The sequence below is a fragment of the Paramormyrops kingsleyae genome, chromosome 25, assembly GCF_048594095.1.
Source record: "Paramormyrops kingsleyae isolate MSU_618 chromosome 25, PKINGS_0.4, whole genome shotgun sequence".
In the NCBI taxonomy this organism is placed as follows: domain Eukaryota; kingdom Metazoa; phylum Chordata; class Actinopteri; order Osteoglossiformes; family Mormyridae; genus Paramormyrops; species Paramormyrops kingsleyae.
The window spans coordinates 19906957-20117880 of NC_132821.1; the positions used below are offsets into that span (position 1 = coordinate 19906957).

The window sequence follows — 210924 nt, forward strand, 5'->3', positions numbered from 1 at the left end:
GGGGGTGCAATTCCCGGCAGGCACCCTGCCGGGAATGGCACCCCCCTGTATCTCTGTCTCTGGTGATCATATCCCAAAATGCTTTGGACAGTACTCTCTGTATATGAAACCGTACTACCTGAGCAAATTTCAATTATGTAGGACATACAGAGCCCGAATTCAAAGGGGGTGCAATTCCCGGCAGGCACCCTGCCGGGAATGGCACCCCCCTGTATCTCTGTCTCTGGTGAGTATATCCCAAAATGCTTTGGACAGTACTCTCTGTATATGAAACCATACTACCTGAGCAAATTTCAATTATGTAGGACATACAGAGCCAGATTTAATAGGGGGTGCAATTCCCGGCAGGCACCCTGCCGTGAATTGCACCCCCCTGTATCTCTGTCTCTGGTGATCATATCCCAAAATGCTTTGGACAGTACTCTCTGTATATGAAACCGTACTACCTGAGCAAATTTCAATTATGTAGGACATACAGAGCCCGAATTCAAAGGGGGTGCAATTCCCGGCAGGTATCCTGCCGGGAATGGCACCCCCCTGCCTTTTTGTCTTAGATGATCAGATCATATTTTTTTTATAATACACACAGTGGACCTAAAGTTGTTACCTGAGCAAGCTTCACAAATTTAGTTTCAGTGCAGCTAGATTTGAAAAGGGCGTATTCCCTTATGCATAAGGACAAGCTCCCCTCTGCATGTTCATGTCAGTTGATCTTCTCATTCGCTTTTGATAAATCTGCACAATAGACCAACATCAATAAACAGTGCGAACTTTGTAAGGTACTAATAACACGGTTACTGAGCCAGTTTCTTAAATACGAAACAACAATTAAGCTGCCGTAAAATGAACCCCCCTCACCCCATGTGCTGCACGTGATATGGCATTCATGAAATTCAGTAATTGTTATCTATTTCTTTAAATATCTCGGTTGCTAACAGCATTTCGTGATAGAATTAAAGGGAAGAATGGAAATGCATTTCCTGCCAGGTTAGCCGTCATAAAGACAAATATCTTTTTTGTTTAGGTATTTCAGATCACTGTACCAGAACATTGTCTTCATTGTGGAGAAAAATAAATTACTTTATAAGTATAAGGAATAATATTGTGTGATTTTCTTTGGTTATTAAAGCCAAGGACTTCCTTGTTCACAAACTTGTAAACTGACGACGAGATAAATAAATAACCTACGTTCTCGTTCGGGGCTCATCGTCTACATGTCACAGTTTATAACTTTTATTTGGGTTAAATGCAGCCTTCGTGAAGTGAAACAGTGATAAAGGTCTTCTAAATGTGCAAGCGAAATTTAGTATTTCTGTTGCATAATTAGATTGACGGAACTACGTCTTTTACCCCTTCGAATCGAAGAAAAGAGCCGTGCGCGCTCCCGACAGGGGGTGCATTTCACGGCAGGGGTGCAGAATTCGGCACAACACCGGATTCGCAGACAAAAATGCGCGCACACAGGGGGACTATGCAAACTCCACATATATACATCGGCGGCAGCGCTACCCTCCGCTGTAACGCCCTGACACGGCATTTCATGCACGTATGCAACATTTTACTCACTCATAGGAAAGCAAATTTAGCAAGCTTACAATTTTAGTCATGGTTCCTTTTATATGTTATATGTTATGTTAGAAGTCTAAAGTTTACCGCCGCTGCTTTTGAATGAGCTCTGTATGCTTTTTCCGAGAGAATCATAATCATTCACGTCTTTGCTGTTACAAATTCACTGAAAGATCTTGTGGCGCGTTTGTGAGAAATTAAATGAAAATAAGTGAATGGGGGAAAGTGAATAAGAACTGGCTATGAAACGACATTCGCCTTCCGCTGTAGGGAAATGTTTTGTATTCCATAGAGATACGATATTGAGCAGTAGCAAGAGATTTTTTGTCTTTGCTTTGGGTCTGCTAGCGCGTCGAATGACACTATACTAACTTATTTGCCAGACTCGGTTGTTGGATAAATTATATGTGACTGTATAGTTAATTTTAAATTATACTTATTAGACTAAAAAACTTCAAATGTCGCAATTCGAACATTTTCCAGTATCGTTCACCCCTAACGCATAATACGTTCACAAAAAAATATTCATATTAAATTGTTAGCTAAATGTACGGTATTACAATCAATCACACCAAATAGGAGGCTCATTTTTTTTTTTACTTATTCCTTCCTCATGGGGCAGATGTAAATTAGGGTTCCTTCTAAGAAATGTATCTGATGTATTTATTTTGTGTGTATATATATATATATATATATATATATATATATATATATATATATATGTGTGTGTGTGTGTGTGTGTGTGTGTGTGTGTGTGTGCAGCTTCTTGTCTGGGGGGTAGGCAGTGTTCAATTAGAGTTTGTATCAATTAATTAATAGTTCATGTTACAGCAAGTTATGTAGAGCTATTACACGTGTTTTGATATCCAAATTTTGCCATGCCATGTTTCTATAGACAATATTGTTCATACAGTGCCATTATGAGCATTAACTAATGACCTTACGCGATAGGATAGTTAGCCTAATCTAGCCCATTAGGCGTATCGTGAAAGAAACCCAACCTTTAGCATGGCCAGAATAGCCTAGCCTACGCCTACATGTAACATATGCCATACTATTATCTTTACTCCAGACGCTATAGCAGGTCGCTGTTTCGGAACGTTTTTTTTACAGATAACGATCTTTATTTTGTCTTACTGAATGACATGCTGCCTGCGCACCCTCCCTCTCAATGCTGCAGGGTCACACGCACGCAACGGGAATTAGAATTGCTTTCAGTGCAGTTTGCGCTTGCGGTTATCCAGCTGCGCGTCCGCTGTCATGCTGAAACTGAATGCTCTAGCTCTCACACACATACACAGCAGACATTCGATCTGAATATGAATGCACTTGGCCCGCAGACATTTTCCACCGCTATTTTTTACTCAGGTGAATATTTCGCTTCGAATTTTATTTTTACCTCGTAAAATAAATAATAAAATAATAATTAAAGATATCCGGACCTCATAGCTGACTACGGCCCTGAATATCACATTGTAATATTTAAAATTTAGAGATACATATTGCGACATTTATAAAACATAAAAGGAGTTGAAATGTACCCAAAATAAATTATAGAAAAATTAAATTATCCACTAATACAATCTGCCTGATAAGTTGCTGGTGTTGCAGCGAGTTGTGCCAACCGACAGGAAGCTTGTCCGACAAATCACTAGTCTCTATGGAATCCCAAATATTTCCATAATGTGGAACGGTATACATTTCTCACCAAAGCGAAAGACCGCCTGTGGTTGAATCAGGCAGCAGTGACGAAAATTATGACGACTGGTTATGAGAGTGCATGCTGAGGTCTTGTGAAAGCAGAGTCGGTGAATTTCAGACTGATTTATAAACATTGATATTTTCAGCGCAATTAGAATAGCATATTGGTAGTGCACACTGTCATTCTTTATCAAAATAATATGCTTCCACATTTTAAAGACGGTATACAAAATATTCTGATAAGGAAGTTAACAATGTCAGAATAAACAGTATTTTTTTAATAGCAGCAATGTGTCCTAATAACAACATACCTCTAGTTTTAAACGGTGGTAACACATTCTGATTAGGAAATAGGCCTATAATAATCAGCACTTTATTAATCGCAGTAGGGAAATTGCCTTTTCTACGCCTCCCTCAACTTGCTCTTTGCAAGCAAGCTGTCCGCGAAGCCAGGGAGCTGGGGGTTAAGGACCCGAGCTTGCTCAAGGACCCGCAGACGTGCTGAGGCTGAATTTGAACCGGTGACTGTGATTACAAGCACACAGGCTTAGCCCACTGAGCCACACGCTACCAGAATAAAATTTGTTTGGTTTTTAACACGCGTAGAGCATTCTGATAAGAAAATGCATGTTATAAAATACACATGTTTTTTTTAACTGTGATAATATTCTGATACGGAAGTGATCGCTATTCAGAACAGCCTATAGGCCTACCTTCATTTTCCAGTGGTGGTAACACGTTGTGATAAGTAAATTTACACTGACAGAATGAAATTCCTGTAGTTACTATAAGTAATTCTAGGCTCAAACTATCTTAATCAGACATTACACGGAAAATATGTATTATGTAGAGAATGTGTGTGGAAATGTACAAGAAATGAACCTAGATGGTAATGAAAAAACAATTTAAAATGATTTATGTATTTTAGCAAGTCGTCTGAAAAAGCTACCTACAGAAGTGTTCATTGGATATAAATTGACAGAATTCGGATTATTGAATTTTAGACTTTTTAAATTACCCGCGGAAACCCTATATATTATTTGTGCCCAAGTGTTACCTGGAATATTACAAACTATGACAGCAAATGAATAAAAAAGAACAACTCAAGAAAATAAAATAAAAGAATGAAAAGAATAAAAGTTATAATATTTTTGAAACGTTGAGTTTAATTTATGTACCAGGTCAAGTTGGAGAAACAGTGTAAATTATGGTATTTGCGTGGCCACAACTTTAAATATACAAAATAACAAGAAAGTATAATAGTTTAATTTCTATCTAATATTCTGTGCAATTGTCGACCTTTCGTGTAATATTCTTGCAACGTTATACTACATTTATGGACAAGCCGAGAGTATGCTATTCTGATAGGTATGCTAAAATGTCAGAACAAGGGCTTAACATAAATCTAAACAGTTGCATTTACATGGTTTCTTGAATGTTACATATTTTTGGCCATAGACGAGATAACTAAAAAGTATTCCGAATTTTAAATACAATACATATGACGTCTCATTCAATTAACCCAGTTTAACTGCCTCTTTGCAGGTGATTAGGGAGCAAAAGTAACAAATCTACGAACTGAAAGAAATATATTCGAATATACACCGGTTAAAAATAATTTATACGTGCAGTATTATTTAATTAGGAATTATGGTAACTATGGTAACACTTTATTTGACCGGACACAAATAATATAGTATTTTACTATTACTTATGTATTAACCACAATTACTATAGTTAAATACTGATCTCATGTTAATTCATCATTAATGAATGTTTTATCTCAAGTATCAATTATATTTTCATAATTTCTACTTCAGCAGTAACTGAGTTATTACAAAGTATTTGTGCCCCATCAAATAAAGTGTTGTTGGCATGATTGAATTTCTTGTGTTTTCCTGAGTGTGGCTGAAGGAATGTTTTACAGTAAACCGGCATCCAGAGTGACGTATAACATTAAAAAAAAACATCAGCTAGTTATTCAGTCAGGCAACAATGTTTACATTGTGATCCTTTTCATTCACTGCTTGACTGGTGTCACATTCTCATGTGTTCCTCATACTTACGTGCACGTGTTTGAAGTTTATTGTGACATGTATTACAGAGAAATTCAATGAGATTAATGCGCCACCATTTCTGGGGATTGGGGGGGGGTGTGGTTTGGAGGGTGCATGGGATGCAGGGCAAACATCAATGCAATACAATGTCCAATACATGAAATTGTGCAGTAAGTATACCAACTAAATAAAAAATAAGTCATGTGTTATGGGGATGAAGTAGCTATATGTAATGTGCCAATTGACAATAATACAACAGTAGGCTGTAGTACATTAACAGTGCAGCACTTTGCTATGGCTATGGGGCACACAGGGACAGCTTGTTTAGTGGACATACTGTATCTGAAACAGGCACTGCAGAAGCTGATGCCCGTTCCAGGCGAGATGCTCTTAGTGGTGCAGCAGAACTTCACTAGGGTTTTGGTTCCAACCCCAAAGCTTTTTAGCCTCCTTAGGAAGAACAGACTCTGGTGAGCCTTTTGGAGGATGTGACTGGTGTTTAGAGACCATGAGAAGGAGTCGGTGATGTGGGCGTCCAGGTACCTGAAGCTGCCGACTATCTCAGTGGGAGATCCATCGATAAATAGTGGGAAGTGAAGGCCTCTGATCGTTCTGAAGTTAATGATAAGCTTCTTTGTCTTACAGATGATCAGAGGTTGTTTTCATAGCACCATACAGTCAGATCTTCTACCTCCCTCCTGTAGGCAGTCTTGTCATTTCTAATGAGCCAAGTCCTGGTGATGTTGCCCTCAAATGATCACCCGATTGGATGATACATTGGTGTTAGAAGCCAAAGTGTAGTTGACAAATAGCATCCTGTTGTTGGTGTCCCCCTTTCCTACACAGCAAATGTGCCAGTGTTAAATTAACACTGCATGGTGTCTATATGTGACCACACCATTCAGTGTTACCTTTAACACTTTTCAGTGTGCAGTTAGTGTTGTTTTTAAAGTGTTAATATTTATTAACTCTTATAGTGTTCAATTTACAACCTAGAGTGTTGTCAAAGAGTCTCCACCTCCCCATATCTGCCCCATTTTAATATGCGAACAAGACATCATGAGGATCTGAAGAGCCATCCCAGATTTACCCACCATCCTGAGAAAGACTCTGACCAAACAGGACCTTACAGCTTTTTCTTGTTTTGTATTAAAGTTTTGCTGGCTTGGTTCTGACAAATCTTGAATATTAGAGAGCTGGGAGCATGTTGTTGTTGCTGCATCACAGAAAAAACTCTTGGAGATGTACAGGACGTGTCTCCAGATTGGTGTATATATATTAATGGTGTGGGAGTATGTTTGTCTGCCAGTCCTGCCTTTGGATGATTAACATATGTGGAAAAGTGTCAGGACAGTTGTGATACCCTTTTCCGTGCAGGTCCTGGTACCACCCAATGCCCTGTAGACCAACGGTGTTGGATGTATATTTGCATAGCATAACACAGTACTGTTTTTGACTTAATAGATTATTTTTTTCATCCACCGCGATTGTGATAAGGCAAGAGAACAAAAACCACCGAAATGGCTCTTGCGTTCCAGCCAAGGACCGGGTGGGGTGGTTTAGCCTCTATGGCTTAACGAGAGAAGGCATTGGCTGGGAAGAAAATGCTATGGAAAACCAATCATTTTGTTTCTTTTATAAGCCTGCTCTTTCCAGGAAGATCATTTGGATCTTCTGTAGCTTTACAATTGAGATTACTTCAGGGATGCACACACATAAGAACTACACTGCCCACATCAATTAACATACAACATGCAACTCAAAAATACAGATAATGAAACGTGGTAAAGACTAATATCAGTGCCATACCAGCCTCGATCGTGGTGGGTTTCTAAAAATTAAGCTTAATGAAAATCTTAATATTAAATGAGCAAAGTGATTTGATTTGTTCTATAGCAAGTTGTGGTCTAAAACCAATGAGGCCACCACCCATTATATCTGCTTTAGCGGGAATACACTCCTTCAGCCCTTCTAAATAATTATGTGATGCAGTCTAACAGAATCTAGCTTCTTAATCTGTGTTTGGTGCCATACATTTCACGCACTTTCATACCACAGAAGATTCTCAGCACAGTTTTTTGATTATTATGAGCTGAACTGAAATAAAACTTGCATAAAAAGAAAAAAGGCTATATTGGTCTAAGTCTTTCTTATTATGGTGGGTTAGTAAAACACAGCAGCTGAATGCCCAAATGAGTTCAAATGAGTGCACATTAAAATAGGGCAGATATGGGCCACCCATTTTGTACTTGTGTGCCACCCATATGGGCTTGCAATTTGGGAAGAGGTGGAGACACGTTGTCCTAACACTCTAGGTTGTAAATTGAACACTATAAGAGTTAATAAATATTAACACTGTAAAAACAACACTCACTGCACATTGAAAAGTGTTAAAGGTAACACTGAATGGTGTGGTCACATATAGACACCATGCAGTGTTAATTTAACACTGGCATATTTGCTGTGTAGGTGGCCCACAACAGTGTGTATTATGATTCACTGGAATGTTAACTGGACTGGCTTCAGGATTGCAGGGGTGTTGTGATGTGCAACCTGACCAGTTTTTCTAGACATTCCATGGCTACAAAGGTTAAAGTGATGGGGCGATTGCCATAAAACAATAGATTTTTTTGGCACAGGCATGAAAGTGGTCTCCTTGAAGCACAGCGGCACAGTTTGTAGGATGAAGACAATGACGTGCACCTGTGACAGCTGCATTGCACATGCCTTCAGGACATGTGACAGGAAGCCATCAGGGCTGGCAGCTTTGACAGATGTAACCCATCTAAAGGCTTCGCTTGCAGTGGCCACTGACTCCCAGAGGTGGAAAGTTCAGGTCCAGAATTTACAAATACAGACCAAAGCTGTTCAGCTTGTCCAGGCCTGAGGAGAATCTCTGGTTTGTTTTAACTGGATTTTTGGCCTCTTGATGCGATTGGGTCTGTTTGACCTCAAACACATAATCTCTGAGGAGGTGTGTCCTTATCACAGGAAAACGCACTCGGGTCAGACTTGTTCCTTTCAATGCCTTCTTAGTTGCACCTAAGATGAAGACATAGTGGGCCCTGTTTTGATGGAGTGTGTCAGGTGAATGGCCCTGTTCCCAGAAACATATCTGCTTATTTGCTACCCTAGATCTCTGTTTATATAGGTGTGTGTGTGCATACCTTTGTTTTAGCAGTAAGACATGTCCTCAGTGCGTTATTGTTTTCACAGATTTCCTAACCTACTCATGGTGGGAAGCACTGCTGCCTCACACCTCCTGGGCTGGGGTTTGAATTCTTCCTCCGCTCTGTGTTTGTGTGCAGTGTGCATGCTCTCCCTCCACTGTGTGTGTGCAGTGTGCATGCTGTCCCTCCACTGTGTGTGTGCAGTGTGCATGCTGTCCCAGCTCTGTGTACGCTCTCCCTGTGCCCGGTGGGTCTCCTCCTGCAGCCCAAAGACATGCATTTGGGCTAAACTGCCCACAGTGCATGACTGTGTGTTTGTGATAGACAGACATCCCAGGCAGGGTGTCCCCCAGCCCTATGCTGCCTGCCATAGGCTCCTGTCCTCCGTACCCAAACCAGAATAAATTAATAGAAGATGGATAGATAAACCAAAGCTCTCTCCAGTTTCCTGTGCTGCTGCATGAAGAGTAAAGCACTGGTCTATGGCTGTATGACTTTATCCCTTATATAGCACAATTTTTCATGTAGTGCATTAGTGTAAATACTTCGGTAAACATTTCAATTGATGTGGGACAATCAAGCTGGAGATCACAGTGGAAGGATGTATGTATTATCTTTCAAACAGCTCCACTTCATACTGGTCCATAAACTACATTAAAATGAGTGCCTGAGATCTAAGACATAGGCAGTGAAAGGCAGTGAAACATACAGCTTCCCTTCAAGCCCTATAACTTAAAGTGAGCATGAAAAAACAGAGGAATGTGAATTTAAGTCTTGCAAAAATAATTGTATTTCACATTCCCATACAACAATCAGGACTGACAGGAAGTATGTTTTGCTTTTTGTTTTACTCACACTCTACAAAAGTTAACAAACAGAACAAGAAAATCAACAATCGCCAAAGGAATTTAGATGTTGTATTAACTGGTGTTCTGAGTATGTAGGATTCATACCTACTCAATCTAATTATAATGCAACAATAGAGCAAAGTGAATCCTGTCAGATACAAAGGGAGAGAGCACACAGCCGCTTCTGCACACTCCTTGGTATTGTCCTCTACAGAAAGCATAAAATGTTGCTTTATTTTAACAACAATAATTGGATTTTTGTATTGTTAGCTCTGTTATTTCTGGGGTTGTTTCACTAAATCTGTATTGTATGGGTCTGAATGACTAAATGCAGCGGATTAGTGATCTTTATGAAATCCCTTTTGGCAGGTGATTCACTTGCACTGGATGGTGAAAAGTAGCACACAATGAGTGGATGGTGAAAAGTAGTACACAGTGATTGGATGGTGAAAAGTAGTACACAATGAGTGGATGGTGAAAAGTAGTACACAATGAGTGGATGGTGAAAAGTAGTACACAATGAGTGGATGGTGAAAAGTAGTACACAGTGAGTGGATGGTGAAAAGTAGTACACAGTGAGTGGATGGTGAAAAGTAGTACACAATGAGTGGATGGTGAAAAGTAGCACAAAGAAGTTTCGGTGCGGGGAGCTGGACAAAGCAACGCCACAACAGTGAAGGGAAACTAGCCACCTCGGGGTCTGCTTGTCATGATCCTGTTCACGGTTGACTGCAGGCAATAACAAATCCCCTGTTTGCTTCACTGATTCTTTTTTAACAACATGCTCCCAACCAATACTGCAATTAAACTGCTAATCCCTGGTTGAGAATCACTCTGGTGTGACTAAACCCTTTTGGATAATCATCACAAGTTAGCAAGGCTTTCAGAAATTCCTATCACTTCAGATTTGAATTGGAATAGTCATCCTATACTGATTTCTAGACACAATTTTACCTACACAATATGCCAGGTCTCCTAATTAAAAATATCACCTTTAAGCATTTCATCCCATGCCACGGTATTTAAGATTTTTTAATGGGTTGCATGCTTGATCTATCATGAATTCCATCTTAAGGTTACACATTGCAGGAGGTTGACTGAGCTTTGTTTAATTCACTAAGAATAGCTAAGGGTATTTTTACGCAGCCTCTTCCTCCACTGGCCTGGAGAAATGACTTCTTGTTCTCTTTTCTAAGGCTGAATCAAGAACGTCCTCCCTTGCAGCTCCCTTTGTTTGATTGAATTTCATTCCAGAGGGGATTGGCATCTCTCCAACATAGTCATTCTAATGCTGTTTGTGCTGCAATGCAGAGGCTCATGTTACATTTGTAGTTGGACACTTCCTGCAGCGAAGGGGTCATCATGGCATTGATTAGACATAGAGGACCCAAAGCTACGTGGAAAGGAGCTTCTCAAAGCATGTAATGTCTGCACATCTGTGGTTGGATCTTGCAGGATGTTGTTTATGATTTTATTGTGGTCTGAGATTCCTGTCAAGGGGACATAACTGATATTATATTGGTTATCGGCATTGCTCAAAGCTTCCATAGTAATGCACCACTATAGAAATGAAAGGAAAGCCAGAGCACAAAAGGGAAGACATTTACATCAAATCATGGAGACTGAATTTTCAGATGCAGAAATATGGAGATGCTAAAAAAAAGGTATTTATTAATGCATTTAATCTAATTGAGATAAAAAAAATAATTCCATCTGCTACATTTTTGCTTTACTACTCCTGCCTCTTTTCTCATTATTCTTTTTTATATTTCTCTTTCCAGTACTTCTGCATAACTTCCAAGGTAGCTCCGCTGTTGTGGTCAACCAATTAGCTTAGTCTGGTGACAGGTTACTGTCTTCCGACCAGGCGCTTCCTGAAAGACATTAGCATCACATCAGCAAAAGACAGCAATATCTCCTGCCACTTGAAAAAAGACTGTGTCCACTTGGCTACCCTTGTGGATTGGGAGGCTGTGGGACTTTGCAGGCTTTATTTTCATGCTGGCTCAGGACAGCAAGTTCTTCCAGTCTCCTGGGAAGTTGTGCTATACAGCTGTGCATGCAGCTGCCTGCAGCAAGCTTTTGATAACACGATGAAGCACTGAAGGGGTGGCAACTATTGCCCTACACTGTTGGCTTGGACTGTTGTCCTGCACTGTTGGCTTGGACTGTTGCCCTGCAGTGTTGACTTGGACTGTTGCACACTCCTCAGGTCATTGCCCTCACACCAATCAAGGTGACCTCCAAAGAGACTATGATGGGTGAGATGATACATACCATAACTATTCCCCTGCCAAGTTCTACTGGCAGAATGTTTGTGTTGCCCTCTAATTTTGTTCTGTCTTCAGATTAAATGGTCTAACATACCTCATGGACCCTGAATACTGATATACCTCTGTATTACAGATGTGACACCAATGGAAACCTGCAAAGTGTGAGAACAGATTGTAGATTTTAAAAAAACAACTTGATCTACAGCCCATATCAGAGATTGATAGAGATCTGCATCAATCTGTGCAGGTATCACCCTCTGTGTTGTTTTTCTGTTCTTGGTCTTGGATGTCACACTGCCATCTGTGTAGGGTAGGGCACACACAGGTACACACATGTATGTATGCCAAAGATGCATAAGAGAGGCTCAGGAAAAGAAGAATTCATTGCAGGCCACTATTATATAAATAAATATAATCTCCTAAACTGACAAAGAAATGATAGGAAAATTAGGTAAAGTTTTAGTATAAGGTCTCCTCCTCGCGGGCTCCCTCTCGGGTTGGGCGGGTGGTTGTCTCGGGGATGCGTGGCTGTGGGCCCTTGTGCTGGGGGGGCAGTAGGGTGGCCTCGGTTGCCTGGTTCTCCTGCCTTCGCCTTTGGCCTGGGGGGGGGGGGGTGCTACCGCCTCCACTGACGGCATTAAATGCCAGCACATCCAATGACAAATCAGGTCACACCTACACTTGCACATGCATACAAGAATGGTTGAGCGATCAATATCATTATTATTATTACTTTTTAGGGTATGTTATAGATTTAGGAATTGAAATATACATATATAAGGGTACGATCACGTGTGTGTATGCTACATATATATAATGCCGATTTGTATTAATTATTATTAGTATCACTGATGTTGTTATAATTCTTGTTGTTTGATGAGTGTTATGTTTCTTATGGTTGTTTGTATTCTGTATTCCCCTACACTTAATTTTTTTCCATCCCACCTACATTATTAGAGTTATTATTTCTGTATACCTTTTTTTTTTTTCTCTCTCCCCATGTAGATTGAAGTCTGTTATTGTGACGCTTGTTGTTTCTGTATCCCCCCCCCCCTGTTTTTCTTCTTTTCCACGGTACTGGTGAGTTCGGAGCGGCCACACTCTTTGCTCTTGAATGTAATGTAAAATAAAGTTGTCCTCCGAAGAGGGGGGGGTGGTGGTGGGCAATAAAAATTTTTAAAAAAAGTATTGATAAAGCCAACTTCACGGGGGGGGGGGGGGGGTGGGGAGGGGTAGAGCACACACACATACACACACGCACACACATTTGTAATCATACCTGTGGGGACTCTCCATTCATTTATATGAGGAAAATTCTAATCCCAACATGACGACCTTAATCCCTACCCAGCCCTAACCTTAACCATAAGTGACCAAACAGAATGCAAGACTTTTGTCATTTTTAGTTTTTTTGATTGCAGTCATGGATTTTTCTATTCAATTGAGTTTCCCTTTCTGGGGACTGAAAAGGACCCCACAATGAAATATATACATGACCCACACAGACACACACTTGCTCACAATCATAGACACAATGGGCAATAAATACCTGATCACTCTATAGTGCTCATACAAGTTTTGATGCAAAAGGAAGGACTCAAAAAGGCATGTATGTGTACATGCATGGAAACATGGGTGTGCTCACTTCCATTTTATGTCATGATGACCTCACGGGAAAAAAAGACCTATTATAAATTTGGACCAGTGGTATTTTACTGTGAAGGATTGTGGATTAACCAGTCTATTACACATATCTATGCTGATAAGAATCAAGATAAATATTTTTTGCCACATGATGCCAAACAACAAATCACACTGGCAGGAATGTGTATGAATGTCAGGGATGTGGTGTATATTTCAAAATCAGCGCATGAACAGAGAGACTATAGCAGGCAAGACAGTATTCTACATATTATTCAGAATAAATGTGCCACTTTATTACAGTGTCATTAATCGATAACTTCCTTGTATTTGACTACAGATCACTTGAGGCAGCACTTCTTGATGTTATGATATATGTCCCTGAAAGGTGTGTTTAAGAAAATGTAACCTTTGGCTCAGATGTTTTCAATAGGCTAAAACCTGCATTGTGTGGAGATTTTTTGTATATTATAATTTACTGAATCAAAAACAGTCACTGGTTAAAGCAAGGATATATAAAAGCAATACTACAACAGTTTCACTTAAAGCACTATAGCATACGCTTGTAATATTATATATTATGTATATTTAGGTTATATGTTTACTTAATGTGAGGTGCTACAGATTTCCAAGATGGGTCATTCTATAGCATTCTCTGCTGGAACCCTATTATTGTAAAGTACCTGTGCAGTTTCAATTTGCTCAAACTGGAGTAGTTATTTTGTGATGAGCAGATGGACACACCAACAGGTTGTTCTCACTTTTGAAAAGAGTAACAAGTAAACAAATAGAAATAACTGGCAAACACTCACACTCAGACATGTGTGACATGTGAGAACGCAGTCAGCCTAAGTATGTCTTTGCTGTGGCAGGAATGCTGAACAAATAAAGCAAAGCTGCATGACATGAGCAGAACATGCAAACTCCATACACACCCAGTATATGAGCAAATGCGATTGATATTTTTGTTGTGCAACATTGACATAAATACTGTTTATTGCTTATCTGCTCAATGAGCATTCTGGGCTATCTGAGTGCTGATATGAAAGGAACAGTCACTTTTTAAGAGAAGAAAAAAATGGGTCCCGTCTGTCTTCATTCTTTTACATGATCAAACAGAATTCCAAAGCTGGTCTGAGCAGTATATTATTGGTCATTTTTTACAAGTCTGAATGAATAAATGATAATGCTGATTTATCTACAGCACAAGTAAAACATTTTCACTGTTTTATGTGGGTGCAGGGTCCACTGTTCTTAAACAGTGGGTTTCAGGATCACCATGCACATGTACCAGATGGCTGCATGTGTGTGTATGTGTGTAAACTTCCCTCCACCCTTGTGAGGTAACGGGTGGATGCAGTTTTTGAAAAGAATGACAAAAATAGAGCAAGAATGGAACAACTAATACCACTGAATCAGTCTGTGTCATTATAAACAACGAAAACACAATAAAAATGTTATCACACAGGTCATCAAGGAAGGAAGTGTTACTGCAGATGACTGTGGAAGAATGTAAGGGAGGGGCAGCTTGTTTAAAAAGAAGTGCATCAACAAGGATAGCATCTCAGATACGCTAACCTGTTAACCAGGTGTACGCAGGCAGGATATTGATATACTGCGATATATGCTAAGATTGAGAGAAATTAACTGGGAGAAAAGAAGATACATCTGACTGGATCTACAAATGTAAAGCCAAATAAAGACATTTACAGGAATTTGGAAAGTATTTATTATATTTCCCAAAAGGTGGATGAATATCTATCTATGCGTTCAAGTTATACATAACTGGTAAGTAATTATTTGAAATAACTATTGAGATTTTTTCAGTTTTTGTTTTGTTTTAATATGTGTTTGTCTGATTTATTTGTTTTGTGCAAACTTGTGCATTTTCCCTAAAATCAGGAATGTGTTCTGAATTGCTATGAGGAAAAAATGCATTAAAAATATCATATCTAGAAATAAAATTAAACCTGAGAGGTACACCTGTGATTCAAGAAAATGGTCTGTCACAAAAGGTGGGAGACAATAGTTCTTATTAGGCATGTGGAGACCACAGACATTTATTTTATTTCTAGAGTATGACATGTCACGATTCCATATTGTGATGTTTCAACATTCTGATTATATTGAATTTCCCAGATATCATACCGCTCTGGAAAAACTTGAGACTTCAGCACATTTTTTTGTTTCCCTTGTTTCTCAATGTGGGTGTGCATCTTTGAATATTATTATTATTAATAATAATATTAATAATAATAATAAAACAATATACACGCATATTTTTTTTAGCAAACTGCAGCCTGCTTCTTCTCTGTTTCTCATCAATGAAGGGCTTCTTCCTTGCTTTATGGGACTTCAGTCCTGCTTCTAGGAGCCTGTGCACTTAACCTGCACTTAATGTTTCCCATTCCTTTTGAAGGTCACTTGATGTCATCCTATGATTCATGAGAAACGGTCAGATAAGTTAATGGTCATCTCTGGAATTATAAAGTCACTTCCCCCCTTTACCTGGCTGGTTTCTGGTCGTTCCCGGTGTCTCCTCAAATTGTTCTTGGGTACTACTGTCTTAGAAATTTTGAACCTGGAAGCAACCTGCTGCTCAGCACAGCCTCTGCCAGCAGAACCATGATTAAATCAGGATTTAAAAATGAAGATTTTTTTAAACATCTAGAGTGGTGTCTTAAGCTGTATATTACAACATTATTAATGCAGGGTTCATGAACAATTCAAGTGAACAAGAGCTTGAAATGGGAACCCAAAAGGTGGAATGTTGGGGGCTGTCATATTAGGGTGTGATGAATAGTTTACATTTTATTTCTGAAGGCTTAAGTACTTTAGTGGCACTGACACAGCCAATTTACACTGAGTAGGTCATTGACTTAGCCTTTCAATCTTTTTTTTTGCAGGCTATAAAAGAGTGATGATGGCACTGGTGTGGGCAATTATCCTGTTATTTCTAACAGGTAAGATTCCCGAATAATTAATGTTTTCGCTCTTCAGATTGTGAATATTGTATTTCATAAGTTGACACACAGTATTGATACTATAAAAACATAAAACCTGTTTGTCACCATTAATAAACACAAGACAAAACATAATAATTTATTATTTCATTAAATCAGAAATGTGGTCTCCATTAACATGGGGGAAAAAAACCACGCAAAATTATGGCAAGAAAATGTACCAGAACATTGAAGTCTGAGTTCTATCTATTGATGTTTAATTATTTTATTTAAAGAAGAATGTAATGGGAAGAGTTAAAAGAAGAATATGCATATATATGCACCTACTTATCAGCTGACCATATATCCTCATCAGGATCGTAGAAAAATTATATCTAATATAAAATAATGCATAAGAACTACTGAAAATATGCAGCTTAAAAAATAATACAGCATTGAAAATTTATACAGATTTACTTGGAGTCATCTGTCTGTGTCATGATGTCTTTCTTTCCTGAACAGCAAGTTCCTCTGCAGCTTCAAAAAAAAATTCAAACACCTCCATTACAACTACTATGACTACCACATCGACAACAGCTACAACTGGGACAACCCGCACCTCCCAGTCCACAAAAACGAGCACGGCTACCACACCGACAACAGCTACAACTGGGACAACCCGCACCTCCCAGTCCACAAAAACGAGCACGGCTACCACACCGACAACAGCTACAACTGGGACAACCCGCACCTCCCAGTCCACAAAAACGAGCACGGCTACCACACCGACAACAGCTACAACTGGGACAACCCGAACCTCCCAGTTCACAAAAACGAGCACGGCTACCACACCGACAACAGCTACAACTGGGACAACCCGCACCTCCCAGTCCACAAAAGCGAGCACGGCTACCACACCGACAACAGCTACAACTGGGACAACCCGCACCTCCCAGTCCACAAAAACGAGCACGGCTACCACACCGACAACAGCTACAACGGGGACAACCCGCACCTCCCAGTCCACAAAAACGAGCACGGCTACCACACCGACAACAGCTACAACTGGGACAACCCGCACCTCCCAGTCCACAAAAACGAGCACGGCTACCACACCGACAACAGCTACAACTGGGACAACCCGCACCTCCCAGTCCACAAAAACGAGCACGGCTACCACACCGACAACAGCTACAACGGGGACAACCCGCACCTCCCAGTCCACAAAAACGAGCACGGCTACCACACCGACAACAGCTACAACTGGGACAACCCGCACCTCCCAGTCCACAAAAACGAGCACGGCTACCACACCGACAACAGCTACAACTGGGACAACCCGCACCTCCCAGTCCACAAAAACGAGCATGGCTACCACACCGACAACAGCTACAACTGGGACTACTCAAAACTCTGCATCCACCACAACTAGCAGCACTTCCTCTACTACTACAACACCACCCATAGCTATGACTACTACCCAACCATCCACCACCCCAACCCTAGGTATCACTACAACTACTCTCCAATTAATAACAACTACATCTCCAACTAAGATCACCACTGAACTACCAAATACAGCTCCTGTTACCACTAGTACCTCACCGACCACTAGCATTACAACCAAACCAAAGACCACATTTCCAACAACAACTACTGCTCAACAAACAACTACAACCACTCCTACTACTCCCTCTAGTAGAATAACTACTAGTACAACTATGAAAACAACATCTACACGCACATTATCTGAAGATTCTCCTACGGGATTAGAAGTTTCCCTGAAGCTGACCTTCAAAATAAATGAAGAATTTGATGCTGCCCTCACTGACAGCAGTTCTGCTAAGTATAAAGCACTGGAACATACTGTTGGCACTCAGGTACATTAGCCCATGTGTGACAAAGAAACGTTTTAGAGTTATTCTCTTAACTCAACACTGCTGTTTGTCTACATCAAGAAGATTCTTAGTCCAATTTAATCGGGGGTGGGTAATTCAGATCCAGAGAATAAAAGTTCAGACCGGAATTTTGTTTCAACCAACCAGTTGAGTACTCTTTGACTGTTACTATTTATGCTCAACTGGTTGGTTGAAACAAAATATTGGTCTGGGCTTTTACTCTCTGGACCTGAATTACCCAACTCTCAATTTCATGATTCTCGATTCAATGAAAATATATTTCATAGTTAATCTGCCAAATATTCATATGTATATTAGATAAATAAATTCCACATACTATAATTTTTCCCAACAGTTGAATGATTTGTACATGAAAAGGTACCCCTTCACCTTCCAAATATGTATTGTCATGTGTTTCAGGTAAGGACAACTGCATTTTTATCACTTATTATTGGGACAATGATATTCTTTATATGGCAGATATAATACATTGTATGCTAAGCTTGAGACAGCAACCCAGAACCTAATCGTGTTACCTCACACTTGCTAGGTTCAGGGATCAAATACAACTCCATATATGTGTCCAGAGTTTGTATAATCTATCCAATGCTTTTATGCCATTGCTTTTTTACCCATTGCTGTGGGCAGGGGAGCAGTATTAATTAGACAAATTTACCCATTACTTTTAACACAATCTAAAGATACACCTTTATAGTAAATTAGTCGGTGTAAAGAATTGTTGAATATGATAGAAAATTTGTGTGCAATACTTAATTTCATGAACTCTACAGATTGGTGCCAGGCACTATTACGATTTTGGCTAGACAATTACAGCACAAATAAAAGAAACATTTTTCCTATTTCAATGTACATGTGTTGTAGTCAGGGCTTGACAACACTGAAAATTCCCTCCTTTCAATATGTGTTATTGTACTGTATCACCCAAGTTTGATTTTCAAATTAATGATTTGATAATTTTTTTTGTTTAAATTTTCCTGCTCATGTCAGATTTTTTAAACATAATGTTGCTGCTTTATAAATGCACTTATTTCCAATCTCCCTCTCACTAGACCTGGTTCAGTAGAAGCAACAACCGAGATGATCTTCAAAAATCAGTTGGTTGTCCCTAATATTACTGACGTCGAGCAGACCTTAAAGGAAGCCATCAACACTTCAGAAATCTCTATGGCCATTATACCTAATTCCATTAGTGCAGGTAAGTGGTATTTGTGTTTATACAAAGACAAATTTAGTAATACGTACAATCATATATATTGCTAACTGTGTAATTACTTTTACTACATTACAGTGCTCACTACCACACCAAAGGCCACAAGCACTACTCCTGGAACATCATCAAGTACAGCTCAAACCACTATGATGTCACTCAAAGCTAGCACCACTACCGAACCAACAACTTTGACTCCAAGTACCACTACTACTGATTCCAAAACTGGACCTGTAACAATCAGTAGTCCTCTACATACAGCTCCACGTACCACTAATAACATGTCCCCAACGACTACAACTACAGTTCCAAGTACAACTACTATCCAAACAACAACTACAGTTCCAAGTACAACTACTATCCAACCAACAACAACTACAGCCACAACTACCACTACAACCATACCCACAACTACATCTCCATCTATAACTACTACACAACCAAGAGCTATAACTTCCACTGCTCCCCAAGAAACAATGACCGTTTCACCCACAACAACCACTACTGAATCAACACTGTCAACTGCAATTTTCACTTCTACCAATTCCCCAACTTCACTTCTTACAACCACTACCACTCTACAAACAACTGGGAGCACCACCACCGCATTACCAACAACTACAGTACCAACCACAACTATGACCCAGTCCACAACTTTTACACCTAATGGTCCAACTTCTACTACAATTACAAGTACAACTACTATCCAACCAACAACAACTACAGCCACAACTACATCTCCATCTATAACTACTACGCAACCAACAACTATAGCTTCCAGTACTCCCCAAGAAACAACGACCGTTTCACCCACAACAACCACTACTCAATCAACACCTTCAACTGCAATTTTCACTTCTACCAATTCCCCAACTTCACTTCTTACAAACACTACAATTCTACAAACAACAGGGAGCACCACCCCCACATTAACAACAACTAGAGTACCAACCACTACTACAACCCAGTCCACAACTTTTACACCTAATGGTCCAACTTCTACTACAATTCCAAGTACAACTACTGCCCAAACAACACCTACAACCACGACTACCACTACTACCCTACCCACAACTACATCTCCATCTATAACTACTATGCCACCAACAACAACTATAGCTTCCAGTACTCCCCAAGAAACAACGACCGTTTCACCCACAACAACCACTACTCAATCAACACCTTCAACTGCAATTTTCACTTCTACCAATTCCCCAACTTCACTTCTTACAAACACTACAATTCTACAAACAACAGGGAGCACCACCCCCACATTAACAACAACTAGAGTACCAACCACTACTACAACCCAGTCCACAACTTTTACACCTAATGGTCCAACTTCTACTACAATTCCAAGTACAACTACTGCCCAAACAACACCTACAACCACGACTACCACTACTACCCTACCCACAACTACATCTCCATCTATAACTACTATGCCACCAACAACAACTACAGTTTCCACTGCTCCCCAAGAAACAACGACCGTTTCACCCACAACAACCACTACTGAATCAACAATGTCAACTCCAATTTTCACTTCTACCAATTCCCCAACTTCACTTCTTACAACCACTACCACTCTACAAACAACTGGGAGCACCACCACCGCATTACCAACAACTACAGTACCAACCACAACTATGACCCAGTCCACAACTTTTACACCTAATGGTCCAACTTCTACTACAATTACAAGTACAACTACTATCCAACCAACAACAACTACAGCCACAACTACATCTCCATCTATAACTACTACGCAACCAACAACTATAGCTTCCAGTACTCCCCAAGAAACAACGACCGTTTCACCCACAACAACCACTACTCAATCAACACCTTCAACTGCAATTTTCACTTCTACCAATTCCCCAACTTCACTTCTTACAAACACTACAATTCTACAAACAACAGGGAGCACCACCCCCACATTAACAACAACTAGAGTACCAACCACTACTACAACCCAGTCCACAACTTTTACACCTAATGGTCCAACTTCTACTACAATTCCAAGTACAACTACTGCCCAAACAACACCTACAACCACGACTACCACTACTACCCTACCCACAACTACATCTCCATCTATAACTACTATGCCACCAACAACAACTATAGCTTCCAGTACTCCCCAAGAAACAACGACCGTTTCACCCACAACAACCACTACTCAATCAACACCTTCAACTGCAATTTTCACTTCTACCAATTCCCCAACTTCACTTCTTACAAACACTACAATTCTACAAACAACAGGGAGCACCACCCCCACATTAACAACAACTAGAGTACCAACCACTACTACAACCCAGTCCACAACTTTTACACCTAATGGTCCAACTTCTACTACAATTCCAAGTACAACTACTGCCCAAACAACACCTACAACCACGACTACCACTACTACCCTACCCACAACTACATCTCCATCTATAACTACTATGCCACCAACAACAACTACAGTTTCCACTGCTCCCCAAGAAACAACGACCGTTTCACCCACAACAACCACTACTGAATCAACAATGTCAACTCCAATTTTCACTTCTACCAATTCCCCAACTTCACTTCTTACAAACACTACAACTCTACAAACAACAGGGAGCACCACCCCCACATTAACAACAACTAGAGTACCAACCACAACTACGACCCAGTCCACAACTTTTACACCTAATGGTCCAACTTCTACTACAATTCCAAGTACAACTACTGCCCAAACAACACCTACAACCACGACTACCACTACTACCCTACCCACAACTACATCTCCATCTATAACTACTATGCCACCAACAACAACTACAACCACAGCTTCCATTGCTCCTCAAGAAACAGCAACCGTTTCACCTACAACAACCACTACTGAATCAACAATGTCAACTCCAATTTTCAGTTCTACCAATTCCCCAACTTCACTTCTTACAAACACTACAACTCTACAAACAACAGGGAGCACCACCCCCACATTAACAACAACTACAGTACCAACCAGAACTACGACCCAGTCCACAACTTTTACACCTAATGGTCCAACTTCTACTACAATTCCAAGTACAACTACTGCCCAAACAACACCTACAACCACGACTACCACTACTACCCTACCCACAACTACATCTCCTTCTATAACTACTATGCAACCAACAACAACTACAACCACAGCTTCCATTGCTCCTCAAGAAACAACAACCGTTTCACCTACAACAACCATCACTAAATCAACACCTTCAACTGCAATTTTCACTTCTACCAATTCCCCAACTTCACTTCTTACTAACACTACCACTCTACAAACAACAAGGAGTACCACCACCACATTACCAACAACTACAGTAGCAACCACAACTACGACCCAGTCCACAACTTTTACACCTAATGGTCCAACTTCTACTAAAATTCCAAGTACAACTACTGTTCAACTAACAACACCTACAGCCACAACTACCACTGCTACCCAACCCACAACTGCATCTCCATCTGTAACGACCCCGCAACCAACAATAACTACACCTTCCATTACTACTCTACGTCAAACTACCATTCCAATGCCCACTATCCCACCAACAGCAAGGCGCAATGCTTCTGAACTAAGAACAACTACAAATCCTACCACTTCTCCATCATCAAGTACTACAGAACAAAAAACTACTACTGCTCCAACTACTCAGACTAGTAGAAGAACTACTAGTCCAACTTTGAAAACAACATCTACAACCACATTCTCTAGAGATCCTCCTACGGGATCAGAAGTTTCCCTGAACCTGATCTTCAAAATAAATGAAGAGTTTGATGCTGCCCTCAGTGACAGCAGTTCTACGAAGTATAAAGCACTGGAAAATACTGTTGGCACTCAGGTACATTAGCTCATGTGTGGCAAAGAAACGTTTTAGAGTTATTCTCTTAACTCAACACTGCTGTTTGTCTACATCAATAAGATTCTTAGTCCAATTTAATCACAGTTGGGTATTTCAGGTCCAGAGAATAAAAGTTCAGACTGGGATTTTGTTTCAACCAACCAGTTGAGTACTCTCTGACTGTTACTATTTATGCTCAACTGGTTGGTTGAAACAAAATATTGGTTTGGGCTTTGACTGTCTGGACCTGAATTACCCAACTCTCAATTTTATGATTCTCGATTCAATAAAAATACATTTCATAGTTAATCTGGCAAATATCCATATGTATATTAGATAAATAAATTCCACATGCTATAATTTTTTCCATTTCAATTATTTGTACAAGAAAAGTATTTCTAATTAAATGATGCTTGATTCAATAAAAACATATTTCATAGTTAATCTTGCAAATAGACATATATATATATATATATATATATATATATATATATATATATATATATATATATATATATATATATATATATATATATTAGATAAATACATTTCACATATTATAATTCTTCCCAACAGTTGAATAATTTGTACATGAAAAGGTACCCCTCCACCTTCCTCAGATGTATTGTCATCTGTTTCAGGTAAGGACAACTGCATTTTTATCACTTATTATTGGGACAATGATATCCTCTGATGACAGATATAATACATTGTATGCTAAGCTTGAGACAGCAACCCAGAACCTAATCTTGTTACTTCACACTTGCTAGGTTCAGGGATCAAATACAACTCCATATGTGTGTCCAGAGTTTGTATAATCTACCCAATGCTTTTATGATATTGCTTTTTTACCCATTGCTGTGGGCAGGGGAGCAGTATTAATTAGACCAATTTACCCATTGCTTTTAACACAATCTAAAGATACACCTTTATAGTAAATTAGTGGGTGTAAAGAATTGTTGAGTATGATAGAAAATTTGTGCGCAATACTTAATTTCATAAACTCTACAGATTGGTGCCAGACACTATTACGATTTTGGCTTGACAATTACAGCACAATGCTACAAATAAAAGAAACATATTTCCTATTTCAATGTACATGTGTTGTAGTCAGGGCTTGACAACACTGAAAATTCCCTCCTTTCAATATGTGTTATTGTACTGTATCACCCAAGTTTGATTTTCAAATTAATGATTTGATAATTTTTTTTGTTTAAATTTTCCTGCTCATGTCAGATTTTTTAAACATAATGTTGCTGCTTTATAAATGCACTTATTTCCAATCTCCCTCTCACTAGACCTGGTTCAGTAGAAGCAACAACCGAGATGATCTTCAAAAATCAGTTGGTTGTCCCTAATATTACTGACGTCGAGCAGACCTTAAAGGAAGCCATCAACACTTCAGAAATCTCTATGGCCATTATACCTAATTCCATTAGTGCAGGTAAGTGGTATTTGTGTTTATACAAAGACAAATTTAGTAATACGTGCAATCATATATATTGCTAACTGTTTAATTACTTTTACTACATTACAGTGCTCACTACCACAACAAAGGCAACAAGCACTACTCCTGGAACATCATCAAGTACAGCTCCAACCACTATGATGTCACTCAAAACTAGCACCACTACCGAACCAACAACTTTGGCTCCAAGTACCACTACTACTGATTCCACAACTGGACCTGAAACAATTAGTAGTCCTCTACATACAGCTCCACGTACCACTAATAACATGTCCCCAACGATTACAACTACAATTCCAAGTACAACTACTATCCAACCAACAACAACTACAGCCACAACTACCACTACTACCATACCCACAACTACATCTCCATCTATAACTACTACGCAACCAATAACTATAGCTTCCAGTACTCCCCAAGAAACAACGACCATTTCACACACAACAACCACTACTGAATCAACACTGTCAACTTCAGTTTTCATTTCTACCAATTCCCCAACTTCACTTCTTACAACCACTACCACTCTACAAACAACAGGGAGCACCACCACCACATTACCAACAACTACAGTACCAACCACAACTACGACCCAGTCCACAACTTTTACACCTAATGGTCCAACTTCTACTACAATTCCAAGTACAACTACTGCCCAACCAACACCTACAGCCACAACTGCCACTACTACCCTACCCACAACTACATCTCCATCTATAACTACTATGCAACCAACAAATATAGCTTCCAGTACTCCCCAAGAAACAACGACCGCTTCACCCACAACAACCACTACTGAATCAACACTGTCAACTCCAATTTTCACTTCTACCAATTCCCCAACTTCACTTCTTACAAACACTACAACTCTACAAACAACAGGGAGCACCACCCCCACATTAACAACAACTAGAGTACCAACCACTACTACGACCCAGTCCACAACTTTTACACCTAATGGTCCAACTTCTACTACAATTCCAAGTACAACTACTGCCCAAACAACATCTACAACCACGACTACCACTACTACCCTACCCACAACTACATCTCCATCTATAACTACTATGCAACCAACAACTACAATTAGGACTGCTCCCCAAGAAACAACGACCGCTTCACACAGAACAACCACTACTGAATCAACACTGTCAACTACAATTTTCACTTCAATCAATTCCCCAACTTCACTTCTTACAAACACTACAACTCTACAAACAACAGGGAGCACCACCCCCCCATTAACAACAACTACAGTACCAACCACTACTACGACCCAGTCCACAACTTTTACACCTAATGGTCCAACTTCTACTACAATTCCAAGTACAACTACTGCCCAACCAACACCTACAACCACAACTACCACTACTACCCTACCAACAACTACATCTCCATCTATAACTACTACGCAACCAACAACTATAGCTTCCAGTACTCCCCAAGAAACAACGACCGTTTCACCCACAACAACCACTACTGAATCAACAATGTCAACTCCAATTTTCACTTCTACCACTTCCCCAACTTCACTTCTTACAAACACTACCACTCTACAAACAACAGGGAGCACCACATTACCAACAACTACAGTACCAACCACAACTACGACCCAGTCCACAACTTTTACACCTAACGGTTCAACTTCTACTACAATTCCAAGTACAACTACTGCCCAACCAACACCTACAGCCACAACTGCCACTACTACCCTACCCACAACTACATCTCCATTTATAACTACTATGCAACCAACAAATATAGCTTCCAGTACTCCCCAAGAAACAACGACCGCTTCACCCACAACAACCACTGCTGAATCAACAATGTCAACTCCAATTTTCACTTCTACCAATTCCCCAACTTCACTTCTTACAAACACTACAACTCTACAAACAACAGGGAGCACCACCCCCACATTAACAACAACTAGAGTACCAACCACTACTACGACCCAGTCCACAACTTTTACACCTAATGGTCCAACTTCTACTACAATTCCAAGTACAACTACTGCCCAAACAACACCTACAACCACGACTACCACTACTACCCTACCCACAACTACATCTCCATCTATAACTACTATGCCACCAACAACAACTACAGCTTCCACTGCTCCCCAAGAAACAACGACCGTTTCACCCACAACAACCACTACTGAATCAACAATGTCAACTCCAATTTTCACTTCTACCAATTCCCCAACTTCACTTCTTACAAACACTACAACTCTACAAACAACAGGGAGCACCACCCACACATTACCAACAACTACAGTACCAACCACAACTACGACCCAGTCCACAACTTTTACACCTAATGGTCCAATTTCTACTACAATTCCAAGTACAACTACTGCTCAACCAACACCTACAGCCACAACTGCCACTACTACCCTGCCCACAACTACATCTCCACCTATAATTACTATGCAACCAACAACTACAATTAGCACTGCTCCCCAAGAAACAACGACCGCTTCACACAGAACAACCATTACTGAATCAACACTGTCAACTCCAGTTTTCACTTCTACCAATTCCCCAACTTCACTTCTTACAACCACTACCACTCTACAAACAACAGGGAGCACCACCACATTACCAACAAGTACAGTACCAACCACAACTACGACCCAGTCCACAACTTTTACACCTAATGGTCCAACTTCTACTACAGTTCCAAGTACAACTACTGCCCAACCAAAACCTACAACCACGACTACCACTACTACCCTACCCACAACTACATCTCCATCTATAACTACTATGCAACCAACAACTACAGCTTCCACTGCTCACCAAGAAACAACGACCGTTTCACCCACAACAACCACTACTGAATCAACAATGTCAACTCCAATTTTCACTTCTACCAATTCCCCAACTTCACTTCTTACAACCACTACCACTGTACAAACAACAGGGAGCACCACCACCACATTACCAACAACTACAGTACCAACCACAACTACGACCCAGTCCACAACTTTTACACCTAATGGTCCAACTTCTACTACAGTTCCAAGTACAACTACTGCCCAACCAAAACCTACAACCACGACTACCACTACTACCCTACCCACAACTACATCTCCATCTATAACTACTATGCAACCAACAACTACAGCTTCCATTGCTCCTCAAGAAACAACAACCGTTTCACCTACAACAACCATCACTAAATCAACACCTTCAACTGCAATTTTCACTTCTACCAATTCCCCAACTTCACTTCTTACTAACACTACCACTCTACAAACAACAAGGAGTACCACCACCACATTACCAACAACTACAGTAGCAACCACAACTACGACCCAGTCCACAACTTTTACACCTAATGGTCCAACTTCTACTAAAATTCCAAGTACAACTACTGTTCAACTAACAACACCTACAGCCACAACTACCACTGCTACCCAACCCACAACTGCATCTCCATCTGTAACGACCCCGCAACCAACAACAACTACACCTTCCATTACTACTTTACGTCAAACTACCATTCCAATGCCCACTATCCCACCAACAGCAAGGCGCAATGCTTCTGAACTAAGAACAACTACAAATCCTACCACTTCTCCATCATCAAGTACTACAGAACAAAAAACTACTACTGCTCCAACTACTCAGACTAGTAGAAGAACTACTAGTCCAACTTTGAAAACAACATCTACAACCACATTCTCTAGAGATCCTCCTACGGGATCAGAAGTTTCCCTGAACCTGATCTTCAAAATACTCGACAAATTTGATGCTGCCCTCGCTGACAGCAGTTCTGCAATGTATAAAGCACTGGAATATACTGTTGGCACTCAGGTACATTAGCCCATGTGTGGCAAAGAAACGTTTTACAGTTATTCTCTTAACTCAACACTGCTGTTTGTCTATATCAAGATGATTCTTAGTACAATTTAATCAGAGTTGGGTAATTCAGGTCCAGAGAATAAAAGTTCAGACCGGAATTTTGTTTCAACCAACCAGTTGAGCTCAACCGGTTGGTTGAAACAAAATATTGGTCTGGGCTTTTACTCTGTCAACCTGAATTACCCAACTCTCAATTAAATGATTCTCTATTAAATAAAAAAAATATTTCATAGTTAATCCTGCAAGTGTCTATATGTATATTAGATAAATAAATTTCAGATATTATAATTTTTTCCAACAGTTGAATAATTTGTACAAGAAAAGGTACATCGCCTTCCTCAGATGTATTGTCATCTGTTTCAGGTAAGGACAGCTGTATTTTTATCACTTATGATTGGGACAATGATATCCTTTACATGGTAGATGTAATATACTTGTACGCTAAGCTTGAGACAGCAACCCAGAACCTAATCTTGTTGCCTCACACCTGCTGTTTTCAGGGATCAAATACAACTATATACTGTATGTGTGTCCAGAGTTTGTATAATCTGCCCAATGCTTTTATGCCATTGTTTTTTTACCCATTGCTGTGGGCAGGGGAGCAGTATTAATTAGACCAATTTACCCATTGCTTTTAACACAATCTAAAGATACACCTTTATAGTAAATTAGTCGGTGTAAAGAATTACTTAGTATATTGGTAAATTGAGCGCAATACTTAATTTCATGAACTATACAGAATGGTACCAGGCTAGAATGGTACCAGTACTATTAAGAATTTTGCTTGACAATTACAGCACGATGCTACAAATAAAAGATACATATTTTCAATTTCAATTTACATGTGTTGTAGTCAGGGCTGGACAACACTGAAAATTCCTTTCTTTCAATGTGTGTTATTGTACTGTATCACCCAAGTTTGATTTTCAAATAAGCAGATTTTTTATTTTTTGTTTTTTTTTTTTGCTGCTCATTTCAGATTTTTTAAACATAATGTTGCTGCTTTATAAATATGCTTATTCTCAATCTCCCTCTCAATAGGCCTGGTTCAACGGAAATAACAACCGAGTTGATCTTCGCAAATCAGTCGGTTGTTCCTAATATTACAGACGTTGAGCAGACATTAAAGGAAGCCATCAACACTTCAGAAATCTCTCTAGACATTATATCTAATACTGTTATTGTAGGTAAGTAGTATTCATATTTATACAAAGACAAATTTAGTAATACGTACAGTCATAAATATTGCTAACTGTTTAATTACCCTTACTTCATTTCAGTGCTCACTACACCAATGACAACAAGCACTACACCTGGAACATCATCAAGTACAGCTCCAAGCACAATGATGTCACTCACAGCTAGCACCACTACCGAACCAACAACTTTGACTCCAAGTACCATTACTACTGATTCCACAACTAGATCTGTAACAATCAATACTCCTCTACATACAGCTCCACGTACCACTAATACCATGTCCACAACTATTACAACTACAGTTCCAAGTTCAACTACCGCTCCACCAACAACTACAACCACAACTACCACTACTACCCTACCAACAACTACATCTCCATCTATAACTACTACACAACCAACAACTATAGCTTCCAGTACTCCCCAAGAAACAACGACCGTTTCACCCACAACAACCACTACTAAATCAACACCTTCAACTCCAATTTTCACTTCTACCAATTCCCCAACTTCACTTCTTACAACCACTACCACTCTACAAACAACAGGGAGCACCACCACCCCATTATCAACAACTACAGTACCAACCACAACTACGACCAAGTCCACAACTTTTACACCTATTGGTACAACTTCAACTACAGTTCCAAGTACAACTACTGCCGAAGCAACAACAACGACAGTCACAACTACCACTACTACCGTACCCACAACTACACATCCATCTATTACGAGTACGCAACCAACAACAACTACGGCTTCCACTGCTCCCCAAGAAACAACTACCGTTTCACCCACAACAGCTACTCAATCAACACCTTCCACTCCAATTTTCACTTCTACCAATTCCCCAACTTCACTTCTTGCAACCACTACCACTCTAGAAACAACAAGGAGCACCACCACCCCATTATCAACAACTACAGTACCAACCACAACTACGACCCAGTCCACAACTTTTACACCTAATGGTCCAACTTCTATTACAATTCCAAGTACAACTACTGCCCAACCAACACCTACAGTCACAACTGCCACTACTACCCTACCCACAACTACATCTCCATCTATAACTACTATACAACCAACAACTACAATTTCCACTGCTCCCCAAGAAACAACGACCGCTTCACACAGATCAACCACTACTGAATCAACACTGTCAACTGCAATTTTCACTTCTACCAATTCCCCAACTTCACTTCTTACAACCACTACCACTCTACAAACAACAGGGAGCACCACCACCCCATTATCAACAACTACAGTACCAACCACAACTACGACCCAGTCTACAACTTTTACACCTATTGGTACAACTTCAACTACAGTTCCAAGTACAACTACTGCCGAAGCAACAACAACGACAGTCACAACTACCACTACTACCGTACCCACAACTACACATCCATCTATTACGAGTACGCAACCAACAACAACTACGGCTTCCACTGCTCCCCAAGAAACAACTACCGTTTCACCCACAACAGCTACTCAATCAACACCTTCCACTCCAATTTTCACTTCTACCAATTCCCCAACTTCACTTCTTGCAACCACTACCACTCTAGAAACAACAAGGAGCACCACCACCCCATTATCAACAACTACAGTACCAACCACAACTACGACCCAGTCCACAACTTTTACACCTAATGGTCCAACTTCTATTACAATTCCAAGTACAACTACTGCCCAACCAACACCTACAGTCACAACTGCCACTACTACCCTACCCACAACTACATCTCCATCTATAACTACTATACAACCAACAACTACAATTTCCACTGCTCCCCAAGAAACAACGACCGCTTCACACAGATCAACCACTACTGAATCAACACTGTCAACTGCAATTTTCACTTCTACCAATTCCCCAACTTCACATCTTACAAACACTACCACTCTACAAACAACAGGGAGCACCCCCCCCCCATTAACAACAACTACAGTACCAACCACTACTACGACCCAGTCCACAACTTTTACACCTAATGGTCCAACTTCTACTACAATTCCAAGTACAACTACTGCCCAACCAACACCTACAACCACAACTACCACTACTACCCTACCAACAACTACATCTCCGTCTATAACTACTATGCAACCAACAACTATAGCTTCGAGTACTCCCCCAGAAAAAACGACCGTTTCACCCACAACAACCACTACTGAATCAACACTGTCAACTGCAATTTTCACTTCTACCAATTCCCCAACTTCACTTCTTACAAACACTACAACTCTACAAACAACAGGGAGCACCCCTCCCCCATTACCAACAACTACAGTACCAACCACTACTACGACCCAGTCCACAACTTTTACACCTAATGGTCCAACTTCAACTACAGTTCCAAGTACAACTACTGCCGAAGCAACAACAACGACAGTCACAACTACCACTACTACCGTACCCACAACTACACATCCATCTATTACGAGTACGCAACCAACAACAACTACGGCTTCCACTGCTCCCCAAGAAACAACTACCGTTTCACCCACAACAGCTACTCAATCAACACCTTCCACTCCAATTTTCACTTCTACCAATTCCCCAACTTCACTTCTTGCAACCACTACCACTCTAGAAACAACAAGGAGCACCACCACCCCATTATCAACAACTACAGTACCAACCACAACTACGACCCAGTCCACAACTTTTACACCTAATGGTCCAACTTCTATTACAATTCCAAGTACAACTACTGCCCAACCAACACCTACAGTCACAACTGCCACTACTACCCTACCCACAACTACATCTCCATCTATAACTACTATACAACCAACAACTACAATTTCCACTGCTCCCCAAGAAACAACGACCGCTTCACACAGATCAACCACTACTGAATCAACACTGTCAACTGCAATTTTCACTTCTACCAATTCCCCAACTTCACATCTTACAAACACTACCACTCTACAAACAACAGGGAGCACCACCCCCCCATTAACAACAACTACAGTACCAACCACTACTACGACCCAGTCCACAACTTTTACACCTAATGGTCCAACTTCTACTACAATTCCAAGTACAACTACTGCCCAACCAACACCTACAACCACAACTACCACTACTACCCTACCAACAACTACATCTCCGTCTATAACTACTATGCAACCAACAACTATAGCTTCGAGTACTCCCCCAGAAAAAACGACCGTTTCACCCACAACAACCACTACTGAATCAACACTGTCAACTGCAATTTTCACTTCTACCAATTCCCCAACTTCACTTCTTACAAACACTACAACTCTACAAACAACAGGGAGCACCCCTCCCCCATTACCAACAACTACAGTACCAACCACTACTACGACCCAGTCCACAACTTTTACACCTAATGGTCCAACTTCAACTACAGTTCCAAGTACAACTACTGCCGAAGCAACAACAACGACAGTCACAACTACCACTACTACCGTACCCACAACTACACATCCATCTATTACGAGTACGCAACCAACAACAACTACGGCTTCCACTGCTCCCCAAGAAACAACTACCGTTTCACCCACAACAGCTACTCAATCAACACCTTCCACTCCAATTTTCACTTCTACCAATTCCCCAACTTCACTTCTTGCAACCACTACCACTCTAGAAACAACAAGGAGCACCACCACCCCATTATCAACAACTACAGTACCAACCACAACTACGACCCAGTCCACAACTTTTACACCTAATGGTCCAACTTCTATTACAATTCCAAGTACAACTACTGCCCAACCAACACCTACAGTCACAACTGCCACTATTACCCTACCCACAACTACATCTCCATCTATAACTACTATACAACCAACAACTACAATTTCCACTGCTCCCCAAGAAACAACGACCGCTTCACACAGATCAACCACTACTGAATCAACACTGTCAACTGCAATTTTCACTTCTACCAATTCCCCAACTTCACATCTTACAAACACTACCACTCTACAAACAACAGGGAGCACCACCCCCCCATTAACAACAACTACAGTACCAACCACTACTACGACCCAGTCCACAACTTTTACACCTAATGGTCCAACTTCTACTACAATTCCAAGTACAACTACTGCCCAACAAACACCTACAACCACAACTACCACTACTACCCTACCAACAACTACATCTCCGTCTATAACTACTATGCAACCAACAACTATAGCTTCGAGTACTCCCCCAGAAAAAACGACCGTTTCACCCACAACAACCACTACTGAATCAACACTGTCAACTGCAATTTTCACTTCTACCAATTCCCCAACTTCACTTCTTACAAACACTACAACTCTACAAACAACAGGGAGCACCCCTCCCCCATTACCAACAACTACAGTACCAACCACTACTACGACCCAGTCCACAACTTTTACACCTAATGGTCCAACTTCAACTACAGTTCCAAGTACAACTACTGCCGAAGCAACAACAACGACAGTCACAACTACCACTACTACCGTACCCACAACTACACATCCATCTATTACGAGTACGCAACCAACAACAACTACGGCTTCCACTGCTCCCCAAGAAACAACTACCGTTTCACCCACAACAGCTACTCAATCAACACCTTCCACTCCAATTTTCACTTCTACCAATTCCCCAACTTCACTTCTTGCAACCACTACCACTCTAGAAACAACAAGGAGCACCATCACCCCATTATCAACAACTACAGTACCAACCACAACTACGACCCAGTCCACAACTTTTACACCTAATGGTCCAACTTCTATTACAATTCCAAGTACAACTACTGCCCAACCAACACCTACAGTCACAACTGCCACTACTACCCTACCCACAACTACATCTCCATCTATAACTACTATACAACCAACAACTATAATTTCCACTGCTCCCCAAGAAACAACGACCGCTTCACACAGATCAACCACTACTGAATCAACACTGTCAACTGCAATTTTCACTTCTACCAATTCCCCAACTTCACATCTTACAAACACTACCACTCTACAAACAACAGGGAGCACCACCCCCCCATTAACAACAACTACAGTACCAACCACTACTACGACCCAGTCCACAACTTTTACACCTAATGGACCAACTTCTACTACAATTCCAAGTACAACTACTGCCCAACCAACACCTACAACCACAACTACCACTACTACCCTACCAACAACTACATCTCCGTCTATAACTACTATGCAACCAACAACTATAGCTTCGAGTACTCCCCCAGAAAAAACGACCGTTTCACCCACAACAACCACTACTGAATCAACACTGTCAACTGCAATTTTCACTTCTACCAATTCCCCAACTTCACTTCTTACAAACACTACAACTCTACAAACAACAGGGAGCACCCCTCCCCCATTACCAACAACTACAGTACCAACCACTACTACGACCCAGTCCACAACTTTTACACCTAATGGTCCAACTTCAACTACAGTTCCAAGTACAACTACTGCCGAAGCAACAACAACGACAGTCACAACTACCACTACTACCGTACCCACAACTACACATCCATCTATTACGAGTACGCAACCAACAACAACTACGGCTTCCACTGCTCCCCAAGAAACAACTACCGTTTCACCCACAACAGCTACTCAATCAACACCTTCCACTCCAATTTTCACTTCTACCAATTCCCCAACTTCACTTCTTGCAACCACTACCACTCTAGAAACAACAAGGAGCACCACCACCCCATTATCAACAACTACATTACCAACCACAACTACGACCCAGTCCACAACTTTTACACCTAATGGTCCAACTTCTATTACAATTCCAAGTACAACTACTGCCCAACCAACACCTACAGTCACAACTGCCACTACTACCCTACCCACAACTACATCTCCATCTATAACTACTATACAACCAACAACTACAATTTCCACTGCTCCCCAAGAAACAACGACCGCTTCACACAGATCAACCACTACTGAATCAACACTGTCAACGGCAATTTTCACTTTTACCAATTCCCCAACTTCACATCTTACAAACACTACCACTCTACAAACAACAAGGAGCACCACATTACCAACAACTACAGTACCAACCACAACTATGACCCAGTCCACAACTTTTACACCTAATGGTCCAACTTCTACTACAATTCCAAGTACAACTACTGCCGAACCAACAACAACAACAGTCGAACCAACAACAGCCACAGCTTCAACTACCACTTCTGCCACATCCACAATGATTATGAGTACAATCCTCAGTACTTCTACAATTCAGCAAACAGCAACTACAGCTGAAAGTGCCACTACTTCCCTACCCACAACTACGTCTCCATCTTCAACTACTGAGGAAATAACGACAACTCCAAGTCCAAGCAGCACTCCTGAAACACTATTGAGTACAGCAGCAACCAGTACTATTCCACCCACAGGTACAAGCACTACTCAAGCAACAAATTCAGCTCCAGTTAGCAGTTTCAGCAGTTCTGCAACTGTGCCGCTAACGTCGTCCATTACAGAACCGGAAACAGAAAGCGCCACTACCGAAGTAATAATGACCACAGCTCCTACTACTGCTTCTCCCCCGTCTACAATGATTACAAGTAAAATCCTCAGTACTTCCACAATTCACCAAAGAGCAACTACAGCTGAAAGTGCCACTACTCCCCTATCAACAACTATGTCTCCATCTTCATCTACTGAGGAACTGACGACAACTCCAAGTTCAAGCATCACTCCTGAAACACTATTGAGTACAGCAGCAACCAGTAGTACTCTACCCACAGGTACAAGCACTACTCAAGCAACAACTTCAGGTCCAGTTAGCAGTTTCAGCAGTTCTGCAACTGTGCTGGTAACGTCGTCCATTACAGAACCGGAAACAGAAAGCGCCACTACCGAAGTAATAATGACCACAGCTCCAACTAGCGCTTCTCCCCCGTCCACAATGATTACAAGTACAATCCTCAGTACTTCTACAACTCAGCAAACAGCAACTACAGCTGAAAGTGCCACTACTCCCATTCCTAGAACTACGTCTCCATCTTCAACTACTGAGGAACTAACGACAACTCCAAGTCCAAGCAGCACTCCTGAAACACTATTGAGTACAGCAGCAACCAGTAGTATTCTACCCACAGGTACAAGCACTACTCAAGCAACAACTTCAGCTCCAGTTAGCAGATTCAGCAGTTCTGCAACTGTGCCACTAACGTCATCCATTACAGAACCGGAAACAGAAAGCGCCACTACCGAAGTAATAATGACCACAGCTCCAACTACTGCTTCTGCCCCGTCTACAATGGTTACGAGTACAATCCTCAGTACTACTACAACTCAGCAAACAGCAACTACAGCTGAAAGTGCCACTATTCCCATTTCCAGAACTACGTCTCCATCTTCAACTACTGAGGAACTAACGACAACTCCAAGTCCAAGCAGCACTCCTGAAACACTATTGAGTACAGCAGCAACCAGTAGTACTCTACCCACAGGTACAAGCACTACTCAAGCAACAACTTCAGCTCCAGTTAGCAGTTTCAGCAGTTCTGCAACTGTGCCACTAACGTCATCCATTACAGAACCGGAAACAGAAAGCGCCACTACCGAAGTAATAATGACCACAGCTCCAACTACTGCTTCTGCCCCGTCTACAATGGTTACGAGTACAATCCTCAGTACTACTACAACTCAGCAAACAGCAACTACAGCTGAAAGTACCACTACTCCCATTTCCAGAACTACGTCTCCATCTTCAACTACTGAGGAACTAACGACAACTCCAAGTCCAAGCAGCACTCCTGAAACACTATTGAGTACAGCAGCAACCAGTAGTACTCTACCCACAGGTACAAGCACTACTCAAGCAACAACTTCAGCTCCATTTAGCAGTTTCAGCAGTTCTGCAACTGTGCCACTAACGTCATCCATTACAGAACCGGAAACAGAAAGCGCCACTACCGAAGTAATAATGACCACAGCTCCAACTACCGCTTCTGCCCCGTCTACAATGGTTACGAGTACAATCCTCAGTACTACTACAACTCAGCAAACAGCAACTACAGCTGAAAGTGCCACTATTCCCATTTCCAGAACTACGTCTCCATCTTCAACTACTGAGGAACTAACGACAACTCCAAGTCCAAGCAGCACTCCTGAAACACTATTGAGTACAGCAGCAACCAGTAGTACTCTACCCACAGGAACAAGCACTACTCAAGCAACAACTTCAGCTCCAGTTAGCAGTTTCAGCAGTTCTACAACTGTGCCACTAACGTCATCCATTACAGAACCGGAAACAGAAAGCGCCACTACCGAAGTAATAATGACCACAGCTCCAACTACCGCTTCTGCCCCGTCTACAATGGTTACGAGTACAATCCTCAGTACTACTACAACTCAGCAAACAGCAACTACAGCTGAAAGTGCCACTATTCCCATTTCCAGAACTACGTCTCCATCTTCAACTACTGAGGAACTAACGACAACTCTAAGTCCAAGCAGCACTCCTGAAACACTATTGAGTACAGCAGCAACCAGTAGTACTCTACCCACTGGTACAAGCACTACTCAAGCAACAACTTCAGCTCCAGTTAGCAGTTTCAGCAGTTCTGCAACTGTGCCACTAACGTCGTCCATTACAGAACCGGAAACAGAAAGCACCACTCCCGAAGTAATAATGACCACGGCTCCAACTACCACTTCTCCCCCGTCCACAACGATTACAAGTACAGTCCTCAATACTTCTACAACTCAGCAAACAGCAACTACAGCTGAAAGTGCCACTACTCCCATTCCCAGAACTACGTCTCCATCTTCATCTACTGAGGAACTAACGACAAGTCCAAGCAGCACTCTTGAAACACTATTCAGTACAGCAGCAACCAGTAGTATTCTACCCACAGGTACAAGCACTACTCAAGCAACAACTTCAGCTCCAGTTAGCAGTTTTAGCAGTACTGCAACTGTACCTGTAACGTCATCCATTACAGAACCGGAAACAGAAAGCGCCACTACCGAAGTAATAATGACCACAGCTCCAACTACCGCTTCTGCCCCGTCTACAATGGTTACAAGTACAATCCTCAGTACTACTACAACTCAGCAAACAGCAACTACAGCTGAAAGTGCCACTACTCCCATTTCCAGAACTACGTCTCCATCTTCAACTACTGAGGAACTAACGACAACTCCAAGTCCAAGCAGCACTCCTGAAACACTATTCAGTACAGCAGCAACCAGTAGTACTCTACCCACAGGTACAAGCACTACTCAAGCAACAACTTCAGCTCCAGTTAGCAGTTTCAGCAGTTCTGCAACTGTGCCACTAACGTCATCCATTACAGAACCGGAAACAGAAAGCGCCACTACCGAAGTAATAATGACCACAGCTCCAACTACTGCTTCTGCCCCGTCTACAATGATTACGAGTACAATCCTCAGTACTTCTACAACTCAGCAAACAGCAACTACAGCTGAAAGTGCCACTACTCCCATTCCCAGAACTACGTCTCCATCTTCAACTACTGAGGAACTAACGACAACTCCAAGTCCAAGCAGCACTCCTGAAACACTATTGAGTACAGCAGCAACCAGTAGTACTCTACCCACAGGTACAAGCACTACTCAAGCAACAACTTCAGCTCCAGTTAGCAGTTTCAGCAGTTCTGCAACTGTGCCACTAACGTCATCCATTACAGAACCGGAAACAGAAAGCGCCACTACCGAAGTAATAATGACCACAGCTCCAACTACTGCTTCTGCCCCGTCTACAATGGTTACGAGTACAATCCTCAGTACTACTACAACTCAGCAAACAGCAACTACAGCTGAAAGTGCCACTATTCCCATTTCCAGAACTACGTCTCCATCTTCAACTACTGAGGAACTAACGACAACTCCAAGTCCAAGCAGCACTCCTGAAACACTATTGAGTACAGCAGCAACCAGTAGTACTCTACCCACAGGTACAAGCACTACTCAAGCAACAACTTCAGCTCCAGTTAGCAGTTTCAGCAGTTCTGCAACTGTGCCACTAACGTCATCCATTACAGAACCGGAAACAGAAAGCGCCACTACCGAAGTAATAATGACCACAGCTCCAACTACCGCTTCTGCCCCGTCTACAATGGTTACGAGTACAATCCTCAGTACTACTACAACTCAGCAAACAGCAACTACAGCTGAAAGTGCCACTATTCCCATTTCCAGAACTACGTCTCCATCTTCAACTACTGAGGAACTAACGACAACTCCAAGTCCAAGCAGCACTCCTGAAACACTATTGAGTACAGCAGCAACCAGTAGTACTCTACCCACAGGTACAAGCACTACTCAAGCAACAACTTCAGCTCCAGTTAGCAGTTTCAGCAGTTCTACAACTGTGCCACTAACGTCATCCATTACAGAACCGGAAACAGAAAGCGCCACTACCGAAGTAATAATGACCACAGCTCCAACTACCGCTTCTGCCCCGTCTACAATGGTTACGAGTACAATCCTCAGTACTACTACAACTCAGCAAACAGCAACTACAGCTGAAAGTGCCACTATTCCCATTTCCAGAACTACGTCTCCATCTTCAACTACTGAGGAACTAACGACAACTCCAAGTCCAAGCAGCACTCCTGAAACACTATTGAGTACAGCAGCAACCAGTAGTACTCTACCCACAGGTACAAGCACTACTCAAGCAACAACTTCAGCTCCAGTTAGCAGTTTCAGCAGTTCTACAACTGTGCCACTAACGTCATCCATTACAGAACCGGAAACAGAAAGCGCCACTACCGAAGTAATAATGACCACAGCTCCAACTACCGCTTCTGCCCCGTCTACAATGGTTACGAGTACAATCCTCAGTACTACTACAACTCAGCAAACAGCAACTACAGCTGAAAGTGCCACTATTCCCATTTCCAGAACTACGTCTCCATCTTCAACTACTGAGGAACTAACGACAACTCCAAGTCCAAGCAGCACTCCTGAAACACTATTGAGTACAGCAGCAACCAGTAGTACTCTACCCACAGGTACAAGCACTACTCAAGCAACAACTTCAGCTCCAGTTAGCAGTTTCAGCAGTTCTGCAACTGTGCTACTAACGTCATCCATTACAGAACCGGAAACAGAAAGCGCCACTACCGAAGTAATAATGACCACAGCTCCAACTACTGCTTCTGCCCCGTCTACAATGGTTACGAGTACAATCCTCAGTACTACTACAACTCAGCAAACAGCAACTACAGCTGAAAGTGCCACTATTCCCATTTCCAGAACTACGTCTCCATCTTCAACTACTGAGGAACTAACGACAACTCCAAGTCCAAGCAGCACTCCTGAAACACTATTGAGTACAGCAGCAACCAGTAGTACTCTACCCACAGGTACAAGCACTACTCAAGCAACAACTTCAGGTCCAGTTAGCAGTTTCAGCAGTTCTGCAACTGTGCTGGTAACGTCGTCCATTACAGAACCGGAAACAGAAAGCGCCACTACCGAAGTTATAATGACCACAGCTCCAACTAGCGCTTCTCCCCCGTCCACAATGATTACAAGTACAATCCTCAGTACTTCTACAACTCAGCAAACAGCAACTACAGCTGAAAGTGCCACTACTCCCATTCCCAGAACTACGTCTCCATCTTCAACTACTGAGGAACTAACGACAACTCCAAGTCCAAGCAGCACTCCTGAAACACTATTGAGTACAGCAGCAACCAGTAGTACTCTACCCACAGGTACAAGCACTACTCAAGCAACAACTTCAGCTCCAGTTAGCAGTTTCAGCAGTTCTGCAACTGTGCCACTAACGTCATCCATTACAGAACCGGAAACAGAAAGCGCCACTACCGAAGTAATAATGACCACAGCTCCAACTACTGCTTCTGCCCCGTCTACAATGGTTACGAGTACAATCCTCAGTACTACTACAACTCAGCAAACAGCAACTACAGCTGAAAGTACCACTACTCCCATTTCCAGAACTACGTCTCCATCTTCAACTACTGAGGAACTAACGACAACTCCAAGTCCAAGCAGCACTCCTGAAACACTATTGAGTACAGCAGCAACCAGTAGTACTCTACCCACAGGTACAAGCACTACTCAAGCAACAACTTTAGCTCCAGTTAGCAGTTTCAGCAGTTCTGCAACTGTGCCACTAACGTCATCCATTACAGAACCGGAAACAGAAAGCGCCACTACCGAAGTAATAATGACCACAGCTCCAACTACCGCTTCTGCCCCGTCTACAATGGTTACGAGTACAATCCTCAGTACTACTACAACTCAGCAAACAGCAACTACAGCTGAAAGTGCCACTATTCCCATTTCCAGAACTACGTCTCCATCTTCAACTACTGAGGAACTAACGACAACTCCAAGTCCAAGCAGCACTCCTGAAACACTATTGAGTACAGCAGCAACCAGTAGTACTCTACCCACAGGTACAAGCACTACTCAAGCAACAACTTCAGCTCCAGTTAGCAGTTTCAGCAGTTCTACAACTGTGCCACTAACGTCATCCATTACAGAACCGGAAACAGAAAGCGCCACTACCGAAGTAATAATGACCACAGCTCCAACTACCGCTTCTCCCCCGTCTACAATGATTACAAGTAAAATCCTCAGTACTTCCACAATTCACCAAAGAGCAACTACAGCTGAAAGTGCCACTACTCCCCTATCAACAACTATGTCTCCATCTTCATCTACTGAGGAACTGACGACAACTCCAAGTTCAAGCATCACTCCTGAAACACTATTGAGTACAGCAGCAACCAGTAGTACTCTACCCACAGGTACAAGCACTACTCAAGCAACAACTTCAGGTCCAGTTAGCAGTTTCAGCAGTTCTGCAACTGTGCTGGTAACGTCGTCCATTACAGAACCGGAAACAGAAAGCGCCACTACCGAAATAATAATGACCACAGCTCCTACTACCGCTTCTCCCCCATCCACAATGATTACAAGTACAATCCTCAGTACTTCTACAACTCAGCAAACAGCAACTACAGCTGAAAGTGCCACTACTCCCATTCCCAGAACTACGTCTCCATCTTCAACTACTGAGGAACTAACGACAACTCCTAGTCCAAGCATCACTCCTAAAACACTATTGAGTACAGCAGCAACCAGTAGTATTCTACCCACAGGTACAAGCACTACTCAAGCAACAACTTCAGCTGCAGTTAGCAGTTTCAGCAGTTCTGCAAGTGTGCCGCTAACGTCGTCCATTACTGAACCGGAAACAGAAAGCGCCACTACCGAAGTAATAATGACCACAGCTCCAACGACCACTTCTGCCCCATCCACAACATTGTCAAGTACAATCCTTAGAACTTCTACAATTCATCAAACAGCATCTCCAACTCAAAATACCACTATTACCCTACCCACAACATCTTTATCTTCCACTACTATGCAAGCAATAACAAGCACAGCTTCTACTACTGCCCACCCAACACATACAGTTCCAACATTCAGTACCCTCCTAACAGCAAAAGGCACATCTGCTGAACCACCAACTGGACCAATCACTACTGTTCCACCCACCGCTACAACCACCACTCAACCAAGAACTTTGACTCAAAATCCCTCTACTACCTTACACCCAAAAACCATTACCAACACGATCATAGCAACCTCTTCTATTTCTACAGTTACTACAAGAACTACTAATGTTTTACCAGTTTCTATAAGAAATTCTACTGTTTCTTCAGGTACTAGAACTACTGCTACGTCTCCAGTTACTAGAAGTACTGCTACTTCTCCAGTTAGTATAAGAAATAGTACTACTTCTCCAGTTCCTACCTCTCCAACTATTTCTACAGTTACTACAAGAACTACTACTAGTAGTCCAGTTACTAGAACTACTACTAGTTCTCCAGTTACTATAAGAAATACTACTGTTTCTCTACTTACTAGAACTACTACAACATCTCCATTTACTAGAACTACTGCTACCGCTCCAGTTACTAGAAGACATACTACTTCTTCTCCAGAGTCTAGAACTACTCCTAGTTCTCTAGTTACTACAAGAACTACTACTGCTTCTCCAGTTACTAGAAAATCTACTGCTACTTCTCCAGTTACTAGAACTACAACTGCTTCTCCAGTTACAAGAAGATCTACTACTACTCCAGTTACTAGAACTACTATTACTTCTACAGTTACTACCTCTCCAACTATTTCTACAGTTACTACAAGAACTACTACTACTAGTCCAGTTACTAGAACTACTACAACATCTCCATTTACTAGAACTACTGCTACCTCTCCAGTTACTAGAAGAAATTCTACTACTTCTCCAGAGTCTAGAACTACTACTAGTTCTCCAGTTACTACAATAACTACTACTGCTTCTCCAGTTACTAGAAAATCTACTGCTACTTCTCCAGTTACTAGAACTACAACTGCTTCTCCAGTTACTAGAAGATCTACTACTACTCCAGTTACTAGAACTACTATTACTTCTCCAGTTACTAGCAGAACTACTACTATCACTAGTACTACTACCACTATTAAAAGACCTACAACATCTTCTACTACTACTACCACTACTAGAAGACCAACGACTACTACAACTACAACAACTACCCCCACATTACCTAATGCTCCTCCACATGGAGTGGAAGGGTTCCTGTTCCTGACCTTCAGAATAATTCGTGATTTTACCCCAGAATTGAATGACCAGAATTCTGTGGCGTTTAAGGCACTGGCATACAATGTTTCCTTTGAGGTACAGCACTACATCTGTGACACATAATGTTTTCATGTATCCTCATTATTAGATAAATACATTTCAAATATTATTATTCCTCTCAAATGTTTTTCAAAAACAGTTTATTGACATAGTGACAAATAATTATTTGATTTAACAGCTGGATCGTGGGTTCAAGAGAATATACCCCTTGATCTACCTAAGGTGCTTTATCGTCAGTTTCTGGTAAGGATGCTCCTTCTTCACTAGTTATGATTGGAACAGTAGTTTCTTTTATATTTCCATTTCAAAACATTGTAAAATTATTGATGTTGTGACAAATATACTATCGTTTGTATGCTAAGTTTGATACAGCAGCCTAGCATCTAATCTTGTTACCTCACACTTCCAGGGATCTGGAGTCAAATACTACCCTATATTTTTTCACTGAGGTTTTGATTCTCCCACATGCACTTAAGTCAAAAAACAATGTAGCTTTCTGAAGATGTCAATTAGGTTCACAATGTGAAAAAAAAACAGTCCATTTCCACATTTTTCTTGTTGCACAAATCATTGAGGACATAGCCCCCTTTTCTTGCTTGATGAATTCATTATACTTCCTGTGTGGCTATGCCTTCTTTTTCTGGTTAAGTGACCTGGGGATAAGCGGTTTTGGAAAATGGATAGATGGATGGATGGTGTTCCTGTGCTGATTAGGGGGGAATATGCTTAACTGAAAAGCACATAACTTTTTAAGTGCTTTTTTGATGTAAATGTTTGATGGGAGATTTGTCCTGGGGTACCTCTCATAATCTAAAGATGTGTATTCAAAATATGATACCAAGACCTGTGATTTTGGTTCTCAGGTTTTATTAACCATGGGAATTATAACATGTTACTACAATCTTTCTAAATTCAGTTTACACATGTTCAGTCTGGGCCAGACGGCATTGAAGTTATATTTTTTAATTCCCTTTTTTGTTCTATTTCGGTTTCTTTTGGTCTTTTTTAGACAGAATGTTGCTGCATTACAAATACTGTTTTTCTCAATCTCCCTCTCATTAGGTTTGGTTCAGTAGGAGTATCATCCCAGCTGGTCTTCACAAATCAGACAGTTGTTCCTAATATAACTAATGTGGTGAACTCACTAAAGGAAGCCGTCAACAGCTCAGAAGTCTTCCTGAACATCATACCCAGCAGCATCGCAGCACGTAAGTGGCATTCTTGTTAAGCCAAGTAAAATTTATTCATATTTACAATTATATAAATATTGCTAGCTGTTTAACAACTTCTACTCTTTGTCTTTATTCTTTGTTATTTTCATACTGTGAGCTCATTGAACCCAAAATACACTGTTAACCTACATTCCTTACAAACAGAAATGCCAACCACCACAACTACCACCACCATGCCCACCACCATACCCACCACGAAGTCAGCAGCCAGCAGCATCATGGCAGTGAAGGGACCAAGTAAAATAGCTGCTCTCATCCCTATAACAGTGGTTTACTTCCTTTTAAGAGAACTCTGGTCTTTATAATTACAATGAAATAAAATGTCATTAACATGAAAAGAAAATGCACAGTATAGTACACTGAACAAAAAGCTAATTAGCATTTACATATGGTAATTTTCTTTAACAAAAAATCTGTCTATATATATATATATATATATATATATATATATATATATATATATATATATAATGTACCATTTGTCCAACCTTGTGATTGGGTGCTCCTGAAGCCTGGGCTCCTTTAACAATGATTTCAGAAAGATTAAAAAGCACTTTATACCTTGTGTTACTTTTACTTTAATTTAGCAACATGATTATTTAAATTGTCATATTAAATGAACATTAGGATTCAAGAAAAACTGTAATAGATGTAACGGGACTTTTAAAATATTGTAAGAGATTAATTATATATGTGATTGTGTTCTGCATATTTATTTCAGTTAATTGTAACATGTTAAATAAATTATATATTCATAAATTAAATAAATGTTAATTTCATTTCTCTCATGTGTCTAAAACAAAAAATGATGAGAACAGTCAACCTGCTGTTCTCATCACATCCAAGGTGTCCCCTGTCTTGTGTCCTGTGCTAGACTGACACGTTGTCTCCTATAATCACTTTGTATTGGTGCAGGGTCAGCAGTTCTGTCATGGTGAAGGGAGTGCTGAGCCAGAAGGCAAAGCAATCAATTTACCGGTCAATGTATGATTCTACCCTCACTTGTTGTCATGAGCTCTGGGTAGTAACTAAAAGAATCAGATCACAGACACAAGTGGCAGAAATGAGTTTCCTCCGCAGGGTGTCTGGGCTCAGGCTTAGAGACAGGGTGAGGAGCTCAGACATTTGGGAGGGGCTTGAAGGAGAGCTGCTGCTCCTCCACATTGAAGGAGCCAGTTGAGGTGGTTCAGGCATCTATCTAGGATGCCTCCTGGACGGCTACCTGGGAAGGTGTTTGGGCATATCCAGGCAGGAGGAGGCCCCGGGGCAGACCCAGGACACGCTGGAGAGGTTGTATCTTTCGGCTAGTCTGGGAACGCCTTGGTATTCTCCCGGTGGAGCTGGAGGAGGTCACGAGTGAGGGGAAGGTCTGGGCATCCCTGCTAAGTCTGCTGCCCCCGTGACCCTGGATATGCAAGAGAAAAGGGGTTTGATGAATGGCTAGATAGATGGATTGAATTACCTTTTAATATTGGAATGTTTTGATGTCTTCATAGCTTGAGCAAAGTAAAATACCAGTGTCTTTCCTATCTGTTACCAGACAATCTATTTCTCCAAAGACTGTGATCCTAATATGAAAAGCTTTTGTGCAATGTTACAGTTAATAGCATATGATGCAATCTATTAATGGTAATTTATTGCACATTATTTTATAAGTCGTATTTATATAACAATAATAATAATAATAATAATAATAATTATTATTATTATTATTATAACAACAAAGACCTATAAACCAGTCTAGTTATACCAGGCAATTGATAGTTGTGGCAGAAAGCTTCCTTGATTATGGTATATTCTTTTCCTCTTGGAAACTGCATATAACGAGCAGCCAAATTATTAATTACTGTTCACACCTCAGTTAAACTGCGTGACATAGCGAGATTTTTTTTTTGCTGTATTGGCCACTTCAGTTTGAAAATCTCCTTTAGCGAAAAAACAAAAGGTATTTTTGTCAGTTGCACCAATGCGCCGGGTCAGCCTCTCCAAAGCTGTTCGTAGCTGCCCGGCTGACTGCACAATCATCTGTAATGAGCGTTTTGTCATCAAACCACAACACAATTCTGCCATAAGTCTCTAAGGAAATAAGCTCCGCCTGTTGACATTTCGTTGGTTTGGTAAAAGATATAAAAGAAAATCCATATGGATTAAATATGTTTAGCTCTAGCTAACACTATGTGGTGCCCAGTGAAAGTTAGGACAGCTTAACTGTTACCCGTTAAGACAGCACGATGGCTATCCTATTAAATTAAATTAATTATTTAAAGTTGGGGGAGTTTAATTAAAATTTTGGGAAGTTAGGAGACTTGTGTAATACACCTTTCTTGTCTTAACTTAGGGCAGAAACTTTGGCTTAGGAACTACAGTGGTACCTCAGAACTCGAATTTAATCCGTTCAGAACTCTGGATCAAATCCTAAAAAGTTCGAGTTGTGACCAAATTTTCCCCATAAGAAATAATGGAAAAGAGCATATACTGTACTAAACACATCTAAGCACATTTATCAAAACAGTAATTTGTAAAGTAAGAAAATAAATGTATCCAAACAATATGTCCTGCCCTGATCGTCTGCTCCTTCCGTGTGCCACGCCCCCTCGTTAACCCCGTGTGGAATCCCCGTGTGATCAGCTGTTTCTGGTTGTTGTCTATAGTCCTCTGTATTTGGTCTGCGTTTCAGTTTGTTTCCCCAGTCCGGTCATTGTATTGCCCGTATGCGTTTTGCCTGCCTTACCTGTAATTAAACCCCGCATTCCCCGATACCCTGACGTCTGCGCCTTTGTCTCCGTTCCGTCCCCACTCGGCACAACAATGTTATTATAATTAAACGTATTAATGGTTTATTATTAATATTAAAATAATGAATAAGAAATCTTTATTTTTAAATGTATTTCATTATATTATAATAGTTACTGTTACTGTCTATCATTGTCTAAATGTATTTTTACTGGATAAATATATGTATTCAGCTAGTGTAAACATGCACGGTGCTGTCACAGGGAATGCAAGGCTGAGACTGAAGCTTTACCCTTTGTTTCCGCTGAGAGACGTGCAGCGTGACTCATTTCCCCGCGCGTACAAGTTATCTTAGGTCGGCGTTCACGGTTTGACTTCTGAGATTCAGATCGAGCTCTATGTAATTTTTTTTTTGGTTGGTTCGACTTTTAAGAAATTCCAGTTCTAATGAGTTCGACAACTGAGGTACCACTGTATTCATTTTTTAATGGCTTTATGGCTTTTCCTCCAAATCAGGTCCTAACTCTAGTTACTATAGTGACCAAAGAGTTACGATAGAATCTGCAACTTAGGCAGATTCTATTGTACACAGGCACAAGGCTGGGATTCACCCTGGATGTGATGCAGGTCCATCACAGGACACATAGAGACATAGACATGTTAAGGGCAAAGCAGAGATTGCAATTAGCCTGAGGATGGATGGATCTTGGGCCTGAGAGAGAGAGAAGCCTACCTGCATCTGATCACCATGTTAGGGGTTAAGTTAGGGGTTCCCAAGCCCCAGTCCATGAACGGTACTGGTCCATGGAGCGCTGGGGGTTTTGCAGAGAGGTTGAATAATTAAAAAAAAAATATATATATTTTCAAGGTGCATCTGAAAAAGGATGTATCGCAATCCTAAAGCTGTCTGTTTTTCTCCTGGAAGAGACAATGCAGATAATGCTTGGTATAGTGTGTGTCTTTATGTGTGAGAGCACACCCTGAATGGGGCAGCATCCCTGCTCCTCTCCCTATGCGGCCCTGATCTCCCTCATAATTTTGGTTGCTATCGTTTGCATTAATTCAGGAACATAGCAAGGAATTCTGGGGCCCCTGACAAAATGTCATCTTGGGCCCCCTGTCACAGTGCCCTGTACTGCCTTTGTTCTTGTCCAGTTTGTGTCCCCAGTGGCTCCTTCTTCTGTTCCCACTCATGTCTCTGTTGCCCCTCTGCTTGTCCGCCCTGTTATAAGAACATAAGAACATAAGAAATTTACAAACGAGAGGAGGCCATTCGGCCCATCAAGCTCGTTTGGGGAGAACTTAACTAATAGCTCAGAGTTGTTAAAATCTTATCTAGCTCTGATTTAAAGGAACCCAGGGTTTTAGCTTCCACTACACTAGCAGGAAGACTATTCCATACTCTAACTACACGCTGTTTAAAGAAGTGCTTCCTCAAATTTGTTTTAAAATGTTCTCCCGCTAATTTCCACTTATGGCCACGAGTTCTAGTATTTAGACTAATATTGAAATAGTCATTTGGCTGAACAGCATCCAGACCCGTTAGAATCTTATAAACCTGAATCATATCCCCCCTTAGTCTCCTTTGCTCAAGGCTAAACAGATTCAGTTCCGCTAACCTCTCCTCATAAGACATTCCTCTAAGACCAGGAATCATTCTCGTAGCTCTTCGTTGCACCTTTTCCAAGGCAGCAATGTCCTTCTTGAGGTATGGTGACCAAACCTGCACACAGTATTCTAGGTGGGGTCTTACCAAGGAATTATATAAGTGTAACATCACCTCCCTTGACTTAAACTCCACACATCTAGAGATATAACCCAACATTCTGTTCGCCTTTTTTATTGCTTCCCCACACTGGCGAGAGGGGGACATGGAAGCAGCAACATACATACTGAGATCTTTCTCGTAATCAGCTACCTTTATTTCAGTGGAACCCATAACATATCTGTACTTTATATTTCTGCTCCCTGCATGGATTACCTTGCATTTATCTGTGTTAAATTTCATCTGCCATGTATCAGCCCATTCGCTAATTAAATCCAGATCCCGTTGAAGCCTCTCTGCTGCTAGATTAGTATCTGCTACCCCGCCCACCTTGGTGTCGTCTGCAAATTTAACCAGTTTACTGTATGTATTTGTGTCAATATCATTAATGTAAATTAGGAACAATAGAGGTCCTAAAATTGAAGCCTGCGGTACCCCACTATGAACGGAGGCCCACTGTGACATTGTGCCTCTAATAACTACTCGCTGCTTCCTGTCAGTTAGCCAGTTTTTGATCCAAGTTGCCACAGTTCCTAAAATCCCTGCAGCTTTAAGCTTTAGCAAGAGACGTTTGTGGGGGACAACATCAAAGGCCTTCTGGAAATCTAAGTAAATCACATCATAGGCCTTTTTGTGATCAATTTCACTTGTAGCTTCCTCAAAGAACTCAAGTAGATTCGTTAAGCAGGATCTACCTCTCCTAAATCCATGTTGGCTATCCTTTATGATGTTATTTGCATCTAGGTAATCTACCATTTTCACTTGAATTATAGCTTCCATTATTTTTCCAGTAATGCTAGTTAAACTGATTGGCCTATAGTTTGCTGGATTACTTCTATCCCCTTTTTTGAATATGGGTGTTATATGGTATGGCCTGTTCTGTTTGTCTTTGGCTCAGTCTCTTCTTGGTCCATATTGATGTCTAGTGTATCTCCCTGGTACTTGGTCATATACAGTACCGTGTCTGGTCTGTTTCATCTGTGTGGTTTTTTCCATTGGTCTCTCTTGTTGTCCTGTTGGTCCCTGGTCTGACCCATGCCTGTTCCGTTCCCCTTCTCATGCCATTTGTCATGCCATTGTTACTTCTCAATCTTGTTAATTTCCAGTCCCTGTTTGTTTATATTCAATAAAATCCCTTTTTGTTTCGCCAAACACGTGCTCTCGAGTCATTCTTCCAGCATGTCATGACAATATGCACCTGTTTTTATTAGTAACATGTTTGCAATTAAGTGCTCTGTACTCATGGTAAACAACAACTTCTGACAAGACAGCATGGACTATACACTCACCTAAAGGATTATTAGGAACACCTGTTCAATTTCTCATTAATGCAATTATCTAATCAACCAATCACATGGCAGTTGCTTCAGTGCATTTAGGGGTGTGGTCCTGGTCAAGACAATCTCCTGAACTCCAAATTGAACGTCAGAATGGGAAAGAAAGGTGATTTAAGCGATTTTGAGCGTGGCATGGTTGTTGGTGCCAGACGGGCCAGTCTGAGTATTTCACAATCTGCTCAGTTACTGGGATTTTTGCGCACAACCATTTCTAGGGTTTACAAAGAATGGTGTGCAAAGGGAAAAACATCCAGTATGCGGCAGTCCTGTGGGCGAAAATACCTTGTTGATGCTAGAGGTCAGAGGAGAATGGGCCGACTGATTCAAGCTGATAGAAGAGCAACTTTGACTGAAATAACCACTCGTTACCACTGAGGTATGCAGCAAAGCATTTGTGAAGCCACAACACGCACTACCTTGAGGCGGATGGGCTACAACAGCAGAAGACCCCACCGGGTACCACTCATCTCCACTACAAATAGGAAAAAGAGGCTACAATTTGCACAAGCTCACCAAAATTGGACAGTTGAAGACTGGAAAAATGTTGCCTGGTCTGATGAGTCTCGATTTCTGTTGAGACATTCAAATGGTAGAGTCAGAATTTGGCGTAAACAGAATGAGAACATGGATCCATCATGCCTTGTTACCACTGTGCAGGCTGCTGGTGGTGGTGGTGTAATGGTGTGGGGGATGTTTTCTTGGCACACGTTAGGCCCCTTAGTGCCAATTGGGCATCGTTTAAATGCCACGGCCTACCTGAGCATTGTTTCTGACCATGTCCATCCCTTTATGACCACCATGTACCCATCCTCTGATGGCTACTTCCAGCAGGATAATGCACCATGTCACAAAGCTCGAATCATTTCAAATTGGTTTCTTGAACATGACAATGAGTTCACTGTACTACAATGGCCCCCACAGTCACCAGATCTCAACCCAATAGAGCATCTTTGGGATGTGGTGGAACGGGAGCTTCGTGCCCTGGATGTGCATCCCACAAATCTCCATCAACTGCAAGATGCTATCCTATCAATATGGGCCAACATTTCTAAAGAATGCTTTCAGCACCTTGTTGAATCAATGCCACGTAGAATTAAGGCAGTTCTGAAGGCGAAAGGGGGTCAAACACCGTATTAGTATGGTGTTCCTAATAATCCTTTAGGTGAGTGTATATAGTTATCATCAATTCTTCTTGTTCCCATATCCAGAGTAGAAGAGGAGGAGACATTGGTTAATGCAGTTCTGCTTAGGACGTAGCACTGGGATTTAAACGGAACCACCCACCAGAAGGGGATAATTGTTACTTATTCCTTAGTGATCTGCCCACTGAACAGTCATGAAAACAAACATTGACTTGTACTACCGATCAGTGTAAACATCCAGAATGAATGTAGCCACTAAAAGCTTGCAGTGTAACCAGTTGATTATATGCTTCTGTACTGATATGAATCTATGTTTCATTCTGCATAGTTATGAACAAAGGGAACAAAAGAAATTACAAAGCGCAAGTTTTGCATATTTCAGGAGGATTGTGAAATAATGATAGTCAGCCAAGTTAAAAAGCAAACCAGTTTTTCTTGTATGGGGCAGGCTGTATACTGATTTCGATACCATGCATAACAAGATTCTATAGAAGTGATTAAGCAGATATTACATAACACACACTGCATTCCCACCACATGCTCATATATTGACGTGAGAGCTTCTTTCAGTTGTGTGAGAATGTATTTCAGTCACCAGAAAAGTCACAACAGGAATCCTTATCTGAAATCACGTGTTTAGGATATTTCAATATGATTACTCACTACAGGGTTAACACTATAACAAAACATTTTAGGATTCTCTGAAGGTCAGACACATAAAACAGCTCTACATTTTTTTGTCTATACTCAGAGATAAAATTACTAAAATCTAAACTGAAACTAAAAAAATCTAACACTAAACAGAAATTGATTTTTACATTGAAAACTAATTAAAACTAATAAAACCACACTGAAAATTAACTAAACCTAAACGGGTCTCAAATGAACGTTAAACATAATATAAAGATAAAAACTAAATTAAAAATCAATTTGTAATTGATTTAATTTTATTTTAATGTTTACTCTGTATTTGTTTAAATTCATACATCCTAAAGCCGGTGCAAATTAAGCTCCGTCATCCTGTCATTCCATTGGCTTCTGTACCTCTTATTTAGGTCTGTTCTAACGCTGGTCAAGTCGTAGCACATGGATCGCAGACATAAGCACCAGAAAAGAAGTAATTAGTACGAATCGCACGGGGTTTTCAGATCTTAGCTCATGATTTCATGAATAAGTAAACTATAAGTTCAAAAGATTCAGCGACTGATCAGTTCAGTTATTTGGATTAGACTGAATGCACAGAAAGTTGCATAAACATAAGCACATTTTTAACCAGCAGACGGAAATTACTGCGGTCAAGCAATCCGCGCTTTGCCGAAACGCGGTCTAATCATCTGCGTTTAAAATGTGAGGTGCACGCAAAGAAATTAAATTACGGTATCAGATCGCGCACAGGAAAATAGCCTACTTGTCACAGTCTCAACGATCGCGCATTGGCAAAAGGAGATTACATATAGTCATATGTATGAAGTACAGAATGTACTTAAATACAATGAAATTCTTACTTTCCCATAATGCATGAACAAGTTCTATACCTTCTGAAAGGTAAGGTACTACGCTATTTCCAGAAAAAAATTGGACAAATATTACTGTATCATTTTCAAGAAATGGCGCTTTGAAATTCTTTTTTTGCGCATTCGGTTATTTGAGCCAAATTTAACAGGCCATTTCTCAGAATTTTCTCATAATTCATAAACAAATCTTATACCTTATAAAAGGCACCCTTTTTCTATGCGCGATCTGATACCGTAATTTAACGTTTATACGTGCACCACACATTTTAAGCGCGGATGATTAGCAAAGCGCTGATAGCATGACCGCAGTCTGAAAGTCGCTGTGTAGCACAACTGGTTTACTCGGTGAGTTGCCTGGGCACTTAATAACTATTTAGGAACGAAGAAAAGTTGCAGAAAAGGGGGGACTGCTGTTTTAATGGAAGGCCTTCGTGAATCAGCGCAACAATCTGACGAACCTGTTTTCAAGCAGGTATTGTCAGTACTGAAGGCTGAAGCAAAATAGAGCTAATTAAAAAACAAAAATCGTTCAATCGACGGATATAAAATGTCGCGAAACGGTACTATTAATGGTATTTATTTGAAAAAGAAGTACAGACTGTTATAGTGTTTCGTGGAATAATTCTTCATTTAGGTACGTGTCAGAAAACAGTGGGAAATCGCTAACTAAATTTTTTCATCGTCTCATTATTAGATTGAGCTTAACCCCATATGATGAATTAATTTGCAGCCCAACTGCGTGATACAAATGCTACACACAGTCATGTGCAAAAGTAAAAAGTGTGCACTATAATTAGTTCTTAACTATTTTGGGGTACCTTTTCTTATACATTCCTCATACATTGCCACGGAAAATTATACTTAGGCGGGCTAAGTTCATAATGAGCAAAAACAAAATAAACTAACATATCTTTCCCTTGTATAATGTCGCTTGACTATCGCAATATTCGATGCGTCATTTCGCGGAAGAAATTATTTAAAAACTGCTGAGCATTTAGCATATATATACAGCCGCGGAAAAAAAGTAAAAAAAAAAAAAAAGCCACAGCACAGCACCATTTTTTCTCTCATATTTCAATATATGGGTGTATCTGTGAATAATGATTTTTTTTTTGCAAACTGCAGCCTGGTTCTTTCCGGCCTGTTTCTCATAAATGAAGGGCTTCTTCCTTGCTTTATAGGACTTCAGTCCTGCTTCTAGGAGCCGGATACGCACTGTCTTAGCAGTGCACTTCACACCTGCACTTAATGTTTTCCATTCTTTTTAAAGGTCACTTGATGCCATCCTATGATTCATGCGAACCTGTTGGATAAGCTGAAAAGAATTTCAGTGGCATATAAAATTCAAATTGTGATGTTTACTTCCATAGGAAATGTCGCTGTAAACTGTGGAATGAAAGCCGAGGGTGTTTCGCCAGTAAAATGGCAAATATAACAGCTACAGGCACTTGTTGCGAGCAAATTCACAAATTATCTATAAAATTAGCCGAAACTGCGAATTCGGAGGCGATATTTACTATAATCTGTTAAAAACATATAACACTTTAGGCGTACTTTTCTATGTTAAAATCGTGTTTTCATAATTAGCTTTAACTGAGATATATCTTGACATTGACAACAAATTAAATTTCATATGAGATGCACATGACAAGAAACAAAGAAACAAACTCATCAAATTCATGTTGTAATAGTTTAATAATAATTAATAACGAAATGTTAAAGTCAGTAACCCTGCCTATTGTCACGTCACGTGCAGCACGGATCGAGTAATCAGGCGAACGGAAGCCAGGGATCGGGGAATACGGAGTTTAATGCCAAAAACACAAAGCACACCACATAACAACGTCAATGACCAGACTGGGGAAACAAACGGAAATGCGGACTAAATACACTAAACTAATGACAACAATCCGAAACAGCTGTAAGACACTGGGATTCCACATGAGGTTAACGAGGGGGCGTGGCACACAGTAGGATCGGACGGAGCGGGGCATGACACCTATAGGACAAGCAGGTACAGAAAATGGACGGATGTATGGATGGATAAATGTTAATGTAATTATGAGTGATACCTTTTAGGTTTTTATTATAAAAATGCACAAACCACAGATTTCTAAAATTGATTAGAGATAAGACATTTCGACCAACTCCTCTGTACAAAACAGTTATTTTTGGCATGTATTGCATAAACTAGGCAGCAGATTGTGCTATTTTGGTATGTCTGGTATATATGGTTACATGTTATTAGAATTAAAAACTGACCAAGAGTTTGGTGAGTTACTGGCTAGTAATCTGGTGAACAATTAAGGCCACACCTGGCAGCACCCAGCACATGCAGTAGGTCTTAACCCATAGGACAGTCATCCCTTAATATGATTACGACACCTAGTGGACAAATACAGCAACTACATTTCTTAAAGACTGCAATTTCTGTAAATATACATCTAACCCATGGGTAACTAACTTTTCAACCCACAATCTAAAATAACAGCGCTAGAGACTTGCGACCTCTGTTTTTCCAGTGCATGTTGGGGGGGTGCTCTTTAGATTTTGCCAGTCAAGGTTGGGGTGGGGTTGGGTTCTCCTGTTGCCCTGAATGTTGTAATCAGGATGGAGTTGTCGGTAGTGCGCCCTTGCTTCACACCTCCACACCTCCAGGATTTGGTTTCTGTGACTATAAAACAGTATTTTATTTTATACCAGTGTCTTCCCACAGTGCAAAATAACATTGTTTGGTGGCTAGTCCTAGCTCACACCAATGGACAGTCAGCTTCTCTGTAGGTAACTGGGCCTTCATCACACCAATGGACAATCATCTCTGTAGGTAACTTTGCCTTCATCACAGCACTGGACAGTCAGCTTCGCTGTAGGTAACTGGGCCTTCATCACACCAATGGACAGTCAGCTTCGCTGTAGGTAACTGGGCCCTCATCACACCAATGGACAGTCATCTTCTATGTAGGTAACTGGGCCCTCATCACACCAATGGACAGTCATCTTCTATCTAGGTAACTGGGCCCTCATCACACCAATGGACAGTCAGCTTCTATGTAGGTAACTGGGCCCTCATCACACCAAAGGACAATCATCTCTGTAGGTAACTTTGCCTTCATCACAGCACTGGACAGTCAGCTTCGCTGTAGGTAACTGGGCCTTCATCACACCAATGGACAGTCAGCTTCGCAGTAGGTAACTGAGCCCTCATCACACCAATGGACAGTCGTCTTCTATGTAGGTAACTGGGCCTTCATCACACCAATGGACAGTCATCTTCTATGTAGGTAACTGAGCTTTCATCACACCAATGGACAGTCATCTTCTATGTAGGTAACTGGGCCTTCATCACACCAATGGACAGTCAGCTTCGCTGTAGGTAACTGGGCCCTCATCACACCAATGGACAGTCAGCTTTGCTGTAGGTAACTGAGCCCTCATCACACCAATGGACAGTCAGCTTCGCTGCAGGTAACTGGGCTTTCATCACACCAATGGACAGTCAGCTTCTCTGTAGGTAACTGGACCTTCATCACACCAATGGACAGTCATCTTCTATGTAGGTAACTGGGCCTTCATCACACCAATGGACAGTCAGCTTCTCTGCAGGTAACTGGGCTTTCATCACACTAATGGACAGTCAGCTTCTATGTAGGTAACTGGGCCCTCATCACACCAATGGACAGTCAGCTTCTCTGCAGGTAACTGGGCCCTCATCACACCAATGGACAGTCAGCTTCTCTGTAGGTAACTGGGCTTTCATCACACCAATGGACAGTCAGCTTCTCTGTAGGTAACTGAGCCCTCATCACACCAATGGACAGTCAGCTTCTATGTAGGTAACTGGGCTTTCATCACACCAATGGACAGTCGTCTTCTATGTAGGTAATTGGGCCCTCATCACACCAATGGACAGTCAGCTTCTCTGCAGGTAACTGGGCCTTCATCACACCAATGGACAGTCAGCTTCTCTGTAGGTAACTGAGCCCTCATCACACCAATGGACAGTCAGCTTCTCTGTAGGTAACTGAGCCCTCATCACATCAATGGACAGTCAGCTTCTATGTAGGTAACTGGGCTTTCATCACACCAATGGACAGTCATCTTCTATGTAGGTAACTGGGCTTTCATCACACCAGTGGACAGTCATCATCTATGTAGGTAACTGAGCCCTCATCACACCAATGGACAGTCATCTTCTCTGTAGGTAACTGGGCCTTCATCACACCAATGGACAGTCATCTTCTCTGTAGGTAACTGACCCCTCATCACACCAATGGACAGTCAGCTTCTCTGTAGGTAACTGAGCCCTCATCACACCAATGGACAGTCAGCTTCTCTGTAGGTAACTGGGCTTTCATCACACCAATGGACAGTCATCTTTTATGTAGGTAACTGGGCCTTCATCACACCAATGGACAGTCATCTTCTATGTAGGTAACTGGGCCTTCATCACACCAATGGACAGTCATTTTCTATGTAGGTAACTGAGCCCTCATCACACCAATGGACAGTCATCTTCTCTGTAGGTAACTGGGCCTTCATCACACCAATGGACAGTCAGCTTCGCTGTAGGTAACTGGGCCCTCATCACACCAATGGACAGTCATCTTCTATGTAGGTAACTGGGCCTTCATCACACCAATGGACAGTCATCTTCTATGTAGGTAACTGGGCTTTCATCACACCAGTGGACAGTCAGCTTCGCTGTAGGTAACTGGGCCTTCATCACACCAATGGAGAGTCAGCTTCTCTAGGTAACTGGGCCTTGATCACACCAATGGACAGTCAGCTTCGCTGTAGGTAACTGGGCTTTCATCACACCAATGGACAGTCATCTTCTATGTAGGTTACTGGGCCCTCATCACACCAATGGACAGTCAGCTTCTCTGTAGGTAACTGGACCTTCATCACACCAATGGACAGTCAGCTTCTATGTAGGTAACTGGGCCCTCATCACACCAATGGACAGTCAGCTTCTCTGCAGGTAACTGGGCTTTCATCACACCAATGGACAGTCGTCTTCTATGTAGGTAACTGGGCCTTCATCACACCAATGGACAGTCAGTTTCGGTGTAGGTAACTGGGCCCTCATCACACCAATGGACAGTCATCTTCTATGTAGGTAATTGGGCCCTCATCACACCAATGGACAGTCAGCTTCTCTGCAGGTAATTGGGCTTTAATCACACCAATGGACAGTCGTCTTCTATGTAGGTAACTGGGCCCTCATCACACCAATGGACAGTCGTCTTCTATGAAGGTAACTTGACCTTCATCACACCAATGGACAGTCATCTTCTATGTAGGTAACTGGGCTTTCATCACACCAATGGACAGTCAGCTTCTCTGTAGGTAACTGAGCCCTCATCACACCAATGGACAGTCGTCTTCTATGTAGGTAACTGGGCCTTCATCACACCAATGGACAGTCATCTTCTATGTAGGTAACTGGGCTTTCATCACACCAATGAACAGTCGTCTTCTATGTAGGTAATTGGGCCCTCATCACACCAATGGACAGTCAGCTTCTCTGTAGGTAACTGGACCTTCATCACACCAATGGACAGTCAGCTTCTATGTAGGTAACTGGGCCCTCATCACACCAATGGACAGTCAGCTTCTCTGCAGGTAACTGGGCTTTCATCACACCAATGGACAGTCGTCTTCTATGTAGGTAACTGGGCCTTCATCACACCAATGGACAGTCAGTTTCGGTGTAGGTAACTGGGCCCTCATCACACCAATGGACAGTCATCTTCTATGTAGGTAATTGGGCCCTCATCACACCAATGGACAGTCAGCTTCTCTGCAGGTAACTGGGCTTTAATCACACCAATGGACAGTCGTCTTCTATGTAGGTAACTGGGCCCTCATCACACCAATGGACAGTCAGTTTCGGTGTAGGTAACTGGGCCCTCATCACACCAATGGACAGTCAGTTTCGGTGTAGGTAACTGGGCCCTCATCACACCAATGGACAGTCATCTTCTATGTAGGTAATTGGGCCCTCATCACACCAATGGACAGTCAGCTTCTCTGCAGGTAACTGGGCCTTCATCACACCAATGGACAGTCAGCTTCTCTGTAGGTAACTGAGCCCTCATCACACCAATGGACAGTCAGCTTCTCTGTAGGTAACTGAGCCCTCATCACACCAATGGACAGTCAGCTTCTATGTAGGTAACTGGGCTTTCATCACACCAATGGACAGTCATCATCTATGTAGGTAACTGGGCCTTCATCACACCAATGGACAGTCATCTTCTCTGTAGGTAACTGGGCCTTCATCACACCAATGGACAGTCAGCTTCTCTGTAGGTAACTGGTCCTTCATCACACCAATGGACAGTCAGCTTCTCTGTAGGTAACTGAGCCCTCATCACACCAATGGACAGTCAGCTTCTCTGTAGGTAACTGAGCCCTCATCACACCAATGGACAGTCAGCTTCTCTGCAGGTAACTGGGCTTTCATCACACCAATGGACAGTCGTCTTCTATGTAGGTAACTGGGCCTTCATCACACCAATGGACAGTCGTCTTCTATGAAGGTAACTGGACCTTCATCACACCAATGGACAGTCATCTTCTATGTAGGTAACTGGGCTTTCATCACACCAATGGACAGTCAGCTTCTCTGTAGGTAACTGAGCCCTCATCACACCAATGGACAGTCGTCTTCTATGTAGGTAACTGGGCCTTCATCACACCAATGGACAGTCATCTTCTATGTAGGTAACTGGGCTTTCATCACACCAATGAACAGTCGTCTTCTATGTAGGTAATTGGGCCCTCATCACACCAATGGACAGTCAGCTTCTCTGCAGGTAACTGGGCCTTCATCACACCAATGGACAGTCAGCTTCTCTGTAGGTAACTGAGCCCTCATCACACCAATGGACAGTCAGCTTCTCTGTAGGTAACTGAGCCCTCATCACATCAATGGACAGTCAGCTTCTATGTAGGTAACTGGGCTTTCATCACACCAATGGACAGTCATCTTCTATGTAGGTAACTGGGCTTTCATCACACCAGTGGACAGTCATCATCTATGTAGGTAACTGAGCCCTCATCACACCAATGGACAGTCAGCTTCTATATAGGTAACTGGGCTTTCATCACACCAATGGACAGTCAGCTTCTCTGTAGGTAACTGAGCCCTCATCACACCAATGGACAGTCAGCTTCTCTGTAGGTAACTGGGCCTTGATCACACCAATGGACAGTCAGCTTCTCTAGGTAACTGGGCCTTGATCACACCAATGGACAGTCAGCTTCTATATAGGTAACTGGGCTTTCATCACACCAATGGACAGTCAGCTTCTCTGTAGGTAACTGAGCCCTCATCACACCAATGGACAGTCAGCTTCTATGTAGGTAACTGGGCTTTCATCACACCAATGGACAGTCGTCTTCTATATAGGTAACTGGGCTTTCATCACACCAATGGACAGTCAGCTTCTCTGTAGGTAACTGAGCCCTCATCACACCAATGGACAGTCATCTTCTATGTAGGTAACTGGGCTTTCATCACACCAGTGGACAGTCATCATCTATGTAGGTAACTGGGCCTTCATCACACCAATGGACAGTCATCTTCTCTGTAGGTAACTGGGCCTTCATCACACCAATGGACAGTCAGCTTCTCTGTAGGTAACTGGTTCTTCATCACACCAATGGACAGTCATCTTCTCTGTAGGTAACTGAGCCCTCATCACACCAATGGACAGTCAGCTTCTCTGTAGGTAACTGAGCCCTCATCACACCAATGGACAGTCAGCTTCTCTGTAGGTAACTGGGCCTTCATCACACCAATGGACAGTCATCTTCTCTGTAGGTAACTGGGCCTTCATCACACCAATGGACAGTCAGCTTCTCTGTAGGTAACTGGTCCTTCATCACTCCAATGGACAGTCAGCTTCTCTGTAGGTAACTGAGCCCTCATCACACCAATGGACAGTCAGCTTCTCTGTAGGTAACTGAGCCCTCATCACACCAATGGACAGTCAGCTTCTCTGTAGGTAACTGGGCTTTCATCACACCAATGGACAGTCAGCTTCTATATAGGTAACTGGGCTTTCATCACAACAATGGACAGTCAGCTTCTCTGTAGGTAACTGAGCCCTCATCACACCAATGGACAGTCAGCTTCTATGTAGGTAACTGAGCTTTCATCACACCAATGGACAGTCGTCTTCTATGTAGGTAACTGGGCCCTCATCACACCAATGGACAGTCAGCTTCTCTGCAGGTAACTGGGCTTTCATCACACCAATGGACAGTCAGCTTCTCTGTAGGTAACTGATCCCTCATCATACCAATGGGCAGTCAGCTTCTATGTAGGTAACTGGGCCTTCATCACACCAATGGACAGTCATCTTCTATGTAGGTAACTGAGCCCTCATCACACCAATGGACAGTCATGATCTCTCTGTGTGGCCGTGTCATCATCACACCGTTAACCAATCTCAGGCATCTAATAGCCTTTGTACCAATTGCAAACATCCTAAACTGTTTCAATAAGACAACTGAACAAATTGTAACTTCACAGTGCAATAAAAGTTTGACTCAATTTATCACATTCCTGGTCTTAGAGGAATGTCATACGAGGAAAGGTTATTTGAGCTAAATCTGTTCAGCCTCAAGCAAAGGAGACTGAGGGGGGACATGATCCAGGTCTATAAGATTCTAACAGGTTTGGATGCTGTTCAACCGAATAGTTACTTCAGCATTAGTTCAAATACAAGAACTCGTGGCCATAGGTGGAAATTAGCGGGAGAACATTTCAAACTGGATTTAAGGAAGCACTTCTTTACACAGCGTTTAGTCAGAGTATGGAATAGTTTTCCTGATAACGTAGTGCAAGCTGAATCCTTGGGTTCCTTTAAATCATAGCTAGATAAGATTTTAACAACTCTGAGCTATTAGTTAAGTTCTCACCAAGCAAGCTCGATGGGCCGAATGGCCTCCTCTCGTTTGTATAGTTCTTATGTTCTTTTGTTCTTTTGTCATTGTTGGTAATGATATGATACAATTGAAAACAAGTGACAGGACACTTGAAGCCAAGACTCTGAAATGTATATTGAGTTTGAAAGGCAATTTTAGATGAAGTCTTGCTTCAAGGCGTAACGTATCATACTCAGAGAGTTGTGTGATCCATGACAAACAAGGCGTTGTTCCACATAAAGACATGCTATTGGTAATTTAGAGTTTCAGGTTCTAGATACATGGAGCTGAAGCCCTGTGTAGGCTGTAATTTAGTGATGAAATGCTTCAAGCCAAAGCTCTGGCCTATCTGTGTAAGGTGTGTTTTTGCAGAAGTTCTGAAATAAGATGGGTATTATATTACCCGAGTCATGGTGTCACTAATGTCTTCATTTATGGACTATAAAACTGAATTGGGTTCAGTGTCACTAATTCTGCTTAATATTAGCGAATTTTAGGAAAATTGCTAATAATCATCATTACTCACTGAATGTTTTTGGCCTGTTTGAGCAATTAGATGATTGTTGAGACTGCTGTGTGATACCTGTTATAGCCTGCTGCAAAAAGATGATGTTTACCCCCCCCCCATGACATGGGGATAACATGCAAACTCCATGGTGGGGACTTGAGCCCTGGTCCCAGAGGTATAAGGCAACAGTGCTAACTATTGTACCACCATGCCACCCCCACCTTTGGAGTCCTAACTCACAAATGAAATATTAATTTATTATGAAATTCAAAGTAATTTCACAGAAAACAATACTTATTATGCCTTTATTTCACATGTTTAAGAAATACAAGTAAATGAAACTAAATAAGACCATTCTAAATTGAACTGACCAAAAAATAAACAACTTTAGCACTGGAAATGACATTAAAATACTGAATCATCATAACACTGTCAGATGCAATAACACTAGTTTGACAAACTGATGTGCACTAGCCCTGGGATTTTAGACTTACCAAGCGTAACAAACCCTCAGCGCCCCACTGGAGGTCCTATTCTGTAATTTGTGCTGTAATGTTTGCGCCATATCCTACTTTAAGCTCTTCTGACCAGCAGGAGACTCCAGTGAGCAACTGAAGCCTTCAGAATTAGTCCTCTTTTCAACATAAATGGCTGGAAAGCTTCAATGCTTCATCTGGCCATTAAAAATATAAAAATAAAAGCCCCACAAGTTATTTTTCAGCAGTCAACTTGTATGGCTGCTACTTTTGCACCACCCAGGAAGTTGTGAAGTTTGACTGACAGTTTGAGCGGTTCTAAGAGATAAGCTTTTTAATGCCTTTAATTGGTTAAATATTTGTTAAAAAGACACAGACGTAAAGGGTTACCAATAGCATTGATTTTTATTTTTTTTTTAAAACTCCCCAAAAGAAAAGGGCACTTCCGAGTGTAATTACTGGACAAGTGGTTACAAAAATGAATGGATCTAATTATATAACACTGGAAATGCACATTTAATATTAAAGCTCAAAATATTAATTTATTATGAAATTCAAAGTAATTTCACAGAAAACAATACTTATTATGCCTTTATTTCACATGTTTAAGAAATACAAGTAAATGAACTTTACATTCTGAGGGATAGCCAACTTGAATTTAGGAGAGGTAGATCTGTTTAATCTACTTGAGTTCTTTAAGGAAGCTACAAGAGAAATTGATCACAAAATGGCCTACGACGTGATCTACTTAGATTTCCCGAAGGCCTTTGATGTTGTCCCCCACAAAGGGCTCTTGCTTAAGATCAAAGCTGCAGGGATTTTAGGAACTGTAGCAGCTTGGATCAAAAACTGGTTAACAGACAGGAAGCAGTGAGTAGTTATTAGAGGCATAATGTCACAGTGGGCCTGTGTTCATAGTGGGGTACTGCAGGGCTCAATTTTAGGACCATTATTGTTCCTAATTTACATTAATGATATTCACAACAATATATACCATAAACTGATTACATTTGCTGACAACACTAAGGTGGGGGGTGTAACAGACACTGAACTAGCAGCACAGAGGCTACAATGGGATATGATTTAATTAGATGAAATTTAATGTAGATAAATGTAAGGCAATCCATGCAGGGAGCAGAAATATAAAGTACAGGTATTTTATAGGTTCCACGGAAATAAAGGTAGCTGATTATGAGAAAGATCTCGGTGTGTATGTTGATGCTTCCATGTCCACTCTCGCCATTGTGAAGAAGCAATTAAAAAGGCCAATAGGATGTTGGGTTACATGTCTAGGTGTGTGGAGTTTAAGTCAAGGGAGGTGATTCTAAGCTTATACAATTCCTTGGTAAGACCCCACTTAGAATAGTGTGTACAGCTTTGGTCACCTTACTTTAAAAAGGACATTGCTGCCTTAGAAAGGGTTTGACGTAGGGCTACAAGAATGACTCCTGGTCTTAGAGGAATGTCTTATGAGGAAAGGTTTAGAGAACATAAGAACATAAGAAATTTACAAACTCGAGGAGGCCATTTGGTCCATCAAGCTCGTTTGGGGAGAACTCAACTAATAGCTCAGAGTTGTTAAAATCTTATCTAGCTCTGATTTAAAGGAACCCAGGATTTTAGCTTGTACTACAGACTATTCCATACTCTAACTACACGCTGTGTAAAGAGGTGCTTTCACAAATACATTTTAAAATGTTCTCCCACTAATTTCCTCCTATGGCCACTGGTTCTAGTATTTAAACTCCAGACCTGCCAGAATTTTATATACCTGAATCATGTCCCCCCTTAGTCTCCTTTGCTCGAGTCTGAACAGATTTAGCTCAGCTAACTTCTTCTAACATTCTACTAACATTCCTCTAAGACCGGGAATCATTCTTGAAGAGAATTTGACAGCAGTGGGTGAGACTTTATACATTTATAGAATTTATACACATAGCTGCCCAACTCGCTGCAGAATTAAATGCACGCCTCGACTATCCTGTTTCCACCAAATCTGTTTGTCAGGAGCGCCACAGGGTCAATATTCATGGTTGGGATGCTATAACCAAACCTTTGGTCACTCCATCAATGCCAAATGTTGGTTTCAATGGTGCCAGCAGCGCAAATCTTGGGCTATAGACAAAGTGCAATACATCCGGGAGGTGTGGAGAAACCCAAATAGCCTTGCCACCTGGACTGCTGCATACCCAGAATGCAGGACAGGAAAGGTTCAGTGATGGATTTAGCTGCAATATCTTGGCATTCCCTAGGGCCCCTACTTGTTCCAGAGGGGCACATCACTACCAAGGACTAACAAACCATTCTGGAGAACCACGTTCACCCAGTGATTCAAACATTGTACCTTGAAGGTGGTATCATGTATCAAGATGATAATGCATCAATACACACAACAAGACTGGTGACAGAGTGGTTTGATGGGCATGAAAGTGAAGATCTCCCATGAACTGCATGGTCACCAGATCTGAATATTATTAAGCCACTTTAGAGCGTTTTGGAGGAGCGAGTCAGGAAATGTTTTCCTCCACCAGCATTACATAGTGACCTGGCCACTATTCTGCAAGAGGAATGGCTCAAAATCCCTCTGGCCACTGTGCAGGACTTGTACGAGTCATTCCAAAGATGATATGATGCTGTATTGGCTGAAAAAGGAGGCTATACAGTCTACACCATACTAGTAAATTATTGTGGTCTAAAACCAGGTGTTTCAATTTAATTGTGCCTTTCCTCTGCGATGGGCTGGCCCCCCATCCAGGGTTGTTCCCTGCCTCGTGCCCATTGCTTCCAGGATACGCTCCGGACCCCCCGCGACCCAGTAGGATAAGCGGGTTGGACAATGGATGGATGTGCCTTTCCTTCATGTGCTCCACTGTTAGAATAATAATAATAATACACTTTATTTATGAAGTGCTTTTCAAAAACTCAAAGACACTCACAAACAACATAAAGTAAACATATGTGACAAACAACAAAAACGATTTTTGGATACGGATGGTTATAGTTTTCAGCAAACAAAAAGGATTTCAGCAGTTTGGTTTTGAAATTGGAGACTGTTGGACTGACAGTGGCAGTGGGGAGTTCCAAAGTCGGGGAGCTAAACAGGAAAATGCATGATCACCATGGCCATCAAGCTTGGATGGTGGGGGGAAGGACCCAGAGGAAGTGGATCTAAGACAGCAGGGAGGCTGGTAGGGGAGAACTGCAGACTGGATTTTTTTGTTCTTTCTCTTGTTGGCTGACACAACAGAATACTGAGTTATGAGAGATTTTACAGTAGAATTTTTTAAATAATGACCGCTTGGATATGGAATGTCATTAAATACAGAATTTCCCCCCATAATTCCCAAGGCCCCTCCTCCTTATTATCAAAACTTTTTAAAAAAAATAAAATAAAAATGTGACATCAGTGAATGAGACTGACTGGGACAAAATGCCAGAATACTGAACTATGGGAAATTTTCCTGTAGCATTTTTAAACAGTGACTCCCTGAATATGTCATAACATTACATTACAAAAAGCTTTGGTCCCTTATACATTATAGGGAAAAAAGTATTGGGAAACACTTCTTAATCACTGAATTCAAGTGTATATTGATCAGATTCATTCAGACCCAGTGCCACATGTGTATAAAATCAAGCACCTAGCCATGCAGTCAGGGTTACAAACATTTGTGGGTCATTCTGAGAAGCTCAGTGAATTCAAGCATGGTACTGTCAGAGGATGTCACCTTTGTAATAAGTCATTTCATGAAACTTCTTGGTGGATTGGTAGCTATTCCACGGTCAGCTGTAAGTAGTATCATTGCGAAGTGGATGTCACTGCGACGGGGCATGGGGTAGACGGGAAAAGAGGGTGACGATCCCTTAGCCGGTCCAAGACAACAAGGGGTTATTGAATAAAAGGGATGCATGAGGAAAAACACCAAAACAACAGGACTACAAGGGGTCAAACTAGAAAAGAGAACAAACTTAGGAGCATTAACTAAGAAATAACAGGTAAAGAAATAACTGGTAAATACATTGATAACAAGGACTAACCAAGGGCAGGTGCGAATCATCAAAAACAACCAATCAACAAGGCCATGGAACAAAAAGACACAGGTGAAATAACTTACAATTAACGAGACCAGGAACTGGGGAACCTAACAAACACCAAGGCCTAACAACACTAGAAAAAGACTAGGAACAAGTACAAGCACACAAGATCGAATAGCACATTGTATTTAATGATGAAACACACTGATGGCAACTGTGTTTATTGTGATTGTCTGGAGTCCGTAGAACATGGTATTCTGCACTGCCCCAAATATCACACACACAGACAAAGATTAAGTTCTAGATTTCTCACCCTGTTGGCATCCTATGCCACATCCTGTGGTGGCGGTAAAGCTGGTTGCCAACCACCATAAAAATTGAAGAAGAAGAATAACACGTACAAGCAAAACCAAAACCAAAACGGTCACAAGCAGGGCAAACTAAATAAAACAGGGAGGAAATGATAACTAATAAACACTAGAGAACAAAAAAACAATAAATATTAACTGGTAAGGCTGGCCTCAAACCTAGAGCAGTGTGGAGTGACACATCACATTTCTCTGTTTGGCAGTCTGATGGAGAAGTCTGATGGATGAATCTTGATTTGGTGAATGAGAAGAGAACATTACCTGCCTGACTGCACTGTGCCAGCTGTAAAGCTTGGTGGAGGAGGGATAATGGTATGCGGTTGTTTTTCAGGTGTTGGGCTAGGGCTCTCAATTCCAGTGAAGGAAACTCTTAATGCTTCAGCATACCATGATATCTTTGACAATTCTATGCTTCCAACTTTGTGGGAACAGTTTGGTGAAGGTCTTTTTCTGTTCCAGCATGACTGTGCCCCAGTGCACAATGCTAGGTCTGTAGTTACATCTTGTGGAAACCTTCTCAGAAGAGTGGCAGCCGTTATAGCTGCAAAGTGAGACCAACTTCATATTGGTGCCTATGGATTTATAACGGAGTGTCATAAAAGTTCCTGTAGGTGTAATGGCCAGGTGCACCAATACTTTTGTCCACTTGATGTAATTCTCAAGGCCCCTCCAACTTATTTTTAACACATCTAGAAAATCTGAAGTAGCAGGTGAGACTGAATAACACAGAGTGCCAGCACTGCGGAACCTAAAGAGGAGGAAGCTAGGGATTATCGTGGACTAATTCCTTTCTATGTAGTGTATTGCCATCTTCAGGCAGTCCATAGAATAGATAAACGCTGACACAGGCTTTCCTAAACAGCCAAGAAGATAAACACAAAATGAAGAACTAAAAAGTCAACGTGGGTTTTAATTGTCCACAGGCAAAATAATAATATTTTTTTAATCTAAATGTATAAACACAGAAATATGAAACGGTTGATGTGTGGTAAATATTACTGAATACACGCATCTCCCAACGCCTACCCTGGAACTGCTAATCAGCAGGGCACGCGGTCGGGGTACACCCCATGCGGGCTGTCAGTGTAAGTGAAGAGAGGGGCGGATGCCAGTGAATAGAATCACCGGCTCTGGTCATTGGTTGCTAGGTTAATTTGTCGTTCCCAGGTTTTGAGATACATTTTACTTTCAGTTTAAGTTTTACTTTAGTATAATACGTTAGTGTTAGTGCGCTGCATGGGAAAGTAACGGTTTCAGGTTAGATCAAAATCTCCGATTTCGCCAGCGACTTGGCTGTCTTAGGCGCCTGGAGATATGGCTTATGAACAGCCAACACGTCCCAGCTTCTGCCATAGCACCAGAGTGCTCTTACTGGTGCTGTCATAGTCTGATGTGGTGGAGCCCCAACTCGATGACAGGAGGGCAAAACACAGGGCTCTGAAATCGGCACATTGGGCACAGAGATTGAACTACCCAACGCTGACCAGAGAAGCTCCGCATTTCCCGTAAACGGCGTATCCATGCCTCGCGCACTTTTTAATGATATGTTACTGCAGTTTATTAGCCACCGAGCGGTTCATGCAATTATGCACGGTATAGTATTGTGTTGTTTTACACCGCATTATTTAATCTTCGCAACCAAGAGAGCTCAAACAAATTAAGCAAAACAGATTTACTTTAACTAAAACCACTTATTATGCAATGATTTCACTCTTAATAAATTGCAGCTGTCGTGTAAGAAAAGCACAAAGGGATCTCTGATATTACAAGGACCATAGATGATTTATTTAATATGAAGGTTAAAGTTTAGAAATAATTTCTTAAAATGTTCCACTAAGTCGCATCAGCATGTACCGTTACAAAATGCACTAAAGGGGAGTATTAAGTGGTAAGAAACACTTGCAGGTAACATTAGCGATAGCTGTATTATCTGAATGTATTATGACAACAAATCCGTGCAGTGTTGGTCATTATTTTAAACTGTTTTTGACTGTAGATGCAAGAGATAAATGAAGCTCTACGCGACTCACAAACTATTTAAATGTCATCAAAATAAAGTTTCATGCATTTGTAAATAGTGCTGTTGCCAAAAATATTTTACTGCATAACGTGTGAAAAATCTATACATGGAAATGTCATTGGGTAAATTACATCTATTTGGAGAAACTGAAATCAGAGCATTTGGGGTAACAAATACAAGTAAGTCAGTAGCCTGAATTACATACAAAGCTGTTATTTGTTATAATTGGTCATACACAATTAAAAATCACACAAAAATTAAAGTGTCACATTACAGTGACTGACAGACAAAGCATGGAAGTGTATATTTTATTTGATATTGATCATTTCTGGATGAGTTTTCCCACAACTAACCACCAACACACTTCTGGTAGGTGATGAAGGTGACTTGCCCAAGAACACATAGCTCCCTCAGGGTTTGATGCTCTGCCACAGGCTTGCCGTTGCAGGCGAGCTCCAGGCTCAGTCCTGGCATAGGGCCCTCCTTCAGCTTCTCTTTCACCTTCCCGACGGTGTCGGCCTCCAGGAGCTGCAGCTTGACCGTTCTGCCGTTGGACCCATCAAAGACGGACACGGAGATGTGGCTGGTGGTGGGATTGAGAGACACGCCCTCGTTGACGGCCTTCAGAGTGGCATGAGTGCTGCGCTGGAAGGTCTGGTCGAAGGGCGCTGGGGTGGGTGCAGGTGACCGTGTCCTCTCAGGTTTCTGGATCCCCCAGATGCTATTAAACACCTTGGGAAACAGTGAGAAAAATGGCTGTAACACAGTGTCTGCAACATCAATTAAAGCAACACTACTCACACTCAATAAGTATTCCATTATTTTCTTTTTTTAATAAATCACTGCATGACATCTTTAAAAAGGAAGCGTAAAATCACAATAAACATATAAAAAGAAACAACAAAGCAAAATATTAATCAGAAAAACTCAGCTTACCTGATGAATTACGTCCGTCATGTTTGATGTCGCGTCTTATTGTACTGTTTTTAGTTGTGGAAAACGCCTTTGTTATATAGTAGGAGGGGGCGTGTTCTTGGTCATGTGATCATTTACAAGAAGCTGCTCAAGTGAAAACACCCTGCATGCCAATCCGATAAGAATTAAACAAGAACTTAGCAAAAGAAACCTCGAAGCAATGAGGTGCATGTGCATTGCTATTTGAAAGGCACTAAGATAGATAAATTTAGGCACATATTTTAAGCACCTCGCTGTGTAACACAGACCTAGAGGATCAGTGGGGTGGGGGTAGTAGAATAATTCTGGAATATTTGAGTGACAGCATTCAGGGGGCACCAGGATTTGAACCCAGGACCTCTTAGCCTATAGCCCAAAATTAGATGGCAGAGCAATTCAATAGGATCCGTCGACTGTCAGCCTCCGGCACTTTCAAATGGACGGGTGACATCACAGAAATCCCACGGGAATGTCCCCAGGAAGTACCATGGCCAGAGAGCAAAAGTGAAACCACCACTTGGGAAATCACCAAAGACCCCTCCTACTTAATGTCAACATGTCAAGAAAATCTGTGGTATTGGGTGAGATTGAATAGGATAGAGTACCAGCACTGTAATTCAAATTAAAAGAGGAGGGACCTAGGAATTATGATGGACTAACGCCTTTCTATGTAGTGTATTGCCATCTTCAGGCAATCCATAAATAAACGCTGACACAGGGCTCTGCTAAACAGCCAAGAAGATAAACACAAAATTAACAACTAAAATCTTAGCTTGGGTCTTAATTGTCCACAGGCAAAATAATAATATTTTTTTAATCTAAATGTATAAACATAGAAATATGAATACGTTGATGTGCAGTAAATGTTCATTAATATATGCATCTCCCAACTCCTATCCTGGAGCTGCTGGGCAGCACGGCAAAAGGCCGGGGTACACTGCAGTACAATCAGGGCACACGGCCAGGGAACACCCCCGTACACTGTGGTATACTCTGGACACATGGCCGGGGTACAATCCGGTACACTCAGGGCACACGGTCAGGGTGCACTGTGGTACACTAAGGGCACATGGCTGAAGTTCACCCCAGTACACTCAGGGCACATGGGCGGGGTACAATCCGGTACATTCAGGGCACAAAGGTCAGGGTGCATTGTGGTACAGTACACTCAGGGCACAAGGTCGGGTACACTGTGGTACACTAAGGGCACATGGCTGAAGTTCACCCCAGTACACTCAGGGCACACAGCTGGGGTACATTCCGGTACACTGCAGTATACTCAGGGCATGCGGCCAGGGTACACCCCGCGTGAGACCACAGTGTAAGTAAAGAGGGGGGGTGGATCTATATCAATGTACTTGGTTATTGGTTTCTAGGTTAATTTTCTGTTCTCGGGTTTTGTGATGCATGTTGTTTAATCTTTCGTAACCAAGAGAGCTCGAACAAATGAAGCAAAACAGTTTTACTTTAACTAAAACTACTTATTATGCAATGATTTCACTCTTGATAAATTGCAGCTGTCTTGTGTAAGAAAAGCACAAAAGGGTTTCTGATATTACAAGGACCCTAGATGATTTATTTAACATGAAGGTTAAAGTCTGAAAATAATTTCTTAAAATGTTCCACTAAGTAGTAGCAGCATGTACCGTTACAAAAATGCAAAATGACAGTAATAAGTTGTAAGAAACACTTGCAGACATTACCTATAGCTGTGAAAAATCTATACATGGAAATGCCATTGTGTAAATTACATTTATTGGGAGAAACTGAAATCAGAGCATTTGGGGTAACAAACAGCAGCTGGAATTACAAGTATTTAGCATGACATTCAAGAAAACTGATTTGTTATACTGACATATGGTCATACACAATTAAAAATCACACAAAAAATTTAAGTATCATATTATGGTGACTGACAATGCATGGAAGTGTGTATTTCATTTAATATTGATAATTTCTGGATGAGTTTTCCCACAACTAACCACCAACACACTTCTGGTAGGTGATGAAGGTGACTTGCCCAAGCACACATAGCTCCCTCAGGGTTTGATGCTCTGCCACAGGCTTGCCGTCGCAGGCGAGCTCCAGGCTCAGTCCTGGCATAGGGCCCTCCTTCAGCTTCTCTTTCACCTTCCCGACGGTGTCGGCCTCCAGGAGCTGCAACTTGACCGTTCTGCCGTTGGACCCATCAAAGACGGACACGGAGATGTGGCTGGTGGTGGGATTGAGAGACACGCCCTCGTTGACGGCCTTCAGGGTGGCATGAGTGCTGCGCTGGAAGGTCTGGTCGAAGGGCGCTGGGGTGGGTGCAGGTGACCGTGTCCTCTCAGGTTTCTGGATCCCCCAGATGCTATTAAACACCTTGGGAAACAGTGAGAAAAATGGCTGTAACACAGTGTCTGCAACATCAATTAAAGCAACACTACTCACACTCAATAAGTATTCCATTTTTATTATTATTATTATTATATCACTGCATGACACATCTTTAAAAAGGAAGCGTAAAATCACAATAAACATATAAAAAGAAACAACAAAGCAAAATATTAATCAGAAAAACTCAGCTTACCGGATGAATTACGTCCGTCATGCTTGATGTCGCGTCTTATTGTACTGTTGCATAGAGTTCAGAGTGATGTTTTTTAGTTGTGGAAAACGCCTTTGTTATATAGTAGGAGGGGGGGCGTGTTCTTGGTCATGTGATCATTTACAAGTAGCTGCTCAAATGAAAACACCCTGCATGCCAATCCGATAAGAATTAAACAAGAACTTAGCAAAAGAAACCTCGAAGCAATGAGGTGCATGCACATGGCTATTTGAAAGGCATTAAGATAGATAAATTTAGGCACATATTTTAAGCACCTCGCTGTGTAACACAGACCTAGAGGATCAGTGGGGTGGGGGTAGTAGAATAATTCTGGAATATTTGAGTGACAGCATTCAGGGGGCACCAGGATTTGAACCCAGGACCTCTTAGCCTATAGCCCAAAATTAGATGGCAGAGCAATTCAATAGGATCCGTCGACTGTCAGCCTCCGGCACTTTCAAATGGACGGGTAACATCACAGAAATCCCACGGGAATGTCCCCAGGAAGTACCATGGCCAGAGAGCAAAAGTGAAACCACCACTTGGGAAATCACCAAAGACCCCTCCTACTTAATGTCAACATGTCAAGAAAATCTGTGGTATTGGGTGAGATTGAATAGGACAGAGTACCAGCACTGTAATTCATATTAAAAGAGGAGGGACCTAGGAATTATGATGGACTAATGCCTTTCTATGTAGTGTATTGCCATCTTCAGGCAGTCCATAGATAAACACTGACACAGGGCTCTGCTAAACAGCCAAGAAGATAAACACAAAATTTATCTTTATCTCTGGAAATCACCAATGTTTTTGTTTCTACTGTGAGTCACGTGTTTACTTCAAAGAACTGGCGGCCATCTAGTCTGATATTCAGCAGAAAGTGTAATAAACCTCCATCATCTGCCAGATTACATGATTAGTAAAGTAAAAGTGAAACCAAACTGAATAACCTTTGGTACTTTTGTTGGCGGGGGTGCAAAAATGACACAAGACTGCTACAAAACAATCCCCTCTAAAAGCAAAGGTAAACATTAGTGATACAAGCAATTAACAAAGGCAGGAGAGCAAGAATATGAGAAGTATTTTTTATTGCTTTCATGGCTTAACTGATGTGACAATTATTACTGAGTCATAGAAGTTCAAACACAATCGAGTGAAGGTAATTTCCACAAGGAAGTTTAAAAAAAAATAAAAAATAAAACCGTAATATGACATAAGGGAATAGATATTTTAATTATCTCCATTGTAAAATAACAATGATTTCGCACTAAGTTATCTTTTTTAAGTTGTGTTAAAGTTATTATAAGCTGAACTATTTTTCTTATACCAACCAATTTGTTTGGCATCACAGACACATACTGGTGAGATGTCTCAGGTGAAGTAAATTGTCCGATAAAAGAACTGGAGCTGCGTGCAGCATCGACATGGGACACGCAGGACTGTCCCTGCCACGGCACAGCCCATGCCTAGGTCACATGGCAGCCCATGCCTAGGTCACATGGCAGCCCATGCCTAGGTCACATGGCAGCCCATGCCTAGGTCACATGACAGCCCATGCCTAGGTCACATGACAGCCCATGCCTAGGTCACATGACAGCCCGCAGCTCCTTTTCATTGGCTTCGCTCGGCTGCTTTCTGAGGGCCACTTTGGTTCCGGGGTGCGGCTTTCTGCTGCAGGGTCAGCGTGTCCCTCTTTTCTATGCGCCTCAGCTGCTTCTTCTTCATCCTCTTCATTTTCGCCGGGTTCCGGATCTGAAACAGAGCGGCGGGTCAATGATACCTGGGTCTGCTGAGATGCCATGGCTACAAATAAGCGGTGTGACATTAAAAGTGCCAGTTATACGCCAAACCGTAAAGGTTAACAGAAGGAAACAGGCCAGCTGAGCAGCTGGGGGCGCAGTGAGCTGCTAAGTGTTACAGGTAAATGTGACTGGATGAAGGCTGCTGGGGGGCAGCCAGCAGCAGTGCCGGTGTGGCTGATACTTCCTCTTGGCTCAGCCCCCAGCAGTGGGGCCTCCTTACCACTTGCACGATCTCCGCTTTCCTTTCATTCTCCTCTCGTCTTCTCAAGCTTTCCTCCCTTCGCTTCCTCTTCTCCTGAGCATTAGAAAGGTAACAGTAAAATGAGCAAAAAGACAGACAAAAAACAAGCAGCAGCACTAGAGGTCGACCGATCGATTAGGCAGAAAACAGACGATTTTTAGGCATTTTATGGCAGTCGGCATCCGCTGATTAATCGGGATATGTGACTGATGCAGCAACGGCTCCGCATGGCTGCATGATTGATGCGTGGCTGCGGAGCACTCACTGCAACGGTGTTGTAGTGTGGTGACTTAAGAGCCACGTTGTTGGCACTAGAGAGATGGATGGATTGACTCCAAATTAGGCAAGCGAGTACTCTGGACTGGCCTCCGTCACGGTGCCAAATTACGAAGGTGAAGACTGGACCAAATTTGTGGCCTGTGGAAAACACTCAAATTTTCACTAAAAATCCAATATGGCGGCCGGCATGAATTAGGGGGACTCAAAAATTCCCAAGCGTCAGCTTCGAGCAATCCCATAAATTTGGAAAATATAAGATTAATTTAATCGATCTAAGGCAAACACATCAACAGTTATTAGCCAAAATGTATTTTTGCTTATTGCTGCGCCCCCTACTGGTGGAATGACCCCATTTTGCTGAGCTTCCTCAGAATTGGGTCCCAAGTCCCACTCCCAAATTTGGTTTTGATGCATCAAAGTGTTGCTGAGATATGGCCTCACATCCTGTTCGGTGGCTTTGTCATCAGATTCATTGGACAACAATGGCCAAAGCATCTGACTCTTTGAATAACTTTTGGTCCTAATCCTTTGTAAATGATGTACACCAAGTTTGCTGGTGATTGGATCAACAGCATAGGACATTAACAGCAGTGGGTGCATTCGAATCAAGACAACCTAAGGATTCAGAGGAATCACAAATCAAGATCACAAATCTAGGCCAAAAAGTTCAAAAGTTATAAGCAAAAATATATCTTGAAATTTTTATTTATTTATTTATTTGTGATTATTTGTCATTGTTGACACACCACAGTGCACAACAACGAAATGTGTCCTCTGCATTTAACCCATATGTGACTTTCGTGACATAGCAGGGGGCAGCTAATTCAGCGCTTGGGGGGCAGTGCTTGGGGGCGGTACCTTGCTCAGGGTACCTCAGTGGTGTCTTGCTGGTCGGGGATTTGAACCTGCAATCTTCCGATTACGAGTGCGCTTCCCTAACCATTAAGCCACCACTGCCCCAAATTTGGCCTGATGGTGGCGCTACAGGGATAGATGGATTGGCCCCAAATTTGGTGTATGAATAATTTGAACTGACCTCTATCGAAGTGCCTAATTTTAAAAAAAAGTTACCAATTGGTTCTATGGGTTGCCATAGACATAGTAGAATAGTGAAAAATGCCAACAAAAACAATAGGTGCCCTTGTACCTACAGTGCTTGGCCCCTAATGATGATAATACATTTATTTCAGACCTACTGTAAGTGGCATACGAATTTAGGGGGGTCACGGGGATATTTTTCCCCCCCAGCCCTCCACCTACCCCCAACCCTCAAAAAAATCAGCATTGGAATTGACCCCTATCAGCCGACCCTTAGGTAGTACAGTCCAGCTCTCTGACACCGCACCTCCTTCTCTCGCGCCTTCTCCTCCTTCAGCTGTTGGGCATATTTCTTCACAAGTTCCTTCTCTCGTTTCGCCTCCATCTTTTTGTCCCATGAGGAACGCAGCGGTTTGTCCCGCAACAGAGAAGAAAACCTGAGAGTGAATTTGTTTCATACAGATTAACATTAGACTTCACACTAGCATGTTAAGCATTAAAATTAATCCCATGTAACAGGGCTCTTCAAATCTGCACCTCGATTCCAAATCCAGGACTTGTTTTCCGTTGTTCTAGGTAGTTAGTTTAATAATTACGGATTCCGATTGGGCACAGAGGCTCACGGACAAACGAAGGCTGGAAAAGCAGCAGGCTTCGGCCGTTAAGGACCGTGATTTGAATAGCCCTTTCATATAGCAATACATTATCCATCTTTTGCGCCCCCTACTGTCACTAGTATGTCAATTAGGATTTCTACATTTCAGTGATGCATGGCTACTCCTAAGACTTTACTGATTCCAGGGGGGAAATCGTGCGCATACATGCATATACAAATAAAACGTGCAAACAAATTGTGAAAAAGTACACAGTACAAACAGATGATATCCCGAAAATTGAGGAAACCACAATATCACCAGTGTCGACTCATTGGTATTCAAATGTTATGAACAGGGTAAGGGTTTGAATTTTCATATATGGAAACGGTTCTGTGTAAATGTAACGGCGACGGTACCTCTGCTTGTTACGGTTCTTCCACACACGTCCGGATTTGGGCTTCCCTATGGGTATCATGTGGCCCTGCTTGCCCCCCGAGTGGGAATTAGCACTAAGTTTCGTAGCGTTACTAACTGTCTTCACAGACATGCTGCTTCCGTTCTCACTGCCCCCATGCCCAGGGTCTGCTGCTGAGTCTGCTGGTTCAGTGGCTTCCGGAGCGACTCCGACCGGCGGCTCTTTTGAAGGACTACTGGGCTTATTGGCGTCGCTTCTGATTATTTTAGCTTCGGATTCCGAGCCTGTGTCTGTGTCCATATTCGTGATGCATTCCTGCGGTGCTGCTGTATTGCCCGATGATTCGGACTCAGTGACCCTCTGAACATCGCTCTTTAAACGAAGCCTAGAAGTTTTAGCCGGACTTGGAGCTTCAGAGTCCAGAAAGGAACTGGGAGCTCGGATCTGACGGCCGCTCCGCGTTCGCATCGCAGCAGGAGCGGACACCTCGCTCCCGGGGTCGCCCTCGACCTGCGACACCGATGATTCTGGGTTGGAACAACATTCATCCTGGCTTTTTTGCTGTCGTTTCGGCATGGTTCTCAAACCACGCAACAACACGGTGGAAGACCGGCCAAAAATACACGTGTGACCCGGCAACACTCCACAGTAACACGTGTGTTACCTCCAATACCATAGAAGCGAACAGAAGAAGGGATTCTTAGTGCTGCCGCCTAATGTTTTTCCAAGGTATGGCAACCAAGTGAGACTATCGGGAAAGCAAGTAATAACAGATCCAAACCCAGACTGCCGGGACGTTGGCTTAAAATCAGAATGTCGTTCTATTTATTAACAATATGTAAATTATTACATAAGCTAATGTGTGTTTCAGCGAGCGCGTTATTTAAATAATTTAAAATTAATAACCTTAGCATAATCGCTTGGCCTATTATTACTGTTTCTGTCATGTTCTCAATATGTAAAATAAACGCATGTGTATGGTTTTAAACAGCATGTCTAAATACATACGCAGCATGTCTAAATACACAATACATACAGTGTGTGTGTATATATATATACATACGCACACACACACACATATACACTCACCTAAAGGATTATTAGGAACACCTGTTCAATTTCTCATTAATGCAATTATCTAATCAACCAATCACATGGCAGTTGCTTCAATGCATTTAGGGGTGTGGTCCTGGTCAAGACAATCTCCTGAACTCCAAACTGAATGTCAGAATGGGAAAGAAAGGTGATTTAAGCAATTTTGAGCGTGGCATGGTTGTTGGTGCCAGACGGGTCGGTCTGAGTATTTCACAATCTGCTCAGTTACTGGGATTTTCACGCACAACCATTTCTAGGGTTTACAAAGAATGGTGTGCAAAGGGAAAAACATCCAGTATGCGGCAGTCCTGTGGGCGAAAATGCCTTGTTGATGCTAGAGGTCAGAGTAGAATGGGCCGACTGATTCAAGCTGATAGAAGAGCAACTTTGACTGAAATAACCACTCGTTACAACCGAGGTATGCAACAAAGCATTTGTGAAGCCACAACACGCACAACCTTGAGGCGGATGGGCTACAACAGCAGAAGACCCCACCGGGTACCACTCATCTCCACTACAAATAGGAAAAAGAGGCTACAATTTGCACGAGCTCACCAAAATTGGACAGTTGAAGACTGGAAAAATGTTGCCTGCTCTGATGAGTCTCAATTTCTGTTGAGACATTCAAATGGTAGAGTCAGAATTTAATTAAGGCAGTTCTGAAGGCGAAAGGGGGTCAAACACCGTATTAGTATGGTGTTCCTAATAACTTCAGAACTGCCTTAATTCTACGTGGCATTGATTCAACAAGGTGCTGAAAGCATTCTTTAGAAATGTTGGCCCATATTGATAGGATAGCATCTTGCAGTTGATGGAGATTTGTGGGATGCACATCCAGGGCACGAAGCTCCCGTTCCACCACATCCCAAAGATGCTCTATTGGGTTGAGATCTGGTGACTGTGGGGGCCATTGTAGTACAGTGAACTCATTGTCATGTTCAAGAAACCAATTTGAAATGATTCGAGCTTTGTGACATGGTGCATTATCCTGCTGGAAGTAGCCATCAGAGGATGGGTACATGGTGGTCATAAAGGGATAGACATGGTCAGAAACAATGCTCAGGTAGGCCATGGCATTTAAACAATGCCCAATTCGATTTCTGTTGAGACATTCAAATGATAGAGTCAAAATTTGGCGTAAACAGAATGAGAACATGGATCCATCATGCCTTGTTACCACTGTGCAGGCTGCTGGTGGTGGTGTAATGATGTGGGGGATGTTTTCTTGGCACACTTTAGACCCCTTAGTGCCAATTGGGCATCGTTTAAATGCCATGGCCTACCTGAGCATTGTTTCTGACCATGTCTATCCCTTTATGACCACCATGTACCCATCGCTCATTGTTGAAGAGCTTGAAGAGACCTTTCCAATGATGTAAAGATCATTATTCTGTGACATAAAATAAGAAAGTTATCGAATTTTAAAAACAGTAATATTGCTCGCAATTTCTGTCAATAATTACCATTAAAACAATAGAAAATCTGTGACCCGAAAACAAAGGCAGACTCATTTAACTGCTTGTAACTTTCTTATTTCTTGTCCTATCTTAATAAATTTGGTATCAATGGAAAGCTTGTAAAAAGATGAAGAAGGCAAGAGCATTTATTTCATATTTAAAATAAAATGTATTTAATTAATCAAAATAATTAATATTCAATAAAAAATACATAACAAGCATATTACATTCTTTTGCATTTGAGTTGGAACTAAACCTTTCTAAATCTTTAAAATACTGTTAAATATATACATAAACATGTAAACATTTGAGTTGTCCTGTACGTTGCTCTAGAAATAACATTTTTTTTTAAATGTATTGAATAACAAGCATGGTGAGCAATAATAGAAAATATGTTTTTAAATCATGGACAGCTGCATCGCATGCAAACGTTAAACATAAAGCCTCTGGGATGTCAGGGTAAAATAAAAAAGGTTTTAGGACATTACTAAATCCTCACAGAGCAAGTCAGCAGCAAGTTCATATTTGGACATGTCATATTCAACTGCATCATCCAAAGTCTTGTTCTCCCCCCAGTAACATAACATAACTACCACCTCCCTTTTTCTTCAATTTCTCAATTTTTCCAGAAAAAAACATTTTAACTTCTTTTTCTTGGTCATACCAAATGTGGCAAATATGACGCCCTACAACTTTCACAAATAAAATGTTATCAGCTTCAAGCAAAGTGTTCTTATCTAAATAACTGAACTCTTTAAATATATCAATATGAGGATTTTTCAATTTCTTTTCAACTTTTTTCTTTCTAATGTCTGTTTCTGCTGAGATTTAGCAGCTATTCTTCGCATTATTTCTTCTTTAATTTCAGAAGCTGTTTTCCTGTTTGTCTGTCTTTGCTTTCTAGCATATGACAAAGAAAATAAAAGTAATTTTTCCCGCTTTTCAGGATCAAGGCTGTCGAGGTAGTCACCAGTTTTATTTTTCTGTGCCCTTATTTTTGAAGATATAAAGCAAAGGGTAGAGTGAGGGGCACGCGCTTTAGCGGCAGAAAACATGCCCATCACTTCCTCGGCATCAATGTTGTGGCACCTAGAGGATTCAGTTTCTTTAACTAAAACATCAGTGATGTCTAAACTAAAATATCGCTGATATTGCTTTTCAAGCACATTAACAATTTTTGATAGGCACCCACTCATCATGGTAGAAAACATAGAAATGTCAGATGGCTCTACCTGAAGTTTCTGAGTACTTGTGTTTGTTTTCAACAAATCTTTGTCAAAAAAATCTTTGTCTGTATTCAATGTTTCCAGAGGGGTATCAACAAACTGTTTTATTTTATCAACAACTTTTTTAATTACTTTGATACCATCAACATGACTTGTAGTTTGGGTAGTAGCAGAGGTGTAAAAAGTGGATATCCATGGGCCAGATAATAATTTGCCAATAAGGCCTAAAATTTGCATTTGCACCCTTGCAGTTGTTGAGGAAAAATCTTTTAATATGGCTTCTTGCAAGCCACCACATGAGACAGTTCCTGTCTTAAAAAAGTTCAAAAAAACATCATAATTACAAGTGAGTTGCTCGCAAATATTAAATAAAATGTGAAGTCTGTTACCCCTGTATCTTGGTATAAGACCTTTGGGTAAACCAGACCTTTCTAAAAATGAAATAAACCCTTTGGGATCTCCTTCTCCATCTTTATATCTAAATTTGTTGACTGCCAGCACAATGTTGGCAGCAACACAGTCTGAACCAAGAAGACTTCCTTTGACAGATTCAAGCCCTTTAAGGGTTGAACGACAAGATCTGGCGACTGTTTCCAAAGGATGCAAATGGCAATTTAATTCATTAAAGGAAACACCCCAAGCTGCTTCTAATAAAGATATTGTGGAATGGTTAACTGCGACACGATCAGTTAAAGTGTTTTTGACATTGTAAATTAAACGCTGTTGAATATTTTCAAATTCACAGTCATAAAAGGCAGAATATGCTGAAGCAATGCAATGAAAAGACTCTTCTATATGTAATTTATAATCTTCTGCAGTGCCACCAGGCAAGAGGGCCAATAATATAATCAAACAATCACTTGGGCTTGTTACATGAATTTCATTAACATGCATACCTTCTTGGGTAGTTGCATCAAATCCCAAAGTAAGATCTGAATGATTTAAAATAAATTCAGCAACCTGAACATCAGAAATAACCCCAAGTTCCCGAACCATTTGTTCGACAGTTGATCTGTGGGGAACAGAGGTGACAGTAAGACCTGATCGTTGTGCAAATTTCTGGATCAAAACAGGTACATTTTTGGTTGGCACATTGTTTAAAATACTGTCGTAAACAAACATTCTCAATTCAAATGTAAATGTGTTCCCTTCTTTCTGAAAAATGTTGCTCCGATTGTCTTTCATTAATGCAATTTCTTCCTCCAAAACAGGTTTTTCATTTTCAAAATCTCTGATTTTTTCACCCTGTTCTTTAACCTTTTCTTTTAGTTGCACAACAAGATCAGGTGCACTGGTGCTACTGTTATTCCTACTATGAAAACATTTGCATTTATAATAATGTTTTAACAATTTGTGTCTTTTCTTTTCCTTAGCCAATTCAACCTTTAATTTGTCTACTTCAGGCAACTGATTAGTCTTCAGTTCCTTTCCTAACATGTTAATAATAGCATTTTTCTTTGAAATGGTTGCCTTTTTATGTTTAATGCCTTGATTAAGACGTTTCACACAAGAAGAACTTAAAGTTTTTTTGAATGATTGCAATGAAGACTGATACTTCTTTTTCATTTCAACACTGGTTTTTGAAACAAAATCAAGTCTTTTTTTATTTTTTTTACACCTCGGTGTTAAAACATATCTTTTGGATGAACGTGTAATAGTGTCACTAGGACTGGCTGTAGAAGTAGATGGAATTGGTGAAACAAAAGAACATAAATCAACAGGTAAAACGTTACTACCAGACAGGCCAGATGTAGATGGTTCAACGGAAGCAGAAGTACTTGCAACTGGTGTCTCCTCTTCAGCAGGGGATGATGGTGCAACTTCAGTTAAAAGAAAATACTTTGTGAACTGTTCACTACAAACAAGTTCATACTTCGTTCGATCACTTTCCCGAGATAGGTTGGGGAATTTTTTAATTGTCTGATCAACCAATTGATTTATCTGCCATCGCTGAATGATGCATGGAATGCCCAACACAGATTTGACTTCACTAATTGTTCTTTCAGCATGTTGGTCACAGTTTAAGAAAATATGTAAAACATGTCCATTCTTAAGAGCAGGAGGCTGATGATGAGGAAGATCGGCATAATATATATTTTGCAGCAATGCCAGCTGTGCTCGGAGGTGGTCTCTTTTTCGGAGTCATGACAGTTTTGTTAATGAAATTCATGTAACAAAATGTCAAATTTTTGAGAAAAAAAATCATATCAAGTACACAAAGGGTTAAACTTGAATTAAAGTTGCTGTGTCCTATAGGCCTAAGGTAGTACTACAATTGGTACTAGGTATTGGGTCACAGGCTCCTACGGGCTAGAAGCTATTGAAAAAAATGTCTAATTTTTCAGAAAAAAAAATCATATCAAGTACACAAAGGGTTAAACTTGAATGAGAGTTACTGTGTCCTATAGGCCTAAGGTAGTACTACAATTGGTACTAGGTTTTGGGTCACAGGCTCCAACGGCCTAGGAGCTATTGAAAGAAAAGGCCTAATTTTAGAGGAAAAAAATCATATCAATTAAACAAAGGGTTAAAATCAAATGAAAGTTGCTGTGTCCTATAGGCCAAAGGTAGTACTACAATTGGTACTAGGCTATGGGTCACAGGCTCCTACGGGCTAGAAGCTATTGAAAAAAAAGGCTAATTTAAAATAAAAAAAAAAATCATATCAAGTACACAAAGGGTTAAAATTGAATTAAAGTTGCTGTGTCCTATAGGCCAAAGGTAGTACTACAATTGGTACTAGGTTTTGGGTCGCAGGCTCCTACGGCCTAGAAGCTATTGAAAGAAATCTATTTACCCACTTTTCCCTTTTAGAATGATACTTTAAAATGCAATAAAGTGTTAAAAACGAGTAAAGTTCACTGTGTCCTGTGCATGTCAGGTAGTTGCAGAATATGCACTCATTTTGGTGTTATTGGGTCCCATTGCATTGATGTTATTGCAAGCAATCAGTATTTTATTATTCTGACAGTAATTCGTTGACGGTCCCTAAGTCAGCGGTGCGCTAGACATTTTTTTCAATAGCTTCTAGCCCGTAGGAGCCTGTGATCTGGCTGTCTTTCGACCGCCTTATGCCGGCTAGCGTGAGTGATGCCCCGCCGCTAAGTCTGGAGAGTGAGGATCTGAATATCCGTCGAATATCCAACCTAAAACTGATTTCACCTCGGTGAAGAACCGAACTACATCACAATTATTTGTGTTTCCAGAAAAAACAACACATAAAACAATGAAGAGCAACACAAAACACGCAATGCACTGCAGCCCCATGCTCGGGTAGTATCACGGCTTTGAAAAAAATTCAGGTAGCGCGATCTCGGGGATACGCGCATCCCTATCAAATTTATGCGTTTTTGAGGGATGTTTGCGTGTAACCCGAATTGTTCGTGAACAGGACTGTTCGTGAGACGAGGTACCGTACCACTGTACTTCGCCGATGAATTTTCGAGCAGGGCGGAGACGTCCTGCTGCTGTCTGGGAAATTTCATCATGATTACAGGTGTCGAACCTTCTAAAGGTTTTAAGAAATTCAAACGTCTGCATTTACACATCACCCGTCACACGCTTTAATATTTTATCTAAATAAAACCAGGGAAAATATGTGGAAAGTTTTTGAGAAACCGAGGAATATGGTTCATTATTGTGTGGTTCCGGGTGATTTCCGGTCATGAAAGGCTCATTTCCGTTGCTAGTTGATGACGTAGTTTGCATGCGCCCGAGATCCAGAAAAGGCAACTGTTGGGTCTACGTTCGGCAGAGTATAAAAAGTAAATATGCAAAGCGATTGACTATTGTCCGAATGACGTTGTTAAAGGGCGTACTCGTCTGTTAAATTCTCCGGAGGGATGGGCCCCGTTTTGTTTCCGCTTTTAAATCTGAATTTGACGAGTAACTGGGCGAGTGTCTCTTCTAGGGGCAGTGCCGTCACCCTGGGCGGCTGCCGGTCCGGCCCGCCGAGTCAAGCTGTCACGTCCCTGCAACTTGTAATAAACTGAATGTGAGCAGCCTGCATCTTCTTTTAAAATTATTTTTCTGTTTAACCGTCAGTCTGAGTTATTGTTGAAAGTCACCTGCGAATGTATTCGTAATATTAATATAAAAGGAAGTGCACTAGGCTGCTTATGAGGATTTCACTTGTGGTTGTTTATCTTTCCCATGTTTGTCTGGTGTGACTGCAGGGCAAGAGGCATGAAGGAGGCGTGAGATGCGAACAGAGTGAATCCACAGCTTGGCCCAGTACCTGACCAGAACTGGAATGGACAATCAATGAAGTTCAGGCAGCAATAGGCGACAAATGCATTTGTCAAAAGTGCATGTGTAACGTCGATTGTAGAAAACTATCTTGTGTCTGTATTTTTTGGGTATACGTGCGAATCTGATAGTACTGTTTTTGAACAATCATACACGTTCAGCTGCCCTCAGTGTTTCCATGCTGTAGGTAAATAGTGAGTCAGAGGTGTCTGCAGTACTCACATGATGGTGGACAACCGTTATGCCACGGCCCTGGTCATTGGGTCGGTCCTGAGCCTCCTGGCCACTGTATACTTGTCAGTGGCAGTCGGCACGCCATATTGGTACCAGTACAGTAGCCCACAGAATAACAGTGGGGAAACGCCCTCACATGACGTGGATTCTGAGAAGACTTTCATGGAGAAGCTATATCAATCTAGTGGGACACTGGGCCTCTGGTGGTACTGCATCCAGGGGCCGGGCAGCACAGGTGAATGTCCGTCTGCATATACCTACCATATGCCTCACGTTCTCACACCCCGCTCCAGAGTTTTGATCTGTGAGTTGAGGTTAGCCACACATTCTGAACACTCTCTGAGCTAATGGTCAGTCTGTCTACCCCACAGGGTCCTGCAGGAGTTACACACTCCAGCAGCAGCTGACCTCCAAGTACAACGACCCCGTCAGCACAACCTCTGAGGATCTTCTCCGTACCTGTGAGTCTGGCATGTGGAACCGGAGCCTGACACTATGGGCTCGCCACCCGGCTTGGCCCAGTCACCGTTTAGCATTAGCCTGATGCTAAAATGATGCTGTTTTGTAACATTTGTTGCCAAGATGCTCAAAAGAAATGTTGAGTCTCAGTAACCTTTGGACTAGTCTAGGGTAATTGTCTCTCTGTTATCCCAGACTTGTGGCGATGTCAGTTTGTGTTGCCGTTGGTGTCCCTCGGCTTGGTGTCCTTGGCGGCGCTGATTGGCCTCTGCTCCTGCCTGTGCCGCAGCCTCACTCCCACACTTTTTGTAGGAGTGCTCCACCTTCTGGCAGGTAAGGGAACCGCACGTAAAAGACACTGCTTCCTCCAGTTTCGCTGATGATGGTGCTCTGATGCACGGTCGCTTTCTCTCCCCCCGCTCGCCCCAGGCCTGTGCTCTCTGGCAGCCACCTGCTGCTTCCTGGTCGGCCTGCGGCTGCTCCACAAGCTTCTGGTTGTACCAGAGGAGGTGGAGGGCTCCCTTGGCTGGTCGCTGTACCTGGCTCTGGCCTCCTCACCGCTGCACATGATGGCTGGCGCCCTGCTGATGTGGGCATCCGGCAGTCACCGGAAGAACTACCGCCGCATGACCGCCTACCGCATCGCATAACGGCACCGTTCCAACTGTCCCTGACATCTCCCTTTGATGCCAGCTGTGTGTTCAGTCACTTAACGCAAAGCAGCGGCTGCAGGAGGAAGGGCGGATCCATAAGCATCCTCGCAACATTACCGATGTTACTCCTAAGGGGACGTGGGACAAACTCATCTGACTATTTCAGATCTCGTACTAACTGTTCGTTAGTTTCACGCTGACTTCTCCTGCTGATATGTAGCTTTAATGGAAGAGTGGCTCTTACTCCAAGCTCCCTTCAGGGCAGCTCTTCTCGGCCAGTGAAACTGTTACACAACACTATGTATTCCTTTCTTGGTTTATCTTAAGTTAGACGTGTTTGTCTTGCTATTTATTGGGATATCTTCCAAAAGGCAAAATAAGTACATAACTATCATTGTTTTTATGCATGAAATTATTTTCAGTCCTATTGCCAACTGACATTTGAATGGACTGTGAGCTCTTCTTAATCATCTTTAAATCATGTCCTTCATTTTGACATCCTGCTTTAATATTTGTGACGGCGATGCACTTGGAGTACGACCTCGAATGTCGTCCCTGTTCTTGGCCTGTCACTGGAAACTCAGAGGATACCAGATCAGATTAGAGCACTTCTGATTGCTGAAGCCCTTGTACATGACGCAGAAGCCTCGGGTTCCCTCCCTCTGTTTCTGCCATATCTGTCCTTAACCCGTGTGTCCGGTCAGCCAGGATCTATGCTATACTTTTTAAACCACTATGCAGAAGTAGACATTGAACGTGCCAGTCACATGCCTGAGACTGGGCACCTGCCAAACATCCAGCCTCACGCTGTCTCTGCCTTACTGCCCTTCACCTGGTTAATATGTTTTACTTGCTGAATCATCTGAAATGAACCAGTTCTCCTTCCTGTCTAAGGAGTTTTCCGCTTTGGCTTTTTGGTTTGATTTCAGGAAGCCGCAGACTGTAATCCATGAAACCTGCACTGTAATCCTCACTGCTCATTTCTGTTGCTGTGTTTTAAGCACTGGGGTTCCTAACTCCCTGTCTTCATCCTCAGCGTGTTTCTGTCTGTTTTTTTTTAACCACTAATACATGAGTTATACTCTGAGCACTGTGACCTGTGGTTTTTAACAAGTTATATAGATGCGATTTTACAAATCGATACATGGATCATTCATATGTCCGATAGCCTGTTTGTACCAGTTTTGTTCATAAGGAGAGAAGTAGATGCCAAGGGCGTCATTAGGTCCGATCACTGGGGGCTAAAGCCCCGAGTACTTTAGCCGCGATGCTAATCTTTCTTCAAAAACAAAAAAACAGTGAAGCCCTAGGCAGACTTGACTTGCCTCTGATCTTTTCAATAGCTAGAAACTCCCCTGGTAAATCCATATTTGAATATAAAGAATGAACTGCACTCCACACTGGTGTTATTGGAAGGGCCGTATTTATTTGCTGCTTACAGTGGAATGTTGCCAGAGGGCAGTGTGTGGCTGTCTCTGGTGACGTGGAGTCAGTCTGCCTGCACCTGCAGGGGGGGGATCTGCACCCTCCTCAGCCGTGTGAGCCACATGGCAATGCCCTTCTCATAGTATGAGCTCTCGTTCACGAAGATGGGGTAGAGAGGCTCCTCCTCCTCGAACAGCTGCGTCTGTCCGGTGAAGGACAGGAACATCGGGTCGCCGGGTCGGAGGACACAGAAGTCGCGGTCCTGGCAAAGGCCACACGGACACGTCAGCTTCCGACTGACGTTGGAACACTGCTCACACCTAAGGTCACTCACAGGCGGTAAATAAACGTGACCAATATTTCAGTAAAACGTGAGATCATCTGTGGTCTGTAGTCTCTCGTCTTTTGCCGGACATTTCAGTAAATTTCAACTGAAAGTTTTGCTATGCGGTTCCCTGTCCGGTTTATCCGGGGCTGAATCCTGTACCTGTAATTGTGGGTGGATGGTGGCAGAGATGGAGCCAGTCTCAGGGTCCTTGGGGTAATCAACAGATCTCACCATGGTGTAGACATCCACCTCTCCGCCATGGAAGATGGTACCTGAGACAGGAAGATAGAGGGAGAGGTAGAGACCAAGTGAGAGAGATGGAGTGTGTGTGTGTGAGAGAGAGAGAGGGCATCTTTAGCAGGGCAAGCCCAGGCTTGCAGGATAAACAGCACTTCTTTCATAATTACTGTCAAACACAGGGCGGGGGAGGGGCACCCCAAGGCGGCAATGCTGTGCTTCTGGGAACCTGAGTTGAAGCGGCGAATCCAGTCAAGCATGGAGCGCACTCCGTCCTGCATGGCATTGAAGATATCCGCCCTGAGCAGACCGTGAGGCTGCGGCCCAACCTCGATCGCTGTGGGAGATGCAGCGCAGTGTCAGCTCTCTGCCACCAGGGTGGCGGCACAAACGGGCAAACGCACTGTCTGGCACACTCACAGAGACGCACTGTCTGGCACACTCACAGAGACGCACTCTCTGGCACACTCACAGAGACGCACTGTCTGGCACACTCACAAAGAGACGCACTGTCTGGCACACTCACAGAGACGCACTGTCTGGCACACTCACAGAGACTCACTGTCTGGCACACTCACAAAGAGACGCACTGTCTGGCACACTCACAGAGACGCACTGTCTGGCACACTCACAAAGAGACGCACTGTCTGGCACACTCACAGAGACTCACTGTCTGGCACACTCACAAAGAGACGCACTGTCTGGCACACTCACAGAAGCCGTGCTTTCCCACGCTTTCCAGCGAGTACGCCTCAGAATGCGGCATCCCCAGATCGACCAAGCGCACCGGCACGGACTGGATCTCTCTCTGCGGAGAGAGCGGGGCCACGTGACGGCTGAACCGTTGCACTGCCGAGTGCTAAATTCCAGCCTGTCTACAGTAGAGCGTAAGTGTGAGCGAGGTTTAACTAGTGAGGGCTGGAGCGGGAATCGCTTGCTCTTGCCTGCAGGTACTTCATAACGTGCAGACTGATCCAGTTGTTGTCAGAGTAGGTGATGAGGCACAGGCCCATGTTGGCAGTGGTGTTGTGGAGGTCGCAGACCAGGTCCACAGCAGTGGTGCTCCCCCGAGGGCCCAGGATCTTGTTTAGCTCCTGTGCTCTCTCCATCTCATACAGAGCCCCTACATCTAGGGGCTTGCTGAGCGACAAAGGCATCTACGGTTTGCTCACACAGTCTCAGAACATTTCCAGGGCAGAGTCCCTAGTGGAGCCTATTCAAAGCCACTGTCAGAGTCAGAGAGGATTCCTAACTCTGGTGCCCAAACCCCAGAATCCTCCAGGTTTTAAAGCTGACTGACAGCTTAATGCCAAACCATCATATGCTCGTGGTTTATATTCCTGAAACCTACATACAGATCTGTTTAAATGACTGTATCTTTTACTGTTTAAAATGTACCTTCATACACTTAGAAGTTACATATGAAAAATAAATGTAAAACCTCAAACTTTGTGCAGGAAAGGGCTCATTTTACATCAAATAAAACTTTAAAGTAAAAGAAAAAATAGTCAGTGTTCCTTTGTGAGAAACTGGCATTTATTATGAAACAAATAATGGGAGCAGCAGAGACTCATCTGACCTGAGGATGGCGCTGGTGAAGCAGCGGTTTAGGTCCATCTCTGTATACCTCCTGCACTGCTGAACAGCACGTGGGTTTGAGAGCACCGTCACCACGGAGACAGGCTCCGCCTCCTTCTGCGTTTCCCTCTCCCGCTTCTGCAGCTCCCTCACCAGGTACACGCCGGACAGCTCGTTGCCATGGGTTCCGCCGCAGATGGCGACGCGGGTTATAGAGGGCAGGTGAACTGTGGCCATCTAGGTGTGGGGTCCCAATGAGGGTGTAGGAGTGAGCACAGGAAGTGAGGGACCTCTTAAACCTGCTGACAAAGCGAGCAAAACACGCTGAAGGGGTCTTTGCCTCCACATCCTGATTCGGCGCGACTGAGGAATGATGTTCACCCCTCACCTAACAACGGAGTTTCTGTACACGGAGACACACAGCCAACCCAACCCCCCCCACCAAGCTGAATTACTCTTTAACTCCACCTCCTAGTCATTTGCTAGAGGTAGGGGCTGCACTCATTGTGATTTGTGTCTTTCCGTTTAAAATGCAGCCTGCATGTTTATTTTTAAAAAAAAAAACAGACAAAAACAGAACAAGAAGAGAAAACGCAGAATCCTTCAAATGTGAAAGCGAGACACAAACAAAAAAGATTACGTAGAGTAAAGAGCAATCAGCTCCACCCCATAAAAGACCGCAGGAACAGCTCACCTGCATATGAAACAAGTCTGATCCACAATGCGAGGTGAAAGGCGGGGAGAGCCAGGTAAAACACACAGCTTGGAGAGGAGAAAACAGGGCTGAATACTTTGGAGAGTTTACCTTGAGGTCCCTGGACGCACAAGCTGTCTCCCGTCTGCCAAGCAGGCCCTGCCCACATCTTACCTTTGAACCAGAACTCTGATCTTGGCTGAGGCCCAGCCCCTAACGCACAAACACACACCATAATGCAGCCGCTTCCTCCAGCATGCACCCCTCCCCCGTCACGCCCTCACGCAAGTTGTCCGCATACTTTGCTCTGGCCAGTTTCCTTCCTCCTCCCTCACTGTTTCCGCGTATTTATCGCCGAGGCCGTCCCAAAAGCACCCCCATGGTGAAGGTTCAGTGAACTCTTGTCGGCCGTGCAGATGCTTCAGGGCACATGTGCCCAGCAGCCCCCCCCCGTCTGATCACACGGCTCCAGACATGAGCACGATAGCATGATGTTTTTATCACAATCAGTAGTGCCTTTCTCACTGATAGATTACTCTTTTTTTTGTTACTCATTTCCATCCACCCAGGCAGATTTGCTAACAAATTTCTCTAGGATAATTTCTTAAACTTAGACTTAAGCGTGTTTGTCGTTTTTTTAGTGCGCTTTTTTATTCATACCTCCTAACCACTTTCCCGCAGAGCTGCAGCTCTGCTCTGCGCTAGTGGAAACTCCACCCGTGCTGAGTTACATTGTAGCAAACCAGGAAGGCAGAAATGATGTCAGAGCCTCAGCTCACAGTTTTAGAGGATCCCCAATAACGTCCTTATGCAAGCCAGGGGAGGCTGTTATAAGGAAAACAGCAGGAGCTGGAAGCCGTACAATAGTCACATGAAGCAGATACACAGACTGGATTGCAGGATTCCAAGCCACTACCTCATTGTACAGAATGACACATCCTGTGCTGTAATTGGAGTCTTCCTAACCTAACTAATTTATGCTAGAATATATTTTTAAAAAACTAAAATACAGTGTCTGCTCTCGGTAGGGCTGGCTGCTCTCTCAGCTGCTGACCTCAGACTAAGCACTGGCTTCTCTGATGAGTCTCCTTGTTCTTACAGAGTTAAGAGGGAAGCCCTTTTTCAGGCAGTGTCTGGGCGGCTTAGGGGAACCCCCACTTCCTGATACTGGAACCAGTAGTGTTCACCAGGAAACATAAACAGCCAGATGTTGTTTAGTACCCTTGTCCTAATTGACACATTACTGAGCTCTCTCACACACATATCAAACACTATTTTTCAGATTCACAGCTAGAACAACAGCCCTTTTTTATCCATAAAAAGTCACAGCTGTAATGATTCACAGGGGGTGACTAGCTGTAAGCTGGCTTCTCATTGAATCAGTCCTTTGTTACCCATATTGGCCCAGATCTCCCGCAACAAAGGCACTGAATACTTTTGCAAAGTATTTCACTTCTTTATTTTTCTTTAATTTCCAGTATGAATTTCAGTAATTAGGCAAGATGAAATGAAAGGATTAAATGCAAGCGGTGAATTAGTCAGCGGTTGGTGTGGTGCTTTGCAAACCAAGCAGTGTGATATTTCAAAGTACAGACGAAAGTGGCGAGAGCAGGGGCCTGTATCAAGAAGTAGGATTTCATGCTTAATCACATAACCAGATAACTTGTTGGATTAAAGGTAGTCTGGGCTAAATGTAAGTAAACAAAGATAAAGTCCATTTATACTGGAATATCTTAAATCTTTGGCTAAGTAAAAAATCCAGCTTTGTGATACAGGCCTCAGATCGTGTGCAGATGTGAGTCACGGCTCACCTGCAGAGCAGAACAGCAGCACTTACAAGCACTGATGGTTATTTAGCTGTGCACAACGGGCGGGGGGAGGGGGGGGCATGCAGATCGTGCTTTATGCAGGTTATTTTGGCTTATGCATGAACACAGTTATTTGCAGATGCAGGTCACTGAAAACTAAAGATCCTGTAAACCAGCCGGGAAAACTGCAATGTCAGGTGAGGATCACATTGATCGAGATTTAATCTAATTCATAGATAAAAACATTGAATGTGTATTATAAAGAATCACTCTGTTTTGTTCAATAAATGGGCCAATCTTCACATACTGCCATCGCCTCAGACGAAGAGCTTGGTTGTCACCCACAGTGACGCACAGAGGCACAATGTCAGCGGAGCACTGGAGGTCACGGCGTGTCCAGAAGGGTCGAGGTCCCTGCGGGGAGGGAAGTCCCTGCGGGGCGAGAGATGGCCAAGCAGCACAGGGGTAAGCACACAGTACAGACAGACTGGGATTGTGACAGGACACAAACAGATTCCTGTATTAGTGACGACTCACCTGAACATGGAACAGTTGTGATTGCTACGAAATGAGTGATAATCCAGGGTGATTTCCCTGCAGTCATTGGTTTCCTTCACTTGCGTGATGTTGAACTCCTCAAATGGAGCAACTAGCCAGCTAATCTCACTGTTTTTGTGGACATAGTCCTCGATTTTCACAGCAGAGCAAGATTTGATGATGAAGACCGTACCATCATCAGCTAATTCTTCAACATCAGATTTTTTGTTTGCGACAGCGGTGAATCTCCCAAACCGCACTTTTGATCCCAGTTTGGCATCATACTTTGTCACTGAGCCTCGGTAAACCGTGTGGCATCCCTGCCTGAGTAGGCGCAGCGCGTCCGTCAGCAGGAAGTGGAGAGACTTGTATGGGAAGCTGCGCCGGTAGGTGCTGGTGTTCCAGCCCTGCTGCTCCACGGCCTCGTTGAACATTTTCCTGAATTTCGTGCTACTGCTGTAGGCTTCCAGCGCCTGGACGTGCTGCTGGCTGAGGTTGCCCTTGCCATGTGTGATATCTATCCATGCTTCCTTAAATCCGTTGCTCTCCTTCAGCTCCTTCTCCAGCAAACCCCGGGGATCCATCACCTCTTGCATCATGTGGCGCTCGCAGCTGATAAACTGGTCATCTACTGCCATAGGGGACATGTCCATCGTCTTCTTTTTTTTACAAAGAGATGAAGCACTAGATGTGAACATGACTTAATCATCATTAATAACATATAAAAATGCAGCTTAATAAAGTCACAATATATAGGTCCAAGCTGGGAGTCCAAGGTGACAATTTATCAGGGCGCCCAAAATTTCTAACAACGCCCCTGTGTGTATTGATTTGTGTTAAAAAGATGTGGACTAGCCACGTTTGTCACCCTAATTACACATCTCTCTAGCTTTCCATTGGGTGGGTTAAATGACAGCATGGATCCAGGGTTCCTTGCTGATACATTTCAAAGTGAGGTAAAGTTGTCTTTGGCGCACTTTGAATCACAAAATAAAGGAACAAAAGCACCATAAAAAGGAACCGACCGTGAACATATTCAGGGAACTTACTGCGTGAGCCACAGCAGCGACGATAAGGAGTGTGAACAGGGTCATCATCATTATGCACTCTGGGAGGGGAGAGCGGGGAGGAAGAGGAGGGAGGAAGACGACAGAGGAACAGATTGGACATCATTGTGGGGGACAGGAAAAAGGATCTCGAGGAGAGCTGCAGGATGTTGATGCTGTGCAAACTCTGATAATAGATGCGTGATATTTCAGTATTTTAGGTGGAAATTAGCGGGAGAACATTTCAAACTGGATTTAAGGAAGCACTTCTTTACACAGCGTGTAGTCAGAGTATGGAATAGTCTTCCTGATAATGTAGTACAAGCTGAATCCTTGGGTTCCTTTAAATCAGAGCTAGATAAGATTTTAACAACTCTGAGCTATTAGTTAAGTTCTCCCCAAGCGAGCTCAATGGGCCGAATGGCCTCCTCTCGTTTGTATAGTTCTTATGTTCTTATGTTCTTACTGTACAGTATGTATAGGACACACATACACACTCTCACATACTCACAGATTAGGCATATATATATTTGTGGTGACTTTCCATTTATTTCTATGGGAAAAACCCTAATCCCAACTTTGACAACTTTAATCCTTAACCAGCCCTAACCAACACCATGAGTCACCAAACAAAATATGAGACTTTCGGCCTTTTCAGTTTATTGAGTGAAGTTGCAAATTTTTATAATATTGAGTTTCCCATTGTGGGGAATGAAAAAGTGGTCCCCACAACGTCCAAATAACACACAGACCCACAAACATCGTACACAACTTTCCTTAAATGTTCTTGTCACTGATCATTTCACTATCCAGTGAATCAGCAGCTGTCAGAGTAACGTACTCACCTCAGAGGAGCTGCTCGGTGTTTAATGAAGCTGTTTTCGTCTCCACAGGGACTCTTCTGATAACCTGAGAACAACCAGAATAGAGTTAATGCAGCAGGTTGTGCTTCTTGTATTATAGTTAACTGTACTTTATGTGTGGTTTAGCATTGTACCGTTTTCTGCAGATGATGGGGAGTTTCCGCACCTCGTGGGGGGGTCCCTGCAGCATTAGTGGCACTCAGCCGAGGCTGGCCTACTCTCAGCCCTGGTTTCTGCCCAGAGGCTCACGCCCTTTCCTTCCTGCTTTCTTCCTTCTAGGGACTCCAGAGCAGATCTGGCTGCAGTTCAAGTCCAGATTTCAGCGTCTGCTTGTTGTGGTTTGAGGGAAAAAAGTTTCTTTTGCAGCTGTTCTGTCCTGTATTGTCAGTCCACTGTGACAAATTTTGATGTTTTTCATGCTGCGATGCCAGAAAACCATAGAAAATATGAGAATACACAGTGGAGACTGCAGTGTCAGGGGTAACTAGACTCAGAGGCTACGGGCGCATGGAAATGACACCCTGCACAGAGACTACAGACACATGGAAATGACACCCCACACAGAAACTACAGACGCATGGAAATGACACCCCACACAGAGACTACAGACGCATGGAAATGACACCCCACACAGAGACTACAGACGCATGGAAATGACACCCCACACAGCGACTACAGACGCATGGAAATGACACCCCACACAGAAACTACAGACGCATGGAAATGACACCCCACACAGAAACTACAGATGCACAGCCTAAATGCAGTGTTCAACTCGGTGTGCCGTTCTTCAGTGCATGAAGCACAGGGGACTTCCTGTGCCAGCCCTGTCAGAATGGTCTTCTTCCAATGTTCTGCTGAGACAGCGACTTCCTGTCCACTGCCTGTGCGTCACCGCATGACTTTATGACCCCGTGACCCCATGATGTTGTTTCCACTGGAAAAAGACACTGTTTCCCCAGCTGTAGCCACCCCCCTCAGTTACAGAATTATGCCCCCTGCTGGCTTTATACTCCACCACACAAAAATAAAGGGGGAAAATTACTTTACAAAAAATGATTTTTAGAGATTTAGCAACACTTACACTTACTCTGTGGCAATAACTCACACTGCTGTGCCTTTGTAGACTATGCCCAATTTAACAAAACATTCATGTGCCGGGACAGAAAAAAAACGTCTGTGACAATACATGATGTAGGACGTCACATTTTATTATGGAAGAAGACTTCAGATACAAGAGAAAATAAAAGGTAATGTTATTGTGAAGTAAGGGATAATGTACAGGCAGCCGGTAGTTATCGCTGAAATAAGCCCCGACAGTGTGATCAGGACCCGACGCGTTATTACACGGCTACTTGCCACATAAGGAAAAAAACTGGACATGAATATAAATTTGAAACATTTTATTGACATATTTGTTTTAAATTAACATTTTTAAACGATAATCTTTGTTGGCGCGGACTGATTTTAAACATACAAGTAGTACCGGCTATGCGTTATTACTTTGGAGCGGTCATTATTTGAAAAGAACGAACCTGCAAATGTCTCAACTGACCAATCAGAATCAAGCATTCCAGAGAGCCGTGTAATAAGCTGAGTTAAACGATGGCATCACAGCACAGCAGTAATTCACAGTATAACACAGCAACACCTATCATCACGACTGGATCGGCTATCCTCCTGCTCTTCCTCCTCCTCCCCATTGTTAACAGCGGTTTCACTGTTCTTTGGTATGAGATGTTCATCCTCTTCCTCCTCTTCCTCTTGGTCCATGAACTGTTCATACATGCCTGGAATGTATCCAGCCCACTGGAGGAAGATGCTCTCCTCCAAACCTCGTATATGCAGAATCAGGCCTCTGCTGATGCGGTATGTAGATTCAGAACAGAAGCTGTTCTGGTGAGGGGTGTGTTCTGTGATGTAAACCTCACCAATCACATCACCTGAGTCCATTCGCACAATGATGCGGTCGATGTTTTTCTTATTACTTCTTGTGTCAGCCTGTCTGAAGGGAAGATTATCAGAGCCAACTTTATGCAGGTTCCCCACCTCAAAGTAACAGCTCTGGCCTCTCAGTATCGGCGGTAAGATCTGCTCCTTGTTGTGGAAGATGTGGAACCCAAACCCTCCGGTTCTAGGATCTGTCTTGGCCAGCATCTTCCCCTCATTGTCAAACATGATCCATTCATTTGCCAACCAGTGTAGAAGCTTCAGGCCACGTCTGGGGAATTTGTGCCCAAATGTCACACCACTTAAATCCCGAGCTGATTTCAGAGTCCGGATCCTTCTGGATGGACTGTGAATTCCCATGGTAAATCTGGACAGACAGGAAATTAAGTTGACAGCTGGGCAACATTTAGACCCAAGAAAAAAACCACCTTGAATATTAGTTTAAAAAATAAAGAAATGTTCGAGAAAACCTTTTTGTTCTGTCCACTACTTTTGTCCTTTATTTTTCCTTTTCCTTTAATAAATGAATTCATTCACCATTCGACATTCCGTCCCCTGTGCAATTCTTGATTAGACGCAGGGCTCTACTTATCATGGGATGCATGTGGATGCCATTTTCCCATGGGGAAGAAAAATAACCCTTTGAAAATATACCATCTCTAAATTGTTCTATGTAATTTCATTCACACAATGGAACATCTACCAACTATATCAGTGGCAGTCAACTTAATCTAGGCTGCATGATCGTAGCTCCCCTCCTAGTCTGGCTCAGCAACTTATTATCATAAATTTTTGTCACTTTATCCCCGGACAAAGATCGGACCCCTGTTTATGTGTGTATGTGTACTAACAATATATCACCAATAAACCAGCAAGTAAATCTGCATGTGGGTAGGGGCCATAGAATTCATTCACATGTAGCCATTAATGTAAAACACTCTTTTTCGGCTGCTTTACCTTCGTTTGGGTATGAGGCAGGCGGCGGAGAGAAGGCGTCTGTCGTCTGAGCTGTCAGGCTACTTCATAGCCTTTGGACTTCTTCCGAAGTTGAGATCAGGTGCCTGAAACGAAAGCGAAACCGAACCGACTGGAGTAGTAGAACAAGCAAAGGTTTAAATTTCAGACGGACAAAAAAGAATTTCAAACAGACACCCTACCTTGAATGAAACAATACAATCCCCTTAGTAAATGTATAGTCGGATATTAGTCTCAATATTATTCCCCACCGATGCAGGAACTGGGTCACATGCTTTTTACTGGGAAGCATTCAATAGGTCCTCTTACGCTAATGGGCAGCTCCCTCCATCCCAGTTCTTCCATCCCTTGAAACATCCACCGTGCTCTTTCCTCTAGCAGGCTGCTGCCTCAGCTCTCCCCAGTTACCTGCTTTTCCAGCTCTTCCCATCTCAGCTTCCTGCCTGGGTCAGGGCATTCAGGAATACACGCACACAGGCAAAAAAGTCAAGGCTCGACCGCTATCCCATCATGCACTTCTCCAGCAGACTGCCTTTCCTGTTCCCCAATTTTCCACCACATTCCTACCTTTGAGTGCATCACGCATGCTGCTTGACAGAAAAAGGAATGTCATCATAACTGAAATAGATCACCTGTATCCCAGCCATGAGGATCTTCCAAGGTCATACCAATTGACATTAATATTAATATTGAGTTCAAACTTACCAGCATAGAGCCACTGGGGAACCAGAGCAATGTCAGATGACTTACACGTAGCCAGGCCAGAAGGCGGAGCTTTGAGAGTGACCATTACCTTAGCAGCAGATTTAACCATCAGAGCAGAACAAGACTCAAAGATACAGAAAGCAAGGTGTAAGCATCCAATAACCATATGCGATGGTTATGGAAAGCAATACTACCACCATGACAGGTAGCACCACAGGACACGTAAGCCCAGTTCCACTGATCTTCTATTGCTTTACAAGGAGGACAATGAGACAGGTCTATGCCTTCAGCTTTCACAGCATGCAGTGTGATCAGGAGAATTTGGTGAGAACCATCAAGGAACAAAACCAGAACAGGCACTTAAATAGGACAGGTGAAAATCATAATCAAATAAACCAATCACAAAAGGAGCAGGACAATGAGCATCAGGTGGAACAATGAACAAGCACAGAACAAGAAAAATGAAGACACTAACTAACACTCTGGGAATACAGCAGGGTAATTAACAGAACCAAATACAAACAAGACCAGAAGTGAAGAAGAAAACAGCAGGACAGACCTATAACCGAGAAAGCAGAACAGAAAACAAGAAACACTGGGGAACAAAAATAATAAATGTAAATCAACAGATAAGGCCCGCTTTCAAGCCACAACCAGAAGGTTAACAGTCTCCAACCCACACACTCAACCTACAGAAACATATGGCAGTTCAGAGAACAAGGGAGGCATACAGACAGGAGGAAGCAGAATGGCCAGTAACACCTGCTGTCCAAACAGGGACCGAACACATAGGATAGAGAAGGAATACATGGCCGAGGGGGGAAAGGCGGAATGACCAGCAATGCCTGCTGGCCAGGTGGGGAAAGGTCACTGATGGCAGGGTCATACAGGCGTTGACCCTGACAGAAAACAGGAGAGACATTAAATGATTCCTTACTGATCATCAGGTCACAGATGATGTCATTTTAGAACAGATAACAAAATCTGCTTGTGGGGAAGCTAAATGAGCAAAGTGTCTCTCTTCTCTGGTTAAGTCTAGACCGGTTGCAGTAAATTCTGCCCAGCAGCCTGTCAGTGAACCTGTTCAGCTAGAATTACAGATGTCTATAAACAGTGATGCTCAAGGTCAAGGCACAGCCATTTGGCAACTAACCGCTTATTTGTTTGCTTTAACCAAAGATCTAGGGAAGTCGGCTAAGTCTGTAGCCTTCGAGTCGCAGATAGTCCTCCCATGTGCAAGTTGAACTTCAGAGAACATCTAGGAAGGGCAAATGTCATGAGTGTATTCAGCAAGGACGCGGGAAAAGTGTTCATTGTTTTTGCTGTGGTCAAAGTGGACACTGAGCCATAGGCTGTCAAAATAAACCAAAGTCAGGAAAAGGGAGGGGGGGTCACAGGAGTATTGGAGTCAGTGACTGACTCCAGTCAAATGGCCTTTTTAGTCCAGGAAACACTCTGCATTTTAGCCTGATGCATACTGATACTGACAATACCACTGTGAAAAAAACAGTTCAGTGGCTTGGAGGCAAATGTTTGGTTTCCTGTGCAATTAATCAAGTTCAGATATATATGCTTCTGGATACAGGTGAGTGCGATTGGAATAAATGGATGGGGAAACCTGCCTGAAGTTGGAATTAGACCCCTGCAAATTTTAGTGGATAAACCTTGGTAAGTAATTTTCTGTGATCAAATTTTTATTGAATTGAATTGAAAGAAAAAAATGACCAAGCAAGTAAAACCGTACCACAGCTGAGACAGGAGCAAAGGAGGAAAGGGAAAAACTTGTCACTGGAAGAAGAAATGACTGGCACACCCCACACAGGAGAGCACAGCTGAAAGAATCAGGGAAAAATAATGATGATAATAATAGTAGGAATAGTAAAAACTGAATAAATAGTAAATATGAAATACAATAAAGAAAATATGAGTATAAGGCGAATGGTTTAACATCATGACCCCCAACCAACTCTTGAGTAGCTGCCCGTCTTGATGCCGCCCCTGAGTGGTTGAGCCGGAAGAGCTATTTGGGTTGGATTATACAAAACCATCTAAGTATCCCTGAAAGGCCCCTATGGGGACAATTTCCACCAGTGCTGATCTGATAGTTGTAGTCTATCTTCATCTGGAATCCAGTCCGGTTGGTCATGACTATATTCTTCTCCTCATGGGTCATTTTACCCGGTTTGCCCAAACAGATCCCACAAGGACTAAATCCACAAAGGCAGCAGCGCAGAAAATATTTTAGGATTTTATTTCTCGTTTCAGATTTCCCAGGAAATTGCATCTTTATCAAGAGACAGAGTTTGAAAATAGTTTATTTTACAGATTACAACAACTGTCAGGCATATCCCACTCCTGTACGAATCTGTACCATCCTCGGGAAAATCCTGTCAAATGGTTAAATCACACCCTCCTCCAGATGCCTTCATTCTTTTCAGGAAGAGATTACAGAAGTCAGATTAGAAAGATCATCTTTCACACATTGTTCATGCTTAGAATTGCACCAAACATGAAGCAACTGGGTATTCTCTGTTTTTTCTCCTTTTTTGGAATGCCATCGTGGGACCAAGTAGGAATTTGTGGTCCACAAGGATCCAGGAAGTCTATAAAATCGTGCTGGAAAATAGCCAAAAGTCCTCAGTAAAAGGCAAGTGCTATTGTGACAAAGAAGTAAAAGGGGCAGTATTTTAGTTGGGGATAGAGTTCTGCTGCAGAATCTCTCAGAGAGAGCCGGCCCTGGTAAACTCTGTAGTTATGCGGAACAGAAGGTACACAGAGATGTGAGCAGACTGGGAGACTCCACTAGTGCTGTCTATAAAGTGCAAGCAGAAAATGGGGGGAAAAAGGATCTGAATATTGCATATAAATCTGCTCTTACCTGTAAATGACTTGCCTCCAGAAGGGAACCAAATTTGTAGCCTTATTATTATATTTCATTATTTACGGAACATATTCCAGCCATCTCTCCGGAGGTTGGCACGGCAAAACAACAAAACCACCCAACACTATCTCCATCCAAAACAATATTAACTTAGACCTACACAGAAAACAAAGAACAAAGAAAAGACAATAACTTCCCCTACCTTCCTTTCTACAGGTCAGAATGTTAATCAGAATCAGAATCTTTTTATTCGCCAAGTACAGAGAAGTACAAGGAATTTCTTTTGGTGCGGGAGGTATCATGACATAAACAAAACACACATACAAATAAACATCTGTAGGATCACACATGCACACATGATAGGGCTGAGATTCCAAGTTGCCTGAGACAAGGCCTAGCCTGGTACGAGAGGTACTCCTTGGCCTAAGCACCAAAGGGGGGTTAGTGACCCCACACACACAAACACACTTAAACATACACACACACAGAAAACAAGGGAGGCCAGAAGAAAGTTTCATTTAAGTTTGGCTTTTGTATACCCTGTATATTGATTTACTCATGACTACTAGTCTCAGTATAAAGATAGGTTATGTTTGTATGTGTCCTTAGACAATCTTAGTGTTTTGTGTGCCACCCTTATAACCATGTTCACGGAGTATCACCTATTTTACCCCTATATATAACACATATATAAATTAGAATACATAAATATGTATAGCTACCACTGCACATATTTTCTAATGGTTATGCCAGAATAATCTTGAAAATTAAATAGTGTAACCAGATATCACAGTGTGTCCTAACTTTCAGAGATTCTTCTTTCTTTGTTTAACAACCCCCCCCCCCCCCCCGCCCCCTGTTCTTCCACATTCCTCTGTGACCCTTATCTGATCTTTGTGGCCTGTTAGCATTCCTTTACTTGGAATTCTGCATTAAAAGAACTGAATTAGGGTGTACATTATCCATTCTGGGGAGAAGATCAATTGGGATAAGTCACACCAACCAAAATATGTTGTTCCCAGATATGCAATTTAAATTGGTATTACCACAAACTAACGGCCACGCCTGTCTAAGGGTAAGATGTGCTATTTGAATGTGAATATGTGATGTAATGTCTGCACAAAGTGTAACATCTATTGAGATGCAACCCAAAACACCTGTATCCTATACTGATGTGAGTCAGTCACATACATAATATAAGTAATTGTTAATTAATTAATACAGACGGTATGAGGTGTGAACCGCCAGGCTGGTATGGCATGTTTGGTATCAAACTGATGGAAAATCACTCCTGATTCCAAATCTGGTCAGTAGTTACCATGAAAGTGTATGTATCAGAAGTTACACCAGCTTAATGAAAATCATCAGTAAAGGGGAATCTGTTTGGTCATAAATCCCAAAAGGACTGCCACAGACCCCTCCGAAAGCCTGCCAAATGGATGGTCAGCCATTGGTCCAGGAGTCGAATTCCTGGTCATCCCTATTCATGAACTTTGGACCATAAAAACCTGGCACCTCAGAACAAAGGGGAGTAACAGAAAGACCATCAGCCCGAAGAGAGACTGAGAACATTATCCCAGGAGAACAGAAGCCCACAAGAAGCCCTCCTGAAGCCTGCCAGTGAAGGCCCAGGACAGAGAACTGCAACCAAGACAAAGCCTCACAAGGACAGAGAATTAAAGGGGTTCCACTCCAACAACCGCTCCAAACTCCGCGCCTTCCTGAGTGCCATCATCCCGTCAGCTCATCAGCCTCTGCAACCAACTGCCAAGACTCCCCACCCCCACTTTGCAACCAAGTAAACCAACTTCTTTTCATTCTAACAACCTAAGCTGTTCTGTTAACCTGGTATATGACTTTAGGGTCGTGTTTCCACAAACTGTGCTTGCTTTGCAGAACAGTATTTCCCTTTTAAGGCTACTCATTTCCCTAGGTGGGCCCACCACCCGCAAGGGGAATGTCAGGGGTTCGGTGCATTGTGGATCGGGTGGCGGCCAAGGGAGGCCCTGGCGGTCCGATACCCGGCTGACAAAACTGGCTTTAGGGACATGGAATGTCACCTCTCTGGTGGGGAAGGAGCCTAAGCTTGTGCGTGAGGTTGAGAGGTATCGACTAGATATAGTCGGGCGCACCTCAACGCATAGCGTGGGTTCTGGAACCAATCTCCTAGAGAGGGGCTGGATGCTCTTTTCTTCTGGAGTTGCGGCAGGTGAGCGATGCCGGGCTGGGGTGGGGCTATTAGTGGCCCCACAGCTCGGTTGCAATAACAATGGAGTTTACCCCGGTGAACGAGAGGGCTGTCTCCCTGCGCCTTCGGGTCGGGGATAGGTCTCTGACTGTCATTTGCGCTCATGCGCCGAATGACGGTTCAGAGTACCCGGCCTTCCTGGATTCCCTTAGTGGTATGCTGGTTAGCGCGCCATGAGGGGATTCCATCATTTTGCTGGGGGACTTCAACGCTCACATGGGTAAGGACAGTGTGGCCTGGAGGGGGTGACTGGGAGGAATGGCCTCCCTGATCTGAACCCGAGTGGTGTTCTGTTATTGGACTTCTGTGCAATGCAAGGTTTGTCCATACCGAACACCATGTTCGAGCATAAGGGTGTCCATAAGTGGACATGATATGAAAATGCCCGGGTCTACAGGTCGATGATCGATTTCATAATCGTATCATCTGATCTGCGGCCTTCCGTCTTGGATACTCGGGTAAAGAGAGGGGCAGAGCTGTCAACTGATCACCACCTGGTGGTGAGTTGGCTCAGGTGGCGGGGGAGGAAGCCCGTCAGACCTCGTAGGCCCAAGCGCATAGTGAGGGTCTGCTGGGAACATCTGGCAAAGGCTCCTGTTCGCCTGAGCTTTAACTCGCACCTCCGGCAGAATTCCAACTTCATACCGGGGGGAGGTTGGGGACATTGAGTCTGATTGGACACTGTTCCGGACCTCCATTGTGGAAGCGGCCATACGGAGCTGTGGCTGCAGGGTGGTAGGTGCCAGTCATGGCGGTAACCCCCGTACCCGATGGTGGACACCAGACGTGAGGGGGGCTGTCAAGCTGAAGAAGGAGGTTTACCGGGAATTATTAGCCCGGGGGTCTCCAGGCGGAACACAGCTCGGGAGGTTGCAGAAGCAAAAATTCGGTGAGGCCATGGAAAGTGACTTTCGGTCGGCCTCAAAAAGGTTCTGGCAAACCATCCGGAATATCAGGAGGGGGAAGCAGCTCCTGGTTCCTACTATTTATAGTGGGGAGGGGGTGCTGTCGACCTCACCTGGGGACATCACCCGGAGGTGGAAGGAATACTTTGAGGACCTCCTCAACCCTGCCTCAGATACATCTACGCACACTGCCTTTGAGACATCTGAGGGCACAGAGCCCGAGGGTGCTGGGGGGGGGCTTGCCCATCACTGGGGCTGAGGTGGCCAGAGCTACATGGTGGCCGGGCCCCAGGGGTGGATGAGATCCGCCTGGAGTACCTAAAGGCTCTGGATGTTATGGGGCTGTCGTGGCTGACACGCCTTCTCAACAGCGCATGGAGGTCAGGGACAGTGCCGCTGGATTGGCAGACCGGAGTGTTGGACCCTTTATTTAAGAAAGAGGACCAGAGGGTTTGTTCCAACTACAGGGGGATCACACTTCTCAGCCTCCCTGGGAAAGTCTATTCCAGGGTACTGGAGAGGAGGGTGAGATCCATAGTCGAATCTCAGATTCGTCCTGGCTGTGGAACACTGGACCAGCTTTATACCCTAGCAAGGCTACTGGAGGGGGTCTGGGAGTTTGCCTATCCAGTCTACATGTGTTTTGTGGATATGGAAAAGGCTTACGACCGGGTTCCCCAAGGTGCTCTGTGGGGGGTGCTTTGGGAGTATGGGGTCCAGGGTCCACTTTTGTGGGCGATTCGGTCCCTGTATGAACGGAGCAAAAGCTTGGTCCGCATTGCTGGTAATAACTTGGGCGTGTTCCCAGTGCGGGTTGGGCTCTGCCAGGGCTGCCCTTTGTCATCGGTCCTGTTTATAATATTTATGGACAGGATTTCTAGGCGCAGCCAGGGTGTTGAGGGTGTCCAGTTTGGTGGCCTGAGGATTGTTTCGCTGTTTTTGCGGACGATGTCGTCCTGTTGGCTTCATCTGCTGGGGATCTCCAGTGTGCTCTGGGGCGATTCACAGCCGAGTGCGAAGCAGCAGGGATGAGGAGTAGCACCTCCAAGTCCGAAACCATGGTTCTCAGCTGGAAATGGGTGGATTGCCCTCATCAGTTCAGGGCCTTAATTGGAGGAGTTCAAGTATCTCGGGGTCTTGTTCACGAGTGAGGGTAGACGAGATCGGCGTCTACAGTTTTGCAGGCACTTAACCGGTTCGTCGTGGCTAAGAAAGAACTGAGCCGGAAAGCAAAGCTCTCGATCTATTGGTCCATCTTCGTCCCTACCCTCACCTATGGTCATGAGCTATGGGTAATGACCGAAAGAATGAGATCACGAATACAGGTGGCCGAAATGAGGTTTCTCCGCAGGGTGTCTGGGCTCTCCCTTAGGGATAGGGTGAGAAATTTGGATATCTGGGAGGGTCTCACAGTAGAACCGCTGCTTCTTCACGTCGAAAGGAGCCAGTTGAGGTGGTTTGGACATCTGGTGCGGATGCCTCCTAGGCGGCTACCCGGAGAGGTTTTCCGTGCATGTCCTACAGGGAGGAGGCCCCGGGGCAGACCCAGGACACGCTAGAAGGATTATATCTCTCGGCTGGCCTGGGAACGCCTCGGCGTCCTCCCCGAGGAGATGGTAGAGGTAGGTGGGGAGAGGGAGGTCTGGGTATGTCTCCTGAAGCTGCTAACCCCACGACCCGAACCCTGGACAAGTGGTAGGTAATGGATAGATGGATGGATGGTTACTCATTTAAATCCGGTCATTGCTTTTCCATAATTACATTGTTTGTTTCTATTCCGTTATTTCGTGTTTGTTGTGTATGTTAAGTGTAATGTCTGTATTATGTTAGTTGTAGTGTTAGTTAGGAATAAATGCATGTCTTTTACACAACTTCAGCCTCCATTCATTGTGTGCTCATAATAGTCCCTGCCTATCTGGCTACTAAGCTTTGAAACCTCAAACTCGGCTGAAATATCGCAAGACTCTCTCTCATCGGCCATGAGGGGAGCTTCGCTAGCGATCGTTTACGGTGATGCAAAAGCAGCAAAAGCTGGTGATGCAGCTCGCTGGATGAGCCTTCTAACCCAGGTTACTAAGCGATACTGGTAGTTAGTGAATCCCACGTAAGTCTCACAATAACTCACGGGGATACCACAATTGAGTTTGGAGGAGCCGACCATTCGGCATAACAATTAATTAATAATCATCATTAAATAATAATTAATTAAAATTTAATTAATTTCAAAACATATTGGTGGAGATATTAAAATTTACCTGAGCTAATAATTCCTACACATCTAAAAGTAAAGATACAAGAAAAACACAGCGGCTAAGGAGGGAAACAAAATACACAACGGCTCAGAATGTTGAGGAGGGGACACAAAAACACAACAGTTCAGAATGTTAAGGAGGAGACACAAAAACACAACAGTTCAGAATGTTAAGGAGGGGACACAAAAACACAACAGTTCAGAATGTTAAGGAGGGGACACAAAAAACTATGGTTTAGATTGTTAAGGAGGGGACACAAAAAACAGCGGCTCAGAATGTTAAGGAGGGGACACAAAAAACACATTGGCTCAGAATGTTAAGGAGGGGACACAAAAAACACAGAGGCTCAGAATGTTAAGGAGGGGACACAAAAAACAATGGTTTAGATTGTTAAGGAGGGGACGCAAAAAACACAGTGGTTCAGAATGTTAAGGAGGGGACACAAAATACACAGTGGTTCAGAATGTTAAGGAGGGGACACAATGGTTCAGAATGTTAAGGAGGGGACACAAAAAACACAGCGGTTCAGAATGTTAAGGAGGGGACACAAAAACACAACAGTTCAGAATGTTAAGGAGGGAACACAAAAAACAACGGTTTAGATTGTTAAGGAGGGGACGCAAAAAACACAGCGGCTCAGAATGTTAAAGAGGGGACACAAAAAACACATTGGCTCAGAATGTTAAGGAGGGGACACAAAAAACACAGAGGCTCAGAATGTTAAGGAGGGGACACAAAATACACAGCGGCTCAGAATGTTAAGGAGGGGACACAAAATACACAGCGGCTCAGAATTTTAAGGAAGGGACACAAAAACACCCCCCTCCCACCGAGTGCTTTAAAGGCTCACTTTGGCCATCACTAACCAATCACAATGAGCAGTCCACCAGTGGTTCTGCACAAGGCTAAGCTAGCCGATCTGATCCTTTGCAGAAGAATTCTTCAGAGCATTTACATTTATTCTTTTTTAGCGGAAGCTTTTGTTCAAAGTGACATGCAAATGAAGCAGATAGTACATTACAGACATACATGCTGTCGAGGGGGTGACTAGGTGTAAGAGCGACTAGTCTGAGCTTCCAATGACTGCCCAGGTACAAGGATAAGCAAGATAGGAACTGGAGTTATGCAACATCTTCCATCAAAGTAGGAACCTAATAAAACTATATAATGACCAAAAGTGCAACATTATGAACACATGTGTTTTAATGGAATAAAATGTCTCTGACAATATATGACATCAAACATCACATTTTATTACGGAAGGAGACAAAAAAAGAACAGCAAAGAGCTAAGGCTTTAAAACACATGGCTATATTGTAAACAGTGACACCTAGTGGCCAGATGGAATGGCCAGTTTATTTGAAGTGATGCTGAGGGTCAGAGGAGGTAAAGGCTGAGCTTCCTCAGAATGGAAGTGTCCTCCCTGGTCTTCTCAAAGAAATCAGTGTAATCCCTTATTGGCTAAAACACATAAAATGACACACCAAACCTTTACGAATCAACAAACAGGACAAAATATTGACAGTGTTTTGGTCCAATGAATGATTTAGAAGTTTTGTCTTCAGATTTCACAAACTCACAACCCCTCCCAGCTTAATTATCTTTTTACCTCCTGTTACAATCCCCCCGTCTAGGGGTTGGGGTGTGAGAGAATGGATATAGAAAACGAGAGGGGCGTTTCTGGCTAATGAAAAGATCCTGGGCTATGTTAAGTCTACCTGGAGCTTCACTTTTTTCTTTTTTAAAGGAAGATTGGCATAAGGGCTAAAATACCCAGGTTCAGGCTTAAAATGATTGGAGCTAATGACGGCCATAGAAAGGGATACTGGATAAGGACACACCAAAGGTGGGGAAGTGATCAACAGGGAACTTAATATATAGACAGATGACGGATAATAACTGATGTGACATTTAAAAAGCACAACAAAAAACACCCAGTGATGAATTTCATCAGGAGTGACACAAACAAATAACAAACAAAACAAACTTGTGAGTGGGACCCAAAGCTAATCTGCCTACAGAAATGGAAGTCACTCCCTACACGTTGACTCAAACACACGCATTGTGTACACCAGGGGTGGCCAATCTTATCCGCAAAGGGCCGGTGTGTATGCAGGTTTTTGGGATAACCTGTAGGTCAGCTGTTCAAACCCAGGTGTGAGAACTCTTCAGCGAATCAGTCCTTTAGTTAGTAATCTAATTAGGGAGTTGCAGCGAAAACCTGCATACACACCGGCCCTTTGCAGATAAGATACACATTCACACAGACCGAGGCAACAGTACCCAAAGGCAGAGGCATAAACAAGTAAACCGTGCAGAGCGATCCGTAACCGAGCAAAACCAAAGAAACCAGCAGAAGTACAGAGGGGAGAAGCAAAAAAATCAGAAATATCAGAAACAACCCAAAGTCATACATAACTGGCAAAACACAGGACAGAATCGCAAAATTGTACTATGAGCAGAACTCCTGAAATAGTTAAATGGTTTTTTTTTAGTGACGAACTATACGAAGTGCAGAGGGAAGATGTGGGCGGGGTCGTGGAGGCGGAGCGGACGAACAGAGGGCGGAAGGAGGAAACGAGAAGGCGAATGGTGGACGGCAGGCAGACCTGTAACCATATACTCAATCACACGGCACGTAACGCTCCTCAATTTTTTTTTTGCCACCACCGGTTGCTCATAGTATAACACAACTACAAGTATCACCGCAAGTGGACCGGCGCTGCCTTGGGAAGCCGTCCTCCTTATCTTCCTCCTCCATGTTAACAGCGGTTTCTCTGCTCTTTGGCATGAGATGCTCATACATGCCCGGGATGTACCCAGCCTGCTGGAGGAAGACGCTCGCCTCCAAACCTTGTATAGATCGGATCAGGATGTTGCTGATGCGGTATGTAGATTCAGAGCTGAAGCTGTTCTGGTGAGGGGTGTGTTCTGTGATGTAAACCTCACCAATCACCTGACCTGAGTCCATTCGCACAATGATTCGGTCGGTGTTGCATTCATCGCCTCCTATGTCGGCCTCACTGAAGGGAAGAGCAGCAGCACCATCGGCATGCAGGTTCCCCACCTCAAAGTAACAGCTCTGGCTTCCCAGTAACACTGGTACAATCTTCTCTAAGTTGTGGAAGACGTGGAACCCAAACTCTCTGGTTCTGGGATCTGTCTTGGCCAGCATCTTCCCCTTAGCGTCAAACACGATCCATTTGTTTGCCAGCCAGTGCAGAAGCTTCAGGCCACGTCTGGGGAATTTGTGCCCAAACCTCACACCACTTAAACCCTGAACTGAGGTTACAGTCGGGATCCTTCTGGATTCACTGTGAATTCCCATGGTAAATCTGGACAGACAGAAAATGAGGCTGAGCAGTTAGACCTGAAAAAAACAAGCTGAAAATTAGATAAATGATGTACAAGTATTATCTGTCATTGCTGATCTGTTTTTGTGTCGTCTTTTGTCCATTTTCCCTTACTTTTAATTCATTCCTTCATTCACAGGGGCCTTTCAGTATGTAAAATTGGGTGGGGGGACATGGTGACAATTTTCAAGGGGTTCCAAAATTTCTAGCTATGCCCCTGATATTGACAATGTATCACCAGTAACTGAGATATCTCTGCCCCCACAAGCTCACATAGGTAAAGGGTCGAAGAATTCACTCACATGAAGTCAATGGTGTAAGACACGCTTAGTTTTTAGGGACCCAACTCATTTCTTGCTTTTCTGCAGCCATCCTATATAAAAATACCTGCATTGTCAATGTGCTCACACTCTCATAACCAGGAAGCTTTACCTCCGTTTGAGTAGGCTGGGAGCAGGTGTCTGTCATCTGAGTTCTTCAGAAATCAGGATCAGGTGCTGGAAATGAAAGTGAAACTGAACTGGCCAGGGCAGTAGAACAGTAGGAGGAATCTAACAGTGATCCAGAGTGCTGAGCCCTCATCAGAGACACACTGGAATACAGCTACTCAGGAACTACAATCCATCCATCTAGCCTGCATAAACACTTAGGGACACCAGAACACCTAAACCACACATCCTTAGGATGTGAGGCAGTAAATGTGGCCGGGTCTAATGGACTGGTGTCCTACCCAGGATGCAGACCACTGCCAAGCTGAGGACTACAGACCACTAGTATTTCCTGAACATTGACAATACCAGCAGTTGTCAATCTGGACAGTATAACATAGGCATTGGTTACATGTTACTCTTATAATCCTGCATCACATGACCTGATCTGCAAGTTAACCATTTCACGCACATAAACAGTGATGTTCTAAAGTATATTGTTTTTGTTTGTATGACTTTTTAATTCATTTGTGTAGGTAATTTAAATACAAAATGAGTTATAAATCTCTACTCACCTCACAGGGAAACTTGTGACACAGACACGTTACCTGGCTGAGGAGTTGATGAGACTGTCTCTGTTCCTTCGAGTTTCACAAATGTTACAGTGATGGGCTGGACTCTGACGACAGAGCATGGGTATGGAAAGCATGCAGGAAGACAAAGGCAGGGCTCAGCCAACCAATCACTTCCAGCCAAATCACCATTTCTGCAGCTCACCCAGCTTCCTGTTGTCAGGATTCTCAGGAGAGCCAGTCAAGGTATTTCTCTCTTTTGGTCATTAGAGGGAGGGGGGCGTTGTGTGCCTTCAGTCAGACAGGCACATTTGCAACCTTTTATTGACCAAAACCATCTGGGTTAGAGCAGTATGAGCTGGCTTTGAGCAGTGTGAGCTGGAATATTGCAATGTGAGCTAGGTTAGAGCAGTGTGAGCTAGAATACAGCAGTGTGAGCTGAAATTCAGCAGTGTGAGCTGGGTTACAGTGGTGTGAACTGGGTTAGAGCAGTGTGAGCTGAGTTACAGCAGTATGAGCTGAGTTAGAGCAGTCTAAGCTGAGATACAGCAGTATGAGCTGGGTAAGAGTAGTCTGAGCTAAGATACAGCAGTATGAGCTGGGTTAGAGCAGTCTGAGCTGAGGTACAGCAGTATGAGCTGCGTTAGAGTAGTGTGAGCTGGAATACAGCAATGCGAGCTAGGTTAGGGCAGTGTGAGCTGAGATTCAGCAGTGAGAGTTGGGTTACAGCAGTATGAGCTAGGTTAGGGCAGTGTGAGCTGAGATTCAGCAGTGAGAGTTGGGTTACAGCAGTATGAGCTAGGTTAGGGCAGTGTGAGCTGAGATTCAGCAGTGTGAGTTGGGTTACAGTGGTGTGAGCTGGGTTAGAGCAGTCTGAGCTGAGGTACAGCAGTAGGAGCTGGGTTAGAGCAGTGTGAGCTGCAATACAGCAATGCGAGCTAGGTTAGGGCAGTGTGAGCTGAGATACAGCAGTATGAGCTCTGACTAATCAGAAGGAGCAGACTTATGCTGCTACGCTGAGCAGCGCAGGGCTAAGCTAGCTGATTTGAGTCTTTGCAGAATACGCCCAATGCTTTACAGTATTTAGAATTATTGTTATTTCGCAGACACTTTTTTTCAAAGTGATGTACAAGTGAGGCAAATAGCATATTTACATATACATACATGTCGAGGAGGCGATTATGTGTGAGTGCAGCTAGGCTGAGTTTCCAGTGAATGCCCAGGTATAAATGTAAGCAGTATAGGAGCAGGAGCTATGCAGCATCTTCCATCAAAGAAGGAGCCTAATAAAACAATTTAACAATCAGAAGTGCAACATTATGAATGTTATGTCCCTGGCTCTCGTCCAGCCAGGTTGTTTTTGTGACGCGAACATGGGTTGGGGGGGGGGGGGGGGGGATGACAAGACTGGCTGAGGATGGGCTGGCTGGGATAAATCAAGAGCCTGGGATATGGGATAGGACAGTGGATTTATTACAAACTAATATAATATACAATGGTGGTAATTAATAGATGCTGGGAACACAGGAGGATGGCCCCAACCCTCGGGAAAAGAGCATGGACGGCCCTAAAGGAAATAAAATAACAAAACATCTTCCCTATCCTGTCTAGGTATGGATCTCACTAAAACCAAAGATAGAAAAGAAAGTCCCTGACTACACTAGGCTTACCTATCTGCCCCTGGGGGAGGCAGTCGCCCTCTAACCCAGTGTGTATATACGAAGAGGGAACCTATGTATTAGTGCACGTGCGTGCACTTCTAACCCTTTTCAGTGTCCCAAATGGGGGGGAGGAGGAAGGATTATATAATGTAAGAGGAGAAAAGCAAACCACAAATTCACCAAAAGAGACAACACAACCATATCTCTCCCCCCGCAGACAAAATAGACACAGCCAGCTTTTTAAAAGCTAGGCCCCTCCAGGATTGGTCAGGTCTTCTTCCATGTGAACTCTGGAGCACCAGTGATGGGTTGTCCTTTATTTCACGTGGATAGGGCCAGGAGCACCAATCTTGTTCTTGACTGATCTGGCAAAAAAGAGGGCAGGGGGGACAAAGGCACAAAAACAGATCCACATCGCATTTGCACGTAACAATGAACATATGTGCTTGAACAGAATTAAAAGTCAGTTACAACATTCGACATAAAACATCACTTTTTATTATGGAAGCAGACTTCAGATACAAAAAGAGAAGGGAAAATTTGTTTTAAAACATTTTATCTCAGTAATACTGTAAAATAAATTGCTATATTGTAAAAAGTGACACCTAGCGGCCAGATGGAACAACCAGTTTGTCTGAAGTGGTGCTGAGGGTCAGACGGGGTAAAAGCTGAGCTTCCTCAGAATGGAAGGGTCCTTGCCTGTCTTCTCAGAGAAATCAGTGTAATCCCTTATTGGCTAAAACACATATGACACACCAGACCTTTACGAATCAAGAATCAGGACAAAATACTGACATTGTGTTGGTCCAATGAATAATTTTGAAATTTTATCTTCAGATTTCACTAACCCACAACCCCTCCCCCCTCCGGGCTAAATGATCTCTTTACCTTCTTAGTTATTTTAGCTGCCAGCCGCTACTCGTTCACAGTATAACACAATTACAAATGTCACGACTGGACTGGCTCTGCCTTGGGAAGCCCTCTGCCCCCTGCATTTTAACAGCGGTTTCTCTACTCTCTGATCTAGGAGATTCATACTTTCTTGGGATGTATCCAGCCCGCTGGAGGAAGTCACTCTCCTCCAAGTTTTGTATATGCAGAATCAGGCCTCTGCTGATGCGGTATGTATAATCAAAACAGAAGCTGTTCTGGTAAGGGGTGTGTTCTGTGATGTAAACCTCACCAATCACATCACCTGAGTCCATTCGCACAATGATTCGGTCGGTGTTGCTTCCATTACTTCCTGCGTCGTCCTCACTGAAGGGAAGATCTTCAGCTCCATAGGTATGCAGGTTCCCCACCATAAAGTAACAGCTGTGGTCTCCAAGCAATAGCGGTAGGATGTTTTCCATGTTGTGGAAGATGTGGAACCCAAACTCTCTGGTTCTGGGATCTGTGCTGGCCAGCATCTGTCTCCCACTGTTGAACTCAATCCATTCGTTTGCCAGCCAGTGTAGAAGCTTCAGGCCATGTCTGGGGAATTTGTGCCCAAACGTCACACCACTTAAATCCTGAACTGAGTTTAGAGTCTGGATCCTTCTGGATGGACTGTGAATTCCCATGGTAAATCTAGACAGAAAATTAGGCTTAGCAGTTATCTAACAAATTAATGACTGTGCACAAAAGGTACACATGGGTAAAGGGTCAAAGAATTCACTCACATGTACGGCTGAGTGATCTAAATGATATATACACTTACACTATAAAGCACTGGGACACACCTCTTAATCATTGAATTTAGGTGTTTCATTCAGACCCAGTGCCACAGGTGTGAAAAATCAAGCACCTAGCCATGCAGTCAGGTTTAAAAACACCTTTGGGATGAACTCAAACGGAGACAGTGAGCCAGGCCTTCACATACAACTTCAGTGCCTGACCTCACCAATGATCTTCTTGATGAATGGGCAAAAATTCCCATAAACACACTCCTTAACATAAAAAAACTTTATTCTTGCTAAATTTCCCTAGTATCTCTTTAAAATTGCTTTGAATGGCCAAAACCCAAAAAGCCTGTGATGTCATGAGGCTCCGCTGTGACACCAGCAGGCTGAGCAGCAGCTTCTTCCCCACGCTATTTGTTTGTTAAGTCTGACGTAACGCCTCACGCGATACCGATCCACACCACGGAGGTGGAGTTGGTTACATTATTTGCCAGAACTTCTTTCTTTAGCAAGGCATCATTAAGGCCGAAAAGGGAGCGAACTACCTTTAATCCAAATAAAAAAGGAGGTGGGGGGGAATGAAAAGGGGGTCAAATTCCTTTAGTTTGATGAGTGTATCTGCTCTGCCAGGAGCAATTATCGGTACGTTGTACATGTTCAATACATCATTTTCATTTCGGTACACAAAATAAATCAAATAAATACATTTCTGGACAGAGGCAGAACCTAAATTCCAAAAAACAAACAAACATTGTTAATTGTGGCTGTGGGTTGGTTATGGCTAATACTAGGTAGTGTCTGTCATACGGGGTGATTTTGGAACGTTTCGGTTTCCTAATAAATTGCACCAACACCGGACAGAGAGAAGGTGATACAACCAGAGCTGTGCGTTGGTGTTATACCAAAACAGGGTATATTGCTGAAAACACACAAGACAACATCATCAAAACGTGTGTATGACCATTAATCTTTCTGTGGCACTATATAGTGAGTGAGTAAATAAGTGGACATTTAGAACACAGCCTAGAAGACCAAAAGTGGGTGTGGTATATACCGGATGTCTCGTTAAACTTCTGCCGTTTATGGACTGTCTGATCCCCCATACTACTTTAAAACATTTAACTATTTAACATTTAACACACATCTTCCGAATAATAATGCAAAACTTCGGGTAGAAAACTGAAATCTGTTTACACCGCATTATCTGTGGGTTTATGTATGTTCTCCCCACCGGTGTAGATTTGGTTTCAACGTTAGTTGGGAGCAAATCAACCCCAACCCCCCCGCCCCCATAAACACACACGGTACTCGCACAATATTGGTAGGAACGTGTCCCTACCGTCCATACCTAAATCTAGCACCTTCAAATATTCATATTCGGGTGGATCCCCAATGGTCACATCACAGAAACGAATGAAACTCCTGTAAGTAATGGGGTAGTCCTATAAAAATGTGCAATCTATAAATCCCTAGCCAGGTCGGTTGGGTTTATCGGAGCATGCCACACGCTTCTGTATCGGAAAGATAAGCACTTCCTCAGAGGAAGCTTCAGATGTCGGCAGCCATAACATATCCACCATAAGCGATAAAGATATTGTAGATAAACAAGGTAAAAACGACGTCGATGGTATGGCGGTACTTTGGTTACTTAAAGGCCGACGCACAACACACTGGTGTTCTGTAGGCTACTGTAATCTTACAAAACTTATTTTGCCATTCAGCATAACATTCAGCATAACAAAATCCTGCAGCAAAGAAGTTATAGGGTATATAGAATATATTAATGGATGGACGTGCATGGAATTTGTGGTCATATTTTATGTTCTTAATCGGTTTAAGAGGGTTCCTAAGGGGATTTTAAGCAAAACATTAAGCCTTGAAACAACGAAAACAAATTATAATTTTATAGTATAATAAAGTCATGTGAACTTAGTCATATTTTCATCAATAAAATTAATATATTTAATATTAATATATTTTGCCATGTCGCCCAACCTGTTTTTAGTTTTAATAACCAACCGTACCATTTTTATCAATATTCCTGCTTTTCTCCACCAATCAAAAATCATAATCAATCAAAATACCTTCTTTTGCATTCAGCCTACCTTCGTTTGGGTATGAGGCAGGCGGCGGGGAGCAGGCGCCTGTTGTCTGAGCTCTCAGGATACTTCAGAGCCTTAATTCGGACTTCTTCCGAAATCGAGCTCAGACGCAGGAAACGAAATCGAAACCGAACCAGCTTGACAAATGAAGCAAATGCTACACTGATCCAGAGAGAAGGGGTTACAGCACAAAGTGTACTGTACTGTTACGTTTTCCATGACAGTGTCACGCACGTACAGGCAGTGTCTCGTGACTACGCCGGTGTTCTGGCGAGTTGAGCTACTTTGTCGAGTTGGGCTACCGTAGCGCTAATCAGCCGAATCCGTCGATTCGAGGTATAACGTATTACGGCATCTTTATTTATGCGTTTTAATTATTAATATATTATTGACATGTAAAAAATGTTAACATATAAAACTGTACTTAATAATATAGGGTAGCCATGCAGTGTGCTTCCAGTATAAAATGACATAAGGGGAGCCTATTTGGATACATTATTTTAACACCAACACTTAATAATATAGGGTAGCCTATCTCGATAGGCAAGTATGTAGGAATGAGGGGAGCCTGTTCGGATATATTAACACTGGACACTTCATAATATAGGGTATTATGGAATAGCTATGATAGCTTTCGTTACACATCAGGTTTTCAATCGTTTTTTAAATCAATGAATGGTAGAGCAGTGTAATGCTTACAGCGTTGTGAAAAATACGCTTATACAAAGCGTTGGATTATGAGTGCGCTTCCAGACATCGTATTTCCCCCGTAGCGTGACAATCTGAAGTAACTGGCATGTGCCACTAGGGGTAGCGTCTTTGGAATAGCTATGATAGCATTCGTTACACATCAGGTTTTCAATCGTTTTTTTAATCAATGAATGGTAGAGCAGTGTAATGCTTACAGCGTTGTGAAAAATACGCTTATACAACGCGTTGGATTATGAGTGCGCTTCCAGACATCGTATTTCCCCCGTAGCGTGACAATCTGAAGTAACTGGCATGTGCCACTAGGGGTAGCGTCTTTGGATGAAAAACAATAGCATTTTATTGCCATAACTTCTTTGTTTTGTCATTAAGTAACAGTAGGAATAACGTTCACATCTTCCCACGTATTATGTTTCCATTAATATAGCCTAATAAATACGACAAAGTGATGATTTAGGGTGCTTTCACACCTATAGTACGATTGCTTTAGTCCGCACCAGTCAGAAAAATGTTACAATGTAGTAAACAGACATGGGTACGGTTTGCTTTCACATATGCAGAGTTCTAAACGAACCAAAATAGACCGCGAAGCCCATACCGCGGCACCGGGAACAGACTATTTTCAGAAAATCGCGCCACTTTCAATATTTATGGAGGGACAGCTTTGCGCTCATGGCGCTGATCCTCGCGCACTACATTGTACGTGCAAATCATTATTTTCAGATAATTAATTTCGAACACGATTCGCGGCTGCGACTCCAAACCAGCTTCCTGGTTTATTCATCTCGCCGACGGCGCATTGGCCGTTTTAACATTTAATCAAGTCACACTCCTATCCGTAATTACATTTTAGATATACAGAATATCATTTCTCCTAGTCAAAATTATATTCTTACTAGTCAGAATGGCAATTACAGATGGGACGAAGGGAAACAAGGCTTCATTGCATATTTTTATAATAATGCAATAAAGTACAAAATGCGTATCATTTTTATATCATGAAAGAAATTACTACACTGCAATTTTCTTTTTCGTTTTTATCTTTTAAAACAGTAAACAACTGGCAGCAGGGTTACCATTATGTTGCTGTAAAATGAACAGTTTGTTACTGTCACTAAAATGTACGGTTAATGATAAATGCAGTAAGAACTTGTTTTCTGAGTACCTTCACAGTATTTTACTGTTAACTGAAAAATACATTATATAGCTGTTTTTTTTTTTTTTTTTTTTTTACTGTATCTTAAAGTTGACTGATGTGTTTTAATGCAAATTGTATTTTTACATACATTTTAATCCACCTAGTTTTTTTTTACCCTAAATTAATTTTGATTTAGCAGGTTATATACATATAAAAAGTCATACTAGATATGATTAAAGGCACTATAGTTAAGAAATAGGCAGGAATAGATCTTACTGGTTGTCCCAAAATCTGTCCAAAGCTGTATAAGCACAGAACAAAATGTTCTCTGTGAGTGTAATTACATTGCAATAGAAATCATGTAATTACATTGCGATAGAAAACAACCCACAGCATCTTAGCGCACTTTACCTTTTATTTTAAAATAATGTTGGAAACAACAGCTTGTCTAAATATGAACTGAATCTTGAAGCTCTAACAAGGCACATGTTTAAGTGCTGAAGTCCAAGTACTGATTTCTGGCTCATTAGAACCAGTTTTTCAATCCAGCCTTGGTAGCTGTCTGACTGTGTGTGTGTTTGTGTGTGAAAGAGAGAGAGAGAGAGAGAGAGAGAGAGAGATATGAGTTCCATAATAAATCATTGCAACATAACTCATTTACAAAATCAGCCTATGTGATCCTCCTTTCCTCTTATCATGATGTGGACTATGAACATAAAGACCTGAACTAACCCCTCAGCCAGACGAAACATCCCAGCCTGGGACATTCAAACTGTTGTACAGCATGTGTAGTTTCTGAAAGAGACCACAAATAACACATAGAATAACAGACAGAATACACAGTGTGAGAATTACAGATGCCATGAGTATGAGAATGATTGTGAGAATAAATAATAATGTCAGAGTGAGGGAATGGAAGAGGGGTTCAGACTTTTCACTCTGTAAGGGAGAGCAGGAGAAGGAGGGTGAGTCTGAGAGGAAGAAAGACTTAGAGGAATGAGACACGCTGGTGTTTTGATAAATATAAGTGAGTATTGGCACTGAGTAAGCTCACCATTTTAAATGAAGTCCTACTCAAAGTCCACAAGTCTCCTCAGCAGAGAGGATAGATGTGGATTGAGCGTTGCTGCCTTTTAGTTGATGACTTGGCCAGTTTTCTTTGATAAGACTTTGCCCAGTCCAGCCTTGGTGCTTCTCTCAGGGTTTATTGAAGTAGGGTGACCAGATATTCGATGTCATCCTGGAAACTTTGCGCTAGGACAGGATTTGAAAGCAACTATTTTAATTAAAATGACCTGGATTTCACTTAAACATTGACTCGATCCGTGCTGTGAGCGGCTTATTTCGGAGAACCATTACATCCCATGTCCACTCGTTAACTTAGACATGTAGAAATTAAAATGAGCTCCTTGTGGAAATTCTAGCTGACTGTTGAATCCTTCTATCATCCCGTGGGCATATTCAGTAATGCGAACAAATATCACTGATAGACTTGTTTAAGAATTAATCACCAGAGATTAATTCAGAGAGCAGTTCATCAAAAACCCATTTGGCTATCTGAAGAAGCTCCTGGGTGACAAAAGGTCTGGTCAACTGCAGGCACCAAGGGAAGAGGTGGAGGAGTACCTCTCCAGCACACACAGTGATCCAGGGAGGGGCACAGAGCTGGAGATCAAGGAGGCCGTGATGACCCTGGACGAGCCAACAACCATGTTCAAGGACCAAGTACCTTCATGGAATGAGGTCAATGATACCCTTAAAAGGGCAAGGGCTGGCTTGGCACTGGGACCCAATGGGATTCCTTACAAAGTCTATAAGCAGTGCGAGCGGTTCAGAAGGAGACTCTGGAAGTTGTTGAAGGTGGCATGGTGGGGGAATCGCCTACCAGATGAGTGGCTCATTGCAGAGGGGCGTTTTATACCCAAAGAGGAAAACTCCTCAGGTATAAAACAGTTTCGCACCATCTCTCTTCTGAATGTGGAGGGCAAGATTTTCTTTGGAATCTTGGCAGGCAGACTTACCTCCTTTCTGCTCAGCAACAAGTATATCGATACCGCAGTTCAGAAGGGGGGTGTCCCAGGAGTTCCAGGGTGCATTGAGCACACAAGCGTCATCTCAAAGGTAATTGAGAATGCAAAGCGCAATCAGGGAAACCTTGTAGTCTTCTGGCTCGATATATCCAACGCTTATGGAGCTGTTCCACACAAGCTGATGGACCTCACTCTGCAAGCCCACCATGTCCCAGGAAAAGTACAGCATCTCCTGCAGGATTATTTCAACCGCTTCAAGATGCGATTTACCTGCAGGGACTTCACAAGCAGCTGGCAGAGGCTGGAAAAAGGCATTGTTGCAGGGTGCACAATTTCGGTCATCCTATGTGCAGCTGCAATGAACCTCCTGGTCAAGACAGTGGAGAAGCCAAGGAGAGGTGCGGTTCTGGCAAATGGTGTCCAGCAGGCCCCCGTTAAGGCATTCATGGATGATCTGACAATAACTGCAAGATCAGTTCCAGAAGGTCGGTGGATTCTGGAAGATCTTGCCAAGATCATCGCAGGTGCCAGGATGGAGCTTATGCCATCAAAGTCAAGGAGCCTTGTTTTGAGGAAAGGACGCATTCAGGACCGCATTCGCTTCAAAATTGGAGAGGAGATCATCCCCACTATCAGTGAGAGACCCATCAAGAGCTTGGGGGAATGGTACAGAGCAGAGCTGAATGACTGAGAGAGTGTGAAAGAGATGCTTGGCCAGGTTGAAGCTGTGTGTCAGAGCTGTGTGAGCTAGGTTAGAACCTTGTAAGCTGGGTCAGAGCACCATTAGTTGGGTTACAGCAGTTTGAGTTGTGATATAGCAGTGTGAGCTGAGATACAGCAGTGTGAGCTGGGATTCAGCAGTGTGAGCTGGGTTAGAGCAGTGTGAGCTGAGACACAGCAGTGTAAGCTGGGATATAGCAGTGTGAGCTGAGACACAGCAGTGTGAGCTGGGTTAGAGAAGCAGACACCGGCAGCACTTGACCCCAATAATAACCCCCTCCCACCCCGTGAGCTTTGAATGCTCACTTTGCCCATCACTGGCCAATCAGAAGAAGCAGACGGCCAGTGGTGAATCACTCTGTTCCAGCGAGCAGCACAGGGATAAGCTAGCTGGTCTGAGCCTTCGCAGAGTATTTACATTTATTTATATTTAGCAGATGCTTTTGTTCAAAGCGACATACAAGTCTGGCAAATAGCACATTACAGACATAAATGCTGTCGAGGAGGCGACTAGGCAAGTGACTAGACCGAATGCCCAGATTACATGTAGGTAGCATGGGAGCAAGAGCTATACAACGTCCTCTAACAAAGCAGGAACCTAATACAGCAATTTAATGACCAGAAGCGCAACATTATGAACATATGTGCTTGAACAGTATGAAACGTCTGTGACAATATATGATATAAAACATCACTTTTCATTACGGAAGCAGACTTCACATACAAGAAGAGAAGCAGAAAAGTAATTTAAAAACACATTCTTTCTCTCTAATATTGTAAAATATATTGCTATTTTATAAACAGTGACACCTCACGGCCAGAAGGAATGGTCAGATTGACTGAAGAGGTGCTGAGAGTCAGACGAGGTAAAAGCTGAGCTTCCTCAGAATGGAAGGGTCCTCCCTAGTCTCCCCAAAGAAATCAAGGTAATCCTTTTTTTAAAAATTATTTTCCCCCTGCTAATCCCTTATTGACTAAAACACATAAAATGACACACCAAACTTTTACCAATCAACAATCAGGATAAAAAATTGTCATTGTTTTGGTCCAATTCATGATTTCAAAGTTTTATCATCGGATTTCACAAACCCACAACCCCTCCCCCCTCCCGGCTTAATGATCTTTTTAGCTTCTCAGCTTTTTTAACTGCCAGTCGCCACTCGTTCACAGTATAACACAATTACAAATGTCCCAAGTGGATGAGCTCATCCTTGGGAAGTCACTCTCCTCTATTTTAACAGCGGTTTCTCTACTCGCTGATCTAGGAGATTCATCCTTTCTCGGGATGTATGCAGCCCGCTGGAGGAAGTCACTCTCCTCCTCTATTTTAACAGCGGTTTCTCTACTCGCTGATCTAGGAGATTCATACTTTCTCGGGATGTATCCAGCCCGCTGGAGGAAGTCACTCTCCTCCAACTTATTTATATGCTGAATCAGGCCTCTGCTGATGCGGTATGTAGAATCAAAACAGAAGCTGTTCTGGTGAGGGGTGTGTTCTGTGACGTAAACCTCACCAATCACATCACCTGAGTCCATTCGCACAATGATTCGGTCGGTGTTGCTTCCATTACTTCCTGCGTCGTCCTCACTGAAGGGAAGATCTTCAGCTCTATAGGTATGCAGGTTCCCCACCTCAAAGTAACAGCTGTGGTTTCCAAGCAATAGCGGTAGGATGTTTTCCATGTTGTGGAAGATGTGGAACCCAAATTCTCTGGTTCTGGGATCTGTCCTGGCCAGCATCTGTCTGTCACTGTCGAACTCAATCCATTCGTTTGCCAGCCAGTGTAGAAGCTTCAGGCCATGTCTGGGGAATTTGTGCCCAAACGTCACACCTCTTAAATCCTGAACTGAGTTTAGAGTCTGGATCTTTCTGGATGGACTGTGAATTCCCATGGTAAATCTGGACAGACAGAAAATTAGGCTGAGCAACAGTTAGACCTGAGAAAAAACAACCGGAAAATTAGTTTAACAAAAATAAACGAAGAAATGTTTAAGAAAACAAGTATGATCTATCAATGCACCAACACAGTCAGCAGCGGAGAGGACAATGTAAGCCCCTCCCCCCACAGACATACTGGGGAGATGAGAACAGGACTTCTTACAATTTCTGTTGTCGTCCTTGGTGCTGTCTGGATTTTTGTTTCATCTTTTGTCCTTTTTTTCCTTTTCTCTCAACAATTCATTCTTTTTTTGACATTCCATCCTTTTGTGCCCTGAACTTCCTGGGATTGGTGTCAGTGTGTATGACAATATATCACAATGTAATCTAACAAATAAATTACTGTGCACAAAAGGTACACATGGGTAAAGGGTCAAAGAATTCACTCACATGTACGGCTGAGTGATCTAAATGATACAAAGACTTACACTATGAAGCACTGGGACACACCTCTTAATCATTGAATTTAGGTGTTTCATTCAGACACAGTGCCACAGGTGCGAAAAATCAAGCACAGGTGTGAAAAATCAAGCACCCATAAACACACTCCTTAACGTAAATAACTATATTCTTGTTAAATATCCCTAGTATCTCTTTAAAAGTGCTTTGAATGGCCAAAACCCAAAAAGCCTGTGATGTCATGAGCCTCCGCTGTGACACCAGCAGGCTGAGCAGCAGCTTCTTCCCCACGCAATTTGTTTAAGTCTGACGTAACACCTTACGCGATACCGTTTCCACACCACGGCGGTGGGGCTGGGTACATTATTTGCCAGAACTTCTTTCTTTAGCAAGGCATCATTAAGGCTGAAAAGGGAGCAAACTATCTTTAATCCAAATAAAATAGGAGGGGGGGGGCAGGGGGGGAGATGAAAAGGGGGTCAAATTCCTTTAGTTTGATGAGTGTAGCTGCTCTGCCAGGAGGAATTATCAGTACGTTGTACGCGTTCAATACATCGTTTTCAGTTCGGTACACAAAATAAATCAAATGAATACATTTATGGACAGGAGCAGAACATAAATTCCAAAAAACAAACAAACAAACATTGTTAATTGTGGCTGTGGGTTGGTTACGGCTAATACTGGGTAGTGTCTGTCATAAGGGGAACGTTTTGGCTTCCTAATAAATTATACCAACACCGGACAGAGAGAAGTTGATACAACCAGAGCTGTGCGTTAGTGTTATACCAAGCCAGTGTATATTGCTGAAAACACACAAGACAACATCATCTGAATGTGTGTACGACTGGACCGGCGCCAGGCAGAAACAGCCTCTGCAAGTTAATCTTTCTGTGGCATTTAAGCAAATTCAGCCACAAAGAGGCAACCATACTAACTTACTCTATTTTTAAAATGTAATACATTTTTTTACAATGTGTGTTTCTTCTTAATCAGACACGTGGACACATGTATTGTCTCTAGTTTGCAACTTTTCCTAATAGTGTTTATGGTTTTAATAATAAATAATCTCAGAATAAATTCTGTTTTCCCTGCTGTATCGAAATTGCACCAAACCATGAACCCAAATCCTAGGTTTGTACTGAACCGTGAATTGTGTTCCATTGCATCCCGATATTTAACTTGAAAAAAATGTGAATATCACTATTGGTTTTCGCTGCCACTTCCATTTCTCTTTCTTGTCGTATAGAAAGAGGTAGAAGGAGGATTCTACAAGAAGGGCCAGGGCCGCCTCTCTTCCTGAGGAGGCTGACTAAGGTTTTTCAACATCTGCAGGAAACTGCTGCTGATGTTCTACCAGTCGGACGTTGCCAGCTTCCTCTTCTATGCTGTGGTCTGCTGAGGACACAGTATCAGGAAGAGAGACGCCGCGCGACTGCACAGGCTGGTGAGGAGAGCTGGCTCTGTGGTTGGCACAGAACTGTACATCAGTGGCAGAGAGAAGGACCCCAGACAAACATCTGACCATCATGGACAATGTCAGTCATCCCTGGCACAGGACAGTCTCCAGGCAGAGGAGACTGTGGTCACTGTCCTGCTCGACAGACAGACTGAGGAAGTCTTTTGTCCCCCAGGCCATATAGCTCTACAGCGCCTCACAGAGACAGAAGAGCGAATTGGACTTCAGGGCATGTGGCTGCTTCTGTGCTCCTTCTGCATTTCTATGAAAATGCATTTGCATATCATGTCTAGCAATCTTACTTCCATATTTAAAATGTATTCTTGACATATATAGTTTAAATATTTTACCGAGTATGTGTATTTTATAGAGTACATATTTATACATATATAATAATATTTCATTTATTTAATACTTTATATATATTTCATATTTAAAATATTTACTTTTTATATTATGTATATTAGGTTAAAATATTATATATATTGTTTTATGTTAAAGTATATGGATCATATAGTTTTTATATATTATACTTTTAAAATGATATATTTATATATTTTATTTTTTTATTTTATCATATATACATGTGTCACGCCCCGCTCCGTCCGCTCCTAGTGTGTGCCACGCCCCCTCATTATCCACGTGTGCTTTCCCGATTGTGCCCAGCTGTTTCCTGTTTCGTTTGCCTAGTCTTGTGCATTTAGTCCGTGTCTCAGTCGATGTACCCCAGACTTGTCATTGTAATGTTACTGTCGTGCTTCCCCAGTCCTGTCCTGCTTAATAAATCCCCGTTTTTACCCTGTTTCCTGGCTCCGATCGCCTGCTTCCCTGCTCGCCTGCCTGCGATCGTGACAGAATGACAAGTCTCGCCGAGAGCACAAAGCAGCAGGCCGAGCACACCCGGCTCGGTCTGCTGCAAGACTTTGTGCATTGGCGATCGGAGCCCGAGGTCCAGGAGGACCCGGTGGCCTTGGAGCTGGCCGACCGGGGCACGGAACTGCTCCGAAAGGAGCGCCCGCCTGGACAGGACTATCCGCTCCAGAGGGCACGGAAATGCCTCCGCCGCCTGATGCACCGGCTTACCGAACGACGGGAGGCGATCCCAACGCTCTCCCTGGGAGCGTGCTCTCTGCTCCCCGCCTGGGAGGACCTTGCCGCTACCAGCCTGACCAGGCCCCACCTGGAGAAGCCGCCTCCACTAGAGGCATACTTTTATCGGCCGGAGCGTCTGGGACACGGCGGCATAAGCGCCGTTAGGGACGCTATCCCTCGGGTCCCTAGAGCCCTTAAAGGGAAGGCGCATCCGCGCTCAGCACCCCTCCTGCCTGCTCCGGACCGGTCCGATCCGGACCTGCCGGCCACGCTGCCTGTTGCCGCCGCCTATCTGCCTGCGGCTGCGCTGCCTGCTGCTGCTGCCGCCGTTCTGCCTGCGGCTGCACCGCCTGCTGCTGCAGCCGATCAGCCCGCGGCGGCACCCCCTGCTGTTGCTGCCGCCGCCGATCTGCCTGCAGCACCGCCTGATCCGCCTGTCCAGCTTGACTCTCCTGTCCTGCTTGACCCGCCTGTCCTGCCTGCAGTCCCTGCAGCTGCCACCACTCTGGCTGCGGCACCCGCCACGGTGCCCCCTGCTGGCCGCGTGATGGCGGCGCCCGCGACGGCGCCCCCTGCTGGCCGCACGACGGAGGTGCCCGCTGAGGCACTCCTTGCTAGCCACGTGACGGCGGCGCCCATCCTGCCGGCACCTGAACTGCCTGTCTTGCCTATCCTGCCGGCACCTGAACTGCCTGTCTTGCCTATCCTGCCGGCACCTGAACTGCCGGTCTTGCCTGTCCTGCCGGCACCTGAACTGCCTGTCTCGCCTGTCCTGCCGGCTCCTGAACTGCCTGTGGTGGCCGCGGTGGCGCCCCCTGCTGGCCGTGTGATGGCGGTAGCGCTCCCTGCTGGTCGCGTGCTGGCGGCGCCCGCCGAGGCGCCCCCTGCTGACCGTACGCCCGAGGCGCCTGCCCAGGCAGCCCCTGCTGGTCACACGCCTGCAGCTGCCTCCGCTCTGCCCGAGGTGCCCGCCGAGGCGCCCCCTACTGGCCACACGCTCGCGGCCCTGTCCAAGGCCGCCTCTCCTGTCCTGCCCGCGGCCCTGCCTGAGGCCGCCTTTCCCGTCCTGCCCGCGGCCTTGCCTGAGGCCGCCTCTCCCGTCTTGCCCGCGGCCCCGCCTGCGGCCACGCCCGCGGCTCTGGCGGCCCCGCCTGCGGCCACGCCCGCGGCTCTGGCTGCCCCGCCTGCGGCCACGCCCGCGGCTCTGGCTGCCCCGCCTGCGGCCACGCCCGAGGCTCCGGCTGCCCCGCCTGTTGCCTCTTTGGAGGCCATGACACTTGTCTGCCCAGACTTGACCTCCCTCCTGACTCCCTCTCCCTTACCCCGGCAAGGCCGACACCCCCCAGGACCCCGCTTGTCAGTTTCCCGTAAGGGACGGGGACACAGGCGTCGGGCCCGGGTCCCGCCCGCCCTGCCCCCTGGCTCGCCCGTTAGGCCCCTGGCTGTGGCTCGGTGGCTGCCTGCGGGTCCTCCGGCTCGGGGTCGGCGGTCGCCTCCGGGTCCCCCCCTGGATCCTCGGTGCCGGTCCTCGGTCCCGCCTCCGGGTCCATGTCGGCCGCCTCCGGGCCCCCCTGTTCCGGCTGAGCGTCGGACGGCGCCTTCGCCGGCTGCGCCTCCGCCTGCCGCGGCTTCCCCCTCCTGCCTGCCTTCACTGGGTTTCCCTCCTGCTCCCTCCGTGTCCCCTCCGTCACTCCCTCGTCCCGTTCCCTTGGCCCCTGGGTGGTCCCCTCCTGCTCCCCCCTTCCTCTCGCCTGCGGCCCCTCCGGCCGCTGCCCGTCGCCTGCCTGGGCTCCCTCGGGCTCCCCTGCTTCCTCCTCCCTTTCCTTTGGTCCCGCCTGTTTCTGTTCCTCGTCCCTTTGTTCCTCCTTTTGGCACTCCTGGCCCTTTCGTGTCGCCTGTGGGTGTTCCCCTTGTGTCTCCCTTCTTGATCTGTCTGTCCGCCTTCCCTGTCCTCTGTCAGGTCCTGTCCTTCTTTTCGTCCCTGTTCTTGTTTTGTGTCTCTGTCTTGTTCCCTGGGTTTGGTTGATGTTTTGCTTTGTCTTTCAGGTCCTGTTCCCCGGTGTCGTCCCGTCCGTCGCCTCCTCTCGGGCGCGCCCGGTGTGCGCGCCTTTGGGGGGGGGTTATGTCACGCCCCGCTCCGTCCGCTCCTAGTGTGTGCCACGCCCCCTCATTATCCACGTGTGCTTTCCCGATTGTGCCCAGCTGTTTCCTGTTTCGTTTGCCTAGTCTTGTGCATTTAGTCCGTGTCTCAGTCGATGTACCCCAGACTTGTCATTGTAATGTTACTGTCGTGCTTCCCCAGTCCTGTCCTGCTTAATAAATCCCCGTTTTTACCCTGTTTCCTGGCTCCGATCGCCTGCTTCCCTGCTCGCCTGCCTGCGATCGTGACAACATGTATTATGTATAGTAGTAATTATTATGAATTGTGCGCTCATAATCACTTTGACCTGTACAGCTTCTCCAAGGTATTGACTGTTGTACTGCATCCATAAACGCACTCTCTACATCTGAAATGCTTGGTTTTATTCTATTACCATGTACTGTATATTATTATGTCTATCATTGTGTTTTTCAGATACTGCATGCCTAAATTTCCTTCAGGATTAATCCAGTATTTAATCTTTCATTTTTTCATTTCAGATCGATTAAAACACCGAGACCCTAGAAACAGTATTGCCACGTGATTCTAACGTCATGATTTAAGCAGATTGTACCTATCAGCATTGATTCTCCACCTAACACACCCACAAAATTTGGTACCTTAACTGAGCACTGTTTTTACTGACAGTTTTTTGTTCATTTGTTAGCACTAACTGTTCATTTTGCACTTTGTATATCTCTAATTTGAACTTGTATCACTGCACCTTGACATATTTCCCAGCAATCATTCTCACTCTGCTTCCCGTCTGCATTTTATGTTGCCTCATGCATATTATGCATAGAGCCGCAATTTACACTTTTCATAATTTATCTATACTTTTTCCATGTTTCCATTCAGCATATTGAGAAAGGTTAAGTCTAATCTAATCTAAATCTAATCAAGACCGATAGCACACATCAGCCAATCACTAGAGACACAGAGCAACATCATTATCTATATAATTCAACCAACAAAATTATATGGCTGTGTTCGAAATGTCGACTCGCCCCCTATATAGTGCACTATAGGGTGAGTTGGACATTTTGTAGTGCTGTTTCAATTCTCAACTTTAAATTTCATTCACTATGCAGTGTACTACAAAATCGGCACTAAGTACACCAAAATGTAGTGTACAAAAGCTGTACCCTACATCAGTCGATTTAGACCATCACGCATTGCAGCCTGTCATCTGAGTGTCGGAACTATATTTGAGAAACTTTACTCAGTCTGAACTGTAACCGTAAAGTAACTGTTTTAAGTAGCTCACTTATGAACATGCATGGCCAGATCTACTGTACCTTTTCAGGGGCCGTGGTCAGTACTTTACATGGGAAGCCTCCCTACCAAGAAAACTGATGATCATTTCACATAATTCAGGGGCCTATTCTGCATAGTTAGAGGTGCCCATGTTTCTGCCTGTACATAAACATTTTATGTATTTTATTTTATGTAAATTTTATTTTATGTATTATCTTAATTTTATGTAATTGTTTAATTTATAAATTACATACACAAATATATGATATATATATTTTTTATTTTTATATTTCATGACTTTGTCTGGACTCCCTTGTGCCAATCGGGCCCCAGGCAGCTGCCTAGGGCACCTAAGCCTGGACCCGGCCCTGCTTGCACAAGAGATATACTGTGCCAGGGCTTCCCTAACTGTGCCAGGGCTGGTAATTGTAATGTATTTGACTATTTCACATGGGTAACGTTAATTCACAATGCAGTAGATTAGTATAAAACACCATAGTTACAGCTGCACAGTCAAGTACAGTCAAGTATGTCATAAATAAAGTTACGTGTGCACAGCTATATGTGTTGTAAAGTTTTGTTTTATTTTAATTTCAACGTTGTGAAGACGTCAATTACAATGTGTACTTATCCAAAACTAGCAACATTGGTGTCCATGTTTTGGCCCTTTTTTTGTCATTATAATAAAATGGACTCGACTGCATTTATATAGCGCTTTTCTACTCCTACGAGTACTCAAAGCGCTTTACAATACATGCCTCACATTCACCCATCCACACTCACATCCATACACCAGTGGCGGAGGCTGCCATGCAAGGCGCCAACCTGCACACTGGGAGCAATTTGGGGTTCAGTGTCTTGCTCAAGGACACTTTGATGGGGACGGGAAAAACTAGGCCTCGAACCTGCAACCCACCAGTTGCCAAACGACAGCACTACCTCCTGTGCCACCATCAACAAGTACAAACATTAACACAATATCCAATAAAGTAGTATATGTTTAACATTATAGTTTAAGGCTTGAGGGGATATTCTGGAGTTTGTTTATGCAGCAGAGATAATTACGAATATCTGACGCATAATTATGTAGCAGCAGTACATCCGCCTAGTGTCCAACATGTATGAACCTCTGTCTGTCCTTATCCCCTATTAAGTGTTCTAAGTGGTGAACACTATACTGTATAGTGGATGAGTGAAGAAGTGGACATTTCGAGTACAGCCTATGTACCTGGGTGAATACGGAGGCGGTTCCAGTTTGTGCAGCCGGGTGAGAGGTCGCAATGCATCTAACCGTAATGCATTGCGTCAGGATCAGAATGCATTGCTTTAAGCCAGCGCTGTAAGCAAGTCGAACGCACCCAATGACCGGACTGGGGAAACAAACTGAAACGCGGACTTAATACAGATGGGGCCAGGACCGCAGATCGGACTAATGACAACAACCAGAAACAGCTGATCACATGGGGATCCCGCGCCAGGTTAACGAGGGGGCGTGGCACACGGAAGGAGCGGACGATCGAGGCAGGACAGGGGTAATGTCGGGATAAGATCTTTATCGTTTTGGAAGCCATTAAGAAAAAAATGCTCTTCTTGTTTAATCCTGTTCATTTTGTGTTTAAATGCTAAAAAAAACATATTTAGGTGTAATTTTGGCCGGGAACCAATTAATTTCCATTATTTCTTATGGGAAAAATTCGATCAGAACTGGAACTTTTTAGGATTCGATCCGGAGTCCGGAACGAATTAAGTTCGAGAACTGAGGTACCACTGTATATAGAAAAATATCCTCCAGTTGAAGGGAATTCACGTTTAGTGATGTTAACGTTACTGCAGATTGCCAGGGAATTGGATACATACAATAAAATATTTACTAGTAAAATTTCAGTTATGAATATGTGGGCCTGTAATTCTTATTAGTCTAAATGTACAAACCCCATTTCCAGTAAAGCTGGGATATTTTCTAAAATGCAATAAAAACAAAAATCTGTAATTTGTTAATTCACGTGGACCTTAATTTATTTAACTGACAAAAGTACAAAGAAAAGATCTTCAACAGTTTTACTGACCAACTTAATTGTATTTTGTAAATAAACATAAAGTTAGAATTTGATGGCTGCAACACACTCAACAAAGTTTAGGACAGAGGCATATTTACAGTTGTGTTACATCACATTTTATCCATTCTTGCGTGATGTAAGATTTCAGCTGCTCAGCATTCTATGGTTGCCGTTGTTCAATTCTCCTCTTCATGATGCACTAGGCATTTTCAATAGGAGACAGATCTGGACTGGCAGAAGGCCAATCAAGCACGTGCACATGTCTACAAAGCCACACTGTTGTAGTCTGCGTAGCATATGGTCTGCATTGTCCTGCTGAAATAAGCATGGATGTTCCAGGAAGAGACGTCACCTTGATAGCAACATATTTCTCTCTAAAACCCTAATATATGCATCAGACAATCAGTACCTTCACCTACATGCAGTTCACCTGCACGCCATGGGCACTGATGCACCTGCATGCCATCTCAGGTGCTGGCTTTTGCAATAGCAATTTAGATGGTTGGTTTCATCTTTGACACGGAGAATTTGACGCCTGTTCTTTCTGAAAACAAGCTGAAATGGGGACTCATCTGACCACCGCACACAGTTCTGCAATCTTTCGGTCGATCTGTGATGAGCTCGGGCCCAGAGAACCTGCCAGCGTTTCTGCACAGAGTTGATGTATGGCTTCCTCCTTCAGTAATAGTTTCAAGTTGCATTTGTGGATGCAGCAATGGTGGATGTTAAGTGACAATGGTTTTCCTAAGTATTCCTGAGCCCAGGTGGCTATCGGGGTTGCAAACATTTGTCGGCTGGCTGGGATAAGATTTTCAGTTCGAGACAAGTCTGCACATGCATTTACATGTATGTAACAGGCTGAATACCTTGCAAACAGTCTGTAGGATTTGCAAACTATCCCAATGCTTTTGATTTAGCTAATTTTAGGTTAATAATGGAATAACAATGATTTACCATAAGATGTCTTGCGTGAGTGTGAGAGTCACACCAGATGCGTGACAGTTGGCAATCCTGGGCTATATCTGTCTTTTTACAATATTATGTACTGTTGCAAGACCTAAATTCTCCGCAATCTTGTGTTGAAGAATGTTCCTTTTGACGTAACTAACAATTCTCTCAGGAATTTTGGAACAAAGAAGTGAGCCATGACCCATCCTTACTTGCAAAGCCTGAGACTTATCCTTACTTATGCTACTTTTACACTCAATCATCATACCTCATCTGCTACCAGTTAGCTTGCTTAATGTCAAGTCTTCCAAACCGGTGTTACTGGAATAATCTGTGCACTTTTCAATCTTATTTTTACTCTCTCCCAGCTTTTGTTGATTGTGTTGCAGCCATCAAATTCTAACTTTGTGTATATTTATAAAATACAACTGAGTTGGTCAGGACAACTACCGAAAATCTTTTCTTTGTACTTCTGTAAGTTACATAAAGGTCCACGTAAATGAACATATCACAGATTTTAGTTTTTATTGCATTTTAGAAAATATCCCAACTTTTCTGGAAATGGGGTTTGTCGTTACAGGTATCTAGAACAGGAGTTTGTACTAGTCAAAATTGAATTATAGATCTCTTCAATATGACATTTTACTAGTAAAAATTGAATTTTGGATAGGTAAGGCAAAATACAATGGAAGTAAATGGGAATATATATATATATATATATATATATATATATATAGTTTCAGATATGGTTAGTTCTTTACTAGTAATAATACAGTTCTTACTAGTAACAACGATGATTCATACAAGTTAAAACAGAACTATAGACATCTGGAATTTGCATTTTACTTAGCAAGAATGTTATTTCTACTAGTATGACCAGTAAGCCTTATACTATTAAAAGATAATTCGGCTTACCACAAATACATGATTATTAAAAATCTATAACATTAATTTTTACTAGTAAAAATGATCATTATTGCTAGTAAGCATTGTAAGTTTCGTGAATTCATATTCTTACTAGCAAAATTTGCATTTTAACTAGTAAGAATTAAGTTGTCACGAGGAAGCGTTATAATAATAAAAGACAATTTGACTTGCCCTAGGCAGGCTACTTTGGGTATGTAAAGTTCGACGCGCAACAGACTGGTGCAGTTTATTATAAAGAGCCGAACTTATTTTGCCAACCCTCGTAACATTCAGGGAAAAAGTCCAGCGACTTACCGAACCTTCTGAGTTTTGTAGTTTTACGCCCGGTGACAAAAAAAGTTAGGTTAAAAAGAATATTGGTAGATGAATGGATTATTTGATAAAGATGACAGTTTGCAGTACATTGAATTTATGGTCATATTTCATGTTCTTAATTTGTTTAAGAGGATTCGATTTTTTTCTTTTAGCAAAAATTAACTTTATATTTTGATCAAAAAAATTGTGCTAATATATTTTGCCATATCATGCCAACCCTACCTCACACGTATCCAATTACTGAAAAGCTGTTTTTAGTTTTAATAACCAACCGTATGATTATCAATATTCCTGCTTATCTCCAGCAATCACGTAAAATACCTTCTTTTTCATTCAGCCTACCTTTGTTTGGGTATGAGGCAGGCGGCGGGGAGCAGGCGTCTGTTGTCTGAGCTCCCTGGATACTTCAACGCATCTCGACTTAAGAAATCGAGAATTCGAGATCAGATGCAGGAAACGAAAGCGAAACCGAACCGGCTTGACCAATAAAGGGAATGTTACACTCATCCTCAGCCTCCCGCCCCAGACCGTCTGTCAAAAATAAATGCGAAAATGAAGGGACGAAGGGGAAAAAAAAGCTTCATTATTTAATATTATGTAACGATGCAATATTACACAATGAAGCATTTTATATATAAATTACTACAAATAATCTTACAGACCAGTTGCCTCGACGTCACAACGCGCGGTTATGTCTTTGATCGGGTTGACTTTAACTGCGTTAATTTCGTTAATTTCCACAATGATCGAATAGTATGACGAAACAAACAAACAACAAGCATGCTTTATTTGCCATTTGCAGAAGTATAGCTACATAGGAATGCTTCTCTTTGCTGACCCCATCTTATTCATCTCTCCCCTTTTTGGTCACGCCATGCCAATCTAAGAGTGTCCTTGGCTGGCAAGTCAGAGCTCCCTCAGAGGTTGGCGCCGCGCCCCCCCCCCCCCCCCCCATGCGGCCATCTATGTCAACTGCAGAAAACTGCAGTTCAGGAGTCTCTCTCCATCCATCCATCCATCCATCCATCCAGCATTGTCGTATTGACCAGCTTTGGTTTCTTCCTTGAAACATTTGTTGCATTCTTTGGTCTCACCCCACTAATATAACAGGGTAAGATCCACCCCCATGCGGAGGGTGCCAGCTGCCAATCTCACACTCTCAGACGATCACGCGGCATATACCCGAAATGGGCGGTTTGCCAAATTGGCCCCTGCAGAATAAAGTGCCCTAGGCAGCTGCTGGTGTTGCCAAATGGGCTGGTTGGTCCTGGCTGACTGTGGCCACTGGGGGGCACTCAATCCTTACTGTGACCCTGTGCTAAATTAAAACTTACAGGAAGAGGGGAAAAAAAGTCTAAGAACCTTAATCACCAGCTACCAAATGCTTGGACTTGTACCATTTCTGGTGAGGGTCCATGGTGGTGACTCTTCTATGCTTTTCATGCATCTGGAAATGAGATACACTGTCTTTCAGGAAGAACGTTCTGCTTTTTCCCCCCATAGAGGACATTATGTTTTCGCTCATCTCTCATAGTGTCCAGGCCAGTTTATTAAGTCCTGCTGTTCCTTAAACAGACACTCAGAATTGAGGGCATTGAAGTGGCAGGCACATGTTCACTGGGAACACCAAGAGGCCTCATCCTCCTCGACCTTTCAGCAGCATTCGACACCATCAATCACAAGTCTCTTGTCTACCCTTGAGTCTTGGAATCCAGGGCTCAGCATGGCAATGGTTTGTTTCCTACCTAGAAGGTCAGTCATATCAAGCGATATGGAAGGGATCCACAGCTACCCCATATTAACTCTCCAGAGGCTGAATTCCTGGTCCTCTTCTGTTCTTCCTCTATACTGGATCTCTTGGTGAGTTAATATCCTCACATGGGCTCTATCACTGCTATGGAGACGGCACCCAGCTTATCCTTCCTTACCTCCCTCAGACACTCAAGTCTCCACTCAGATCTCTGCATGTGTGGCAGACATCTCATCATGGATTACAGCTCATCAGCTGAAACTCAACCCCAGCAAAACTGAACTGCTATTCATCCCAGCTGATCCATCCCCACACCAGGATCTTGCGATCTCCCATGGCAACTCTCTGATTTGTCCTTTGGTCACCACCTGTAACCTTGGGGTTACAATGGACAATCATCTGTTCTTTTCCTCTCACATTGCTAATCTTTCCTGCTCATGTTGATTTCTCCTCAACATCAGAAGGGTTCATCAATTCTCTGTATATGGGCCAACCAGGTACTTTTTCAATTTCCTGTCATCTCAAGACTAGACTACTGCAACTCACTCTGGATAAGGGCGTCTGCCAAATGCCGTAAATGTAAATGTAAGAGGCATGTCAGTGAGCTTTTTCAAAGTTTATTTGCATGATTGCATGTCCCTTGTTACACCTGTCGCATCCCCCGCCATGGTCAGAGTATACAGAGATGATCAGGAAGAGGGAGACCGAGAGAAGCCTGAAGACAGCCATTATTCATCTCGTGATCACAAAGTAAATTAAGCAGAAATAAGGGGACGGGGCCCAACACACAAACGCAGAGGAGTGTGAATGGGACAAGGGCAGTTCACTGAAATGGGATGCTGGGAACGACGAGGGGATAGAATGACGGTGACTTCAGGGAATGTTACACTCCTTCACTGCTCCATTGTTTGATTAAAAAAAAAAAAAAACCTGAAAGGCTGACAGCAAATTTGAACTAAAGGAGAATCAAAAATAACCTTCCCAAGTGTATTACTGTTATTATTACACTCATTAATACTACTAATTTATATTTACACAAATATTTGCAATATTTTTCTTCTTCTGTTCTTGGTTTCTTGATTCTTAAGTACACTTGAAAATAAAATGTTTCGTTTTCAGAACAAACTCACAAACCCTCAACCAGAACTAGTCCCATCTTCCCACGATTTCTGGCTGCCCATCAGAACAGAGACACGCACACACAGACACACACACAAATGGAAAGCATTTGTGACAGATAGTGTTTTCTACACTTACATGCACACACGCACGCACGCACACACACGCGTCCATCCAGCTGTCGGTGCCTGGTGCCAAGGCGCTGTTAAGTGTTTTTGCTGACTGGACACTCGCCTGTACCAAAGGAGGCCAGCAGGAGGCAAAAAAACGTCCATTAGCAGCGTAAATCTAATCTAATCCAAAGCACAACAAAATGTCGAGGTGGGAGGGAACTGTCAATCATTTACATTTAAAAAGCCCCAGCTGGCCGTTTCCTTACAGTTACTACCTAGTGACAGCAAGCCATCTCCATAGGAACACTGCATCTCTCTAAGCTCCCAGGCTGATACGGAGAAGCCCAGCAGTGATAAACAGACTGCATTTCTCTCCAGATTCCAGGCGGGCAGAAAGGGTGTCAGCCTTCAGATGCAGCGGACAAAAGTAAAACAAACTCAATAAAAACTACAAATCATTGACATACAATGTGTATGAAGACTGCAGTAGAAGTGAGATCCTACAGGGGCTGAAAAGGGGTGGGGAGTGCACCCCCATGATTAATACTCAAACCATCACTAACACCACCCACATGAAGGGGCCCATCCTTAACCCTAATGTAACCCTGCACACAAGGGGGCCACCCCCCACCCCTAAGCTAACCCCACCCATGCGAGTGACACACACACACACACACACACACACACACACACACACACACACACAGCAGAGAGGTGACAAAGGGTAAAGCTTGGCAGTCTCACATTAACAGTGACTGCTTCAAAGTCACGTCCAAAGGTAAATACCTGCTATTTAATAATGACACTAGAGCTGCCGGAGGGGGTGGGGGGGGTAGACACTATACCAGGGGGTCGCTAACATGTACACAGAGTCAGCTTGCTCCCTCAAGCAGAAGAACCAAAAGCAGAGGCAATGAGCTGCAGCTTGGCTGGGGCAGTGGAGGTGGGGGGGTGGGGTGGGGATCATCATGGTTAAGGATTCCTTGGCCTGCTGGCCCTCTGTCGCCTGGCGGTGGGCTTAGAAGATGTCGGGGCAGGTCCCCCAGCTGCCCTGCTCTTTGGCCTCCCAGTAACCACCCTGGTAGATATGGGTGACTTCTCCCGTGTTGGGGTCCTCCGTGCGCTCAAACCACTGCGCCTTGTAGTTGTCCTGGTGGGTGCCTGAAAAACAGTAGAGGACTCGGTGAATTAGAGGGGCAGCACTTTTTTGTTAGAATTTCCAGCCGGAAAGCAGGTAGTGGCACACAGCTGCTAACTCGGGGGGGGGCACAGGAGCAGAGAAAGGCTAACTGGGGGGGGCGGGCAGACAGAGCCATAAGCCAACTGGAGAACACCATCAAAAGGGGAGGAGGAAAGAGGGAGGAGGGCAGGAGCCACGTAGAGTCTCCACAGCGCCCCCTGGAGAAGCGGTTGGGAGGAGAGCAGCACAAAACTGTGACAGTGGCAGACAAATCGAGGATCAAATGAATGAGGGGAAAGGAGCAGAGGAGCCACCCCACTGGCGCAGGACCCAGCGGACGCAACACGTACTGCAGGCCAGACACACACCCCACACATGCTGGAGGAGGAGGAGGCATGGCAGCAACAAGGAGGAGAGATACTTGCTTTTCAGAGGTGAGTCAGTAATGGAGTCCTCAATGACAGCTTTGCGGGAGAGAGAGACAGAGACGGGGTGAACATGGGAGCCGGGGAAGCCCACCCCACCCTCCACCCCACCCTCATCAGGCCCAGATTCAGCCTCTGACCCACCAGGGAGCAGTCGCACTCACTTCCCTGAAAGCTAAATCCTGTCCCTCCAGTGCCCCCTCCCCTCACAGTCCTCGATGAGGCCCGACACCCGCGCGGCCTCCAGCTCCTCCCCCCCCCCCCCACCCCCCACTGCCCCCTCCCCTCACCGTCCTCGGTGGGTCCCGCCACCCGCGCCGCCTCCCGCTCCCGCTCGCGCCGCACGCTGCGCTGCTTCTCCTCCAGTCGCTGCTTCTCCGCGTTGGCCTCTTCCCAGCGGCCCTGCTCCATGAGCCGCTGATCGGGCCGCCGCCGGCTGTCCGTGGGGGCCATGCCCTCTTCCGGCTCATTCAGCGTCAGTGCCAGAGATGAGAAGTAGTACATGGTCTCTGCCCCCTCCCTGCCAATCACAGCACAGGCCATGGAGGGGAGAGGCACACAGACACAGACACAGCCAGTGAGCAGGACACTCAGACAGACACAGACCCTGTTCACACCTGGTATTAACATGCGTCCTGGGTGATCCCATCACAAGTGGACAGCGCTAATTACAGGTGTGATTGGGTTAAGGACGCATCGAGATCCGATCACTCAAACCACATTCGGAGGTGGTCTGAGACGCATATGGTCGCATTTTTATAGCAGTGTGAACGCAAAAGTGTCCCTGGCCGCATTGAAGGACCGCCTACTCAGCTGACGACTTAGTGTGGGCGTAAGTATGTACGTACTCAATAAACAAGCCAGTGGTATTTGACGTGATTTATGTCGTGAATAATTTCTACAACACTAAGGAAATAAGTTTGAATCTAGTTGAGTTGGTTTAATATCATACTGTTGTGACCCATTTGCATGGAAACATTGTGAAAAGTGTGCATCATTAATATTCAGTGGAAATTAGGGAAAACTAAATTGCGTAATAAGTGATTTATTAAAGATGTTTCGGAATTTGCACAGATCATATTTATTGCGAACTTCGATTAAACTTCCTTATTTATGTCTAAACTGCTTTAATATTGGTGAACTGTGCCGGTAAAAACAGATGCATGTAAAATTAAAACGTCTAGGTAAGAATTCACGTTCAATACCCCATATAACAGAATCTCTAAGCACCTCATGATTCAATGCATTTATTATTCATAGGGTCATGTTGTAATGATAAAATAATTATCGATGCATCTAGATGCATGTTTTTTTTCTATCCAGAACTTTTCCCCTCACTGTGTGACTACATGGAACTTTCAAAGCAAGGTTTTTGTAATGATCCATAAGGAATTTAAGCGCTGCACTTCAGTTACTTTTGAGTTCCGTCAACATTACGTTATCGATTAACATTTAGAAAATCGATTCTTAACATTTGTGAATCGATTCAGAATCATCGCGATGCTTATTACAATCGATACTTTCTCCCACCCCTACATTATAGGTGGTTTGGTTACCCTGAAATGTGCAAATAGCTTTTGATTTCTTCTTCTCCTACGTTTTGCATACGGAAGTGATTTCCGTGCTTAGTTAAATAAGTTGGGGGAGAGTGAGATCTGATTAAAAGTGGTCAGTCGAGACGCATGCAAAGACACATGTTGATGCCAGGTGTGAACGGATGTATTTAGCGCTGCACACTTGTGATTGGATCACCAGAAAAGGGCAACAGACAGCCACAGACACTCACGGAAGTGGGTTCTTCTTCCAGAGCTCCCGTGCCCGCAGCGTCTGGTACACGGTCTTCTGTTTGCCGTCGGTCCCATTCTCGCCGCCACCTCCTCGGCTGCTCTGCATCACGCGGGACACCTCCATCTTCTCATCCCATGTGCCTGACAGCACGAAGTGCACCTTGCCATCCTTGTCACTCACCACGCCTGTGACCTGCAGTGCCAGCATGTCACTGTTACCGTCATGCCCGAGACGTTTTCCCTGGATTTAACTGTAAGGGAGGCTGGGACCGGACTCTCGACAGAGCTACCGACCTTCCGGGCCACGTCCCTGGAGAAGTAGCTGTAAGGGGCAAACTTGAGGTGGCAGTGGTCTCCAGTGCGGTGATTCACCACGTCGATCTCGCCGGACTAGGAAGGAGATTCAGCACACTAGCACACGCAGGATTGGAGTAGGACTGCCACGATTAGCTGACGCTGTCAATGACGCCAACACTGAAAATGCGTCGGCATCAATATTTTCTAAATCATCGTATCGTTTTAATGAAATCACCTTTTCGATTTCTAAAACACTAATTCAATATACCACATTTCTCTCTTCAAAATCACTACATATTTATGGGAGTGGTTCAAATGATCACAACAAAAAAGGTGGTTTGTACACTGCAAAGTTTTGATGGTATACCACAGCGACACTAACGCCATGCACAAGCAGCTGAAGAGGAAACAGACAGGCGCTATTCTGGATGATGGACTGCCAGAGTAGGCAAAACCACATAATTCCTAATAACTTTCCCCACTGTACTTGCTAAATATACCCATTACTAAAGCCATAAAGTTGTCTGCCTGCTACCTTAGAATTTCCATTCAATAGGGGTTTGGGAAAATGCTCAGGCTAGAATCTGGGCTTACTGACGGTGCAAGTGTGTGATCGTGTGTGATCGTGCGTGTTGGCCTTGTAGTGACCAGTGTTATCAAGCTAAAACTGAAACAAAACTAAATTAAAAATATATATTTGTTAACCAAAATAAAAATGAAAATCATATTTACCAAAAAGACGTCGGACTTTAAGTTGCCACGCTATCGACGTCTTTTTACCTTGTAATGTCACATTATCTATTAACATGCTGTGGTTGCAGAGCTGTCCATTCCTTCACCGCCATTTGAGTGCTTATTGCTTCCATGATTTACCAAAACAGTCGATTCAATAAGCATAAGGATACGGCGAATTTTATTTTTCGGCCATCACAATATGCCTCTCATTAATATTTAAAGTTTACTAATCAGCTTATCAAATTGTGGGTGTAAGTAACATCCACATGGTACCGAATTGCCAGCATCTTACCTAAAGTCATGCAATGACAGTTTGTTGTTGTCAAAATAAAATGAACTTAAATGAAAACAGTCAATTTGATTTATAGGAGGATAATTAGGTGATAGAAAAATAGTCATTAGTGGCAGCCCTGGATTGGAGGTGTTGGGGGAAGAGGGTGTGTGAGTGTGGGGGGTGTCAAAGCGCTCTCACCTGGTCGATCCACAGCTTCCCCACGATGATGTTATGCACGGTTGTGGTGACCTTCTTCCAGGAGTAGTGATTGTTACTCTTTTCAAATATACAGTGGATAGTTCCTGCAGCAAAGAGAGTCAGTTAGGGTCAGCCCACACACACACACACACACACACACACACACACACACACACACACACACAGCACCTGGAGATGCCCCAACCCACTCACCTAGGGGCATGATTGAGAGGTATTTCCCCCTGAACTTGCTGGCCAGGGCGATTTCCTGCCTCAGGGTCCATCCTCGCTCAGAGATCACATGATGGGCTGCGGCTGGGGGGTGGTGGCTCACCTGTGGGGGGGAGCAGGAGGGGTAGTTTGTTAAGTTTGTCTAGCTTTCTGCAACACGCTCACCTGCTCGCTCGAGGGAGCCGTGGCATGTGACACGCTCACCTGCTCGCACAAGGACCGGTAGCCACTCTCCTTGACGCGGTCCAGCTCGAAGGTCTCCCCCAAGAGTGGGTTAAAGGGCTTTCCAGTGCGGTGCACGGTGGTCGAATAGGACGAGACGGAGAAGGCTGCCACGTAGCACAGCTGCTCCAGGGGGTTCTGGCATTTGGCCGCCTTGTCCAGCAGGTCAGAGTACTCCAGGTCCTCTGAAAGGCGCTGCAGCATGGACAGCGGCTCGTTGAAGTTCACCTGCAGGGGGTGGCAGAGAGCTTATTTTACGCCATGGACACCCAAAGGACCATGAGGGAGACTGGAGAATGACAGGAATGGGCTTACGGGCATGGGGATCTTGGAGAGCTCCTTGCCAATGCAGTTCTTCATGATGCTCCACAGGTTCAGCGAGTAGTTGGGCTTGTCTGGAATGCGGGTCCGCCTCTTTCGCACTGGTTCCACCTCCTGCGGCTGGGGAGACTCCGGATTGGATGCCAGCGACTGTTCGTCAAGCTGTGAGTGTTACAGTAGAGAGGTTTTGCATTTGATGGTCACATACCCCTATTTAACTGATCTGGAACCCAGGCACGAAACAGTCAGCACCACTACAGATGAATAAAAGTGAGCCATATCACAACCTGCGAGTTAAACAGCGACTAGTTTTCACGTCTTAAATCCGCCCTCCAATGACTGAGTAGAGTCTCCCGCTCTCCACAAAAGGATCACACACATTCCAGCAAGACAAGCCTCCCGACTTGACAACTGAATGCCACAAATATGCATGCCTGCTCGCACGACGACTGCACGCGCACACACACTCACTCACCGACTGCTCATCCATGCCGATCTCGCTGCTGATACCGCTGACATTGCTGCCCGATCTCCTAGGAGACACACACGGTTAAATTTCCCATGCAGCACCGGGTGAGAGCCCACGGCAGATAGGGACCAACCTGTGGTACTTGGGGTCAGCAGGTACGGTGATGAACTCTGGTACATCCTCCATGGCGTCAAAGAATTCATTTTCGTCATCCTCGTCACTCACGTCCCCTTTTCCAGGCACGGACCCTGTTCCAGCCACATGTTATTTTCACACTGACCGTCACCAGCCATGTGGGTCATACTGATGTTGCCAGATGGCGTCAGCTCTGCAGGAGAGCTCAGGGCAGCGAGTGAGCTCAGTGGTGATGTTCTGACAGGAAGCCAGTGGCTGTAGGCCCACCCACCTTTGCTATCTCCAGGGGTGTTGGCCAGCGAGGCAGGCAGCACCGTGGCCCCCCGGAATGCTCTCTCCAGGTGGTTGTGCTGCTTGGCCAGCTGCTCCAGGGTTTCCTCGAGGCGGACGCGCTGCTCCCGCTCTGCCTGCAGGGCCTTCTGCCAGCGCTTACTGTGGGCCTGGGCCAGAGCCAGGAAGTCCCTACAAGCCTGGGGAGCAAGGGAGGAGGAGTAGCGGGGAGAAGGGAGGGAGAGAGGAGGAGGGAGCAAGCAAAAAGGAATGAAGGGAGTGAGCAAAAGAGGAGGCGTGAGGAGGAGAGAGGGAAAGGAGGGAATAAGCAAGAAGGAAAGGAGAGAGTGAGCAAAAGAGGAGGAGTGAGGAGAGAGAAGTGAGGAGGAAGGAGGGACACAGAGAGGAGGAGGAAGATGAAGGAAGAGAGGGAGGGAGCAAGGGAGGAGGAGTGAGGAGAGGGAAGGACGGAGCAAGGGTGTAAGAAGGAGGGAAAGAACAAGGGAAGGAATGAGTAAGAGAGCAAGGAGGAGGAGGAAGGGAGCAAGGAGGAGAACAGGCATCACAGATGCACTCGGACACGGCTAGGAGCACCACCGCTGCTTGGAGACACACTCACATTGATCATGGCGTTAGACGTGATTCGAAACAGCGTGGCTCTCTCCGTCACCTGCCGGATCTTGTCTCCTGCATCTCCCCCCAGACGCACCCCTTCCAGCTCTGACAAGGATCTGAGGAAATACACAAGGGCGTCACACGGCGACCTTCCTCAGAACGAGCAAACACCCGCCGATCGCTGCCAGCAAACGCCCCAGATAAATGAGGGAGCTTATAGCAGTAACATATTTAACAGTCACTGTCATTATCAACCTCTTAAATAGGTCATTACTGAAATAAGGAAGCAGCTGCTGTTTTAGTCCCAAAGTCACAAGACCCCCCTCCCGAACCCCGCGGCTAGGGGGAGGCGGCAGCCCCGTACCTCTGCAGGGCAGAGCCGTGCTTGGCAATGAGATCATTGCAGGTGCTCAGGTCCTCCACCTTGTTCCCCAACGTGCGCAGTGTTGACTGCACCTCCGCGTTACGGGCCCCCCCAGCCTGTCCCGCCGATGGGGGGGACGATGGAGGGCAGTCATCTCCCGAATCATCTGGGATGCCATGGAAGCAGAGCTCATGTGAAAAGAAGCACTTCCTCACTAAGGAACATTTCTGCCCTACCCTACAGGTATGAAGGGGACCCAACTGCAAGATGTTTCCCAAAAGGTGATTTTTCAAGGGTTATTTTGATTAAATGGAATAGTGGTCCAGGCACTATTACCTCACACCTCCACGGTTGGGGTTTCAAATCCCACTCCCTGTAAACTGGCACCTCTAACCCCCATACAGTGTTTTATTGTTACTCCACTGTCTTGTGCGATATACATCCTGTCATCACATTTGCACTGATGTATGGATTCTGCAATGTGCTACCCTTAGCATGTAGCTCCACAGATGTGGGCTGTTTCCACGTAACTTGGACAATGAACCTGATGATATACTGAATGGAGAGCCAGTTCAGACTGTTTAGCGCAGCCATGAGTGGGCACTCTCACCAGACTCGGCCTGCATGCGCACAGCCTTTGCCTTGGCCAGCTCTAAGGCAGTGATCCATCGCTGGCGCTCTACTTCCGAGCTTGCTTTCAGGTGGTATGTCTGCGCACCGCCGTTGGAGATGACGAAGTTGCACGAGTCCTCCACGGCAATGTTGGCCGTGGCCAGGTTGATTGTGCCCCGGCAGGTGTGCCCCATCTCTGCCTGCGTCCTGTTTTGACCAGAATTAAACAAACATTAAAAGCTATGTTCATGAAATGCTTAGCAAGACCTTCCCCAACTACAATACAAATTGTGATAAGAAGTACACTATTAATAGTTACTAATTGGATATTGCTCACCTTGGAGAAATGCACACATGCAACCCATCTGATAAGGGGCTTCACACAGAGCACCAGGCACACAAGGGTGTGAGCATGAGGGTCTGCTTCCTATTTACGTGCAGTGGGGTGACGGTCTGCGTCCTATTTACCTGCAGTGGGGTGACGGTCTGCTTCCTATTTACCTGTAGTAGGACAGTAGGCCGTTGCTCAGGACGAACCATCGCCGCTGGTAGCCCTTTATGTAGTTAGTCCACTTGAAGAGCCAGCCCTTGTACGTGTCCCCGGGTGTCGGCGTGGGTGCCTTGGGCTCCGACATGACGCCAGCCCGCGGCTTCGCAGTTTAGGATGGGGCCTAATCACCTACAAACGGTACAAGCAGAAACATCTTAAGAATCCACAACAGCAGCAAATCACTTATTTTTAATTAAATATTTAGACTCACTGAGTGCCCCGGTTCGTCTTTCGAGGACGCATGAAGACAAACTGCGCGCTAAAGTTTTAATGCCGTTTCGCCAGTGCCGAGGACACCTTCACATTTTAAATAAATAATAATAATTAAAAAAAAACCCTGATATTTTCTATCTACCAGCGGACGGCGGCGCCTTACCGGCGCACCGGTGGGCTGTCGGGCGGCGTTAGCGGACACGAGCCGCTGGCTAGATGTGCATACGTGTACGAAAAGCAGCTCGCCTTCCAGGGACCCGGGCGGCTAGCTAGTCTAACACAACGCTATCATTCTACTAAGGCGCAATCTGCAACTTACATTCCGCACGACACGGTCCAGATTATCCCATAAAATGGACGAGCAGCGTGTCAGGTCGCTTTATGAATAAATAAAACGGAGCGGGGCAGACAGCGAACCGCGGCCTACTGAATTGCTGAGGCCCGGGCGCTTGAGTTCTCCGTCAAGACGGCCACTCCCGTCGGCTGCTACCAAGCCGGCTGCCTCGGTTCTCTCCAAAGCGACCCAATAGTATTTGGACCAAGGACGTACGTTAAAGAGCCGAATGTATGACTTCTCTGTCCGTGTCAGCCGATCCCCGGTCCGGTCCCGAACCCGTACCAGTTTCGACCCCCTGGATCCGCCAGCGCTGCTTTACACTAAGACAGCTTCACGCATTAGATCCCCCGTCAGTGCACCCTGCCTATTCTTCGAAAGAGCTCCTTAAGTTACAAAACTGACTCTTGAAAAGCATATAACCCAGCCGGCTGTCTCACACGTACATCTAAATCATAAGGGCTTGTACCTCCAGCCGCCTGCGAACCTCCCTCTCCGAAAAGGAAGTCGGCTAGCTTGCAGGCTAACGCGTTAGCCGGGGTCAGCGGGGGCTGCCCGTCGGTCCCAATGAGCGGCTACCGTGTCATGCAGCGAAGACGCTGCTCAACTTTGCGAGCACCTCGTCGGAACAGACAGTTCCTATAACAAATAATATCCCATCCATATTAGAAAGTGAATTTCAAACACGGCTGACTCACGGATTAGGGACGAATAACCGTGGGTGACCTCGCAGTCTTGTTAGGGGGGTGGGTTTGAAAACCTGCTCTACCAGATGAGAAAAATCTGAAAGGGGCGGATTTTTGCACTGCAGCTGAAGCAAAAATATCAAAGCAGAATGGCATTTTCCCTTTGAGGTTTTTATTTTGAGACTGAGTACTCGTTTACTTTCACAGCCTTTTTTTAAACTGAAATCTGGCTCAGAGAAAGTAATACATAAAATCGGCATGTGTGTACATGTGCTGCAAGTGTGTATAGGTCATACACCATATTTTCGCTGTTTTTCCTTAAATTCCAAAGCACTAAAAGTTAATGTTCACACTCAAATGTACCTCCGGGCATCGCAGCATAGGCGCTTAAACAACAACTTTCTCTAAAACTGCAAGTGTGTTTGCGTTCTGCCACTCCATCCACGCACATCGGAGCCAACATTCCGTCGCTCTGAGAAGTTACTACAGAGCATGTATCTGTGCATATTCAGTATTACTGAAGTATTTTTAAAAAATAAAATACGCGACTCCGGTGGGACTCGAACCCACAACCTTTGAATCACATCTCAAGTGCTTGACTAGAAGTCCAATGCGCTATCCATTGCGCCACGGAGCCACCTGTTGATGGAGAAGCGAAAATACTTATATGTCATTACTCAGACTTTACGTCACCGGCGTGTACTTCGTGACGCGGTGTTTTTTAATTTTTTAAATAAACTTTTATTTATGTCCCACAACTTTCGACGAGGGCTTGAAGAGATAGATTAAACAACTTTACAATAAGCACCAGAAGGCTAACACAAAATTACAATGAAAACGGGAAAACACATAGAAAAACAAACGCTTCTAAATACAGAGAAGCACTATGCGAATTCAGAATGTCCAAGATAATTCACAAGCTTTAGAAGTTTTCAATTACTCTTCCTCTTCATGAATTTCAAGGGCAAAACGAAATTTGAAAGGGTGCATCATTCAAAAAAACTTACAGAATAACCAAAAATGTACATCTTCCCAGCGAGCTTACCTGCACTCACATAAAAACAGATATTTCCGTACCCTCCTCCTGCGGCATGTGCACCCGGAAGAATTAATAATTAATAATCTCGAGGTGGAGACTGACGGTGTACTTGACTCATGCCTCTCACATAAGATCTTTGTTTGAAGGAATTGATTTGCCAATTCCCCGGGAGCGGGCATTTCCCCAACCATTTATGTAAAAAAAATGTGAAAATCTGCTCCATCTCCCATGTGTCCAGCAAACTGGTAACTAAATTTGCTGTGTCAAAATTCAAAAAGACCGACACAAGATTCTTTTCTGTAAAAGTAGGCGGGTGTGTGTACGTAGAGGATGTGCTTCCGTAACTGTACAAAAATGGCAGTTGCTGTATACAAAGACGCGCGATCAAATCGCGGCTCGACTACTAATTATCACGAGCGAAACAAAGGATGTCGCTAAAATTAACCGACAGTATCGCAGATTACGCACATACTGTATATACACTATGTGTGAAGAAAAGCACATTACAATTAAATGTGTGATTTGATTAAAGCTTTTAAAAGAATTAGTTACATTCACAGTTCCATTTTAAATATTGGTTTATTAGTAGTAATTAATACAGGGACATGTAAATATAATAAAAATGAAATATAAGAATGCAGAAGTAACTAGAATTATATATTGATTTTAATAAATTAATACAAAAATATAATTTATTGTTAATTCTTTTAAACCAAAAATGTGGAAAAAACCCCACAGAATTGCATAGGAATAAATGTAAATATTTAAACAAATATAAACTACAAACACTGAAAAAGTGAACGGTATAATTGCATGTGCGTGCATGTAAATGTCATTGTTTTTAATGTTTTTCTTTTGTATCATTGTCTCCCCTCACAATACCAATAGCCAAAATACTGCTGATGCCTGGGTGGTTTCTTCTCTTTGTTGCACCTTGTGCACAGGATGACACCACTCATTTGTATGCATTTGAATCTGTATGCCAGCCTGCTTCCTCTCCAATGTTTGCCTGCAGCATCATTGCATTATATCTGGCAAATCCAGTACTGATGAGGCCTAAAATGGTCCAGCTGCTGGACAGGGGTACTGGGATGCATGCATGCATAGGGAGTGTTTGATGTGGGGTTGTAAGTCATTGGCAAGCTACATGGGACGCTAGGCCTGGGGTTGTAAATCATTGGCTAGCTACATGGGGTGCTAGGCCTGGAGTTGTAAATCATTGGCTAGCTGCATGAGGTTATGCCTGGGGTTGTAAATCATTGGCTAGCTGCATGAGGTTATGCCTGGGGTTGTAAATCATTGGCTAGCTACATGGGGTGCTAGGCCTGGGGTTGTAAGTCATTAGCTATATGGGGCGCTAGGCCAGGGGTTGTAAGTCATTGGCATGTTTTTGGATGGGGGGGGAGAACATGCAAACTCCACACATGGAACCCTGGCAGAGACTTGAACGCTGGTCCCAGAGATGCAAGGCGCCAGTGCTAACCACTGCATCACCATGCTTTCTACGAATACCATTCACAATTATGCTGATAATTCTGGATGACTTCGTTTCCTCTGTGACATATGCCCAGAAATAGTGTACACAGCGCGCATGGTGAAATAACAGGCAGCATTCACAGTTTAAACAATAGAAATCATTTTAATTTGATGTTTTGCCACAGGCCTCATGTTAACAAAGATTTAAAAACAAAGTTCTTTATTTCTGTTCTGCCATTATTTCATTCCATCTCAGACCTGCACACACTCACACACAGACAGCCCTAGTGAACATGCATACTGAAGAAAAATCTGATTAAAATCATTACCCTTAAATATTCCTCCCTCCCTCACTCACTCACTCAAATATGCTAACATGGTCAGTTGGCTCTTCAATAGGACATAATTGACGTCTGAAGCCAATTCTACCTAGACAGAGCAGAGATCCTGAAAGGAGGGGGAGAGAGAGAGAGAGAGAGAATGGGGTCAGACAGAAGTCAGCTTTCGGTGTCAGTTTTAAAAATGTGTGGAGCAGGCGGAGCGAATGAAAGGCAGGTGTGAATGAGGCAGATATGCTGAGCTCAGGCTGCACCTTTAAGGTCAGCTGCTGTGCAGAAGCACGCAGGTAAGAACATCTCCTTTATGTGAGGATCGCACTGCCATGCCTGCTATTGTGTGACCTGACAGATGCATGCAGTAAGAATCTCCGGAACCACGTATGTGAGAATGCGACTCACTGTAACTTCTCCTGCAGGAGCTCCAGCCGCTGACGGTCCACATATCGGGAGAAGAGTGACAGCAGGTTGGGGGGAGTGAAGAGAGGAGGAGACAGGGAGGCAGGGGGCACCTCCAGGAGCTTCCGGGTCACTGAGAACACCAGCTCCGTCCTGGGGGTTGGGGGCTGTGTCAGTATAGCGCTGCTACTCACATGTAACAGCCCAATAGCCAACACTCAGCCATGTCACACTGAACCCCCCAAAGGTGCGGTCACACTGGTGGGAAAACAGGCCATCTTTGTGGCACTGAGCTAAAGTGGCCGTGGCTTAGCATGTGGCATTTTGTTCTAGGACACTGTTGGTTTTATGGATTAACATCAACGGTTGATGAATATGAAAGATCAACCCCACCCACACTAAACCTGATTGGTTGGGCTATTTGAATTCACGGGTAAGAGTTCAAATTTGGTGCAAATTCAAAATTTCTTAATTCAGTAAGAAATCGCTCTGCTACTACAAGTGAGGAATCTGATTTTTGCGTCATGCAGCTATAATGGAAGCGAATGAGACATTTTTTTTTTCATGCTGGTGTGACTGCACCTTAACTTTGACACACACTCTAGCAAATGTCAGTATGGGGATCACAGCTGGAACGCCTTAGAACTTCAGGACTCCATCATCTCAAACCTCAGCAGCAGGAAGTACAGCTATGTGCCAATGACATCACTTAACATCGCTGGCCACTGACCCAGGGTGATTATATTGCTCTCAGCCGGTAGTGGTTCAGCATTCAGTCCAGCCTGCAGGGGGCACCATAACCCACTGCGATGGAAGACTGCTTTTGCGTACCATCGATTGTCGTCCATGAGCTGGCAGTTGGCGTCAGAGCTCTGCATCCGCTCTCCCTCACTCAGAATCAGGTACAGCAGCGTCACACCAAACTGTTGGAGGGCAGAGGAGCAGGTCAGAGGTCGGAGGTCATGGGGTGCCTGGTGTAACAGCACAGTTGGTGTACAGACTGGCGGTGGGCAGAGCAGGCAGCACTCGGGGCACCTTGTTTTGGAGCACGCGGGGAAGCTGACCCTCGCTGCCCTGCAGCTCCTGCAGCAGGTCGGTGAGGGCAGAGCTGGAAAGGGACTGGACCACCACAGAGACTGGCTCCACCAACCAGCACAGCACCTGGGGGACAGGGCCAGACAGAAGTGGGCCTGGGAAAGATCCTGGCTCTTCCAGGCTCCAACACACACCCAACTGGTATCGTACTGTCACCGTATCCCTCGGGCAGATCATACCTGATCCTGCTTGTCTTTTTTCGCTAAGGCGGGAAGATTCCGGGCAATCGCCATGACAACCGCAGCCGCCTGGGGTGGAGGCAGGAAGGAGAGGAGCCTGGAGACCAGCCGCTTCCCTTTCCTCACCGACATGATCATCAGGCACTGCTCATCACTGACTCTGAGGATGGAGAACAGGAAAGGACAAGCTCAGAGACAGAATAATAATAATACATTTAGCATATGTAGCACTTTTCAGGATCTCAAAGACTCTTACATAGAATTAAGTAAATGGATAACAAAACATCAAAGACTAAGAATGTCGAGAAGCAGGACGCTGAAAGAGAGACACGGAGCAGAGGCCAGGAACACTGGAGGATGGGCTACATGTGACCCCGGCTGTGGGTGCGAGACCCCGGACTCTCCTCACCTGTCGTCCCACTCCTTCTCCCTCAGCGTGTTGTACAGCTGGATCGTGTGGTTCTTGTGCTGGTCCAGAAGAGCGTCTCTCTGTTCTTCTGGCGTCTGAATGAACTTCTTCTCAAAGTCCTGCACCTCCAGCAGTAGACTATACATCTGAGATGGACAAGCAAAGCAAAAGTAAGCAAAGACCTCAGTCAGGGAGCAAATTCCCCCTCCTTTAAGATCAGACAGGTCTGAATCCCCCCCGCACACCCCCTCAGAGCTCCTCACCTTTTCCACAGTATAGAGGATCTGTCTCCTCTTGTTCCACACCTGCTTCTCCCGTTTCTCCTGAAAGATGGAAGATATACAGAATGAGACGATGATAGCTAACAGGAGAGATTGAGCAAACGGGCGGCCATCGGCTGGATGCTGACCTCGTCGTCGCTACGCGTGGTCACCACAGCGTCGATCATCTTCCTGGGATTGTTCACGCTGGAGACGGTCAGCTTGCCCAGAGAGCCAGCAAACTGCACTGCAGCCGGGAAAAGAGCAAAGGCGTGGGCTGATGCCATCACAGCACCTTCTGCCCTACAGCTGACTCACTCAGAAGGGGACTCAGGGAGCCCAGTGATTCACACCTGTTAGCCGACATCCTGATTTTGCAGAGTTCAGTGTGTCCCTGAGTCAACAAGGGAGGGGCTTGCGTTTCACTTTAACCAATCACAGTCATCATTGTATGACATCACAAAACTGGTCCATTTTTCCCCCTCATTTTCAAAATCAAGGCTTCCAGCCATCAGGACAAGGGCGGCGTGTGGCTCCACAAGCTAAGCCTCTGTGCTTGTGATTAGAAGATGCCTGGTTCAAAACTTATTCTTTATTATGTTATTAATTTTGTTATTATAATAATCATGAAATACACACCCTAGCATTGCTTCATACAGCCTTTGCAGGCAAGTACATTGCTATGTTTTTGTCTGTTTATTCATGACATATCCCTTAACAAAAGGCAGACACAATAAAACAGGTACTGAAATCTGTGCACCTTCTCGCTTAACTGAAAACACTGGTGTTAATTAACCCTCTGGGGTCTGCGGCCTCTCAGCCACTTTCGGGGTAGTCTGACATGCCTTGACATTTTAAAATATTTCACCTATCTAAAAAAACATTTATCCCAAAGTGTTACTATTCAGCACAAACTTAGCGCCAATAATCTGAGACCACTTAGAATGTTATTTTTCTATTTTTTGTTCAAATCAACTCTACACCATATGCTTTTCAAAAACCTATTTTCAGACATGCTGAGACATTGTAAAAAATCACATTATAGACATTTCTAGCCAAGGCTTTTGAGCTCTGAATTATAGACACAGGGGTTGGCTACACATAGGTGAAAGAGACATTCTGAAATTTTGTGTGTTTGATTACTAAAGTGTTAGAATTTTAGAGTGACACTCTTTTTCTCAAAGTCAGTGGCCTGCACAATGAATATTGATGAGATTGGTGTCCCCACACCTGTAGTAGATTGCATACTGTCAATGGCCCATCAGTCTGGAATGTCACTGCACCCCACACCCATCACTTTGGAAAGGCAGTTTGAAACACAAGAAAAGTAGCAACAATAAAATCCCTTTCACAGTTTATTGGTAGATGGAATGAAAAATGACAAACTGTGACCATATAAATACAGAAAGCGATAAATATGATGCAGTGACTTATTAACGCTCTGGGGACGAGGGCCTCGCCAACCGCATATCTTTCTTGTCTATTTCAGTTTATATCTCGCTGAAATCATTATGTAGAATCATGAAAAAAACACTGACTAAATCCGTAATCGGTCTTCTTTTCAAAACTTCCATTATCGGAAGTATTAGAGTTTTTTAAATTAGGTTAAATAGGCAAAAAAGCAAACCGTGTCACCTTTCTTTGTTTTACTTGCATCGGATGCGTGTAGTAAGATTGCTTTTCATGTTCAAAATAGGTTGGGTTTGAAGCGGCGCTCTTGCGATTACAGGCACACAGGCTTAGCCCACTGAGCCACGAACACAGGTATGAGATTCGCTGCTGAAAATGGCAAAATTGGCGCAAAGCTTCAACGGCAGAGACGTATCCGTGTGCTATATTGTAGCCGATCAGTGTAAACACTACCCAGACATGTGCTCTTGTTAATTTCGGTCACAATGGGCGTATTCACATATTTCTTTACCCAATACTAACTGTCGGATTATCATCCGATTATCATCAGATTATCATCATCATAAAATGGACTGTTTAGTAGGATACCTGCTAAGGACATACAAAAGTTACAATACATCCAAAACAGCGCTGCAAGAATCCTACTGAGAGCAAAGAAATTTGAACATATTACTCCCATCCTCAAATCTCTTCATTGGCTCCCTGTGTCTTCCCGGATCGAGTATAAAATTCTTCTATTAACCCATAAATGTATTTATGGTCTGGCACCTTCATATCTCCAGGATTTGATGAGTTTGCAAACCTCCAACCGCATCCTCAGGTCATCAGGCAGCATGCTACTGCAAGTTCCCTCTACTAAGCTGTGTACTATGGGAGGTCGAGCTTTTTGCTCTGTTGCCCCACAGCTATGGAACCATCTTCCTGTCCAGCTGCGAGTTACACAGAACCTGGACTCTTTTAAAGCAAATTTGAAGACTTTTTTATTTAGGAAAGCATACAACTGCTAAGATGTCATACTTAGTAGTAGTGATATTATTTTGATTTTATGGATATTTTTAACTTTGTTGTTTTTAAATGTGGCACTTTGAGATTTTGTTAATGAAAAGTGCGTTATAAATAAAATGTATTATTATTATTATGTTATTATCATGCGAATATCGCGATTTGCAAGTGGGTGGGCGATCAGAGCCGCTTCGAGACGCAGGTGCTTAAGTCAGTCACTCTTGTTATTTCTATTCGTATCACGAAGCTGTAAAAATATATTTAGTTTCTACCTATATATATTTGAAAAGTAGACCATCCAAGGTTTCTGAGGGTGTTTTTAAAATGTGTATATGACAAAAACTCACAGAGTTATTTAAACGGTTTGGCGAAATATCTGTCAGATCCCGCCGGCGGGTCCGCTGACTCCAGTGGGTTAAATGCAGTGATGTCATATGACGAAGTGTGACTGGTTAAATAAGCAAAACACGAGCCCCCTCCCTTGTTGACCTAGAGACACAGGCAACGCAGCAAAACCAGGAAGTGCCCCGTTAGCCCAGTTAACGTGGGCCGGCCACAAGCTAAATGACCACGCCTAGGAAATAAAACACACAGCACTGAAGTGTGCTACCAACTGTCCTGCAGCAACCCTCATGAAGATAGTAACCCGCCTCCAGCCTGGGGGGGGGGGGGGGCGCCTCTCTCACCTGGCCGGTAGGTGTGTTCCAGCTTGGCCACCTGAGGAGTGATCAGCTTGGTGGTGTGTTCCTTCTTGCTGCTGCTGTCACGGTCTCTCTCCTGTTTCTTCTCCATCTTTTCATAGTAATTCTGCAGTGAGCATTCAGCCAGTTAGCCACAATGCTACAAGTAACTACCATCCCTGAATGAAATAAAAGGACTAACAAAATTCATTAATCAGGAGCAAGCAGCCAATCAGAGGCCCCGCTGGCCTCAGCACACCTGATAATAGTAGTCGTCCAGGTAGGGGTCAGTGCTCTGCAGCTGCATCATTTGGATGCGGGCCACCCAGTCCTTCTCCCGCTGTGTCATCAGGTTGCTGTAGGGGTCCCGGATCCTGCGCTCACAGCCACGTCCCCCCCGATCCCTGCATGGGGACATAGGAGGGTCACACAAGCACTTCCGGAACACTCTGGCCCGTGACACTGCCGCTGCAGACTCATGCTGAGAGTTCATTACTGTAAACAGCACATATGCATGCCGGCACGGCAATGCATCACACATCCTCACAGGACCTTTACCACCGTCGTTTTCCCGTATCCCAAATCACTTTGGCATCCCCACCGCGAGCTGGAAGCAGAGCTCCAACTCAAAAGGAGACCCGGAGAGGCTCTGCCGCCTCACACAGAGACTGACCCCCTGCTCTGCAGCCGCTGGGTCAACAGCCTCCGGTGCTGCGGATGCAGGTGTGTGGTGTTGTGCCGGATGGGGCCGTGATTCGGGGGGATGTGGGGCCCCACCCTGGGAGGGTGCTGTCCGAAAAATGGCCTGAAGCCGCCGCCCCCGCCAGGTAGGAGCGGTGGGACTGGCCCGGCCCTAGGGAACGCCCCCACCTGGCAAGAAAGTGCATCATCAGTACGCAGATCAAGGCTGAATAGGGCAACGACTAGTTCTGCGCACATGGCAAGGTACGGTGAACGGAGCCGGACACGGCCTCCCGGAGCACACCCACCTGGGAGCTGAGCAGCTGGGCCCGTTGAAGCTGGGACAGAACCGGGCCCACCCCACCAGGGAATGGAGGCCGACACAAGGGCGAGTTCTGGGGAAAGAGGAGGAGGGCTCACTGTTGGACCCCACTTGTGCCTAAGGCTACATCACACTGATGGCAGAGGAGGGTGCGGGCGGGCCTCTTACCGTGATGTTCAGCAGCGTGTTGGGGGAAAGGCGATCGGGGAACGGGTGGGCGTAGCGGTGTGGGATGGGAGCGCGCACATGTACCGCCGTGGGGCAGTGGATCTGAAGTAGACAGATAGGCAGCATTGAGCAGCTCTTCACCACAGACTTGCTCTTACTCTGGCCTACTCGGGTGACCACCCTGAGTGGCCGTGCTTGCAGAAGGCGCCAAGATGCAGGGCCCTTACCTGCTGGTTCAACATGTGGCTCAAAGGCTGTTTAGGAGGCGTCCCAATGGGCACAGCTCTCACAGGAGGGCTGCCAATCACAGGCGAGGAGGAGCGAGGGGGCGGAACCCTCTCCGAGAGATCCCGCCTCTCGTCACTTCTCATTGGAGGGGGCTGCTTGGGCAACCCAACCTCTTTGATAATAGACAACAGTGAACTGTCCTGTAGAGCAGGAAAGAATTCACACAAGTAACATGTGAATCCATGGAGGATCAACCTTCTTTTGCCTCGTTTCCACCAACACAGAGCTGGTGCTGGGATGGTTCTCGCTTTCAGGATACGCTGAAGGTTTGGACTCAATAGCCCATCCCACCTTTGCTGACATTACAGTGCCAAATCCTGAACCCAGCTTTTGTATGAAGCCGCTTTTTCTGGCCCAGGGCCATTTTTTGCTGAGGAAATGTGTGGAACCAGCGGTGGAGTCCAGCACCGACACCAGCACCAGGTTGGTGGAAATGAGGCATGAGAGAACTAAATAAGGGAGCATTTCCATTCACCAACACCACCAACAGATCAGCTGCATGGTGTGGCAGATAGGTTACCTCCATATGGGGGCCAAGTCCAGGGGTGACACCAACAGGTCCAAAGCCTATGCTGTCCCAGATACTGCGCGAGTTCACCTGAAAGGAGGGGGTTTCCATGAGCACCCAGAGCCTTTCCCCAAATCTCCAAATGCAGAGAGACGTCACACCAGCAGGAAGCAGCCATGACCTGCTCCATCTGTCCCGAGAGGAGCTGAAGGCTTCACAGCTTCAGCTGCCAAGCTGCATAGCAGCCCTGGGGCTCTGCGGGCAATTTCACACTCCTCATATCATTTACCTGACTATCACAGGACACTGGATCACTTAGGTCACCACCTCAAATCCCAGGGTCGGTAGAGTGATGTCACTCTTATCCCCAACAGATCCAGGGACCGTCTGACCCCGCTTTCTCAATTATGTAGCTCTTTGGACAAAAGCACTGCTAAACGCCCATGGATGCATTTTTTTTCTTAACCCTGTAATTGACGCCCAAACAATATTAAGATCATCAGAACATATTAGTGCAGTGTCACAACTCACTTGCAGGGGCGCTGTCCCCATGCGCAGATGCTGCTGCTGGTAGCCCAGCAGCAGAGGAGGCCTGGCTGGGAGAGCCTCAGACAAGGTCTTATGCTGGGGGGGCAGCTCTGCTCTCTTGGGCAGTCCAGCCGCCCCCACACCAGCAATTGCAGGATCTGTCCCCAGGATCAGCCTGGCCAGGGACTCTGCTAGGTCACCACCGCCACGCTCCTCCAAACCAGGAGGGGGTGCAGAGGGCTGGGGGGATGAAGCTGCGGCTGCCGGGGCCACGGTGGGAGGGACGGACACCTCGCCATCGCGCACCTGTTCGTCCAACTCTGCCAGCCGGGCGTGCTCCTCCTGCCAGTCGTCATCTGGAAGGGAGCATTGCGGACATGTCAAGCCTGGCAGAGATCGGGGGGCGGGGCACATGGAGCACGGGGGCGGGGCTTACCAATTGCCCCTGCTCCAAAGGTGTCGTCATTGAACTGGTCGATTTCATCTTCCTCCTCCACAAGCCCCTCTTCCTCCTCCAGGGTACAGTCCTCATCCAGAGACTAGTTCGGGGGACAAGGAAGACAATGATGGTCATATAAAATCTAAACATTAAAAAAACAGAAGTCCATTATGCACCACAGGCCCTGGTCGCCATCCCCGGGGGACATCTACCGCCACTGAGGAATATATATCCTGGGTTTTCAAAGGACCCAGTGAGAAAATGCAGCACCTCTAGCTGCAGATGCACATGTCCAAGTCCTGCATCACACAGTGTGCAATTCAAAATGGAAACTGAACCATAGGCTGGACAGCGTGCAGCTCAGCATATTACAGACTTGGCCCCATGCTTGGAAGGTCATGGGTTCAAATCCCACCGTTCATACCACTGCTGAGCCCTTGAGCAAAGTCCTTCATTCTCGGGGACCAGGGGAGTGGTGGTCACTTATACATAGCTTTGGACAAAGCCATCTGCAAAGCCAAAAAATATAAAGTAACACTTCTCGGATTATTAATGAGACACGCAAACCCTGGGGCTGGTGCACGCGACAAGCATCTGTCAGGCTGGCATTCTCCGGCGGCCCGAGGCTAACAGCCACACACGTGGGTACATTTCGTTTACGGACCACAAAAGGAGGGGGGATGATTTACCGAGAAGCACCCCTGCATATCCAGGCGCTAAGATGAAAAGACCGCGCCATCATCGGGGACACGGACGCGGCTGCCTGGTCCCATCAACGCTCCCTGACATGGTGAATAAAGCCTACAGGCATCTGTCATCCACTTGGTCCTCCATTTTTATAATACAATCTGGGATACATCTGAGATGGGAGGAGGAATGGGGGAAGCAAAACCGCGCTTTCGGATGCCTGGTTACCTAATCACTCCATCCTTTTCCCCGGCGAGAATGAAATCACCCACGAAACATTCATATTCATCTAAATTAAAAGACACATGAAAAGGAAAGGTTCCCAAGAAACCACGAAATCGAAATAAAAACACGGCGCGGATATTCATGAAATCTCAGCTAGACCAACAGCCATGTCCAAAGTCCCATCTCTCGTCCTGCAAGGCCGATGAGGAAACGCCGAGGCTTTAGGCCGCACGGAAACATTTCTTCACACCGAGCCCGTAAACAATACCTAAATAGTGCCCCAAACTCCTCCGCTAAGCTCCGCAGCAAATTGCCGGAACAAAACAAGACCCCATGATAATGCATCACATGAACACAAGAAAAATTGACATTACCTGAAAACGAAACATGTATAGTGAATCCGGTAAAGGTGGTATTTCCTTGGCGTTTCTGAATCGGAGCAGCGCGGAGCAACGCGCAAATTACGCAGCAAGTTTCTTGTGAGCGAGCCTGCAGCCTCTGCGTGCGCGTTCACGCGCACGTCCTTACAGGGAGGTCGGCGGAGCAGACGCGACTTTAAGTTAAATCAAGTGAAGGCAAGTCATTTATGTATATATCACATTTAAAAACAACTAGCAACAGAAGAAAGTAAGAGGGTAATTTAAAATAAATAAACAAACAAACAAGCAGATAAATAAATGAGTTACTAAAAAGAAATTAAAAGTATCAGTAGTTGACTTGGCAAAACACTCGGAGAACCTCATACTTAGTTGAAAGCAAGAAAAAATAGACGGATATTTAATTCAGATTTAAACTCAACAACAGAAGATCAGGACATTATGTAGGATGGGAGACTATTCCAAAGTCTGGGGGCAGCAACAGAGAAAGCCCGGTCAGTTTTGATTTTGAGGAGTGAGTGAGGAACTGAGAGGAGCTGTTGTGAGGATAACCTAAGTGACCGGGGGCCTGAATATGGAACTAATAGGTCTGAAATGTATTGTGGGGTTAATCGATTGAGTGCTTTAAAAACAAATAGCAACATTTTAAAATCTACTCTGTATTTTTCAGGTAGCCAATGCAAATGAGCTAGAACAGGAGTGATATGTTGTCTTGTTTTTGTTCCAGTGAAGAGTCTAGCAGCTGCATTTTGAATCATTTGAAGTCTAGAAAGTGTGGAACGGGACAATCCCAGATACAGGGAATTACCGCAGTCAGGCCGAGAGGTGATAAAAGCATAGATAACTATACCCAGGTCCTTATGAGATGAAATCGGCTTTAACTTGGCTATAGTTGTAAGATGATAAAAGCTTCCCTGAACAACACTTCTTACTTGTTAAAATTCAATGATGTATCCAAAAATACACCAAGGTTTTTAACTTCATTATGCAAATATATGGACAGGGAACCAAGTGAGACGCTCAGGTTACTGACAGAGTTTGGGAGGCCAAATATAATTACTTGAGTTTTGTTTTAATTTAGTTGAAGGAAGTTCCTTGCCATCCAGTTTTTAATATCATCCAAGCAGCTGAGCAGGTTCTTCAGAGAGCAGGTGCTATCAGCTGTAACTGGTAGGTAAAACACTGTGTCATCTGCGTAACAATGATACAAAAATTGTATTTTTGAAGATAGAGCCAAAGAGGAGCATGTATAGAGAGAATAAAAGTGGCCCTAAGACGGAACTTTGGGGAACGCCACATTTAATGGGGGTGGGGGATGAGGAGCAGTTACCTATTCTGGCTGAGAAGCCTCTTTCTCTCAGGTAGGAGGTAAACCATTTTAACACTGGGCCCTGCAAACCAACTAACACCTCTAATAGTTTTAAAAGAATGTGATGGTAAATTGTGTCAAAGGCTGTGTTAAGATCAAGCAGGACTAAGAACTAGAATCGTTAGTGAGAAAAATGTCGTTCAGTACCTTCAGCAGGGCAAATTCTGTGCTATGCACAGCTCTAAAGCTAAACTGGAATTTATTAAAGATTTTAGACTTGTTCAAGTAAGAGGTGATCTGGGAGAACACACCTTTTTTCCAGTATCTTGGAGATAAATGGTAGCTTGAAGATGGGCCTGTAGTTTTTATGGTCATTGTGGTCTAGGCTTTTTTAAATAGCGTTTACATGATTTATTGATTAGTTCGGCATAACTGTGAGCCTTAGCTGTCTTAACAGAGCTTTGGTAGAGTTTTAAACAGTCTCTAAAGACTTCGTATGAGACCTGAAGTTTATCTTTTTTCCACTTACGCTCTGCCCTTCTGCAATCGTGTCTAAGAGCACGGGTGTGGTCATTCAGCCAGGGGGTGCCAGCATAGTGCATGAGAGAAGGGTATCTGAGATATGAGGTGGGTGAGTGAGCATAAATGTATTGGTGAAATGAGGGGCTGTGGTAGAGTTTATGGATCGGACGGGGGCATGTGCATGGGGCTGGGAGGAGGTGGTAAAGGGAAAAGACAAAAGCATACTTGGTTAGCAGGCCAGGGAGTTTGGATATTATGTCATTTCCTTTGGCACCGGGAAAACAGACAGTTATGCACTACTTTGATTTCACTTCCTTAATTATGGAGTTGTCAATTAACAGTGTTGCTGGAAGACTAGAAGAAGACCAGGGGGACCATGGTGGTGTTACAGCCCGATCAGTAGCCTGGGAGTTACATGACGCACATGGCCGTGGGGGTACCTGCTTGCTGTCTGGCATGCAAGATGCAGGTGGCCATGGGGGCACCTGCTTGCTGTCTGGCGTGGCCAGTAGATGCTGGTTGTACGGACGGCTTCATTCTTCACGACCAAGTCCAGACCGGTGCAGGAGAAGGAGGATGAGGAAAGTCGGAAAGCAGCGGATATTCTTGTTCAATCAGGACGCTGAATACAATTGAATTTCTGATGGCGGTGCTGCGTTATCACACTAACCTCGTACTACCACCGTCTACGGCGTAGAGCTAGCTGATGCCTTGGGCTTAGCTCCTATTTTGGACCAAGTCTCGTCCGATTTGACCATGACTGCAGAGCAAGGGGCCTCAGGGTGAGGAGCAGTGGCTTTTGGGCCAAACCAGGGAACGGTGGAGTCAAGCTCACCACCGGCATTTGCAGAGTCAAGAAATTGCTCATCACCCCTGACCTGATGGAGAACAGATATTCTTTCACCTAGTTCAGCAATCCTCCGATCACAACAAAGGCAACCCTTATAAATAGGAGAGGTAAGAGGCGACATGTTGCAAATATCTCCGTTGGTCGCCGGCAGGAATCAGCTTCGGTTAGCATCCAGTTTGGGTAAAACTTGGCAAGATAAAAACTTTTGTAATGAAATGGTAGGACTGAGCAAGATTAAGAATGAAACTTAGTAAACGAGTAAAATCAGTTTAAATACAGTGATGTTAATTGAACCTAAACAGCACCGTCTGTACCCTTGAAATTCGTTACCTGGGAGATTTAACTCCTCCCCAATGCTAATATTTTCAGCCTGAAGGATGTTAGGGACCAAAGACACGGCATTAATTTGTAAATAGAAATTGTACAAACTAGTCGAAATTCTATATTTCTCTGGAATATTTAGAGAGAACACACTGCTTCAGCTTCTCCTAAATAAGGAGCAGGATAATTTAATAAGTAGTGTAGTTACTATTTGTGGCAAATGCATGGTTTTGGTGGTGGTTAATCATGCAGGTGACTGTGCTCAAAAATGATGAGTTGTCGTCAGCAGCAGAATTTGGAATGCAGTTGAATACCTGCCAAATACTGGAAGAACTTGACCTTCCATAAATAGCTAGAACCAGTTAGACCGTGCAGCTTATAAGATCTTTACGTTCAAATGGGTGGCCCTTCTTCCTCGGGTTGGAAGGCCTGTCCCCAGCAGCAGACGTGGTACAGCCATTTTTGTCTGGCCATGGCTGCGTTCTGATGTTGCCTGGCCGGCTCTCACATGGTCCACATGCTCCCAGAACTGACACAGGTAGTCCAGTCCCGGTGTCGCTGGCAGCTTGGGGGCACGTCGTACAACAGCTGCACCATGGTCTGCAGCTCATAGACAAACATGACGGCAGCGGTGGTATACAGTCATTGCTTTTTTGCACTGATGTTTGATAAGCCCACAGGATCAGGGGAAGATGGGCAACCAAGTCACATTAGTGCTTGGCAGTGAAGATCACCAGCAAGGAAGTTAGGGTACAGTGGAACTGCTCCACCAACCCACTGCTCAGCAGATGGCGGGGGGTGGTGCGGGTCTTCACAATCCCCAGCCGCCAGCACACCTCCCCTGGTCATTGTGCAGATTGCCGAGGAACTTGGGAGAGACGGTCCTGCTGTGGCGCCGTAGTTCCTGGACAGCCTGCGCCATCTCGGGAGACGGCCCCGCTGCACTGCTGCAGTTCCTGGACAGCCTACACCATCTCGGGAGACGGCCCCGCTGCACTGCTGCAGTTCCTGGACAGCCTGCGCCATCTCGGGAGACGGCCCCGCTGCACTGCTGCAGTTCCTGGACAGCCTGCGCCATCTCGGGAGACGGCCCCGCTGCACTGCTGCAGTTCCTGGACAGCCTGCGCCATCTCGGGAGACGGCCCCGCTGCACTGCTGCAGTTCCTGGACAGCCTCCTGTTTTAGTACCAGAGGAGGATATAGGGCTCTCGAAGGAACAAACAGGCACGCTTTGGTCCATTCAGAAATATTTTATTAAAAGTGGTACAAATTTTGAAATATGAAGTGAGACAAAATCATGAAATATAATAAGCAATAGTAAGTAGACCATTTCATTATTACAAAGTTATGGAATATAATGGCAAAATAATGAAATGCGATACAAAAAGCGATACAAAATTAGGAAATATCATAAGCATTGGTAAGTAGTCCCACTATTGATTAAAATGCATCAGCAGCTGCAAAGCTATTCACAGTCGGAAGTGCCCTCATCACCCACCTTCACACACGGACCGGGGAGCCCCTTTCATTCCTGGCAGGAGACCGACACGTGATTCCCGAGAAAGTGCCGTGCGATGCGCGCTCTATCCCACGGCTGAGCTCCGGTCAGTGCTGAGAAAGGGTTAAATTAATCAAAAGCTATCTCAGTGTTTCAGTGCAATTTACATTTAAAGCAGCAATAGGATAGACAGATATTTAATGCAGTTAAATTTCAATTTGCAATTTAAACGATCAAGGGAACACCTTAAACAAAAACTATATTTACGGGCGGATGAATGTTCGGTGTTTGATAATTGGCGCGCCACAGTTAAAGCTACAGCCCCAGCTACAGCCCCTGCACCGACAATCATCCGTGCAGCCAGCATCGTCATCGAGAACATCGAAACTACGCCGTCGACAAGTTCTACTGCAGCTTCAGGCAGTTAGTGAACTGTTTTAGTTATTGTTCAGGGATATTTTTATAAAAACTGTAATAAATTGATATTGTAGTTATAACATAAGAACAGCAGCTTGTGTGCCAATTTTGTTCTCTTGTTTGTATTCCTTAAAAAGAATTGTTAAAATAATTTTTCTGGTCACAGTTGTGTGGTCTGTTTCAGGTAGAATTTGTTCAAAATAAATAGTTGACAATGTTTGAAATGAAATACCGATGAGTATCGGTACCGAACACCAAGCACCAGTACCGGTACCGATATCGGCTCAAATGTGAAAGGTACCCAACCCTAGTGATCAGTGAAAAACATGTTTGTGCAGTTTGACCTTGGCACAATAATATTATGGGTGAATCATGGACAACGTATTTGAATCTCAGGATGATTAGTCCACACATGATCAGAATCAATCAATACCTCAGTCACCTCATATGTACAGTATATCTGGTAGGTGGAGTTGAGCAATCACAATTTCCTAGAATATTAGTGACAGGAGGACAGTGAACAACTCTTATTAATTCTATGCTACATGGGCGAGGAAGTCTGTCTTGGAAGATGGCAGAGACTGTTCCACCTAAAGAGATCCAGTTGTCACTAGATGTGTTTGCTACTGTCCACCATATCAACGCATCTATAACCATTTATTCCATTCATTATATGCTGAGTTTCATTACTTTCCGAGGAGCTTTTTGAATGAAGCATTCACTGTTGTATGGTCTAATCAAGTGTATGTGGGCAATTACAACATTCATAGAGACAGCACATGGAGATGTGTGCTCCACATTGGCCTGGCAAATTACTGTAGCTGTCTTGCAAATGATGTTCCATTATTCTTTGAAAAGAAACAAAGATGCTACATTCTGTAGATGAATGCATAGATAAAATTCATGCTATACAGTAGTTGTTTTCATGATGGACAAAACATTGACAGTGATTGCTAAGGAAAGTATGATTCATAGGTTACATTCCTGTAAGTTCTTATGAGTGACGCAATGAAGGATCTACTGAGGATGGGTTGTAGCCTCTGACCTGCTTCGGGGAGGGGGGGGCGGGGTAGGGAGGCATTGCGCAACGACACCTATGCCTATCGTACCATGTTATCGCAAGCAGCATCACTCAGACAAAAGGGGAAATTTGATAACATATTGCCTGAGGGGAAGGGGTGAGCCTGGCCAGCTTACCCCCTCCCCGCATGCAACGCTAAATTTAATATAAAGGAAGGAGGAGATCCCAGTACTGACCGGAGCTCAGCCGTGGGATAGAGCGCGCATCACCCAGCACTTTCTCTGGACTCACGTGTTGGTCTCCTGCCAGGACTGAAAAGGGCTCCTCAGTCCGTGTGTGAAGGTGGGTGATGATGGCACGTCCGAGTGTAAATAGTTTTGCAACTGCTTGTGCGTTTTAGTGATTATGGGGATTAATTATCACTGCTCGTGATAATAATTTGCATTTTCTATATTTTATTGTTTCTTTTCTATAGACATTAGTTCGTATGATATACACTATTTTATATCCCTTGTGGTACGAGGTAATTTTGCATTGCTTTTAATTGATATTTTGATATTGATTTTAATGCAAGGTTATCTTGTATTACTTGTAATAAAGTGTTTTTGAGTGAAACAGTGAGTCTGTTTGTTCCGTCGAGAGCCCTGTATCCCTCTCTCATCCATTTTAATACAGCATCCCGGCTGGTCATGCCCCCAGGGAGATACACGGTCCAGTCCTACCCTCTGGAAATGGCCATCCCTCTGCCGCAGCTAGATGTTACGTGGGCGTCCCCTTAGCCTGGTCCAGCCGCTTGGGTCCTCAGCAATGAGGATCCTGCGAGCCAGATCATTCTCAGGGAAACACACCATATTGCTGTAGTGCCGTAACTGACGCTCCATCACAATACAGGTAATATGCCTCATTCGGAACTCCTCTAGCAACCGCTCATTCAACACAAAGTCAAACCAGTGGTTTCCAAGGATTCTCTGAAGAGACACAGTACCAAAGGAGTCCAGTCTTCGTCTCAGCTCACTGGATAGCGTCCATGTCTCAGAGCCATACAGCAAGACAGGAAGCACCAGGACCATAAAGACTTGGACCTTCATCCTCTTGCAATGCCACACACACACCTTTCCAGTGACCTCATGACCCCACATGTCCGTCTGCTGACTTCATAGGAAGAATCACCAGAGACATGAATGTCGTTGCCGATGTTGATAAATCTCTCAAAAAGGTCAACATTCCCCCCGCGGACAGACACACTACTGATGGCTGTGTCCAAGAAGTCATTAAATGCCTGGATCTTGGTATTTAACCAGGACACCAGCAATCCCAGACACTCAGACCTCTCGCTTAGTCTCTCGAGAGCCCCGATCAGAGCCTCCATTGATTCTACTAAGATCACAGCATCATCGGCAAAGTCAAGATCAGTAAATCTTTCTTCACCAACTGATGCCCCACAGCTGCTGGTCCCCACAACCCTGCCCAACACCCAGTCCATACAAGCATTAAATAGAGTAGGAGCAAGAACACACCCCTGGGGAACCCCAGGATCAACTGGGAAGAACACACAGGTTCTCCCTCCAGTCTGCACAGCACTCACAGTACCAGTGTACAGGCCGGCCATGATGTCCAGCAATTTCATGGGTATCCCGCGAAGTCTCAGGATGTCCCACAGGGCAACTCGATCAACCGAGTCGAACGCTTTACCAAAATCGACAAAGGCTGCAAAGAACCTCTGCCAATGTTCACACTTGCGCTTGATGAGAACCCTCAGTGCAAGGATACGGTCGATGGTAGACTTCTTAGGCGTAAAACCAGACTGCTCTGGTCGCTAACAGACAAGCAAGTGATCAAAGGTCCTGTTAAGGGTGACCCAAGCAAGGACCTTACCTGGCACTGAAAGCAGTGTTATCCCCCTGTAGTTTCCGCAATCCAGGCAACTACAATCCACCCTTAACTTTCCAGATAGGGACTACAAGTCCCATTTTCCAGTCAGTTGGAATGATGCCTGACTCCCAAATGGAAGCAAAGATTGCCCTCCTGGAATTGAAGGAAGTCTTACCACCAGCCTGGAGAAGTTCACCCCGGATACCACAGATCCCTGCGGCCTTCCTACCCCCAGCTGATTCACCACTCATGCAATCTGAGTGAGATTGGGTGGTTCACAGCTGATCAGAGGGACAGCTTCGAGAACCGTGGACCCAGAGATGTCCAATATCCTAGCTGGAGGGTCAGCTTTAAACAACTGCTCAAAGTATTCGGCCCAGTGGGTCACAAATGTAGCCTAATCCGTAAGGACCATTCCATCACTCGCCCTGACTGCAGATCTCTGAGGAACAGATTCAGATGTGCGTAATGCCTTGATTCCTCTGTAGGCAGGACGTGGGTCACTAGACAACAGATGGTGTGTCATCTGCTCACAGATTTGTCTAACAAATGCCTCCTTATCTGCCCTCAGAGCCCTCACAGCTGTCTTTCTCAGTTCCAAAGTAGGTGTATCCACCTACAGAAATCTGACCATTCCCCGGGCTGCAAACCTCAGAGAGTGCTGCCACCGAAATGCGGACATTATGAAGCTCCCCAGACAGCAAAGGAACATGGTCATCTTGCCAGAGAGACAAGACGTTCCATGTGCCTACCCCGATGGTTCACCTCAAACTGGGACCCAAGTGCCAATCCCGCCACCAACCCCCCAAAAAATTGTTTCTCTGCAAGTTGGAGGACCACTTTCAGGGCCGGATGCAGTTTAATGTCATACCCAGGACATGTACCGTGTAATGGAACCATAATCTTTTATACATAATATAAACAGCAGAAAAACCGTACAGAATAATTTGGATTCCACACTCAACAATGAAAAAGGGTGCAAAATCAGCCACCTGCACCAACAACATAGCACATGACGGGTTGTGAGGGGCTGTGACATGATTATTGAGGAGGAGAAAAGGAGAGACCGTGTCCTGTAACACAAATTTGTGTTTAGGTTTCTGCATCACCCTGTCCTAAAGTACAAACAAATGTTTCCATCTTGTCAACGAATTTAAGGAAATTCAGCTCAATTCTCATGATTTGAAATAATCAAAATGAAAGGGAATGCCCCCCCCCTCCCCTCAGAAGTTGGAAGCCCAGAAATAAGGATTAATAAGTAAATAAATATTTTTATTGCTATGCATGCTATGAGATCAGCATGAATTTATCACAGACACACTGTAGTTAACACTATGGTACAAAACATATCAATTTATATTCACATTTATTATTCCATGAACGTAATATTAATAAGCGCCTGCGCACACCCCCTTGAATCGCATTGTGGGTTGCCAGGTTGCGGTTGCGGTGACAGATGGCTTGAAATTCTGTGTAGAGTGCGGATTGTGTGTCTAGATATTCGTTTCACATACGATCTGGCAACTTGGTTTATGACCGACAAACATACAAAACTTGTATCTGTGTATGACGATTATTCATAATGAAGTTTGAGGGCCATGCAAATTGCGGGGGAGAAACAACAAAACGGGATGGCGGCCGGAGATGGCTTTGGAATAAGGGACGAACCTTGGAATACGGGAAAATCGGGAGTGCTGGCAGGCATGCGAAGGAGATCCGTTCCTAATTCTGTCTTCGGAACAGGTATATACGGTTGTTATATACCTTAGAATGGAGTATATATTTTACCTTTCTATGCAAGAAACACTTAAGAAAACTTCCAAATACACTAAAACATCAATAATAATAATAGTAGTAGTAGTACAGTAATCATAAAAGTAAAAACAAGAAAGCTCTATATATCGAGTTAACAAACCGCTGAAGCCGCGGAATGTTTTCATCAGTGTCACAAAATAATGCGTGCGTTCGTTTCACATTACGAACCATTTATTTAAGTAAGATTTTAAATAATAGAATGGCAGTCCGCTGATAAGTACCAGTTATCGGATGTTCTTAACCTGTGGAGTTACTGCATTATATATGAGGGAATTCTCTGAGAAATATTTTCAGTATACAGACTGTACATGCGAGACAGCAGTAGCAAGTGGACTTGGCATTGATGTTAAAAATACCAGTTTTTTGGCAGAAGATGAACCAAGGAGCATCAGGAAGCATGATTTTAAGCAAAATATTGTGTAGCCTATATTCAAAATATTGATAGAGGACGGACCCAGGGTTTCGTGAGAGGCTGGCCAAACCACATTAATGAAACTTCGGAGAGGACAGAAGAACAGGACCAAGTGAATGTGTGGATATGGAACAGGTTTAGGACTTGTTAGGAGTGATGTGTCAAACAGAAGCATGTCCTATAGTAGTGGGGGGGGGGTTCTCCTTATCACGAGGAACAGCGGGCAGGAAACGATGTTCGGTTTTTCACTGATATAAAAGGGGTTTCTGGGTAAGCCAAAACTGTCAGGCTTCCAAAATAAGTCGCAGACAGAGGCTAGGAAATTAAAATGATCATCGTTGGGTGCAGTAAAGAAAAAACAAGACACCTGAAGAGATCGAAGACAAACCCAGGAAAAAGCTCAGAGCGTCCTAAATAAAATAGCTCTTTTGGAAGATGCGGTCTACGCACACAAACACGAACCTCATGGAGGGTCAAATCAAAGCGATACTGATAGCTTCAATAAGGCGCAGGTGATGTTCTTCCTTCAATAATCCTCAACTGGACGTTGCGTCGTGGGATTCCAGGAGGATTCCCCGGGATCTTCGCCTCATTTGCACCACCTGCTGTTCATACAAAGCGTGACAAAACAGAACTATTGTAGCCTCGGTTTCACGGCATGCGCGCAACGAGGCTGAAGCTGGGTCCATCCAAGGTGTTAGATGTAAAAATCCCCATTCCTAATAACTGGTGATCTGTCATGTGATTGGCCAGGAACATACTCGATTAGATCTACACTCCATTGTAGCCTATACTTTCTGAGTATCTGGAATGTTTTCCTTGTTTTTCTGAACCTGAATTTCTCAACCTGAATTTTCTCAACCATAATCTTACAACCCGTTGAATTTTTATTACCACAAAAGCAACAGAAATATAAGTTAAGGAAATACATTCAAATTCGATTTCTTTAATTCCAATTCAGGTGGGTGTTGGTGGTCTATTGGTTAGGATGCTTACCTCTAGACCAAAAGTCTCACCCCTAGCATTTTCATCATTGGCTCCCTGAGCAAGACCCTTAACCCTAAATTTAAAGAAATGGAAGTCTCTCTGGATAAGAGCATCTGCTGTAAAGCTAAACATTCAGGTAATGAAATGAAAGTTCTGGTTTACATTCAGGTAAATAAATTCAAATACAGGTTAGTTGACTTCCTGAACGCTGAGACAACACTGTGTCAGTGTGAATACAGGCACCGCTTCTCCGAAATTGGTAAGTACTGAATTTGTAAGCAGTGATATAGCGTATACGGAGCTGTGAAATATACCTGACGTAGAGAACATGCTGGCTTACATCATAGACTGCGTCCTTCGAAGGATCCGCTGCTTGAATACATACGGGTCCATTGACTCTTAATTTGTAGCTTCTAGTTATGGTAACGTCCGCTTCCAGCCCTGCCCCTTAGTTCACTGGAGCTCCATTTGGCTTACACTTGTCAGAACATATTGTAACGACAGTGAGATTTTTTTCGTCAAAACCCACTGGCCACTGGCAATGTGTTATGTACTGGGGAAGCACGGACCGGGGAAGCAGAGGCAGGACTTGAAGTGATGGAAGAATACAGGGTTTAATCAAAGGAAACACACGATCGGGAGACTATGGGAGGTATTTCCTGCAAAAAATAAAATAAAAGTGAAAATGATAAAAATAAAATACAATCTCCACTTTGCCATTTAGTTTCCAAAGTCTGTGCGCAAAAATCCTGCAAAAATTAAAAATAAAATGAAATTGCACCATTTGTATTTTAATTTTCCACTCATGTATGAGTCAGATGTGAGAAACTAAAAAATAAAATTAAAAACCATTTTTGTTTTTTCATTTTCTAATTTGACTTTTCATTTCCTACTTTGGCTTTTCATTTTCACTACATGCAAATATATGTTAATCGGAGTGGGGCGGTGGGCGGACCTACTGATCACTGCGCTTTTCAGTTCGTTTGCCGATTCCTTTCTCCTTGTGTTTCTTGCCCACGATCGCCCAAACTAATGAAAAAGTCACACACGGCTTACGTTAGCTACTTACACATTTGCAACTCAAAATAAGGATTTGTGTTTTAATTAGGGCAGTCAAAATTAACAGGTTAATGCCGATTAATCCATCATCGTGATGAGTCTGATTAAAATTTTTAACGCAATTAACCCATCTGCAGCGCAGAATCACTCAAAATCCCTGAAAAGTCTCTTGGTGCATTCCATTTGCCCTCGGAACTCGGATTCCGAGTTTTGAAGCCGCAGGTGATGACATGCGCACTCCCGTTTCTCGGAGATCCGAGAAATATCTCGGAGAGGCACAGAGGATCCCGAGATCAGAATCCAACATGGCTGCGCCCTTTATCAACAGAAGGGAAAGTTGTAGTTTTATACTGTTTAAGCACTACTTCTCATTTGTGACTCATTAAATTGGTCGCACACACTATACGTCCAACTTATCTGTGGACGTGTTGCTACGGAGTTTTATATGTAAAGCACCGCGCGTAATGTGTTATCAACTGATATTGCTAATGCCAATTAACCGGGCTAGAATTGATTTCATGATTAGTCGGATTACACAGGTCTGCAACCAATAAACTGCATAGGATTTTTTGACTGTTTCTTATAGATTTTACTCACTGAAACCGTAAAAAATATTTTAAAGATTCCATCTCGTCAGGTTTTCTTGCAAAATTCATGTTTTTAGTTTACTTAAGCGTAAAATTTCCCTTTTTAAACTGAAATCTGGAATCCCATTCTTGAGTCAAAAAACCATATCCAATAATGATTTCTTATTTAATATTTCTAAGAGCGAGACTCAAGAGAAATACAAATAGAAAATGCGAAGAATTGAGGGGGGTCAGTAGGAGGGGAGGGTATGGTGGGACTCCTTTAAGGATGTAGTGCACAGGTTTTTGGGGAATACTAAAGACCCTCTCTACAAAACCATTGTACAATGCATGTTGGCTGCGTATGAAGCTCTAGCATGCAAGATGAGCTTAAAAGTTCATTTCCTACACTCCCATATTGACTGGTTTCCTGAAAACTTAGGAGCCTATAGTGAAGAGCAGGGTGAAAGATTTCACCAGGATGTTCGTGAAATCGAGAGACGATACCAAGGAAAATGGGACGTCAACATGCTAGCTGACTACTGTTGGATGCTCAGGCGGGAAACAGAAGATGGAAAGCGAAAGCGTGTTCGGAGGAGCATCAAAGAGAAGAAGAAAAGGTTTCACAGACAAAAAGAGTAAACGTAGTCTTAAATATGTTATGATGGAATAGTTTTTTGTTTCTTTTTTTTCAATTATAAGTAGGGCTGTCGAAATTAACGGGTTAACGCAGATAAATCCATCATTGTCACGCCCAGCTCCGTCCGATCCTCGTGTGTGCCACGCCCACCTCGTTACCTCGTGTTAACTCCTGATTGTACTCACCTGTTGCCTATTCCTTTTGCCTTGTCTTAAGTATTTAGTCCGTGTCTCAGGCAGTATTCCCCAGTTCTGTCATTGTACATGTTAGTCGTTGTGCTTCCCCGGTCCTGCCTGTTTCCTAAATAAAATCCCGTTTATCCGTCCATCCGGCTGATCTCGCCTGCTTTCCTGCTCGCCCGCTCCACCGACGTGACAATCATTATGATTTAATCATAATCTGATTAAAATTCTTAACGCAATTAACCCATCTGCAGCACAGAATGACTCAAAATCCCTGAAATGTCTCTGTAGATCCATTTCGGGCAGTTTTGGTGCTTTCCATTTGCCCTGGGAACTCGTATTCCGAGTCGGATTTCAAGTTTTGAAGCCGGAAGTGACGGCGTGCGCGCTCCCGTTTCTCAGAGATCCAAGAAATATCTCGGAGCAGCACAGAGGATCCTGAGCCTTTTATCAACAGAAGGGAAAGTTGTAGTTTTATACTGTTTAAGCACTACTTCTCATTTGTGGCTTATTAAATCGGTCGCACACACTATACCGTCCAACTTATCTGTGGACGTGTTACTACGGAGTTTTATACGTAAAGCACCACGCGTAATGTGTTATCAAGTGATATTGCTAAGAATGGCAATTAACCGGACTAGAATTGGATTTCATGATTAGTCGGATTATTTGTCGGATTTACGGTAGTTCGGGCTAATTGTAAGTGAACAAAGATAGAGACCATTTAAACTGAGGTACCTTAAATCTGACAAGTTATCCGACTAAGCAAAAAAACTTTTGATATGCGTCCATGGTATTGTACTTCTGTGGCAGATGGAATGAATCCGACTCGTGTTCAAGATGTTCAATAAACATGTTAAGTGCATATATATTCCCTTTTTTCTTGAGTCTGTTTGCTCATGCAAAATGAAATGTGATTAATATAGATTAAAAATGTATGATATTTAATCATGATTAATCAAAATTAATCCACAGCAACCCTGTGATTAATCTGATTTAAAATTAAGGGTTAAGGGTCATCATAACACTTAAGTAAAATTACTTTATTGCTGTAGATAAAATCTGTAAAATGGCATCAATAATAATCCACACATGCAAATATTAGATCATATACCTACACTAAAAGCTTGCATTACATGCTAGAGGCAAGGCAATCTTATTTATGTAGCACATTATCATACACAAAGGTCATTCAATGTGCTTTACAGATGTAAGAATTTAAAAGACACTAAAAAGACAGTTTAAGCAAATGCAAAAGAGAAAAGTGCAGTTTTTAGATTCTTTTTGAAGATGGCTACAGTTGGGGCAGATCTAACACTACAGGCCAGTTGGTTCCAGCAGGGGGCAGAATAATGGCTAAATGCTGTTTCACTGTGTTTAGTTTCTGCACTAGTTACCACTAGCTGACTAGTTCCTTCTGATCTAAGAGTTTTACCAGGTTTATACTCATCAATCATTTCAGCGCTGTATGTATGGCCCAAAGTGATTTGTAAATTATGAGTAAAGGGTCTCAAAAAAGATCAAACTGATTTTAAAATTCAGCTGGTTACTTCATCATAACTTTGCCAGATCCTGCTACTATGTCACGTGTGAGTCTTCTTTGTCTGTCTATTGAACTTGACATTTGTTTCTGTGTTGCAGCTATTGGACTTTCCATGATTGACACACTGCACTGTCTTGATGATCTGAGAAAAGTGTCATTTGGCTGTGAGTTTCCCAGACATGGATTGAAGCTCCTCTACTGGTTCGCTGTGAACTGTGTAGAATTCCATCCAGATGGAGTAATGAGTCTAAGGTGTGACCCAGATGAAGGAGATTTTGGGTTCCACCACTATGGAAACTACGAGAAACTTCTTCCGGAACGCAAGCATTTCTATTTACGTTATTTTGTGGTAGGCAACCTGAACCCTTTAACTCACCCAAGTGCTCAGGACCTGCCTAATTATGTGAGGGGGACATACGGTTCCAATGGCAGCTTTGAGCATAACATGGACCGCATTATTATCAGCTTCAATGATATCAGAAACATAATAACAGATGTTTACATCACTGAGCACTGGCACGGATCAAATTGCTTCAGACCAGATGCCACGTATCTTCTGAGTCCTGAGCTCCTTAAGATCATACAGCAAATGACACTGACAGGCTTCCTCACCAGGACCGCCACCAATGACTATACAGACAAGTCATCTGATGTCAGCGATGAGTTACACACCAATGAGTGTGCTGTTGAATGCAGCAATGACAACAACGTTGGCTTTTTCAATAAGCCTAATACAGAGGGCATACAATGTGAAATGCTGAGTAGATTGGGCGTTAAGCAGTCCAGTCTTGCTCTATTTCCAGAATCATTATGTCACTTAAGCAGAAGCTGGACAGATCCAGTTATCTCAAAACCATTCAGCTTCCATAATGCCTTACAACCTGTTACTCAACCAGAACCACAGCATCAAATTTATAATCAGATTACTCAAATACTCCCAGACATGCCCAAAGGTGACAAGGTTACCCCCACAGAGACACACAAACCTGCAAAGTCCAATATGTCCTCAAAACATATGGGAAATAAAACTTGCCATTCACAACCAATTTTTCATCCAAATTTCCACCAGATCCATACTGCTGATCTTGTACTTAGAAACGAGACCTCATGTAGCATCTGTGTTTCTGAATCAGGGTTCCCATCTTCCTCCCCACCTCCTCGCCCCCATCACAATTCTGCGACAAACTCCATCTTGTCAGAGTCTCAAACTGGTCTTGAGTGTCAGAGCCAACTAAGTCCAACAGGTAAGGACAAGGTCTCTGAGCTTCAAGGGAGCAGGTCCGGCTACTGGGTGGACTCTGCCGATGCGGCAGTGCTGAGTTTTCTTGCAGTGTTGGCTATACTGGTGATCCAGTTTTACTTTGTGAGACTTGGCACCGTGTTACTAGCCGAACTGCTGCTGGGACTGGCCCCCATTCCTGACAGGCAGAGAGCTTCATGGAGGAAGCCCAGCAGTCCTCATCCAGAATCCCCTGCTGGATCTCTGCCGAGGGCTTCTCCCGTGCACTCAAGTTCTGGTAAAAAATGGAAACGAAAGAAAAATAAGAAGTGCAAAAAAAAGTGAGGAGTATTCTCTGATAAAGAGTGTCATGGAGTTCCAGGCATTTCTGCTAGCTTTTATATCATTTGTTTCCTTGCTTATTTATCTTTTTATTTCTGTTCTTTATGTTTATATGTAGCACCATGGTCTGAGCAACAAAAATTCACGTTTCTGTATCCAATGTATTGTGTATGGCTAGTGTGACAATAAAACCCCACTTGACTTGATTTTTGCCTGAGTCTCTCACTACAGAACCTCACTTTCAGTATAGCTCATTGTGTGGTGACATGACCTTTCAGACCCCCAGAGTTGGCGGTTTCCTCCCTCAGACAGGAACAAGCCATCAGGTGAACTGGTGACTCAGTTTTGTACTTAGTATGTGATTGTGTGTGACTGTGCGTCCTGTGATGGATTGGCGTCCTCCATGTCATGACATATTACTCCCTTGATCATTGAAATTTTCTGCCCTTTGTGCCAGAGTAGCCCTAACGAGTCTTAGCCACCTAACACCTTGTTGGGGGTTCCTAGTTTTTCCCTCGTCAGACCTCTCTCAGTAGGTACTCACCACGGCTGACAGTGAGCTCCCCACAAGCCTTGTCGTTTCGGAGATGCTCTGACCCAGTTGTCTGACCATCTTGATTTGACCCTTGGTCTATGTATCTGCGGATTGGACTTGTTGGTCACGTTCCCAGCCGTCCACATGATGCAACAGAAAACGAGATTCATTGGACCAGGTGACCTTCTTCCATTGCTCCAAGGTCCAGTTCTGATGTTCACATGCCCATTTTTGACAGTAAATAGGGGTCAGCATGGGCTCTCTGCCTGGCCTGTGGCTATGGAGCCCCACACTCAGCAGGGCTCGATGCACTATGTGTCGTAATGCAGTACTCCTGCGACCTTCATCAAAATGATTCAATGATTCAAGGGTTTTACTTATTCACATGCAAGGTATATAGTCAGACCATAATGTGGATTGAAATGTAAGGGGATGACCTGTGAAAAGTGACAGCTGGGGTCAGAAGTCACAGAGGTCACATTTGTCAAAGTGACAGCTGGGATCAGAGATCACAGAGGTCACATTTGTCAAAGTGACAGCTGGGATCAGAGATCACAGAGGTCACATTTGTCAAAGTGACAGTTGGGGTCAGAGGTCACAGAGGTCACTGGTACACGGGGTCATATGGTGTCACATGTAGTGACATAATTTTTCCCGCAATTGCGAGGTGAAATTTGATCCGGAGGCTGGTGGTGGCGGGATTTTGTTTTTTAAAATTTGATTGGGAGAGAAGGGTCAAAATGGCATTTACTGAGGAGACTGATATGAAGCAGAAAATGGCTTTGCTTATCGGTGTTTATGAATACGAGTGGGATTTCTCTGACGGTGTTGGAGCCCGTGCTATGAGGGTGAAGCTGTTGACGAGCGTGTCTGTAGGGGAATATGATTGTCCTCCGGTGATTATTGACATGATCCGGGACGAGGTTCTGACCATGGAGAATGTGACGGGGAGGCATCTGTCTAGGTCCATGTGCATATTATACTTTCCGGAAAGCCTGCTTGGACGTGACTCCCCATCTGGGGCAGGAGGAGGGGATGCCTCTCCGTGCAGCGTGACCCAGTACGTGGCTGACGGGGCTGAGTGGGCTGGTTACCTGATCGAGTGCGGCCGTACACTGGGGCTGCTGCTGGTCCGGTACAGTTGGAAGGTGAGCGATGTCCCAGTGGTCCGGAGCATCAAAACGTTGTGGATAAAGAATCCTACTACCGTCCGAGGCTGGCTGTGTCGGCTAAGGACTTGCCGAGTTTCAGGGCGCTGCTGGACATCCAGCTGTTGTATAGTTCTGAAAGAGACTGTCGGAAAATTAGAGAGCTGGAGCGTAGAATGAGAAGAGGAGGAGGAGGTGTGTGTCTCAGCGAGCCAATAAGCAGCAGTTAGAATGAGAGGAGGTGTGTCTCGACGATGCGGTTTCCTCCAATGAACACTTTGCATCGCTGCAGTCAATGTGTCTCTGTGAACTCGACACGTTGTATTCGCATTAAAGATGTAAAAGTTAAACAGGCATAAATCAAATTGACATTTTGTCTTTCCACGCATGAGCCCCCAGGAGAAAACACTCCCACCCGCAGATATCTATTATGGTCAGTGTGGCAGTGTGCCAAGCTCTGCAGCGGAAGTCGTACCTCAACGTATCATCTACGCCGTACTGTACCCCACTGGAAAAAAAAAACTACACGGGACTTCCATAGAGTGAGCATATTTTTTTATATGATTTATGATAAATGGCATACATTAAAAAATAACTTACAAATTTTTTTAGAGATCGCTCCAATGGATGTTGTTTCTGTGAGACGCCGCGGATCGAGGGGGAGCACCGGTCAAGAGACAATCTGTATAAGACCTGAATTAGCAGGTTTGGACGGAGGGGTCGTTTATAACAGAGGCAGATTGTTGAGAAACTCTGCCTTTTGGGTACTGACATCTACAGCTACTATTAGGACTATCCTAAACTCGATGTTGAAATGTTTTAAGATGTAACATGTACATGTGTTTTATTTTTCAACTGTGTTGTATAGAATGCTTTTAAAATGCATGATGTACAAATTGTTTGCATTTATCAAATTATTATTATTTTTTAATGCAACTCAAACATAGTTCTTTATTTTCAAAAAGTAAGTTGTCCAAAAATTTGTAGGCTTTTTATCAAAGGAGATTTTAATGTAATATGAAGTTTTTTTTTATTTTTCAAGTTGTTTTAAACTTTATTTTTCAAACTTGTACAAAATGTCTGTGTGCATTTATCAAATGAGTTTTAAAATGCAACATGTACAGGTGTTTTATTCTTCAAAAGAAAAGTACATATTTTTTTGCTTTTTTATATGCAGCAGGAGTGGTGGATCTGTGACGAGATGGCCGGGTGGTTAAGGCGATGGACTGCTAATACATTGTGCTCTGCACGTGTGGGTTCGAATCCCATTCTTGTCGGTACTTATGGCTCATTGAAAAGAATTACCACTACCCCCAATGAAGTATTACCTTTAAGTCCTGGGTAGGCAGACACTGGAGGCTTCTGGGTGTACAGAAGTGCCCAGTTTGTGAATTCTGACCAGACTTGTTTTTGCTACTCTGAAGATTCAGCTTAGATGCAGCAGGCTACCACCTACTAGGAGAATGAGGCTGGATTTGGCCAAACTCCAAGATCAAGCTGTTTCTGACGAGTGGTTAAGGCGATGGACTGCTAATCCATTGTGCTCTGCACGTGTGGGTTCAAATCCCATTCTCGTCGGTACTTGTGGCTCGTTGTAAATAATTACCCTAGTTCTGTGCTTGTTATTGTAACTCACGCCACCTGTTGCTTGTTGCTCTGTCTCAGTGGATTAATTAATTGTCATGTTCCACACCTGCCCTGTCATTAGTTGGTTACCTGTCTCTATTTAAGTCCCTGTATCTTCTCTGTTCTTTAGTTAGTCGTGTGTGTGTTCCCGTCCGTCTGTCCGGTCACTGTTACTTGTGAACTCTGCTTGGTTTTGGTCCAGTAGTACTGGAGACTCACACAGACCATAAAGTCATACAGATTAGCATTAAAATTGCAATTGAGTAATTTAAGCATCCAAAATGAATAAAAAGGGGGCTGGGCAACTGCTCATTTGTACCACTCCCTGTATTCTTTCTCTTAATGCTAAACCATGGGGTTCTCACAACAGGCCTTGAAGAAACCTCAGTCCAGGATGGGTGTAGCACACGCTGGATAATGAGAGGTTTCTCCAGAGAACGTTCCAACTCATTTATTGGTAGTTACCCTGCAACATAAAACACAGTTATCTGACACATGTGCAGGCAGCTACTTTTTACCATTGTCTCTGCTAATTTCCTGTAACGCAGAGATCGCAACTTAACCGGACCAAGTTCGGATAACACAAATTACCGTGTAACCATCCGTGTATATAACATTGGAATCAACAAATATAACAAACACTGACAACAAATACAACCACAAAATTACTTTTCCTTCCCATTAGAATGTGAAGCACCCAAATATTATTCAGCTAACTCGCTAATATTACCACATGCATTCGCACATGGTTTGCTAATTAACTTACAAATAACCGTGGAGCTATCGGTAACAGAGCTCCGCAATTTACTGAACTCACTGTGCAATATATTACTGTTTATGAATGGGACGGGGCAGATATCTTGCTTGTACACTTATTCTCACCTGCAACATAAAACACAATTGTCTGACCCATGTTAAGGCAGCTACTTTTTACCGTTGTCTCTGCTAGTTTCCTTTAACGCAGAGATCGCCGTGCCAACTATGTAACTGAGTAACCGCTGCTACCCCCTCGCGGTGGGGGTGGGTCTCCTTTTAGACGTAACAGGGAAAAGCAGGTGAGTTTCCCGTCCCGCTGTCAAGTGTGCATGTCAACAGACAATAACAACAACAAAAAAAAAAACATTAACACAGGATCCGGCTGGGACAACATCTCCTCTCTGTGTGCTGCTTAGCCACCTAATACACCCAATACACCCAGGGTACTACATGGGGTACTCAGGTGGGCCACAGTCATGAATGACGATATATATATACCTATTTCATTAAATGATTTAAAAAAATAAAACTTGAATATTCCAATGGAATAGCACAGCATCATGTACCCTACTGGCAAGAAACTTTCAGCATACAACGCAATGTTTTAAGCAGCAGACTTGCTTTAATCACAGGACTGTCATATTAGCCAAACAGTCTTTAGTCCTGACAAACTGCACTTACAGACAGAGACATTTCCAAGAAATTGTCATATTAAAATGTTTTTGCCTTCAGGAATTCATCACACACTGTCTGATATTACATTACAGTTCATAAAAATGCCTGGGGTGAACCTAAAACAAAAGGTGACACTTCACGTTTCTAATACACATATCACTTAATTTCAGAGTACCGCAATTTACCACATAGCTTCTACTGCAAGAATCCCAACCCCACACAATCTGACGTGGCACATTCCACACCGACATGCCAATTAAAATCAAGCTCAGCCGACACTTCTAGCTGCAGAAAAAACTACATTTGTGACCATTTTAAATTCAGCTTCAATGTCTGCCTTTTAAAACGCGATGCTTCATTCCCATCTAGGGTTGCCACCCGTCCTTTAAAATACGGAATCGTCCCGTATTTGAGAATGAAATTGCGCGTCCCGTTTTGAATCAATACGGGACGGGTTTTGTCCCGTATTTTTTTATCATTTTTTTTTAAAGCAGCGTCTCATGCAAATCATCCCACACGCATTTTATGAAGATGCCTCCTTTCCTACTTTTGATTGGGTAATACTTGATGTCATCGTTAGTTTGATTGGTCTTTTTAACTGTCCAGTGAGGAGGGCGGGTCTTTTAAGTAGGGTCTGCAAAGTGTTGGCAGAGAGTAATATTGAAAAAATGGCAGATGCTTCTCCAGGTAACCCCCCGCGTCTTAAAGTTTCAGAGCTTAAACGCAAGCGGCTGCAAAAATACCGCAGAGAGTGGGAGGAAACAAATACTTGGCTGCAGAGTGTTAGCGGAAATTGTTATCAAGCCAACTGCACAATTTGTCGGAGAGCGTTCTCTGTGGCTCATGGTGGTCTGTCAGACGTGCAACAACATGCCTCGGGAGAGCAGCATTCCCGCAATGACAGAGCTCACAAAAATCAAAGCACAGTCAGACAGTTCTTCGTACCCCAAGTCTCTCCCGAAGCAGACATAGTAATGACAGTATAATTATTATCAACATAATTAATTAATTAATTAATTGCTAAATAATGTTAAAAATGTGACCCAGTCTGTGTGAACCTAGCTGGAGTAATTTTTTTTTGTAATTTACTGTTTTCTACATGAAATAAAGAACAGTATGTGAAAATAATAAAAATATATGTATTTAATATTAACTGAGTAAAACCATGTCAACAACTGAAATCACAGTGAAATGAATGGCTAAAATCAAACTTTATCTCAGAATTAGATTTGGCCTGGTTTTCACACACTGGGTCACAAATTGTAATTCGTAAAAATTCTGTAAATACAATGTAAGTGGATCGCATTCCAATGTAATATTATGATTTGTTTGTTAAGGTTAAGTCAGACACATAAGCATTAATTTATTACATGAAACATTACATTTAATACATTAATAAACAACATAATGCCCATGTAAAGAAAATAGGGGATGTGGCCCCCGCTGCAGTATGCGTCCCTTATTTTTTTGTATTAAAAGTGGTAACCCTATTCCCATCATATTTGTCAAAATACAAATTTCAAAATGCTGTTGATTTGCTGAGCAACACACGATCTGTCTATATGACTGGTTTGTTCCGCTGATATAATCATGTTACCTTGTTAGCTTTAACATGTGGTGACATTTCAGTGACATTGTTTAAAAGACTCTAATTGGTGACTACAGTAAAACAGAACAAATGTAAGGTGATTAGAGGCTGCTTGAAATGAATAAAATTAAGAATGTCAACAAAACAGAATGAGCCTTTAACTTATGCTAAAGAAAGCGTCTATGTTTTTAGCTACTTAAATACGTGTTGGCATAAGTGCATGCAGTTTACTGTCCCCATGAACGTACACTTCTCCATCACCTCTCAAACACTTGACTAGGCCGACTGTGCTTAGACAACCACAACATAGTTTTGCATATTAATTTTAAAAAAGGGTGATTTATGTTTTGAAACCGTGCGTGTACTTAATGAATAATCCAGCAAGCTAGAAGACCAGCTAAAAATGTTATTGCTAGCCAGCCCCCACAATACTCAACAAAACCCCGGCGTTGAAAGCGGCATTAAGAGCAAATATACACAAACCTGGCTAAAGCGTCGTGAGGATAGTTCGCCGCACCTTAAAAATGTAAGAACCCCACAGTGGCGCCAGGCCAAATTAAACAGCATATAGCTAGTTGTATAGTCTGGTGGCAAGCTACAAGTCATCCACAACAAACGAGCCGGCTAGGCCAACTAGCCTGCGTTGTACACTAATACATGTAAATGGGTGCTGCAGGGTGTCCGCCTAAATAAAGTCTAGGTTTTCACAGCATTACACGAGTGGGATGACCGGCATGCGGACGAGCGGGGAAGCAGGCGAGAGAGCCATAAATGCGATCAACGGGTGTGGTAGAAAAATTATAAATCAAGCACTTAGAATAAAAGTCTGGACCTCTTAGTTTGGTGAGTAAAGACAATCTCTTTTATTCCAGCAAGTTCAGCAAAGCGCTCCCATCACACTCTGGCCCTTGGTACCAAGTCACCCCCGGCACACAGAGCAACCAGTAGATAAACCATAGCTCCCAGGACTTCTAAGTCCTGATTGGTCATGAAACATCAACAAACTAAGCTGAAAAGTATAACAAACACAATTCTCCTACTCCTTTGGTTCACCTTGGTAGCAAGGTAAAGTCCACCCATTGTACGCAACTTACTGGAGACAGCCTCGGCTTCTAGACTACTTGAGATATATACAGTATATACACTGTATAGATATTAATTATATGACATTGAATCACTGTTAATGTTTGGGTGTTCCATTGATTAATGATTAACACATTGACGTATTGTCCCTGAATCGCTGAAAATACATGGTTAACATATGATTAGTATGATTAACATAAGTATGATCAATCAATTGCGTAACATTATATTGACTACTACAACTACTTTAATAAGCTCTAACTCTTTGTGCACCAGTTGGGGCGGCTTCGAGTCTCTTCCTGCAAGTGGTTTCTCCCCCTCTTTGCTCCACTGTCTGCCTCTCCAAGGTCTGAGCTTCTGCGGAGCCAACTGCAGGCAGCTATCACAAAGCGAGGTCACATAGTATTTAAAATAATCTCTTCTGGCCTAAGGCCTAAAACATAACAGACCCAATATGCCTCCCCTCCCGGGCCTACTAATGTCCAATTTTACTTCCACACGGGTTTATTTCGGACAGAACAGCAAACAGGGGAGCACACGGCGAGCACACGGCGAGCACACGGCAAACTCACGTCAATGACAGACCTGGGGAAAACGGACTCAGACGCGGACTAAATACACAGGACAAGCCGAAAATAACAGGCAACAGGTGATCACAATCAGTAAGTAACACGAGGTAACGAGGGGGGCGTGGCACACAGGAGGATCGGACGAGCAGGTTATGACAATCAGCTAGCAGCTCGTGGTGTGCCTCGTCACGTAGCGTCGCGCCGCACAGCGGATTCTCTTGCGCTCAGGGCCATTGTGTCCAACATATAACCACCTCCATTTCCCTGGGTGGTAAAGTAAGAAAACAGTTCCACACTTTCGCTCGGTAATCTCACTGCAAAGTGGATGATGACTAGTTCTGTTGAAATAGGTCTAAGTTTCATTAAGTGTCAAACATGCTGCAGCTCAGTTACCATTGTTAGCTTAACATGCTGTCTTCAGTAAGCATCTCAAATCAGGTGCCTGGATGCTATAAGCATAGGTCGTGGGGTCACCTTGTAGGAAAACCAACATTTACTAAAAAGGTGTCTTTATTAAAAATAACTAAGGCTTTATTCTTTAAAGTTTTTAATGTGTTTTTATGCACTTGCTAAATTCAGTTGACTACTTCCAACTGTTATAAATAAAATTCTATTCACAAGGTGCACTTGCAGTTGCAGCTTTTTTATGCTTCAGACAACAAAAACTTTGGAAAACTCAGCATATATTGAATGGAAAGAATTGTTACAGATTCTTTGATACACAAAATGTTGGTGGGTCATTGCTTCATGGCGGAGACATTCTCTTGCGATGGACCTGAGCCTACACTGGGCACATGGGGACCATTGATGACCTAAGGATCTAATGCGTAGGTGTGGAGTCTCACGGTTTAAAGCCCCAGTCTCCGTGTGGCTCAGGGTTTAAAAGTTGGTAAAGATTGTATAGATTCCATGAGAGGTGACTCTTGTACGGTTTATTTCAGGTCAGATTGGGGAGCATGCGCTGATGTAGCACGTTGCCGCACCCACCACACAGCGAAACTCCTCAGGATCACAGCTAGCGATCTCCCAGGTAGATACACAGTCCAGTCCCACCCTCCGAAAGTGGCCATCCATCTGCTGCAGCCAGGTGTTACGTGGGCGTCCCCTTGGCCTGGTCCAGCCACTTGGGTCCTCAGAAATGAGGATCCTGCGAGCCGGATCACCCTCAGGGAAACGCGTCACATGGCCGTAGTGCCGTAACTGACGCTCCCTCACAATACAGGTAATGTGCCTCATTCGGGACTCCTCTAGCAACCGCTCATTTGACACAAAGTCAAACCAGTGGTTTCCAAGAATTCTCTGAAGAGACACAATACCAAAGGAGTCCAGTCTTCGTCTCAGCTCACTGGATAGCGTCCCCGTGTCACAGCCATACAGCAAAACAGAGAGCACCAGGAATCTAAAGACGTGGACCTTCGACCTCTTGCAAAGATATCGGGAGCACCACACATCCCATTTCAGCGACCTCATGACCCCCCATGCTCTTCCAGTCTGTCTACTGACTTCATAGGAAGAGCCACCAGAGACATGAATGTCGCTGCTGAGGTAGGTAAATCTCTCGACAAGGTCGACATTCTCCCCGCAGACAGACACACTACTGATGGCTGTCATTAAATGCTTGGATCTTGGTCTTTTTCCAGGATACCCGAAATCCCAGACACTCAGATTCCTCGCTCAGTCTCTCGATCACAGCATCGTCAACAAAGTCAAGATCAGTAAATCTTTCTTCACCAACGGATGCCCCACAGCCGCTGGACCCCACGACCCTGCCCAACACCCAGTCCATGCAAGCATTGAACAGAGTAGGAGCAAGAACACACCCCTGGTGAACCCCAGAATCAACTGGGAAGAATGCAGAGGTTCTCCCTCCACTCTGCACAGCACTCACAGAACCAGTGTACAGGCCAGCCATGACGTCCAGTAACTTCGCGGGGATCCTGTGAAGACTCAGGATGATCCACAGGGCAACTGTGTCGAACGCTTTACAAAAATCGACAAAGACTGCAAAGAACCTCTGCCGATATTCGCGCTTGCACTTGATGAGAACCCTCAGTGCAAGGATACGGTCGATGGTAGACTTCTTAGGTGTAAAACACACTGCTCCAGTCGTTGACGGGCAAGCAAATGATCTTGTTAAGGATGACCCTAGCAAGGACTTTAGCTGGCACTGAAAGCAGTTATCCCCCTGTAGTTGCTGCAATCCAGGCGATCACCCTTCCCTTTCCAGATAGGGACTACGAGTCCCATTTTCCAGTCAGTCACTTTCCTTCTCAGTTCCTGGTACAGACTGGAGTTGCCACAAAGTTGTGCGCTGAGACTCCTCTCGATAATATCCAGGGTGCCCTACGAGATGAAACACCTCCTTCTGGGAACACTGGCAACACCAACACAACCCTTGGCGACCTTCAGGGTCTTATCATGGAGGGTCTCCCACATCACATTAGAGTCAGCAGTCGCACCAAAGTATGCAAGTTCCTCACACAAACTGTGTGCAAACTCATCAGAAACAGCTTGATCTTGGAGTCTGGCCAAATCCAGCCTCATTCTCCTAGTAGGTGGTAGCCTGCTGCATCTAAGCTGAATCTTCAGAGTAGCAAAAACAAGTCTGGTCAGAATTCACAAACTGGGCACTTCTGTACACCCAGAAGCCTCCAGTGTCTGCCTACCCAGGACTTAAAGGTAATACTTCATTGGGGGTAGTGGTAATTCTTTTCAATGAGCCATAAGTACCGACGAGAATGGGATTCGAACCCACGCGTGCAGAGCACAATGGATTAGCAGTCCATCGCCTTAACCACTCGGCCATCTCGTCACATATCCACCCCCCCTGCTGCATATAAAAAAGCAAAAAAATATGTACTTTTCTTTTGAAGAATAAAACACCAGTACATGTTGCATTTTAAAACTCATTTGATAAATGCACACAAACATTTTGTACAAGTTTGAAAAATAAAACACACGTATACATGTTACATTTTAAAACAACTTTGAAAATTAATAAAACGTCACGTTACATTAAAATCTCCTTTGATAAAAAGCCTACAAAATTTTGTACAACTTACTTTTTGAAAATAAAGATCTATGTTCCAGTTACATTAACAAAAAAAATAATTTGATAAAAATGCATACAATTTGGATCATCGATTTAAAAAATATTTTTTACAACATGGTTGAAAAATAAAACACATGTACATTACGCCTTAAACCCTTTCAACATTGAGTTTAGGATAGACCTAAAAGTAGCTGTAGACGTCAATACCCAAAAGGCAGAGTTTCCCCATCAGTCAACAATCTGCCTCTGTTTTAAACAACCGCACCGTCAAAACCTGCTGATTCATGTCTTATACAGGTTGTCTCTTGATTGGCACTCCCCCTCGATCCACGGCGAGCCAATAAGCAGCAGTTAGAATGAGAGGAGGTGTGTCTCACAGAAACAACATCCATTTTAGCGATCTCTAAAAAAATTGTCAAAGGTATTGTTTAATGTAAGGCATTTATCATAAAACATGTATAAAAAAATTTACTCACTCTATGGAAGTCCCGTGTAGTGTTTTTTTCCCAGTGGGATACAGCGTAGAGGATACTTTAAGGTACGACTTCCACTGCAGAGAGGTGAAGTGGGATGCTTGGCACACTGCCACAATGACCATAATAGATATCTGCGGTTGGGAGTGTTTTCTCCTAGGGGCTCATGCGCGGAAAAACAAAATGTCAATTTGATTTATGCCTGTTTAACTTTTACATCTTTAATGCGAATACAACGTGTCGAGTTCACAGAGACACATTGACTGCAGGGATGCAAAGTGTTCATTGGAGGAAACCACATCGTCGAGACACACCTCCTCTCATTCTAACTGCTGCTTATTGGCTCGCTGAGACACACACCTCCTCCTCCTCTTCTCATTCTACGCTCCAGCTCTCTCATTTTCCGACAGTCTCTTTCAGAACTATACAACAGCTGGATGTCCAGCAGCGCCCTGAAACTCGCCAAGTCCTTAGCCGACACAGCCAGCCTCGGACGGTAGTAGGATTCTTTATCCATAACGTTTTGATGCTCCGGACCACTGAGACATCGCTCACCTTCCAACTGTACCGGACCAGCAGCAGCCCCAGTGTACGGCCGCACTCGATCAGGTAACCAGCCCACTCAGCCCCGTCAGCCACGTACCGGGTCACGCTGCACGGAGAGGCATCCCCTTCTCCTGCCCCAGATGGGGAGCCACGTCTAAACAGGCTTTCCGGAAAGTATAATATGCACATGGACCTAGACGGATGCCTCCCCGTCACATACTCCATGGTCAGAGCCTCGTCCCGGATCATGTCAATAATCACCGGAGGACAATAATATTCCCCTACAGACACGCTCGTCAACAGCTTCACCCTCATAGCACGGGCTCCAACACCGTCAGACAAATCCCACTCGTATTCATAAGCACTGATATGCAAAGCTATTTTCTGCTTCATATCAGTCTCCTCAGTAGCTATAGACTAATATTGAAGCAGCTATACGGTTGAGCAGCATTCAGACCTGTTAGAATCTTATATACCTGGATCATGTCCCCCCTTAGTCTCCTTTGCTCAGGGCTGAACAGATTCAGCTCAGCTAACCTCTCCTCATAAGACATTGCTCTAAGACCAGGAATCATTCTTGTAGCCCTACATTGAACCTTTTCCAAGGCAGCAATGTCCTTTTTAAGGTATGATGACCAAACCTGTACACACTATTCTAGGTGGGATCTTACCAAGGAATTGTATAAGCTTAGCATCACCTCCCTTCACTTACTGTAAACTCCACACACCTAGAGAAGTAACCCAACATCCTATTGGCCTTTTTAATTGCTTCCTCACACTGGTAAGAGTGGGACATGGAAGCATCAACATACACAACAAGGTCTTTCTCATAATTAGCTTCCTTTATTTCAGTGGAGCCCATAAATACTTGTGTGTTATATTTCTGTTCCCTGCATGGATTACCTTACATTTGTCTACATTAAATTTCATCTGCCAGGTATCACTAGTTAGATCAAGATCCCGGTGTAACCTCTATGCCACTAGCTCAGTCTCTATTGCAAAATCCACATTTGTGTCATCTTCAAATTTAACCCATTTATTATATATATTAGTGTCAATATTATTTATGTAAATTCGGAATAATTGTGTCCCTAAAATTGAACCCTAGTATAAACACAGATCCACTGAGACATTGTGCCTCTAATAACTTCTCGCTTCTTCCTGTCTGTTAACCAATTTTCAATCCAAGCTACTTCAGTTCCTGAAATGCTTTGAGCATAAGCAGGAGCCGTTTGTCAGCTCATCAGAGATAAAGACTCTGAAATAGCAGAGCTGGGACTCTTTTTATGTTGAGAGGGTTAAACACATCAGACTGCTTATGCCTAAAGTCCACCACCATCTCCTTAGTGTTACAGATGTTGAGTGAGAGGTAGTTACCCTGACACTATTGTGTCAGACTGTCCACCTCATCCAGGCAGGACTTCTCATGGTTATTGGGCCAATCACTAATGTGTCATCTGATAATTTGATTACTTTGCTTGTGCTGTGCTTGGCCACACAGTCATGCATGTGTAATGAGTACTGCAGGGGCTTAGGAAACAGCCTTGGGAGAAGCCATAGGTAATGGGTGCTGAGGGGTTAATCATATCATAATTTACTTACTAATTTTAATAATATGTCTAACATAATGTAGACATCAGATTTGGGAACTGATACTAGCCCGGTAGGACGGGGTGATCTCACCCCACCCAGTTTGGAGAAATTGGGAACTGACGGTACGCCAGCAGGTCAGGACGACCTGGCACGAGACACGAGGAAAACAGGAACCCACCATAGAACGGATACTTATTTTTGCTTATGCTTAACAAAAGAAGGAAACACGTACTTACTGATCAATTAGGAACATGTACTCACTGGCTAACTAGAGCGAATGTCAAAATGTGTTGTCATCACGCGAAGGGAAAATTACCGAGATGGGGGGGTGACACCCCAGAAGGCCTATAAAGGGACAGACCCGATACTTATGGATTGAGCTTCTTCCTGTACATGCTGAATGTATGTCAGATGGTTGCTCCCGGATTATAATCTGAATAGATAATAAACTGGTGACTTGCAACTACTCCTCGACTGTGCAGTGAATCTCTTCTCATCAACGGACCCGGCGGAGCTCAGACTCCAACAGTGCCGAAGTGCAGGATCCCACCGTCACCACCTGGGGCCTGCCTCTGAAAACATCTAGGACTCAATCACAGAGGGGAGCCAATATTGAGGGTGACAGGAGCGAAAGTATGGGATCCCACCCAGAGAGTATTCATTGGAACATAGGGCAATAACTAGTGACGTTGTTAATAATTTCCATATGTTGGGAGAGGAGGTTTTATTATTTATTTATGTATCATTATTTATTTATTTTTATTATTATTTTAAATAATTTTTAATATACAGCCTGTCAAATTTTAGGATACCGAGGATTATCTTATTTTCTTAATTATGTCTATTTGATGTACGTCACGGTGTTTTTCTTTTAACTCATATTTGTACTTATGCGCAGACGATACGCTCGACCCGGGATGACCTACCGGAATGTGAATAACGGCCGTATAAGAAAAACCAAAACTTCAAACAAAAAAAAAACCATGTAATATACTGTAAGACAAAATGTCCAATTTGATGTGTGGCCCAATTACAGTTTGACCCGGGGGTGACCTACGGGGATGTAAATAACGGCTGTATCAGAAAAACCCAAACTTCAAACAAGAAAAAAAAAAAAAAAAAAAAGGGACACCCTCACTCCCTACCACTTTCACACGCACACACACAGGCAAACTGCTGCTGCTGCTGCAGGGGGGTCAAACACTACCCACTCACCCTCCCCTCACAGACACAGACACAGACACAGGCCAAACTGCTGCTGCTAAGCGTTTATTGGAGGATAGCGTCAGACCCACCTCCTCCTCCTCCTCTCATTCTTAGCTCCAACTTTCTCATTTTCACACAGTTTCTTTCAGACTCGCGCAACACAGGGATAAGCTCCAACATCGCTCTCACAATCTCCGAGTCCTTTGCAGAATCTCCAAAGTCCTTATCCGCAACATTTACACGCTCCGGACCGACCGGGACCTTCCCACAGTACCGCACCACAGGCAAACCCAGCGTACGCTCACACTCCATCAGGTAACCAACCCGCTCAGCACCGCGCTCAGCTCCCTGCTCAGCTCCGCGCTCAGCTCCCTGCTCAGCACCACGCTCAGCTACGCGCTCAGCACCGCGCTCAGCTCCCTGCTCAGCACCGCGCTCAGCTACGCGCTCAGCACCATCAGCCATCACCCTCATAGCACGGGGCTATTCCGACAAATCACTCATAAGCACACAATTCACTGCTGAAACTTCATTTCACTCTCCAAACTAGTCAAAATAAAATAAATAATTAAATAATAATAATAATAATAATAATAATAATCAAAAATTTAAATAATAATAAAAATAAATAAATAAATAATAATACATAAATAAATAATAAAACCCCCTCTCCCAACATATGGAAATTATTAACAACGTCACTAGTTGTTGCGTCACCTGGCTCCACCCCAACCACGCCCCAACCCCCCCCCCCCCCCAGTGAACTTTTGACCCATAACCTTTTGACCTTTAGGTCATAAATCTTTTTGAAAGAAGCGGCATTCTCCATCTCTCTCTCCCCTCTTATCGCAGACAGCAGATGCAAATAGTTTAATACATTTTAAAGTGTGTATTAAAAACTTGTGTCGCATTTGTTAATGTGTTAATTTAAACAAGTATAACATGTATGTGTAATCCTGACGTGCTGTAGTGTTTTAAAATTACCTACAGTGTGTGAGCCTTCCCGTTTAGTGTGTAACCTGCCCGCATTTACCTGCCACGTTGACCCTGTGTTGCTGCTTATTGTACAGTCCTTTTAAGGACTGATATAAAAAGCAGCTTAGTGTAAATTCATCTCCTCTCATCTCATTAGCCGCTGCCGCGATGCCTCGGTCTTCCAAGTGCTACAATATTTAACTATAGTTGGACAATCAATGGAATAAAACACTCTTTTTGTTAACATGTTAACTTAATTCAGTATAAATTACACAATAAAACATTTAGCCAACAAGAATTAAGGAATAAAACACTAACTCTTTTTGTCATGTTTCCCTGCCACTGTGGAAGGCGAGCTGCTGGGTTAGGACAGGAGTGAGGCATTATGGGATTGTGAGTGTGTTGTCAATAAGAATGGCACTGGTGCAATAACCGCCACCTGCTGGTTAAACTTGCACCCATCTCAAGCCTGCTGATTATGAACGACATGGTCCGGTGACACTCTTTTAGAGTGATGTCAGAAGTAGGCTTCTTATGTCAACCTTCAACCACTGGGGCAAGGGTTGCGGCGGCAGTGGTGGGGAGCACAGGGGGAAACCCCAGGCAGTGATCCTCACCAAGAAGACCTGATGGCTCCAGCATGGTCTGCCTGCCCTGGTGTCAGGCAAGAGCAAGCCAAAGTGAGCACATGGGCATGAGAGAGGGAGACAAAGCCCGAGGAGAAACTCCTGCGCTACGGAGGGAAGGAGCCCCTGGACGCTCACCTGATCCAAGTGCGCCTGGCCGCCTGGCACAATGACTGGAGTGAGGAGGAGACAGCGGTGCACATGGCATTGGCACTGGAGGGGGAAGTGCTCCAAGCTCTCCTCAGTCTGGCCCCTGATGAGCAGCAAAATTTTGCGGCCCTATTAGAGATGCTAGAGCTGTGTTTCAGCTGGCGGTGGTCCGTGGAGGTGGAGAGGGTGGAGCTAGTGAATCAGTAAAGGCGGGAGGGCAAGACCCTGGGGGCGTTTGAGGCGGATCTCCACATCCTTGTGTGGAAGGGCTGCCCGGACTACCCCGGCGCCATACAGGAAAATCTGGCTCAGCAGGCTATTATCAAGGCCATAAATCCGGATCGGCTGCACCTACACATGCAATTGCTGGTGCCAGCCATGCTCACCGAGGCCTTGACAGGGACAGAGAGGGCGGTGGAAATCCTGTCTGCAACATCGCCAACCACACCGTGCAGAAGCTGCACTTGCACGCCCGAGGGCTCCAACAGTGAGGAGAGACAGCGAGTGCAGGCAACCCACACCGAACCATGGCAGGAACACCGCCTGTCAACAGCTGACCCCTGCCACCAGTTCGGAGTGATTGGACACTTCGCCCACGACTACTCCGCCCTGGTCCGACACTCTCACCCCGAACAGCAACCGGGAAATTCAGAGCAGGTGGTGCAGTGACGGGGGTGTCACCCGCAACTACATCAATGTAACTCCAACAGGTGCCCCTAGAGTAGGCCAGCTTGACGAGGCTACGGGTCTGTATCTCAACTGTGTGGTCGCCGAAACACCGTCAAGCCCTGGTGGACATGGGATTCACCATCACCCTGATCCGACCTGGCGTGCTACCAGGTACCAGCAGAGCTGCACCAGCCAGCTGGGAGACGACTGACGTGGAGTTGACGTCAGGGACTGGTGTGCGCACAGCCATGAAAGGGAAGAGGCAGCTGTGTGTGTTGCATGGAAACACGGACACTCTTTCTCGCCGCCCCTGCACCACTGAGAGCTGCTGTCCCTGTTGCCAGGCAGAGGAGTGAGACCAGCCCACCGGCCGCACAACACCAGACGACTAGGCCCACCCGGAAGTAGATCGCCGGCAGCTCACCATGGAGCAGCACAGCGACCCCATTCTGGGTAGGGTGAGGGAGTGGATGAGCGAGGGCAGGCGATCAGGCCTCTGATCCAGAAACAAAGGCCTACCACTCCCAGTAGGACACCCTGGAGAAGTGTGAGAGGTTGATGTACTGGTGCTGGCGATCGCCGAACAGCACAGGTAAGCTGCTGCAGCTGCTGGTGCCCTGTAGTCTGCGCCCTGCTGTGTTAAGACGGGGCTGTCAGGGTTGGGTATTTCAGGGTAGCAAATATGCTGGGGATGTTCTATTGGCCCGGCTTCCGGCAGGACACCGAGCTATTCATGCACCGCTGTGATGCGTGCACAGCTAGGAACCAGCAATCCTGGGCTCCCCTGCAGCTGTACCTGGTGGGCGTTCCCATGCTATGCGTGGGGGTGGATGTCCTGGGCCCCTTCCCCTGCACCGAGCCTGGGAACCGCTACATACTCGTGACCATGGGCTACTTCATGAAGTGGCCCAAGGCGTATACCGACCAGAGCACCATCACCAGTACAGCTAAGTATTGTACTAAGTCCCCGAGGAGCTGCAAAGCGACCAGAGGAGGAACTCTGAGGCGCAGGTGTTTGACGAGGTCTGCCAGCGGTTGGGGATTGTGAGGGACGGGCTGGTGATATGGATTCGTCATATCCTAGCTGCACAACTGGCGATCCTTATGGGCCGAGCACTGGCAGAACTGGGTCATCCATCTTGCCCTGGCCCTGTGGGCGTATCATGCGGCTGTGCAGGAATGCACTGGCTCCACCTCCATCACCCTCATGTTTGGATATGAACTGCAGACTCCAGTGGAACTGGTGTTTGCCACTGCCGGTGACACCGGGACCGGACTACTTGCGCCAGCTCCAGGAGTGCGTTCGCGTCATGCACAAGCTGGCCAGGGACCATCAAGGCGCAGCCATAGCCAGATAGAAGTCCGCTGCCAGGGACAGACCTTCCAGCCCAAGGACCCTGTTTGGGTGTACTGCCCCATCAGGAAGTAGGGGCAGTTACCCAAGCTCAACAGCCACTGGAGGGGCCCTGGGGAGGTCCTGGAATGGATCTCCGAGGTGGTGTCCAGGGTGCAGATGCCCAAGCGTAGCAGGGCTGTTGTGTAGCACCGCGACCACTTGGCACCATACCAGCCCCTGGCCCACTCGGAGAAGCCATCACCAGGACTGGTGGTGAGTACCCCGGCAGCAGGGACTGATCAGGATGGTGGGGGACTGGGGGGCCCATGAGTGCAGAGGACTCACTGCTGCCTGGGACTTTGTGGGGGTTCCGAGATGGATAGCCCTCTGGGGGGCGGGCAGTGTGGAGGTACCAGCAGGCCGCAAGGCAGGTTGGACTGATGCCAGCCCTGTAAATAGTTCTCCGTAGTCACTTGTGTTGTAGGTAAAAATGCTGTTATGTCACATGTAGTGTTGAATGTTTTGCCCTGTACCCAGACAGACTGGTAAAACAAGTATGGCACTTTGCTGCATGCACCGGAGGCCTTTTGTCTCCTCAAAACAAATAGCCTACTCTGTACTTTGTTGTAGACTCTCTCCATCTTGTCATAAAAGGTGTTGGGCAGTTAATATTTAGTGAGCCTGCTTGTGTTTTGAGGTATTTTGTGAGTTTTCCAGTGTGAAATGCTGCCTTATGCGGTTAAGTTAGATTATTCTACCCAAAAGGGCAAGATTTTAAGTGATTGTGCAGCAGTCACAGACACAGCTGCTTACTTACCTGCCAAAGCGAGTGTTCCTCATTGGATTCTGATTAGCTGCTGGATCCCTGTTCTTTTTCTCATTATAATTATTACTACGATGGTGGAAGGAGCTGGGCTGCGCCATGGGGCTGTACAGAAGGGTGGGGTAGGCTTGGTCCCTTACAGTCCTGGGACAGTAAGGTAATTTTCCACCTTTCCCCCCATTAAAATTATACTGAGCAGCAACTTCAGTCCTCTCCTCTCATTGTTTTTGTAGAGCTTTCCCTTGATGTTAGCTCACTGATTGCCTGACATTTTTAGTGTTGGTTGAGCTATCCTGGTAAGAGGGTCCGAATGCGACAATTTACTGAGGGGACACTCCCCCAAACGTGATAATTTATTGACAGGAGGCCCTCTCCAAACATGACAATTTACCAAGGGGACCTCCAGTCCCACACACACACACACATACACACACAGTAAAAATTAACCAAAGGGGCTGATTTCCTGTTCAAAAAACCTGTTACTAGTCACAATAGTCAAATAACATATATTTATACAGATTAGTAACCACAGAAATCTTTCATTGGAACCAGTTCCACTGACTTCCAGTTCACCCGTTGTCTCAGTTGTAACAAAACAATATAATACATGGAATAATAATCAGAACAATATCTAAACATCGCTTTTGTGTCTGTGACTCAGTGCTCACAGATCTGTTTTTAAACCAGAAGTACATCAGTCTGGACACAATTTCCCATCTTCGTATTAACTAATGTGCCTTTTTCAATTATATTTAGGGTTGGGTATCGTTTGGGGTTTTTTCGATACCGGTGCCAAATCGATACTTTTAAAACGGTACCGGTGCCAAAACGGTGCCTGAACCGATACTTTACAAAAGCCACAAAATGATGGTGGATGACTCAAGAATACATTTTTATTGAACAAAAAATTGAATGCTTAAAATTGAACAATATATTAAAAGTTTAAAATATATATGAATATATATGTAAATACAAAAAACAACAACAAAACATAAGCCACCTATGTAATGTTAATTTAGCATTACATTAGCCTACTACTAACCTGCGGAAAGGTTGCTGTCCTCATCATAATCGGTGGACTTTTTGCTACGGTTGGTATGACTGGGGCTGGGGTTATCCACACCGATCGTGCCAGCTGTTGTCTGCAAGCTGTCAAGCACGGTGCATCCCTCTGCTTTTAGGTATGTCACAAAAAATTTCAAAGTTGTTGGATTTTTACAAAAATAGCACCAGAAGAAAGGGCTTGATAAGACCTTTCCAATGATACCAAGAACTTCTTTCTGTGATGAATGGCAAGAAAGTTATAGGATATTTTGTAACGCCAATTAAGGCTTATTAACGTCCACTTATTAACAGATAAAACAATAGAGCAGTGGTTTTCAACCTGTGGGCCGCGGCCCCCTAGTGGGCCGCGACGGTATTGCAGGGGGGCCGGCAATTATTATTAATAGAAATTGTAATATTGTTAATATAATAAAAAATGTCTAGTCAAAATCAAATAAATCATAATTTGATATATAATTAAATAAATTACCAGTTTATTCAATAAAGACAATTAACAGCCTTGCTTCCGAGTACTTAGTTAACCCGACACAAAAAGCGGGATCGTTTAAATTCTTTTGCAGTGGGCCGCGGAAACATATGTGTTTGGCTGTGTGGGCCGTGAGTTAAAAAAGGTTGGGAACCACTGCAATAGAGAACCATACTTGACTTTGTGACCTGTTTATGGTGTTCAGAAAAATGAGCATAACTCTGTTATTGTTTATCAGATTTTAATAAACTAGGTATCATTAGAAAGCTTATTCCTTGCCTAACAGTCTCAGATACACTGAAAATAAAACAAATATCCATCCATCCATCCATCATCTGCCGCTTGTCCGGGGTTCGGGTCGCGGGTAGGGTGACCACCTAATCCATGTCAGGAGGGACACTATGAGCTACTTCAGCTTTTACGAACTACTTTAAAGCTGAAAGGGTTCTGTGCTCTGCTAAAATGTTTGGTTAGTTCCTAGATTGAAAGACTCATCCAGCTGTTTCGCATTAACATTACTGACACATATGCATGATTATAGGAGACTGACCAATCAGCACACGGCAAGAACCCAGTGCTTAAGTGAAATCCTGCTCCTTTTAATTGAAATGTATGAAATGGTGGTTTACAAATCCTGTTGTAGCTCATAGTGTCCCTCCTGACATGGATTAGGTGGTCACCCTAGTCGCGGGGGCAGCAGCTTCAGTAGAGGCACCCAGACCTCCCTCTCCCCAGCTACCTCCACCAGCTCTACTCTGAGGCCCTCCCGGATAGCTGAACTTCTCACCCTATCCCTAAGGGTGAGTCCAGACACCCTGTGGAGAAACCTCATTTCGGCCGCTTGTATTCGCGATCTCATTCTTTCGGTCATTACCCATAGCTCATGACCATAGGTGAGGGTAGGGACAAAGATGGACCAATAGATCGAGAGCTTGGCTTTTTGGCTCAGTTCTTTCTTAGCCACGACGGACCGGTTAAGCGCCTGCAGAACTGCAGACGCCGTTCCGATCCGTCTATCCAGCTCCCGATCTCGCCTACCCTCACTCGTGAACAAGACCCCGAGACTCCTCCACTTGAGGCAGTACGTCTTCCCCAACCCGAAGAGGGCAAACCACCCGTTTCCGGCTGAGAACCATGGTCTCGGACTTGGAGGTGCTAATCCTCATCCCTGCCGCTTCGCACTCGGCTGTGAACCGCCCCAGCGCATGCTGGAGATCCCCAGCAGATGGAGCCAACAGAACGACATCGTCTGCAAGAAGCAGCGAGGCAATCCTGAGGTCACCAAACTGGACACCCTCAACACCTTGGCTGCGCCTAGAAATCCTGTCCATAAATATTATAAACAGGACCGATGACAGAGGGCAGCCCTGGCAGAGCCCAACACGCACCGGGAACACGTCCGACTTATTGCCGGCAATGCGAACCAAGCTTCTGCTCCGTTCGTACAGGGACCGGATCGCCCACAACAGCGGACCCCGGACCCCTTGTTAAACATGACGCGACTAAACGTGGAGGATGATCTCTGAGTCGCGGTCTCCAAAATTAACCCAAGAATGGACTTGCTGTGCTCCAAGCATTGTGCCCACCCATCTCATTAGGTGAGGTGTTTTGTTGAAATGAAACGAATGAGTAAAGTTATATGGTTGTTAGAGCGTTGTGTTCTTTTGTGTTGTCATGCTCATGTTTGGATAGGCCTATTGGCGCATGTGCACCGTTGCGCGCAACATTTGTATATTTTAACCACTTCCGAGGATAGTGGGGGTCACGAGTCACTGGCACGGTTATTTTGGGGGTCGTGAGCTGAAAAGTTTGGGAACCCCTGCGGTAAGCTATGAATACGGCTATGTAATGATCCTTTGCTTTGAATAGAAGAGAATGAGCCTCCAGATTGACTTGCACCTCCAAGACCGTGCTTTCTAATGAATGTAAAATACCTAATTTATTTGAATTATAACTATGCTATAGACTTCGCGGACATTTCTTTGCCGACTTCGCTATGATGCGATGTGTATGATGTGTGTGGACTGTGAAACATTGGCAGTGTCCGTATATGTATAAATGTATAAAATGTAACATTTTTAAAATAGATGCATCTGACTGGTTGCATTTGAATTGAGGCGCATAATAAATAATGATACTGTTCTGTGAGGATGTGCTGTTTTCTCTTTTTTTCCCCATCCCATCGAGACCGCTATGTCCGAGACCAAGACAAGACCGAGACCAAATAGAGTCGAGACCCAGACGAGACCAAGACCAAGACCAGAGTCGAGACCATGACAAGACCGAGACCACAGAAAATTGGTCTTGAGACTGGTCTTGAGACCAAGACCGGTCTCGAGACCAAGACCGATCTCGAGAACTACAGCACTACTACACAGGCCTCCTCGCTGCCTGGAATGAGGCAGATCTTATCTCGCTAAAGCAGCTCAAGCAACAAGATGTAGATTATATAGTAGGGTGACCATACGTCCTCTTATCTGAGACCTAAAATGTCTGAAATCCCATTGTTTCATGCTGAGCTTTGCTTTCTGCTGTCAGAATACTTTGTGTGTATATTTGTGTCACTTTATCCCTCTCTTTGTGTTCTGCCGCTGGCTTTCTCTATTTCACAATGCAAAATATGGTCAGCCTATAAATAAGCTTTATTTGTGCGGCAAGCAGTTTGGACTCTCTCTGAAATAAAAAAAATAAATAAATACTGTCAGTAAATCACACAAAATACTATGTTCAACATCTCGAAGATGTGGACACCATAGGTAAGTTGTGAAACTGGCAACTGGTTGTGAAACAGGTTCAACAGGATTTTCTGGGGACAGCTTCCCCATTGGGACCCAAATGAGCAGCTGCACTGTCACTGGCAGCCACAGACACAGAGCAGAGACACAGCTGTGCAGACACTGCTGCCCCAGCGGAGTGAAGGTACGTGTGAGCAAAACAAGCGCCTCTGTGCGCAGAAAGGCTTTTTAACCTAAGCGCTGCCTTTCTGCCATATTTCATTCAGTTTGGTGGCTGTATCTTTTCCTTGGTGTTAATTGCTTGTAAAGTTTCAAGTACATTGTATGAAATCATTTGTGTTGTTGCTGGCAAATGATAATGGATGAATGAATACATTTTATATTATGAGCAAAAATAATGAAACAACAGAAATGAAAAAACAGCATGTATGTATGTATGTATGTATATAAGCATCTGTTAGGGATTCCCAAAACCTGTTCTGCTTTCCACCAAGCTGTGCAACATCGACCATTTTGGGGAGGGATGGGTTAATTGTCTAAAACAAACTAGGCCTATATATTTTCAAGTCACACCTTTTTTACGTCCCCTGAGGGTTGCATGTTTTGATTGACCCTGAGAAAAATATATGTAAACTGCCAATCAAAAAGTTTTACTAGTTTATGAAATTTTGACACAATGTAAACCAGTCTGTGGGCAACGAAAGATGGGGAACCCCTATGTTAAAGGACGGCCAGCAATGGCTGGCAGTTTACAGTGATAATCGTGAAGCCTAGGAAATGAATGACAGTCTAAAGACTGTGCCTTTGCTGCTTCAGGTTTGCCATGGGAGGTGTCATCGTCATAACCTGTCTGCTCCTCACCCTGCTCTTGCTGCCCACCTCCGCCATTAAGACGCTGTACACCATGGAGGACCTCAGCAGCACAGGGTATGGCTGTCCCAACCCTAGACATGGGCTGCAACTTCTGCGCTGGCTGGCACAAAGCGGTATCTACTTTGACAACAACGGAATCATGAGGGCTCAATTTCATAACAACCAGTATGGGTTCCGCTACTATGGCAACTATGAGAATGTTCTTCCAGCCCTGCAGTGTGACCAGCAGTACTTTGAAGTTGGAAATCTGAATTCCGACGGAGCTGACGCCTTACCTTACAGTGTCCGGGCAGCATATGTCCATCGCCAAGGCAATTCATACGAGTATAACATGGACCGCATTGTGGTTCAGCGCACAATGAAGTCCAATGAGATCGGAGCTGTGTACATCACAGAACACTCACGGTGGTCTGGCACTCTGAACAGTCAGAATACCTTTCGCATCAGCCCAGATCTCATCCGAAGCTTACAGAGCTCATCCCGCTCCACATCCTTCCAGCACCAGGTTCATGCAAATCTCCAGTTTAATAATCAGACTCTACATACTAGCAGATTTCAAGTGCCACCCAGTCAACAGCAAATTTCCTGTGAGGTTCTTTGCTTCTGTCTTATAATAATTGTCATATTGTGTTTTTTAGTGCCCATTATTGGAGGGCTAAAATGATGATTATATTCATTAACATCATACTGTCTTTTTGTATTGTTCCTGTGATATGAATCACTGCAGACAGATTTCAACAATGTTGTTTAAATTCTTGGACTGGGTTACTGCAGTAAATAATGAATAGGTGAATATAGCCATTGTCTGTTAGCTATTGAAGGGGTTATTATGTCATGTTATTGCAGCCTGAAATATAAATATGCTTTTATCTTTTCTTTAGCTGCAAAAGAAATGAATGAAAAATAAATATCTGGTGAAAGTGACTGTGTTGCAAAAATTTGCAGAAAAGCAGGCTCACCTAGCATTTTTTTCCCCTTAGGTAATCTGCAGGGGGAAGTTGTAAACAAATCTGTTTCCAGAGTAATGATGTAATGAGATGCTATTGGCAACCAGGCTCAGCTGGGGGGGACATGGCCAGGATCAGGCCTATCACAGGTCTGCAGGTCAGATACAAATCTGTGAACCAACCAATCATACTTTAACCACAGGGTTTACAAAGTGCTTTGCAGACATTTTAAAGAAACAATAAGCACAGATAAAAATAGAATCAAAATTTTAAAATAAATAACAACAACAACAAAAATGAGGGACTTTAACCACCCATGTTCTCGGTAGGAGACTTCAGACCACCCTCTCAGGTCTCTGTAGGGGATCACCAACCTCTCAAGTCCTCATGCAAGGGGAAACAAACCCCCACTGCACTGGGACCCAAACTCAGTGTCCTCTGGAGGACTCAAGCCCCAGAGTATTCAGGGGCATGGTTGACGTCAAGTGGAGTCCGGACCTGCTGATTTCCTGATCCCTGATAGAGTGCGCACAAATGTGTCTGTGTTGGAGAAGGAGCATGTTCCTTGAATCTTGCTTCTATAAGAGTAGATCATGTTCATCCCAATACTATCAGAGGACTAACTTGAAGGTCCTTTAGTAGTGTAATACACACAATTGTGCAGTAGGTGGTGCTAACAACCTATTTCAAACATCACACTGTAAAGTAAGGCATGTGTTTTAGGTGCAGTAGGCTTTATTAACTGCATTATTCATGATTGATCACACAGTACCTCTAATATGACCCATCCGACCTGACAGAGGGGCACCTCAGCCACTGCTGTCTTGGCAGTGGTGATTCTAGACCAATTCAACTGGGGGGGGGGGGGCAAACTGAGGCCAGTTGTTATGTTGGGGGGGGGGGGGGGCAGATGCATTTCACCTTAATGTTCACAAGAATTACTTACACTAGATTTCCAGCAATAAGAAGCAAAAGACAATTTTGAAAACCAATAAGTTATTTATGCAGTGCTTTGAAGTCACATTTTACAGTTTTGACAAATATGTAACTCTGATATCTTGTTCAGACAAGCTTGATTATTTTTTTCAGTCGTTAACTTTGCTTTTCACCAACTAAAGCGACTCGACCACCCGACACACCTGTGCTTACATTTGTGTTTCGCCTGTTCCCAGAGCACATTTCCTTAGCCCACATATATAGAAGTGTATAATAATAGTAGTAATAATAATAATACTTTTATTTCAGACCCAAATAGCATATCTATGTAGGGAGGCCAGGGGGTGGGACATGCATGTTGTAACAGTGGCACTGCTCCCCCCCGCCCAGAACTGTCCCTGCTTCCAAGATTCAGGAGTGAAGCGACATCAGGCATAATGTCAGGATAGGGGCTGTGCAGTGACACCAGGCAGGATACTGTAACTGGGAGGTAGGCTGCAGGGGGCGGGGGCGGGGGCCCAGCTGGGGATGGCAGGTGCTCGTGTGTTGGGTGGAAATGACAAATCGTGGGCCATCAGCTGCCATGATGAGGGTTAGTACTCCTGTCATAGCAACAGGAAGTTCCCCCCACACAACCCTCCGATTGGCTGGAGGCTGCTAAGTGTGTAATCGGATGGGCCAGCTGGCACCTCCTCCTTTAACTGCATCTCCAGTCACTCCACAGAGCTCCTGCACATCATCTGTGCCTCTTTCACTCAGCCCCACTATACTGGGGTCTAGGACCCAATTCCAAACTATACCCTTGACACTCCACCTTCACTTTGAGTCACACTCATGCTTAGTTGCCCTCACAACATATCTTATGCACTTAAACTGAAGGAAATTTTAGCAAGAAAGATTTGAGACAGACTCATCGTTACCACCCCAAAGTGTAATTTACTCTGCCTATTGGGTGGATCTTTCCTTGGGTGTGTCATTCTATTCTTAGCTCCGCCCACTATTAAATTTCATACCTTTCCATTCTGATAGGCTGGTTTCTCTTTTCATCACTTTTCCTGTCCAGACAGGAACACGGAGGCCGTCACTTTGTACTTGTTGTGTTGCTGATACTCATGGTGCTTTAATCCCCCATTTCCATTTGATCATTGATTTTGCTCAATTTGGTTACTTTGCGTTTTGTTTTGCAAATAGCCCGTAAATATCTGTAAGTATAGTGCCCACTGTGAGCTGCGGATGTAGGGAGTGCGACACCATTTTGCTTTGATTAAGTTTTCTCACTGTTTTGCAGCTAGTCAGGGTGATAGGTAAGTTTTGTGTAATGTTATTTTCTTTTTATTTGGGTTAGGTAAAGGTGTTTAGTTTGTTATTTCGGCCGGGTCGGCTCCTGAAGTTATTAAGAAAATCAAGAAGTTTATCCGCTGTGAGAAGATGATAGTTGCATAGTCTTATCACACTGACTGAACAATCTGAAGTTTGAACACGTTTTATTTTGAGTTCATTTTATATAACACACACATACACCCACAAAGTAGTCCCCGATGTATCTGCGGGTGTTACATTTCGCTAAAGCAGCTTAAGCGACAAGATGCAGATAAAATAGTAAGATGATCATATGTCCTCTTATCTGTGACCCAAAATGTCTGAAATCACATAGTTTCATGCTGAGCTTTGCTTTCTACAGTCAGAATACTTTGTGTGTATATTTGTGTCGCTTGACACCTCCCTATGTGTTCTGCCGCTGACTTTCTCTATTTCACAATGCTAAATATGGTCAGCCTATAAATAAGCTTTATTTGTGCAGCGTGCGGTTTGGACTCTCTCTGAAATAAAAATAAAAAAATAAAACTGTCAGTAAACCACACAAACTACTACGTTCAACATCTCGAAGATGTGGACACCATAGGTAAGTTGTGAAACTGGCAACTGGTTGTGAAACAGGTTCAACAGGATTTTCTGGGGACAGCTTCCCCATTGGGACCCAAGTGAGCAGCTGCACTGTCACTGGCAGCCACAGACACAGAGCAGAGACACAGCTGTGCAGACACTGCTGCCCCAGCGGAGTGAAGGTACGTGTGAGCAAAACAGGCCCCTCTGTGCGCAGAAAGGCTTTTTAACCTAAGCGCTGCCTTTCTGCCATATTTCATTCAGTTTGGTGGCTGTATCTTTTCCTTGGTGTTAATTGCTTGTAAAGTTTCAAGTACATTGTGTGAAATCACTTGTGTTGTTGCTGGCAAATGAAAATGGATGAATTAATACATTTTATGTTACTAATACATTTTATATTATGACTTTATGAGTAAAAATAATGAAACAGCAGACTTAGTAGGCTCATTGTTAGGCTCACAGACAGGTCTGGAAAAGTAGAGTGATACAATAGGTTTGTTAACATGAAAAAACAGCATGTATGTATGTATATATGTATGTAAGCATCTGTTAAAGTAGGGGTTCCCAACACCCTGTTGGCTTTCCACCGAGCTGCGTAACGTCGACCGTTTTGGGGAGGGGTGGGTTAATTGTCTAAAACAACCTAGGCCTTTATATTTTCAAGTCACGTCTTTTTTACATCCCCCGAGGCTTGTGTGTTTTGATTGCCCCTGAGAAAAATATATGCGAACTGCTAATCAAGAAGTTTTACTAGTTAATGAAATTTTGACACAACGTAAACCGGTCTGTGGGCAACGAGATAGATGGGGAACCCCTATGTTAAAGGACGGCCAGCAATGGCTGGCAGTTTACAGTGATAATCGTGAAGCCTAGGAAATGAGTGGCAGTCTAAACACTGTGCCTTTGCTGCTTCAGGGTTGCCATGGAAGGTGGCATCATTAGGACGCTGTACACCATGGAGGACCTCCGCAGGACAGGGTATGGCTGTCCCAACCCTAGACACGGACTGAAGCTTCTGCGCTGGCTGGCAAAAAGCGGTATCTACTTCGACAACAACGGAATCATGAGGGCTCAATTTCAATACAACCAGTATGGGTTCCGCTACTATAGCAACTACGAGGATATTCTTCCAGCCCTGCAGTGGGACCAGGAGTACTTTGAAGTTGGAAATCTGAATGACAGCGGAGCTGACGCCTTACCTTACAGTGTCCGGGCAGCATATGTCCATCGCCAAGGCAATTCATACAAGTATAACATGGACCGCATTGTGGTTCAGCGCAGAAAGAAGTCCAATGAGATCGGAGCTGTGTACATCACAGAACACTCATGGTGGTCTGGCACTCTGAACAGTCAGAATACCTTTCGCATCAGCCCAGATCTCATCCGAAGCTTACAGAGCTCATCCCGCTGCACGTGTGAGGGTCTTTGTTTGTGCTTCTGCCTTTTCATAATAATTTTTATATTGGTTATGGTTTTATTAGGGGCCATTAGTGCAAGGTAAATATGATGATTATATTTATTAACATCATACTGTCTTTCTGCATTGTTCCTGTGATATGAATCACTGCAGACAGATTTCAACAATGTTATTTAAATTCTTGGACTGGGTTACTGCAGTAAATAATGAATAGGTGAATATAGCCATTGTCTGTCACCTATTGAAGTGGTTATTATGTCATGTTATTGCAGCCTGAAATATAAATATGCTTTTATCTTTTCTTTAGCTGCAAAAGAAATGAATGAAAAATAAATATCTGGTGAAAGTGACTGTGTTGCAAAAATTTGCAGAAAAGCAGGCTCACCTAACATGTTTTTGCACTTAGGTAATCTGCAGGGGGAAGTTGTAAACAAATCTGTTTCCAGAGTAATGATGTAATGAGATGCTATTGGCAACCAGGCTCAGCTGGGGGGGACATGGCCAGGATCAGGCCTATCACAGGTCTGCAGGTCAGATACAAATCTGTGTACCAACCAATCATGCTTTAACCACAGGGTTTACAAAGTGCTTTGCAGACATTTTAAAAGAAACAAACTAAAATACAGTAAGCATAACAATAAGCACAGATAAAAATTGAATCAAAATTTTAAAATAAATAACAACAACAACAAAAATGAGGGACTTTAACCACCCATGTTCTCGGTAGGGGACTTCAGACCAACCTCTCAGGTCCTCATGCAAGGGGAAACAAACCCCCACCGCACTGGGACCCAAACTCAGTGTCCTCTGGAGGACTCAAGCCCTAGAGTATTCAGGGGCACGGTTGACGTCAAGTGGAGTCCAGACCTGCTGATTTCCTGATCCCTGATAGAGTGCGCACAAATGTGTCTGTGTTGGAGAAGGAGCATGTTCCTTGAATCTTGCTTCTATAAGAGTAGATCATGTTCATCCCAATACTATCAGAGGACTAACTTGAAGGTCCTTTAGTAGTGTAATACACACAATTGTGCAGTAGGTGGTGCTAACAACCTATTTCAAACATCACACTGTAAAGTAAGGCATGTGTTTTAGGTGCAGTAGGCTTTATTAACTGCATTATTCATGATTGATCACACAGTACCTCTAATATGACCCATCCGACCTGACAGAGGGGCACCTCAGCCACTGCTGTCTTGGCAGTGGTGATTCTAGACCATTTCAACTAGGGGGGCAGACTGAGGCCAATTGTTCTTTTGGGGGGGGGACAATTTTGAAAACAAATAAGTTATTTATGCAGTGCTTTGAAGTCACATTTTACAGTTTTGACAAATATGTAACTCTGATATCTTGTTCAGACAAGCTTGATTATTTTTTTCAGTCGTTAACTTTGCTTTTCACCAACTAAAGCGACTCGATCACCCGGCACACCTGTGCTTGCGTTTGTGTTTCGCTCGTTCCCAGAGCACATTTCCTTAGCCCACACATATAGAAGTGCATAATAATAGTAGTAATAATAATAATACTTTTATTTCAGACCCAAATAGCATATCTATGTAGGGAGGCCAGGGGGTGGGACATGCATGTTGTAACAGTGGCACTGCTCCCCCCCCGCCCAGAACTGTCCCTGCTTCCGAGATTCAGGAGTGAAGCGACATCAGGCATAATGTCAGGATAGGGGCTGTGCAGTGACACCAGGCAGGATACTGTAACTGGGAGGTAGGCTGCAGGGGGTGGGGGCCCAGCTGGGGATGGCAGGTGCTCGTGTGTTGGGTGGAAATGACAAATCGTGGGCCATCAGCTGCCATGATGAAGGTTAGTACTCCTGTCATAGCAACAGGAAGTTCCGCCCACACAACCCTCCGATTGGCTGGAGGCTGCTAAGTGTGTAATCCGATGGGCCGGCTGGCACCTCCTCCTTTAACAGCATCTCCAGTCACTCCACAGAGCTCCTGCACATCATCTGTGCCTCTTTCACTCAGCCCCACTATACTGGGGTCTAGGACCCAATTCCAAACCATACCCTTGACACTCCACCTTCACTTAAACTGAAGGAAATTTTAGCAAGAAAGATTTGAGACAGACTCATCGTTAGCACCCCAAAGTGTAATTTACTCTGCCTATTGGGTGGATCTTTCCTTGGGTGTGTCATTCTATTCTTAGCTCCGCCCACTATTAAATTTCATACCTTTCCATTCTGATAGGCTGGTTTCTCTTTTCATCACTTTTCCTGTCCAGACAGGAACAAGGAGGCCGTCACTTTGTACTTGTTGTGTTGCTGATACTCATGGTGCTTTAATCCCCCATTTCCATTTGATCATTTTTTTTTTTTCTCAATTTGGTTACTTTGGATTTTGTTTTGTAAATAGCCCATAAATATCTGTAAGTATAGTGCCCACTGTGAGCTGCGGATGTAGGGAGTGCGACACCATTTTGCTTTGATTAAGTTTTCTCACTGTTTTGCAGCTAGTCAGGGTGATAGGTAAGTTTTGTGTAATGTCATTTTCTTTTTATTTGGGTTAGGTAAAGGTGTTTAGTTTGTTATTTTGGCCGGGTCGGCTCCTGAAGTTGTTAAGAAAATCAAGAAGTTTATCCGCTGTGAAAAGATGATGGTTACATGGTCTTATCACACTGACTGAACAATCTGAAGTTTGATCATGTTTTATTTTGATTTCATTTTATATAACACACACATACACACACATACACACACACAGTCCTTCATGTATCCGCGGGTGTTACATTCCGTGACCATCCATCTTCAGGCCCCATATACATTCAGTGACAAAAAAAGTGAAGCACCCAGACAGAGTGTTGGAAATTAAATGAATCTGCACGTGGTGATAGGTCATGTGACTATATTGCCATGATTATAATATCAGATCAAAGCAACAACAGAGTTGGCAGTATGGGCACACTGCTGGTCCCATGTCCCATGGTTCCCCCCCAGGCCAGGATACATTCAGAGATACAGTGCAGAAGGGAGTCGTACAGCCGTTGTATCCTCTCCTGTGGCAAGTCGGCCCACAGCTGTTGTAACTGGCCCTGAAGATCCTGCAGATTGAGTTGATGTCCGAACTGATCCCACACATGTTCAATTGGGGAAAGATCGGGGGGCCTGGCTGGCCACGGGAGGACCTCAACATGACGCAGGCAATTGACAGACACACGAGCCATTGTCTTGTCGAAAAACTGTACCAGGGTGCCATCTCAGGAGGGGTAAGACATGCGGACGCAGGATGTCACTGACGAAACGCTGTCCCATCAGGGTTCCCCGAATCACTACCAGAGCTTCATCGTTGAACATGGTAGGACGCCACTCGTCATCAGTCCATGCCTCCCGGTTATGGCATCACTTCAAACACAGCTGACTCAGCGCTGTTCTTAACGGCAGCCTACTCATGAACGGTGAACCCATAGGCTGACACACAATATGACGATCCTCCCTTGGTGTTGTCTGTCTTGGGCAACCGGAAACTTAACGACGTGTGATGGTGCCCTCACGTGCCCATTGGTTCCAGCATCAGGCAACTGTGACATCTGCATGCCCCACATGCCGGGCAATTGCACAATATGACCACACGGCCTCAGGCAAATCCACAACGCGACCCCTATAAACTCTGCTGGTGCGGTGAATGCTGTCTAATGCGTCTACGAGGCATCCTCTGTGTCTGGTGACCAGACCTGCCAGCTCCTTGCAAATCCAATCATTTACATACCCATCGCTGGTCTGCACGTGTACCAAATTACATCTGACCATTACTTCTGGGTGCTTAACTTTTTTGTCACTGGGTATATAATGTGATTTTCATCTATATTCTTTATAATTACATTATTGTTATGCCTATTCATCTCATGAAAATTAACTTCTTCCAAAACGTAGTCTTCATAACATATGCGTGTTTAAACATTCAGTAGTATTAATTTAATTTAATACTTTTTAAAAAATACATAATTGTGTTCTAACATTTATATGACAATACATCATCCTCAAATTTTTTTCACACTGTTCTGTTGTGAAGTGAAAGCATTGTGGGATATTTAAATAGCAGTGCACTTCTGTGGGCTTTCATTGCTGCTGACTCGCT

At 44.0% G+C, this 210924-nt stretch overlaps 13 protein-coding genes, 3 long non-coding RNA genes and 3 other non-coding genes across 44 annotated transcripts; 8 read left to right on the top strand and 11 right to left on the bottom strand.

Moving 5' to 3' along the window:
* Nucleotides 1-27435: 27435 nt before the first annotated feature.
* LOC111848188 (uncharacterized) lies at nt 27436-32421 on the top strand. The gene is made up of 7 exons (XM_072707086.1): nt 27436-28488; nt 28838-28899; nt 29578-29723; nt 29817-30897; nt 30972-31371; nt 31762-31868; nt 32097-32421. Exons 1-7 carry the CDS (start codon nt 27436-27438, stop codon nt 32419-32421), a joined length of 3174 nt encoding a protein of 1057 aa, XP_072563187.1.
* Nucleotides 32422-32831: 410 nt separating this feature from the next.
* On the top strand, nt 32832-35691 carry LOC140582773 (uncharacterized). The gene is made up of 6 exons (XM_072707087.1): nt 32832-33406; nt 33820-33949; nt 34059-34435; nt 34849-34978; nt 35088-35404; nt 35536-35691. The coding sequence occupies exons 1-6, from the start codon at nt 32873-32875 to the stop codon at nt 35689-35691; spliced, it is 1644 nt and encodes a 547-aa protein (XP_072563188.1). The 5' UTR covers nt 32832-32872.
* A 1922-nt stretch (nt 35692-37613) lies between these two features.
* On the top strand, nt 37614-40807 carry LOC111848187 (uncharacterized; the record flags this gene model as incomplete). The annotated part of the gene is made up of 1 exon (XM_072707500.1): nt 37614-40807. A coding segment is annotated over exon 1 (3123 nt), but the record flags the coding sequence as incomplete, so codon positions are not given.
* Nucleotides 40808-40872: 65 nt separating this feature from the next.
* LOC111838500 (uncharacterized) lies at nt 40873-46340 on the top strand. The gene is made up of 4 exons (XM_072707499.1): nt 40873-44452; nt 44595-44659; nt 45479-45624; nt 45793-46340. Exons 1-4 carry the CDS (start codon nt 40904-40906, stop codon nt 45951-45953), a joined length of 3921 nt encoding a protein of 1306 aa, XP_072563600.1. The 5' UTR covers nt 40873-40903; the 3' UTR covers nt 45954-46340.
* Nucleotides 46341-75098: 28758 nt separating this feature from the next.
* On the bottom strand, nt 75099-79159 carry ccdc86 (coiled-coil domain containing 86). 3 transcript variants are annotated; one of them, XM_072707457.1, is made up of 5 exons: nt 78400-79159; nt 77695-77824; nt 76050-76124; nt 75613-75779; nt 75099-75543 (listed from the first exon to the last, which is right to left on the bottom strand). In XM_072707457.1, exons 1-4 carry the CDS (start codon nt 78972-78974, stop codon nt 75639-75641), a joined length of 921 nt encoding a protein of 306 aa, XP_072563558.1. In that variant the 5' UTR covers nt 78975-79159; the 3' UTR covers nt 75099-75543; nt 75613-75638. The 3 variants fall into 3 exon arrangements, with proteins under 3 accessions (XP_072563558.1, XP_072563559.1, XP_023657297.1); XM_072707458.1 differs by having other exon boundaries at nt 75099-75497; nt 78400-79158; XM_023801529.2 differs by having other exon boundaries at nt 75099-75779; nt 78400-79157.
* Nucleotides 79160-85844: 6685 nt separating this feature from the next.
* cldnd1b (claudin domain containing 1b) lies at nt 85845-88857 on the top strand. Its single transcript, XM_023801539.2, has 6 exons — nt 85845-85940; nt 86087-86170; nt 86352-86893; nt 87030-87119; nt 87313-87450; nt 87547-88857. Exons 3-6 carry the CDS (start codon nt 86647-86649, stop codon nt 87765-87767), a joined length of 696 nt encoding a protein of 231 aa, XP_023657307.2. The 5' UTR covers nt 85845-85940; nt 86087-86170; nt 86352-86646; the 3' UTR covers nt 87768-88857.
* Nucleotides 88858-89176: 319 nt separating this feature from the next.
* Nucleotides 89177-92785, bottom strand: LOC111838492 (N-acyl-aromatic-L-amino acid amidohydrolase (carboxylate-forming) B-like). Of its 5 annotated transcripts, XM_023801536.2 has the most exons (8): nt 92144-92785; nt 92033-92049; nt 91340-91637; nt 90705-90900; nt 90475-90568; nt 89990-90097; nt 89683-89795; nt 89177-89457 (listed from the first exon to the last, which is right to left on the bottom strand). In XM_023801536.2, the coding sequence occupies exons 3-8, from the start codon at nt 91573-91575 to the stop codon at nt 89260-89262; spliced, it is 945 nt and encodes a 314-aa protein (XP_023657304.1). In that variant the 5' UTR covers nt 91576-91637; nt 92033-92049; nt 92144-92785; the 3' UTR covers nt 89177-89259. The 5 variants fall into 5 exon arrangements, with proteins under 5 accessions (XP_023657304.1, XP_023657302.1, XP_023657300.1 ...); XM_023801534.2 differs by lacking the exon at nt 92033-92049 and having other exon boundaries at nt 91340-91640; XM_023801532.2 differs by having other exon boundaries at nt 91340-91640; nt 92033-92785.
* A 682-nt stretch (nt 92786-93467) lies between these two features.
* Nucleotides 93468-96874, bottom strand: LOC111838493 (NAD(P)(+)--arginine ADP-ribosyltransferase 1-like). 3 transcript variants are annotated; one of them, XM_023801538.2, is made up of 5 exons: nt 96453-96874; nt 96269-96332; nt 95427-95485; nt 94378-95036; nt 93468-94272 (listed from the first exon to the last, which is right to left on the bottom strand). In XM_023801538.2, exons 3-5 carry the CDS (start codon nt 95475-95477, stop codon nt 94158-94160), a joined length of 825 nt encoding a protein of 274 aa, XP_023657306.1. In that variant the 5' UTR covers nt 95478-95485; nt 96269-96332; nt 96453-96874; the 3' UTR covers nt 93468-94157. The 3 variants fall into 3 exon arrangements, with proteins under 3 accessions (XP_023657306.1, XP_023657305.1, XP_072563070.1); XM_023801537.2 differs by having other exon boundaries at nt 96421-96874; XM_072706969.1 differs by lacking the exon at nt 96453-96874 and having other exon boundaries at nt 96269-96414.
* An 800-nt stretch (nt 96875-97674) lies between these two features.
* Nucleotides 97675-99725, bottom strand: LOC111838498 (uncharacterized). Of its 3 annotated transcripts, XR_011985520.1 has the most exons (4): nt 99521-99725; nt 99194-99297; nt 98707-98818; nt 97675-98603 (listed from the first exon to the last, which is right to left on the bottom strand). It is a non-coding gene; the product is annotated as an uncharacterized lncRNA (long non-coding RNA). The 3 variants fall into 3 exon arrangements; XR_002836887.2 differs by having other exon boundaries at nt 97675-98818; XR_011985519.1 differs by lacking the exon at nt 99521-99725 and adding an exon at nt 99394-99508 and having other exon boundaries at nt 97675-98818.
* Nucleotides 99726-109387: 9662 nt separating this feature from the next.
* Nucleotides 109388-114391, bottom strand: LOC111838496 (uncharacterized). Of its 2 annotated transcripts, none has more exons than XR_011985593.1 (2): nt 111988-114391; nt 109388-111537 (listed from the first exon to the last, which is right to left on the bottom strand). It is a non-coding gene; the product is annotated as an uncharacterized lncRNA (long non-coding RNA). The 2 variants fall into 2 exon arrangements; XR_011985594.1 differs by having other exon boundaries at nt 109388-111572.
* A 5831-nt stretch (nt 114392-120222) lies between these two features.
* LOC140582816 (uncharacterized) lies at nt 120223-136037 on the bottom strand. The gene is made up of 2 exons (XM_072707222.1): nt 135448-136037; nt 120223-124513 (listed from the first exon to the last, which is right to left on the bottom strand). The coding sequence occupies exon 2, from the start codon at nt 124466-124468 to the stop codon at nt 123740-123742; it is 729 nt and encodes a 242-aa protein (XP_072563323.1). The 5' UTR covers nt 124469-124513; nt 135448-136037; the 3' UTR covers nt 120223-123739.
* A 1419-nt stretch (nt 136038-137456) lies between these two features.
* On the bottom strand, nt 137457-149337 carry osbp (oxysterol binding protein). 12 transcript variants are annotated; one of them, XM_072707216.1, is made up of 17 exons: nt 149061-149337; nt 146724-146901; nt 146221-146429; nt 145611-145776; nt 145251-145362; nt 144633-144831; nt 144360-144474; nt 144233-144290; nt 143752-143919; nt 143419-143664; nt 143197-143317; nt 142984-143087; nt 141774-141869; nt 141479-141672; nt 139983-140212; nt 139693-139731; nt 137457-139248 (listed from the first exon to the last, which is right to left on the bottom strand). In XM_072707216.1, the coding sequence occupies exons 2-17, from the start codon at nt 146855-146857 to the stop codon at nt 139106-139108; spliced, it is 2334 nt and encodes a 777-aa protein (XP_072563317.1). In that variant the 5' UTR covers nt 146858-146901; nt 149061-149337; the 3' UTR covers nt 137457-139105. The 12 variants fall into 12 exon arrangements, with proteins under 12 accessions (XP_072563317.1, XP_072563316.1, XP_072563319.1 ...); XM_072707215.1 differs by having other exon boundaries at nt 149051-149337; XM_072707218.1 differs by lacking the exon at nt 149061-149337 and adding an exon at nt 148579-148603.
* trnar-ucu (transfer RNA arginine (anticodon UCU)) lies at nt 148551-148642 on the bottom strand. Its single transcript is given in 2 exon segments — nt 148551-148586; nt 148606-148642. It is a non-coding gene; the product is annotated as a tRNA-Arg (tRNA).
* A 1326-nt stretch (nt 149338-150663) lies between the features above and the next one.
* patl1 (PAT1 homolog 1, processing body mRNA decay factor) lies at nt 150664-160654 on the bottom strand. Its single transcript, XM_023801531.2, has 18 exons — nt 160510-160654; nt 159221-159323; nt 158788-159140; nt 158269-158346; nt 157688-157888; nt 157461-157562; nt 157279-157365; nt 156963-157159; nt 156549-156693; nt 156296-156416; nt 153347-153444; nt 153201-153260; nt 152938-153083; nt 152529-152688; nt 152290-152415; nt 152086-152177; nt 151258-151407; nt 150664-150967 (listed from the first exon to the last, which is right to left on the bottom strand). Exons 1-18 carry the CDS (start codon nt 160522-160524, stop codon nt 150946-150948), a joined length of 2256 nt encoding a protein of 751 aa, XP_023657299.1. The 5' UTR covers nt 160525-160654; the 3' UTR covers nt 150664-150945.
* Nucleotides 160655-166951: 6297 nt separating this feature from the next.
* On the top strand, nt 166952-177293 carry LOC111838501 (uncharacterized). Of its 4 annotated transcripts, XM_072707347.1 has the most exons (3): nt 167128-168783; nt 168894-170065; nt 175625-177293. In XM_072707347.1, exons 2-3 carry the CDS (start codon nt 169921-169923, stop codon nt 177088-177090), a joined length of 1611 nt encoding a protein of 536 aa, XP_072563448.1. In that variant the 5' UTR covers nt 167128-168783; nt 168894-169920; the 3' UTR covers nt 177091-177293. The 4 variants fall into 4 exon arrangements, 1 of the variants encoding a protein (XP_072563448.1); XR_002836889.2 differs by lacking the exon at nt 175625-177293 and adding an exon at nt 171537-174126 and having other exon boundaries at nt 166952-170065; XR_002836890.2 differs by lacking the exon at nt 175625-177293 and adding an exon at nt 171705-174126 and having other exon boundaries at nt 166952-170065.
* Nucleotides 175012-178131, bottom strand: LOC140582892 (uncharacterized). The gene is made up of 2 exons (XR_011985700.1): nt 177632-178131; nt 175012-177040 (listed from the first exon to the last, which is right to left on the bottom strand). It is a non-coding gene; the product is annotated as an uncharacterized lncRNA (long non-coding RNA).
* Nucleotides 178132-179965: 1834 nt separating this feature from the next.
* trnas-gcu (transfer RNA serine (anticodon GCU)) lies at nt 179966-180047 on the top strand. The gene has a single exon. It is a non-coding gene; the product is annotated as a tRNA-Ser (tRNA).
* A 7750-nt stretch (nt 180048-187797) lies between these two features.
* Nucleotides 187798-187879, bottom strand: trnas-gcu (transfer RNA serine (anticodon GCU)). Its single transcript has one exon. It is a non-coding gene; the product is annotated as a tRNA-Ser (tRNA).
* Nucleotides 187880-192067: 4188 nt separating this feature from the next.
* On the top strand, nt 192068-202579 carry LOC140582890 (uncharacterized). Its single transcript, XM_072707351.1, has 3 exons — nt 192068-192252; nt 200839-200966; nt 201599-202579. The coding sequence occupies exon 3, from the start codon at nt 201606-201608 to the stop codon at nt 202317-202319; it is 714 nt and encodes a 237-aa protein (XP_072563452.1). The 5' UTR covers nt 192068-192252; nt 200839-200966; nt 201599-201605; the 3' UTR covers nt 202320-202579.
* Nucleotides 202580-210924: the final 8345 nt, after the last annotated feature.

Bases quoted from the DNA above. Each gene is read 5' to 3' on its own strand.
- patl1 (XM_023801531.2), bottom strand. The intron at 153,445-156,295 runs GTGAGAGAGGCG...TCCCGGCTGCAG, and splicing joins GGAACACACCTACCGGCCAG to TGCAGTTTGCTGGCTCTCTG. The intron at 151,408-152,085 runs GTACGCAAAAGC...CCCAACCCCCAG, and splicing joins CTCATGGACGACAATCGATG to GACGGAGCTGGTGTTCTCAG.
- LOC140582816 (XM_072707222.1), bottom strand. From the start codon at position 124,468: ATGGGAATTCACAGTCCATCCAGAAAGATCCAGACTCTAAACTCAGTT.
- LOC111838492 (XM_023801534.2), bottom strand. From the start codon at position 91,575: ATGGCCACAGTTCACCTGCCCTCTATAACCCGCGTCGCCATCTGCGGC. The intron at 90,901-91,339 runs GTCAGATGAGTC...TTTGTCGCTCAG, and splicing joins TTCACCAGCGCCATCCTCAG to CAAGCCCCTAGATGTAGGGG. The intron at 89,458-89,682 runs GTACAGGATTCA...GGCCTTTGCCAG, and splicing joins CCATCCACCCACAATTACAG to GACCGCGACTTCTGTGTCCT.
- LOC140582773 (XM_072707087.1), top strand. From the start codon at position 32,873: ATGCAACCAACAACTATAGCTTCGAGTACTCCCCCAGAAAAAACGACC. The intron at 33,407-33,819 runs GTACCAACCACA...TACAATTCCAAG, and splicing joins CCCCATTATCAACAACTACA to TACAACTACTGCCCAACAAA. The intron at 34,436-34,848 runs GTACCAACCACA...TACAATTCCAAG, and splicing joins CCCCATTATCAACAACTACA to TACAACTACTGCCCAACCAA.
- LOC111848188 (XM_072707086.1), top strand. From the start codon at position 27,436: ATGCAACCAACAACTACAGCTTCCACTGCTCACCAAGAAACAACGACC. The intron at 28,489-28,837 runs GTACATTAGCCC...TTTTTCCAACAG, and splicing joins AATATACTGTTGGCACTCAG to TTGAATAATTTGTACAAGAA. The intron at 30,898-30,971 runs GTCAACTGCAAT...TACAAACAACAG, and splicing joins ACCACTACTGAATCAACACT to GGAGCACCACCACCCCATTA.
- LOC111838500 (XM_072707499.1), top strand. From the start codon at position 40,904: ATGGTTACGAGTACAATCCTCAGTACTACTACAACTCAGCAAACAGCA. The intron at 44,453-44,594 runs GTACAGCACTAC...TTGATTTAACAG, and splicing joins CATACAATGTTTCCTTTGAG to CTGGATCGTGGGTTCAAGAG. The intron at 45,625-45,792 runs GTAAGTGGCATT...CCTTACAAACAG, and splicing joins ACCCAGCAGCATCGCAGCAC to AAATGCCAACCACCACAACT.
- cldnd1b (XM_023801539.2), top strand. From the start codon at position 86,647: ATGATGGTGGACAACCGTTATGCCACGGCCCTGGTCATTGGGTCGGTC. The intron at 87,120-87,312 runs GTGAGTCTGGCA...CTGTTATCCCAG, and splicing joins TGAGGATCTTCTCCGTACCT to ACTTGTGGCGATGTCAGTTT. The intron at 87,451-87,546 runs GTAAGGGAACCG...CGCTCGCCCCAG, and splicing joins AGTGCTCCACCTTCTGGCAG to GCCTGTGCTCTCTGGCAGCC.
- LOC140582890 (XM_072707351.1), top strand. From the start codon at position 201,606: ATGGGAGGTGTCATCGTCATAACCTGTCTGCTCCTCACCCTGCTCTTG.
- LOC111838501 (XM_072707347.1), top strand. From the start codon at position 169,921: ATGCAAATTGCGGGGGAGAAACAACAAAACGGGATGGCGGCCGGAGAT. The intron at 170,066-175,624 runs GTATATACGGTT...TCTGTGTTGCAG, and splicing joins TAATTCTGTCTTCGGAACAG to CTATTGGACTTTCCATGATT.
- LOC111838493 (XM_023801538.2), bottom strand. From the start codon at position 95,477: ATGATGATGACCCTGTTCACACTCCTTATCGTCGCTGCTGTGGCTCAC. The intron at 95,037-95,426 runs GTAAGTTCCCTG...TGTAAAAAAAAG, and splicing joins TCGCTGCTGTGGCTCACGCA to AAGACGATGGACATGTCCCC. The intron at 94,273-94,377 runs GTGAGTCGTCAC...CTCGCCCCGCAG, and splicing joins CACAACTGTTCCATGTTCAG to GGACTTCCCTCCCCGCAGGG.
- ccdc86 (XM_072707457.1), bottom strand. From the start codon at position 78,974: ATGCCGAAACGACAGCAAAAAAGCCAGGATGAATGTTGTTCCAACCCA. The intron at 76,125-77,694 runs GTGCGGTGTCAG...TCTAATGCTCAG, and splicing joins AGAAGGCGCGAGAGAAGGAG to GAGAAGAGGAAGCGAAGGGA. The intron at 75,780-76,049 runs GTAAGGAGGCCC...GCTCTGTTTCAG, and splicing joins AAGCGGAGATCGTGCAAGTG to ATCCGGAACCCGGCGAAAAT.
- osbp (XM_072707216.1), bottom strand. From the start codon at position 146,857: ATGTCGGAGCCCAAGGCACCCACGCCGACACCCGGGGACACGTACAAG. The intron at 145,363-145,610 runs GTACGGGGCTGC...GTATTTCCTCAG, and splicing joins CACGGCTCTGCCCTGCAGAG to ATCCTTGTCAGAGCTGGAAG. The intron at 144,291-144,359 runs GTTGGTCCCTAT...TGTGTCTCCTAG, and splicing joins GCTGACCCCAAGTACCACAG to GAGATCGGGCAGCAATGTCA.